General features: G+C 38.1%; 1 protein-coding gene across 1 annotated transcript; it reads right to left on the bottom strand.

Moving 5' to 3' along the window:
* Positions 1 to 126,991: 126,991 nt before the first annotated feature.
* FAM135B (family with sequence similarity 135 member B) lies at positions 126,992 to 268,572 on the bottom strand (the record flags this gene model as incomplete). The annotated part of the gene is made up of 19 exons (XM_080339210.1): positions 126,992 to 127,197; positions 128,512 to 128,625; positions 131,170 to 131,280; positions 132,067 to 132,218; positions 132,517 to 132,614; positions 135,215 to 135,306; positions 136,551 to 136,717; positions 138,810 to 140,871; positions 141,929 to 142,083; positions 146,940 to 147,013; positions 149,722 to 149,877; positions 153,426 to 153,475; positions 157,480 to 157,633; positions 182,516 to 182,642; positions 195,512 to 195,685; positions 197,573 to 197,643; positions 204,877 to 205,016; positions 240,226 to 240,305; positions 268,496 to 268,572. 19 exons carry the CDS (start codon positions 268,570 to 268,572, stop codon positions 126,992 to 126,994), a joined length of 4,260 nt encoding a protein of 1,419 aa, XP_080195336.1.
* Positions 268,573 to 288,358: the final 19,786 nt, after the last annotated feature.

Raw genomic sequence — 288,358 nt, 5'->3', positions numbered from 1 at the left:
TCATTATTTGTCTCTGGAAGCCAAAAGTAATTCTAAGTAAGTTAAAAGCAGCACAAAGATGGCAAAATGCAATTTAGGTTAAAGTGATGTCGGAAAGAGAAGAATGAGTTATGTGCATTCCTACATTTCATACCAGGCTTATAGTCAATAAATCAACATATGGATTTAATTGCTGTGACAAATGAATATAGTAAGGGGAGTCAAATTCTTCTGGGTAATGCGGTCATGCAGTAAAACCTTGGTCGGCAGAAATATGTAGGTCAGTCATTATGGACCAGTGAGCAGGGGGAGTCCCTGATGTGAAAGCATAGATGGGAATCTCACAGTGTAATCTCTGCCTAATAAAATACAGCTTGAAAGTGTGTCTGGCTTCAACATCCTTCTTAATAACCTTTAGCAGAAGAGGAAGGTATTAAATAAAGTGGCAATTAACAAGACTGACAGAGCAAGAGAGTGGGATTTATTGCTGTATTTTTCATTTTGCTTGATTATTTGGTTGGTTTTTAGCTGTAAATCTGCTTCTATTTTTAAAGCCAGCTTCAAAAAGGAAAGCATTAAGCAACTGAGAATTTAAAGTTGGAGGAAAGGCGATAAGAGCTTGATAAAACTAGTATCCCAAATAAAGGAGGTAGGATGCAGTTGCAGTTTGCATCCCCTACCACCTCTGCCATAGTCTGTCAGGTGTGGAGATGAGCACTCAAAGGGAGTAAGTGATAAGACAAAGAAGATCTGGAGGATGCAGAAGTATTGAGAGATGGTACCCACTCCTATGCAGATGTCTTTGCAGAGCTGAAATCCCTCTTCTACTGCTGAAGCCAGCTAAGCACATTAAAACTGATAAACTTTGTAAATAACTACAGGAATATCAGTTATAACAATTTGATAGGAATGTCACTGCCTCTAGGAGATCTTGGACTTCTTTTCTCTGTTTTTATCACAGCTGTAGGCATGGCACCACCAAAACAAAAAACAAACAAAAAAAAACAACCAACCAAAAAAACAACAACAAAAAAAGCACATCATAAACTTGTGCAAAACGTGTTTAAATAACACAAATGACAAGAAAGATTACTTGGCATCTTCCTAGCTACATTGACAGGAGTTTCTACTGGTCACATACTGCGATCACATCACATTTCGCCCAAAAAACCCAATATTTTTAATAGGAAATTCTATAAGTTCAAACATCAATTGGCAGTCATTGCTGGTTGAAATTAAGGCATCTTGCTTTAAAATTCTGTAATATCTTTTCTCTGAAACTATACTCTACAAAGCATGGATGATCATTAGAGCGGATAGGATTACAGAACAGCAGTGTAGTCAGGTCCATTCTCTGCATGTTGATCTATAGATGCCTCTGTGAGTAATTTAATGAATCCTTTATTAGTCTTCAGGGATCAGAATACTGAGCGAACATATTCGGCTTCATGAAACATATCTAGGTCAAATTCAACTCTTCAAACAAATTATTAATTTTATGGACTTGCTTATGGTGTTATCTGTGTTGTGCTGTGTTTTTTGTTGTTGTTGTTTTTATTTTTTCTTTAACCTTGTGACTTACATACTTAGCCACAAAGTGCTTTTTTTCCCCTACCTTCCCACTTCTTCTCTCCTCCAATAGGATGCTTTCAGTTACATGGTAAACCTATACAGCAAAACCAAACAGATAGTAATTTCATACTCTTATTTCAAATTCTCTTTCATTCAGGGATCCTGCTGTCAATAATTTGGCAGTTGTTATTTATGGAAGAGATTATAGAGATAAAATTACTAAAAACCTCAGAGGGGGCTTATGCTAATTGTAAATTACAAAACAAAAAAGATGCTCCTCTAAAATGTAAGAGGTGCAGTCTTAAGTATATATTAAAGCCACAGAAAAAGGGCAATGCTTATCTTCATGGAGGCACCTAAATTACTTACAGTGGCAAAGTCTGAGCTTTCTATTATAGATGCATGTAGCTTATATCTGAGCTGGGTTTCTTTTGTCTTAAATACTAGGGAGTGTATCCAAGCAGTGCATGTGATGTGCTGCTAGCAGGAGGATATCCTCTTGCCACTTAAATGATCTCAACCATGTTTTATGACTATGTAATCATAGATGACAGTAGAAGACAGGCTACTCACTTATGGATTTAGGGCAGTCTCCAAAAAGAGGGAAAATAATCTCTGTATTAAAGGCATCTTTCTTTACCAAATAGACCCAGCTGGTAGGCTGCTGTTATTTACTACCTTCCAGCAGTGATTCATTGCCAGAATCAGTCTCCTTTATTTAATTATTTATGTTACAAAACTTAGTTCTAATGATTCATTCAGTCCTTATGAGGTTTACATTTAGGTCTGTAATACGGGAACACACTGTAGGAAGGGAACACAAGAAGAGACAAAAATAAACCTGAGCCTGGAACACAAGAGGCAGATAAGTATTCTATCTCATTTTTTTTCAGATACAGACCCATCATCTTTTGCAAATGAGAACACTAATCAGTATTCTTAAGTCTGAATTGAATCTCCAAGCTACATTAGGTAAAATATCATTTGTATTCTGAAGATGTTCGAAGTCAGGTTGAAAGTGGTGCTGGGAAATCTTATTTGAGACAAGTTTATTAAAATAAAATCTGCTCTGAATATATATTCTCTAGAGGACATAAATTATGTTGTATTGTCTGGTTAAATCATTTGTTCTCCTTTCTTTGTAACATATCCTCCTCGGGGCTAACATCTACATCTTTTGCTCATCTGGAAAGACCCAGGTCGTTACCGAACACAACCATGTTGTGGGAAACAATGCATGGTGTAGTAACTTGACTAGTCTGCAACAACACAGAATCAGAGTTAATATTGTAATGCTGCATTTTGATTTCATGTTCAAGGTGAAAAAGAAGCTCCTTTTACAATGCTGTTTTCACAAAAACAAGGCACATGCCCAAAGTTACTGAGTGACCTTGAAAGAACATTGAGATTAAGCTTTTCTTTTTCCATCCATGTAAATCGGAGCTTACTTAGAGGAAAACAGAACATAATTAGACCCATTTTTCAATGTAGTATCATAGAGAGGCACATATATAATAATCAGTGTTAGCATGAACAAATCACAGATATATCTGTGTCTACATTTTCTGAACAGGTCGCTGGGGTTTGGTTTGGTTTTGTTTGTTTGTTTTTCTCAACAGTGGCTCCTGATCATCTCACAGTCCTTGGTGTGTTTACCCTGATAACTTAATCAAGAATCACTATTAGCTTGTTTTTACCGACAGAGTTCTGAGAAACAGAATTGATTTAGGTGACAACTAAGCAGCTACTGCTGTTTTCAGGTGGAAACAGGGCTTAACTCCAAGATCTTTCAGCAATGTAGTGGAGCTCTCTGTATAATTTTACACAGCTATACGTCCCTCAGCCAGCCCTATCCCCTTCATCCTTCCTCTCTAATTTCTATTCTGATTGCCTCCAGTCCACAAAATATTTAATTGTTTCATGCAAAGCAGATCTTCTGTAGTAGCAAGGATGGAGGGAGCCTTACACAGAATATCCTAGCTTGGTGAATAGAGAATCCATACAAGAGGTATGCTTTCAAATCAACTCAGGAAAAGAAAGAGGGAAAGAAAGAAAGAAAGAAAGAAGGAAAGAAGGGAAGAAGGACAATGAACTCTGGTAAACATTAAAGTAGTAAAAATTATGAGGGACTATCTTGTATTTCCTTACATACAGGAGATAGAGAACCTAAACCAGCAGATGCTTCCCATGATGCCTGACTATGGGCCTTGTTGATAAGTTGATTGGCATGATATTTAGGTCCTCAAAATGCTCAGACCCTGCATGTCTCTCTAATATTACAGGACTGTGGGCAATTCTGAGCATTCCTGATAGTGATATATTTTTAGGCTCTATTGGAGAAATCTGAAATGCCAGAAGACTTATAGAAATAATTAAGGGTCTTTGAGAATCTAAAGGCTGGATTTACAAGCATCCAGATGAATTTAAAAGCCTAAACTGATATTTTAAAAATCAAATCTTAGTTACCTTTGAGGAACAGGATATTAGATAATAAAGGAAAATTTTCCTAAGCTCTAGCCCAGTCTCCTAACCAGGAAAATTAGCATATGCTAGCTGAGAAGTTCATCAAGCATAATTAGCTGTTCAATTAGCTACTGTCTCTTTTTTCTTCCTGTTTACTAGATTACGTAGGGTTCGATTTACAAAGGTGACACATTGTTATTGTGTGGGCTACATTATTTGCAAGTTATTTCAGGTGTTAGTAGAAACACAGATGGGGAAAATCACCTGTGTCTGAAATGAATACCAGTGGTCTTTATTATGCTTACAGGGATGCTGAGTTCCTATTAAATCTATGATAGAAGTCTTCCTACCACATAAATTGCAGCAAGTTCCCTTTTTCTGTTCCCCAGTTTGGACTTTTTCACAAATTATTCTTTATCCGCATGGTCCCCTGGGAAACCTGTGCACAGATGTACAACACTAAAAACCAAAACCAAACACACATACACAAAAACAAACAAACAAAAAACCACAAACAACAAGAAATAAACACAACAACAACAAAAAACCCTTTGTCTTTAACATACACACACACATGCACAGACATACATTTATTCACCTAATGGATGAGTGCTCTCTACTTCATCCTATTGGTACAGGCATTAAGTGTTCAATGCTGGAGGAGGAGTGGAAATATACTGTTGACACTAATTCCTGCAGGTGTGGAAACCAAGGTAGCTATAGATTTCCATTGAATTTGATACTTAATGGGATGGTATTTTTTCAATAATTCCTTTAAACTTGTCACAGAAATTTGGGAAAATAGTCCATATATTGTATTTCATGTCATAAATACAGTAATTTATGGTGCATTGCTGTCTTGCTATCTAGAGTATAATACTAAATTCAGGACCAGCACTATTTTTGTCAGTTTGGAAGTCTAATCAGTGGTAACATATCTTGAAGATCCTTTTCCCTTCTTCTTCCACTTCCCAAAATGACTACTATTTCCATTAAAGGAGAAAAAGGGCAAAATAGTAAGTCAGACCATGAAAAGAGAAAGATAAAGATGGATTTCCATCCTCCTTATTAACTCAATATTTGTAAGCATCTCATCAGAGGCACTCTACTCAATCTGGGAATTCAAGACTGGCATAGCTCACTTAATGAAAGATAAACAAGAATAATGATATTCTGTGAGTAGCTCAACAGGATCTGTCACCCAGCCTGACTGCCTCGCCTCTTCCCTAAAAGAAAAAGACTCTTCATGAATTACATAAAAAGAAACTGTACAATAATGCATCAATTTTTGATATTTTCATTTTAACTAACAAGCTTATTGTCTATGTAGGAAATAATTTCTGCATGAAATAGCTTTTGGGGGTGAGGGTGGTTGTTTTTTTGTGTTCTTTTGTTGTTGTTTTTATTTTTTTTCATTTTAAAAATGGAGATAAGGGAGGAAATTCTTCTCCTGACTATTAAATAATGAAAGTAGGCCAAGTCTCTGCTTGGATCCCAAGTTTCTCAAAATAATTCATCATTTTCTTTTCCTTCTTCCCTTAGCCTAGTTTCTGATTTTTGAACTTTTTTTTTTTTTTTTTTTTTTTTTCCCCTTAAGAAAGTGAAATAAAAATCAAGCTTCTAAATAGCTCTTGGGATTCCTGTGAATACCACATCAGGGTCTCCCAGTTTGTTGCTCAGTGGTAACAAAAGGATCACAGAATATCAGTGTTCTCATGTTCAGATAAACAGTTGTAGGCCTTTTATAACAAAGGGAGAGATTTAGTCTTATACTTGAGCAAGAGTAATAAAATATTCTTTTTCATTGCAGGCTGTAATTTAACTAGATTTTTCCCAAATGTTATAAAAAGTCAACGGTGATATATTTACGGTCATTCTGCAAAGATTCAGGTGACTGAACAAAGGCCAAACAAGTGAGAATATGACTTTCCATTGTTGCTGACAATTTGCCTTTATTAAGGAACAAGGGTGGAATTCATCTTATCCAGCTTTAGAGATCTTCGGTGTAGATGCCTCCAGCTGTGCTACTCACGGTAGGTTTCTTTGTAGTCATCTGAGAGAACAGGCACGAATGAATAACTGTAATTCCCATGACCTACTTTAGAAGTCTAAATTCAGACTCTACAGGAATTTATAACTCTTCATAGACTAGAAAGAGGGCCCAGAGTGAATTTATTCAGATGAACTACACTGCAGATGACATGAGGAAGTGATATAGTACAACATAAAAACAGGTATTGTGAGATGTAATGTGGTACCATTTGTAAGGTCTACTCAGGAAATCAATTTCTACTAAACTTACTGAGAGTTTGGTCCAAAGGAAAGTTGTCAAATCAGGATAGGAGAAAGATATTGTTACAGGAAACTAAAAGGAAGAGTTTAAAAAAACCCACGTAAAACATTTAAAATCATAATGCTAAGAATCTCTTCACAATGAAATAGTCAAATGTTAAGTGAATTTCAGCTAATGTATCCTTTAATTTCCTAGTCTTGAGTAACCTCTGCATAGGAAAAAAAAAAAATCCATAAATTCAAAGTTAATCTCTTCAAATTTAAAATATTTTCTTTCTGCTTTCAGTAAGGCCCCATGCAAACAAATCAGTTTTCAAATATTTGCATAGGAAATTAAAAATACTAATTTTAATGCTTCTGATGGTGTGTTTGGGGTACAGTGACAATACTGAGAGTCACCTTTGAACAATCAGCTGAGATTAGTGTCTGAAGACTTGTACCAGATTCACTTATTGTGAGTTCAGTATCACTAACTTCAATAAGGTACAGGGCTCTTCCATGAATACTGTTATCTGCAAGGTTTAGGCCAAAATCATAGAATCATAGAATAGTTTGGGTTGGAAGGCACCTTCATATGTCACCCAGTCCAAGCCACCTGCAATGAGCAGGGACATCTTCAACTATATCAGGTTGCTCAGAGCTAATGAAAACTGGGTTAAAAGTTATAGTGTGCTTCTATAGTGTGGGTGGTCATGCATTGTTCCTTTTCCTTATTACTAATGTTGAATAAAATCCTATCCTGGCTCAAACCCACAAGCTTCCCCTTCCAAATGGTGACCCTGTCTGAGCACTGAGTAGTGGTGCTCAGGGACTCCAAATCCTCACTCTTTGACACCTCTTTGGTTTCAAAGCACCATATTGCACTTACTGACAACACTTACTGGCGTTGCTCTGTTCAAATCTCAGTTGTCTCTGCTGACCCTCAGACAAATGTGGAGGAAAGTACTAATTTCAGCCAACCTCACTATGACTCTGCTGTAAAATGCCACAAAACAGTTCTTATTTAAAAAATGGGGTCAAAGTCTGATCTCCTGATGGAATAGCGCTCTCTTTTCATGTAAGGGTGTTTTGAACTTATCCAGTTTATTGCATGGAGCCAGACATTTAGAGTTTAATAGAGCTAATGCTATGAAAACTGTGGGGTTTCTAACTGTATGGCTGCAAGAAAGGAATTGAAACCTGAAAATCCAGCTTTTAGTAGCTATCTGTGAAGGGCACAGTCTTGTCTCAGAGTTAAATTAATAAGTTATATTGTCCACCTAATTAATAATGATCTGTATTGTTTTCCATTTTCATTATTTACCAATGCACTGCATGGATCTTTGATGCCACAAACAAATGGATTATGGAATATAAATGGTATTCAGATTCTGTTTGTGTCTAAAAGTATATAATTATGGCTTCTGAAACTGTCACTGATCCATAACACCATGTTTATGTTATTGTCAGAATGAAATTACAAATTATACTAATGTTTGATCAAGCTTCGAAATGAGTAAGGCAATTATTCTGAGAGCTGCTGGAATAGGGGGATAGGGAAGGACTTGGTCTTGCCATGTGGTCATTAATGAGTGAGACCTGATTAGAGAGATTGACAAAGCTTTAATGGATATCAGTTTAACTTTCCCACCACAGCCTGAAAGTAGGAGAGTATCCACAGTTTGCTAGAGTCACTTTTCACAGATCTCCTATATGTCGCCACTTTCAAGAACAGCAGTAATGACCTGACAAGCAGGAGATGACGAATGGCTGTTTAACAATATGCATTGTTCTAGCAGCTGATCTCCATCTCTCAAGGGACAAAATATGTCTTTTGCTGTCCCCATGAGTTCATAGCACTACGTAACAGATTACTTGTTCTGTGTCAAAGTCAATCCTATCTTGACTCTTGGTACAAAACAGGAAACAAGCTGCATGCTCTGAGTGATTTTCATGTCTGTGTCAAAGTATAAGATAGAAGGAAGAGAATAATTATAGATCTAAGTTCTATCCTTTCAGATGTATTTGGGAAAGAGTAGTTTGAAAACCTCACTCTAGCAGCTCTATCTTGACGTAAGCCCACCGGAGAAAGCTGAGCTGGAGCTGTGACAGCCTGTAAGCATACAGGAAACCAGCTCCTGTCTAAAATATGCAGACCAACATAGAGCCTACAGAAATGAGGCGAAAAATCTCACAGAAACCCTTGCACTCAGATTTATATCTCCTGCCTTTTTTTGTGTGTGTTTTTTTGTGGGTTTTTTTTGGTTTTTTTTTTTGTTTGTTTTTTTTGTAGCAATGTCTCTGATGAAGTTTGATGTTTTTTACTTCAGTATCAGGGATAATCTGGGTACAAGAACCACCCAATCTCATCTAATAAGAGGTTTTATGAAACTAGAAGAAAAATAGCTTTTGTTTCTATCTAAAGTGAAGGAAAGAGTCAAGTTACTTTTCCCAAATCTCTGAAACAAATCTATTCTATTTTCTTACTAGATGACTGTATTCACAAAACAATAGCCCTTCACTTTGTAATTCCGAGCAGTAACCAGTGCATTATTATAGCTGAAAAAAAAAAAAAAAAAGTACCAAACAGCTGTAACTATTTTAAAGAATAAAATCTCCAAGGAGTGTTATTATACAAGCAAATTTGATATAGACATACAAGCTAGCACAAACTCTCTCCTAGCATAAATCATCCTAGTGTCATTATGAATCTGGAGCAGGTTTTAGATCCACAGAGGATCCGACCTCTTGCTCTTGCAGCGGACACAGCTAGGAAAACCAGTTACAGTAATTGCATCCTCAACCATGCATGTGTTAGGCTAAAGCACGTTTCCTTGATCAGCTCGTGGGAGCTAAGACACACAGTTCATATAAAGGTGGAAACAGCATAACTTATATATCCTGTGAAGGAGCTGCCAAGGTCACTGAACCAGTGCTTTTTGTGTCATTACAGAAAATGAAATTTTGTGGGAGAGACAAATTTCCACTAGGAAGGAGACAGACAGAGCGAGTGTTTTGCAAATGACTCTGGGAAAAAGCAGTGCAGAAATATTGTTCCCATTATGAGTACTAGCACATGAGATAATTGTGTTTGAGGTTGGTAATTACCATATTTGCATGTTTAGGTTGTGTCTGTTCCTTCCATGTTATTAAGTGACTGCAGCATTATTTCATCAGAATGGCACGCTGTCATCACAGGGCCTGAAATATCTTCTGAGTACAAAAGCCTACAGCTGTAAAAACAAAACAAAACCAAAAAACAAACAACAACAAAAAACCACCCACCACCACCATACATTGTATAGAACCTCATTTTTATTTTTCATCAAACTTACAAAAAGCAAATTCATTCCAGGAAAAGAGCAGCAAAACTAATGGAGCTAAGGCAGGGGGAGGTGACTTCGGAAGTTTAGAGCTCTGTAATTTATAGTACCTGTGCTAAGCGGCTCTGCCAATACTCCCACACACAGTGAAATACAGGATTCATAATTATTGTATTTTGTTCTGTGCACTTACAGACCTTTAGTCTGAGTAGTGCAAAATGCTTTATGGACATTATTAATCAAACTTTAAAAGCCACAGTCAGGGCACTTAATTCACTGCTACTTATGCCAGGTTTCAATTTATTTGTAAACCTCATAAAAGTCTTCAAAAAGTAGATAGCTCTGTACAAACCTGAAGATATACCCTGATCATTTGCTTAAGCCATTTATAAGTTTCCTACTGAGACATTTCTGAAAGTTTCTGGGCAATTAACATCAAATATATAAAAATATATCCTCCCTGAAGAGAGATCTAAGAAGAAATAAAGCAAACAACTGAAGACTAATGGAAAAAAATGCTACAAATGGGACAAACCTTTCACAGAGAAACTGCCTATCTCTCTCTTCTCATCTTTTATAACACCTTCAATCCATTTAGCAATGGAGAGTCATTGCCAAATCTGAGTAATTAAATACTGAATATAATGAAAATTACCACTGGAAAAAAAAAAAAAAACCAACAAACCCACTATTTGGAACCAGATTTTCAAAACTGGCCTTCAGTTCTTGGGTACTATCTTTCGTTAAAAATAAATAAAATAAGCAGAATTATGTGTTTACAGTTAGACATGAATACCCAAATGAGAAATATATTGTCAAAATCAGATCTGATCATTTTCTGGGGTCCTGACATTTTCAGTCTTTCTCTCCAATCAATTCAATTACTGAATATTGCAATGAAGAAAATGACCAGCTGGTTGACTTAGAAAAATTATTTGGTCTCAGATGTTTTTCCTTCCTTTTCAACTGCATTTATAGAAGTCTAAAACTGATTACTTAATGCAAAGGTAATGAAAACTATAAACCATTTTGGGAAATCAGAATTATTCTGTTTGTCTTGGGAGCAGTGATACATTCAAATGATTATTTCACTGAAAGTCAAGCTCCTATGCATATCTGCTAAGAGTCTTTGACAAAATCACCTTGTATTTTTTTTTTCTTTTCATTGAGAAATGATAAGTGAAACACATGGTGGAAAATGAAGAAGACCATTATTAAAGTAGAAGACAAGATAAAGAAATGGAGAGCTGAAAATGAAAGCTAAAGAAAGACCCAGTGGAACAATAAAGATTAAAGTTCAGGTTAGAAGGATAAAAATAGTCCAAAGTGACTAGAAAGTGGCCATTACACTTTATCCTTGTTATAGCCTAATCAGTTGTTGATTTCATATTCGCTATTAGATATAGAAATAGCTAGTGGGAAAACTAAAACCAGAAGATGCTTCTGGAGGCAGATCACTTCTCATATGTAATTTTGTAGTGTTAGATGATGTGCTTTAAATAGACGGAAAACCACTATAAGAGAGTATATTTAACAATAGAGTGGAAAGAGGCAGTTATTGGTTCATTGATGTTCTTTTTTGACTGTCACACAGAACTTAAGAGTCTGTGAAGACCACCTGATTTACCTATTTTTTTCTAAAGCTTTTAAATATACCTTGGAGCTTCGTCTGCTTCATCTATGGGCCTGCAGAGGCCTTTATCATACATTCCAGGCTATTCTAGCAGAGATCTAGTCACTGCATTTCAGGTGAACTGAAAACTAATCTACTCTGAAGGCATATTTTGTCTACAGATCTTAAACATTTTATCTCATTTGAAGGTAGCTCACTTTGCTACATACAATAAAAAATCTACAGCAAAATAATGGTATTATCAGCAGTTATCACTGGTATCACAACTGTTCCTCTTTGTTTGAGCAAATTTATGATTTTTTTTTTTTTTGAGTTGTTCATTTTTACAAGTTTGCCTGTCTTATCCTCCAATCAGCTCAGTTATTGAATTGTATGACTGCAACCTAAACACAGCAATTGAGTACTTAGGGTTCCTTAAAAACTCTTTTCCAAGCTGAACTCTCTAAGTCATGAGAGTTCCTGTTTGATATTGCTTATGTCATCTCTCATGAAATACCTGTCTATAAGGCTCTGAATGTCAGTGACTGCTGTATGAGGAGCCATGCTTGCATGAGAAGAATGTTAACTTCAGAAGATCAAATAACAATAACAGGCGTTTAGAACAGCTCTTAGAAAGATAAATTTGAGGTTACTCTTCAGTCCAATATTCAAGCCTAGAATGTTATAGTGGAGTCCTCTGGTGTAAAAATCAAGAGAATGTGATGGGTCCTAGGACTTTCCAGGGCCTATCTGCCTTCCTGAAACACATTTGTCATTATATGTTTTTCAGTCCACTAACAGCCGTGTTACTTCTTCCTTAAAGTTCTGTTCATAATCCCGATTTGCAGGACCAAGAGGAAAGGCTGAAGCTTTCAATATAGTGGAAGATGTGAGAATACAACTTTTAACTATGGATTCAAAAGAGAAGGTAACCTATTTCGTCTTAATATTGCTCAGCGATCGAGAAGGAGAGGAACCCCTCCCTGGCTGTTAGGTTTAGTATGTCACCTATCATCCCTAAGAGGTTTTGTCTGACAGTCTGCTTTTGCCTCCAGGTAGCCAGATTTTCACCTCAGCAGCTGTTCCTCATCCATTGACTTCTGCCCGGTAGGCACAATGGCATCCATCACAAGACACAAAGGCAGTTCAAGGCAGATGTTTACAAGACCCGTGATTCTGAGTGTCAGTAGCAGCCTAGTGACAGTGATTCCTAATGCATCTTACAACCTCCCTGAGAGATTGTCTGTTCTCCTTAAAGTAGCAGAGAGTCATTTGTGAGACCCTACATTTAGGCATAAAAGGACATAGCAACAGTCACCTTCATGACTTCTTGGGATCCATGGGCCAGGAAAACTATTGTTGTTTGAATTCACGTCTCTGTTCTCCCTATATTTTGGAGGTGTGACAGAAATACCTTGGCCTGACAGACTTAGGATATAACTGGCCCAACAAAGAGTGTATGTAGAAACGATTGTAATTTATTCACAGTTCTGATCAGGTCATCCAGTAGTTTTAATCTCCACACCATGTTTATCTTGTCTTTCAATTGTTAATGAATCTGAACTGTTTGCCAAAGGCATTTCTTTATAGCTAATGCTGCATTTTTCAGACTATTTTTTTGTTTGTTTAATTTTCCATGGCTCTGACAAAATAGTCTACTGAATAGTTTCAGTAAAAAACATTCCCTTGAGAATCATCCTGGTGATCTTCTCTGCTGGGAAGTCAGTAAGCTGTTTGTCTCTGAAGGAGACATGAAGAGTTCAGTCAGTGATGGGTCATTTTTTCTTTGCTGCTTTATGCCTTCTGTGAGATAAAGAAATAGGACTTGTGCACATTGCTCCTTACATCATGTTTGACCTGCAAGTTTTTGTGAGAGGAAAGACTTCTATGCAGTGAAGGCTTCTACAGATTTGCTAAACATGGCCCCTATATTCTTGTAGTGAAGATAGTGTGACATCTCCTCATTAAGTGATTCTTTAGAACATTTCCAAATTGTTAGCACTGATCTATCTAATTGCATTGACAAGGAAAAATGCATTTATATTTAATCACTCAGGACTCACGTTGGGTCGGGAATTTTTGAACAAATGCATATCTAATTTATTTTAACACTTACTGACTTTTGAACTTTTTGATTTTCAAAAATGAATTCAGTAAACTTATCTCTTATTAAAGGAATAGAAAGCACGATATGCTTATTTCTTGAAAAGACTTAATCAAACAAATGTTTTCTGAAATTCCTGACACTTCCTTAATCTTTAATTAGACACTTGTTATTTCAAATACGTAAGGTAACTTTGGTAAAACCTGTGACGGCTTTCCAGAAATTGCAGAGACTTATGTGTTTCATTCTTGTCTTCAGTATTTGCCTGGATCAGTAACCTTCCAGCACTTTAATTGTATTCTCCAGGCTCTGTTGGTGCAACTTATAAATATTTAAGAATATGGTAACATACTGTAACTAATCTGTAGCAGTACAAGTCAAGACTTCCATTAACTTTTCCTAGCCTGGTAAATTTTCTTATTTTCAAATTTCTGTTGAAATAGAACATGAGAGTATGAAAGGGGTTATTCAAGGCCACCTTCAGTGGAAGACAACAAGATTTTTCATAATCACTGATTATACTAGATTATACTAGAAGACTTATTTTGGTGCCAAATCTGACACTCTTTCCTGAATCCTGCCTTCTAGGACACCCCGAGTGTGAATATGATGAACAAGCAGGTCTGAAGCAGCCAAAATCATTGACTACTTTTGAAAATTCTTGCCAGGGTCTTCCTGAGGGGTCAGGATGTAGTTCACACTCCATTGATGTAGAGCACAATCATGAAGCACAAACCTCCTATTAGAGGATGTACACATGGAAACTCCAGATACCAGGTCACCAGACAAACTGTGGAATACCCTGCTGCTCACGCGTGCTCAGTATCAACTAGCAAGACCACATTAAAACTGTGGGCATCTGTGTCTCATTGAATTCACACAGGCATCCCTCTATGTGCTTTCTCATTTTATTATCATTTTGTGCTACCTAATTAACATGTCAGCTCATCTTTTACCTATGCCTTAAGAATCTTGCTTTTACTCCTTTATTTTAACCTGTTTTCCTTTTTGTAGTACATTTTTCATAATTTATCATTCATTTACATTTCAATTAAGAATGCTGGCTGTTTGTGAACACTACCCTGTTGGGAAGTATGAAATAAATTATTGAAGTTAGTATAAGCTGAACTTCCCATTACCACTTCATTTACCTTAATGGCAATAAAAATACTGTCGCCCCCAATACAGTTCATGTTTGTAATAAGAATTCCCTCAGGAGCCAATCTCATGTGAATTATATATTTGCATATGGTATAGGTTGTTTTAGGTGATTATAGGCTGAGCTATAAAGTACTATTCTTTAAGGATGACAGCTATACAGAAAGCTACCTTTCCAGAGTCAAAACATGACACTACTTGATTCAAATAGCTGGTATCTCTAATTAGAGTCCCCATAAGTATTGTTTTTTTTTTCTTTTCCCAGGAATAAATGAGAAAAAAAAAATCTCTCAGAAATAAATTCTTTCTGAATAAAAGAATCCTTTTTTTGGGGTAACCCAAAACTTGTTTTTATTTATTTATTTATTTTTAAAATTTCTGTAGCTTCCTGTTTTGACCTGAAAGGTTTCAAAACTTTCAAGAGTTATATGTTAAGAGAGTGGAGAGGCACTGGAACAGGCTGCCCAGGGAAGCTGTGGGTGCCCCATCCCTGGAAGTGTTCAAGGCCAAATTGGATGAGTGTCTGAACAACCTGGTCTAGTGGAAGGCATCCCTGCCCATGTCAGAGGTCAGAACAAGGTGATCTTTAACGTCCCTTCCAACCCAAACCATTCTTTGAGTCTATGACTCTATAGTTCAATATTTTTTGTTTTTAGTTTAAATGGGCACAATCCAGCTAATGCCACTACTCTTGAATCAGTGTTTAATCATTAAGATTTCAATAAGGAGGCTACCAGCCATCTCCCTTTGTTTGTATTTTCAGTCTGACAATACTCAGGCACTAGGAAATAGATGCAATAGAGCTAGGTAGTAAGAAACAGTCCCAAAGTTTTTTTACAATATCAACAGGTAAGATGATAAAAACAATAATATGGGAGGGAGGGAAAAGTGACATGCATGGTGGCTTGTTCACTAGACATACAAATTTATCAGGATAATCTGATTACTAAACTACCCACCTTTCCTTGATTTGAGTTTCAAGAAAAGGTATGCAGTTACCTAGAACCCTAGAACATGCAATGTCTGTTTCAAGAAACTCAAAGAACAGGATGTGTAAAATCATTCAAAATAAATAGGTACAAAACTGAGCAAACTGTATCCTGGGGAACAGGTTTTGCTTATTCGCTGCTCAGATATCAGGAAAGGAGTGGTCTGAATTTCTTAATGCCTGCCAGGAATCCATCTGCATGGCTGCATCTATACTTTGAAACAGAATAAGACCAGGCATCCAGTTTTCATGAACTAAGCGTTGATGCTATGTAAAAGCTGGCCCTGGGTTACCTATCATTTCCATGAAGCATCTTTTGGCCTTGAGACATTCTTATTGCTATTTGTGTATGTGCCTTCCCTCCCAACCCCAGATGAAATTGTGTTGACCAGCACACTGGTGATTTTATAACAAAAAGCTAAAATTGCACACTGCAGGATACCATGTTACTACATAATAAACTGAGGCTGAAAGCCTGCTGAGCTAATTTGGAGGGCTACACAGAATGAAAGGAGATTAACATGGAGATTAATGGATTAACATATTACCTGTGAGAGTGCTTGGTGACTTAGGCCACAACCAACCTTTGGAACACACTGGTAATAGCCACTTAAGGAGATCATGGTTGAGATATTGAGCTTAATCCTTGGCTTAGTGTTATGTGACATGCTGGATCTACTATGTGCAAAGACACTGAAGAAGGACAGCAAACACTCCAACAGGGTATGGAAATGGCAACACAGTGCCTTTGCTTTTTCTTGCCCAAGAAGACTTTTCATAGTAAAATGGCTCTTGCATCGTTCAACTGTGACTGTGTTGAGTTTCAGTTTGTTTTGTGGCATTGATTCAGGCAAGAAACTTCCATCCAACACAACAATGGAACCCAGTCCTTAAACAGTTTGCTGTTTTTTAAAGTTGCTTCAGCCACTCACCAACCACATATAACACATTGGATCACATTCCCACTTTCTTTGTTTTGTTCTTTCATTGTTCCTGTTTCCCCAGTTTCATCTCAGAAATTTAAGCTTCAGTGTTAGGATGTTGTTTTTCTAAATCGAAGCTGAGATAGAAGTATATATATATAAAATGAGTGGCATAAATAAGCTAAAAAAAGGCAGAAAATATTCACTGTCATAATGAAAAAAATAAGGGCCATTGAGGGAATTCATTAGACAACAGGATTAAAACAGAGAAGATGATATTTCACATAGAATATAATTACATTGCGCAGCTCAGTGCTGCAAAATGTTACTAAGGCAAGACATAGAAACAAGTTATAAAAGAATTAACAAAACCATGGAGGACAGTCTACTTGCAGCGTTTAGAAAAGATTAGCTAGATGTAACCATCTTCTCAGGGGTAACTGATCTGGTTATGACTCAGAGGGTGTATTGAGGATCGCATTACATTTGCTCTGTCTTTGGTTCCATAAGCATTCATGAGCAATCAGTTGATGACAGGAGGATGGATGTCCAAGACTTTTGTTCTAACCAGTCATGTTAAGCGAAAAACTGTTGTGGTAAGAAACTTCCCAATAAACTTCATCTGCACAATTTCACATCTGTTTACTTTGCCTTTAATTAAGATTTCTTCCTCTTCAGATTTTATGATAGTCTATTTCTTTCGCACAGGATTTATTTTGACCTAGGAAAGGATGTGTCTCCCTTTGTCTGGATGACTAGAGAGGAAAGTAATGTGGAAGACATCTCTAGATATTTTCTCCCATGTATTTGCTTTGTGTGGCCAGGTTTTTGTAGTGGGAGGGACTACAGTGGCGGCTTCTGTGACAAGCTTCCCCTATGTCTAACAGAGACAATGCCACTGGATCCAAGATGGACCCAAGGCTGAGCCCATCAGCAGTGCTGATAGTGCTTGTGTGATAAAATATTTAAGAAGTTGTAAAAACTAATGCATAACAACAGCTGAAAGAGAGGAGTGAGAAAATGTGAGAAACAGCTATGCAGACAACAAGGCCAGTGAAGAAGGAGGGCAGGAGGTACTCCAAGAGACAAAGCAGAGATTCTCCTGCAGCTCATGGTACAGCCCATGGAGAGGCCATCTGTCCCCCTGCAGCCCATGGAGGTCCACAGTAGAGCAGATATCCACTTGCAGCATGTGGGGAATCTCATGTCAGAGTAGGTGGATGCACCCAAAGGAGGCTGTGAACATATGGAGATCACATGCTGGAGAAGGCTCCTGGCAGGACATGTGACACCATGGAGAGAGGAGCCCATGCTGGAGCAGGGCCTTGACAGGATTTATGACCCCATGAGGGACTCACACTGGAGCCATCTGTTCCTAAAGGACTAACCCTTGTGGAAGGGACTCACACTGGAGCAGTTTGTGAAGAACTGTAGCGTGTGGGAAGGACTCATGTTACAGAAGTGCATGGAAACTGTCTCACATGACAGGGACCACATGGTAGAGCAGAGGGAGAGTGTGAGGGGTCTTCCCCATGAAGAGGAAGAAGTAGCAGAGATAACATGTGATAAACTGACCACAGTCCCCATTCCCTGTCCCCCTGCAATGCTTTGGGGGGATGAGGTAGAGAATCTGGGAGCAAATATAAGCCTGGGAAGAAGGGAGGGGTGCAGGCAAGGTGTTTTTAAAGTTTGGTTTTATTTCTCATTATCTTCCTCTAATTAATTGATAATAGATTGAACTATTTTCCCCATTTTGAGTCTGTTTTGCCTATAACAGTAATTGTTGAGTGATCTCCTTGTCTTGACCTACATGCCTTTTATTATATTTCCTCTTCCCTGTCCAGTTTAGGATGGGGAATGATTGAGTGGTTTTGGTAGGCACCTGACATCCCACCTGGATCAACCCACCGTATCTGCTTAGGAATTAAAATTATTTTATAAATAACTCAGTACTTATGGGGCAGGTACCTGCTCTGCATCATCCAAGTCTATCATATAGAGTCAGAACAGTTCTAGGTTTACTTCAGGGTGAAAACTTTACAGTTAGAATTTGGTCATTTACTGTAATATGGATCTCCCTGTGTAAGATGGATCTCCATGGAAAGTAATTTCACTTCCTAGCATCACAAGTTTGTAAGTGAGAGGAGAAATCCAAACCTTCTTTGTAAGGAAAAAAAAAAAAGAAATTACAAACTAGGGCCCTCAAGTCTGTACAAAGTACAGGAAGCCAAACATTCATGATCTAGCAGAGCTGACAACCTAGGTGTCTAGTCAACCTGATCTCCCTTTTTCAAATTAAAGATGTGACAGTATAGTCAATGGCAATTTCTCCTTCATTCAAATGCTTTCAACTCAAGCCAGTTTTGTACTGCAAGTTTTTCTTAACGGTTGCAAATGTCATCCCATACAATGACCCTTCCTGATTCTTCACAGTCAGAGCCAGGTGAAAGGAGAAAACCACTTATTGTTCAGTTTCTTACTGCTTCTGAAACAGATCATGGCATTTCAGTGCCAAGAGCTTTCTGGAACTGGGAGTTTGCTTCTACTTTTCTGAGTCTTCCTTCCACAATACACGTGAGCAATCTCCATTGAAGCTGGAACCAGCACACCAGTCAAAACAATTCAGTGATTAATTTTAAACAAAAAGCTTGTTTACATGAATAATCATTACTCAATATGCCTAAATATGAAAAGACTGCTCACAATAGCCACCTATTGTTAGGAGTCAATGCATTATGCATTGTCTGAATTAAATCAGAATCTATATTGCAGTGGATTAATCTAGCTGGTATCTTGTGGAATTTTTTTCCTTCATTTTTTTTGCAACCCATCTGCCAACTACAATAGGTTGTAATTTTGTTGAGCTTTTTATGCTGAAAAGTTATTAATGCCAGATGTTCATATCTTGGAGTACCCAAAGCACAAAACATTCCATAATGAAAACCAAAATGTTAACAATTACATGTCCAAACTTTGTGGATTAAAGATCCTATTAAAATTCTGGGATATGTCCTATGTTTAATGCATTACCTCTTTTTTTTTTCATCAAGGGAAGCCTAAGGCAGTCTAGGTTTTGTTTAGCTCAAGGGAGAAAGGAAATGTATTCACATGTCTACCATTGTTCTTTCACTGTGTTTTGTCAAAAATATCATTAATATAATAGAGTTATTGGGAGGACAATGAAAATGCACAGGTCAGGGCTTTTTACCTGGGATTCTGGTGATAAGCACTGCTGTGTAGGACCTATACTAAATGAATTTTCAGCTGAGGTAAACTCTGCATTCCAATGAACAAATAACCCATTGAGGGAAAAATAGAAATGATAATAAAAATAATAAAATTCTCGGTTCTTAAAAACAGAGACAGCTTTATCAGGGAGGAAGACAGGCGAATGACTGGATCTTCAGCTGCTATAAATTAGTGCAGCTGCATTATTAATTCTGGAGAGATCTCTCTTTTCATAGCTTATCTCTCTCTACTAGTTCTGTTGAAAACCATTGTTCAGTTTCTGTGGCCTGGCTTTTGGGGGAGTACAGCCTGGTTTGTTCACTTGCAGTGAACTGCTCCTATCCACACTATTTAAGATGCTGTAGATATTCCCAAAGAATTTCTGAGGCCGTGAAGAGGCAGAGTAGTAATCACTTGGGCAGGCCAGAAATGCCCTGCAATTTGCGACTTATGCCAATAAGCCGTTTTTCTTTTTTTGTGTGTGCGTGTGGTCCCTCTTCTACATTAGATAAGCCTCTGCATTACCGCTTTCCATCTTGAACTACTTTCAATGTCCAGCTCTGCTCTACAAGTCAAGAAGTGAGAAAACAGAACAAAAAGTAGTAGAGATTTGAGGGAGTCAAGAGAAAGGGCTATGTTTGTTTTTCTTACTTGGTGCCTTGCAGGGTTCCAAGGCAGAGCGGCAGAGCATCCAGCCAATTTTCCTAGCAGGGGTGTTTCAAACATACCAGTTTTCATGTTATTTTCCAAACATGTGCTGGTAAGTAATTCATTTTTATTTTGTATAAACAAGAAATGGCTCAGTTAAATGCTATGAAGTCTGGACTACACTGCTGAGATAGACACTATTATTTTGGCTTGCTAAGAGTGAAATGAAATCAGGAGGGAAAATAGTTTTAACTTCTGCACTTTAAAGAAGTCAAATCTGCCAGATCAGTTTGTATAAAGCACACAAACTTTTTTCGATGATTAAAAGATTCTGTCTTTTATATCTTGCAAGCACATGTACACAGAAGCTCCCTGGAAGCTGAATACTCTGCTGAATGCAAAAGGTTACTTTCAGTTCTTAATTTAATCAATTTAGTTTCATATGGTAATATTGTTATTTTAAAAAGCAAACTCCCTGACATAGCACAAGAACAAATTTTCTGGCACTGTTGTGTCTTCCAATTCATACACTGTTAACTTTTCTTTTGTGGATATCTGTTGGATAATCTCTTCTCATCCAGTGCACAGATCTCCCATTAACATCAGTGAAATTTTTCCACTTGGAACAAGTGCAGAATTAGCGATACCTGCACTTCAATAGCTTCCCTTCACTTTGAACAAACCTTGTAAAGGTCAGATATTTATCTGAAGCTTATCTGACTCAGCCAAGCCTCTGGAGGTTACTAAATATCATAAACTGAACTTTCTTTAAAAACTGATGGAACTTCTTAATCTGAACCTGACCAGAAATACCACACATAAAGGTGTTCCAGTAGGATTTTTTTCTCTAGGTTCAAAAACACATTATAATGAAGCAGCCAGTTATTTCATACCCACAGAAAATCCTTTATGAAATTTGTTTTTAAGTATGGGTAAGGAAATTGGAGGAGTGAAGAGAGATATGATTTATTTTTTTTTTTTTTTTTTTTCTACATGAACTAAGTTAGTTTTCCTTATACTGGGTCTGAACAGAAATATTTAATAAGACGAAACAGTTTTTCTTACTGTAATATCAGTTAGGTCTCTGTCTTTCTAATTCATATATGTTCTCTTCCTTAAATAATGTATTAATCTTCTTTACTCCCTACTTCCTAACATCTATGCATGTGTAGCTGTACACGCGTACACACATATATATTTACACTACACACACATATATATATACATATATATTTACACATATATAGGTATACTCATTGTTCTGGATACAACATTTTTTCCAGCATAAGATATATTGGCAGCAGTTTACTATGTCTTCTAAACTGGCAGGCAGGCTGTGGGGAAATGATATTTGCCTCAAGCATGATTATTTCTCATCGTTCACAATTCTCTTTCCCAATGAAATAGAATCCTTTCTTCTCCAACTAGTGAAAAAGAACGAAGATTAAGATTTATTATTTCTTCTCCAACAAGTGAAAAATAATAAAATAAAGATTGAAATGATGCAACTAGCAAAATCAAATAAACAGGTGTGGTAATTCAGTGTGTACTTGCAGAGATGCTTTTCCAAGATAGAAGGGAAAAAGAAATCAGGAAAATCCATTCTCTAGATTTCTTTTTCACCTGCAATTCTATCAAACTGCAGTATTCTCTGTGTCTATTCTATTATCTGTCTCACTGTAAACACACCTACTTAGGCATATCTTCCATCTCTTATTCTTTTCTTCCAATTAATTCATCAGTCTTGTACTATGCAATGCAGAGTACTATGCAATGCAGAAGCCTAATCAGGTTCCTATCAGTAGACATTGTAATTGGTTTTAAAGGGTCCAGCATTTCTAATGTTAAGACTATTCGTTACTTTCCAGGCCAAGATCCTTACCCTACATGGCTGTGTCAAATGTATATTTACTATGCAGGACTGGCAATTTAGGATTAGTTAAATATGTTTTGCTTCAGTTAAGTATCTTTATATTGAACAGTCTCTGCTTCTTAGCACAATTAGCATTGTAGAAGACATGTAATGGTATTCATGATGCACTCAGTACATGAGTGAGGCGGGCACTCTAAACTGAATTAGACCTTGTATTAGACCAAAGTATATTTAGTTGACTAAACTCAAACATAAAAAGGCAATGTCAAACAGGTGGATGTTAGGCCAGGTGATCCAGAAGGAATATAGAGAGACTATCCAAATCTCTCTGTGAATGTAAGAAAAAAATACATCTTTATTCTAAGAGGTTTCCCAGGGAGGCTGTGGAGTGCAACCTTAGAGATACTAAAATCCAACTGGACATGAACCTGAGCAACCTGCTTTATCCAACCCTGCTTTGAGTTGGGGATTGGACAAACAATCCACACAGGTGCTTGCTCAACTTTGTGATTTTGTATCATTAACAAAACAAATATCTGGGTTCAGACATTTGGAAGGACTGAAAAAGATATTGAGTGCCTGAAAATCTGGCCTTTTTCTCCAACTAGGTAATGTAATAAAAAGCTATTATTTGTCCAGAGATTCAACTCAGAGCTGAATAATTTGACTTCAACAGGTCTCTCACTTATTACTGGTGGTCATGGGTATTCTTATTCAGAGTCATACAGTGAAAGCACCAGTCTCTAGCAGCTTTCTTTGAGCATGCCACCAAAAAGGCAGAATAGGAGCTACTTGAGTGTGATGGGGAGGATTGTCTCCAGCATTTCCTTCCTTAGCATAGCTAGAATTGAAGTAGAGAGCATGATTTAGTCCCTGCAGTATACAAAGGACATCGATAAGCTATTAAAAAACTCAGTGAAGCACAACTGAAATGATAAAGGGATTACAGAAGATCATGTGTGAAGAGCTATAATGGAGTCTGAAAACGAAGAGTTTTAAGGAGAGAGGGAAAAAAAGGAGAGAGCACTTTGTGGTCTCTGCAGCAATGCATAATAAATGGAAAACGTGTGTACAATGATATCACATCATAAGCATTTTTCATTCTCTCTGCACTAGATGCCAGGCAGTGAAGAATCTGGCTTGTGTTAATTGTTTGTACCCTGGTGGGAAAGTAGTTTAGAATTTAATTGTGACTTAAGCAATGAGGTTCTCTAGAAATTATTCCAAAAATCTGGGACAGTTAATAGAGACAAAGTTTGTTTTCTGTAGAATGTCTGAGTCACCCTATGGAACTCAATAGTAGGGATGTAATCCTCTATCACATTCCAGATGATTGTTTCAAGGAAAACAATGAACTATTGAAACTTTCAAATTTTCCCTTAACTTCTATATAATATTCCTTTAAACAAATTGTATAAAGCATGAATCAGGAAGGCAGAATGATTTAAAGATATTTTTAAAGTTATTAATATACTTCATCTAACATTTTCTAAAGCTGGAATGTAGACAAGACAGTGTTGTTCTGAAAAAAAAAAAAGTAAATTGGTTAAATTGAAGTTTATAATTATCTTAGTAAAATTATTTTAACCTAGATAATTTTTTTAATTTATTTTCTTAAATTAGGAAAAAAAAAAACAAAATACAAAGCAAACCTGAAGGACTGCAAGTTTTATTTTTGCTCTTCCATTTTTTATTTCCAGTGCTTCTGGAATTTGATTTTTACTTTTCTGTTTAGGATTTTTTTGTTTGTTTTGAGTTTTCTTAACATAATATCAAGCTCTGAGTTTTCTTTTTCTTCTGTAGTCCTAATCCTATAATTACTTTCAGAATATTATTTTAGTTTAGTTTTGTTTTGTTTGTTTGTTTGTTTGTTTTTTTAATTAATTCTTTCTACTGTTTGTTTGTAAATTGGCTAGCCACAAGAATTATAACAAGTCCAAGCATAAGAGCAGCATGTGGATGTGATTGTTTAGCATAAATATTCACCTGAAATGGTCTTCTACTTAGGAAAAACTGGATTCTGCCCTGCTATGAGGAAAGATTTTTAGAGATGAGATTTCAGTCTTCCATGCTTCAGATTTGTTGTTCAGAACGGCACCCACAGATTGTCTGTTTGAATGAGGGACAAGGCATTATCCTACAATAAACAATACCAATAAATTAATTGTTAGCATGTTCCTGGCCCAGGATCATTCGTATATATTTCATCCAAAACATTATGAGATATTTCCAGGCATTGGGACAGGGATTGTTCACAAAAGCAGTCTGTAAGGCAAGAGATACTACCATATGGATGCAACCAAGCTGTAGTGATTACTTATGGTATCAGATAACAGGACCTGGAAATTACATTTTTTTCCCCCTTTTATATTTAATTTTCCTTTTTTTTTTTTTTTTTTTTTTAAATCTAACCTGATTGTAAAGATGCTTGTTGGTATGACAAAGCTAGCAACACTAAGAATAAAACAGGTGGTTGCCCAGAGGTCTATCTACAGGCCTACTCTTCCTACAAGCATAGAATCTGTGTGTTTGAAGGGAAAAGGCAGCACCTCAGGTCAAAGGAAGGAATGAAACAACTGAACTAGATCATCTTTTCTACACTGTTTTCTCCTTCTTGACTGCCAGGAATGCTGTTTCTTGTGTTTCCTAACTTGCTGGCAAAGCTCTAAGGCAAAATCTGGAGACCTCCTGTGCACAGAGGGTGAGTTTGCATCTTTGACTAAAGGCCAAATACAGTACATGGGTCCCAGCCTGGAACCTTATATAAAGGACACCAGAGGGGAAAGGGTCCCAGAGAGGTCTAGTTCAGGTTATCACACTGCTAGGGGTTGTCCCATAGTCCTCACTCACACTGCATGGCAGAAACACTGGGCAAATTTCCCTCTTCCATGCTACTGAGCCAAGCCTATATCTACAGCATAGAAGAGCATCCTATGGAGTGATGTTTCCAAGCAATGGCAAAATTAGACCATCCTTTGAGAAGGCTGCAAGGATTTGGAAAGAAGAATAAAGAAAGTACAATTCAGTTATCTTCATAGTTCCCAGATTCCTCTCAATTCCTGATTTCCAGAAAAAGGATGTGCATCTCAGTTGGTTACAAATTGAGACTTGCTGCATAAACTGATGGAAAGCCTAGGGTTAACTCCAACTTCAGGAGCAACTGTATTAAACCTCTTCCATGTTGTGCCAAAATACACTCCTTCATATTAATTAGTGTTGCACATGTAGAAACAGATGCCTCCTCTCTGTGTCTTTCTTATGATAGGCAGGATGACTAGCTATTGAATTATACTAAAAACATACAACAACAACTGGGATCGTCTCTAGTGAATATGTTTCTGTTCTTTCTCATACACTGAGATGTTTTTGCAGTGAATGTCTGACTTCCAGGATACTTAATTCCATAAAAATGAATGATAACAATTCCCTGCCTGGTTATATTTTATTTCTGAACAATTTAAATTCTTAGACAAATTGCATTACAATGTCATTGTAGATGGCTTTCAGAGTACAAAGTTTTCACTCTTGTTCTTGATCTCACACATTTCGCTCTCCATGAGATATGTCCTGTTGGGCAGAGGTTTGCAGCTATACAGTGAGATGTATATCCTAATTTAATTTACTGTACTGGATACCTCAGAGCCATGGCTGTAGTAAAATAAACAACATCAATTAAATTATTTCCTCTTATGTCACACTGTAAACTTCATAAACATGTAAATTCAAAAATCTCCATAAACACTTTAGTATTATGAATCACCGCAGGGTATCACAGCTGGTTACCTGCAGAAATTGTGTCTGGAACCTAGTTCATCATTTACAGGCAGGCAGCAGATGTTAAAGGGAAAGTGTTTCATATAATCATCCTAAACACAAAATAAAGCAAGAGAAGCAGCAAGATGCATGGGCAACACTAGATTTTATTTGCATCTGTTTGACACAATCATAGGTATCTGAATTTTGTTAGTAAATATATACACATGGCTGAGAGACACCATCCAGAAATGCCTTTGTTCAAGAGCAGCATTGCTCTTAGGTTGGGTTCTGACTGTGGCACAGAGATGCGACTTTCACATATGCCACAATATTTGAAAAACACCCTTGCCTAGGGCTAGCACCGAGCTAAATTAATATCCAATGGTCATGATGATCATATGTGTTTGTTTTTATTTGGGATTGTCACAGGAGCCTATGACACCTAGGTGTCTAAATCCCACTGTGAAGCAAGTGAATTTTCCAGGTTCTCAGGCTTTATTTAGCATCCAGCTCCTAGGCTTAAAAGAACTCCCATGTAAGATGATTTGTAGTGTTATTTGACAAACGTCTGAATCTTTGACCCAGCAATGGTGAGACTTGTGCCCTGCTCTGATGGATTGCAGTACAGCTATTTTCCCCCTCCCAAACCAGGTTGGAGTATTTTATGTAACAGTCCTGTTACTCTGGGCTCAGTCTGTGGAAGTTGTGACCCGTCAAACAGTACCATACATGCAATTTATATTTGCTCAGAAGGAGATGGTGGAAGGGCATTTTTTAACTGTGTGGCTCAACTGCAGTGCTCCCTGTATAAGAAAATCCCCAGAAACTGCCTAAAGTCCCACATGGGTGGCAGCAGAAAGGTACCACTGGCTTTAGTGGGACAAGAGAATTAATTCTCTTGTGTTGGGACCTGCTTCTATTTGCTATTTCCATCTCTATTTTCCATTCTCCTACAATTTACTGTTAGGCAAAAAAATTAATTTCTTAGTGAGATACTTTTTAATGACTGAAGTGATAGTTTTTCTTCAGAAAAATAAAAATCCCGAAAAATGAAACTATTGGTAAATATGCTTCATGAAACACTTGTAAAAACATTTATTAAATAATTGTAAATTTGATGTACTAGTATTTTATTCTGTGGATTATTTTTATTGCACAGTGCTTTGGCATTCTTTGATAGGCATCCAGAAAAATAAAAATGTTGAATAAAATGAAAATATAATTATCCAGTCATTTAAAAGCGATATTTTAGGAAAAGACCATATCTAGTTGGTCTAAGTGGATACCAACAGCAACAAGTGACTCAGAAATGTGAAATCTTCATGCAACTGCTCTGTAGCAGTAAAAACGTCAGACAGAACAATTGCATTTGAATCTGACCTACTTTTTATCACTATCAGCCAGAGGGGAATAAAAGAAAAAAAAAAAAAAATAGGTCAAGTATTTATGACTTAAAACAATAAGCTATGCATGTTGGGGCGGGGGGGGAATGGGATATCTACTCATTCAATAATAAAAGTTCTGTATATATTCTTCACTAAAAAAACCCATTATATCTTATCATAAATAAACCATGCTTAGAGACTCTGATGGATAGCAGGGCATTTATTGATTCTAATGTTCACTGATTTTGGCTGATGAAGTCCCAGGTCAAATGTTTACAGAGTGAAATTTTCCACCTACCAGCGAATAGTTTACCTTGGCATTTGTCCAGTGTGCTGGCAGTGACATTTTCCTCCACTCTGTTCATGTGTTAAGGCTTTCCCACAAGAGAGATGGTTCTCGCTTGTTGACTCCCATAACTAGGAAATTTGCAATTCCAAGATGAGATGACAGCAGCAGCACCATGTAAACAATGTTAAGGGTTGCAGCTTCAGCTCTAGCACAATGGAAAGTCTCAGTTAAGGACCACAGTGTGTGATGCTCAAATGAGTCTTTGGAGATTAATTCACAGAACCAGAGGTTGATTGCTAACTCTTCTGTAGGTAGGGAAGGCTGAAAAAAGACAAATAATTTAAGAAAAAAAAAAAAAAAAAAAAAAAGTATTGCACAACTTTTGTATATTTTCTACCACTTCTTTTATTAAATATAAGTTTCATGAACTGGGACCTGTTCTTCCATCCCAAGGAAAAAGCATGATCATTCATCCTCCTTATGACCTCCTATGTTCTCAAGAAGCAATGCAAACACTTAAACCTTTTTATGTAAATGAATTGAGAGAGCTTTCTCCCAGGGAGTAAAATACCTGCAAGGCACCTGAAACCATGGGCCACAGGATTTGGCCCCAGAAAGGCGGGGAACGCAGAGCTACCTCTGGTTTTTATTCTAAGTCTGATCTTCTGTTTACAATGTTCTATTCTTCTTCTTCACCCTTCATTCTCTTCTTCTTCCACAAAAATTTCCTTTTTCTTGGTGACATTTTTTCTGGATGTCCATTAGATTTAGCAGCCTACTCTACTTAGCCACAGAGCTCCCTCACACATGGCTATCTTACACATGGAGCTGGTACCTTTACAAAATATTCAGCTTTTCATTAGATTTCCCTCTTTTTTCCTGAATATTTTCTTGCCCTCTGTTCTGTAGAAAGATCACCTTTCTGTTGAAATTTTATCTCTAAAATTTTATTCTTTTCCTCTTCATTACCCTGCTGGCTTCCTGCACTGTCTGGTGCAGTCCACTCAGTGGCAAAGCACCAAGCCTGTTCTCGTTATAACTGCCTTTGCCATCTGGTCTGTTCACTGTGCATCATCTTTCCTTTCTGGCCACAGGTATTGGACAGCAGAATGATCCTAGCCTAAAAACAAAACTCCCAAAAATTTGTTTTGTGAATGGCTAGCCAACTCCAGTGTAAGAACTGAGATATGAGTTCTGTATAATTGAGTTTAAAAATAGAACCTCTTGCGGTAAAAACAACAACAAAAAAACGTAAACCAAACAAACCAACAAAAGCCACAAACAAGCAAACAAAAACAAGCAAACAAACAAAACACCAAAAACCAGTTTTTTAATATAAATTTGTATATTTGGGTGTACAATAAATACATTTATATCTCATTTATTCACATATATATATATGTACAAAGAATATGCATGTGTATGTGTGTTTGTGTCTGTGCACTTGTGTTTTGTTTGTAGTAAGGCCTTATAATGCTGGTGATTCTTGATATACATAGAACACAAAAATATTTAAAATAGCAGTATACATTTAAAAGACTTTAAAACAGTAAAACCTGAGGTAACAACAGATTTTCTATTACTTGCATATTAATGATGGAAAGGCATGTGACATTGATTCTACTATAGTCTTCAGACGGTAGCAATTCTGGTTTTTAATACTACTAGTTTTCTGAAATGATTCTTCAAGAAGGTATGAGTAAGCCAAGGCCTGAACAAGCAATTGTTCATGAGTCATTAGGGAACGGTACAAACCACAATCAGTTTGTATCACTTTCAGAATAGCTTCCTCTTCTATTATTACTTTTCAATGGGAAGAGGTTGTGTTTGAGATCTTGATCGTGCTCACAGGTGGTGCCCTCTCTCTAAACTTGTTGCATTGTAAATGGTACTTGGAAAAGCAGCAGCAGCAGCATATTACAAATTCATTCCTAAATTCCTGAGCCACTACTTATATTAATAATTAATGGTAATTACATAATTTTATATATACTACAGATGTATGTGTGTATATAGTTACACATACATGTGTATGTATTTGTATCTGTATCTATATTTAGAATGATAGGTAAATATACAAAAGTGTCCTGAAGTCAGTAACCATCTGAGTGAAAATTTGAAATCCACCCCAGTTACCACAAAAAAGTTGTACAGTACATACAGCAAGTCATTTCTATCCTAAAGTATCTGTCTATGATGAGTTATTTGTCTATGCAAGGTAAAGGAAAACCATGCTTCTGTAGAAATAATAAATTATTTGCTTGGATTACCACTGGTTGCCCCGTTTCATGAGACTGAGATACGATGCCTTTGTCAACCATCAAAGACTTGGACCTTAAATACTGAAGAGTTTTATAAAGGATAGGCAAGTCAGTCAGGATTTCTTTTTTGCCACATTCACAGCCTATGTTTTCCTGACCTTCCCATCCCTGGTTACCTCTGCTGTTGGTCGAGTGAGTAACAATGCTGGGAGCTGAAGTGCCTGGACAGAAATGCAGCTTAGTCCAAAACAAGAATTTCTGTGTGGCTGGTTGAATTGAGATCCTGCTGTGTCAGTTGGCTAGATTCATACAAACTGTAATGGTATCTTAGATGCTGACTGCAATTTTTAACATCTATATACTCTGAAATTAAGGTTCGTTCCCTATGGAACTCATTTTGACTTCCAGTGTAAACCAAGGAGTGCTACTTGTTTTCAAACACTTATCTATGAAGTTTTTTAATTATTATTTATATAAACATCATTTTAATCCCAAGAAATTGCAGAGAACAAACAGTTCCTATTTTCTCTAGTATAATTTTATTATAGAAAGTCAGTGACAGATAACCACCTTTCACATTTGCAAAGTGCTTTGAATATGGAAGCAGCATGACAAGTGCTACCCATCATTATTAAAAACCGTATAGTAATTAAAAGAAGAATTATAGCATTACCCACAAGGTGAAAGTGCTAAATAAATATTTATTTTACACAGTGCAAGTAATCTCACAGAAGCAAAAATATTTAGCATAATTACATGGACCCAATCAACATCAAAATGAATGAAATGCTCCTTCTGCCTTCGTGTCTGGGCTTCTTAAAAGCCTTTTTCACTCTGCCATAACCTTTCATTTATTGACTCTATATTCTTTTTGTGGAGGGTGGCTGGGATCCTAAACACACAGAATTCAGGAGTCTGAGTCACCCTCAAGGGAAACGTTGCTTCACAATACAAGCACATAAATGATGCTGCTGAGTGACTTCATCTTGCAAAGATGCTGGTTTAACATATATCTTCTACTTCAGACTGCTTATAAACAGGGAAACAGAAGCAACTTCCCTGATCCCCATCCCTAAACAAGTTCATTTTGCTAGATTAATTTTTTCTATGCTTAATTTGCTTAACCTGCTCTAAAGAAAAAGAGATATGTCTCCTTTATTTGATATGGTAAAGACACATAAAATCTCTTTTGTAAACCCACATCTACCTTTTGCCAGTAGCTAGTCAGTTGACTTGAAGTGCTTTCCTCCTGTCATGGTAAAGCTGTTACCTATATATCCAAAAAGGCAAGATCTGAGGGCTGAAAAGGAAGGCACACAGCATATCCTGAACTTACATATCGTATCAATCCTGAACTTACAGCATGTTAGTTAGGCTGTTCAGCTAAGAGGGAAAAGAACTATGTGTTATTTAATTAGATAGTAAGTGGATAAATAGTACAGAAGTAAGCTGAGGAATGGCAACCACATTTCCAGCAGATTCCGAAGTATGTCAAACCTAGATGTGATTTCTCACAGGTAGAAAAAGCTCACATCAAGGACAGATGTCTTTGGAATTTATCCTGTTGGTGAACTGTTTATTCTTTGGGCTGGTATGAATTAAAAAACAGGAGGCTTAACTCTTCCCTCTGAGTGGGGAACATGAACACTTACACCCTCATTATGAATTCCTTGGTACCTCAATCTCACACTTCGCATCACTGCGTACCACAATGACTAGGTCCCTTTGGTGAAGACTTGTCATCAATCCTCTTCAGTTTCCTGATTGTCTTTGGCAGATAAACAATTGTGTGCCTAAATTGTTCTGTGAATCTCTGTCCTTGTTGTATCTTCTTATAGTGAGAAACTAACATGGATTTTCAGATTTTGTAAATTAATATCATATCTTGATGAACTAGACTAATTTTCCCTATTTTAGAAATCTAACTCAAGAGCTAGAGGTTAGTTAGAATTAAGCAAATCAGTTATATCGGTTTGTCACAAAACCATGGAGACATACATTAATACTTAGGTTGGTTGACAACTAGTCATCATTAGTTCAAATGAGAAATATACTAATTTAAAAAAAAAAACTAAAAAACAAATCTCATTTGAATGGACAAGTTTTTCGCTGCCAGGAAAGTTTTCCCTCCTTAGTTCTACTATTAGGGAAGAGTCTCAACTACTAGTCCTTTTTTTTTCTCTAAGACAAGTTATATTCTAACTGTTAGTATTTTATCTTACATTCACATAATCTGTTATTTTAATTGTGCAGCATCCCCCGAGTCCCACCAAGGGCAGGCACTTTATCAATAAAATGGTAATTATAGAAACTTAATGAGGCCAGACAGGAAACACAAAGAATCCTGATCTACTTGTCAGAAAAGCACAGATAATTTAGTGCAGCTCAGTCCATTTTTGGACAGCAATCTGATAACCCCACATTCCATAAATCACCCCATGGCAGCTCAGAGACTTTATTCCTAAATGTTAATATCTTGACTTCAAATTCAGAGTTGTCGTCTGCAGGGTGAAAGAGATTTCTGTCACTCCTCACATCATCCCCCTTCCCTTCCCTTCCCTTCCCTTCCCTTCCCTTCCCTTCCCTTCCCTTCCCTTCCCTTCCCTTCCCTTCCCTTCCCTTCCCTTCCCTTCCCTTCCCTTCCCTTCCCTTCCCTTCCCTTCCCTTCCCTTCCCTTCCCTTCCCTTCCCTTCCCTCAAAAGAAACAACCTAAGTTTTTGCCACTAGAGCATTCCCACTTCTATCTGAATCCTGCCAGATTTAGGGACACTTTTAATTTGAAACACAAAGCCACGGTGATAAAAGTACATGCTTCCATCTCTGTATAGTCCACTGAGTGAACAATCTGAGCTCTTAAGTGTGTGTCATCTATTACCCTCACTGCCACATTGCATGACAGTAATGCATAAAAATCTCAATTATACAAAGTATACTATGAGTAGGGACTCTCCTCTGGGTCCAGAGAAGAGATCTGTGAGAAGCTGAGGTACTTCACAGCTCACACTAATACTGCAATCTCTGAATCTGAGTATGATTCTCACAAAGCACATAGGTAAAGCATTGAGGGCAGCAGACATTGCATTGCTCTGTGTCCACCTTAATTTCCTACCTAACTGCCAGAGCAATGCCAAAGCACTGGAGCATTATTAGCAAGCTGAGATTCAGAATTTGGCCCATTTTCTCAGACACATCACTTGCCCAGCCAGATGTGGCTTCTTTTTATGGCATACTCTCCATAGCAATGACACAGGTCTGATCCCTCTCACTGGTACAAAGGACAATGCTTGGAGGTTCACCTTATAGGGGTTTTCTTGCACATACAGGCTCCCTTCACCTCACTACATGGTAACACAGAAACCTCAAGCTCTTTGTTGCACAATATATGATGTCTCAAGAGTGAAAGCAAGCATTAGAAAGGAGCAGGTCTGACAAAGGGCTTCAGAGCACAAGAAGGAACACGAAGGGCACTGCAGAAACCCCTGTGATGAAGGACTCTGTCAAAACCACCGTAAAGTTATCAGCTTCAACAGCCTTTCACCACAGGGAGGCAACTTGTGAGAAGAGTGCACAAAATGTTCTGTTCTCTTGCTTCTCTGCCCTTCCTAGGTATCACACCACCGTTATTAAAGGGAGAGAGAAAAAAACAATTGAACCAGCCTTAATATATTTTTTCAGACACCTCTTAATGGAATCTTCAGCAATTACATTTTACTGAAAGCAATAGATAAGCTGACACAGTTTCCAATATGCCCCTTCATTTTCTTTTTCCCCTATGCTGGCAAGTTTTGACAAGTCACAGCTGTTGGTTGAGGACACTGAAAAGGGAGAAGGAGATAATATGCAAATTTACACAGCAGTATTGAACAGAGAAACGAAGCACATTTCATTTACATTTTAAAACAAAGTACATTTTTAGGAGCCAGTTACATTCATGTAGGTTTGTTTGTTTACTTGCTATGATCTTGAGCTTTCCTATTACAGGGTATTTTGTGGTTACTGTTTGGTATTTTCATTTCATGTCTCTCAAGGTATAAAACAATTAAATCTTGACTTGATCTTTCTCCCTAAACACAAACTATATCTTAGCATGTAAAGCTTTCCTTTTGAAAATTTACAATTATAATTGTGAGCTCACTGCAGACCTCCAGGGAAGGATTTATACTGAATATGAAATAGCTGTGATTTTTTTTTTTTTTTTTTTTTTCTAAATAGTTTGACTATTGAAGTACATTTCTGAAATAACTTGGACTTAAAAAGACATAGTTCCACCAGATCTGGTATCCCTAGGCCAGAAGAACTGCCGAAAAAATCAGTATTATTTTTCCCAATACAATTTTAACATTTTTACTTCATAAATTAGGAAAACATTTTAAATACCCCGGCTCCCGCTTAAAGGGAGTCAAGAAGGTCACTGCCCTGTTTACACCTTCATTACGTAATTGCATTGATCTCTCTAGAATAAGCTAGCAAAGAAATCAGTTAACATCTCTGATTCCAGCTCTGAGAACTAACTCATCACTGACTTAACTTTACAAATATCCATAAAAATTACTGACTTGAAAACACTGTTGAAATCATCATTCATTCTCGCTAGTTTCTTCAGGACACTCATGTGGAAATACGAATAGTGATAGACAGTGAGAAATGTTTTCCTAAAACACAAGATCTGTGCCAAATTTAATTGAAAGTATATCACTTATTCTGAAGTTGACTTGGATAATATTTGAAACAGATACTTTTATCTTCATCATGGTTACAGCAGATATCTGTTGTTTGTCTATCTGCAATTTTTTTGAAGTGTTATAAATTAAAGTCACTTGATTATTACATAATGATTTAACAGCTTTTAAAGTGCCTAACTATTTTAAATAAATAGACAGACAATTTGCAATAGTGGCACATAAGTTCAAAGCCATTCAAACTTGCACTACTGAGTGGTCTCGGTCACCTGCTGACATTTCTCAATGAAAAAATTTTTATACTGTGGTATAGGCAAGCACAGAAAGACACAGACCACATTTTGCATCTGTCACATTCTGGATATTTTATTTTATTTTAATCTCATTCATGCTTTGTTTCAAAACAAACAAGTATAAGTTTTGAAAAACAGATAATGCAACCAATGTTTTCAAGAGTGATAGTACTAAAGAAAAAGGAAAAATAAAAAAAAAAAAAAAAGAAGAAGAAAAAGATGGAAAAAAAGAAGAAAAATAAGAAAAGTATTTGAGTCAGAGAGCTGAGAACTCCAACGTCCATTTAACTTTGGAAACAATAGCTATTTCTTAATAAGAAGTGGTATAATATCTGTGAGAAATTGATTTCTAACTTAAATGACGAAAGACTGAGGTTATAAAGCAAAAATACATCTTTTCCTACCTAGTTCTATATTTATATATATATATATATAAAAATATATAGTTTATATTTCTACCCTTTCAGTACAGGTTAGTTTGTCTCTAAAGTGAGTATAACTTATCTGAACTTCTTTTCTTTTACTTATGTAAGTTTACATATCTTTTTTACTTAATATTTTATTTATTTGTTTTTCAAAGTAAACCCTTCTTTTTCTGATAACCTTACCATTTAATAGACTTTTCCTTCATCGGAAATAAGATTTTTTATAGTACAATCAAGCTGTAATAGAATGCGAGGAACTGGATACTAATTAGGAGAAATACTTTTCCTTAGAGGGAAGTAAAAATCCTTTTTTCGTTATATAGGATTAAAATTGGAGCATGTTTCTCAAGAGACAACAACCAAGGTCCTTCCCATCCTTAATATACACAAAAATATTATTGCTGCAAATTACCACATTGTCTTCACATATGTCCTTTACATCACCTCTCAGGTGATGAGGTAAAGGAAAAAGGTGATGAGGTAAAGGTAGGTAAAGTAGGTAAAGATGAGTAGCGTGTTCTCAGCCAGAGTACAAAATTATTTGAAAAATACTTTTCTAAAACTCTTCTGATATTTCAAAAAAATATTTTGTGAAGAGGTGTTTCAAAAACGTAACAAATAACCAATCCCTTCCAACAAACAAACAAAACCCCCAAATAAGCAAACTAAAATGGGATTGAGAGATCCATGTTCAAATTTGCTTAGTTCTGAAAGACTTTGAACCCACATTAAACAATGTCCCAGAGTGTGCTTATGAGGTATTCTCAGTATCTCCTTCTGACTTTATTCCATATTCAACTCTATTAAATATTCACTAGATAAAGTACTGCAACACAAATATGCCCTTTGGGTGTACTGTTGGCCAGGATACAAAGTCAGTCCTTCTATTACTGTCTTTCTGCCCGTCTATCTCATATTTGGATAAGCACACTATCCACCAGGCATAAATGAAGATATTTTGGCATTTGTATTATTATGGCAATTGTCTACTTCAGGAATGTCAATATCCTTTGGAAATTTGTAATTGAATTTTTTTCAACACCTCCAAAAATATCGTATTTTCTGTTTATCCAGAATTATTCAATGAGTTTAAACTGAATTTGGGAATCTGTTACATGACATAGTACTATGTACTAAATTAACCTAACCATTAATTTTTCCCTTTACTGTTTTTGCTTCTGTGCATATGAATTAGGTATTAGTGGGTTTGGTTATATATTAAAAATAATAATAAAAAAAATAATAATTAAAAAAAAGTTAGAAATTGAACTGAATGGCTCTAAATGCCAAAAAAAAAGGAAAAAAAAAAATGAAGTGGCTTACAGGCAAACTGGTCAACAGAAAAAAAAAAAAAAAGTAATAACATCCCAAAAGGAGATTAAGTTTTTATAGACCAAATCCTTAGATAAATAAATTTCCTCCATCCATCACACACAACAACTAAATTCAGCTCATTTTTAGGACACTACTTATTGTCAACTTGTGGCAAAATAAATGTCATTCAGTAAACAAGAAATAGCTTAGTGAATGATAATATATATTAATCTGGAAGCATAGGATCTTATTTGTCTATTTTTAAAACAAATTGACAATATGATTTGATCTTTGACATATGACCATGGATAGTAGATGAGAAATTCCAATTTTTGCAGTTGATAACTCTAAGTGAAAAAAATACAGCATTAAAATGATTTAATCAGAGTCAACGATATATTTTGAAACATCTGAAACATTCCTCATTTGTCTGTAACTCATTTGCTGTGTTCCCCTCTGTCAGGTTCTCTCAATGGACTTCAGTCTCCCCTCCTTCTGCATCAATTTCTGACCATGATGACCGTGAAACCATGATGGAACATGTGCTCTGCTTGGGAACTCCAACCAGAGACTTGTAACCATTACATCTGTCAAGTATAATACTTGGCAAACATTAACTGTACAGTATAGGCTGAATAGCAGCAAATTTAACCTTTCAGTTATATATACATCTTTTAAAAAGAGGAAAATCTACAGAAAGTAGATTCTACCTGAAAACATTTTACCAGATTTGTTTTGGTTGAAAGTCAGACACAGTGTAAGAGATTGCCTTCTCTGATAAAAGAAGATGCTGGGACACATCCTCATTAGTGCAAAGCTAGCACAGCACCACACAGGGCATGTCCTGAGTCAGGTGGTTAATTAACTTGACGAAACAATCTCAACCAACTTTGTAACAATATCCCAACCAACTTTCACGATACAGCTCTCCTGTGCTGCTCTGGAATAAGAGGATTCAGGAGTAGAGGGGATGAAGTTGGTCCTGGAAATGGGGGAAAGGGCAAAAATGTGTTGCTTTAATGTTTGTTTCTCACTACCTAAACCGGCACTGAATTATAGAACTTTCCCCAAGTTCTGCCTGTGATAGTAACTGGTAAGTGATCTCACTGTCTTTATCTCAACCCATGAACTTTTCCATCTCTTCACTTCAGGAGGGGGAGTGAGAGAGCAGCTGGGTGGCTGATTGGCCCTTAGCCAAGGTTAACCCACCATAGCTCTTCTTTATCATCTCTTTTCTTAACACTGCTCCATCTGTATATCTAATCTAACCGCTGATGTCAGTAACTATTCAGGCATCGCACTGTATGTCAAACCAGGTACAAAAGTTTTCTTGCTCCCATGTAGCTGAAAACAAAAACTCGAATAAAATTTTCTGCCCTCTGCAAACAGACTTTTTATCTGCTGAAGTGCTACAGTAGTGGGTACCTAAAAGCAGTAAGTTTATTGTTTCATACTATAAAGCCATTTGGACCTAGTGCTGACAGATATTTTGGAAACCAACAATTTAATTAATTTCTAACCTGTGGATGTCATTGCTGTGGTACACGAAGGTTCTGATGAAATTTGGATGTCTTTTAAAAGCCTAGATGCCTCTTGCATTTTGAATGGCTCACTCAGTACTTCAGAGAACTGCAGTATCATACACATGAGAAGTTGGATCTGTATTTTTCAGTTGCAGGACGAATCAGATTGTCCACAACCCAGAAGTTATTTTCATTATCTGTCTCCTGTTGGCATATGTACTTTCCCACATATTTCTCCCTAGGTTCAGGATCCTGCCTTTGTTGAATTTTATTAGGTTCCTCTCTGCCCAGCTCTCCAGCCTATCCAGGTCTTGCTGAATAGCAGCACAGCTTTCTGGTTTATCAGCCACTCCTCCCAGTTTTGTATCATCGGCAAACTTGCTGAGTGTAAACCCTGTCCCTTCGTCCAGGTCACTGATGAAGAAATTAAAGACTGGATCGAATACTGACCCCTGGCATACACCACTAGCTACAAGTCTCCAAATAGACTCTATGCCACTGATCATAGCCCTCTGGGCTCTGCCATCCAGCCAGTTTTCTCTTCATCTCTCTGTCCACTCATCTTACCCACAGTTCCTGAGCTTAGCTATGAGGATGTTGTGGGACACAGTGTCAAAAACATCTCTGAAGTCAAGTTTCCAGTTTGCTGGAAACAATCTCAAGCAAGTGTATATGTAAGAGCTTAAGGTATCCACACAGCAGACAAGTTATAGGTGATTCGCAACTAAGAGGAAAACAATCCATCTGTTAAGTTACGTGTTTGCTGAAGCTACATCCTTCACAAGACTCACTCTAGAAGGAAAGATAGATTGGATTAACTCCCAAAGTCTTGACTTCTTGGACTGGTTTAGTGATTCCCTGGCTGCTCCTGAGTTATGGACAAGGCATGGTGGGGCAGATAATAGTTTACTTAGTGAAGCACAATGCAGTATGAGACCTGTGAAGGTCAGCATAGGTCTATGAAAGGTCCTCTGATGTTTGTTGCTAGGAAAATACAGTTCTAGTCCCCTAAAACCTTCTATACACTGGTTGTAGGACTGCACTCAAGGTCAGACAAATTGACTACATTTTTCACTCTCAGAAGTCTACTCATGTATAACCCTATAGCCTTGGAACAGGTATATTCAGGCTAAGAAAAGTGGCTAGCAGTAGCTACTGCTTTAGGATATAGAGTAATAGAGTGCTTTGGGTTAGAAGAGACCTTAAAACATCACCTAGTCCAACCACCCTGCAATAAGCAGGGCCATCTTCAACCAGATCAGGTTGATCAGAGCCCTGTCCAATGTGACCTTGAATGTTTCCAGGGATGGGGCATCCACCACCTCTCTGGGCAACCTGTGTCAGTGTCTCACCACAATCATACAAAAAAAAATTCTTTCCTTTATTTAGCCTAAATCTAACCACTTTTAGTTTAAAACTATTACTGCTTGTTCTATCGCAACAGGCCCTGCTAAAATGTTTGTCCCACTTCTCTTACAGACCCCTTTAAAGTACAGAAAGGCTGCAATAAGGTCTCCCCAGAGCCCTCTCTTCTCCAGGCTGAAACCCAACTCTCTGAGCCTGTCCTCATAGTAGAGGTGCTCCACCCCTCTGACCATTTTGTGGCCTCCTCTGAACTCTCTCTAATGTGTCTTTCCTGTACTGAGGGCTCCAGAACTGGACTAAGGACTCCAGGTGGGGTCTCACCAGAGCAGAGTAAAGGGGCAGAATCACCTCCCTTGACTTGCTGGCCATACCTCTTTTGAATCAGCCCAGGATAAGATTCGTGTTCTGGGCTATCCAGAGAGTTTGGACAGGCTTCCAAAGGCATAAAACAGATGCACAGTGCTGAGTCTTCAGAGACCTTCATGCTACTTGAGAGACCAGTTAGCTCAATTAATAGCTAAGCATGCATTTTTGAGTACCTTATTCCTGTGAATATGAAACCATGTATTAACCTTTATATTATATCTACATAATAGACACATGATTGCTTTCATTTTTACCACTGCTAGTGAAGTCACAACAGTACCACCTACTGCACAGAATTTGAGATTGGACTCTTAAGTCTCCAGTGAAAACCACTATGTAAGAGGTTATTTGCTAAAGGCATTCCAGTTGGCTCAAACATATTTCTGATACACCTAGAAGTGCTTCCCCTAGACCTTTGAAACACAGATTTATATAAGGTTGAATTTAAAGGTTTATTCTACCTTAAGTGGAGAGTTTTGATTTGTTGTTTTTTGTTTGTGTTTTTGTTTTGTTTTGTTTTTATCCAAGCATTTTATTATTCTTGTCCTGTTTTCCTGAAAATGTAGTTTATGATGTAAATTTGCCATCTCTCTGCTTGTCAGTTCTATTTGTCCTGATAACTTTTGTATTCACTAACTACTTTCAAGAACATTGAAGAGATTAATTTAAACCATAACAATAGTAAGATATATATATATTTATGTATATTTTTAATGGGTGGCTTACTAAGGTAGAAATCCTATTGTGGACCCTACTGAGAAAACTGGGAAGACAATTCAACCCTTATTCATTATTTTATTTTGTCCAAGAGTTGAGAGAGTTGCCAGCTAGTCACGTGTAACCACTAAATATATGAACAACTCTCAATTGCTTACAGTCCTGTTACAGTTAGACAGCTGGCAGATAAAAAAAAAAAACCCAAACCAAAACAAAACAAACCATATACAAAGGATGTGGAAGGAATTGACAAACATTCTCCAGACATCAAATCTTTGACTTTTCAGCAAGCAATTTCCAGAAACCAGTTGTGATAATTAATTCGTGACACAGTTGAGGTATTCAATTTCATTTCATATGTGATTTTAGCAGAAATATTTCAGTCCTTAATAGTCTGGACTAGCTTTGAACTTGCATAAAATAGATCCACAAAGGCCCACCATTCATTTAAATTCCCATGAACTGTTGTTCTAAAATTTATCAAAATTATGTGGAAGCATGTAGAAAACCAAACAACGAAGCAAGCATCAAAAAGTCTCATGAGTCTGGAGAATGTTAAATAACTGCCCTTACACTTTTTTCATGGTTTTATTAGGATTTACATGAGCTGTGGATTTAATCAGCAGACAGCATCAATGGGTCATTATCACAGATTCTGTCTTAAAAGTGAGTTTGCTTGCAATCCCACATATAATGAGACAATACAACCAGAAGTCTTCTGAATCTTTCATGTGTTATCATTAAACTGATGTCACATCAAATTTAGTTCCACACATCTGTGGAGTAACTGTATCTGTAACGTTTTATGAAGAACAGACTCCATTAAAACAAGACATGCAGCCTGATGCCAGGTTGCCAACTGATCTTGCATCTGTTTCCTAGGAAATGAAAGTGCAGGAGGAAAAAGTCATGTCTTAGGCAGTGCTTTTTATTATTCCCCAGCTTTTCAAAAGCTCTGTTGCTTGAGCCATCATTAGATCTCGCAGACAAGCTCTGGAGTAAAGCAACTTTGCCTTCCTACGTGATATATTTTTTTTCATTTCATTTCATCACAAACACATCTGTGTACCAAGGAAAGCTCATCAGAGGGACATAAGACTTTATTCCCTTCTTATTTTCTTCAGTTAAGGGATATTTGTTTGTTTGTTTGTTTTTGTTTAAATAAGCAGTAGCGCTAAACATCATCTTTATTCCACAGCCAAGATCGGAGTCCTGTTGTAGTAGCCTAGCCCTCTGCCTTGTGCAAGCTAATAAAACAACAAATGAGAAAGAATAGTCTTTGTCCCAAAACACTTGTATAAATTTGACAAGACTGAAAATAAACATCAGGAAAAATAAATCCCCCATCTCTCTCTCAGTTAATGCTGGTGGAAGTTCTTCACTTTTTTTGTCTAAAGTTGTATTCAGAGGAGATGCTTTATGCATTCAATTACAGGTTACATACATATAATAAAGACATTTTCATTACTGCAAATCATCTACATGTACTTGCAACATCAACTTAGCATATTGTGGCAAAGTAACTGCTGTTTTCTACTCTCTACTATTATCTCTTCAATGAAATAAGTGCTCACTTGACTTTGACAAAGTTCAAAGGACCATTTTTTACACAAGAAGCCTTTGTTAGAGTAAGGAGTGACAAGAAGCAAAGACCTTATACAGATATTACTAACTATCATTACGTTTTTAAGCATAGTCTAGGATTAGCTCATTGTTGTTTATTTGTTGCTGTGGGGTTGTTTGTTTGTTTTGGTTTTTTTGTGATTTTTTTTTTCTTTTGTTTGTTTGCTTGTGGTTTTATTTTGGTTGGTTGGTTGTTTTTTTCTGTTGGTCAATAGTTAAGAACTTCTAAGGACTTTGCTTAAATGGTGTTTTACTGTGTCTGTAGTTACTTGCCAATCCATGGAGCAACAAGGGAATATTAGCAAGATTAAAATGTTGCCCAAAAATATGTGGAGGAAATGGCAACATTTCAAAACAGCTATTGTAATTGAAAATAAGAGTACTGGAAACAGCATAGTTTAAGGCTAATTATTGGAATTGTATAGTTTGTTTGTGTATTTGTTTTTCAGTCAGACTGAGGCACTGCTAACCCTGCCAGGAGAGAAAGTTGTTTTCCAACCAAGACTCAGAAAAGAAAGTGATTGACTTCAATGGTTTATCTAAAAGTGCCTTAGAGCTTAAAAATTAAGTTCAAATTATAATTTTGATATGTAAACTGTTCTGACGCACATACATACGGGAATCCACAGCCACCATACTAGTACAAGGAAGAAAAATGCCACCACAACAGTGGCAGGAGGGATCCAGGTTCCTTTTACTAGTTCTTTTTTTTTTTTATTTGTGAGTTTCAAATTTAAATGTGTATTCTCTTCTTTGTATTTTTCTTCTGCTGTTTCTCATGTAGTATCTTGAAAGAGATTGGAAATTTCTTAATTAATGAAAGATCTCGGTAGAGATATTATCATATGATCACATTCTGCCTGATATTAAGGCAAACCAGAACAGAATAATCTGTTCTCAGCATTTTGTTCACTATCGTTCAGAACCTGTTGAGAAGTGTAGGAACCTCCTGTGAGTTACCGAGAAAGACTCCCCATGACTTTGAATCTGGGAGCCAGTACCCTCTGCCTCCCACAGTCCTCCAGAGACACAGTTTGCTCTGGGGAAGTTATAAATGCATTAGCAGCACTGCTTTCCTTTTAGGCAGAATGCCTTTAAAGCAGAATTGTCATTAACATGAAATTGCTTTGGCCAGCACTTAAGCTCAATAGGGCAATATTTAAAACATTAACTACAGACTTCCAGTTGAGCTCTTCAACTCTTCTGTCACATTACACAATACAACTGCTTTATGCTGACTATCTGCCCTTTCTTCCTCTTTCTTTGGCTTATCTCAATAAGGCCTGTCTCAGAGTCACTGAAAGGAAGAAAGCTGAATGTATCTGACAGCTATTTCTATCAGATAAACTAAAGTTCAAATGAGTGGAACTCTTTTGCCTTTCAAAGGCCTTCTGTCCCCTGACATTTTCTCATGCAATATAGCCCTTTCTGAAAACGGAGGATTGCTGTCACTTTCTTTGTGCAGTGATGTGGGACTGATCCACCTTTGATTTGCCAACTTTGCTGAAGGAGAAACATTTCTGCTGTGGGCAAGGGGACTGTGGCGTCATTCAAAGGAAAGTATCGTGTTATTGACTTACTTTATAGCCACATATCAAAATAAGTTTTAAGGTTATTTAGAGATATCACCCTCCAGTCTTTTCCTGGCCAGGTTGTTCTTTGTTCTTACAGTATCAAATAAATCACCACGCAGAAGGTTTTCTATTTGACAGAATTCACCTCCATGATCTTTCAGATTAAGGTGAGTATATTGATTAGAGCTAGTTTTTGATACAAATTACCCTTCAACAAAAACATTTTCTAAGCTATTCAGCCAACAAGAAAGCACACAAAACAAAGTAATGTGATATTTTCATCTATAATTGGCCTGGCTGTTGCAGGCAGGAATGTCTTTGAATGGACCTCCAGGAGGTCCATGATGTCTGACCCGGAGATGCATCCTGGATATGTTCAATCCTCTCCCTTTCCCTGGAGATGAGTTTTTCTGTGCACATTTAAATGACGGGCAGGATCTTTTAGCCCTAGCTTCAATATTTCTGTTGTTTAAAAAGAGATGGCCAGGAGCCTCCTGCTGTTAAACTCCATTAAAACAGAGCTCTGTCCCATTAAAGATTAATTGTACTTTGAGTCTGATGCAATCCCAAGAACAAAAGTTATAGTTTTGTTAAATGACTCTGGCTAATAAAATTAATAGTTATAAACTTTATTAAAGTGATTATGAACTATTAAAGTCACATTAACATTTTAATGTGCCAGGGGTTGACACTGTAACGTCTGATAGATTAAGCTGAAGCCTCATTCACTGCTATTTATGCCTCATCAATAGATTTTTACAAAACAATTTCTATCTGCTCTGTAATTAGTGAACTCTATGATGGAGGCATTATCAATATTGCCAATAGGCAAGACTATACTCTTGTTTTACCATATTTTCTACCTTTCCCAAAAGATCCCGTTTTCCTTTTGTCTTCTGATTTGTAGCTCAAGATCTGGGGTATTAGTTTGGGGTCTGATGAAGGTTACTCAGTAAGCTGACTTACTGGGTAAAGAGGCAAGACCAGTTGTGCTCTGGGTATCCAGCCCCCAGCCAAGGGGAAATGGTTTATGAGCTTCTACGCCACTTAGACATGCTCAAGTCTATGGGTCTAGATGGGATCCACACAAGGGTACTGAGGGATCTAGCAAAAGTGCTCACCAAGCCACTTTCAGTCCTTTATCAGCAGTCCTGGCTGCTTCCTTTCCAGTTGAAGGGAAGTTGGCAAATGTGACAGCCATCTACAAGAAGGGCTGGAAGAAGGATCAGGGGAAATACAGCCCTGTCGGTCCAACCTCGGTGGTGGGGAAGGTTATGGGGCAGATCATCTTCCATGCCATCGTGTGGTACATACAGAATAACCAGATGATCAGATCCAGTCAGCATCAATTTGTGAAAGGCAAGTCCTGCTTGACTAACCTGGCAAATCAAAGGTGGATCAGTCCAGTATTATTCAATATATTCATTAACGACTTAGACGAGGGAATAGAGTGTACTATCAGCAAGTTTGCTGATGACACTAAGATGGGAGGAGTGGCTGACACGCCAGAAAGCTGTGCTGCCATCCAGCGAGACCTAGACAGGCTGGAGAGTTGGGCGGGGAATAACCTAATGAAATTTAACAAGGAAAAGTGTAGAGTCCTGCATCTGGGCAGGAACAACCCCAGGTTCCAGTATCGGTTGGGAAATTACATATTAGAGAGCAGTGTAGGGGAAAGGGACCTGGGGATCCTGGTGGACAACAGGATGACCATGAGCCAGCACTGTGCCCTTGTGGCCAGGAAGGCCAATGGCATCCTGGGGTGTATTAGAAGGGGGGTGGTTAGTAGATCGAGAGAGGTCCTCCTTCCCCTCTACTCTGCCCTGGTGAGACTCCATCTAGAATATTGTGTCCAGTTCTGGGCCCCTCAGTTCAAGAAGGACAGAGAACTGCTGGAGAGGGTCCAGCGTAGGGCAACCAAGATGATTAAGGGAGTGGAGCACCTCCCTTATGAGGAAAGGCTGAGGGAGCTGGGTCTCTTTAGTTTGGAGGAGACTGAGGGGTGACCTTATTAATGTTTATAAATATATAAAGGGTGAGTGCCATGAGGATGGAGCCAGGCTCTTCTCGTTGGCAAACAATGATAGGACAAGGGGCAATGGGATCAAGCTGGAACACAAGAGGTTCCACTTAAATTTGAGAAAAAACTTCTTCTCAGTAAGGGTGACAGAGCACTGGAACAGGCTGCCCAGGGGGGTTGTGAAGTCTCCTTCTCTGGAGACATTCAAGACCCACCTGGACATGTTCCTGTGCAATCTCACCTAGGCGTTCCTGCTCCAGCAGGGGGATTGGACTAGATGATCTTTTGAGGTCCCTTCCAATCCCAAACATACTGTGATACTGTGATACTGTGATCTCCTACTATGACAAGGTAACTTGCTTAGTGGATGAGGGAAAGAGTGTGGATGTTTTTTACTTAGACTTTAGTAAAGCCTTTGACACTGTTTCCCACAGAATTCTGGAGAAACTGGCAGCTCATGGCTTGGATCAGTGTACACTTTGCTGGGTAAAGGACTGACTGGATGTCTGGACCCAGACAGTTGTGGTGAATGGAGTTAAATCCAGTTGGTGGCCGGTCACAAGTGGTGTTCCCCAGGAATCAGTATTGGGGCCATTTCTGTTTAATCTGGATGAGAGGATCATGTGCACCCTTCAGTAGGTTTGCAGACAACACCAAGCTGGGTGCATGTGTTGATCTGTTCAAGTGTAGGAAGGCCATACAGAGGGATGTGGACTGGCTGGATCATTGGGTTGAGGCCAATTGTATGACGTCCAAGTGCCAGGTCCTGCAGTTGGGTCACAACAATCCCAGGCAATGCTACAGGCTCAGGGAAGAGTGCCTTGAAAGCTGCCTGGCAGAAAAGGATCTGGGGGTGTTGGTTGAGACCCAACGAATATGAACCAACAGTGTGCCCAGGTGGCCAAAAAGGCCAAGTAAGAACTATACTATGAGAACTATATTATATAAATCGAGGATGAAAAATAATTTATAGTGAGTTATTTTTAAACTTAGGTAAAATAAGATGGCTAAAACCAAAACCTCTGATTTATCATCCCCATCAGATTTAGCCACAACATCTGAAGAGATCACCTTCCAAGGTGTCTGCCAAGTCGTTCTGACCATGCTTGCCACCACAGAACTATAAATGTGTAGAGAGCAGGTGTAGGGATTAAAATTTGCAAACTGGGGAAAAGCAGAAATGTTCTGACTTTTCTTTGCATTATTTTTTGATGGAAAGAACAACCACAAATGCAAGAGATTTCATATTATTTCCTTTCATTTAATTCTTCTTCATTTTCCTCTTCTTCAATTATTCCTCTTCTTCTTAAAGGAAATCACAGATCCCATTAAAAAACAGATTTAGATACATAGAAAGCTGCAGAATGCTCATTCTGGCAAATTGCACCATTTCTCTGCTGTTCAGCTATGTTAGCTGCTGCTAGATTTCATTGTCCTCCGTCAAATCCTGCTATAGAATTACAGAAGTATGTTAAATATATTGAAAGAAACAAGTTGCATTTCAATTTTTGCATAGCTTCTTTTATTGATCTTTCTTGGTTTTAATATGACAGGATCAGAAATCAAGTCTTTTCTAATTCAACTGAATGGGTTCTGAATTGCCAGGCAATCAGATAAGGAGTTTATAGGGAAAAAGACCAATTCTACTTCAGCATATATATTGGAATCAGGAAGCCAGTTACAAAGCTGTTAGCCTGGTTCAGGATGCCCAGTAGGATCTTATTCTGAGTAATGAATTCAAATACATTTAGAAAAAAAAGGAGAGGAAAAAAAAAAGCCAGAAGTGCTAATATATGTAACAAGGTTATTAAAAATCAGAGGAATAACTATTTTAAAATAACGAATGAAAGAAATCTATAGTAATATCAATTTGAGATAAAAATATTTTTGTATAAAATGTTTTTCAATTAAAAAAATCATAATTTATTAGGTTCTTTCTTTTTTATATTTTAAATGGGACATTAGATATCCCATAATCTATTTTCTTCTTTTTTGTTTTTTTCCTAGTACCCAAAACAAACAAATGACCGAAATAAACAAACAAACCAAACAAAAAAAAAATCCACAAAAATATTTATGTAACTTGAAAACCAAAGCCAAACCAAATCAAACAAACAAAAGATAAAAGCTCTGAAACACCCAGACCATGAACATGCTTATATCTTTACCTGTACCTGTAATTCTAACCTTTCTACAATACCTACGCAGTTTTAATTCCCATCACATTTTCTCCCACAGCTATGACTTTAGGTTATGCGTTAAAGATGCTCTGAATAATCTCATATTCTGCAGGAGGAAAGAGAAGCCTTGCAACGCACCCTTCTGGGTGGAAGCCTTGTGCCATTGCATTGACTAGAAGATCTGAGGGATGCAGGTGTCAATTATTGCACCTGAGGGTTTCCATTGTACTCCATCTCAGTCACCTGTTTCAGCATAAGACCATTATGGTGCCCACTGCTTTTGTAAACCACTCATAGACAGATTCAATAGGCCAATAAATATATCACATCCTTTTGCACAGGAACTTTTCCCATGACAAGGAGGAACCATGTTCTCATAAAGTGACGGAATAAAGGAAGAAAAGCAGATATTTACTACTGAGAGAAATAGAAAATTCTAAACAGAAAACTCAAAAAACCCACTCTTTTTACTTAACATAACTTGAATTTTAGTATTAAGTATGTGGTAAGCAGAAATAGCAGATGAGTATGCTGTAAACGGGTCAACTACTTCATCAACTTAGGCAACAGCAGCTTTTAATGCAAAATATGAGTGTAAATCCTGGGTTTGGATTTCAGCCTTTCTTAAGTGTGCAGGCCTTTTAAAATCTATTTTATATTGAATATAATGTAGTTTGCTTCTCTTGTCATTCAGACTTCAGTAGAAGGATTTGTTCCAATCTACATTTCTTATAAAAATTATAGTCATTACTCATTATCAATGGAAAATGAATTAATAAGGCTCATGTCCTCTTAAATAACCTTATTTATCCCTTTATCAGTTGTTATAGATTGGCATAGAGAATTTTTACATCTTAAGTGCTTAGATGCAGTTCAATAAAACCCCATTTGTTATCCTGAGACTTTTAAAAAATAGTCTTAATTGTTTTCTTCCTTGTTTCAGTGCCTCTTCAGCATTCTGTAGGTCTGAGGTAGGCACTGTTGTTTTCTTCTTTTTTTTTGGTTTTTTTTTTGAATTCATACATCTCCCCTTTTCCAAAATTTATTTCTGTTATCTGCCTTCAAAGCATACCTTTGACTGGTTCAGAGACAAATCCCTGATGGGGAAAAAGTTGCAGGATGTACATGGCCATTCTGAGCAGACTGGACTGTCACTGGACATAGAATGAGAGAGCAAGGAGATCAAGAGAAGAAGCAGCAGATGCTTAGTAGAGATGTGCTGAAATTAGTCTGGGAAAAGGCACTCTAATGCAATGGCATGGGTTTTCTTGATAACACATTAGAGTGTTGTTACACTCATCTTTCTCTCGTTAGTTCATTCTCTGTGGGTTGACACAACGTAAGACCTCATGAGTTAAACAGGTTAAAGCAGTGGCGGAGTCCTGCCATGTACAGTTATTTTCCTCTGCACAGAGCAATTAGAAAACACTAATGAGCATCCCATGAGGGTCCCCTAAAGAGCTTCACTGCTGAGTGTTGTATGAGCAGCAGCAAAGAACAGTGGGAAATAATGTTTGGAATTGTTTATGAACTTGATCATGACTTGCTGTCAGTTTAACCTATAACTGCACTGCAGTAAGCGCTGCCAGCTTCTTATTTCCCTGAAGAAGCAAGACCCAGCATAAATCTGGATAAAAAAGAAAGCTTGAACAAACTATTAAGCACTTCATCCTACTCGTAGTAGTAACAACAAAGCAAAGGGAATTGCAATCAGGGATTTAGACTGTAATCTATTCAATTTTGTATACATTAGTAAAATTAAGTCTGACATCCAAGCCTTGTAAGCTGAGAGGTATGAAAAACTAAAGTTGATGGACAGTTGGTTGAGGATAGTGCAGCATGGGACTAGTGGGCAATGGAAGAAAAGGAACAATGGAGGTTAATTACACTGTCTGACTTTAGACTTCCAGTTTGAGTCTTAAGTAAAGAACCTCTCAGGGGTGATTCAGAGCTTACTCTTCTGCACTGGCTGTATTAAAAGCCTGGCATCCAAACTTAGATACAAAAACTATCTGCATAAATTAAGAATACCCACTTCCCTCATGCTATTCTGTCTCCATGATTAGAATAACTAGCAATTGAAATAACCATAAAGCTTATTCTTCTATCGTATATATGTCTAAGGTGCAATTACACCTTTTTTTTTTTTTTTTTTTTTCAAATAAGGGTCTCTATGACTAAAAGATATTTGCATATCTGCAAAGCAGATTTCTTTGGGGTACTATATATGCACAGGTTAAAAATATGCTTTGCATCTCTATGTATTTATGTTGAACAGCACTCTCTCACCAAAAAACACTAAAGCATTATTAGCATGGAGATAATGTGTATTGCAACATAAGAGAAATTTTACTCACCTGTCATATTTTAAAACACTAACATTACTTTGGTCAAAGAATATATGAAATGATAAGCAATAGCTTGTGACTGTGATTTGTGCCATGAAAAATATCTACAAAATCTAACAAATTCTTCCTAAGCACCTAGGAAATAAAGAGAAACAACTAGTTGAGATTTGTCATGAAGAAAACACATAAAACTAACTTTTTTGTTTTTTTTTTTTTTTCTTCTGTAAAATGGTTCATAGACTGAGCAGAAACTGGAAATGACATATTTTGTCTTTGGTAAAACTTCTGAAACAGGTTTAGAGGTTTTTTCCCTAAATAAGCTGGAGGAATCTGGAGTAGATGAAACTAACACAGAGTAGGTGCAAAGACAATTAGAAAGTTGTAATCAGGGATTATTTATCAGTGGTTCATAGTCAAAACAGAGGCAACTGCTGTGCAGGATCCAATGGATATCTGGCTTCATTTTGGAGCTATTCAATACTTTTGTTAATGACCCAGATGACAGAATGGAAATTGCACTTATTAAATCTGCAGGTGACAACAAGCTTCAAGAAGCACAAGAACAAGACTTGAATTCAAAACTATGCTGAGACACAAGAGATATGGTTTGAAAAAATATTATGGAATTCATTAGGGACTCATGCAAAATATAACACTTCACAAGCATAATCAGCTGTAAAAATTCAGAATGGAGACCAGCCGTTATAGAGAAAAGTATTTAGAAGTTATAGCGGGTCACAAGTGAACACTGTCATCCTCCTCCTACCCCCTCCCTTCATATAAAAACCAGTAGCATAACCTTCAAAACCATATGTTATTATCCTTCCAATTTATTAAGCACTGAGGAGGCCTGTTCTAGAACAAGACATCCAAGAGTGCTATGGACAAAAGCCAGAGGACGGGTATGAGAGTGATTGCATATCTGAAATGCATGTTATTTTAGGAATGTCTTTAAAAAATGAAACCATTCAGCCAAAGAGTAAAAGGCTGGAAGCATTGATGGTAATAACCTTAAAGCAGGTAATGTGCTGCTCACAACAGGAAAGAAATATCCATGGAAGACAAGGTAAGAAAAACCACCCTAAATTCTACAAAAACTGCAGTTAGATTTCAGGACAAAACTTCTAGAAGCAGTAGCATGGGTTTCATAGAGTCATAAAAATATTTGTTTGTAAGGATCTCTGCAGCTGGTTTAGTCTAACCTCCTGCTCAGTCATGGACTGTTGGCCATCATTAACTTTCCAGTAAGAAGTGTGGAATCTTCGTAACATAAGGACCTTTAGAGGAGAAAGAATCCACAAATATATACTTAACCAAGGAACAGATATTTCAGTATTTCAGTTAGCTAAAACTGTGTAATAAACTGGAAGATTAGCAGGGAAACACATGAGATCAGCAGGTAATTCTGGATAGAATTCATACTCTAATGAACTCTCTTATGAAAGGGGACATTTGAATGGTTAATCATTCATGAGAAGGTTAGGGGCCTCCATGGGCATGAGGTCCATGAAAAACACTTTTGATGAACTATACACACTGAGGTAAAAATGAGTAAACAAAGGCCACAGGTAAAACTGGAGTGAAAAAAAAAAAAATAATTTCATAGAGATAAGACTTTTAACATAAAGAGATATTTAGATGTAAAATTAGTAGCAAGTTCCATGAGTGGAGGTGATGGATATACCCTACTTCCCCCAAAATTTAGCTGGAAGTGTTACCTGTACTTCCTGAACCAGAATAGTTGAGATTGGAAGACGCTGCTGGAAATTATATCATCCAAACCCTTGCTTAAAGTATCAGCTGGAAGCGGATGCTCAGGGCCACTTCCCATCAAGTTTTGAGCACTCCAAGGGCAGAGACTCCATTAGCTCTCCAGGTAACCTTTGCTAATGTCTGACCATCCTCACAGAAATCTGTATGCTCCCTTTGGATCTCAGTCCAGCTCTCTGATGCACCAGTACAGTTACTCCAGTAGATACTGGGGACTGTGACCCATTGTACACCATCATTGCTGACTGCATAGGAGGAGCACAGCAGACTTTCTGTTCCTTTTCTGTGCCTTCTTCTGCATGAGAGAGTTGTACTCTAAAGCCATCAGCTACACAGGCCTCTTCCTAGCACTTGTTGAAAAGGTGTTTGACACACCTAACCAAGCTGTGGGAAAAATGTTCAAAACACCCTCAGATCAGGAGCAGTTGACAGAGATCATTAGAAGTCACTAGAAATCTGGGTCTCCTGTAGCTACCCTTTCCCAGGCTCAGCTGGCACCCTGGACTTCAAAGAGCCCCCAGGAGTCCTCTGACAACTTCTGTTCTCTGGAGATTTCAAAGCACAAAAAATGCTGTGTAAACAGTTGTGTCTGCCAGCTGCCCCTATTAGCTGCCTGGAAATTGAAATGTTAAATCACAGAATCACAGAATGTTAGGGATTGGAAGGGACCTTGAAAGCTCATCCAGTCCAATCCCCCTGTTGGAGCAGGAACACCTAGATGAGGTTACACAGGAAGACGTTCAGGCAGGTCTTGAATGCCTCCAGAGCAGAAGACTCCACAACCTCCCTGGGCAGCCTGTTCTGTAGAGCGAGATAAGGACCAAGCAAAACAAGTCGATTCAATGTGAATCACGCTAAGCCATTTATTACAGAAACAAGTCTCCTTATATACGTAACTATATTCTAATCACGCGTCCACGCTCCAAGCATGGATTCGTTAAATGAATATCGTGGGCTATCCGTGCGCTGGAGTCTCACTGATGATACGTCCGATGATTCATGCCACGCCAGGACCCCGGTGATTGAGGAACGCCCCTCTTTCTCATAGCAGACTCTGTTCTCGAAGTGGCCTTGAGATACCTTTGAGCCTGACTAATTCAGCAACAGGTCTTAATCTATCAAAACCCATCCACACTGTTCCAGTGTTATTTCACAGCAAATGTCAATGTGAAGAACTTATTTTTAAAGGACCTTCTTTAGGATTTAAAAGACCTTCTTAAGGATTTAAAAGTAACATTTAACATACAGTTTTTCATTTTGTAGGTGCCGCTGTTATTCATTTGGAAGTAATGTTATAATGTTTTAATGTATTTAGCAGTCTGCTTAGTGCTTGGTCACTCTCAGGTGTTCGGTAAGATCAGCAGTACCTTTGTGGTTTGAGTAAAAAGTCCAGAACCAGCTCCACTGGAAAACATAAAAAGAATTGTGTGAGCAGAAGTCCTTTTGACAACTACCAGAATCTATTGCTACAAACTATTATGTTAGATTCTATTCCTGTTAAATCATCTGTGTACATGGCCATTGTCGGCTCAGCATATCATTTCTATGAAAAGTGATCACACTTAAATAAGTGAATATTCAAGGGTTTATCCTGCAACAGTTTTCACATGCAATAGTATTGTTGGAGGAGTAAATTAGGTCTTCAGGGGGTCCTAATCACTAGGCTATAGATTTATGCTCCCACTTTTGCTCTGTTGGATTTCATGAATCTCAAATTGTTTTGCTATCTAGTAGATTACTTTCCTCAGGAGGGAGTAAAGAATGACAAATATGCACAAACTCCCTCATTCTCCACTTCGTTCTTCATCTAGATAGTTAAAGTAGCTTACTTAGGAAATTAGAGTAGGACTGAATCTCTACAGGTAGAGGTGGATATCGACCTGCACTCTTGTACCTCATGGGACAGGCATTACAGAATAAAAGTTCAAGGCAGAGAGAATAAACCAGTGATGTACCCAACTTTTGTCTTGTGTGAGGCTTTCTGTTAGAATCTTTCACAGACCACACTCCTTCAGGAAGGATCCTGATGAAGCAGATCAAGCTGGCTATCCAATATGCCAGCCCTACTAGAACAGAAATATTCTGTGGTGTTGAAGAGAAACTTAAAACAGATAGAGAAGATTTGGGTAAATGAGTAAATAACAACACTCCTGCGGCAGTTAGATGCCTCCAGATCTTGAGGTAAAGTTCAGTTGTACATTGTGTGAAAAATCAGTGCCTCTTGTTTGCTTTGAATTTGAGAATTTTTGCTTTTTGTAATTTGTAGATTTTGTGCTGAGAAGAGAGGATAACCATTCCCTTTTCACCTTCCGCAGACCACCTAAGACTTTGCAGACCTATGATACTCCCACAGTAACCATCTGCCTGTAACCAAAGCCAGACACAACTTTGTGTGTAAGCACTGCAGGTTTTAGACACAGACACCCGGATTCATTTGACTGAAATTTTGGTACCTGACAAGACTAAATTAGTGCTAATAACTACAGTACACTTCCTCTGTAGTCAATTAAGTAAACAAGACTTTACAGAAGTCAGCTTAGATCTCCTGTGGTCTGAATGCCATTCTGAGATGTCACCATCCTTCTTCCTATGATGAAAGGATGAATATTGGACAGAGAAGCAGAGAAATTTGGCCTTGTGTGTCCTGGATGTATGTGGTGTGCTCTAGCATTCAGCACCTATCATACTGTCAATCACATAGTATTCAAAAGCTCCAGAAGATTTAAAGATTGTTAAAGCATTGGTTTTTTGGTTTTTGGTTTTTTTTTTTTCCTTCAGTGCTTAGAATGATTCTTTATAAACTCAAACAGATATGATGCTCTGATTAATTTGAAGAGCCAACTAAATTGTCCACTAATCAAACCCAATACCCTGCTACTTTTGTGTATATATTTCAACTTTATTCAAAAGAAAGCAAACCATTTCTACTGATTTTGTCTGCTCTTCATGTATAGAAACTTTAACTTCTTTTTAGGTCACAACTCATAATGTGGTTTTATTAACCTGTCCTCCAATTAACAAAAATCATTCTAATAAGTAATTCTTATTTTCTTAGTACAGTGGATGATTTTATACTTATTAGCACTTGTGAAAAAGGAAAAAAAACAACAAACAAACAACCCCCAAATATTTTTAACTGATAAGAATGCGCATTGCTATCAATTAAGAACAATAATTGCAATCATTGCTATTTCTCTAGAAGCCAGGACAAATCCTTCAGTAAAACAAGATACCAGAGCACTGCCCAGGAAGTCCAGAAAATCCAAACTAACCCTATCCTGCCAGCAGAAAAACTGTCTTTTGTTACATTCTTCATAATTCTCATACACCCTGGGGACTGTAAGCCAAACAAAAAGTCCTAAGTTATATGTGATAGTACAGGGGACTCTGGCTAAACAAATAACGCTTTAACTTTGAATGCTGTCATGATAAACAGGTGACCTTGCTAATTTAGGGCCCAAACTCACAAGTCTTCATCATACAAGGCTTCCTTACGAGATGTTAGTTCTACTCCGTCCACATCTTCTAACAAGTACATCAGCCTGGACTTTCTGATAATTATTGAGAGAAGAAAAGCAGATACTTTCTGTAAAATGCAATCCTTCTTTGGAGGATCAGAGAAAAACATGCAAGTAAGGCTATGCATTGCTTCTAGGAATTTACCTTCATGCAAATCAAATATAAGAAAAAAAATAGCATCACAGACTGAACATCGGTAATTTGCACAGGTAGCACTACTGAAATCTAAGTTAAAATTTTCACAACACTAGTGATTATGCTATATTACCATTGTGACAACACAGACATTGAAATAGCTTTCACAAACTAAAATCACTCTGCTCATATTTTGTCAGTTATGTCACTACATTTTTTGTTTTTGTGGATAAAAAAAACCTGTGGAAATAAAGTTTTCCAATTTTCTTATATGTATGAATTTGATTGAAGGATCTTGATGTTAAATTAGCATTAAAAACAAGCTCTTCAAGAAGAGAGGATTTTCCTGTGCAGATGCAGTGGTTACAGTACTGGGAATGTGGCTGGTAATTTGGAACCTGAACCACTAATGAAGCATGTAAAGTAAAAGATAAATGCCAACCCATTCCTTCACGATTTGCCAGCTGAACTGTTCTTTGAACACATGCTCATCAATTTCCACATAATGTGAATTCACTGTCCACTCTAATGCTGAATTCTCACACATTTAGGAGCAAATATTTTTAAAAGGATTTGAAGTAGAAGATGCAATTTGTCAGACAATACAGATAACATGGTGCAATTGATTCCTGCAGGAGCTGTAAGTCTACAGCTGAAACTGAAGTCTAGACAACAGCTACATCACTGGCATTTTAGAAGTATTGTATTACAGCCTCAGCTGGCATAAAATGGTATGTGCAGTGGAGCTAGAGTGATTTACACCTGCAGAAAATCTGGCTAGCTTTAAAGATTTGTTTATGAAGGTAAAAAAAAAAAAAAGAAAAAAAGAAAAAAAAAGTAAAAAATAAAGATGACTTTTCCATCTTTGTTGGGTTTTTTGTTTTTTTTTTTTTTTTAATGATCTGTCAAAAGCCAAGGAAGAAAAGCAAGAGCAAACTGCTGTGACCAAAACAGAACCTGAGACTGCAGACAATTGTTAGAAAGCAGCATAAGCAAATTAAAATGGAAAGCAAATGCCATAGACTACTACTGTGCTGCATTCTTTGGAGAATCAACTTGCGATAGATTAGCGCAAATGCGCCTTGATCCATCATCATGTTCTCCAGTTCAGCAAGCGCAAACTGATACTTTGGAATGGAGGTAGCGCACAGTAAGTGCTGCAATTTGTGACTGTGTGACAGCAAATGAAACTCGGCAAGTGGGCCAAGCTATCTGAAGCAAAACAATAATAGCTTGGTGAGCATATTAGGCAACCCCAGAGGAGAAGAAATGAAAGATTCCAGGCAATAAGGAGAATGTATGTATTTTAGATGTTAGGCAAACCTATTCTCAAGGCATTACAAGCGATGAGAACATCTGAAAAGTGCATCTGGGTTGAACAGAAACTTATTCACCCCTGGTAAACACATTTCCCAATAATACCTTAGTGAGAAGAAGAGAAAATTAAAAAAAAAAAAAAAGAAAAGAAAAAAAAATATAAAAAAGGAATATGACCCTGGCTAGTAGATTCTTTTCAGATGACATCTGGCTAGAAGTAAATTGTATTATGAGACCTTTGTCTAGTTTTTTTATGATTTATGGGTTCATTTTCATCAGATCTAGGATGTGGTGTTTATTGGGTGCTACGCACTCTGAGAATTTATGTTGCATAGTTAAACATCATGTCTGTATATCTTTTCTCAGTAATCTCTGATAATACCCGAATGGGCTTTTTATTTTAAACATCTGGACAGCCGTATGGTTCATGAGAATTAAGGTGCTAAGTGAAGAAAACAGCACAACCATAAAACCTTTCGAATAAACAAAGCTTTCTTTGGAACATTAACTTCTTTACAGAGAAATCTTCTCTGTTCCTAAAAATGCACTTAGTACTTTATGTCTTAATCTCAAGGTAACACTTTTCTCTTACAAATAATCTCAAGGCATTTAATGGTGCCATTACTGTAGACAACTATGAGATATTTGCATAAAAGGCACATCACCAAAAGAAATATATATATTTTTTTTCCTAGCTTTTGTCTTTGTTTCATACTAAAAGCAGGAAAGGGTGTTCTCTACTATTCAGTAATAACACTGTCAGCATTGTCATAAAAATGGCTAGAGCTGTAATTTAGGGAAATTTGTCTGCATACTAATAATTGAGTTTCTATTTGTTGACATTGAAATCCAAAAGATAGGGAGACATAATGCAATTTTTTCAGTTCTTTGTTAGAGTCTGTTTTTGTATGTGTGCGTGTCTATGTTAGTGCATGTCTGCATGTGTATAGCTCAAAATCGCATGTAAAACTATTCTCCCATGTGTGAATAATTAAGAAAAAGGCTGAGAATCACTACTCAAAAGTCATATAAAAATAATCGGATATTACTTTCCTTACAAAGCATTTTAAAGAATTGCCAGTATATTTCTATTTTATATATTTTAAAATATTATATATATATGCATATATATATACACACATATGAGACAATTTCTTTTGGTAATATAAGAAAACAAAATATGTAGAACTGGATATTCTGGTATCCTTCCATTTTTTTTCCAATGAATTTTTCTTCATGAATGATTCTATTTCTATTACAAATTATATTTGATCTTACTGAAGAATTAATTCCAGTCTTAACTGAGACTTGAGTGTCACAAACTGTATTCCTGTATTGACTTATTCTTGTGCATTTAAATCTATTAAATGCAGTGGAACAGGACAAATAAGCAAATCTTGTTGGGATAACCATGACTTTCATGACTAGATCCCAGGTGGAAAGAATTAGCTAGGTCATTCTTGTCTGATATTGCACCACCTCTTATGAGAGGACTTTCTCTGTACTTCTTCAGAGACAATTAGAAAACTCTTGTGCACATATAGAGATTTTTTCCTGATTATTCATGCTTTGCATTCTTAGTACTGAGTGTCTGGTTATACAGGTGTACCTATGGTGAAAGATGCATAAGAGATTTATGCAAAAGTCAGTGTTCAGAGTTCTCCAGCTCACGTGCACTTTGAAGATCTTCTTAAAGCAGGTTCTCTAGTTTTTGTTTGAATTTTATTTTGGTTTTAGGAAGAATGACTTTGGAAATTTTAAGGCATCAATCCACTGGATGGTCTTGGCAAGACTGAGCTAGTGTGATTCTAAAAAGCAGACATTTTCACAGAATTTGATCAATACTGAGGCATAGCTTAGAAATAGAAGAAACCGTACAGTGGGAAATCCTAGTTTCCCTGAATACCATTGAACTTGTCTGCATTTATGGGAGTTGCTGCATAGTACTGATACCTTTAGAGTGATCTCATACTGCTAATTATCATTACTTTTGTCAACAGGCCAGGGTCAGTCCAGTGAAGGGCCACCAAGGTGATCAGGGACGCACAGCACACAGGATATAAAGACAAGTTCAAGGAAATGGCTTTATTCAGCCTAGAGAATAAAAGGGTAAAGGTGGCTGCAAGGGCTCTCATCATTATATAAAAATAAGGTTTTAAAGAAGATTGATCCAATCCCTACTGTGAGGTACTAGAAAGGATTATAGGCAGGGGTCACAAACTTCAAGAAAATAAATTCTGATTGGAAATGAGGAAAACATTCGCCCCTAGGAAAACGATGAAGTATGGAAAACTATTGCCCTGAGAGGCTGTGGTATCTTCATATCTGGAGATTTTTGAAAACAAACTAGACAAGACTGGCTGCAACTTGTCTTAACTTTGGAATTAGCCTTGCTTTAATGAAGGAGTTGGGCTAGACACCTCCAGAAGTTCCTTCCAATCTACCTTTTTGTCTTTTTTTTCTTGACTGAAGATCATCAGTGCAGAGCCTAGTCACTCCAGGCTCCTTGAACAGTCAAGGGAAAGAATGCCCTTCTGAATGAATCAGTCCTTCACTGCTTACAGAAGGATCCAAGGTCAGGTCATCTTCTAACTCAGGTTCTGTTATTGGACATTCAAAGCTTTGTCGAAACAAGATGTCTGTTTGCTGGTCTGGACAAATAATTGTTATAAGTCTTGAAGGGAAACATGGGTAAAGTCTGAATACTAGTTGAGGATAGCATGTTTTGCCACCCTGCTCATCTTCTGTGCAGCTCTTTTGCTTTGTTTCCCAGCTACTAATTGGAGAGGCAAAGGTGTGACTAGGTGGAGAAGAAGAAAACAAAGCAGCTAGACACACAGTGCCAGCAATGCACTGTACTGACGTGCCATCTGTGACCCAATTTAAGCCCTGCTGGTAATGAAGTAAATACAAAATAGCATTAGCAAGCAGCCCAAACCCAGTCCTTAAGGCAAAGGCTCTTTTTTATTTTTAATCTAGCTCACACGTCATGTTTACTTCTACAAATGCAAGAAGAGTATTTGTCCAGAGATAAAAAAAGGTTCTAATGCGTAGGAATTGACAGACAATAAGTTTCTTTGTGTTTGAAGTTCTGAGACTGCCTCATTCCAAGTATTTATTAATGAAAAGAGAAGGAAAATTAACTGTCTGGCTTACTGATCTTTATATAGATAATACACATTTTTATGAGAAAGAAGGAGAGAGAAGCTCTTCACATTTTAATTTTACTCAGCTTCTTAGAGAAATCTAAATCTCCACTCTGAAGACAGTTCATCCTTTTGTGTAAAGCTGGTGCTGAAAACCTCCTTCTAGGTTGTAAGGGCTAAGTGGTGCCAAGGAAGGCAAGAGACTACATGTCTATGTACACATTTCCAGGTCTGACCTTTAAATCCTCAGTACAGCCTTTTGTGTTTTCCCCAAGGAAATTGTTAAGGCCATAACAAGCAAAAGAAATCTGAATGCATTTTCTTGTATTTTCTGCTACACATTAAAGGTTTGTGCTGCCATGTGTACGTGCTCGTAATAAATGGGATGTCTGAGCACAGTGCCTCTTTCACTTCAAATAGAGCTGCAATAAACTAAATTGATTGACTTTGCTGAAGTTCACCTCAGCAGCTGATCCACAGCCTGAGTTGGAGTATAGGGCAAAGGACTGGGTTTCTTGTCTGGAAATCTAAGTGGAAAATGACGGAACGTGTACAGTATGAACGGCAAAAGTCCTTACAATACCAGATTAATGATGTCATATAGGTGTAGATGCACTCCAAAGAGCTTTGAAGGCTAAAGACATGTAATAACTGAGAAAGAGGCAGTCACTGGAGGGGTGCATCATTGTTAGACCTGTTCAAAGCAAGGGGGGACTGATTTTTAGCAGCTGAACCCCTCAGCCAAGCTGGGGGTACTTGGAGGGAAAACAGGTTCCCGAAAGGACCAAAGGCAGCCCAGGTAGAGGACGAGGAAGAAACTGGGATTGTTTCTGTGACTTCTAGTACAAATGAGACACCTCTTTTAACACAGAACTGCTGCTAACTACCTGTTGCCTGCAAAGATTGTCAGACTATTTCAGAGGGAAAGACTAGGAAAACATGGTCCCAAACACCTAGCTTTTGCACCCAGAAAACAGGCACATGCTGTTAATTAGGATGACTAGCATTGGCCTCGTCAGAATTTCTCTTCTTTGATTTTCTTCTAATTTCTGTTGCAAACTAAAAATGTAAACAAAATCTGGAGCAAGACTGGAAATCTCTTTATTTTTTGAGGGAGTTTATTTTGTTTAGTTTTGGGGGTTGTTGTTGTTTTATTTTGATTTGCTTTGTTTTTCTCCTGAGGTGGTATTTTGATAAGGGTTCAGTGTGAAAGTTGTAATGTTTGTTGAAGTCTAGCACAGAACTGCCTCTATAAATCAAAGCAGTGTCTTCCATGGCACAAATCTAACATGACAGGAAGGATACACCCTTTCCCTTTTGGGGCTTGGATTTTATTTATAATAGCATGGTAACAGCAGTGTTATACCAAGAACCTCTGATCTCAGAAACGTGTTCTTGAGTAAGAATTGGAAAAGAGAAATCAGTACAAGGTTATCTCTGCTCCACCTTAAGTCTCTTCACAGCAAATGAGGCAGCTACAAACTTACTGTCATTTTTATAAAAGAGGAAAGGAGAAGGAGAATTATCCCTCTGTTTTCCTCTTCTACAGCTCTGGTAACCTAATAAATTAGCTGCTTCTTATTTTGAATGACTCCAGTTCTCATTGTTGTTTATACTTGGTATGTTGATAGCTTCAGGGAGTATTTCAGTAATTAGACAGGCATGTTGTAGCTTTTCACTTTCTTGTTCAGCTGGGTCTCTTGGGTCACATACACTCTGGAGATTCCTGTCAATGCCTGAATATTTTCTGACTGCTTTTTAATGTTTTTAGAACAACACTGTTTTTTAATAAGAAACATTATGAAATCAGTAACATTACTGTATATGTAGTCACCATTCACATGCAAAGCAGACACTCCATCTAATAGCAAGAGGAAATGGCATATGCAGATAAGGTGTGTGAGGAGGGAAGGAGTTTATCAGACTTCAAGTCTTCCTTGGTCTGTGAAGTTAATTTTCACAGAATCACAGAACCACAGAATTGCTATGGTTGGAAAGAACATTTGTAGATCACCTGGTCCAACACTCATGCTCAAGCGGGACCACCTGAAGCCAGATGCCGAGAACTGTTTCTGAAAGCCTTTTGAATGTTTACAGAGAAGATTCCACAGCCTCTCTGAGCAACCTGTGCCACTGCTCAAGCACCCTTACAGTAAAAAATAGTGTTTTCTAATGTTCAGAGGGATACTCCCTTGTTTCGGTTTGTGTCCATTGCCTCTGGTCTTGTCATTTGGTATCACTGAAAATATGCTGGCTCCATTCTCTATGCACCTTCCCTTCAGCTATTTATGCACATTTACAAGATCCCACCCTGAGCCTTCTCTTCTCCAGGCTGCATGACCTCAGCTCTTTCAGTCTTTCCTCATATGTCAGGTACTTCAGTCCCTGAATCATTGCTTGATGGTCCTTCTCTGGACTGTCTCCACTTTGTTCATACCTTTCCTGCATCAAGGAGCTCAGAACTGGACAGAGTACACATCACCAGTGCTGAAAAAAATGCGAAGGATCATCTCCCTTGACCTGCTCGATACAGTCCTACTAGTGCAGCCGTGGATACCATTAACTTTCTTTGCAACAAAGGCACATTGCTGACTTACGTTCAACAAGGTGTTCACCACAGCCCCCATGTCCTTCTCTGCCTTGCTGCTTTCCAGCTGGGTGGACCCCAGCATATAATGGTGCAGGGAGCTGCTCTTCGCAGGTGCAGGAATTTGCACTTCTTGTTGAACTGTATAAGGTTCCTGTCTTACCATTTCCTGAGCTTGTTGAGATTCCTCTAGATGGCAGCATGATCTCCTGGCATATCAGACACTCTTCCTAGTTTGATGCCATCTGCAGACTTGCTGAGAGTACACTCTACCCCATCATCCATGCCATTAATGAAGATGTACTCTAACACAGTTTTACCAGCTGGTCAAAAGATATTATCATCCTGTTGTATTCGGTGTTGTTGTGGCTTCACCTTGAATATTGTGTGCAGTTCTGGGGTCCACAATTTAAGAAGGATGTGAATGTCCTTGAATGCATCCAGAGGAGGGCAACAAAACTTGTGAGAAGACTGGAAAGTATATCCATGAGGAACAGCTAAGGGTTTTGAGCTTGGAGTAAAACAGATTAAGGGGCAACCTCATTGCTCTATACAGCTTCCCCAAAATTGTAAACGGAGGTGCTGATCTCTTCTCCCTGGTATCTAGTGGCAAGATGTACGGGCTTAAAAATGTTATCTACAAGTATTCTCACCTGAATGTGTTTGTTTGGTTTTATTATTATTATTACTATTACTACTATTACTATTACTATTACTATTACTATTACTATTACTATTACTATTACTATTACTATTATTATTATTAAATATACTATGTTGAGACCTAGGTGTGACAAGCTTAAAGTTTAAAATATTTTGTCTGTTCATATAACTGATCGTCTCTCCCATTCCAAGATGCTGTATAAAGTGAGTTTGGCCCTTCATACAAGGGATACAAAATGAAAAAAACCCCTATTTTTCCAGGCTATTTTGAAGTACTTTGTAGGAAATACTTTGCAGAGAGCTGCCCTGGTGTCCTTGTCCCATAGTTCCTTCTCCAGCTCCTATGCTGTTGCTGGCTGTTGTCTGTCACTCTCCATCCCAGAGGTGGCTGCATTAGATGGATGAATGAGATGATTCCTTCACAGGCAGAGTTGACAATTGCCACAGGAATCCTTGAAAGAAAAATTGCTGCATATGGTGATGATATATTCATTTGGGATATTTACAGAAAAAATAAAATCATCGCTATTTTCAGGGAACATTTTCTTTCAGCTCTCTCACATGACACTAAACATCACGCTTTGTCTGTCCTGCTGCAATAGAGTGTGTGACATTGCTAATACAAAGTGACTGGGCTAAAGCAAACCAATGGGATGCAGCCAGTACGGTTGTGTTGATGGCTCCAAAGTTGCTCCTGGGATTGTCAAGCAGTTAAGCTGCAAATGGGCTATTTGCCATGCTGTGCTCCTTGACATATAATGTTCTTTGCATTGCTAGACAAAGAAGGCAGGCAGGGGTAACACTATTCATCTTTTTACTGAGATTTCTTTCCTGCACAAAAGCATATAATTTAGGTCCTGTTTTTGTTTTGGTTCAAATTATTTTCCAAATAACACCATGACTCAGGAAACACAATAAATGGTAGGAATAATGTACAATTCGAGAATGCTGTGCATGAGAACACGTTATTTTGCATCCACCACATTAGCTCCACACTAGTCTTTGTTTTCCACCACATCATTCATGGTACAAGTTAATTACATACTTTCAATATGCTGCTTTCTTTCTTACTACAGAAGATAATACAATTCTGAACTCATTTAAGTAAAGTCAGTGTTTTTCTCTCTATTATGCATTGTGCCAAACAGTAAATAATTGTAATTAATAAAAAGCAAAACAGAGTTCGGCAAAGTCACTTATTGTTTTTATTAATAAAGAAAATCGAGATTCTATTCAGCACAATGCAGGATGTTCCTTTGCTGTTGCTGAAATACCATATTGTTCATAGCCAATCACTTCTTGAGACAGGCAGGCAGTAACAATGAAGACCTTAATTTGCTTTCCTCAGTGTACCCCAGAATTAGATTTTCTATGGCAGGTAAACTGCAAACACATTAGTCTGATTAATGAAATTGTCGCAGTCTTCAGTAGTCTTCAGGGCTTCCCCCTTTTACCATGGTACTTACTCAAACATTTCTCCATCAGTTCCAGGCTCCCCATAACAGCATATATCTTAGCACCTGGACTGAGGTTTTGCTGCCTTCTGGAACACACTATTGCCAATGGGATTGTTAACATTCTAACGAACATAACAACCGTGAAATTTCTGTATTTCATTTCTCCTACACTGAAGACTGGCTTGGTCAACAATGTATGCTTTCTCTTGGTGACTGTACCATCAAGGAGGATGGGCTTATTTTATTTGCCCTTGTAAAGAAGGTTGTGGGCAGTAGCCTAGGTACCTGAAGAAGGTGGTGACCACCAAGGGCCACCTCAGTTAGAAAAGAGAGCAGGATGCAACTCCAGAATCTCATCAGCAACTCAATGCTCCTAAGGTTTATTACCTGAGAGGAGCCAAGGGGAAGGGAAGATAGTGAGAGTGAACTGTGAGTGAAGAAACTCATCATACAAACATGCTAGAGAAAACCAGAGATTATTCTCCCCAGGTTGCTATATAGTTATCCCTCCATTAGATGTACATATTCTAGACCTGTGGAGCATGGTTGTAATTAAGTTCTTCACCACAAATGCCAAACAATGCATTTAACTAACTTGTAGCTATACAGAGTTATTCCAGCTTATGTGAAATACAGATGTCACTATGGTTCACACTTTGCTGGTAAGTAACATCTTCCTTCTCCAGTGGAACTTTCTTTCCTGCATTTAATGTTCAGAGAGGCTCAGATACATGTTCTGCTACAGTTCACAATAGGTGGCTGATCCCAGATGCCTTATCTTTAATGTGCAGGTGTCTGCCACTTGTATTAAGGAATCAACTAACAGATAACGGCAATATCTCAAGCTCTACAGATGAACAGGTCTGTTGGGACAGAGAAAGATGCATCTGTCCATTGAGTTATAACTCTATCTAATGTAAAGTTATAAGTGCTTTGAGTATAAATTAAAACTATTATTGTCATTAACAGATCGTACAATAATTCTACAATTAGGAAAAAGGTGAAATATTTGGTAATAATGTGTCTCAGTGTCGACATCTCCCAACACTATGCTGGTAGCAATTAATTACTTAGTCATTAGTGCTAATGTACTATATTTTGTGTTTTGTTTATAAATAACTTTTTCATGGTCTAGGAGAGTAATTGTTTCATCATTCATTTTCAGTCACAAAAGGCAAAGGTAGCTTTTATACAAACAAATTGAGTTCAGTCTGCTAGCATTTAAATGGTCAAATTAGGCTTTAAAATTAGAAACATTTAGATGAATGACCAGGAATTTTCTCTTTGACTACTGTTAATTCTTTTTTTCTTTAGTCTGACTTCCACTAAGGAAATTAAACAGGTTAATGAGTGGCTGGAAACTGTGTTTTGATTCTTAATGGAAGTTCTGGTTTTGGGGAAAAAAAAAAAAAAAAAAAAGCCCAACACTAAATATATAAAAGTCTGCAAAATCCATAAATTTTACACACTCAGAGATTTCTGTTACTCATTAGATAAAAAGGACTCCTATGTAAGGCTAATTAGAAAAAGTAAGTATTTTATGTACATGTTCAGTGTACTATTAATTATCAAATCAACACCTCACTGTGACCTCAGACCACTAGACTTACACCTATATGTATGTTATTATTGTACAGGAAATACTGACCAAGTTCATTGGGTTGGGAAGCCCAAGGAAAAAGTATAGATTCACTGATGGTCAGGATTCATTCGTTGCTTCAATATGTTTGAGGGCTTTTTAGAGGGATAAGAAACATTGATTTTTTAATGGATTTCTGTCCTTTTCTTTTAGTTCTGTAACCTTTGTATTGAGCAAAAAAAAAGACCAAACACCTCCAGCAGTGAGAGACAATGTCACACCTAACAGAAGGTTTAAAACTAAGAGATGTTGTATTACGCAGTGATATGCATCATTTCAGATGCAAGTACATCTTGAATTAGGTGTTAGCATTGATTTAGGTAGTTTAAATTTGGATTATATAAATACAAATTATATAAATTATGTAAATGAATTGCAAGATATGAACTGAGGCTGAGTTGGTAGTAGTACTGGAAATCCATAAGAAGATTGGTGCTGGCCATTTCAGAGAAGAGACAAGAACCAGAAATGAATTGTGGACTGGAAATAGGGAGAAAATAATTGTCCTGAACTACCTTCTAACCAAATCTCAGTGAAAATGCTGAGAAAAATTGCAGATACATAACTTATTTTGCATGGATTAATTTAGTCCTCGTGCTACCTAGAGTACAGTTTATCTACTTTGAGTTTGTCTTAAGAACTTACCTCAAACTTTTTGATCCTCTACAAAAAATGCAGAGTACCCTCTTGGAAAGAAAAGAGCAGTTCAGGAAATCCTAAATATAGAGACTTAAGACACCATCTTTAGATCTGATTGATTTGAACACCACCTGTTTTCTGAGAAACCATACCAGAAATATTTTTTTTGCCCTAAGAAATAAGGTCAGAAGAGTTGCAGTACTAGCACTACTATTCTTAATAAGGAGTAGTAGTTAACACCTTTCAGTTGAGAGAAAATTTAAAACAATAAAGCTCAAGTGTTGGCATTCCAATTTGACATCTTGATAACAAAGAAAGGCTTCTCCTCTTTACTTAAAACATACTGGATCCCTGTTCTATAGATGGTCTTTGTTTTAATTTACAAATAGTTGTTTATTGCTCATGTTATGCTGAAGTGGAAAAATGTTGTGCTTGAAGAAAAAGTCTCTTAAGAAAGCAGTTCAAAGAGCCACCGTGGTTTCAATGAGGTCTGAAAGAATTAATACCTGTGGAAAGAACTACAGCTTGTGCTTTTCTCTAGTTTCTCTTTCTGCCACCTCATGCCATTTACATGACAGAGGTGAACTGCCTTAGTATAGCACTAGCTTGATTTCCCCACAAAGACACACAGAACTATACCCAATTTGGCATTCAGCACTTCATGCATTCATATTTGTATTATTGTAATTCAATTCTTTCTTTTTTTTTCTGTCTTTCCTTTTATGAACAGAGTAGACTTATCCGTGATTGCAGTGGTAACAATTTCATACTGGTTTTCAATTTGCAATTGAAAAAAACGCTACAGAAAATGGATATGGAGTTGTCTGAAGAAGCATTAATACCTGCTGAATAATTTCCCTAAGTAGAACATTGACTTTTGCATCACAGGTGCCAGACAAACAAGAACAAAAATATTAATGTTTATATTTCAGTAAACAAGGAGGAGTGAAGTGTGCAGAATTGAAAAGAAACTTAAAAAGAAAATGTGCCTGCAAACTCACACTGCAGAAGTCTTGTCCATATCTTGATTTGTTTGACTTTATATCCATGGTATATTGGACAAGAGCTCACTAAGTTCAAGACCAGAAGGAACCTCTTTTCTATAGACAAGCAATTTCACCCTCCAACCCATTTGTAGTCCAATACTAATTGCTTAGGAAGAACCCAGAACACAACAGAACCTCTAGCCACATAGATGAGGTTCTTAGGGTTGTGGTTTAGTGACAATGTTAGGTTAAAACTTTGACTCAATGATCTTGGGGATCTCTTCCAACAAAAATGATTCTATGATGCTATGACATTGGTTTCAAGTACTTAATTTGTTCTCAAATGAATTGGTAGAGTCAATAGTAGACATAGCATATTTTATGTAAAAAAAAAGAAATTGCCTGGTAGGAGGGCAGAATGCCACTTGGGTCTCTGTTCTGCCTGCTGCAGAAACTTCCAGAAGGAGGAAGAGTGTTTTCCTTGGAGCAGCTGGAGAAGACCTGAGCAGAGAAGGAATGAAAGAGACCTTGGAGAAGTCTGCAACATTAATGCAGGAGAGGAATAGACCATACTAAGAAAAGATCCCTCAGCAAAGTGGGGGGTCTCCTCTGCAAAGGAGGAAGAATCCCTTGTGAGCAGTGTTGAATTTGTACATCGCTGAAGACTCCTGGTTGGAAAGAATGAAGAAAGAAATACTCAGTGGGTACTCTTGATAAAGGAAGATAATGCTAATACTCTTTTATTTAGTGTCAAGATGAAGTATTGCCTTGTTCTAAGGGTATTTATGCATGCTTATACAAACTTAGGGAATACCTGTTCTATCTTGTTTTAGGAGGGAGGAAGCAGTGCTAACTCAAGCTTCTGACAGAAGAGGAGGATGAAATAATAACACTACCTTCAGGACTGCAGTCTGATTCTCATTCTGACCAACCTAGCACACAGACATAAAAGTCACCTCCTCACTGTGCATCCAAGAGCCTTATTAGTCTCCTTCCCCTGCAGTGCCGTACTGGGAGCTCAATACACACTGTGCATTGCTGCTGCCTCTACTCCTTTGCAGACGCACTGCTCTTCCATTTTTTAAGAACCGCACACATTTTTTATTCCTCAACGCATACTTGTCAGTTTGGTGTATTAAAATACATTTTGTTTGAACAAATCCCACTTGCCAGGCAGTCAAGCGCTTCATAAATGCCTCAACTTCATTCTTGTTAACATGATGTCAATCTTCATAGCATTGACAGGATTATTAGCAGGATTTGTATTCTAAGCCACTAACAGAAATGTTCACAAACCTTTCCGGTGTAGACTTCTGTACTGCAGCAACCTAAATTTGTCTGAATCTCCAACTGAATTCCATCTCAGTTATCTATAAGTTTCATCTTCATGGGTTTACTCTCCAAGAAGCATTAGAAAGAAGCTGGTTTTGCATGGCAAGCATCTTCCTCTTCCGTAGGACTGAGCATGCTGCTCTAGATCTGCCTATACATGATCAGTTATAATGGAAATCATATTATCCAGAATTGTTTCTTTCTCCTACAGTATTAACTACAAGAGAGTCCTTGTGGCAAAGGCAGACTTGCATCTGGGCTACAAGAGACAATGTGCTCTGAAAACATTAAAAAGCTAAAGGTTGATCTGAACTAAGTATAGAGAGGTGAGGTTTTATTAATAGATAAACTTCTTATTTCTCCCTGTTTCCCAAGAGTTCACTCACCTAGAGGATGCAGAATAAAATAATTTGTTGAAAAGTAATTGGGACATTGTAAACCAGATAATGTCGAAACAAATTTGCAAGATGAGGACTGACTGTTTGGGTGGTATGTACACTGAAAAAGGCCTGTGGATCCTACTGGACATCAGGATCAGCCAGCAGGCACTCTGGCAACGATAAAGAGTAGCAGCTTACCGGTGTATCAACAGGAGTATTGCCAGGAGATCAATGGAAGCAATTATTCCCCTTTATTTGGTGCTTATTAGATTCTATTTGGAATACTGTATCCAGCTTTAGGCACCAGCACAAGAAAGAAACTGGTACAGGTTCAGAGAAGGTCATTGAGATGGTCAGGAGATGGAGCACTATGAGGAGGGTCTGACGGAGCTAGGTTTGTTGAGCTTGAAAAAGACGAGGATTCATGGTAAACCACCAGCAGCCCATATCCATAGATATATAGACATGTTTAATATAGGTAGAAAAAGGAGAGACACCTTTACAGCCCAGTTATCTACATTTGGTAAAATTGCTTAACCTTGTGAACCCATTAGAGTTAAAACTTGACATACAGTAGAACACTGGTTGCATTAATAAAACCCACTTCTGTTACATACCTAATTTAATTCTTGGAATACATCTATGAGGCAAGGTTGGATTGGGGGAAAATGTGACCTGAGAGGGGCCTTAAGGATACGATTCTCCCTTTACTTGAGGTCTTTGGCAGTGGTGTCAGAGATATGTGAATTTCAACTGAAAATGTTTAGAAGTCTGATCAAGAGAAAGAAATCTGGGTTTAGGTTACTGCTTTCAGCTGTCTACAGAGGAACCGGATATCTAACAGGCATTTAAGATACACCTTTGCCTAAATAGGAGTATGTAACACCACGCAGGAATCTCAGCTGTCTTCCTGTTGCTATTTCAGAAGGGAACAGCTCTCCTTTAGGTCTTATGTCATATCTGTAGTTCCATGCAAATGCTCAGGACACCTGACAAAATCTCAAATTACCATTTGACAACACTCAACTGAATTTTATAGTTTTGTTGTTGTTGATGTTGTTGTTGTTGTTTATTCCCTACAGAAATGGAGCTTTGAGTCTTGATTCAGTTTCCCAAGTGTAGGTGTTAGCACCATTTCAGGTACCCCCAAGATGCCATTCCAGAAGGTTCCATGTTTCCTATCAGTTTCTTTGTCATATTTTCAGGACACTGATGATCTTCTGAAATAGCAACAGGGGGACAGCCTGTTTACTTCTCAGGTGGCACCTCAAGTGGCAGGGAGACCCTACCTGTAGGTAGCTCTATATTTGCCTTTGGTAGCACTGTACAAATCTGATCTCAGACACATCATCTGAAAGTGTAGCAGAATTACAGCAGGGATGACACAAAAGGGATTTATATGTCAAATTGGTATATACACAATGATAGGTGGTTTCTGATGATATGCTAAGAAAATTTGGCTGTAGGGGAAAAACAGAAATGTTTTAGAGAAATTTCACCTGTTTTAGCTGATTAATGTCTTTCTGCACTATGAATTACATAGATTGCCATCCTTACTGTGCACAGCAGAACAGTATTCCAGTTTCAGTCAACAGATCCCCCAAAGACTTCCCTATTTAAGTGGAAAGTCTCTCTATTGTCAGGCTTGTGTTTGAGTTTTTTGTGTGAGTTGAAGTACTACTTACATTTGCAGTGAAGTTGTATCTTATCACCTCATATATTTTTCTGAGGAGCACTGGGAATAAGACTAGGAAAGTCTGTCCCTAAGAAAGATTAGGCTCTTCTAACACCTTATACAAAAATCTGCTAAGATTTCATACTGTGATTCTGTCTCAGTGTATTTTTCTTTGTATGAAAGAATATGAGGAGAGTGTAGGACTCACTCTCCAATGTCATCTGCACATTCACTAGTGGAAGAAATACGTCCCATTTCAAGCTATGTAATAACCTGTTTCCTAGTTGAATCTAAATAAAATGGAAGAATGGTTGAAATGTGTTTCATAGAGCATACCAACTACTAGCAACTTCCCACTCAAAGTCAAAGACTTAGGACTAGTCCAAGTCCAACTTTTCCTCAGGAAAGACAGAGAGACAAGAACCACAACATTCCAGAAACATGGATTTCTTTAACAGAGAAAATAACAACACAGAAAGAGCTCTCACTTATAGAAATACTCAACATAGGTAAAGAAGTAGGTGGAGTCGAGAAGCAGAGTCTACTAAAAATGTGTAGCAGGATATGAGAAATGATTCAGAGGTGGAGTCAGGGAGTGCTGTAGTACAATAATCTGTTTTGAGGTTTGTGGGGTTTTTGTTGTTCGTTTGTGGGTTTTTTGTGTGTGTATGTTGTTGTTGTTGTTGTTGTTTGTTTATTTGTTTTTTAACACCATTTAGAACACATGTAATTGTGCAAATAATAACTTTGCAGTTTAATATTCCATACTGTGGCTCAGCCAGGCCTATGACTCAAGCACCATGGAAATTCGATTCAAGCCATTCTCCTGAGGGACTAGAAATCTACATCAAACTGAACCTGCTAAAATTAATATGAGATTGCTTGCATATTTATTTCCTTTAATCTATGTATCTCTCAGCATTTCAAATCACTTACTGACTTGCTTTTCTTCCTCCTTTTTTCCCCAGAAACTCTGTTCACGAGTTTGAGTACACAAATATTCTCTTGTTGTTCCGAACACATCCCTCCACTTGTTAATAGATTCAAATGCTTATGCTCCTCATGGCTTTTGTTCTTGATTCAGTCACAGAAATCCATGTATAGCAAGGATTGTGTGCAACTGTTTGCCAGCCAGATAAATTGACACAACATAATTTTGTGCTTTTGACATCTTCTGATTTAATAATCATGGGGACACCATGGCTTTATAAACAAGTATTCGAAGGACTCAAAGTCTATTTCACTATTGACTTTCCTGTTTTCCTCTCTGCTTCCCACACACACACACTTTTTTGTTTTGTTTTTTTGATAGACATATTTGTGGACTTCAGAAGAACCTAATGCTGTAGCAATCATATCACTTTCAATTTGCACAGAGTACTTCTACTATAAGTCTGGGTAATGTTTCTTCTTTACACCATGACTGAAATGTGCTAGAAGCTTTACAAGCAAATAAACAAAATCTAGCCTTGGCTGTTAAGCTGGAATCAGTCCCATACATACTCACTCTATCTGAGCACATAATATTAGGCCATAATTGCACTGTCTTGTTCACAGAATCACAGAATCACAGTTGGTAGGGTCCAGGTGACTGCAGACAGAATCCTGGTTTGGTTTCTGTAGACTGTGATGGTGTGTAACTAAGAGTAGAATCCTGTTCTTGGGCCTAAGTGTTTAGAAATATGCCAAGCTCTTGGCTTTTTCAGTAATTCCTATGAATTTCTTTATCTTGAGAGAAAATACAGTTTACAAATTGATTTTGCTGCGTCTGCCTGGCAAACATTTTATATGTAAGAAAAATAGTCTAAATGCTACCTGACAATGAAAAGAGAAGTTACAAACCTGTATTTGGAAGTAGCAAAGTGCTCCCTAAAAGTAACCCCTTTGCACCTATGGTTTGGGTGAAAGAGGGCCCTGTACAAAACTGTCTTCACATTGTGACTCTACTAAGGAAAACAATAGGCTGCATATGGGACTGTAGGAACATCAGCATTGCCCGGTCTTTATGACCACAACTGTGTTCCTCTGTGGTGATCAAAGGGCTATCAAAGGACTGGCTCATGTCCTTTGTCTTCCTCCTTTTCACCATGTCCCTCACACCTCATAAATAATATATCCCATACATGTGATTCTGTGAGATTCTCAATATATGATCAGATTGCAGCATATAGGAGGTCTGAATTTAACAGTACAAAGATCTACTGATTTCTTGAGTGGGATAACCTTGTATTATGCTGATAAACCATCATTGAACTCAAGAGGATGCAGATTTGAGCAAAAACTCTGAAGACATGCAACACTTCCATGGTTAAACTTATAACTTGTAGAAATTCACTTCAATGCCATGTTATTTCTGGGAATGTTGGCAAGAGATATGATTAAAAAAAAAAAAAAAAAAAAACAAGAAGCAATATGTGCTGACTTTTCTTGAGTTTTCCATTGTATTTTTTAGGTTTGTCCAAAGTTGAAATGAGAACAAAATAATGTTTCCTAACATTACATAACATAAAAACCTAAAAGGTTTTTCTTGGAGGAGTCTAGCTGCTGATCCATCTGTAACTGTAACCACATCCTCAAATGGCAAGCACAAGAGGTGGCAATTTGCTTTCTCAGCTTCCTTTCATGCAATTTTTCAACACCAATAGGGGAGTAAATATTGCCTGTTAGTGTATAGTGTATCAGTCTCTCCATCTCCACTCAAGCACAATCAGAATAAATTATTACTGATGCAGTATGGCAACAGAACTGTGCTGTGCCTCACACCAAGTAATTGTTTAAATATCTCCAAACAGTAAGAACTCTCTCCAGAAAGCATCAGCAAATTGTAGTCTCACTGTGAAAACTGAGCACACAATTTTCTGTCATTTTATCAGCTTGTCAGTCTCAACAATAAATGAACATTGGCACCAAGTTGTCCCCAGTCCTTTAGGATCATATTCTGTCTCTAGATGTTTCAGCTCTCCATTCCTCCTCACTAAGAGTTACATGCCTGAATACTACAGAAATCACAGTGGCTAATAGTAAGGCATCTGTTATTCATGCCTAAAGAGTGAAAATGAAGGCAGAGCTTTGAGGGTACTATACCTCTGCTCATTTGGAAGAGATGTATGGTGATTATTAGTCTGAAGTCACAAAGGTGATGTCATTCATTTGTGTGAAGTGGTTGCCTAACTTTTCAAGGAAATATAGGATTTCAAAGAAATGCAGAAATACAAGTTCCATCTGTTGTAGATTAAATCAATGCCTTAGAAATGCTGAGGATTAGACTCGTCTAATTGATTGAAAGAGTTGGACACCTCCAGTGTGTGACTCAAAGTATCGAATTTACAAAAAAAAACCAACACATACAGATCTAGAGCTTTTGAGGCTCAGACAACTTTAAGGCTAAGACAACTTTGTCAAGTCACTGAAAGTAAGCACAGTGAATATAGCGAACTTCATCTTCGTCAGAGGTACAAAACTTCCTTATATCAGCCAAGTAATCACAGAAAATTACTCTTGTAAATAAGGATTTACCAGATCTCTTCCAAAGCCTGGATATCCACCTATTCTGATCATAGTCATCCAACAATTTTTCACATGACTGATAATATATCAGCACAATTCCAAAAGCTGGACTTCCTTGAAAATCTAGTAAGCACCCAAAGGATACCTCAGTCAAGTAAAGAATTAAAATGCACATTTAATGTTAGTAAGATGCTGTCACAGGAAAAGGAACTGTACAGCCTCCAGCTAAAATGTTTTAACTGGTGAGTCCATCTTAGAGTTCAGCAGGTCTCTAGGTTCAACTAGTAATTGGCTCTAGATTGAAACCTGTATCAGTTTATTCCACTGAAATACCATTTGGGCTTGGATCGATGTGTGGGCTCATGTAAATGACTTTCTACACAGCAGCACAGGGGCAATGAAGAGTGCTCTAACCACTGGTTTGGTTCCTTCAGGAAGACACATTTGCCATTTGGGAAAGAAGGGAAATATAAAGTGTTTATAGGATCAAAATCAGTCTATGAACAGGATTTAAACTTTAAAAATTCAGCTCTGTCTTCATGAAGTGGGAGAAAAGCACCTAAAGATCAGAGTTGTACACCCAGGCTGAGAGTGCCCATGCCATGATTCAAAAGAGTTGTGGGAATTATATTGGGAATCAGTTGTTCCCACTGGGAATGGGAGAAGGTACAAACATAAGGTGGAAGCTCTCCAGTCATTGAGTTGCAACTGATTGATCTTCCCAGGGAGTGCACAAAACATGGGACACAGCACTGTCCTGGCTCCTCGCTATGCGTAAAATGCCACCACACAGTAACAAAACCTTGAGCTTAACGCTGCTCGTTTGCTTTGTACAACTTCATACCATTAGTTTATTTTCCTGTATTCCTCTCAAGTATCTATAGTGGTTCATTAATGTCTATACTTCAACAATAGCCATAAATAACTAAATTTGTAAAACAACGAAGAATTTATGGAGTGAATTTAGTTCCTGTGAATTATTCATATATACTATTAAAGAAGAAAAGGAGCTAGTTGGTTTTTAGTTATCATATTAAGGAAAACAACAACTGTTTAACTTTAAATGTGCAGTTTACTGAACTAGTGTTCAGTCTGCCTGTTATCAATATGCCATTAAAAATGGTCATGATATTTGAAAGCTTTACCAACAGATAAATTTAGATTACTTACTGTAATTGAAGAAATGTGAGAATTACTGAGATGGCCACACATTTTGTGTATCTATTTTTGCATGGCATATACGCATCTGCCCACATGAAATAAACTTTGAATGAGAAGCCATACCACTTACTCCAAACCTGCATTTTCATCACCAGAATAAGGAACACTGAGGCATCCTGTTTTTTGCTGATTGTAAGCAGTACAGATAATGGTTACTTGCTTTGTCTTTAGAGAGTGTACAGTTTTTAATTTATCCTGGAGCAGTGTCGTGTATCTATTAAACATAGAGCATACATGTTTATTCTACGGAAAATGAAAAATGAATGATGGGATTGTTATGGGTGTTTTTACTGTATTTGCCATATCTACAAAATAAACATGAAAGAAAGGAAGTGTAGTGATGACACAGCTACTTGTACTGCAAAATTAGCTCTTTTGCTCCCAGTGAATAGCCTCTTTAGAGGAGAAGTTTACTTCAATCTTCTCATCTTCCTGAAACGAATCTGTAGTAGGGGTTTTCTCATATGTTTTCTTGTGTATATGGTTATGTGCCTGTGAGTATGTGTGTTTATGTGTGAAGATTCCCTAGGCAGGGCCAGATTTGACTACCAGAATGACTGTCACTAACAGCAATTAGGAAAGAAGTTGCAAACTTGTCTAGTCCCATTTCTGAGGCTGCAATGACTAGTCTCCATGGGATCAGAATGGGAATACTGATATTTCCATCCTGGCCATTGCAGACCTTCTCAGGATATCAAAACATAACATTTAAACCAACCTCATGGTTCTGAGGATGCTGTTGTATCAAGGTGTCCCTAAAGAGGGTCCATTACTGCAGCAGCTGCTGAAGAAAGAGATTTTACATAATGGATGTAGATTGAGTTAAATTTAAGCATTCTCTAAGGATTTATCGAGAGCAGCTTGATTGAAACTGCATGGCGGGAGAATTATGCATAAGTGCTTAAATTCTGACTCTCAACAGGAGGACCACAAAGTAGATGTGGCATTAAGAAAGATTTCACTTACATGTGCTAAATGAGCATGAAGGTAGTGAAAATTTCCCCAGTTTTCTTGAACATTTCATTTCAAATCTATGTGTGGTTTAAACAGAGGTTTTTAGGTGTGCTATCAAAGCACCCAGGCTCATACAGCCTCAATGTGAAGGATATGTGTGGTTTCAGTCTCAGCAACAACATTAGACATGGTTGAAGGCATCTAAATTGTCTGAAGAGTTAGAGGATTCATATATGACCATAGTCCTACAGATCATATAGACAGCTGGGTATAAAATACAAACTTTTCTGAATAGAAAGAAAAGGTTTGGTCAGAGTTCATACCTCCTTGGTCACCAGAGAATACGAATGAAGTGTGTAGGAGAAGCCATACTTCAGATTATGTTGTAAGAAGCAGCATTACTTTTGCATGAGCAAGGCTGCTGAGTGAAAAGGCTGAAGAAAAAGAAAACACAGAAGAAAAATGGGAAGAATGTGACCTCTCCTATAGTTTACCTCATAAATATTTACAAAAAATACTAGAAAATAGTTTTTAAAGCTCTGTGAGAGGTCTAGAAAGGTCAAAAAGTAATATTACCCCAGGAATAGCACTGACAAGTGTTTGCTTAGATTGGGAAATGCTGCCAGGGCTCAGTCATTTGAGTAGCCCATACACCTGGTCTGATCTTCAGAGCTTTTTTCCCTCCTCAATAGCACAGAAGTATCTCCTGCTTTTCACTCTCTCACCAGATTTGAGAAGTCCCTTCTCTGGAGATAAGCTGGCTCATTTTCAGGTATCTTCACCTCACTTTGTTCTGCAGATCAAGAGCAGAATTTCCTGGTCTGAAGTCACGCAAATTACTTTCCTACAAGTTTCACAAAAAGTGCAATCTGAGAAGGCAGCTCAAATGTTCATAACTTTGTTTCTATAAGCTTCCATGTGCTAATTTCTGTAATCAAACATCACAGCCAGCATTTCATCATCAAACTCTACATGAAGAGACTGAGATACACGAGAGGAAACTCTATAAATTGTTGATCGTCTGAGACACACAAGTATGTAGAAACCAGGCTTCCTTAACTCTGCAGCTCACAAACTACCGAAGTTCAGTTTGCTTGAGTTTTGCTTGTTTATTTGTTTAAAGAATCAATAATAGAGCATGATGGTTCTTTGTTTTGCTCCTCTTGCCTTATTTTTTTTCCTGGTGAATGTGGTTTAAAGAAAAAAAAAAAGAAAGAAAAAGGAAAGAACAAAAGAAGTTAAAAAACATAAAGGAAAGGAATTTCTCCTCTCTTACAAGAAAAACCGAGAACTGATGGCCATTTATTTCTGATCATTTTGTTGTTTGTTGTTAAATACAGTGGTTTTTAAAGTAGCTGTCATGAAGCCCACTCTGTCTCCATGCAGCTGCCAAAAATATTCCTGCTCTAGCTGTTTTGGCGTATCTTGGATATTTGCTCTAGCTCACCAGTTTTACTTCATGGAGCAATGCATTGGCAATATTCTGTAAAAAAAAAAAAAACAAAAAACATAAAAAAAAAAAAAAACTGAGGAAAAAAAGGGGCATTTAATACTGGATTTTTGTTGTTTATTTGTTTGGGAGGTTTTTCAGGGACAGAGCAGGGAATTACTCATTTCTACCTGAGCATACTCTCTGTAATGACTGTCCTTTTCATATAAGGCAGCCACACATAGGGGCAAGTGATAGAAAGTGCAGAATTAATCCAACTGGAGTCCAGCCAAGAGCCAGCTGTATAGAAGGTTCTGTACCTGGGAAATGCCAGATGTCTATAAATTCAGGAGTGCAGAAATTACCATCGAAATTACGTGTTTGTCCAGCTAAACAGCTCAGGGACAGAAGTGACAATTGCAGGGGGTTATTAGATGCGTGGAGTGGTCCCAGCTCCAGCTAAGGGAACCCAACGCATCTATGCAAATGGGCTCTGTACAGACTGGTCCTTTTGTTCCTGGTTCCAAAAGACTTGCACACAGCCCAAAACTGTTGCAACTTAGCGCTCTCCTTTTTTTTGACCCACTTCTTTCTGAAAAACTCAGCAGGTGCGATGGAGAGGGAAGCTGAAACTAATAGCACCATCTACTGGATATATGATATTATTGCTTAATAGAGCTGATTTTGAGCATAAATTAATAGAGAAAACAAACAAGAGCAACAGATCCTCAAGAGTATAGGATGTTCAAAGTCTCCTTCCTATAGGCTGTATTTTTTTTTTTTTCAAGGGAATCTGAAATACAAAAGGAAACTGATTTATCTCTACTGTTTCTCAGAGTAAACTGGACTGCTCAGCATTGCTACATTTTGGACAATTATTCTTGTTGCGGCTAGTGACGCAGATCAAAATTACTTTTGAAAATAGAGAACGAACAGCTGGGTAGGGTTTGTTCAAAGCTTTGCTCTCAAATCTAGCTTTCTTCAAAAATGAAGTAAACATACAAACTAAAACCAAGCAAAACCAATCAGAAGTGGTCTCTATTCTATGGTCTTGATGTAATTCAAATTGAAATATGAGGAAGCTGAGAAAAAAAATAAAAGCTATTTAAAACAAAAGAAACAAGCAAAAGAACCTCTTGAAAGCATTGCACTCCATACTCCTCTTACCTGGGTTTGCAAAATCAGCTTGGGAGGCCTCTTGAAGGGGAAGCACAGGCCTCTGTTTTCAAGAGAGGCTTTTAGTCTGCATTTTTAGTCTTAGATCATACATGTCTCCTAGCTGGAAGAATATGAGTAGGCATAAATTGAAGCAGTGGAGAAGGAGTGTTGATAGTTTTTAAATACTCATTACCAGTGAGTTGACTATCAAAAACACACATATGTGAATCTCCTTACAAAGGGCTTTTCATATGTTAGAATATTTTTCTCAGTTAAGATTCATACAAGTAAAAGTTGTTGCTCCACTAAGTGTTTGGTTGGTATGTTTTTGTTTTGTTCTGTTTTTCAGTGGTCTATTTGTGTGGTAAAAGCCTGTCATTATCAAAATAAGTCACTGAGCATTTTATTTCCTCTGGTACCATATGAGACACAGACCTAGAAATGCAGACTGACATTTACTAACTCAAATTATTTCACTGAGAGGCATGAGTCTTTCCATCACACCCACCAAACTCACTGTGCCAGCAATTTGCTACAATTGCATCCCTACCACAATGAGATGAAACCCAATTTATTCTTTGAGTTATTTCTAAATGTTAACCATATTATGATACTTGACATACAGTAGTGTAGTTGCAGAAAACAGCAAAAAAAATGTAGTGTGCATAACATGAAATTGCACATTTCAAATTAAACTCACATCTGCTTTTGGCTAGAGGCAAAACATCAGAGCAGAAAAATGGGTTTTGAGGAAGCTATGATGCTCCACTGGCAGACAAGAGCTGCCTCTTGAGGAGATAAGGCATCTTCTGACCCTGTAGAAAAGCACCACTTTTCTGACAAAATGAATGAGGATGCAGATCAGTTTGTTCTTGTTCAGGCTTCTGGAAAAATGTATTTTATACTGGCTCATTTAGTTCTTCTTACCTCTAAAATGAAAAAAAAAATCAATTGATAAGTCCTTCAATTAGTTCCAAAACATCTCTCACCTTGGCTTCATTTAGAAGGGTTTCTACAAGAACACTCAACCCTCTCTTGTTTCCTCACCAAACAGCTTATGATTTAAAGAACAATCTGTTCACCTTCCTCTTTCTTAATTCAAAACCAGATCTCAATTACAACAAAATGTATTGTAATTTACAGAGGCTACACTTTGCCATTGCACACCTGCTTGGGGGATGCAGCCCTCCACAGAAGGGATGGTTGTAAGGTTATAAACTGATTCTCTTCAGGACTATCTGATGATCCTTCTGAAGAGTCTCCCACCTGCACAGGGCCAGATCCTGGGGCATGTATGAAGGACACTGGACATCAACTGTAGGACTCTTGAAAGGGGACACAGGGGGCTCAGTCGATCATATCTTAAGACACCACTGACTTCCAAACTGAGAGCAGGGTGGAGTACCAAGTGCCACAAAGGAGCTGGTCCTTCATGTAATATCATGCTTGGTTTTCCTGCTTTGTTTTTGTTTTGCTGTTTCCATGGAAGTTACTGTCATTTGCTGTAATCAATTTAACTTTCATCTTTCCTGGATTTCAGAGCATGAAATTATACTAACCCCCCTTGGAGAAGGTGATGTGATTTTCACTCTACAGCCCTCAGTCTTTCTCCCAGATTCAGCTTCCTTCACAGGTGAAATTGATACTGAAGTGAGATTTTAGTGATTTAAATAGTATCAAATGGGTTTTACTAGAGAAGAAAAAATCACAAGTACCAATTTACCCTCTACATGAACAAATCCACTTCATGTAAACAATAGCTTATTTCAGGAATTTATGTAAACTGATGCCTGGTTAAAAGAATTTCCCAAGTGGCTACAGTGAATGTAGCTCCTTCCGTTAGCACTTCTGGTGTGTTGGAAGAGCTTTTTGTAACGTGAAAGGAACACGTATTTTGTCTGATCCCCTCTTCTCCATTCATACCTGCATGGCATCTTGCCCTGACATAGCTAACAAGTGTTAAAAAGAATTCATCTTTTTGAATATTAGCTGGAGTAGGTGTCTATAGCAGAATCTGTCACTGCACACAAGCATAAAGATTTCCTCAATAAATATCAAAAACTCAGTGACAAAATAAAATCAAGCTTCTACTTAGTAAAAGCTTTAAAAATCCTTTGGGGAAATGTTCTCATTCACGAAGATCTAAGCAAAGAGTTTCCCATCCTGGGAGGATTATAAAGGCAACATAAGGGAGTAGTATAGGTTACTGACACGTATGCTGGTTTCTGCCTCCTAAAGAATGACCCTGCCACTCTCCCAGTCCTCCTGCCATTCCTGTTGATTTTGTATTTATCAAGGGACTATGAAACCAACAGGGAATTATTTGGCCAGAATTATAAAGCCAGACTGACATTTCAGATCATAGAATCATAGAATCATAGAATGACCTGAGATGGAAGGGACCCATGAGGATCATCAAGTCCAACTCCTGTCCATGCATATGACAACCCCACAGTTCACACCATGTGTCTGAGGATGTTGCCCAGTCTCTTCTTGAACATTGTGAGGCTTGGGGCCGTGACACCTCCCTGGGGAACCTGTTCCAGTGTCCAGCACCCTCTGGGTGAACAACCTTTTCCTAATGTCCAACCTAAACCTTCCCTGGCACATCTCCCTGCCATTTGCTCAGGTTCCAAAGAGAAGAGATCGGCACCTTCCCCTCCTCCTCCCCTTGCAAGGAAGCTGAAGCCGCCATGAGGTCTCTCTCAGTTCTCCAAGCTGAACAAACATAGTGACTTTAGCTGCTCCTTATGTGGTGATGGTGGTGGTGTTCTTGATTCCACTTAAAATTATTTCTATTAATTTGGAAAGATGACACAACTCTAGTGGCCAAAACCTGTGTTCCTGGAAAGCCCAAATAACATGCTGAGCATAGAGTTCATCAAGAAACTGTTTAATAGGAACATTATTGTGTTGTAAAAAGTGTGTAAGTTATATCCTTTACTCCTGGATTTTGAGAGGGAGAAATTGGTCTCTGAAATAGATCTGTAGTTATGGTGGACAAGTCCTAACATTCAGCTATAGCTGATTGTCCCTTGTGACCTTGAAATCTCATTGAAACCCTGAACATTAGACATGAAAACATCTCTGTTACATCTCTACCCCTGTCTGTGTCTGCCAGCAGCACAGCCCTTGCCTGAGGCCAGAAATGAAAAACAAGAACAGAGGGATTCTCCTTAGGCTTCTTCCCTTTCGCAGCTCCAGCATCAATTCTTATCCAGACATGATCCTGGAAGAAGGAAATGGGGAGAATGATAAGGAGGAGGACAGAGCCAAGCCAGGGTCTTTTATCTGTCTCCAAAAATCTCTCAGCAATGCTTGGTAAGAAGAGTAAGCAACTTAACTGGGGCTCCAAGGATTCAAGCCTAATCTGAAAATCCTCTGTGAACATTACAGTTAGAGCAATGCACCACTGAGCACCTCAAGTTCCTTTTGGTGCTTACATGATGCTGTAAGTCAGGTTCTTTGTTAATGCCTTTGCCTTAATTAATCTATCAAACATGCTGGATTTCAAGCTACCTGCTAGCCATGTGAATGTCTTCTGTGCCTCTGACGTGGACACCATCCTTTAAAAAGGTTCCTTTAACAGAACTGTTCTCCAGTTTTTAACCCAATACCCATTGAATTGATTACTTACTTGATCTATTCCTCTTCTGACCTTTGACATCTCTTTGTCTTTCATGGTGCTATTCGTATTGCTTATTTGAATGTGTAATTTGAATGCATTGCTCGAAGGGTTGCTGGCATCTTCCATTAATGATCCTGCCACACTCTTTCTTATTAAATCTGCCACCGCTTTCATTCTGCTGTTTTCAGATGTTCATTTTCTTTCACCTTTGTCCAAGTATAAGATTCCCTCTAATATGGAGCTAGCCCACAGGACACACATCATTGTCTGTCAGTCCTGATCTAGATGGTGGCTTGGAGATGCCTCCAAATCAAGAATAACCTGTACGTATTCACTGGTGTGCTGCAGCTCCACACTCAAATTCCTGCACGTTGTATTCATTATTCTGGTGGTTAGATGAAAAATAATCACAGTATAATCTGAGAGCCATCACAGGATATCTGAGTCACAGCTACACTGTTTTGTTGCTTTCTCTTCTTGTCTTAAGCCAATCAATACAGTGTTCATAAACCCAGAAGGAGCTCACTGTTTTTGCCAGTATGCATCAAAGTCAAAGCATGTAGAAACTTTCTCCCTTTTTCCAGCATCATAATAAAAAGCTGAAGCAAGAGATCAGAAAAGAGGAGTTAAGAATCAAGTTGGACAGAGTTTACAAATATATTAGAGAAGTGGGGACAGCTTAATATATTTTGAAATTTCAGGTGGGAAAATCTGGGATGCATCAGTTGCCCAATAGACCAAGTACTGCAAGTAGGATTTTGGATTGGTCTCAGTGGATCGGTGGAATTCAGGACAAGCCTGGCAAGTACAGAGATGGAATAGTGCTCCTTTCCTAGATGAATCACAGCAATCCAGGATTGAGGTCATTGACAACACAATCTGGAACATTACTGATTGGTGAATAAAACAAGTACATCTGTTCCCTACAATAATAATCCCCTAATCTTGCATTATATATTTTATGATTAAAAAAGTATGAGCAGTCACTTAATTTAGAAATAGAAATAAATCTCTTCAGTCATTTCTTTTCTTAAATATCTCTCAGCCAACCAAACAAAACCCATGTGATACAGTTTAAATCATTTACATGCAAAGGTTTTTTTCAAGGTAATTCTGGATATTGTCTATTCTGAAGGTAAAACCTACACTTTGTAATGTGGCTTCATTTCACCTTCCTTCTTATCCTCTCTCCACCACCCTATGGAAGCAGGCTGTGCTTTGTCTTGTTCGAAGAGCCACTGGAACGGGAGCACAATGCTGAGCCTCTTTTCCTGTTAATCAGTAATATAATGAGATAATATGAAAACATGACTAAAGGCAGGTTAGCTTGGCTTTGGGTCTTCTCTACTTCATGCAGATCAAGGTTTAACTAGGAACTTTCTAAAACCTGGTCTGAAGTTTGGTCAGTATCATTGTTCCTTTTGAGGAAATGCAGGAGTGATGGTGTCTTGTGGTGGTAGCGTTTTACGTGTCTATATGACTTGAACATCACATGTCAGTACTTTGTACTGGCAAACTAACCTAGCAAACAGCCATAACAACCCCGGAAGACTTGACATCATCCCTGTAGTATGACTGCTCCAGAGAAACATTAGCTACAAGATGTCCACCCAAAGTAGAAGTCCAAGCCTCAGTTCAAGACTGATTCCATCTCAACTGCTTTTTGCCTGCCCCTGCTTTGTCACACTTATCCCAGAACTGCCACCATCTTGGCTGAGATGAGCATCCCTGAGCTGTTCCCAGCTCTGAAACTTGGATTAGGAAACTAGATATCCATGGCCAGACTCCTTTACAAGGAATTTCCAGTTATTTTTAGGTCAAAGATACCTTATATACACAAAGAATGGCTTCCATGCATGCTCTCGTCAGTACTTCCTATTATCTCAGTTCTTACCTCACTATAGAGCAATTTTAGTCCTCTGATGCCTAGTTCATGCATTCCCCTACTTGGCAAGAAACATAAAAGTTAAACACTTACATGACTCAGTGAACCTCACTCCTAGAACATTAAGTTTTGTGACTCTGAAAAGGTGGCTCTGATACCTTCTTTTAACATAAAAACCAGAGCACATTAAACTCCTACCTATCGGTCCAGCAGATTTTAGTGTTGTGGTTGAAAATAAAATCTTTGCTACTAGCTTAAGCATGGTGAGAAACCTCCATTGTTATTGCACTGTATCCTCTGGACACACTTGCACTAGGGCTATTCCCTTCTCTTTTCCATAGTGTCTATGCCAGCCCCATCACCACAGCATCTGGATGCCTTCCAGTAGAATATTAACAGCTGTCACATGGCTGCTTTCTATCTTGTTCTTGTGCCTGAGGAAAACCAGGTTGTCGCCCTTGCACAAGTACCACATCTGTCTTAAATCACCATTTCCCAGAAACAAGATCACTACTTTTGTATTTAAATTAGCATAGAGAAAATTATTCTCTACTAATTAAATCAATCTTTCTTTCTTCCTCTCTCTTCTTCCCTTCTTCTTTCCTTCCCTCCCTCCCATTAGTCCCTCTGTCTTAGACATACATCTATGAACTGCTTTGTATCTTTTAACTGCAAAACCTGTCGGACTGGTTTCTATAGAAAAAAAATAATAATAAAAAATAAAAACAACCACCTAGTTATTGTATGTTTAGTGATATCTGTGGCACACACAAATGTAAACAGAGAGATGCCTAAAGAGTTCTGCTAAAAGATGCTGCAGGGCTGGGATGGGAACAGGGACATGCAACTACTTTTTTTCCTCTTTTTTTTCTTCCCCCCGCCCTGGAAAAGTCTTTCTGTGATGATTATGAGAAAATAAACTGGTCCATTCACAGATGTAGCTGCTTTATTAAATCAATCTTCAATCAACCACAAGACTCAAATGTAATTCATTCTTATAAGATGGAACTGACTGTTCAAGAAAACGTTCAGAGCTGACAACCCATCCAAGGCAGTAGTACATTCCACTTTTTTTCCTGAAAGTCACCACCCATGGCCTGACACAATTTGAAGAAAAACATATCCAAAAGCCATCTGAATCTTGAAAGCAGGCATGGTGGTTCCAATGAGGGTGATGGCTTTTCAGGAAGGAAGGTAAAAAAGACTGATTTGTCCTGCAATGTGAGCACCAGCTGAACAATCCTGAAGCAATAATTGACACTAGTTGTGTGGAAGGGAAGAACAGGATTTGTTCCCTGTCTCCCCTCTCCTGGCAGGTGTCACAGCAGCACAAAAGTGTCAGAAGACATTATCTGCAGCAACAGCAGAAAAACAAGTGGGGAAAATTTGGCAAGGAATTATAAATGAGAGGATAACAGATTTTTTTGTTGTTTTCACCACAGCTTTGTGTATGTGTCTGTGTGTATGTATGATGGACAGAGAGAAAATGAAAAAAAAAAATACACTTTCTTCTGTTTAAAGATTTTCCTAAACATCTCTTGAAAACCCACTCCTTTCCACATCTGCTATCTTGTAAGAAAAATGTTTTCCCCTTTCAGTGAGGTCTAAGAATTAGTGCTTACCAATGCAGCACTCATCATCAATCATGCATTGTCCATTCTTTATTGAGCTAGTACCTTTACCACACCAGTATTTTCACATTTTATTAAACCCTCTTGATTTTTTATTATTAATTCCCTCGCACACTTCCTCACAGTTTGCTCTGGTTGTGATCTGCAGCATTAAACAGAAATAGCACAAAACCTCCAGCACATCAGAAGCAAAGAGCTTTCTTTCAGTTAAATAAATAAATAAATAAATAAATAAAACAAAAACAAACAACAAAACAAACACAACAGCAAATAAAGCCCTTCATATAGTACCTTTTATATTCCCCCTATAAGAAATTCACTGTCACACAGTGTTCTCCACTCAGACATTATTATAGTTTGAATAGAGGAAGACCAAGTGTTCACCACTATCCTGTCTTTAATCTTCTAAAATTAAGTCTTAATCATCAGACAACAGTTTCCTGAAGGGAAGGGAGGGAGGGAATAGAGGAGGACAGGAGCAACTCAGTTGTTCCATCGAAACTCTTTCATTTTGTATTAAAATCTTTGCATAGCAATTCAATTTCTATTTCGTCTTTCACAAGGTGAGTCTTAATCACATTGCAAAGGTCTTTCTCTCCATGAGAAGGTATAGCAGGACTCTGGCATTACTGGTATCCTCTATCTGCTAGACATAGAAAGGGAGGCAACCGATCCTTCCTTGAAGTTTGTTAGAGGGTTTTGCACAATGAATTGCCAAAAATAAGTGAATGCTTTGAAATGCATTTTCATCTGCCTTCCCAGCACATGAGTTCAGTACTCTCTGTTCAGGATAATGTCTTTTGTGGGTCCAATTTTTATGTTCCTACCTCTTCATCTTCATTGTGCAGGGAGTCCAAGCATCTCATTCAGGGTCATGAATTAATATAAGAGCTGGGGAACCTGAAACTCTTCTGTACCCAATATTCATGGAGGTATGATTTCACCTTTGCTCTGCCCTCATCAGGAACATACACCAATTTAATAATCTCTAATACTTCAGAGGGTAACAGAAGTATTTAGAGCAGTAAAATATATTAACTCATCTGTAATTTCTGACAGAATTTTACTGGTTTGTGGCAGCGACAGCAAAAGAGAAAACATGTCTGATGCTGGTGTCTGTCTAGAAGAGGACAGTGAGTATTGAACTCAACTCAAAGCTTCCCAGAAATATGGTTCAAACTTATATTACCGACACCACCATTATAAAGAGGTACCAGCATTCAGCCTGGCTTTTCTGGGCTCCCATGGGAAAGTGTTGCTTTCTACTACTGACTTTTTATGTACTTGGTCATCTTGGCCCTACACTCCTTGGTGATGAGAAACTGTCACCCCAGGGGCTAGGAAAGGACTCTCACTTCTGCTTCATTGCTAAACTGACCCCAGCACTAGTACAACACTACAGAGTAGGCATGGGAAGACTGAATGTGCAGACAGATTTGGCTTAAAAAAGGCAGAGGGAGAGTACAGTCAACCGGAAGGAGAGCAGCAGCACACATAATTACATGAACAAGTTGATGCATCCCCTTGCTTTTTGACCCAAACTGGCGAGGATCCTGGAACAACCAGCACATAATTTCCCCCACTAACCAGCCATAACAGGCAGATAATATCAACTCACTAAAGACAGGAAACTGCTGCTTCTTTCAGATCATAATTTAATTAACTGTGATTTTCCTAACAAGCACTTTTTTTGTTTTTTTTCTTTTTCATTACTATAAAAGGACCCAGGGCTGATCCCACAGGCTTACAGGCCTTAAGGACAAAAAACAATTTAATGAGACAGCTTATGTTGTGTTTATCCTCCTGCCGCAAGCTTGTGACCACAAGCTGAGAATGGAGCCAGCCCACCTAGAATTCAAGACGCAACTCAGACCTTTTCTATGAGCAGTGTCCAAATCAGAGCCACATTAGCCTGGGGCTTTTTTCTGTTGTGATTTTAAAAGTCCTGGACCATTTTCAGATGTCTAACTGTTTAAGAACCTGGCAAAATTTAAAATGTATATTAGTTTGCCAATGGCCTCCACTCTGCCCCCTCTTTTTTCTCCCCAGAGAGACTCTGCTATTTCTTTCTGTGTCTGAGACTTGGAGGGAGGCTCTTGGGAAGGCGTGCCGTGATTTTAAGTTAATAGTGCCATCTAGTGATGCAAAAGACATTTGCTCCTCCGAGTCACCAGGCAGAGCTGCAGTGCCCTAGAGTCCTGTATAATATTTAATAATGTCTCTGTGAGCATCAGGGTGACCTGTACCAGAGGCAGGCGGAGACCTCACACACTCCTGACAGCTGCCCTGGAACAGGAACAAAGGTGAGACAGTACCCAGAGCCTGGGAAAAAAGGAAACCCACTGAGATCTGTATGTGAGATTATAGGATGCTTTACTTAGCACCTGAAGCAGTGGTAGAAAGTAATGAATCTGGACCTGCAATGCCCTTGAATATTCCTGGTACGTATATACACTTATGTTCTACACATATATACCTATATTTTATATACATGGATATTTGTGAATATATGCATCTACATCTCCTCGGCAGCATACATAAATATCTGTTAAACACTCAAAATGTAGTGGTTGGATTCCCAGAGGCTGTATGTTATTAATTCATTTCCAAATAGCAGAAAAAGGCACACACACAGAGTAACCCATCCCCAGTGTCAGCCATATACATATGCGTGATCACTTGAAGTATTTCACTATGGTAACATAATCAACTCCATGTAAAATCTCAGGGACTCTTTAATACACTCCAGAATTTGAATTTTCAAGAGTAAGTACAATGAAAGTTTACTCTCACTCCCATTGTGAAGCTTTTTTTCTCTATACTCTTTCCATGTTCTGTTCAGAGTTTGCCTTCATGCCTGTCCCTTAAGATAATAACTACCTGAGGGCTTCTTTTTAAGCCCAGAGCATGCAATGACAACACTTTCTGTGATTTATTTTAATGAGAAGGTAAAGCACTGTTATGAAGCCAGACTCCAAGTAAATCATTCATTCCAGCTGCTGAAGGAGTATGCTGGATGACATATTTCTGTGCATTCATATAGCTGAGGGAGTGGAATGGAGTACAAAGGTGTTCTCATTTTCCTGAATAAAAGGAAAAGTGAGTCTTGAAAGAGGGTCTGTGGGGATTTTTACCAGTATCCTTGTGTCAAAGGTCTGAAAGGAAACCTGGCCACTCTTTGCTTGGCTTGTTTTTATTCTGTACCCTATGTTTTCAGTTTCCCCTAAAGAATTCCAACACCTGGGGCAAAACAAATCTGCCTCTTTTTCTTCCCCTGCTCAAAATTTCTCTCTAATTACGGGTGGGGTTGATTTGTTTTGTCTTCTCTCTCTCTGACACTTCAGAGTTTACCCAGGGGTGTAGGGTGGGATGTGCTGATGACAAGACCAATATGGAAATTTCTCCAGAATCTGAATGGCATTTTTTTTCAACACACACTCATGGTTGAAATTATTTACATGCTGCAAGCAGGAGGGAATTTATGGGACAGAGCTCTGCAGACCTGCAAAGTATAGTCTGGTTCTAGAATAATTTTTTCCTAAATCATTGCTGGCTTTTGGAGGTGAGTATATTGACAAAGCTCAACATCTCTTGCATTTTTTTTTTCCCTTTGACATGTCATATTTGGAGATTTTGGTCTTTCACTATAAAATTTAGTTTCACGTAGGCAGTTTGAAAGTATTTTATGCCCCAGGGTTTAAAGTATATGTTCTGTGGACTAAACATTATTTGTATTTTTTTCCTGTGAGTTTGACGACTGGGTTTTATGACCCTAAAAGTTGCATTGTACTCCTAATATCATTTTTGTTTCCTATTTTTTTATTATTTTTTTTTTTTTACAGCATCTAGCTTGAAATCAAGTTGAAAATATAGGATACTATCAAAGAAAGCCTAGAGATATATATCCAGGGACTTGCTTTCTGTCTCTACCTTCACCGTTTGTTGCCCAAGACTGCAGAGAAAGTAAATGCACTCCCGGAAGACTCTGAAAGGCCTGTCTGAGAAACAGCACATGGGTACAGTGAGGAGCTGCAGGGTCTAACTCTTCTTTACATGATTAAAGCGGAGAAATTATGTATATATATATATATATGACACACAAAGGCTAACCCCAGTCCTGCAGCCTCTAAAGATCCCATAGAAGAACCTTCATGCACCCCAATGTGTATAATGGCTATGTGTATCTACAAAAAAACCCTCTCATTTATCCTGATCAGTAAGTTGGTTGGATGCAAAGATCAGTTTGAAAGCTCTGATGTTTTTCTTCAGAAGTGGGAGAGAATTTCTCACCATTCTGAGTGTCATTTGCCTGAGGGTAAAATATGTCACAGTACCAATTAGAGCTAATTATGAAATGAGTGACCTGCCATGACAAGGAGATGTCAGGCAGGATTTAGTTTGCCTTTGCAGAACAGAGAAGGTAGAACTCACACTGGTGTTCAGGTATCTGGGATTTGGATAACTCTTTTTTCTACAACCTTTGGATATAGGTTGCCTGATATTGTCTTTACAGGGTGTTTACTTGAGCCAGGTGAAAATCGGTGTGGGATCTTGGAGAGGGTCCTATCTGCATGAAGTGTATTGCTTTGTGTTGTGGCCAAGGCCATGCAGCAACACACCGATTGCCTTTTCTTTCCCTTCACAATATGGGTCAGCATTGTTTCTGTCCCTGATAAATACACACATGAAGATAAATGTCTGGCTATATTTCATGCATATTTTTACAGCTGATTTTCTATCTCAAGTCTAAACTGAAAACCAGACCCTGCCCCCCACCCAACACAACCTCCATTCCCATATTCTCATCTATTTTGTCAAGATCAGTGGCAAATCCATTATGTGAGGATTTGAGGGGGCAGGTTATCTACCTTATGAGGTCTGAAGACTTGGGGTTATCTAGGGTTTTTAGATGGGATGTCACCTTCTGTTTTCTCTTCAGAAAGAACAGCAGACTAATAGGTTGGTAGGCGAATGCCTGTAAGTATGTCAGCTCTATGACTATGACACATATTGTTTTTATCCCTGAATGTAACATTTGTGTTCAGTAACTGTTTTCCCTGCCCTTCTTAAAGTACTTGTGTCAGGTTTAAAAGAGGAATGTGCTTTCATGGAACTGAGGGAGATAACACTTGTGTTTAGAGCAGCAAGTGTGAAACATGTCTACAGAGACTAAGTCACTTCTTTAGAATATAGATCAGTTGTTTCCTCTATGCCTGCGCTTTGGCTTGTTGATTTCTGTATTAAACAAAAGATACATACCCTTGTATGGACAACAATCCCCCATAGGTTCTGAGTGAGGTATGGATTGAAACTGTGCAGTCAGAGCAAGCTGGTAGAGCAGCAGTTTGAAAGCCAAGACTCAAACCCAGACATTATAGACATGAGGAGGAGATTTTTTACAATGAGGGTGGTAAAACACTAGCCCATATTGCCCAGAGAGGTGGTAGATGCCACATCCCTGGAGACATTCAAGGCCAGGCTAGAGAGGGCTCTGAGCAACCTGAACTGGCTGGAGATGTCCCTGCTCATTGCAGGTCACTTCCAACTCGAACTATTCTATGATTCTGTGATTCCCACTCCTATTTTAGCCTGGGCTTTGCCACCACTGCTCTGCACCCTGCAGGTCTCTCTGAGTGTAAGGTAGGCACTGCAGTATCACAGGTTACCTCATTCTCTTCTGGGAGAGTCACATGCATTGACACACCTGGGCAAAAACTTTCTCATCCTCACAGTTGAGTAGTGGCCATTATAGCTTGCAAGCCTTGTTATCACGCCCTGATGAGAAAGGAAAATGCCTTTTTCACAGAAGGTCTGTTAGGTTCAGAGGGGTGACATTTTACTTACTGTCTCCACCAGCATGACTTAAAGAGTTAGATATCCATCTAGGATAGTATTTTAAAAAGGTGATTCACCTGACCTGTGTTCAATAACAGTCTTAGGATGAGATGATTCACCCACTGGAGGATCATCTCTCTGTCTCTCACAGATTGCTGAGGAATTGTAGACACCTAGTAAGTATCTGCTGAATGAACATGAATGTCTGCTGTGCTGTTATCTCCATATGATCAAGTCACACTGTGCTCCCTGTGTGGTCGAAAGAGTCAATAGGGTTTAGGGACCTCCTAAACTTCGATGACTGTATTAAATTATCTTTGTTAACTATAATAACAACACAGATTTCTCATGCAGATGGAGACACCTCCACTGTGAACACAGAGCATTGGATGAGATGAACCCTGCACTAGTTTATACTAAACCCCACTTCTTTAAATGTGTAACGTTAGGTGAGAAGAATCCCAGTCTTCATGGTCTTCCAGCTAGCATATGTAACAGCCCAAATATTTAAAACAGAAAGCTCTGGGCAGGATAGTTCACATTTCTACATTTCTTCTAGTCCATACAGATGCTTCATATGCTTTAGAGGCAGAGTGAGGTATATATAACGTATGTACAAAGATGTCAGAGCGCTGTGACATACATTTCTGACATACATTTTCCCATTTATTTCAGTGGGAGCACAAATTAAGGAAAAAAAAAAAAAAAAAAAGAAACCATAAATAAGTAAAAACCTGAGTAAGCACAGGATCTGTTTCTATGACTGGAACAATAATGGTCCTTTCAATAATGCAGTATCTTTCTATCATCAAATCCATTTTTTGAAAAGAATCCTTATTTGGAGCCATTTCAGATGAGTGTTGCTAGCCTGATTAGCAATGAGTTTGTCACATTCCCAGCTTTTTCACAGGAGAATATATTCTAAAATGTTGCTGCCTTTGTTTGAGCTCATTAAGATTTTGCTACAGTTACAAAATTTATACTTTTGTTTATTCTTTGGACGAAAAATAGAGATCTACTTGAAATAATATCTGACACATTCAGACTGCATAAATAAGTTCTTTTATGTATTCACACTATCAATGCCTTGTGTCATTTGTTCTACTCCTACCTACATTTACAGGAAAAACCTTCTTCCCAGAACTAACAAACACTATGAATATTACAATTTGTTTATAGTTTGATAGCTCATGAAAGAGAGCATTTACTAGCATAACTTTTGGTTTTCATAAGACTCTTATCCTCATTTTCAGCTATGACGCCAGACTGAATTGAAGTTCTCCCTAGTTCAAACTGTTTCCCAGCAGCTTGGAAGCAGTTATATACAATAGAAAACAGCAGCATGAACTTATATGGATCAAGAATGCAGCAAAAGACTTTAGTCTTCAGTCTCAGTGCTTGTTTACCCTGTTACAGGTTGGTGATTATTTTAGACAAAAATATCAATGTAAACCCAAATCAGATGTCTGTGTTTGTTATTTTCCTATCGTTATATTTTTTCCAATCATTCCTTCAATAACAATGTGGTGTGTACAGTACAGTGTATACACATACATGTAGTTACAGTGGCATCATATAATTAAAACCTACCCATCTCTCCTAGAATGTTGTGCTGGAGTGGTAAAGGACATTCTTTATTCCCTGAGTCCCAAGGTAGGACAAAATGAAAGATAGAGAGGAAGAGGAGGAAAATGTGAGAAAAAGAAATCATCAAGAACAAATAATCTCCCTAAAGAAAGCTGTTAATACCGGGAAATTGAAACCAAAGTGCATGTAAAAGAAGAAAAAAAAAAAATCACAAATATGGTGTCCTGCCTGTATTAAGTACCAGGCAGAATTTGTTTTCCATTTATTTGAGTGGAATTAGCATTTCCAAGCATAGTCTGCTATCACTGAAATCACCAAGAAATTTGATAGCAAATAGGAATATAATTAAACAAGATAAAATGTTAGGTGAGAAGAATCCCAGTCTTCAAGGTCATTCAGCAAGCATATATAAAAGCCCAAATATTTGAAACATCATGGGTTAACTAGGATCATATTAGAAGGCTCTACAATGATGGATTTACAAGCTCCATTTAGAAGGAAGAGGTAGTAAGATGACCATGATGGACAGCTAAAACAGACACAGTAAAGGCAGAGACCTGCATCTACAAAAAGGTGTGAACAGTACTGAGATGATGGTGATACCATTCAACACATCCCTTGCTGAGCTAAAACTCTTCAGGTGGACTGGTAGCTTTTCAGAGTTAGCAAACCAATGAAAGAGCAGGGAGGAATTATAATTATTTAGCCAAGTGTGAAAAAGAGAGAGAGAGTAATGAATACATACATTTTAAGAAGAAAGGAATTCCAGAGAGTATTTTTATTTAAAACTAAGGAAAGAGAATATTGTGAACAAAGAAAAGGACACCATTAATGCAATTACAGATTTAGATTCATGTTGTAGACAGAATTGGGCCAGTTGTTACCAGAAGACCCAGCTTTCATTATAACTCATTTAGAAAGGAAAATCAAGCTGCTGAAAACTCAGCAAACTAGTGGAATTAGGATGCAATGAAAAATCAGAAAGTGATGACAAGCAAAGACCCAGACAAGCTTCATGTCTCTCTTCTTTCTTTCTAGATGCAGATCTCCAAGAAGACTCTGATTACTACCCATGTTGTGGTATTTTACCCTTAGGTAAAAACATGCATTGCCATTGGAAGAGAGGAGAGAGGAGAGGAGAGGAGAGGAGAGGAGAAGAGAGGAGAGGAGAGGAGAGGAGAGGGGAGAGGAGAGGAGAGGAGAGGAGAGGAGAGGAGAGGAGAGGAGAGGAGAGGAGAGGAGAGGAGAGGAGAGGAGAGGAGAGGAGAGGAGAGGAGAGGAGAGGAGAGGAGAGGAGAGGAGAGGAGAGGAGAGGAGAGGAGAGGAGAGGAGAGGAGAGGAGAGGAGAGATATTCTCTGTCAGTCCAAAGGAAAATAACTGATGATATCCATTATAAGCAAATATTTTATCAGCCTATTTCGCCAGACTCACATAAGCTTACACTCAAATGCTCCTCTTAATGAAAAAGCAAATAATCATGGTTTTGAAGTTGAGATCACTGATTCAGTGGGAACTGAATAAAACTGTTCATGTGTTACTTAGTGTATGGAATAACAGGTCCCTACTACTGTTTTTTGGTCTGTGATTGATATGGATAAATAAGAAGGACAGCAAATGAGTCATGGAAAGGAGAGGTTGACCAGATACTTTAGGGAAAAACTTGTTGATTTTTGCTTTTATTTGCCTAAAACTTTATTTTTAATATTTTGCATTATCCACATGTTTACTACTATTTCATGCTATCACGCTGCAATCACATCGAATAAGAATTTCCCTGTATATAATTATAACTCTTTTGACAGGTGTTACTGACAGTAAAGACAATAAAAATCAGTATTTCAGGTTGGACAATTTATTTTTAAAATTAATAAGTCGAGAGGTCAGGCCATTATACAGCCAGATTCCCTTTACTGTCCCATGGAAACTGAAATTTCACTTATTTGATAGTGTTTGAGAGTCTTTCCTCCTTTGAAGTCAATCAAAGCCTTTGAAATTATGAAAAATAATGATTTTTTTCTCTTTATTTTCTTTTCTTTGTTTGTTTGTTTGTTTGTTTGTTTTTGTTTAGTTGTTTTTTGTTTTTTGGGTTTTTTTTAAATAGAGAAAAACAGGCAAGAGAAATGTGGAACTAATGTAGATGGATTTAGGGATGATTTCAGGCATGGACACCTCTGTTCTGCATTATTCAAAAGTCTTGACTTCCATGAGCAGAAAGCAGGCAGAACTCTCGATGACATGAATTATTTGTAGGGCATTATGGGACACTATTTGTGATACAATCATCAGAAATTGTTACAATTTAACATATTTCAATCATCTGTGCTCAACTGAGCATGATAATTATTTCTCTTTTCACAGGTAAATGCTAATTTAGATGGATAAATTACTTTTCTTAAATAATCCAGACTGTACATTTTCAGAAAGCAACCAAAGTCTTTGCTGACTTTTAGCCTTTTGTGTGCTGTGAGATCCTGTTTTGGTAGAGAGCAAATTGCTGTCATCTGAAAAATAATTGAAAATGTTCCAGAAAAAGAGAAAAAACCCCAAATATGTGGGAGCTTGGCTGTCTGTGGCTATAGCCATGGCCCCTTCTAAAAATGATCAAAGACTCCATGCAACACAAAAGGTTTCAGCAGTAAGTAGACCACTTTTCTCTTAAGCTCTTCCTTTTTTGCATGTGTTTTGTGCTCCATATTGCTCACATGAGTGTGTATGTCTATGTGCACGTGAGTGTGTGATTTACACCTGTAAGAGTGATTTGGCTAAATTTGGGCTCTAACAATAGATTGCAGAGAGGTGGTAGCACTTCCACTTATATCTCCTCAAAGCCCTTCAAGAGAGTTTATTTTTCCTTCATTCCTTTGCACAGTGCATAACCTAATGCCAGCAGTATTGGCATCTTAAGGTACTGGTATGGTCTAAATCCTAAACACTAAATACCTGAGAAAATCACAGCTTAATTTACCTGAAGCAACATGAGAAAGAACTACAGCTTTTTGATCCATATTCACTAGACATATTGACCCTTGTGTAAGAGATGTGGAATGGCTCACATTTATCTATGGAGCCCTTAGACTTTTTTTGTGCAAATGACGTTATTAAATAAATTTCTGTTGCTATGGAAACACAATACCTAGCACATGAATTCTGTTGGCAAGGGAAAAAACCAAACTAAAACAAAACAACAAAAAATCCACATGCATTCCTTTGAAGTTTCTCACGTTGACCATTCCCTTAGGGAAGATCTGCTGTAGCAACATCACTCATTTATTTACGTCATTGAAATACCTACAGGAGTCCCAGGACTGAAGACCCTTCACCTGAGTCCATCTTCTCTCTCCACAACTGATTATCCTTCCTGTTGGTTCTGGGAACTGGATCTTCTTGCTAGACTTTTAGGACATGAAAGTCATTGACTACTACAGTCACTCTACCCTAAGGCATGTTTCTTTTTATAAACTTAACAAGTCCACCACAATGTTTCTTTCCAAATAAAAATGGAGACAGAGACTTCCAAATGATTTATTTTCTCACAATTATCAGTCAAAGTGTGGATGGAGTGAAAACATGGAAGAACTTTATGGTTGGACTCTATGATCCTGAGTGTTTCCTCTAACCAAAATGATTTTATAATTCTAATTTGCGAGTGTCACCACTTCAGTATCATATCCACATCTCAGAACATGCTCGTCTTTTGTTTCAGTAAGAAAAATATTACCATATATCCAGTCATACACACAGTACATGAAATATGTGTTATGAGAGAGTGCTTATCAAATCTGAACAGAAACTGATGTAAAGTTCTGGAGAAACAGCAACTGACTTATTGTGGTATAGCACAGGCAGAACAATGTAAGCCTGGAATTCAGAAAGCTGCTGATGCATTAATGTAGAAGCAATGGTAATAAAAGGACTGTGCTGAAGTCTTCAAAACAATAGTGTTTTACCTTAATACTTACATTTAGATGTTAGTAAAGGATTAGAAAGTGAACTGTTTCATTCTTCATTATGACAACTGCATGCATTTGTACTTGTGTTTTATCAGTTGAGAGCAGACATTGAAATAACTTGTTTAAGAAGCTGCAGCACGCCAGTGGCATAGTCAGGAGTGCAATTTGGTAACAATTTTATGCTATGGGAGACCCCAGCCTGGGCTTGCAGCTCTGTAGAAACCTTAAGATGCACTTCCTTCAAAGAGTTTGCACTGATATTGTTATCTGACTAAAGCAAATTAAACATAAGGACCTGGCAAGGATCAAAAGAACAGTGACAGTTGAAAGAACACTAGTAACTTAATCAGTGAAAATCAGAGCATTGAACCAGCTGCTCCTCAGACCATCAAAGGACAAACACCAGAACATTGTCCTGGTGTGGACCCTACCATAAGGAGCCAGCTAAAGATGGTCCCTCCCTGGAAAGTCATGCACACTAAAGAAGTTATTGACTAAAGGGTTTAACACCTTGGGGAAATGCTGATTTATCTGAGGTTTCTTGATAAAAGTGTTGAAAACCTGTTATTTCCAAAATTTCAAACTGTCTTCGTCAAATGGTACCAAGTGACTGTAATGACATGACGTTTAATGTATGACGAACTTATTCTCCACAGCAGTCAGTCAATACTGAATATTTTCTATATATGGTTTGTGGATCACTCAGATATGAAACCTTCCCCCCACCTTCCCTATTTGCAGGTCTTAAGATTACCCATGACAGATTTTGGAAATGGCTGATGATTCTGAGTTTGCCAGTTTTCTGAAGAGCCTGCCTTACCTCAGCAGACCCTCTTTAGCCTAGCAAACTGAGCACCTATGTTTCAAACACTGAGTTAACCTCCTCTTAGTAAAATCTTCTATTTTAAAGTTTTGCCTACAGAGTCACAAATGTACCCATACAAAACTCAAGAAGAGACTAAGTTCATTTTTTATCAGCTGGGTCTTCTGAATCCCAGTGCTGTAGTGACCACACCTATTTTGGATAGATATTGACTACAAAATAGGTATAGCGAGCAAAAGAATCTTACTTTAAACTGCAATGGACATTTAGTGTCTTCATGGTCCTCAGTAGCTTCACTTCACTCATAGGGGATTGCCTGAGCTGCAATGATGAAAATCTATTTTCACCTCTGTTCTGGAGGCAGATGTTGATGGACTAAGCCTGAATTTGCATAGATGGTTTAGGGGAAAACCTAGGTTCCTGACTCTTGTTCCTGTTTTATGGTGCATGGTTTTATGGTGCACGGCACACATGCACTCTCAAAAACAGAAGCAAAAATATTTGTCTTCTTCATAACGTGGAAAATATTATTTCAAAAATAAGATTTTTAAATGTTAGACTCAGGTTTGCTTCTTCAAACAGTTCCTCAACAGTTTATTCTTAAGCAGTTAATTTCAGATTCTGAGAAGTAGCACAGTATCATAATCACTATTTAAGTGATGTGTTAATCCTTCTGTTTGTCTGAGTAACAGTAAGAGGAATGTCAATTAAACAGCAGTTTTACTGTGATAATATTTAAAAACCTTGTAAAAGCAAAAAAGCCTTTTGCATTTCACAGCACTGACACCTACCTGAAAATATAATATTGTATATTTTATTGAAATATTTAGTGAAAATATATTTTTCTCCAGTGTATAGTTCTCAGACAAATTGCAGGGTTTTTTATGTCCTTTGGAAAAAAGATGCCAGGACTAGTTGAATAGACCAGGGACTAAGTCACAGACTTAAAACAATCTGTTTGTCCAATGTGTGGTTCTATTTTTCCTGTATAAGAAAAAATTTATTGACTTTTTCTGCATACTTTTCACATATAAAATGGAGAAGACTTTAACCTGATGATGTAATCTAATTACAGAAAAGATAATTTGTTGGACAGGAGGCTGAGGAGCTGCCCAGCAGGAAGAAATCTGGGGATTTTGGTTGTTGACAAGTTGCATATGAGTCAACAATGTGTCCTCGCAGCCAAGAGAGCCAACCGTGTCCTGGGGTGCATCAAGCACAACATTGCCAGTCAGTCAAGAGAGGTGATTGTCCCACTCTACTCTGCACCAGTGTGGTCTCACCTGGAGTATGGTGTGCAGTTTTGGGCACCTGAATACAAGAAGGACATCAAACTATTAGAAGATGTTCAGAAGAAGGTGACCAAGATGGTAAAATTCCTTGAGGGTAAGACTTAGGAAGAGTGGCTGAAGTCATTCGTTTGTCCAGCTTGGACAAGTAATGGCTGAGAGGTCAACTCATCACAGTCTACAACTTCCTCAAGCTGGGCAGTGGAGATGGAGGTACTCATCTTCTCTCTCTGGTGACTATTGTTAGGACCCCAGGAACTGGAATGAAGCTGCATCAGGGGAAGCTCAAATTGGGAATTATTAAAAGATTCTCCACCAAGAGGGTAGTCAGACACCAGAACAGGTTCCCCAGTGAAGTGGTCATGGCACCAAGCCCATCAGAGTTCAAGGAGCATCTGGACAATGCTCTTAATCATGTAATTTAGTCTTAGGTAGTCCTGCAAGAAGCAGGGAGTTACACTTGATGATCCTTATGGGTCCCTTCCCACTTAAGATATCTGTGATTCTATGTTTTTCCTGTAGGCAGCAGCTGGAGCTTTTGCCTAAAGTTAGGTTTTTCTCAAAAATTAACACATTCCAGTCATAAAAGATTTCTACTTCTATATTTATTACAACTATACAGTTGCAGTGATATTTCATAATAATCATTCTACATTTCTTTGTTTTCTCATCAGTGGAGTGCTACTCTGTCACCTGGGTTTCCATTCAAACCATCCTGAAACAGACACTAAAATTTGGTCTCTTCTGTTTTACCAAAGAAGTTTGAAGAAGACTTTGTTTGTCCCAGCAGAACATGGGATGAGGAAAGACAGGATTAATGATAAAATAATGGAATATGTTGTTGGCTCTGAATTAATGTGGAGACTGTTTCTGATTATGAGACCAATATTACCTGGAACAACTTCTAAGTTGTTATGAGGAGGCAGAACATCTACCAAGTAAGAACTCTGTCCTCTGTTGTTGGCACTCTCTATTGTGTGTCCTGATTAAGTTGGAAAGGTATAATGTGAGGATTTGTGTAGGAAAAAGGCAGTCATAGTGAGAAAATAATGACACTAACAGTTCAACATAAACACTAGTACAGCCTCTGAACTAAATGGTCTTGGTGCATGGGGATATTTCTGCAGTTAAGTCTTGTCTCCTCTTTTAGATGAAGATGGTGACCAACAACACACTTTGAACACAGGACACACAGGAGCGAAAGTGAAGAAAAGGAAGTGAAAGAAGGTAGCTCCTACTTTTCTTTGAATAAATGCGTCTGAATAGGATTGCTCTGACCTGCCTTTGAAGGTCCAGTTTGAGTTTCCTTAATTAATTTAATCTACTATTGTTATTTAATTCTGTCCTTCTCCTTCACCCATCAAGATCTCTCTTGACAGATCTTTGCCTGAAGGTAAGAATTAAGGACAGAGAGAGTTTCCTGGGCTGCATAAAAAGGAGCAAGTCCAGTGGGTCAAGGGAGGTGATTCTACTCCTCTGCTCTGCTCTCATGAGACACCACCTGAAATACTGTGTCCAGATCAAGAGTCCACTGCACAAAAAAGGCATGAACCTGTTAGAATAGGTCCAGATGAAGCCACAAAAGAGGAATAGAACACCTCTCCTATGAGGAAAGGCTGAGAGAGTTGGGTTTTTTTCAGCCTGTAAAAGAGAAGGCTCCAGGGAGGCCTTGCTGCAGCCTTTCAGTACTTAAAGGGGGCTTATAAGAAAGACAGAGAGAGACTTTTTTACCAGGGTGTATAATGGCAGGACAAGGTGAAATGGTTTTAAATTGAAAGAGGGTAGATTTAGATTGGGCATAAGGAAGACATTTATTGCAATGAGAATTGTGAGACATTGGAACAGATTGGCCAGAGAAATTGTGGATGCTCCATCATTGGAAGTGTACATGGTCAGGTTGGATGGAGCAACCTGAACTAGAGAAAATGCTCCTGCCTAGTTCAAGGGAGTTGGACTAGATGATCTTTGAAGGTCTCTTCAAACCCAAACCATTCTATGATTCTATGATTCTATGAAATCTGATTATCTGATTTCCAGAGCTTCTTCCTTTAAAACTTTCTCTAGCAAGTTTCTCTCTGCAATAATGACTCATTTATTTTAGTTAGTGGGAATTCTGTAGCCCACCACAACAAACAAACAGATAAGCAAAAACAAACAACAACTTGGTCAACACCTTTCTTGCAACTTTTTATTTTTTAACAAATTTCCCCTGGTCCCTCAGGAGGCACAACATCCACAGCACCAGCCTACCTAATGTATTGACACATTTCATTTCTTCATTTCTTTATAAAAAAGGCAGTTTATCAGCAAAATGAGTCTCCAATAGAAGCGCCCTCTTCCCCAAACCCCTCTCTTTTGTGCTGTGTTCATTTAGTACTATTCTCTTTCAGAAGGAAGAAATTACCTCCTAGTAGTCTTTTGTATTGCTTTCTTTTGTTTTGTCTTTTTTTTCATTGGGCTAGACCTTGAAATACACTGGCATGATGCCTATAAGATCTTCTGTGTGCTCAGCAGCCATGCAGAGAATAAGTAGATGGGCATTTTTAGTAGGATGAGACATATGTAATTAAGACTACACTATTCATAGTTGACAGGATGAGAACAGCAGATTTTTATTTTTTTTTTTTTCTGAAAGAAATGTTCATGCAACAGAAGGTAAAAAATGAACCTGTTGAATGGAATTTCAGGATGTCTTGGTAAAAATTGACAAACTCCTGTTCTTTCCTCATATTTCTCCTTCCTTTTCTATCCTTCACTCCCTGAATTACACAACAAATAAACAGCAACAATACCAATAACAAAATAAAAAGGCAGCCCTCCACAAAGATTATCCAAACTTCTCCCACACACCACTGCCTACTCCTCCCCTCCTCTCTCTCCAATAAACAATGTCGATCTCTTTATATAAGCAAAGCCTTGTATGTCAAGAAATAGCCTGGCTTCTAAAAATCAGCTGAGCTACTTACAGCAAAGTGGATTTGAGTTTATCACTAAATCATAAAAAAGCAGGATTAAGGATTGTTTTCTTTTCAATTTCTCAGGCTTGTGCTTCAAAGCATGTAGAAGCCTACCATAAACCATGGCTTCAGCCCCAAGAGCTAATCCCTTTCCTTCGTGCAGTGGTAGGGGATTGTTTTGCTCTACTCTGAGATACTGCCCTGTATTTACCCATCTCTACCAGTGTCACTAAACAAGTTTTCTTCCTCCTCTCATCCCTCACCGAGTTGATAGGAATCTCGTTCTCTGCTTGCTTCATTAGGTTGCAGATAGCCCCAGGTGGGGTGGTTTCTTTCAGGGGAAAAAAAATAAAAAGAGTAAGGAAGGACACTGTAATCCTACAGTTCTGTTCCTGAGCAGGGGTTTGAGGGATGTAGGGCCAAACAGGGGAAGAGCAGCCATTAGGGCCACTCAGAGCATGTAGACATCAAAGTCTCCCAAGGCACTCAGGATCTCTCCAAGCCAAAGCATGCTGTCAGCTCTGTTGGCTTCATGTATTATGCAGACTGTGGAGACTGCTCTTTGATGGGGGAAACTGAGAAGAAAAAGCACAGGAAACGGCCCAAGAGGATTGCTTTGCAAGTGAATAGCTGCCTGCTTTTCTACAGTTACCTTTGCTTTCAAGGCTCTCCCTTTTGTTTTACCATGTTTCAAAGGATGGAGAAGAGCAGCTTTCTGTTTGATTCCCAGATAACACCTCCTGAAAAAAAAATAAATATATATATATAAATAAATAAAGACAAGAAATAAGCAGGAGGCTGAGGGCTTGAGAGGGTTTGAGTTAGTTCTTTGTTTCTAGTAGTGTCTTTGTTTTAACAACATGTGAAAACAGGCACAAAAGAGAGCAGAGAGGAAGCAAAGCAAGGTTTCCTGAAAGAATCATTGTGTAATTATTTGCTGTTGCCCTACTTCGTTGACTTGCCTGGGCAGACAGTGGAGCCCCACCTGCAGAGGGAACAAGTTTCTTGTGAAGGATGAATCCCTCTCTGTCATCCTGACATTTCAGCTCTACATTTTCTTTAGTGTTATTATTGCAAAGAGAGAACTTCACCTCCAAAGTAAGATTCCTGTCTTTTGCATAACTGTGGTCTGATAAAGACTGCTGAAGTTGGGTCCATTTAGGAGCCACCTCCACGAAGGTGGATCCATTTAGGGCAGGTTAATTTCTGCTTGCCCAAAATTCTTGGCAATCCTAAATAGTTATAGCAGGTAATCAGGCCACCGGTGGGCAAATATACATCATCTTGTTGTGTCATTTGACTGCTCTACTTAGGCAGTGACATCACTTTGCTATATTACATTGTTGATTTGTTAGAACTGTGTCTGGCACAGTTTTAGTCAGGACCAACTAGCACTCTCCATAAAATTCTCAGGCTATTAACCAGTCAATAAGGACCACAGACCATTTCCAAGAAGCATATCTGATGCAGCCATCCTGTTTTGGAAGGCAAGAGAGTTTAATAGTGGAGATATTGACTACTCCATTCCAGTAGTATCAGTGCCAGAGGTAAGTCCAGGTACATTTAATTTAGTGACGTTCATGTAGCCTTCACTTATTTCTGCTAAACAATCATTGGCTACTAATATGAAATAATCCAAGAATAGGGATGAGAACTGAATGCTTCCACCCCAGGTGATTATCCTCAGTATGAGTTTGTGCTCCTTCATGACTGCTTTCATCCTGAAGCCATACACTTTGCATTCCCACGTGTGCAGTAGTCCAGATTCCTCCTCAAGAAGGATGGTAACATCTCTACTCAGGCTCTGCCCAGACCTGGGGACAGCGTTGGGATTCTATCTTGGTATATAGGAGATCTCCAGTGAAAGAGGGCCTAGGACTCAGGTCTTGCCTCTGAGCTCTCCCTTCTGAATATTTTTGTACCGGGTCTGATTGGGATGGAGTTTACTTTTTTCATAGTAATTTGTATTGTGTTGTGTTTTACATTTGTGACCAAAACAATGCCTACAACACACTTATGTTTCATCTATTGCTGAACAGTGTTTGCACGTTATCAAGGTCTTTGTTTCTTCCCTTGCTCTCACAGTGAATACACCAAGGGTGCATGAAAGGTTGGGAAGAACACAACCAGGCAGATGACCCAAACTAAGCAAAGCAATATTTCATGTCAAATAACATAGTAAAAAGGGAGGTTCAGGCTGGTCAGCCATCTCTTGCTTAGGAACCAGTTGAACATCAGTCTGTCATGGCAGATGGTTAGTGATTGCCTTTGCATTGCTTGTTTCCTTCTTTCTCTTCCTCTTCTCTTTTCTCTTCTCTTCTCTTCTCTTCTCTTCTCTTCTCTTCTCTTCTCTTCTCTTCTATTCTCTTCTTCTCTTCTCTTCTCTTTTCTCTCCTCTCCTCTCCTCTCCTCTCCTCTCCTCTCCTCTCCTCTCCTCTCTTCCCTGCCCTATCAACTTATAACCTACCTTTCATGGATTTTTAGAAAATTCACCTTAATCAGATGTTCAGCTATTATGACTATTAAAATGAGTAGAATAAATACTACCCAACTCACATGGAAAACACTTATTACAACAAATATTATATGCCAACCTACCACAACAGTAATATTTAAGTTTACAGCAAAAACAAACAAACAAACAAAAGACAAAACAAACCAAACAAAACCCACAAATGAACAAAGAAAACAAAACACAAAAAATCTCAGTAACGTTATTTCTAAAGCACATCTACAGGAAAAAAACCACGATGTGCGCTCCCCACTTATTTATATTTTTTAAAGGACTTGGCAACTCCTTTGCTTGTGAGAATAGTCCCACAGCAGATGTCTAATGGCACTTACCAAGGTCCTGGAGACCAAGTTGATAATAACTAAAAAGTGCAATTACAATAATTTTCTCAGAGTGCCACTGGGTAAAATCCTCCCCATTACTGTGCACAGGCTTTTAAGCAATTTTCAATCTGTGCCTCATTACACAGCTAGCAACATGTTCTTTCTCACCCCCAGACATTTGGAAGGATAAGCAGGAGTGGAAGGGCTTTTACCTCAGCACTATTTTCAGGGTTATTTTCCCATTTTGTTGTGCTGACGAGGCTTTTCTCTCAACGACTACAGATTGCAGCCTGTTTTGGACCCAGTGAAGTGAAATCAAACTCAAGAAGGCAATTCAATTGTGTGTCCAGCACGTGAAATCTGACAGTTTTCTCCTGTGTAGATTGTTTTATTTCTGAAAGTTTCCAGTTGCCTTTTGGTCACACTTTGAAATAACTGCAGGGACTCAGGGCAGAACCACCAGTTTTTCTTTGTAACTTTGCTAAGTTGCAATATTTAACACAAGGTGGTCCAAGGGTGGATGGAATAATGATTTCAGCAGCAGGTGAAATTCTACTGTTGGTAGAATATTCACTGTAGAGTCTCAAGATTTCATTCTGGGCATAATATTTGTCAATGAGTCCATAACTCAGCTCTTTGAGACTGATTTTAATGGTGTTGCATGCCTGACTGGCCAGTAAACTACATATCCTCATTGATGATTAATTCAAAAGGAGTTAGACTTTCATATCATGGGATAGAGATTGAAAATTCAGGGTATCCACATTAAGTGACAGGTCAATAAACACGGTACCGTCCAGGCATCTACATGTTTTGAGTAACTTTCTTCTTTGTATACTGTACTGCACTAGTATGGGTTGAAATGACTGTAAATAGAAGTTTTTCTTAGTGGCAAAGGATTAGAAATATTTCAAGTCAACATCTCACATTAACATATTTTCTGCCCTGATATAAGGTGTTCTGAAAGACAGTAACAGAAATGAGAAATATGAGAAATGGACCACTGGGTGAATAAGGAATTGCCCGGATGGTCTCAATCAAAGATTTGTGGTCAATGGTTTGTGTCCAAGTGGAGACCAGTGATGAATGCGTGCCGCAGGTCAGTATTGGGACCAGTGCCGTTTAACATCTTTGTCAGCAGCATGGACAGGGAGATCGATGCACCCTCAGCAAGTTTCCTGACAACACCAAACTGTGTGGTGAGGTTGACAAGCTGGAGGGAAGCGATGTCATCCAGAAGGACCCTGACGGCCTTGAGATGTAGACCCATGCAAACCTCATGAAGTTCAAGAAAGCAAAGTGCAAGGTTCTGCACATGGCTTGGGGCAATCAAAGGACTGAGAGCAGCCCTGAGGAGAAGGACTTGGAGGTCTTGGTTTATTAGAAGCTTAACATGATCCAGCAATGTGCACTTGCTGCCCAGAAGGCCAACCACACCCTGGGTTGCATGAGAAGAAGTGTGACCAGCTGATTGAGAGAAGTGAATCTCCCCCACTACTGCAGTCTTGTGAGAACCCACCTGGAGTACTGCATCCAGATCGGGAGTTCCCAACATACGAGGGATATGGACCTGTTGGAGTGAATCCAGAGGAAGGCTACAAAGATGATCAGAGGGCTGATTGTTTGTTTGTTTTGTTTTGTTTTGTTTTGTTTTGTTTTCAACTAAAGCCGAGCTCGCTTGGACTTGAATATCTCCTCTGTTGTCATATTAGCCTATATATTCCTCCATCTCCTTATTTCAATTAATCATTTTTCAACACTGACTGAACAGAAGTGACCAGTGCTATACATTCTGTTTCAGATGAGATTTCACTGGTATCTATTAAGACAGATAAGATCTAACACCTTTTCTCTAACTTTTAAATTAAATGTTGTGTTATTTTGTCTGGGGGTTTTGTTGAATTCCATTGAATTTGATGTCAGAATTGCAAGCTCCTCTATCTTCATTCTCAATCCTTCAAATATTGTACACTAATCAAATGCAACATGTGGTTCTGTTGCTATTCAGAGTTACTTCTTTGCCTCCAGACTCACTTGTGTCCTGTGAAGACATGCACTGAGGACGTACAGCATAATATTCAGTGAGCAGCTCACCTTTGCTCCTCTGGAGCATGTGAGGAAATGTCACAGGGGAGAAGCGTCAGGTGCTGCCCACTCACTGCCTTTCTGTCCCCACAAGAAAAGGAGAACATAAGGCTGCTATAAAATCTGTTCTTCCTTCAGCCTGAATATTTGAAAGAGAATATTTTCTATATCCATCTTCCTGGACTTTTTTATATGGTAACCTCCATAGAGTAGAAGCTATCTTCCTTGGTTATTCAGTTATCACCTTTTATCTGCTCACGTTTCCTTCATTTCTTCCTCACCCTCCCTTCCTTTCTTCCTCACTCTTCCTTCCTTCCTCCCTTCCTTCCTTCCTTCCTTCCTTCCTTCCTTCCTTCCTTCCTTCCTTCCTTCCTTCCCTTTCTGATCCCTTTTTCTCTGCCAGAATCATCGTAATAATTCTTTTAAATGTGTACAAACCATGAAGTTTTGCTCAACTGCCTGTAATACATGAATATAGCAGGTGGGTTGGACTAGATGGTCTCCAGAGGTCCCTTCCAACCCCAACTGTTCTGTGACTCTGTGACTCTGTGTAATCCTCACAACGAGAGGAGTTGCAGAATCAGGCAGGTGTTTGGGGTCTTGTTGGCTTCCCAGTCACATATTATGTGTCCTCAGACACTGACTGACTTATGAACTTCCCATTTTATTAAAAGGTAAGTCTGCGTGAAGCCTGACAGCATGAGGACCAGGGCCAGCTGGGACTGTTGAACTGACTAAATGTTGTAATTATTACATGGCCACTGTAACAGCAGAGAAAGGATAAAATAACTCTGATTCCCAGCCAGAGGAACAGGTGCAGACCAGGTAGAGTCATATCCTGCTCTACTGCAGCAAGCATGCTATATAATTTAGATCTAGCACTGAACAACTTACAGTCTTCCCCCAAATAACGTTTCATTTGAGAGGAGTCCCAGTTAGCTCTATCAGAAAGCATAGTCATTGCTAAGCGTAAAAAAGCCTCAGAGGAGAAAAGATAATGCAGACAATTTGCTATTCGTCACACCACAGTATTGTTGAAAGTAATGGCCAGGAAAGCTGAACTAACTGCCCATTACGGAAACTCTATGGTGCCCATGCTACACATTTATCAGGAGTCTTCTGCCTCTGAGAGCTTTAACAGACCAAGGCACTTTGTCAAAAGCCATCAGAGTTTGACAGCAACCAAATAACAAAGCAAGAGTGGCTTTTGTCACTTAGCTCTAGTTTGACTCCAGGACAAAACCTTCTCAACCTGGTGGGAAGGGACAGCAGGTCAGGATAAGAAACATAAATCCATGGCTGACAGTACTTACCTGCCTGTCATGATAGCAGGAGACGTGAGATGAGGTTCTGGGTTCCATCAGCATTTCCAACAAAAAGCAAACATTTTTCTTCAACAACACAGCTACTGCAGGGAAGAGAGTGGGTACCATGAAGTGACAGGTACCTTGGGGACCAGTTTTCTCCTATTTGCAGTTGGTGAAGTTGTTTATAATCCCACAAAGTGCATGTGACACACTGATCAGTGTGAGGACATTATCCAGTTCTGCCACTGGTGAAGATGGAGTAGATGAACAAGATCTTTGGTTAATTTTGTAATTTTTCTTAACTACAGAGTGAGAACCAGACACCTGTGAGCCCAGACCGAATGTAGCAATACAAGACATCAGTCTGAGAGAAATCTTGGAGCTTGTCTTTTGCCTGTACCTTTTACATCTTTTGTCTTTCCTCATAATATGTATTGTTTTTACTTTGTAGCATCAAAAGACTTTAATCCCTACAACATATATAGTGTAAGTTAAGGTTAGTTTAGTGTTCTGGTGAACGCAATGACAACTCAGTTATTAATTCTAACTCCTCTCAGATTAAAAAAAAAATATTGCCCAGTTAATAGTAAAACAGGGTAGATGTGTTTTTAAATTTTGAGGGGAAAAATGAGAGAAAGAGTAGAGATCACTGTTCACTTCATCACTTAAGAACCCCAGGAACTACTCAGCAAATTTACATATCCTAATGTTAGTCACTGTCCTGGTTTTGGCTGGGATAAATTTTTGTCCTAATAGTTGGTATAGTGCTGTGTTTTGGATTTAGGATGAGAATAATGTTGATTACACACTGACAATTAGATTGTTGCTAAGCATTTTTTACACCAAATCAGGGACTTTTCAGCTTCTCATACTGCCCTGCCAACGAGGAGGCTGATGGTGCGCAAGAAGCTGGGAGGGAACACAACTGGGACAGTTGACCCAGGCTGGCCTAACGTATATTCTGTACCACATGATATCCTGCTGAATGTAAATCCAGGTGGAAATCTAGCTGGAGGGCTGCTGCCCAGGAACTGCTTTGGAATCATTATTATTATTATTATTGTTATTGTTATTATTAGTATTATTACTATCTTCCTTCCTTTTCTGTTCTATTGAACTGTCTGTATCTCAGCCCATGAATTTTACTTTTTATTTTTTTTTTTTTTTTTCTTTTCAGTTGTCTCCCCCATCCCACAGCAAATGACTGTGAAATGTTTAGCTGCCTGCTGGGTTAAACCACAACAAAAGCAATACATAATAATTATAAACTTAAGTTTATACTAATGCTAAATTACTCTGCTACTGAAAAGAAAATTAGCAGACTAACATATATAATAAAGACCAAGGTTGCACTTCATTTTTTTTTTTTTGTTTGTTTTGTTTTGATTTTTTTGTTTTGTTTTTTATGATGGCATCTCCTGTTTACAGAAGGAGTGAAAACTTAATACCTCTGTGAATTCTATCCCCCATCAAATTTAGATGAAATTGGACTCCAGCTGAAATGCTTAGCAGGACTGTTTGAGCCTCATTTCCTCAAGAAAATAGTCTACAAAATAGCTGAGGGAATATTGAAACACTTTTACCCTGAGAGAGCAAGTGGAGCATTGATACTTCTTCACCACCACGTTACTCCTTTAGAACTGATTGCAAGTCTCTCTTATGTACATTGGCAATCAGACAATATGTTTCATTGATTCCACTTTCCTATTTTGTCTTATTCAAAGGAAGGCCAATATGTGCACTGATTGGGGAACCGTCAAAGAATTTATATTAAAAGCCTTTAATCTACAAAACATACAAGCACTCTTGTCTAATAGGAATATTGCTTCAAAATTGCCTCAGTGAAGATCAATCAGATGGTTAAAACATTGTGGCTGATATGAGTGTTTCTCAGAGTCTCTCAATTGTTTTCTTTGTTTCTACATTTTCTTTTTGCACTTCAACTTAACAATGTTTTTATTTCCTCTAGAAGGGGGAGCACTGCAGAGATATCTGAAATAGTTTTGATTAATGTGTCTGAACCTTTAAAACATCTGACAGAGTCATGAATATTCCTTATTAATTTCACTTAGTCCATGTATTTCATTCTATGTTAAGACTGTACATGGTCTGGCCTTTGATATCTTATTTCAGACATTTGCCATTTGAATTAGAAAGGGAGGATGGTGCACCTGGCCTGTGAGGACATTACACTTGGTCAGACCTACAAGAATGTCCCATCAAATTAAAGTTCAGAGAAGCAGAATTTCCTCAGGGCAGATCTAAAGTCATACCACAAAATCTTCTAAGAGCCAAGGACCACGACGCAGGCATTGTACTCCTGGGATCTGCTTCTTCCAATAAGCCTGTGGTAGTGGATGGGAATAAAACTGATAAACCTCTTGATAGTAAAAAATGCTCTAAGCAACATACTCAATTCTCCCCTGGAGACTCACATTTAATGAGCAATTTGCCCTGCTATGGGATGTGCACTGGACAGGAGGCATTCAACACAGGCTGCTGGTGAGTACAGTCCTAAAGAGGGAGAGAGTTAGAGGTATGTTTTGGTGTTTGGGTCTGAATAATGGGACTTCCGTTACATGGCAGAAACTTCCTTTCAAGACAAACTGAAGGGCATTGCAGTATGTCTCAAAGGAAAGTAGAAAAATGGTGTGCCTGGCAGTATTTTTCACACTTTGAACTTCCATTTTTCTTATATTTGTTTAGGAAAATAAGACCATATGAAAGACTTTCATAGAGTTGCTGTGGCATCCACTATTTTAGGTTGATTAAAAGCAAGATCAGCTAGAAGGAGTTCTTTCACTTGTCCCTCATAGAAGTAACTGCACTCTGTTAGATCCCAGGGTAATGCAGAAAGTAGTGTCTGTGCCCTGAATCATCCCTCCTTCCCTCCTTCTTGAGTAAGAGGGAATAAAGAAGGAAGAACCATGATGTAGTGTGATTCTGTCATTTGCTGAAGTAGCCAGAAGGGTTGAAGTACTTCCACTTTAGCTCTGACACATTGTCATCTTGGACTTCATTTCCAGAGCAGAGCTGTTTACTGTGACACTTATACCTGACCTCAGCTAAGGAAATCAGGCAAATGGACTTGTTACATCTCAAGCAGAAGAGTCAGTAATAGCAAGGCTTTTCCAGAATGCTTCAAGAGAACTCTAGCTTAGAAGGACATCAGTGTTTCTAACAGCTATTATCATCCATTTTAAGAAGAGAAAGAGACTTGTAATTAGCTACTGGCATACCCTTAGAGAACATTTCAGTTAGTGGCTGATGGCAGCAGAGGAGCAGTGAAAAACTTGGCCCAGTTACTGCATCAGTTCTTCCAGAATGAACCACACTGGAAGATTTTGAAATTAATTTCATGAAAAAAAAATCACCAAAACCACCACTAATATTAATCTAAAATAGAAACTTGTTGCTTAGCTATAACAACTCCAACAGCTGCCTGCCTACTAAGGAGGTTTAAGAGGATTTCAGTATTTAACTATGATTTTGCTTTTCATTGTCATTTGTGTTTATACCATCAAAAATATGACAAGAGAGAAAACATGAATTTATATAACATAAACAACAGAGTTGTTCTAATGCAGTGCTAATCTTTCTCTGTGTATAAATTACCTTGTAGAAAAGGAAGTGTAGAACAGCAGAAAACTAAGAAGATTTAAAGAACGTATATAGCATATTCTTTCAGCTGAGTTTGACATGTTACAAGCAGAATGGATTATGATTTTCAATACAAGATCTCCAACATCATTCCTTAAAAAGGTTAAGGGTGTTCAGCCCCGAATGAGAAATCCAGGAATGGAGTAGCAGATCTGCTCCATTTCCAGTTCAGTATTTGAATGTTCTCCAGTGGAAAAATACATCCACGATTTCGTATAGACTTCACATCAGACAAGTATTTCCTTCTGCTGGAGGACATGTCTATATCAAAGGTTAACTGGCTATTTGAATGAAAGCCTGTAACAAGCACAAAAGTGGTACTTGACTAATGCCTCATGGCAATTCTTGTGTGAAGAGCCTGATCCATTGGAATCTTCTTGTTAAATTCCAGCAGGCTCTGTGCCCTCATGCTTTTTGATAGTTTAATAGCCCAATCTGAGCTCACAGTTTTGTCAACAAGAAGGAGCTATTGCTGAACATCCTGTAAAAGAAAACAGTGGACAGCTTCTAAGAAAGTGATGAGGCAAAACACAAAGCAAACCTATGGGCACTAAGCCATGTACCGTGTCTGAATCTCCAACTTATGTCATCTACAGATGGAAGAATGAAGACACAGTGATACATACACCCTCTGGATACAGGATGGTAGTCTGAACAAGAGACGTGATTTACCAGAGGCAAAACTACACATCAAAATCACAGAATCACAGAAGAACAGACAGCTTTGCCTTTATGACTATCCTATTGTGCGCGTAGTTCTGTGCTTGGGCATGGTGTTCTGCCTACCTGGGGTTGCTTCTAACATCATATCCTTGGCTTGCTACAGTCCTGCTGGGATGCACCATGACAGTCAAGGAAATGCACAATTGTATTTGTATGACCCAATAGTGACATCGTGTGGCTGCCCGACAAGGGGAGGAGACGTCTTCCTCACACTTCTCTTGTGACTATCCACTGACCATAGGACTAACAATCCCTGTGATTTTTAAAAACACCTGTTAGTGATTTGCATCTTGAGAAGCCAACATAAACATAGCAAAATCTGAGTCTTCTTTCCTGTTTTCCTTCTGAAAATTTCCAGCAGCAAGGGCCATTCTTTGTGTTATGTACAAAATGATTGTGCGTTTTATTCGAGGCTGGTAATGACACCCCAAAAATCTGCCTGTGTAGTCAGTGGCATTTCAGCTATGGAGGAAATTACATGGTCATGTAGGTGCTACGTTGAATTTAAAACCAAGACATTGCTTGTCAATGACATTCACAAGGAGACAAGGCAGGACACCAGTTTCACAGTCACAGCTCCATGGAGCACAAATACTCCTGGGAAAATTCATATCTAACCCAGACTGAACCAGACATGGAGAGTCTCCACTTGCTATTACCGGTGATTTAAAATAGCTTTCATTTTGACTAGCTGTGTCTCCCTGCCATGTAGAGATTGCTTTTATGATTTATCAAAGCTTCTTAAGGATGTTCTTTCTGAGCTGCCTGCTGCTTCTTTACAGTTAGCACAGTAGTGTGCAGCACTAGAGAGATATTGCTGTATATGTTCCACATTAAAGATCAGACAGGGTAATCCATAAATAACTCTGCAGTTAAAAAGCTTGTGGCAGCTATGGATTATACAAGCAGGCAAGATCCATGCCTGTGGCAAGAGGCTCTACAATTTAAAGTGAGACAATTCTATGATTTTGATGTCCAAGTCCACCAAAATAATGTAAAATTTGGTAGAGAAATCACAGTATGTGTCTAACAAATTGATGGAGCATATCGGTGTTTCTTGAGCTAATCTATCTGTACCTCACAGTGCAAGGCAGACTTCCCATATACTGATGCAGTAACACCATCACTCTCTGCAGTCCCTGCAACGAGCACTGCTTTAAAAACCCACTTCATGCTGCTTATGTGATGAACCTATTCTATATATAGGAGCAAAAATTACTATTAATGCTTCATAAATGGCTGAGTTTAAACATAAAATGCAACAGACATGCATGAGAGGGAGAAAAGTCAAGCAATTATAAAAAATGGCATTTCCAATTTAGGTGTTGATTCTTATTTGCAATTTCATGGCTCAAAGAAGAAAAGTACAGCCCAAGTTTCATTTGTCTCTCCAAATGTGTGCAATTTTGTATAAATATGAAGCTAAGGATTGCCTATTTGGACAAAGGCATACAGAGTGTTAACTCTAAGTATACTAGATGCTAATTGTTATCTCTGTAGGCATGAGAGAGAGACTATACGTCTCACTCCTCTGACTCAAGCTAGAGTGGAAACTTCTTTGGGGCATGATAATGAAAACCTGATCAGGCCAGTGTGAGCTCTCAGGAATCCTTCGAGCTGAAGAATAGGTTGCTAATACCACCTCTGTGTACGTATCAGTGTCTGATCAATGACATCTGGAAGGATGGAATGCAGAAAGCCAACAATCTAATTCTTTTCTAGAGTAATTAGGTCTCACTTCCAGCACAGTAATGAACTCAAGTCCAGCAGACAAGTTTTGGCTTATTTGTTTGCTAATTACAGTCTTAACTGTGTCAATAGGTATTTGGGTCTGCACTAATTCAGCCTCTTTAGCTTTAAATTTGCCTCCTGACTTTTACAGTCAATAGTCCATCATGCACTGTCTTCAGTAATGGGCAGGGAAGAAGGTTGTGTTTGTGTTGGGGGCATAGACTAGAAGAGAGAAATTGAGATATAACAACGATGGGAAAGGACACAGATTGCAGCTAGAGGTATAATTTATGTGTGGGAGAACTGGATCAAAGCCCAGCCATACGCACAAGCAGAACGCACCGTGCTTCCAGCTGTTTCAGAGGCTTTAGACCGTACTCACTTTGGGTTATAGAGTAACATTTTACTAGACTATCTACTTGTTTTTAGCGCTCCAACCATAAAGAAAAAAAAAAATGAAACCAAACACTGACTGGCCCTAGTCTTGAAAAGAAAAGCTCATGTGACCTGCTCTCTGCTTCACGTTGCCCATGCCCACCATGAAGTTGTTTGTGATTCACCCTATGTCTGAAGGCCATACATACCCCTTGCTGTTACACTCCCCTAAGAAGGTATCCCAAGGGTCAAACAGAGCTTTCGTCCCCTTACAGGCATCTGACTCTTGTCTTATAGAAAATCTAGACCTGTCTCTCAAAGTATTGCTCTCATCTTACTTTGTTGGTCTAGGAAACACTTGTACCTCTGAAATGTACACTGAAATCTAAACAGTGTCTGGACTGTACCATAGATCTTTTTGGAAAATAACTGCTTCATCTTGGACACTCGTGAAAACAGTTTGTGGTGCTTTTTCACTAGGAGTCCCTGGCACAATACTAGAATCTGATGAGGTTACACTTTGCCATATGGTACCACAATTTGACTCACAAGAATAATTTATTTTCAGTATTTTTTTTAAAGAATGGACTGAAAATACTGATTTGGATTAGACATCCTAAAACTGGCATTGGTTTGGCCATCCAGCATAGTTATGCCAATGAGCCTCTCGTGACATTGACCAGAATATCTGCTTATCTGCTTCTCCTGATTGCTTTGAGGTACATTCTGCCAAATCCCAGATAATATGCCAACTCCTGTAACACTGTGAGGATGGACAAATGACTTGTTAGGATTAAGGTGAGGCCAATTAATTTTCTGCCTTTGAGAGGGAAATGTAATTATAATCAGAAATAAAAGGGAAATGCATTTAACCAATGCACTAATTATCCCTTCCCTGATGCTGGTGCCTTTGCCATTTGATATGACTGAGAAGTGAGCCAGAAAAAAATCTGTCTATACAGAAACAGACACAACAATACAACCCTTTGTTGAGCACTAATCAGTTTGCAACATGAAGGCAGCAATCCCCTAAATTTTGCACTCTGTCTCTGCTTCTGTCCAGGCTTCCACCAGCTTCTGCATCAGTTTTTGCTATATTTTGGACTCTGTGAAAGACACCTTTCAACACCTATTTTTTCCACAAGAACTGCCTGAAATAACATAAAGATACACTAGTTAGGGCCAGGAAATTTCTTCGGGGACTGCAGTCTGCTTTGCTTCACTTCCTTTCCATTTCCCAACATAGATATCCAATGATGGACCCTGTCATACCACACTATACCAGTGATGGCATTAGCAGTCTGTAAATATCTCTGGGGTAAAATTAAACAAATAGAGAGGGATATATCCTTGCTCGTAGGTAAGTATAAAGAGATGTTTGTGTTGCTGATGTACAGCTGTGACTAATTTTAAGTACAGTTGTATTGTTATGGAAATTTGTGGGGTAAGTCCAGAACTTATGGCTATAGGCCATGTCCATTTGACTGGGCAAAAAGAAGAAATGTCCTTTCCTTGTTCTGTTAACCGGTATAGCCATTGCCACACCAGCATGAAGAAAGAGTAAACCCCCTCAGCCCCACCCCACACATATCTATAAGCTCCTGAGGACAGTGTGCAGCTGGGTGTAAGGCAGTTCACATTCTGAATAAAAGAGACCAAAGGAATTAAAGTCTGCTTATGAACTGCATTCCTGAAATGAGTTCTTAAACATAGAAAGACCTAGAAAAAAATGTGTTCAAACATTCACTAATTTGCTACCTTCAAAGTTTTGCTGCTTCAAGGTTTCATACATTTAAGTGATTAACAAGAGCTTCCTGTTAAAGGGCTTTTAGGCCATGATTAGTATGTTTAATAATCACTGATTTAGTAAGTCAGAGCTGTTTTGCATTCTTCAGACAGGACAGTCTGAATCACCCACAGTCCTTCATATAGCTCATCTATTCTATTGTTTCATTCTTGAGCATATTATGTTCTACTTGTCTTTATCGCTGTCATCATGTTTGCCCCTTGCTACATAGACAAAAGGAGTTGAGGAACTTCCTGTCCAAGTATCAAGAATCACACAAGGTACAGACAAAAGGAAGCAAAGTTTTTATTGACATTTCTTTACACATAACACAAGCTACACAAAATGCCACGATAAAGCATATGTAGAAAAATAGTAGAATCATATTGGCACTGATGACTATTCATTATTATTATTATTATTATCATCATCATCTTATTATACAGGTTTCATCATAACCATAATAAATAAGCATTAAAATTTCACAGTGGCATTATAAGCTTTACATTCATGATCTTGTTTATACAAGGGACCATGTCACAATTCTTCAGGTTTTTTTATGGTCATGATTCGAAGTAGTGGATTTAAAAATTAAAAGCCCTTTCCCTTAACTTATAAGGAACAGTCCACATTTATCCATTGACTTGATCCCTTGGAGAGGTCTGTGTTTGTCTAAAAAGACACTACTTTTAAAACACGGTTCACCAACTGGAAAATTGGCCTGAAAAAGAACTCAGGACATTTGCAATCTTCTCATGATCTGACTGTGAGATGCCGTGAATGCTACTGGCTGCCATTCAGCAATATCCTTAGACTGTATAAACTGCTTTATCAGGTTAATCCACTTGGGAATGTGGACCATTATATCAAGAGTGCATTTGAGCAGCATTTCTCGGGATCAGACCTTTAGTTAAGACCATTTGAATGCTGCTGAATCAGAACCTATATTTCAAGAAAACTGAGTAGCATCTCTGTTTTCCCTAAAATATCATGGAATTGACTCAACTTCATTTGTTTCCACTTTGTGAGATCAGTTTTGGTTTTTCGATGTTCCACTTAAATCTTGATAGACGTAGTTAAAAAAAATTGAAGTGTATGGCAGTTGACAAATGTTCGTTAGGGAAAAGGAACTAATCAGAGAGAAGCAGACGGACCATGTGTTGTAAATCTTGCCGTCTTTAAAATAAATAAATAAATAGTACAGATTTTTCAAGCTCACAGCCTCTAATTATTGCCTCTTCTGTCTGATTTGAAATATAATTCGAGAGAAACTTTACAGCTTCAGTCAAATGCAATGATGTTTCATTTAAAAGTACAGCCTCTAGTGTCACAGGACAGAATCAGTTATACTTGTATTCAAACCACAGAAATGGTTATAATTAAAAATGCCATAGACTACTCATCTGCAAAGTTCAGCCTCAGTATTAAGTTACTGTCTCTAAATCCAAATTTGCACAAGGTTGTACTTACTGTCACATGCACCAGTTATATCATGCATATTGATTGCCCTGCACAATCAGCCTTAAAGGAAATACTTGAAGAATAATATATCTCTGATGCATCACTTTGCAGCCTTTGTGCACAAACATGGGCATATTTACCAAGGCTAGTATTTTGCATCCGTTACACATCGGTACAAAAGGTTGGTAAGTCTGGGGGACAGCCTCTTGATTTTTTATAATTTTTTATGAAAAATAGAATTGAACGGTTTGAAGTTGAAATTAATAATTTGAAATTCAGCCCAATAGTACTTTTCAGATGTTTGTTTATTTCTTTAAAAAAATCTTTTAGCTTTGTCCTTTTTAACCAATAACTGTAAAAGGATGCTTAAAGAAAACTACTTGCAGAGATAACTAATTACAGGAAATAGTAAGTTTTAATTCTGAGGGGTATTTCCTTATCGTTATAGCTCTTTGAAACATAGGATAAGGATCTTCTCAGAACTATGCTCCTGTCTACTGAATTCTATTCCACGTATCAGTCGAGGAATGGTGAAGTTCCAATTATAGGTCTTACCATGGAACTGAGAATTATTCTGGCAGTGTAAGGTGTTCCATTTGAATAGATACTATACAATGGAGAAGTTACTGTTGATGACATTGTTAACTTTAAAAAGATGGAGACTGATTTTGAGGGTTACAATTTTAATACACTTTAAAGAAAGTTTCATCAAGGTTTCCAAGACTCTCAAACCAAGATAATGGTTCCAGCTTCAAAACCAGAGTAATTATTCTTGTACATTGCATACAGAGAAAGATATGCCATCAATGAAGACCTAGCTCCAAGATTTGCTTGGTTTGGAATATATAGACCAGAATTTTCTAACTTTAAGTGCCTGAGTGTGAATTTGCAATGCGGAACAAAGTGGTAAGAGAGAGGACAGGATTCATCTGTTTCCTTGATTTGCCTAAATTAGACACTCATTACCATAATCTCCCTCTAAACAAGAAAGAAGGACCCCAGCAGGTAAGTCTTCCCCATTAAGGCTTTTACTGTTCATTGAAGGTAATTCTGTATGAAGAGAAAGCTTTATTTCCTGACATCTGAGAGTCTCAGGTGTTGTAGCTAATTGTCTAACCATAAGCAGAAAGATGGAGATTGAAGATCAGATTATTTTTTTTTAAGGTATTGGGTAAATATTAGGGAATTTATGAAGATGACTGAGGGCTTAGTTTAAGACTGTGGTTAAAAAACCCCTTCAGTAATGTAGGGATTCATTGCTCAACCCCAAGAAATCCACCAGTGGGTTAAACTGTTCAGCATTTAAGAAAACTTAATATTAGAAAAAAATTCAAGTAACAAAACACAAACATAAATTTCAATTTATATCTGAAATTTTTGTTTTGGAATACACTGATCTGTGTTTTGATTTTGACCTGATACTTCTCCTAAACATACAATAATATGCTGCAATTATTTATTTTAGTGAAGTGGATAGGGTTTGGGAAAATATTCTTTTTGCTTTCTCTGTCATTACTGACACATTGGTGGGGATATATTTCTGTCACATCATAGAAAGAGAAGGAATTATCCTGCATCTTTGCCTTCTCCAACCTGTAGTCTACTAGAACTATATCTGGCTTCTTGCTCAGGTGGAGAACCTAAGAGGCATGGGACAAAATATGAGTGTTTCTTCTTTCTTGGTAAAATACATAGAGTGGAAAATAAACCTAGAAAACACTACAGTGGAGTTTTGGTGTTTCGTTTGTTTTCCAGACATGCAGTCACAAAGAAGTACCGTGGCTTGTCTAGACTGAGCTCCCTCATACTTCATAAGATTAGATGGCAGAAGAAAGAAAAAGCCTATTTCCCAAACTGGGTGCATAGTCAGATATATGCAAGACTAAAATTAACAAGAAGAGTAGCCAGGCTGATAAATTATTGGTCTATCAACTTAAAAATGAATGTTTGGTTGAAGAGGATGGATGTAAAGGAAAATTAAAAATGGTGACAAGCTTCCTATCTCAGGAGATAGGGCAGCTCTGTTTGACGTGTTGCATTGACCATGGAAACCATGGAGGTGATAGATAACACACATCAAATTCAAGACTGCTTAGATAAGATTAGTTGATTAATGGTGTGCCAAAGGGTTGACAAATCACTGTACAAAACAATCTCTCTCCTCTGATGACGTGGATGAAGCCAGCAAAGTGCTCTTTCACCAGTGTTCTGGAGGATAACCAAAATATACTCCCCCCAAAATTAACAGAAACCTATTGGGCTGAACAGTCACCACCAGTCTTGAAGTATGGTATGGCATACGTACACTGTGGATGGGAATATACATTTATCACGTATGGGACCATAACATACATTACCTAAAGGAAAAGACATTTTCTACATGCATATGCATGTAGAGTACACCACACATACAGTATATATGTCATATATTAGCTACATTTTGCTTTTTCATTTTTACTGAGAGTGATAAAACACCCCAAATCAGAGCAGTTCCCACAGTCCCTTCTTTAACCTTCCCCATGCATGCAGCTGATGTATATAGGGTTTCAGAAATGCCTGGACTTCTTTCTACATTTGGGAAGCATGCAGGTGGTACTATCCTTATAAAAACAGCAAAGAGTAAGTGAACATTTCTCCAGGATTAGGACAGACATATTTCTACTAGCACTTATGCTTTCAGGAAGGAAGGAAAAATTTCTTAATTCAGCTACTAGCAACAACCATGAAAATTGAAATATTGGGGGCTTTCAGCACCAGAAGGTGTTGCATTAATTAGCGTAACACCATTTATGGGAGGTAAAGAATAAGTAAGGCCATCATGGTACTCAAACCACCCACTCTAAAATAAAATAAAAGGAGTGTTTTGAGACTGGACTTTTATGTGGAAGAGTTTTTTTCTTTTTTGTTCCTTTGGATAAGGTCTTTGTGTTTGTAGCTGATAGCTTTCAAAGACTGAAAGGCATGCTGGATTGCTATAAATTTAGTCCTCTTCACTGTGTCACAATCTCAAATGTTCAGAGGCAGAAGCTTCTCGAAGATGTGCAGCTCCATTCATACAGCCAATGTACTTCTGGCATATATATGTATGTGTGCAAATCGGTTTCAGACAGATGTGGTTAGTTTGCTACACAGATAATAGGATCTTGCAGCACTTCGAGTGAAAGTGGAGAGCTGAATTTTCGAAAGCAGAGAAATCAAGTTTCAAGGTTGTAATAGAAGCTAATTTAGTCTGACCTTTTGCATAAGAAGAGTTTATACATATTTATTCTTTTTGCTTTTATCCTATGCAGGGAAGATCTGACTCATCTGCATTTCAATCAATGTAGACACTGATTAAACTGTTTTCATAAGCCTTTCTATTCAGTGCATGGATTTGTCTTAGGGAAGTGCATATGTATCATATAAGTCTTCCTAAAACAGAGAAGAAATGGCAGCAGTAACTCTTTCAAACCAGAGACTGTCAGGAAGCAGCATGTCATGGACCTGATGATCACAAGGTAAGTGATCACCCCTGTCTGCCATGCAAGGGTGGAGCAGACTCACATTAGGCTTTCTCACTATCTGTGCCTAAAGCTTACCAATGACTAAGGTCACCTCAAATAAGATGTGCAAAAACAGGAGGGAAACAATTAGCATGGCAGTGTGAATGCCAAGGGTGTGATGGACGGCCAGATGTATCGTGCAGAAAAAGGTCCATAAATGATAGTGATATGCCACGGTCAGAGGGATGGAAAACCTCTCCTGTGAGGACAGGCTGAGAGAGTTAGCATTGTTCAGCCTGGGTAAGAGAAGGGTCTGGGGAGACCATATTGCGGACTTCCAGTACTTAAAAAGAGCCCATAAGAAAGATGAGGACAGAATTTGTTGTGATGGGGCAAGGGGAAATAGTTTTAAACTAGATTCAGGCTAGACATGAGGAAGAATTTTTTGCAATGAAGGTCATAAAACACTGGGCCAGGTTGCCTAGAGAGGGTAGATGCCACATACCTGGAGACATCCCAAGCCAGGCTGGACAGGGCTCTGAGCAACATGATCTGGGCAAAGTTGTCCCTGCTCATGGCGGGGGTGGGACTAGATCATCTTTGAAGGTGTCTTCCAACCCAAACTGTTCTATGAGCCCATGATTCTAAGATCTTCCTCAAGGAATAAAAACATGTATAATAACAAGTAACAGAAAGAAATTGTAGTTTGGGAAGTTCAAATTAGATTTTTTAATTTAATTTAATTTTATTTTTTTGCTTCAGTTGGAAAGGTAATCCAGAGTATATGTAGTACATCCATGACCAGGAGTTTTCAAGACTTGGCAAGACAAAGACATGGCTAACCTTACCATGATGATCATCATATCCTGCTTTGAACAGGATTTAGACTGGGAGACTTTCAGCTGTTCCTTATGAAGTAAAATATTCACCCTCTGAGATAAGTTTGGATAGGTGGATAACAGAAGCCTGTGCAGTTTGAAAGGAAATCCTTGTCATAATACCACTACAGTACTTAAATGTATTTGTGTGTGTGTGTGTGTGTGTGTGTGTGAAAGGATAATACATTAATAGTCTAAAGGTAGAGACAGAAACAAAGATGCTAACAGTGCAGAAATTTTGCTGTTTTTTGCTATTTGTTATGAGGGGAATTCCTAAGCTATAGAGGATATTCTGAGAACCTTAAAATGAATGCTCAGCTAGACTGTTACCGTCAATATTACCCACAATATTACAACGTTCTGCCAGCATAAGCAAGAAAAATTCTGTGTTTCATCATTTTACAGGAATGACACCCCTCAGATTTTTCTGAGGGTCCATAGAAGCTCTCTGTGATACCCCTCAAGGAGCAAATTATATGAACCTAATCCAACTCCATGTACAATCCAGCTCCAATCGTGAAATCAGACTCTGAGCCATGGAAGAATATTGTACATATAAGAACACAGAAACCTTTAGGTATGTTTATCAGTCAGTCAGAGCACTGGTGGCAGTAGAGAATGTGAACTTGAATATACTGAAATGCCCACCAATTTCTGCAGGAGTACAAAAGAGACCTTTTCACATTTCCTTTCCCTCACAATCACGCAAACAGAAGGCTGGGAATGCTGCCTGATGTACAAGGAAAGGTAAGAAATCAACAAACCCAATGTAAGAACATCTACATTGGTATGTCGTCAGGCTTGGTACACTCAGGATTGAAAAAGCTGGTGTGTGAAACCTTGAAAAAAACACAGACTGTACACATACAGACATACACATGTATTAGGCATGTATATAAGTGTAAACTAACTTCTCTCTTAATGTTTTTCAAAACGTTCTGTTGGCAGATTCCTGAACATTTTCTAGAAGAGAAGCAGACCCTCATAGAGCACAATGAAGCTTGCTGATGGTTGTAGATTGCTGTACTTTCTTGTTTGTCACATATTTCTTGGAAGTCCATGTCTGTGGCTCAAAACCACTGCACTGTATAACAGCTTCACCTGCATGTCCCATTATATTTAAAATTCTGTAAACAGTTTACCAAGGAAGAAGTAAGCTGTGATATGTAAATATAGCTGCCACTAAAATGCTGAGGCCAAAAAGTGATAACGTCTTCCCAAGCAAGAAGTGGGAACCAGAAGTTCTTGATTCCTGACAGAATTCATTTGTTAACTGGGTAAATCCAGATTTTAGCTTTAAACTGTCAATTTATAAAAGGTGGGGGGAGGTAAAATAGTATCTATCTAGTTAATTCAAGTACTTGAGGTAATACTTATTATTTAAGAAGCTTGTCAATATTGAAACACATCATGCAACTGTTTCTATAGCATTTCTGCCCCTTTGCGGGGCAGAATACACTTTCCTGTTTTCAGGCGATTTTAATGCCACCCCTTTGTAAGTTTCTTCTTTCTCCTTTCTATTTTAAAAACACACCTACATTAGCAAACCATCCTTGTTCTTTAGCAGCCTTTACCAGTTTGCTCACCCCTCTTTTGTTGAACTAATTCTGTGTAAGTTTTCCTCTTTTGAAAAATCTAGTTTGACTTTTTGCATGTACAAATATTTCTCTGTGATTGTGGGGTGGTTTTTTTGGTTTTGTTTTTGTTTTTGTTGTTGTTTATTTGTTTGTTTTTCCTTTTTTAACTCTCTTATTTCAGAAATTTCTACTATCTTCATCTTAAGTTACTGGTGAGAGTCTTGACAGCTGAAATCACCTTTGTCATTTTTTTTTTATACTATTTGTCACAAGATACAGAAGGCTGGTCACTTATGGTTTTTTAAATAAGTTACATTTGCATTAAAATTGCCTTCCTTTCGAAGAAAAACAGTTGTGAAGAATTATTCAGTTTCTCTTTTTTGAAAAAAAATACTGTGACACTAAAATTTATCAAAATGTTATGAAAATGTATAGAAAGCTATTGAAATTGATCACTTTAAATCTGATAACTTTTTTGATAAAAATTTAAATGAAAAAAAAAAACCACGAACCACCACCTAAAGAAGTGAAAAATGCATTCTTTCCCAAAGAGTTAAAAACAATTTGGATATCCTTGTATGAATAAGGTTTGAATGTTTCAATCAGCTGTCTTCATATAATAATTAGGTCTGTATGTGGCACTTCAAATGGACACTAGCAAAGCATTAATAAAGCATTGCAGAGGAACCTAAGACATCTTTATATTTTTTAAGCTTTCAAAAATCTTTACCATTCTATGTCTCCAGTCTTTGTTTGTTTGTTTGTTTATGGGTGTGTTTTGTTTTTGTTTTTTAGGGCTAGATTTTGAATTTCTTATCAGAACAATAAATTAAAAAAAAAAAAAAAAGTTTTGGATACATGTACTTAGATACAAATGTAAAAGCAAAAATTGTACCTGTAAGGTTATAGCAGGTACAATAATGATCCTCTATAAATGTAAAAAGAAGAAAAGTTAATAGATGCCACTGTTATTTTACAAGTAATCCAATAGACTCCTCCTGGTTTGGCAGCTTCTAAATTGAACAAAATTCTTCCCAACATAAAGGTTTTATTTGTTGTTTTCTTTTTTTTTTGTGTGTGTGTGAGTGTGTGTGTGTTTTTTTAAGACAAATATCAATATTTCTTTATTCTATGTTAAATATTTCACTCCTTTCTATTATCTGAACATATGTATGTTACAAATTATTACCAGTTATGGAACCATCCTAATATTTTCTCTCCACAAATGGAAAAATTGAAACTTTCATAAAAGTTTTTCAAACTTCTCAGTTCATCCCAAAGGAAGTTTTAACCTGAGTTCATATATGCTTGTTTCCTCTTGCTTTAACTACCCCAAAAGTGCTTAAAATGTATAACTTTGTTAATATGCAAATAAGCATTAAATCAAGGACAACCAGGTTCCTGGGTTAATATTCAAGAGAAACTGGAGTCACATTGGTCCAATCACATTTAGAGAATTAGCCTTCTTATTCTGATTCTGTACTTCAGAAGTGGCTCATGTCTTTATATGGACAAAGAACAGAGAAATTGAAGAGGAATATTTATTTCTTCCAAAAGCACCAATATTTGGAAGCTTGAATGCCTTAAAGCCATAGCACTTTATTCTCTGAAACAGAAATGCAGAGTTTGAAAGTCCCACCTGATCTCATTTCTAACACAGCATTCTTCTCTCTGAGGGATCCTTCTCCACTCGATGAAAAGGTTTGCCTCCGTTACCCTGTACTTCAGGCACTATTTGAAGTAGTTGAGTCCTGCCACGAGGAAAAACTTCTCCAGGAAAAGTTCAGAGTCCAGCACGGCAATGTGGGCAGCCCGGCCTATCAATGTGTTCGCCGTGTTTGGCAGAGCGTGGAACACGTTGTGTCTGATCAAAGTGCAGTCCTTTGCCTCAATCAAAGGCTGGAGCAGGTTGTTAATCATTTCTGCATAAACAGGACCTGCAAAAGAGTTTAGAGATCAAACCTACATGCCAAAGCTGCCAGATCCCCTCTTTCCTTCCTGTATTGTTTATTTATAGTCACAATGAGAAGGAAAATGGAAGCAAGGCCAAAATTGCAAGAGATAGCAGTCCATTTCAAAAAGTTGCAAAGTGCTGGGATGCTGTGAACCTAGCTGAAGCATTGGCCATCTTAAGAGGTCTGCTGAAGCTACTAGCATGAAGAGTGGGATACTCCTCAGCATTTAGTCTAATTTCCCGTGTGGCAGAAGGAATTGCTTTTGTTTCTTCAGGGGAAGAGGGCTGAACTCACACTCCCTGTGAATTCAAATGCAAAAAGGGTCTGGCAAGACATAGAGGTCCATTCAGGTTTCTCTGGGGAATCTAATGCAGGAAGGACATTATGCAGATGGTTGAGGAGTTTATAGGGCAAAAACAATAGCTCAGGAATCTTATGCTCAGAAATTATCTACACTGAATGTAGATCCAGCTCCTGCTAGGTCAAGCATCTCCCTGAGAAACATTCACCAGAAGGGAGAGTCAGAAAATTACCTTTAAATTCATATCCGAGGTAGGACAGAAAGAGCTGTAATTTAGGTGAGATGTGTAAAAATCAACTAAGTTGATAATTGGGCCTGGGTGTCTCTCTCTATTTCCAAATATTACCTCAATTTATAGGTAATCACATATGTGAAATGCGTATGAAACTACACCGAACATTATTTCTGGAAACGGTATCAAACAGAAGCCATTAAACATTTTATAAAGGAGGGAGACTGCTAATAACAAAGGCAATACTTGGGACAATACACAGCCTAATGTCACAGGAGGGCTAGGCTTCTGACAGCACGTATCTTGATGTGCTCTACAGATTTCATTACAAACCAATATTAATTTAGGTCTGTTCCTTAAAGTACGTGGCAATCATCCAAACACTATTAAAAACAAATGGAAAACCCTCTGACTTTGGATGTGCTGAGAGAGATTTCATTACGTGAAACAAAGGTGAGCCAATACTAGTTAATCAGTAAACTACAGAAAATTAGAATTAGAGGGAAGGGGAAGAAATGGAAGAAACCTTTGATTACGACCTGATTTAAATTTGTTTTCTTAAGGCAAAGAGCTTCTTAAATTTATTTTTTTTTTTAATTGATTTCAGTAATTTCCTGTGGGAAGAGAACATTTTCTTCCTTATCAAATAAACACTTGAGTTTTCATCATTCTGATGAAGAACCCTTCTAATGCAATGTCCTCAGTTACATAAAAACACAATTCCTCAAAAGCTTTGTAAATATAGAAAGGATCTCAAACATACCTGTGTGTCTGTCCTTAAGGGCATTTTTGCACATTTCTATTCTTGCTGAATGAAAAGGTACGTATCTGTCTTGGGGTGAGGCCACTAACACAACGTTTTTAAAGTACTGAAGACCTGTGGCAAATGCATTAAATACATTTATCACAATGATGCACAGCAATGAAAATACATACAATGTCAGCATGACTACTCCATGTTCAAATGCATTTGAAAATCTACAGTTCAAAACAGATAATAATTAAAATGTGCAACACAAGCTTAGAAAGAGTCTTAATAACTTAAACCCATTTCTCCTGCTTCTGCAAACTTTGTTACTTATCAACATTCAAACAGGTTAATTGCAGTCTGGAAAAACAAAACAAAACAAAATAAAATAAACAAACAAAACAAAACAAACAAAACAAACAAAACAAACAAACAAAAACCACAAAACCCTGTCTCTGTCAATAAGAAGAGTGTTTCATCAAAACCCTAATCTTGCAAATATTTATGCCCCAAGACACAGTATGCTATCTCTCATTTTTGTATCAGGACCTACCTGCTTCTTCAGATTTCTCACCTAAACATAGACAATGTCTTAACTTTAAATTTCTGCTTTCTCCTTTTGCAGAGACAACACCTTCATTTATAGCCTGTGAGATCTTCAGCCTATCAAGTTAACAAACTATGAACTACTTTGACTTACAGCACATGCTTGGGAATTCTTTGCTTCAGAAGATACAATGTGACTTTCATGTGTAGACCCAATTTTATTTGAACATGATAGTAATAAAGCAGGTATCAAATGTACTGCACAGAAATCAGAGCCAAGGAGTTGAAGGGAATATCCAAATAGAGAAATTCAGATAAAGGCAAGATACAATAACTTCACATCATTGACTATGTCATGTGAGATTGAGTGCACCCTCTGCATGTTTGCTGACAACAGCAAACTGTGGTGAGATCGACAGCCTGGAAGCATGTGATGCCATCCAGATGAACCTTGACAGCCTTGAGAGGTGGTCCTACGCAAACCTCGCAAAGTTCAACAAGGACAAGTGCAAGGTCCTGCACGTGGCTTGGGGTAAGCCCAAGTACAAATGCAGGCTGGGTGGAGAATGAATTGAGAGGAGCACTGAGGAGGGGGACTTGGGCATGTTGGTTCATGAGAAGCTCAATATGACCCAGCAATGTGCGCTTGCTGCCTAGAAAGCCAACCATACCCTGGTCTGCATCAAAGAAGCGTGACCCGCAGGTAGAGGGAGGTGATTCTCCCCTTCTACTCCACTCTCATGAGACCCCACCTGGAGTACTGCATTCAGCTCTGGGACCTCCAAGATAAGAAGGACATGGACCTGTTGAAACAAGTTCAGAGGTGGGCCATAAAGATTGTCAGAGGGCCTAGGGCACTCTCCTATGAAGACAGGCTGAAAGAGTTGGAGTTGTTCAATTTGAAGAAAAGAAGGCTCCAGGGAGACCTTATTACGGCCTTTCAGTACTTAAAAGCAGCCTACAAGAAAGCTGGAGAGGGACTTTTTACAAGTGCAGGTAGTAAAAGGACAAGGGGTAATGGCTTTAAACTGAAAGAGTGTAGATTTAGATTAGATATAAGGAAAAAATTATTCACCATGAAGGTGGTGAGGCACTGGAACAGGCTGCCCAGAGAAGCTGTGGATGCCCCTTCCCTTGAAGTGTTCAAGGCCAGGCTGATGGGGCTTTGAGCGACATGGTCTAGTGGAAGGTGTCCTTGCCCACAGTAGGGGGATTTGAATTATTAACAAATCATCTTTATGGTCCCTTCCAACGCAAACTATGCTATGATTCCATAATTCTATGATTCTTTATAGTGTGTTCACAAAACTATGAAACAGCTGTATGTCTGTCAGACTAAGAATTAAGAAGTTATATTTGTCTTAACGTAGTCTTTGTTTCCTATTAACAGTGTACCAAAGTATGAGAAACAAATTAAATGTCAAGTAGTGACCTTGTTACTACATACTTAACATCAATTTGCTCACACACTATATGAAAAATAACTCTTAAAAGAAAACATTTGCTTCAATGGAAGGACTATATTTGCTTTATTTTCTCAAAAAAAGCCTGATTTATTTCATTTATTCATGACAGACTAGGGAAGGGGTAAAAAGATCTCAACTTAGACTTCGTTTTTCCAATATGAGGCCATACATCTTTCTCTGTAGTACAAAGGTGTCACAATAAACATGAATAAAATTTGCTCTTCATTTCAGAGTTGTATTTCTTTGAGGCAAGAGGTGTTAAACTTAAAAAAAAAACAAAAAAAACAAAAAAAAACCAACAAACCAGTAAAAAAGGAAAAATATTTTTCATATAGTAGCATAAATTAAGCAGTGATAACCTGTCAAGAATGATATTTCTTGCTTGCAGAATATAAACTTAGGTGTATGTTTACTATAGCATGGAGGCCTTATTTGATGCTAACAGTTTGGCAAGTATATTCACTGATAACTGGCAAAGAAAAAAATGCAAAGATAAAATAGATATTAGATTTTAGACAGAGCAGCCTTTCTTGAAAGCAAGAGTGTTTAAAGATCATGAGCAAAATGTATATTTCCTTTACTCCCTGGAGGACATGGCAATCCAGCACAATCCTTTGGAATAGCCCTTGAGATTTAAACAGCCACATCAAGCCTTACTCACCCGTTTTTTGGCTGAGCTGATAGAGGAAACATTTGCGGAGATCTGCATTGTCCCTGAAGGTCAGTTGTAAAAGTGATCCTGACTTTTTCAACTTCTGCATGAGCCATAAACCTGGAATGAAAATCAGTACATATTTTTATCCTGTATGCTAATGATCAGCCAAGGGGATTAAAGACATTTGCCTAGTGGATAGCGCTGTAACTCAATATAAGTTTTTTGTTTCCTCTTATGTTGCTATCAACAGGAAGACCAGTCTAAGAGTCTCACTGGATAAAGGTAATGGTTTTAAACTAAAAGAGGGTAGATTTAGACTAGATAGAAGGAAAACAAAATTTCACTATAGGGGTGATGAAACACTGGAAGAGGTGGGTTGCCCAGAGAAGTGGTAGGTACCCCAGACCTGGAAACATTCAAGGTCAGGCTGGATGAGGCTCTGAGCAACCTGATCTGGACTCATTGGGGTTGGACTAGATGAGCTCTGAAGGTCCCTTCCAACCTAAATTATTCTGTGATTCTATGATTATCCATGTCATGGTAGCATAAACATTCAGGAAGGCTTAACTGTGGGACATTCCATACCCATAGCACTGTGTCTTCTTCAGCCTTGGAGATGCCTCTCTTTATAGGCAGCATACAGAGGAGTATAAGAATACAGTGGAACCACACTTCTGAACATCTTTGAGTGTTCCAGGGAGCACTGAGCTGGACTTTGTAGCAGATATTGAAAACCCCTCTCATTGCATTTTTTTCTGTGTGGGTTTGAAGTCCTCAGTAAATATTTTCCACAACCTCAATGTACAAATCATGTTATTACAACTTATTGTACCTCCTTGTGTTGCTTTATCATGCACTCTGCTATGGACTGCATCCAGTCATAGCTTTCCCATCAACTCTTACCTGTACTAACCAAAGTACTGTTGTTGTAAAGTGTTCCCAGGTGAGGCCCAGAGAGGGACAGGAAGGTGTGCAACTTGTTGAGGTAATAGCGAAACCTGGGGCGAGTCAGTACGGATCGAATGATGACATTACCAAGGGAATGCCCAATAAAACTGTTGGGAGAAAAAGAATTACATTAACACAAAAATCATTTGTATTTTATTTAAATTAAACAGAAGGGTGGAATAAATTGCTCTTGAGGGGACTCTATCAGGGATTTCAGTAACATCCTTTAGCTACCATTTCAAATTTTTTCATCCTGATAGGCACTCTTCTATCTATAACAATGTAAAAATTCTTCTCACTGATTCAATGGCTTTTGACACAAGGCGCTTTTGGAAAAATTAATTTCACTGAATGTTGCTCATGTAACTCAAACTGTTATAGACTATTAATTATCAGAACACTTACCTTATTCGGGATATGGAGAGATTGTACAACTGGATATGCTGAATAATTTCATCCAATAGTCGGTCAGTCATTGTATCAAAATCAGCAAAAGTGTCAGTCTGGTGAAATATGGAATGAGCTGGTGAATTAATATATACTGCACTTATTTAAGACTGATGTTATATTCAAAGTAAAATGCAAGCAGAAACATAATAACTAGCGCAAATTTTCTTTTTACATGCTCAAAGCGGGAGGATGTTGTGGTTTTTTTCTCGGTCTCCAGGTCCTCTAAAAGTTTAATTTCTTCCTTGAAAACAGAGTCATGAAGTTTCTCTTTCAGTTTCTTAACAAATAGCTGCCAACTAATATTGTAAACTTACTCAAGACAAGTATTTTCTTTCTCAAATAACATCAACAGTAACAACAATACCATGGTTCAGTGTGGATCACATAGCTCTCATTAAAGCCTATGTGGAAATTCACTGTCTTCAGTGAGCTTGTAGGCAAAGTAAGGCAAAATTTTCTGTTGAAGAGTCTCTTTGACTCTATATTGTGACCTTTGGCTTCCAGAAGACAACCTGAGAATTCAAATTAGCACTAAACTAACCGTACACTTTGTAGGGCATGTAAACAGGGCCCTCTAGAAGGCAACTCCTATTTTAAGGGTATTAAATTACCTCCTGTGGTAGCTTCTCTTCCTCTACCAACTGTGTCTCTAACTTTGACATGTCATGATAGGATAAAGTCAGACCTACAATTTATTAATAGTAGGATTAAACATATGAGGCTGAGTGATTCCAGAATCATAAGTATGATCTTAAAGCAGCCTGACTTGACACTGCTGAGAACTTCAGTGCTCAGCCGCTCTAGATTCCATACTCTGTACATGGAAGAAAAGCTTTTAGAATTTAGGATTTGACAGATTACTTTGATAAAATAGTTTACAACATTATACACTGATACGTGGGTTATGCTGATGCTAAGGATGTAATCACAAAATTATTTGCCCACCTTAATGAAATGCTCTGTGTTTGTTATTCAACAGTTCTCAGTAAGAGAATGAGAGCTAGAGCAAGACAAACAATTTGTTGCTTGCAACAGTACTGCCAGTTGGGATACAATAAAATGAATAATACATTGTCCAGTCTATCCAGGCAATACAAAAGGACTCTAAATCAAATTTGTAACTAATGAGATGCCACAAAAACAATAATCAAATGTTGGAACAGCTATTCAGAAAAAAACATATTAGTAATTAATGCTTTTGTGACACAACTCATCTTGCTAATTGCAGCTCTTGCAAAAGAAAACATGATCATATTCACTTTGCAATACGGACTTAAAATAAATGTTCTCATAAACTACAAACAGCCCACTAACCTTCTGCCTGTTTGTTTTGTCTGCATTGATAATTAATGATTTCCTCCAAGGCTCATTATCCCAAATCTTTCAGGTTGTTTAAAAGAGGAAAAATATCAGCCTGACCATTAATCATACATAAAACACATCAAGTGTCATATTTCACCTGGTTATATCTCCATCCTTCAGTATTATCTCAGCCTGACTGAGCTTGTCAAATGCATAGCAAATTAATGCCTTAAAAAAAAATGATTTGTATTTTTCTCTATAGGGAAAACTTTAGCTAAATGACTGACTTCTTGGGTCATTTTCAGTGTGTTTCTCAGATCAGGGAAAAAAGGGTGACAGAATGCTTTATGGTATCCAAATAGCCATTAAACCACATGGATTCTATTTTCAGTGCCATGGGAAGTTCCTCATCTTCCCAGAATATAAGATCACTGAAGTTTCCGTTATGGGCTTTGGATAATGTTAAATAGAGATATTACAAGATGTTTCATTCTCTGAAAACATGATAAGAAGCTTTAATGCAAGTCTGAAATGGTCTCCTCATTATTTTCATATCGCTTACGTTCACTGTGCAGATCAGCTGCTGACAGAGATGTGTGCTGGAAGGTGGCAAGTTCACAGACTGACACCAACTGCCACTTCAAAATATAAAAGTTGTTGAACAAAGAAGGTTGGAAAGTTTTGACTCAAGTTTATTAGATGCTCATGAATCAGAATAATGTTTCTGACTTGGCACCAGTAATCCTTAACTTGTGCATAAAGTTAGGCCTCCATGTCATAAATGTGGGTTCATTGCGGAGCAAAGCACAGAATTCATTTCTATTTCTCAGCCTAGCCTAGCAATGATTTTTTTCTGGCAGACATTTCTTTATCATTCCAGGAAATAAATCTTGCAAACATTGCAACAGGAGAAACAATGCCTGATGCGGCAAAAGAAGCTGACAACACCTGCTGGATATTCTATATCCTCTGGAGAATTTAACACCACAAAACTTGCTGCTTTGTGGTGGTGCTGTGCTGCCTGGAATACAACAGGCAGAGGCACCAGGCTGCTAAGTTTGCCAGCTGACAGGATAAATAAATTTTCTTCTTCTAAGGTCTAGTCATATAAGTGCTAATGTAATTGCCTTTGACTTCTTATGCTACAAGTATTTTCTGGTGGGTTTGAACACCCTATCAAATCAGACAGGGACAGGACCAGGCCTTGGCACCAAATACTGCATTAAATTCCTTGAATTTCCCGCTGCTTTTGGTTCATTCTGCTTGCGAAAGTGCTTTGCTGAAGGCCATGTTTCACCAATGTCAACAGCTTGTAGCAGATCGAAACAGAGAGAAATTAGGTCTGTCTTACCTGATTTCTTTCAGACATTAGGAAGTCCAGTTTTCCACCAGGGAGTCCCAGTTCTATAAAAGTCTTTACCAGCCGCAGATCTGCACTGTTACCTAGAAATTAATGGTACTTTACAAGATGTAATTCTACAGAAAAAAAAAAACCAAAACCCTAATATAGAGCAAATTCAATACATCCGTCTTCCTATAAACCTTGAGGTCAGGGAGCTCTTGCTGAGTGCTGCTAAGACAGCTCACCACACCAAAGCATCATACACTGAGACAGTGGAAAACCAAGAATACCCCACAGTCTGCAGAAGGTGGGGCTGGACCTCACCTCCTGCTGCTGGGGACTGCAGGAGTGGTGGGCAAGAAAGGGCAAAGACCAGGGCCAGAATAACTCTGCCACTATTTGCTGAACAGCAGAGCTAAGCCAAAAAGCTGAGGTTGGTCCTTCCACCTTCACAGCTCCTGAGGATCCCAGGGGACACTGCAGCCCCGCCAGGGACTTTGGCATGTGTCCGGAGGGATAGGGCTGCACCTTCAGATGTAAAGTAGCTTTTCTTTGTATATTCATAATTAGAGATGCTGCTGAAATTATGCTCCTATTATATTGAGACGTTTCCCCTTCCGTACTAGGAAATTCCAAAGTCTTCTGAAATGATTTGCTGGAAAAGGAGGTACCTCCACTTCATGAAAAGGACATTACTTGCCAGATTGAACGGGAAACTGTCCTTGCTCAAGCCAGCATTTGTTTTCCACCTTTCTGAGAATGTCTGAGATTTCAGAGTCTCCACCCCTCCTTCTCTGTAGTTTCAAGGTTAATGTCTACACATACCCATTCATACTAATAATTTGTCAAAAGAAGTTTCAAGTTTACATATCTGTTTCCTGCTTAGAAAACATGTGTGTAAAAATTCCTGGCCATGCTTTCTCTGCAAGGAATAAAGATTTTTATTTTCTCATTTTCTAAATCTGGCCACTATCCACCCTATAACAGTGCTGGGGGCGGGTTAAATAATGTTTTCATCATGGTGACATACTGCAAAACAACAAGCATGTGTGGAAAGATAAGGAGAATTACTGTAACACATTCCTCTGTACACAGACGGACATGTACTTCAGTGTAGAATTCTGTTTGAAAAACAAAAATATTAGGCACCCATTTCTTAGAGCATATATTTAATATTCTCCTAGATTCTTTATTGTAATAGACTGAATAGCATAATAAGGATTAAATACTTAGCTAAGATAAATACTTTCCTTAGATTCTCCATTCTTTCATACTCGCTGAACAACTGCCTTTCTTTTAGATTACACCAAAATGACCTGCAAACAGCAATTTCTTCTGGCCTTACCATCCAATCCATGGACACAGACAACCAGGTGAATTCCATCTTCCAAATTTTCTTCCTCTTCCTCTGGTGGAAAATATGGGATATCAGAAGCTAGTACAGATAAGTCACTGTACAGAAATCCTTCAATCTTCATTTCTTTTTTAAATTTTTCTTTGGCCTGATAAAAACTGGAGAATATATTAATTAATCACAATAGAACTGGGTGTTCAACAGCAAACCTTCAAACTAGAAATGAAGAGGCTGGTATTTGCAAGAAGTTATGTTATCAGCTTTCAAGTAGAGAACTTGATACTATTTCTGACATATTCTGATTGAGACAAATCAGGATGCAGGGAAGAAAATCTGCTTCTGAGTCATTTGTCCACATAGAGGTAATAGCTAAAGCCCATTAGCACCTCAAACCCATCAGAGGAATGAAGAATTTACAAAAAATAATTTTCTGGTGGCAAATAACAATAAGAGTAAGATACAGAATTAGCAATTTTGCATTTTAACAATTTCATCATCCTTATTGATACTGAAATGCAAATTGTAGCATTTTGCTAGCGTTGGATGCATTTATAGGCAGGTAGGTCGGGTTGTCCACATTCCTCAGACTGTATCTACCTCAGGTGGTAGATATTTTTGTTTTGTTTTGGTTTTGGGTTCTTCTGAAAATACCCTCCTTCCCCAAAAATAAGACGTACCCTGAAAATAAGCCCTAGTATGATATTTCAGTATTTGTGAGGATGCTCGAAATACAAGCCTTACCCCAAAAATAAACCCTAGTTAAAGTTCATAAAAGAAGTAAATTTAAATAGTGTCCAGGCAGCTATAAATGTAAAAAAGTAGTAAGTTTTGTAGCAAAAAATAGTACGAGACCCTGTCTTATTTTTGGGGAAACAGGGTATTTTGTAGCTAAGAGGAAAAGCAACTCAGTGCTGAAAGAATTAAGGTAAGACCTTTCCTAGTCAAGGCCTAAAATTTGACACGCAAATTCACTCTGAAGCATTGTGCTGGCTAAAGGCACCAAACTCTTAAGTTGCTTTTTGACTTAGCAAATCTTAGCTTTTAGGAATTAGTTATGACAACATAAGTGTAGAATTACATAGAAAAGTGTAATGAACCAGGTTAGGAGATATAAACCTTTAAAGCTCCAGTATAGCTTAAGGACACTTGATACAATAGTGAACAATTACATCAGCTCTACTGACTTTAAAGGGACACAAACCCGAAAAATTTAGCATTCAGGCCATGGATCTGGAGGCCCTACATTCAAATGCATGACTACATGCTTAGATATTTTGATTCACAAAGAAGAAACAGATTTTGTGGTTAGATTATGCAGGACTTTCAGCAGGGTCTATAAAATGAACCCCAAGAGAGTGGGGAAAAAAACAAAAAAAAACAAAAAAAAAACAACTTAGGTTGCAAATAAATGTAAATACAGAGACAACGTTGTGGGCAGCTGAATGGGTTGAGAAATTCCCATGCCACTGTTTTCATTCAACACAGCAGAGACACAAAAATATGACAGAAGTATCTATGTAATAGTGTGTCAATCTGTGAAATGGGCCACTGTGACATCAGTCATGATGTGGCACCTTTGCCATGGGAAATGAAGCAAGAAAACAAAATAATAATGCTTCTTCTCCATCTACCCAGGATTCAAATTCTCTCATTTTTCTAGTTTGAGAAGCTGAAGCTGAGACCCTACCAGCCAATCCCTGCTCCTGTTTCATAGTTTAGCTAGAGAGTGCAATTATTTAAGCAGAAGAAAAAAACAAGTTACGGCACTGATGTACTGAATTGAGTATCTGGAATCAATGATCAAGTCTGGGTAACCTTGACTTCATGAAGGAGGGCCAAATCTTAAAGATTATTTAGACACCTACTAATAAATCTCACTGTTTTTCATGAGAATTAAGGACCTAATGTCTTTTACAATCTCAGTCTCACAGTGTTTTCATAATTTATTTATTTTATATAAACCATTTGCCTAATTGGCTTATTTACACTGTAATTCTTCAGGCAGCAGATGTCTCTAAAGGCAAGCTTACAGTATGCCGGGGATGTCAAACTCATTTTCACTACTCCTACTCTTCTACAGTTCTAAAATTACATTCTGCCTCTTGAAGGCAACCATGAGGCTGATGTGGCCCCTGGTGAAAATGAGTTTGACACTCCTGCAGTGTGTTTGCTGTGTTAGGGCCCTGAATTTTGCCAGGGTCTCTTGACATTACAGTAGCACTAATGAAGAAAGTAATTAGACATTCTTACTTCAGCATCCTCTCATTGGTGTCTTCATCCATCTCATTTGAATTAGGAGAGACAACTCCGAAAGAGCCGAGAGGCTGGCGTGTGATGGGGAATGCAGCCTGCTTTGCAGAGAAGCCGACCATAGCAGGGGTTTCTTTAAGCACAGAAGAAAAGGGAAGACACGTGGCTGTGCAAGAGACGGACAGGTTAACCACATCAACAGCCTTTCTGCTTTCCAGGGCTACTCCCTCCGTTGTTGCCAAATGAAACCCGGTGCCATTAGCTACGAGTTTATGCTCTTGACTATTGGGTTCCTGAGGATATTCAGCCTTGTAGGATCCAGCAGCAGAGTCTGCTGAGGCAGGTGAGTCATTGAGCTCAATTTCTTGTAACCCCTGCATTTCTGCATATGCTGCTGAGCTGTCATCAGCAAGAGAGCTACCACACTGTCCTTGCATTGAGACAAAGTGATTTGAAGTCTCTGAAGGAGCTGGAACAGGATAACAAGAATCTGTTACCAGCTTCATGCTTTGTGAGAAACTCTCCTCTCCTGAAGTTCTGCTATTGGAGTAAAAACCTTGTTGTATATTTAAACTATCCAGCTTAATTTTGTCTTTTGGATCCTCAGTGCATGTATCAAACTTATCTACATTTTTGTCCAAGTAATTGCAAGGCTTTGGTGTTTTTAAGTGGCATTCACCATTGATGTCCAGTGACTGGCACTCAGAGCCATTGTCTCGGAGATGCTTTGGACAGATGGGTGGTTTTGCATTTTCCAAACTATGGTAAGTCTCTGGTAAACCTTCCTTCTCCTCCTCCTCTTGTAACTCAGTGTTACTGCTACTGTGTTTGATGGAGGGTTTGGCATATCCTCTTGATTCTAGTTGTCCATTTTCAGCAGTGATTTGACACTCAGAAAAGTCTACGTTTAACTTTACACCTCTATCCTCTGTATCTGTGAGACTTTTTAAGTTTCCTTCTGAATCTTCAATGTGTTTGGATATATCCACCTCCTCTGCAGGCTCTTCTGGGCTGCTGATCTGAGGAGCCGAGACAGATTTTGTCAGTTTGTTAAGCTCCACTTCCTTCTCCTCTTCCTCAAAGGGCAAAGAGCTGATGGATGTGAGCGATGCTTGGATCCCACTGGGCAAGCTGGTATTGCTTTCTGTGTGACCACCCTCCAGGGAATTTCGGTGGATGGCGTGCCTTCGTACCAAGTGGTGCAGGATCTCCCGATCGCTGGGCAGCTCTAGTGCCCGGCTACGAGCATCAGACCATGCCACTGAACTTGGTTCACTTTCTATGCCTGAATCAGATATTATAGAGGAGGATCTTTTTATAACCCCTGACATCACGGTAAATTCTTCACACTCCTCACCTCGTTGGTCCTTTGCAGACAATTTTGCTTCAAAGCTGTGTGTGGGCAAACCTTTCAAAACAGGGAGCAGAGCCTTGGTGTCTGGATCTCCTGTTTTTTCAAGATTGGTTAATTCATTCAGTGCAAGCTCAGATGAAGTGAAATTATTCTCCGGATGACTAGATTCCTCTATTTTATGTAATTCAGTCCTGTCTTTCAAGTAATCAGTTCCACATGCTCCACACTCATACTGAGCATTAACAATTAATGTGGACTCACTTTTGTGGGAATCCTTATTGCTAGGTTTCATATCATGATAGGTAACATCTAGGGCAAGTCTCTTGTTTTTTAATAAAACTTCCTCAGGTGTTTTAAAGTCTTCTGATGTGCATTCTACATTGCCTGGCTCTGAATCAGAAGTAGTTTCCTTACCTGAAGCAAAAATATGTTCATGTTTCCTTTGGCCTTCTTCGTTCACTGTACGTACCTGAGATGTGGAGCGCCGGTTTAAACCCTTAGCTGTATAAGCAGCACCTTCAGTACTGCTGTATATGCAGGAAGGATTCCCATTTATCCTGTCTGTGTGTATTAACAGAGTACCTTTCCCAAAGTTTCCTTTCATTAATGCAGTAGCATCACTTGATGCAAAGTCTTTGTTGTCATCTCTTACATCTGTTTGAATATTTACAGGAACCTCAAAATCTGGGAAAACTTCCAAATTCTGATCTGCAAGAAAGGAAGAAAAAAGGATGTGGTACCTGCAAGAACACAAGAAATTGCTGCACGGTGGTGTGGGACTTTGCTAAGCGATTGTAAGGTCTAAAAAGCTATGTATATTTATATTATATAAATTATACATAGATTAGAGGCACATTACAAATGCGAGTGTGAATTTCACTAGAATTACTAGAATTACTCACTAAACAGTTGTAGTGAAACCATAGAAGACAATATAAATAAAATATAATTTCTTCAGTATAATTATATCTAAACTGCTAGTTCTTACAGCATAGGTAAGAGAAACAAAGATGACACTTCTTTGTATTCCTGCTGTCATAAAACATTGTTCAACTCTTGTTTGTGAGTCAGTTTAATACTCACTGAAATAGTTTAAATATCTGTAATGAGCATTGTCAACATTTAGGCAATTTGATAACTCTGGACGAGTAAAAATTTTGGACCACAAGGCATAAACACTAGACTGTGGTCACCTATAATATTAATACATATTGCTTCCTTGCTAATTGTAGTAGTTGAATAAAAAGTAAAGGGAACAAACGTCTATGAGTTTTTGCTACAAATCTGCAGAACTAATAATTCTTAATTAAAAATTCGATTTGAGTACTCAAGGGGAGAATATTTTTTTGGAAAGCAACGCTGCCTTTCAGGGACAGTGTTCGGCTTTATGCTGAAATAATGTTTTTTGTTCTGAGTTTTCTTACCACTAGATGTCACACTAGGTATGAAAATCATAGTGCTGTTTTTCTTTTTAAATTGGTACCACAAAAAAAATTCCAAAAGATCTTGTTTTCTTTCTATATTTCTCCTCCATCTCTTGTAACTAAATGGCTTACTTTGAAGTTGAGAAATATGAAGCTACAGGAAACACTCTAGTTTGCTAGTAGGGAAAACAGGAGAATTTACCTATATTACACAGTAGATCACACTGATTCAAGCCAGAGCTGGTCCAAGGGATGTGAGATTTCTTACCTTGGGCTGGGGAAGTGAACCTCTCTCAGCTCAAGCTGGCTCATGAAGCTGTACCTTGTGGGGTTCCACTCACCTTTGCAAGGCATGTCCATGTACCTATCTTCAAAGATTACTGGGAGAGTGTTCCAGTCCCCATCTATGTCAAGGCATTCTGCCGGAAGTGGGGGCATGCTGGTGAAGTACTCCGAATTACGAATTTCTGTAGAAATCTGTCCATGACTTTGGATCCTGGCAGCAAAGTACAAAATAATTTGAGTGTTTGAGTAGTTACCATGCTGTTTCTCCATTACTCCTGCAAGTCTGGCAGCCGAGCTGGATATGTAGGCAGAGGACAGCACAATGTGCTTGAAAGGAGAGAAGTCAATATTGTCTACCTGGGGGGTACTCAGCTCTCCTAGGAGGTTTCTTGTGAGTTGATTTCTGTCTCTCAGTTAGAAATAAATTGAACTTGCATAAACCTTAATGGCAAAAACTGTATTTTTGAAATTATTCCAGCTGTCACTGCTACTTGTAGAACTCATTGCTGTTCTCCCAGGAGTCACTGCAGCTGGCTGAGACTGGATCCCTCAGTCAGGAAAAGAGGTCTGCTACTCTGTCTGTGGCAAGGCTTTCAAAACCCAAATGCAGGAAGTAATAATCAAAAATTCAATTGAGCAATACATCCTAGAAGGATGTATGGCAGGCCCTCTATATCACTTATACCATGCCTCAGAGCACTGCGATATACATACCTAATGCATCTGGAAAATCTTGGACACATCAGTTCAGCTTCCGCCTGTTGGCAGAACTAGAATGACCATTTCCATCTTTTGGATTATGTAAAACACTACCTGGCTTTCATCACCGACATTAAATTAGCACATGAATGTGGGTTCAGCTATAATAAATACAATAATTTTTAGTTCTGATGAGCTTCCTATCTAAACATCTTCCCCAAAAGGTGGGGAAAACGTCAAATACAAAGTTTGTTAATTTGTGTTGACTCTTTGATCAATTAGTCTGTTTATCCTAAAGAATAAATAGGAGGACAAAAAAGCTTTTCATGGATGGCCAGCTGGAAGGAATTCTGCAAAGATCCAAAAGACAGCAAAATGGAAATCTTTCTGATTAGCATTGACAAAAAGTATATAATCATCATATGGCAATTGATTGGACACACTTTACACATTATGAAGCAAAACTCAAACAGCAGGTTTGTAATTCATGCCAGCATCGAATATTTCTATGTCCAGACACAAATAACTTGTTCAGCTTCAAATTCAGAACATAACTGTTGCTGTCTGTCATTTACTCTTACCTGTAGGCCAGTTATTTTTTCATCAAAGAGAAACAAGTCCTGGTTTGCTAAAACATGACTCAGACAGGAGTCACAAATAGCTAACTGCTCATTCTGGCCTGCAGCAACACCTGGGTATTTGGAGTTAACTCTTAGCATCATAATTCAGTTATCACTGACACACTAATTAATAGTAGCAGCACTTTACTAAAGACCACATGTAAAAATAATAAAGTAAGACTGCTTCGAGACCAAACTCTGGCACAAAAGATGAATCATTGATATTGAAAGGTGTGAGAAAAAAATATTTTCTCTGTAAAATATTGGAAGGATATGTCACCTGCCAGAGGCTCTCTGTGCAATGCCCAGCCTAATGAAAATGGTGTGTCCTCTCCTGTCCTAGCAGTCAAAGGCTGCCAGGCATGTAGGCACCACACAGAACTTATAACAACACTGCAGGAAGCATCAAAAAAAACCCCTCTTGTCTGGTAAGAAGCAACTGAGGGAAAAAAAACCCTGTTACTCTTTGAGGCGATTTTACAGCACCTGGGACATTGTGAGCTCATCTCACCTGGAGCCTCTGTGAACCCAGTTAATACTCACTACTGCCACCCCTAACATTAATAATACTTCGGCAGCCAAGACACTGCTTTTCTAAATGCACAACCAAAAAGAAAAGATAACTCTGCCATGAAGCCCACAAAGACCTAATTTACTATAGGCCAAACGTCAAAGTTTGTTAACTATTTCACCTTTTTTTCTTTTACTCAGTCTCCTTGATAATTAACGAGGAAAAAATTGTTTTTGTGTAAGAAACAGGCTAGTTCTGTGGCTGCTGGAAGAAATAAAAGCATTTCATGCAATTAGGCTTCCCCCTGTGCAGGGTTAGGTTTGCTTGAATAAGGCCATGAGTGTCTGTGCCCTCACATGATGATCTTGATGTGTGGTTTTTCTTTTACATAGCTCACTTAAAACCTGACATGAGAGGACAAAGTGAGCACAGCTGGTGCTGCTCTAATTTGGAAGAAAAAGGTAGCCTTGTAGAACCTATCTGCTAATGAAGTCATGGCCCTTTTTGCTAACACTGAATCAGCCCTAATGTCCCTAGTGACAGGTCTGAGAAAGTAATTTTCTTCTTTTCACAAGGTCAGAAGCACATGTCTCACTTAAGCCTCATCATCCTCACAGGACTTGATGTCGTGACCTTTAAGCTCCCTCTGAAAGATGGATTTCCACACTGCTAGTGCTGTGGTCCCCCCCATGGATGGGCTGTTTCTGTGCACATATAGTCCAGACATCTCTCATTGCTCAGAAATTCAAATCTGAGCATCTTTCTTTGAACTCTGCCTTCAAGGGTCAGGTCCTGAGTATTACTGTACAATCATATAATCATAGAATGGTTTGGGTTGGAAGGGACTTTCAAAGGTCATCTAATCCAACCCCTTGCAATGAGCAGGGACCTCTTCAACCAGATCAGGTTGTTCAGAACCCTTTCCAGCCTGGCCTGGGATGCCTTCATGGATGGGGCAACTACCACCTCTCTGGGCAAATCCTGGCTCCATATTCCTAAAGCTGGATTGTTAATACACACCTCCTCATCCAATAATCTTATATATCCAAATCTGGGCAAGGCAAAGTATCTGGGTTCTCTGAAGCATTATGCAGCCAGTGGACCTTTCTGGAGTGAGACATGGCTTTTAGAAGCTTAGGACTTTTGGAAAATGGTTGGTTTAGTAAACTAGCATCCAAATAAAACAATTAGGCTCTATTTTTATTTGAAAAATAAATACGTTCTTTCTCTGTTTTTTTCGTAGTTGCAGCTGAAGTTCTGAGAGGATCGAGGCAAGAAGGTTCTTGGCAGGATTGAATCCTGCAAAATATGTGTATAAATCAGCCAGAATAAAGGACAGACAGCTGACTAAATCCTAATCTCCAGGCAACTTGTTGCAGTGTTTCGCCACCTTCATAATAAAAAAATTCTTCCTTATATCCATGTACTCTAGTCTCAATCATTGGCTAAAACTGGAGGCAGGATTTGCCCTGGTGTAGCTGTAAAACTGTCTCTTCATACTCTCCAGCTTGGCTCCAAGTAAAAAGTGTCAAGCAGAAGGAAATGCTTACCTTGCTAATGTTTTATAACATATTTTTATGAATTCAGACGAATGCAACATTTGTTTTCCCAGACTGTTTTGCACTGTTGATTCTTGGTCAATAGACTATCAGATTTGAGCTTATCTCACACCCATGGTTTCTCCGGATAACGTGGTGTTATACTCCATTCCTGTCTTCCATTGCTACATCAAGTAAACATTCACAGCTTTGTACTGGCTGCTTAATGCTCCAGTCTACATTTAAAGATACTTCCTGCTATAGAAAGTAAGGCTGAACTAAACACAAAAAGAAATCCATGACTGCCTATCCCCAAAAGAATATATTAAGGATGGCAAAAAGCAAATGTTTAAATCATAGGATCAGAGGATCATAGAATCATTCTAGTTGGAAGACATCCTCAAGATCATCGACTCCAGCTGCTCCAGGCACTAAACCATGTCCCTAAGAACCTCATTTTTAAACATCTCCAGGGCTGGTGACTCCACCACTGCCCTGGGCAGCCTGTTCCAATGCCTGACAACCCTTTCCATGAAGAAGTTTTTTTTTTCTAATATCCAATCTAAACCTCCCCTGGTGCAACTTAAAGTCATTTCTTCTCATCCTATCACTTGCTACTTGGGTGAAGAGACCAACACCCTTCATCATACAAACTCTTTTCAGTTAATTGTAGAGAATGAGAAGGTCTCTCCTCAGCCTTTTTTTCTCCAGGCTAAACAGTCCCGGTTTCCTCAGGTGCTCCTCATCAGGCTTGTGCTCCAGCCCCTCCTCCAGCTCCATTCACTTCTCTGAACTCGCTCCAGCACCTCAAGGCCTTCCTTGTAGTGAGGGGCCCAAAACTGAACACAGGATTCGAGGTGTGGCCTCACCAGATGATCACTGCCCTGGACCTGTTGGCCACAGTATTCTTGATACAAGCCAGGATGCTGTTGGCCTTTCACTTGTTGTTGCTCACCTGGAAACACACTGGCTCATGTTCAGCCGGCTGTCATTCAACACCCCCAGGTCTTTTCCCCCAGGCACTTTCCAGCCACTCTTCTCCCAGCTTGTAGCCCTGCCTGGGGTTGTTGTGACCCAAGTGCAGGACCTGGCACTTGGCCTTGTTGAACCTTATATAATTGGACTTAGCCCGTTGATCCTTCTGGTCCAGATCCCCCTGTAGATCCTTCCTACCCTCCAGCAGATCAATATTCCTGCCTAACTTGGAGTAATTTGCAAACTTACTAAAGGTGCACTCAAACCCCTCATCCAGATCATTGATAAAGAGATAAAATAGAACTTTTAAGCTTTTCTTGATTGTCAGCAGTCATTTCCCATTAAAAGTGCCACTGGATCTTATTTCGTGGGTTTAGGAAGTTAATTAAAGGCATCAAAAATATTTCCACCTGTCCTGAAGGTGATGGTGCTGGTGAAAATGTGGTCTGAAAAGAAATGAACACAATTGCAACCGAGAAGATGTGTGGGGGAGAGAATCTCATGCACCATATCCCTAGAATATAGAAATCTTGAAATTAACAATCTCTGGAGCCTGACTGGAGTCACTTTTGACACTGATTTTGATGATTTTACAATACAGAGGTAGGACAGATCCAGTGGCTTCTCTAAAACCTAACTGCTCCATGCCCAGTAGAAAAATGTTTTAAACTACATTTTCATTCATTCCCATGACAGAGGAGCATTAACGGTTTATTTTACTTACAGGCCTTCCTGAAACGTGAGCACAGTGGGTTTCTGGTGCTCGGTACAGAAGAAGGCTTCTGAGAATCTCCTTACCTGAGGGAGAAACACACAAGTTAAACCTAAGATCTGATGAAAGGTGCCAAGTACAATCAAGCTAATGACAAACCAGTGACTGTCAGAACCAGATTCCTCAGTATGTTCCATCTGCTTTGCACTACTCTGTTGACAGAAAGAAAAAAAGAACTCAGTTCTACTTTACTTTCCCAGTCCAGCACAATGCAGTTGGTGGTGTTGTATATTTTGTTGGGAGATAAGAAATGTCCCTTGACAATAAGTCAAGATTTTCTTACGTGCATCTCCTGTCTACTTTTCTAAAAGCCATCAAATTTAACATTTTCCCCTGTAATCTTAAAATGGGGAAGACTTGTTCCTTTCTCATCATGAAAATCATGTGGCAGCAGTGGAATGGGTTACTGAATCAGGACAATTCATAATTGATCATTTCTTCTATGGGAACATCCACATTGACTCCCAAGAGAGTAAAGTAACTCTTCAATATCAGCCCAAAGGAGAATAAGCCCTTTCATGGTAGAAACATATCTGCCTATGTCATCATCCTTACAAATGAGAGCTCTTCAATTCTCTTCATGGACATTACATCTGTTCAGTGTTGCATAATCAATTACAAAAGAGTCACAAATCTGAAGTAGCTGGCAGAGCACAGAGTGTGAAATAAGCTATAAAAAATTCAGTGCTGCTATCTTCCCTGGAATAAGCTTTGAGTTTCAATGAATCAAGCATAATATGTAATCAAGTGTACTAAGCTGTTAAACTGCAGCCCATACATTACTAATAATATTTGTAAAAGTGACCTCTGTTACAGTGTTAGAATATGACAGCAAAATGTATATGTCATAACATCTCTGCATCTCCCTAAACCCCAGCTGTGCCTCAACAAACAGCCTTTCTGAAAAAAACTACTAGCATCCCTTCAAAAAGATTCTGCCTTAATAGTATGACTTTTCATCTGGAGCTCTCAAACTGTTTTCCAGAGCTGGAAAATTTTCATTACACAGAGCTTACATGAGGAACTGAAGCACACAAAGTTGTATAATTTGTCAAAGACCAAGCAGGCAGTCAGCATCAATTGAAGTTGGAACCACAGGCTGTGATTCACCTTGCTGGGCCTGGGATCATACAGAATTGGTTCCTTTGGCTGAAAGCCACAGTTCCTCTTAGAGTCAAGGGACACCCAGTCTCAGCATCAGCCACTTAGTGACTTCTTCCTGAATTTTATGCCCCCTTTTTTGAAAGCTCACACCATTCTCTTGGGGACACCAACCAGAGTTTCTCTTATTACTCCAGAGAATAACCAGGCCTCCAATAACTTTAACAGGAACCAGAACATAAGCTGGAAGGTCAATACTACACTGTAGATGCCTAAAGCTAAGCAAGGTAAATCTTAGCCTTTCCTCTAATGATTAGTTCAGACTATGAGTTCAGCTCAGGTGATGTGCTGACTTGATGTCTGGTCAATAACCAAAACCATCCTAATAGAAGACCCAGCATGCATTGAACTAATCAGATAAGCAGATCTGATAGTTAGCTCAAAAGACAAATGCTTTTCTGCCTTCTTTATTATCAAGTACAAGAAGCAATTTCCACATGTGAATAGTATTAGTATTATGTTGCGTGCACCTCACTAGGGGGACGGCAAGAACTATGTATGTATATATGCATACACATGTGACATAGTAAAAAGAACAGTGTTGGTTTTTGCTGGGGTAGAGTTAATATTCTTCATAGTAGCCAATATGGGGCTAGGCTTTGGATTTGTGCTGAAAACAGTGGGGATAACACAGGGATGCTTTAGTTACTGCTGAGCAGTGCTTACACAGAGTCAAGGTCATTTCTGCTCCTCACATTGTCCTGACAGCGAGTTGCCTAGGAGTGTACAAGGAGATGGGAGAGGACACAGCTGGAACATCTTACCCCAAGTGACCAAAGGGATATTCCATATCATACAACATCATGCTCAGCTTATAAAGCTGAGAGAAGAAGAAGGAACAGGAGGGTGTTCAGAGTGATGATGTTTCTCTTCCCAAGTCACCATCACATGTGATGGAACCTGGCTTTCCTGGGGGTGGCTGAACACCTGCCTGCCCATGCAAAGCAGTGAATGAATTGCTTGTTTTACTTTGCTTGTGTGTGTGGTGTGTGGCTTTTGCTTTACTTGTTAAACTGTCTTTATCTCAATCCACAAGTTTTCTCACTTTTACTCTTCTGATTCTCTCTCCCACTCCAGTGTAGGGGAATGAGCGAGTGGCTGTGTGGTGCTTAATTGCCATGTGGGGTTAAACCACAAGAAGAATAAATCAGTATTCCACATGTTAGTTTTGTGAAAGAAGTTTAGATAAAATAATCTTTTTTTATTATTTTTCATTGCAATGCTTGTGTTTTTTTAAAACAAATGTTTATGATTTATGGATATCTAGTAAGTACAGGTGATATCTACCTCTTCCCATGCACCTCCTGTTCCACATCAGATTCTGGTGTTCAAAGTGCTCTCATTTTGCACAGGATCCTGGGTCCCATAAAAGCAACAGCCTTCATTCCAGAAACTGAAATCTGTAATTTTTAATCTTGTGCTTCACCTCTTCTTCACCTCTTTTCCTACTTACCCCAACTCCAGTAAAAACTCATATGGGCAGAACAGTATTGGAAATATATATCCAGATAAATTATTAATGTCTATCCAGAGGTTACCATTACTGAACTCGCTTTTGACTTCTTAACATTACCCTTAGCATGTGATGTTCCTGAGTCAGATAAGCTGTGACTTCTGGATGGAGAGTTGCTACTTCCAGGAACTGGGTCCACAGGGTGAGGAGGTGGGAGCAAAGCCAGGCAAGGTCCTTGCTTATCTGTTCTGCTATCTTCTCCGGATTGCTCAACAGCTGGAGGAGAGAAAGGACATTTTGAGATCAAGACAGTGAAAATAAGGAAAATCAGTTAATAGGTTAGATTAACTCCTTTTAGGAAGAACAGCAACAACAACAACAAAAAAATCCTCTTATTTTAAAATTATTATAAAAGCTAGAATTTTTAGTTATTTTACCCCAAATAAAGCTGGTGAGACTTTTGCTTTTGCTCTTCAAAATCCTCACATTTCAGCTCAATGCGTCTCAGTTACGCAATTGATGAGCAAGAAGTGGGAACAGCCTCAATTTTTGTAAACGTTTTACTGCAGATGTAGTTATTGAGGGAAAAAAAAAACACAAAGTCGCTTTCAAATTATCCACCAGATGGTGCTGGATGCTCTGAAATCATAGACCACAGCCAGTCATCCCCTTCCTGATAGTAAAAGAAGCCTTCTCAGCCATGTCACACTAAGATCCCAGATGGGTGATTTGCTGGGGGGGGAACAATCAACAAACGCAAAACACTGTGTTCTCAATACATCCTGGAGTTTGCTGTTGCTTCTCTCCCACACTACAACACACTGGGGCCCTCTGTGCCCTCCAACTCTAGATTGCAACTCAGTGCTAAAGCTATGCAGCCCATGAAGTATATGTCATAACTGAGCCTTCATCTATTCCTAGGGCCCCTATCTGTTTCCATGAAACCAGTAATACTACCAAAAACACTCCAGAAATAATATCAGAGGAATTGCTTATCTGTTCTTGGCCCAGGTCTTTTATTCCCTAGGACTGCAATCTAGCTGAAAACCTGCTTGTTTTTCACATTTTATTATGCAGGTAGTTTCCAGATTGGTGATGCTGCAAACTAAGCCATGATTAAAAGCAAATTATCTGTGTGAGAGAAACAGAGAAAATGCTTGTGTGGATAACACAGAAATTGTCACTGAGATTACATTGTTTGGGTGCCATTCCTTTGTAATGATTTGTCCAAAATGGTACAAGCTCCAGTACCGATTCTAGTACTGGAAAAATCAGAGAGACGCTGGTAGACAAAAGATTCTCCCAAAAATTTCTCTTTATAGAGTCATGGCACTATCTTACTTACTACACTCAATTTTATGTGCTGTATGTTTTGGTTTTGGGTTGGTTTGTTTGTTTGTATGTTTGTTTGTTTTTTTCTTAGTAAGCTGCCTCTTACATCATAAACTGAAAACATAGTTTTCAAAGAAGATGCATTATTAATATAAGCCGTACTAGGAATAGGTGTATGATGACTATTTTTCTATTTTATATTATGGAGAGAAAGGAAGGAATTGCTCTCCAATAGTGTAGTTGACACTCATTGAGCTAAAATATGAGGGGTTTAAAGAATAAAAGCCAAAGTCTCACCAGCTTTATTTGGGGTAAAATAACTGGTAACAGAGGAAGGAGGGAAGGGAGGGAGAAAGGGAGGAAGGGAGGGAGGGAGGAAAGAAGGGAAGAAGGGAGGGAGAAAGGAAGAAAGGGAAGGAGAAAGGGAGGGTGGAAGGAAGGAAGGAAGGAAGGAAGGAAGGAAGGAAGGAAGGAAGGGAGGAAGGGAGGGAGGGAGGGAGGAGGGAAGGGAAAATGCCTACTTATAACTGCTACACACAGGACAAGAGCTGAGCAACACTAGTGGTGCAGGTCAAATCCCAAGGACTCAGCTCCTCAGACCAAAACCCAGCAATTAAAATTATCACCAAATGTGATTCTTACTGTTCCATTCACATACCCACTGCTGGGCTGTTCCCTGGGACTGCACCTTTCAAGCCCCACTCAAGGTACTCTGGCTTTAACAATACCATCACACAAAACAAATCAACAGTGTGGTTTGTTTGTTGTTTGTTTTTTTTTTTTTAATTATTTTGAAGGAGTTATTTTTGCTTGTTTGTTAACAAATCAATCACACAATTAAAAAAAAAAAAAAAATTCCTTCCATTTTCTCCTGCATTGAGTATCTGCTGTGTTCTTGCATAGAATACAAAGCTATGGCAGGTTAAACTAAGTTTTTTCTCTTTCATTTGTATTTAATTTTAAAAATGGACATGGCTCTGGTAACACAATGGCAATGGGAGACTAACCCTACAAGCTTCTCTCTGTATGTTTTTTAGTAGAGTTTTCTTCCCTTATAAATGGCTGGTTTTTTTATGTTCTGCTGAAAATAAATTATTCCAGTTCACATACTCCCAGAGACAAAATACTGGCAGAGCATTGCCAATACTAATCTGTGCACCATACACAGGTACATACAACTTCAGCACTTAAGCTGCAGTGATGGTCAATGCTGTGTCTATGTCCCTCCAATATTGTACAAGATCTCAAAGTTTATGTTTTCAGAGTCTTTGCAATTTCGCTGTCTTTATAATCAAATTATATATAGATGGAGAGAAAGTTATCAACCCAGGATGCCAAGAAAAAATGTTTTCACAACATTGAGGAAAACCGAAGTTTTTACAACACGCCAGAGAACCAGCTGCTCTAGATTTTGTGTTCACCTACTTGTTGCTACACTGTTCCCAGCAGCTTTCAAACAACAGTCAATACAGTCTGGTTTTAGTAATATTTCCATATAAAACAAGTCAATAAGCTTTTTGGGAGAACATGAACTGGGCAGGAATTAGAAAATACAGATAAATTAATGCTGGCATTTTCTAATGTATGCCAAGCCAATTTGGACTTTCCAAGGCTCATAGAAAATAAGTCCAAATGAGTCTCTGGATTGTGTAGTCTGACCTCCTATACCCTTACAGCTGGTAGACCTGAGTCCAATAACTTATGTTTCTCTAAATTAAATTCATAAGAAATCAGATTTCTTGCAAATTATTCAAATCATAACTTAAAATTAAGAAATTTGCCATTTCAAACATTTTTCACCCATGGCTGACAAACATTAGCCCACCATTCGTAACTGTAATGTGAATGTACTTCGAGTGTTATTTGGTTTTAGTTTCCCTCCATTGTTATTTAATCATTATGCCCTATGCTGTCCCTCTTGCTAATAAACTAAGTAAATCAAATTTATTAAAGCTCTGATTATAAATCATTTTCCTCAGTGATCAGCTGATGCTTGTATTTCTTCCTTGCACCCTCGGCAATCTGTCTGTGTCTTGCTTGAAATAAACGTGGTAGAAGCATGTTCAAGAGAGTAATTCAGTCACTTCTGTGCCAAAATTACTTTTTTACTCTCATGAGCTTCCCTAGACATTTAGGCATTTTTATTTGAGAAGATATGATTGTACAACCTGTCAAAGTATCTTTTCTCCTGTCATCGTAAAAGCTGAACCTATCTACGAATCATTTTTTCTCTGCACATTCTGATACTGAGGGCTAGGCTCACTGAAGGATGTTAAATCAATCCAGCTGGTGACTTGTTAAAAGTGACAGAAACATTTTTTAAGTGACTAATCAAAATTATATTAAATAGTTAGTGGAAGAGAAACGTTCAACAAACTTTCTGGTGACACCAAATTCTCCTTCTCCCCACTCTGATATGTGACTGGGTTGTCTCAGTGCACTTGAAAAACGGACTTGAAAAAACAGTGGGCAAATGCTGTTGAAGAAAATACCTGTAGCTCCATACAAATCTGAGATAACGTCTCTTCCACAGGTAGCTCCTCTAGGAAATAAAGAAAAAAAAAAAAAAAAAAAAAAGACATGCAGGTATGAGAACAGTAGATGTGAAATGTTAATGCTCTGCTTTTTATTCAAGTGAGAAATAGGTCATTTGATATTCTTCCCCAACAGAGACAAGTTTCAGTTTAGATGTGGGCACTCCACATCCCACCTTGTACTTGTGCAGGTGGAGGTACAACTTCTGCTTATGTAACCTGGACAACTAAACATATAGAAGTACTGAAATGTTGTTTTCAGGACAAATAAAACATAATTTGGCTTTTCATTGTCTAACCTCTGTTTTACTAGAAGTTTGCTTATTAGCCTTTGGTATTTGTGGCCAACTCCAGAGCTGAAGGCAAAGTCTCACCATTGCGAAGTCTGAGCAAATGATGTGCAAGAAATGGCTCTCCCTGTTGTGCAACATAGGACTGTGTAAGTGGTACCAGATGTCTCACAAGTAAAAGATTGGGCACATCTGTATTGCCTTGTGGAGTGTGAAGTACCTCTCCACTCCTCCAGCAAACAGCAGCATTTTGAGGTAGTCCTGAGAAAACCCAGCACAGAGACTCCACTTTAAATGCACCACAGACTATAAGGCAAAGGAGAACATAAATCAACTCTCCAACTTGGGCAACCTGATTTTGAAATGTGGAATTTTCTAATAGTATCTATAAAGAAACAAAGCAGAACAACCAACAGGCCAATTCCCGTCCCTAGTCCCCAAATGACTCTTTTTAAATAGTACTCAAGAATGGAAAAGGACAGAGTGAGATGGGTAACATATTGAAAAGACCATCCTTAGATGGTAAAATTTTGGACACAATCATCCCCACTTTCAATGTTTAAACTATTTTTTTTTATATATATACCACTCAGGAAACTAGAAAAACAAATTAAGAAAGTCTGCAGAGATTTATAGTCTTGTGTCACGGAGTCACCCCGAGGTTAGTTTAAGGAACAACAGAGTCCAAAACAACTTTTATTAAACCAGTGAGAAACACGGATTTAGCACTCCAAAAATTACTTAAATACAGGTTCGCATATCAGTTGAGGAAAATTATTAAAGGGCAGCAACTAATACAACAGGCAGTCCACAGAGTGCATGCACATGGCTTCACCAAAACAATGCTGGAGCCGGCCATGAGTCCTGGAGAAGTATACACTTGCCTAAACTCGGTGTGGGATTATTTTTAAAGAGATACACGTACTCGTAGTGAGTACGGGAAGTGTACACTCGTGATTCTGCGAGGGTAAATTTATAATACACTCGCGATTGTGCGAGGAAATAATTTATACACGTGCTCGTATTGAGCACGGAAAGTTACAAGTGCAAATGTGCACGGAAAGTACACGTGCTTGTATTAAGCACGGAAAGTATGCGTGCAAATGTGCACGGAAATTTACACATGCAAATGTGCACGGAAGGAAAATACACCCTCAATTCTGTGAGGATTAATTTTACACGTGCTCATATTGAGCACAGAAAGTTACATGTGCATATGTGCATGGAAAGTATAAATATACTCGCAATCCTGCGAGAGGTTTTACTCACACCCGTGGCGGCACGGCAAGCGGAGTCTCCATCCTGCGGGGGGCTCTCGGCGGCAGCATCTTGTTCGTGCTCCGAAAGACCCGCGACAATGGGCGGAGTCTTGACGAGAGTCCCGTTTTTATATTCGCTAATCAGATCTGACTGTAGGCATTCTAGAAACTTCTCTGCACCCCCACACTGGCCGTGGGTGCCCCTGAAGCCTCCAAACATCCCCCACATTGGCCGCAGGCGCCCAGCGGCTCAGTGGCGCCTCGGCACTCCCTTCTCCTAATGGCCCTGGCCAGGGTGCTCTGGGGCCAAACAAAAGAAGCTGTTAGCCTCAAGTAGCAGAGAGAGAGGGAGATGTGCCTACTCCTTCCATACTGAAGGAGGGAGGGGGAGAGAGGGGGGTTTGCATTCTGCCACATCTTGGATTTGTCTTAACTATCTTTAGAATATATGACGAGATTAATCTGACCAATACAGATGTTTACAAATGAATGAGACATTTGTATTCTACTCCTGGTCAGTGGAGAAAAATGAGTAAGCACAAGGTGCCATCCATGCCATCGCAATCAGAAAGCACTACTTGTCAGATAACATATTTTATTGTCCTAAATGCGCCTGTTTCTCCCCAATGACTGTAAGAAGATTATAGATATAAATGTTTGCTTCATATTCATCATACTGGGTGAATTTTAGCCCCCATAATTTTGCACAGGTTTGCAACAGGCACCAGAAGACTAGCCTTAAAAACAAAACTTCAGTAGATTTTCAGACTATGAATAAAATAATGCAAATTGCACTCTGCTCAAGAGGCTAAAAAGGGCATTTACATTTAGCCAATTTGCATGCGTTACAACAAGTACATTTGCAAATTAAGTGGCTGCTTCAGTAACAGTAGTAATTTGAAAACCAAGCTAATTGTATTTAGAAAGCCAATATGTGTTCTGATGTTGCTCTGGAGTTGTGGTCAACCAATCGCACGTAACTCTGCCATTGCCCAACCTATAACCCTGTCCAGGTGAGACACAAATCATCTGTTATATATGCCTGTTAACCAGGATGCCTGAAGCATGTGTTCTGTTGCATATTGGATTCTGAGAACTCATAAGTGGCAAATAAATGCTGTATTTTTTTTTTCCCCCATTGCTGGATTGAATAACATAATATATGCTTGTCTCACCCTATAAGTTTTGGGTTATCTTGAAGTGAAATATATATTGAGGACAAAGGCATGAAGTGGAAAATAGGAGCTATGAAGGTCGTAAGACTGTAAAGCATAATGTAATATATTTGATAGTTCTTGGATGCAAACACTGTACAGTGAAACTGGAAAATGTTTTTATTTTTTCTCTTTTCAAATCTACTGGCCAATGCAACTGACTGTCCTAATACGATTATCTTTGAAATATAATGAACTGATAACTTCAAAACCTGTACACTGAATGACAAAGACACGAAAACACAGATGTGAAATCATGAGCCACATTTCTTGAATTCAAAGAAGCAGGTGGGAGAGCAGAAATTAGTTGGAGATGCGCCTCGTTTTCACAGGTCATGCTGTCATTACATACAGAATCACAGAATCAACTGGGTTGGAAAAAACCTCAGAGATCACCAAGTCCAACCCTTGGTCCAACTCCAGTCCATTGACTAGATCATGGCACTAAGTGCCATGTCCAATCTCAGTTTAAAAACCTCCAGGGCCAGTGAGTCCAGCACCTCCCTGAGCAGCCATTCTAATGCCTGACCACTCTCTCTGGAAAGAATTGCTTTCTAATAGCCAGCCTAAATTTCCCCTGGCAGAGTTGAAGCTCATGGCCACTTGTCCTGTTGCTGACTGCCTGGGAGAAGAGACCAGTCCCCACACGAGTAAACACAAATTACAGAGCTACATCCCACAAATCAAGCCAGCCAGCACTTGCACATTGGACCTATGAGGCCTGATCAGACAAAAAAAGCTTCTGTCAAAATCAGAAAATCTATTAAACAATTGAATTAGGAAGAAAAGCAGCATCATTTTAAATAGCAAGTTGTAATTATGTAACTGTCAGGGCAGAAATAAAATGCAAATGGTAAATGCGGGAGTATGTTTCAAAAACACTCATATCACCTGTCAGATTTTTCTTTTCAGTTTTAAAAATACATTTAATCAAGAGTAAAAAATATGTTAGAGTCTTCCCCAGACTTCATGGCATTTCAGAACTGGAAATCTAGTTCTTCAAAAAGTAAGGCTGAAATAATCACTGAAAGGTAATATTTTGAGAAATTTATCAAAACATTTTACTCCTCTACATAAGGCCACATATAAGGCAATAATCTTTAACCGTGCGCCAAAATAAACACTAATCAGAAAACAAGGACAAAAATCCTCTAAAATCTCTGAATAGCCCAAGAATTTGGTACTAAAATGTTTATTGAAAATGCAGCAGTGTAAAATATTCAGTGATTTTAAATGTCTGCTGACTTACCCAACTTCAGCTGTGGTAAATCAGGAATCTCCTTCATTATGAGGGTGTAGTACATATGAAGTCCTCTTTGGGCATTCAAGAGCAGAAGACAGAGGTCCTTATGCCATTTGTATGCGTGCTGCATGCAGTTTTCAGACGGGACATAAAAATTCCCCTGTGCAACAAAAGTATCAAGAAAACAAAACACAGAGATTAAAATTAATGGTTTGCATTTGTACCAGAGGTTTCTACAAAAATCCAGCTGTGGGAAGCCTTTCACTTATAATCAAGCAACTCAAGAGAGGTTTTAACCATTCCTACCTTCTAGCCACCTAACTGATCAGGTGCATAACCATAATAGTATCTCATTCTACATGTACACTTTGCCCATTAGGTCCCAGCAATGTCATCAAATGTACGAAGACCCTCAGTCCAAACAGTCCAACAGAGAAGTCCATCTCTGTCCTTCACACATATCCCACTGCAGAGCCAACATCTCCCCATAACGTAGACAGTGCTGTGCAAAATATACCCTCTACACAATAGGAGGAGTGGAAAGGACTAAAAAGATGGATACACTCACTTTCCTTTTTCCTCATGGTCTCTTATCCCTCTCTGCAAATCTTGTAGCTTGATAGTATCACAGTATGCTTTGGTATGCATACTAGTGAAAAAAATGTAGATGGCATTCCTATCCTATCAACAAATATGACTCACTCTGTACTCCAGGATCAATGTCTAGATTAGTATATTTCTTGTGGGAGGAGATGTAATTGGACAGATCACAGCATGTTTCACACAAAAATCTCCCAGACAACATATTTACACTTAGAACATAAGCTGAGTTTGCATTAGGGTGCCATAAATCAAAACTTTTCGCTTCTGTCAAAAAACACCACTTGTATAAATTAGTCATATTTGAAATTTGCACTGCTCAGACTTAAAATAGAACTATTAAACTGTGGTTTTGTGCCCAGGATTTCATGGAGAATTGCAAGGAGTAGTATGACAACTATCAGTAACAGTTAGTGTTTCTGTGGTCTGTCTATACATTTTACAGTTTTTATCCAATGATGCAATAAAATGGTATTTGGGCACTTGCAATCAATGATTATGTCTGGTGGTTGTTCCCCCAAACAGGACTAAGTTCTCTGTATTGCAGAAGAAGAAAGGGTTGTGAAAAAAGAGAAGTGAGAAAGCCATCTAGGTGCTCTGTCCTTGAAAGATCATGTAAATGGAGAATACATCTGGATCTGCTTTTTACAGCACATGGGCTGCACAAAGGCACCAGGATAAAGCTCTCACTGCTGCATGACTATGGAGAAACATGAACAGTTTGTAACTTAGTCTACTGCTTATCACTGATGGGGTAAGAATACAATTCCTAAATACCCACTAGGTACTAGTTGCCTTTTCAGATTCTGGTTTTGCATCTCCTGGAGCAACAGCGAATACTCACCAACCACACACCAGTGCATCTCCTGTGGTTTTCTCCCTTTGACTTCCCTAAAGCCTGTGTTTCATGACTTAGCTTAAGCTGGGGTGTTTCTCTCAGCTTTCTCATGCAAATCTTTAATATATTAACTAGCATTCTGCGGTAGACACAAAGGGCAATGCTCATCCTGACTCACAAAGAAATGGTTGATGATGAAAATTGATGGAGTTGGTTCCTCTTGGAAGGCTTCAAAACCTCCACCCTCAGCATGAATGTATTTTACTGTCACCATGGAATACAGAAATACTGCTGGAAACAACAGAAAATTGGAAGGCAATTGATATATATAATGCAATGAAAAAATGTCTTATAATCCATTGCTGATTTTTTTAGGCAAAAATTACTCTGGTGTTTAAATGTTAAACTGACAAACAGAAGGAAAAATGTGAGATAATTTCATAGTTCACATCAATACTATAACATGGTATTGTTGTGCACGACTGCATTTTAATACAGCTATTTGCAGGCTTTCTTGGCATTGATTACCATTTAAAACTAAAAATAAAATCTGGGATTGAGCTTAAAAAAATGTGTGAATTGAAGTTGTTGAAAATCTTTGTAAATTAGCTCTATTTATTTTTTTTTTTAGTGTTTGTCCAAATCTGTTCTTTCTAATTTGTCAAGATACAGATGATATAAATGTGTGCCTAGAGAGCTGAAAAGATTGGTCCCAGATCTCCTTTCTCTTCCTGTCCCAGCTCTCTGGAAGAAATATCTGTGCCAAAGAAGGTACTGTGCCTTGAGAATACCATTGCACGGGAGGAACAGGAATGCACAGTCACAACCCAAGGCAATGCCAAACAGGCACAATCCAGGCTGTGCCACGCATGACTAAGGGGCCATATCATTCAGTTGAACCTTTTTGATGAAACTCTATAAAATAGCAGCTGACTTTGAAAACCAGTTGTTTAATGGGAACATCCAAGCTCATCTGAAAAATCATCTTGTCAAGGTGGAAAGAGTGTGATAGAAAAAGGACAACAAGATCCAAATCTCTGGTCCTTCAGTGCCGTACAGACATCACTGCTCTCACAGGACTGTTTCTTCTGAAAGTTGTCACACGTTAACAGGATGGAGAGCAGGACATAACAGTGATTGTTAAACCCACCACAAGGACAATATAAGCTAATGCAAACTAAGATCTGTGCATCCTCGTCTGCAGGGAACCCATCAGGGCAGGCAGCTGTCAGATGGTGTCATTATAAACAGTTTATCCATCACTCTTCACTAAGCTGGGAAATGTTAAGAAATGTCTTCTTTTGAGATGGCTTGAAGATTGCAAACCTTCCACATTTGCTATTTTCATTTCATCTTCTGCACATTTATTTAGGTGGTCCCCTGTTTCCTAGGCTATAGCCTGAAACATAGATTCAGAACACAATACTAGCAAATCAAGTTCAGTAACAAACATGGTACATGTTATTCTAAGGAAAAACACTGCTGTAAGACTAGCAGCTGGGAAAAAACAGTGGCTGTGACCCATTAAACAGCTACAAAACACTCAGCTCTCTGGGTTTCTTAAATCAGGAGGACAGATATCAGTTTAATTCTGGTTAAGACAAAACTCCTATTAAAACAAAAGTTTATACAGAAGCTGAAAATCCCAGCTTGCAAAAAGCATGATGGGTGTAATATCCATTGCCAAAGTATGTTAGGTTCCTTTGTAATGATTCTCATGACCTTTTGAGTTAATTCTTTTGGTCTACTGTTTTCTTAATCTCATTAGTTTCCAGGTAGACAGATTTTTCTAGGCTACTTGGAAAATGAATCTGCACTGATTTCCTTTTCCAAGACCCTTTTCTATCTGTAAGAGTAGACTCTATGTCTGGCTTTTGCCCCTTTCTGTTGAAAATTTTGGGAGCATGTGAATGCCTGCCACATCTTCACTTCAAGGCTTACTCCCTAAAGGTACTCTGATACTGAGGATGGATGACAACATAGAAGCTAATAATACTGACACCAGAGAAAAGTATGACTTCCATTATGCCAACATCAACAGAGGCAAAATAGATCAAGAAAGCCAAGACAGAATCACAGAATCAACTACGTTGGAAAAGACCTCAGAGATCACCAAGTCCAACCCTTGGTCCAACTCCAGTCCATTGACTAGATCATGGCACTAAGTGCCATGTCCAATCTCAGTTTAAAAACCTCCAGGGCCAGTGAGTCCAGCACCTCCCTGGGCAGCCATTCCAATGCCTGACCACTCTTTCTGTAAAGAATTTCTTTCTAATATCCAGCCTAAAATTCCCCTGGCAGAGTTGAAGCCCATGGTCCCTTGTCCTATTGCTGACTGCCTGGGAGAAGAGCCCAATCCCCACCTGGCTAGAACTTCCCTTCAGGTAGTTCTAGAGAGTGAGGAGCTCACCTCTAAGCCTCCTCTTCTCCAGACTAAACAAGCCCAGCTCCCTCAGCCTCTCCCCATAGGGCTTGTGTTCAAGTCCCTTCACCGGTCTTGTTGCTCTTTTCTGGACCCGTTCCAGCACTTCAATATCTTTCCTGACATGATGGAAAAAGAGGCAATCAGGAAGATAATACAAAAAGCTGCAAATAATGGTGATGATTGCAGAATCTGCAATGATTTGGTTTAAGATTTTTTTTTTCTTTTTTTTTTTTTTTTTCCTGTGATATTTGTAACTCTGTAGCTCTACCTGCTTGATCCCCTGAGGTTCCCCCAGTTTGGGAAACTCCCCTGTGCACTGTGGTAGAGAACTCTGATGCCAGTGTCACCAGCAGCTGAACTGCTTACCTCAGCAGCTAGATAAATGTAAAATAGTTTGTAGCTCCTTGCTTCTCAGTGATGAAATAGAGCAACTAATTTTCCTGTGTCAGGTGAGCACTTTGCACACATTATATCAAAAGGGATCGATCACTTAAGGTATGTCTGCAGGATATCATGAAGAATTATGTACATATAGCCTTAATTTATCCATTTCTCAGTTTACTGAGGAGTGATGACATAGTGAAAAACCTTGCAAAATGCCAGCTGAAAACAACTGCCTGTTTCAGAAATGTGTTCAGTTCAAGTTGATCTTGTTCAGCAAACCTATCGCCCAACAATGGACTGTCACTGCCCGTTATCCATCTGTCCTCTAAGGTGTTCTTCTAGATTTACCCAGCCAAGTAAAATAGCCTACACAATCAACAACCCCAAACAAACTAAACATTCTTGACAATATCCTTGCTGAATACATTTAAATAAATCAGCCTTTTAAATGAATACATTTCCTGTGTAATGCTCTTTTCAGTCAACAGATTTGTCCTATAATCAGAGTATATTGCTTTATAAATGTACTTTTCCTTTATAAAAAGAGAAAGGAAAATTACTTGAGAAAAGGAAACAGTGTAATTAAATAAGGTTCATGCCAATTCATTATTCAAATGCAGAGAGCAATTTCTGAGTATCCACTTCCAGTGTACTAAATGTATCTAATATCAAAGGCACCAACTGGATTTCACAGTTTGTAATATGCAGTAAGTTGCTTGTATTTTTTTCGTATTAAAGTAATTTCACAAGCTATGTTAACTATGTACAATGTTCAACAATAGCACTAACAGTTGGTAAATTAGATGCTTTATGTTTAATGTAATTCAAACAGTGTTTCGCAATTCCAATTAAAATTCAAATTGCTTGTCAAGAATTTTAAGATACTAAAAATCCATTCCAGACTAAATAGACAAGCTTTGCAGTCTCCAACAGTCTTTCATTAGCAGACAGAACTAGCCACCTTGCCTATTTCTGGCAAAGATCTGGAGAACTACTTGAAACAGAGGAATAAATCTCAGCATTCCAAGATGAATATAGTTTCTGAGGTCACAGTGTCTGCCCATTCATCTTCATGCCCATATTGGTCGCCTAATATGTAAATTTTATTCAAGTTCCAAACTCTACTTCAGAGACTGTTTCCTAGGATGGATTTCCGGTTATTTGGTGTTCGGAAATCAAATTATAATTATGGCTTGGGCTAATACATTATTGTTTACACCTCATTATATATATATATATTTTTTTTTTTTAAAGTAAGGTTATTAAAAGATAAGGAATTTTGGTAATTAGGGATATGACTGAAGCATGCAAGCAGAGGAATATTCTTTCACATGTGTAGGAACACTAATGACAGTTATTTCTATTTTACACATATATTACATATATTTGTGTTTTTGTGGACATAAAAGATAAGATCTCTAAAATATAATATATATTATATTATCTTGTACATATCTGTATGTACCCACATAAAAATATGTATATGCATATGTACGTTTCCATTCAGCCAGGGGAAAAAAAAATGAAACCAAAACAACTCTCCCTCAATCCACTGATCAGTAGAAAATAACTAGATCCCTGTGCCAGACAGTGAAAAATTATCGGCAAATATGAAACCATACTGAAGACATTGAAATCCACAGTAGCCAACTTGTGAATGCCATTCTGTAGTGACATACCGTTTCCTCAGCAAACACTGAATGTTCAATCACACTATTTGTGTATGTGTCACCTGCCAGTGCTACCAAAAGTTTTTTCTAAATGCTGTCTGAATTTAGCATTCTTTGAGACATAGGAAAAGGTCCTCAAGACATTAAATGTCTAAAAGTGTGGTGAAAATGGGCAGCCAATAAAGAAAAGGGACTTTAAATATTTCTTTAACAGAAAGACTGTAGACTACATAGAACAGACATGGTACACAAATCTTGATCTTATCTGGCAGAAAAATAATACATTTCTGTGTTCTCCATCTGTCAGCAGCAGACCTGTGAACACAGAACTTTCTTGAGCGATGGGTGACAACCACATAAGTCAGCTCCTATAAGCATCGTTCTTCTAATATCTACTAACAGGAAGACAACATGCTTATGGGAGAACGAGTTATGGAAAATTGGGAAAATTAAGTACCTTCCATCAAACAAAGTGAAACCTAGAACCAAACATGTAAGATAAGCAGATATATTGGACTGGGATGCACTTGAATGTGCATATTCTATCAACTTAATAAATTGCCTTGATGGTATTGATTTACTAGTCTGCTATATAATATGATGGTTCATTACTCAAAGCTCTAAAATAAAAATAATATCATTATGTTATATTTATATGACACTAGTAACACTAATCAAAAGTGTCAATAAAAGACAATAGTTAGGAAGACATTGACTATATATGTAACTATTCTTTGCCTCTCACTAAATCTGTCATGTAAGAAAACATAGGCTAGTATTTCATAAATGCAAGATGCAATTTGACATTTACATTAACTTTTAGAATCACTTTGTTAAAACCATTGGGATGATAATGTAGTGAAAATAAATAATATTTGAGATTGGAGTCAGATTTAGTGCTGATTTACACTTTGTACAAAATTAGCAGGAAGAAAGTATTGGACTTGAGACCATTGATAAACAGGAACCTTAAGGCTTGATAAAGAGCCATCCTCTGAACAGGGAGAAGACAATTATCCTCGTCAGGTCTAATGGTTGGGTCTCAGTGTTTCAATACTATAAGTTACTGTTCAAAACATAAGTTGTAGATTTCTAATTACCAGTGGCTTGGGAAAAAGTGCCCAAGAAAGTAGTTGATTAATGTAAAAATATAATTCTAGTTAAAAAAAAAGTTCCACAAGTCACATTAATTTCCCTTAAAGATCTTCTAGGAGAAAATTCTGGTAGAACACTAACAAAGTTCTAGATGTCTTATACTGACAGTCTTAGAACCAAACGTTTTGATTTTGGATTTCAAACAAAACTTCCGTTGTTTGTTTGTTTGTTTTTTTTCCATTTTTTTTTCCTTCAATATCATGTTGAGGTAAAAAAAAATGTATCATACAGCTTAAAGGTCCAAAACAAAACAAAAAGCTTTTATCCATGACCAAGTGTTGGTTTACTGTGTTTTTTTTTTTTTTTCCAGATTTTTCCTTTAGGGAACATTTCACATAATTTTTTTAAGTTTCTATTCGATAGAAATGAAACCAAATTCTGAAATCTTCTCAGTTTGTCTGAATTCTATGTCCCACATCACTGTGAAAACTGAACTTGGTGTCTTGAGGTCAAGTTATACCCTCTATATCATCACAAGTGTCTAAAATCATGATGACTCCATGTAAAAACATACATAGCATATTCTATAGAAGTTTTTAAACAGTTGAGGTGATGATGAATAAGAAGAGAAAAAATGCAATTTCCTCCACCTGATCTATGGGGTTATATATCACCACAGAGAAAATTAAAGCCATAAAAACATTTCTTTAGCAGTAAATTAAGCACTGGAGAAGATGTCTCATGAAAGTTAGAGCAGGTGCCTGACAGGAGGCATACTTCTTCCAAGATGAGCACTGAATCATCTGGCACAAGAAAAGTCATATGGTTTCCTTTCCCTCTGTTGGATATATGTATGAAAATAACACATATTAGTCCACATTTTCATCTTGTTATTATTAAGAGTCCATGTAACATTCACAAGACACACTGAAGTATCCTTTGGCTAAGAGATAATACAGCAATAGTGGATAATGATTTCAAGGGCAAAAAACAGTGGTGGATTTTCAAACCATTTGGAAATAATTGTTTATGCAAAAAAAGGGTTCAGTTTAGATACGTAGATAACGAGATAGACACACACACACATATATATAAAGCTGGTCTTTATATGTAATCTTAAATTTAATATTTATAAATACACATACGGTGTAAATTCCATCCTTGTAAACAAATGCAGTGCTGACATCAAAAAGGACTTTAGTACGTTGTCCTTTCTGATTAAATAGAGTCCATCCTACTCACTCACAGATAAGGAGAGCAAATCCACTTCTGTTGCTGTGATCAAACAAGGACCCCTGAGCTGAAGCAGTGTCTTGTTATTACACATCGCTGCAGGCAACAGGCATAAAACCAGTCAAGTTCTAAAAGGACGCTTGCTTACATTTTTTTGTCTCTCCCACCTGTATGTACACAATCACACATGTAGAAGCAGATCTTGTTCAGTGGCGTAATGCAACAGTGCCATTAAAATTAGCATTTGGAACAACAGAAAATACCAAAAATATTTTAATTCAATTTTCATACATAGCAACAGGGAAGGATACATTCAGCTGCTACTCTGGATGGGGTGTAGATGGCTTTATGCTATGTAATCATGCAGCTTAGCAGCTGGCAGAGGAATTTAGCTCTTTGCATCAGTCCTGTGTATTATCTGATACTCAATAAATGAATAAATAAATAAATTAATGTTCCTAAACCCAGTACTAAAACTTTTAAAAGTTTGCAATTAATTACGTAGGTGGCAATGATCGAAGCTTTAACACATCCTAGTTTGCTCAAAGGAATGGTGAGACTGGTGTCTAGCAAAGCATTTATATTTATCTATGAACATGTCCAGCTCAGCTTATCACCATGGACTCCCTTCATAGCACACAGAAAGAAACAGCCATTTCTGGAACACACTTCATCCTCTTTACTTCAAATGTTGCTGTTATAATGTGTTATTCACCAGAAACGCTCCTTGCTTTGCACAGACTGTATATGAAGGAAAATTAAACTAGAAGCTCGGATGCAGACAATTCAGATATGGGCAGAGAAGTTCTACCCCAGTGCTTACTAAAAGGTAATTAATATATTTTTGAACTATACTCTTCTCATAAACTGTGATATTTCAGGGCTTAGAGGTAACAGAGCTTCTATTTTAATTTACTTTTTTAATTCTGAACCTTTTGGAGCAAGAATCAGGTTTTAAATGGGGGGCTGTATTTATGCCAGCATGGAAACACTGAAACATCAATGGTAATAAAACAACATAGAAAGATCAACAGGCTCTGTTTTTATACAGTGGTTGTTATTTAAAAAATCTGAAGTGCATCATAAATAAATCGGTACCATTTTCTGGGTTTTACATTGGAGAAAACTAATTCTCAGAAAGATCACCTGAACAACTATTTCAGAGGAAGAAAACTGTAGGGCATCCTGGATTTGGATAGATATTTTCTTCCCTCAAACAGTGTGAATGTTTCAGACATAATGATTTGGGTTCTTCACCCTATGGTAACTGCTGGCTCCAGGGAGGTGACAACCAGTCCCAGAGCATGTATTTATCTGGATCTATTGTGATCTTGGAAAGCTCTAACTGAGAGAAAAAGCAGGAACTGGATGGACTAGAGAAGTGATTGTGCCACTGTACTCAGCACTAGTGAAGCCCCTCCTTGAATACTGTGTTCAGTTTTGGGCCCCTCATCATAAGAAAGACATTGAGGGACATGGTTTAGTGCTAGAGTTAGGTTATGGTTGGACTCAATGATTCCAAGGGTCTCTTCTGACCAAAATGATTCTATGATTCTATGTCATGAGATGGAAGTGAAGAGTCATGTAGGGAAGTGAAGGTCCCATCTTGTGTTGCCCTCACAGTGTTCCCTGCAGGAAGATATGGCCATGCCTGGTAAAAGAGTCAACCAAAGTTACTTTGCCAGAGTGTGTGGAATAGTTTGGACCTGACAACCAGATTAGCTAAAACCAGTTCTCTTGCAGATGCCATTTGTCTCATAGTGTTTGTCACAATACGCTATTAAACATAGTGAACTTCTATCATACTTGCATGCACCAAACTACTTGGCTCAGTATTGCTTTCTGATGCACAGATCCAGAGCAAATGGTCACTCCAAAATGCTCTTTATTTAATAAAAGCAACAACGAGGACCATAGTTTCCTATTTAGAAACGCCAGGCTCTATTAAATACTGTCAGTCACCACTACAGAGAAAGTGACTTCAGGCTTGGATGTCTGTTCACGTATGAGTAGAGCTACAGGAATAATTGATTTTACAGTTTGATGCCCAAACAGGGGAAAAAAGAACATGTTAGGTCAACTTAGAACGAAATTATTTTCTTGTTCAGAGTGAAATGAAACAGGCTTCTTTTTTTTTTTTTTTCTTTTTTTTCTTTTTTTTACTTTTTTCTTTTTTTTTCTTTTTTCTTTCTTTTCTTTTCTTTTTTTTTTAAAAAACCCCTTTTTTAATTTTCTTTTTTTTTAAAAAAAGACATTTTTAATAGTCATTGTAAGATATCTAAATATTATGTCTTCACATTTCAAAACTTGTCATTAAGCACCATAACAGACCTTGTATACCCTCTTAATGCACTACAGATACAAATTAAAACATACCTTGTCCTCATCTGTACATTATGAAGTTAGATAAATTGCCATGAGTTGAATCATAATCAAACACAGGATGTCATAACAATTTTTTAAGCTGGGGAACAGTAAACAGTAGGACGCAGACAGGATGTTTTTATAGAAAATTTATTCCAACCTACTATAATATATGCCTGTTTCACAGTTTTCCACAAAGGTGGTGAACTGATCCTAACACCCCTTCCTATCTCTCAGCACAGTATTTGGGATCTCTCACTTGTTAGGAAAATGGCATACCATTGGGCTACAACATATAAGATGAGAACTAGGCTGACACTGTAACCTCTGCACACCATTCAGTTTTGAGAAATAACCCAAGTTGCACTGCACTTGTCCCGCTACTGCTCCATCTGGGCTTTCTGAAATTTGACTCCTTTTGTCCTTCCAAAACAGTCACCAAAATTGCTTTAAAACTTCATATCACAGTGATCAAACATTTGATGAGTCCTGTTATTAATTTGGAGTATTATCACTGGAATCAGTGGAACAGGGTCCTGACTGATATGCTGCCACCAAACACAGGATTAACTCAGCAGTCTCATTGAAGAAATCTACCTATAACAACCAAGCTTGCTTTCTTTATGCAGCAGATCATGACAATGAAAACTTAGCTTGGGCCTAGAGAAATTTGCCAAGAAACTGTGCTTGAGTTGTGTGCAGACCTTGAGACAGCAACACACAAAGCTGCTTGCTGTTTTAATCGTAAAAATCTCGATCACTCATCATCTTGCTACTCTCTTAAAATAAAATTATACTCAGCTATAAATATGTCCATATACAGAGGAAGAGTTAATTACTCCAAGCACTAGAGCACCAACTTGTCCTAAGATGAAAGATGGATTTTTGGTGTTGCCACAGCCTGAAAAAGTTGCTCATTTTGAAGATTATGCTCCAAATTTGGAGGTTGAGTAAAAGATACCAGCCAAGAAGATCTGGCACTTCTGGTACACAAATCAAGCCCAAGTGATACACAACAGAAGCCTGAGTTACAGAAACATATTTGAAGTGAAAGGTGTGCTCATTGGTGCAAACTATTGACTTTTTATCAGCATTACCTATAAGATGAGCAGAGTTAAAAAGAGTCCACAGATAGAAAGTGGGGAATTTGGTGACAAAGTGAACCTGGATCCTGATCTATGGGGAAAGAGAAATCAGATGGAGATGTGAGACTGGAACCTCACTTTGGAAGATGTGCAATAAGAAATGAGAGAGGATGGATTGCTGGTGACTCCAATAAGTAGTATTCTGTTTCTGGAATTTGCTTCTCAGATACCATTGAGATTAATGCTTTTGGCATTTGTACAGAAGGAAAGATTCAAAGGCAAAGACAGGGATCCTCCTGTCCAAAGAAAGGAACATATAAAGAACCAGACAGGTAAAAAGTGCGGAAAGAATACTAAGAAGATTAGCAAAAACCAAGTCCCACTTGAATGACGTAATCAATTTCCTCATTTCCAGTTCACATTTTGAGGAAAGAAAACCTTTATGAGTTTGATGTTGCCACAAGCAAAATCTGAAGATGATTATTCAAGTATCATGCAAAATAAAATAAGAGATATTTGGTTTTCTTAGGAAACCTAGAATTCAAAGATGTCAGACCAAAATGCCGCATTTCTCTATATTCCCTGTCAGTCCAATGGCCTGAGCTTTTGCTCACTGGAAACAGCTGTGGGGAACACATATCTATTGTCTTGCAACAGCTCATGGTGACATAAAGAAACTAAGAAGGCTTGTGAATTATTTTAATATGAAGGGTATAGGGACATAAGCCTCTTGGGATTTGTGATACATTTTCATTCCTGCCTATGAACAACATGTTTATGACTTGCATTGTTTGCTTTTCAGACTACTTCTGCAGGTGGCCACAATCACTTTGGATTCCGTCATTCTACCCCCACTGATTTGGCTTCTGAAGTGACTTCTACAGTAGGTATTACCTGAAAATAGCATCCCAGTGGATTATTTTGTTTCTGATCACATAGAGTCTTGTGGAGAGAAGGGATATGGCACAAACCATAACCACCAACCATCTATGTGAGAGCTTTGCCAAGTTTTCAGTGTAGAGATCTCTATAATCAGAGCAGTTTCTGCATGCTAGTCAATTAGCTTTGTCTTCACAAATGGAGATAAAAGTTAAAACCATCATAATATTATTTCTAAACTCCTCCTTAGCTTGGTAAATTTAAACACTACTAACACTGTCAAACAGTGGCTAAAGAGGAAATATTTAGTTGTCTTTTGGCAGTGACAAATTACTTCAACCTTTATGGGTTCATTTTTTAAAGCAGTTTGACATTTTGTTACTAAGGCAGATTTTTTATTTTATTGTTTCTTTCAGTCTGTTACACAACCACGGTATTACCAAGTAGGTTCCTATGAGTCATATGCAGGTGGGAAGAGAAAATGTCTCTATTGATTGTACCATTTTTTTTTATTATTATTTGCAAATGTTCTTGCATGTTCCCCTTTTTCTACTTGGTTCATGATTGACTTCTCATTTTTTCCCCAAAGATGTGAGCAAAATATGATTTGTATTCATAGAATCACAGGATCATTTTGATTGGAAGAGACTCTGAGGATCATCGAGTCAAACCATAATCTAACTCTAGCACTAGATCATGTCCCTAAGAACCTCATCTACAAGCCTTTAAACACCTCCAGGGATGGTGACTCCACCACTGCCCTGGGCAGCCTGTTTCAATGCCTGATAGCCCTTTCCATGAAGAATTTCTTCCTAACATCCAGTCTAAACCTCCTCTGGTGCAACGTGAGGCCATTTCCTGTTGTGCTATCACTTGCTGCTTGGGAGAAGAGACCAAGCCCATCCATGCTCCAACCTCCTTTCAGGTAGTTGTAGAAAACTATAAGGTCTCCCCTCAGCCTCCTTTTCTCCAGGCTAAACAGCCTCAGTCCCCTCAACTGCTTCTCATAAGACTTGTGCTCCAGGTGCCTCACAAGCTTCATTGCCCTCCTCTGCAGTCTCTCTGGTACCTCAATGTACTTTTTATGATGAGGGGCCCAAAACTGAACACAGGATTCAAGGTGGGATCTCACCAGCACCGAGTACAGTGGAATGATCACTTCTCTAGTCCTTCTAGCCACACTATTTCTGATACAAGCTAGGATGCTGGTGGCCTTTTTGGCCACCTGGGCATACTGCAAGTTCGTATTCAGCCGCTGTAAATCAACACTTCCAGATCCCTTTCCACCAGGCATCTTTCGGGACACTCTTCCCTGAGCCTGTAGTGCTCCCTGGAGTTGTTGTGACCCAAGTGCAGGACCTGGCACTTGGCCTCATTACACTTCATACAGTTGGCCTCAGCCTATTGATCCAGCGTGTCCAGATTCCTCTGTATGGCTTTCCTACCCTCCAGCAGATCAACACTGTCACCCAACTTTTGTGTCATCTGCAAACTTACTGGAGATGCTCTCAATCCCTTCACCTAGATCATTGATAAAGAGATTAAACAGAACTGACCCCAATACTGAGCCCTAGGGACACCAATCTTGACTGGCTGCCAACTAGATTTGCCTCCGTTCACCAAAGCTCTTTGGGCCCGGCCCTCCAGCCAGTTCTTTATCCATCACAGAGAACAACCATCCAGGCCATGAGCTGCAGCTTCTCCAGGAGAATGCTGTGGGAAATGGTGTCAAAGGCCTTACTGAAGTCAAAGTACACAACATCCACAGCCTTTCCCTCATCTACTAGGTGGGTCACCTTGTTTTAGAAGGAGATCGGGTTGGTCAAACAGGACCTGCCTATTATAAACCCATGTTGACTGTGACCGATCACTTGCTTTTCTTGTATGTGTCATGTGACGTCACTCAGGATGACCTGCTCCATTACCTTTCCTGGCATCAAGGTCAGACTGACAGGACTGTAGTTCCCTGGATCCTCCTTACAGCCCTTCTTGGCTCTGAAGATTTGTGTAGGCTCTGACAAACTGGATCAAAACAGAAGTCCAACAAGTCTTGTGTTTTGCAACTGACCACAGTAAGTATCAGATACTCACTGAGGAGACAGAGGTAAACATAAAAAAGAAAATCCAAACTGAAGCCCTGACAACTTCAGAAATTCCTCAAATTGCCCAAATGTTGGCATGAGCCACAGTCCTCACTGTACCCATCCTTTGTGAAAAAGGACTGTAGGAACTGTCAGTGCTGTCATTTTGCACAATCGTAGCAAATCCTACAAAGTTCAGACAAGCACCTTCCAGCAGTGTGTTGTACCAACTATCTTACCATTTATAAAAATGGAAAAAAATAAAATAAAAAAAAAAATCTTTTTATTGATTCAACATGTGATTTTTTTTTTTTTTCAGGTTACCTGGATTTTGTCCATTATTCTATTGTGAAAAATAATCAATAGAAGATCTCTTGCAGTAACCTACTCCAAGGTTTATTGTAAAAACCAAGTAAGACAAATCAATTTCCATTCCTTTCCCAGTTATATTTCTGAAGACAGTTCTGCAGCTCAGAGAGTTCTATGACTCAAATAATTCAAGTTTTCAAAGTGACCAAATGATATCCATTGGATTTTTTTCTTAACGATGTTCCAATACCTGGTTTTTTGTTTGGTTGGTTTTTTGTTTTGTTTTGTTTGTGTTTGTTTTTGTTTTTGTTTTTTCTGGTGTATTACTTTAATTCAACCAATCACACCCAAAAATAATCAATTTACAGCCCTGGTTACAGACACCTTCCTTCTTGCAAACAGTCCACACAAGAAATGCTCTTCTTTGGCCTAGGTGCTATAATGCTGGCCTGTTTTCTTTGATGTGGGAGATGTGTTCTCTATGTTTTTTGCTGCCAGGAAACAGCTCAATATCTAATACCGTCATTATGCTGCATTCCTAAAGTCTTCACTTATGGCACTGTCAGGCAATGAATCATTTATAGCTCTTTGACATGCATGCAAATATACATCAAATTGCAAAACCAATTATGAAACAATATGCAGTCTTTTTTATCACTTCAGAAATCCAGAATTTCTATTTTAATAACAAAACAGAAGTAATGACTAATCAGAAACTTTGCTGGGTATGTTACTTTAAGGTAATTATATTAATTTGGTATAATTTACTGCAATGAAATGGGGAACTTTTGAATATCTGGAGCTGTATAAATTTGCATAAGTATTACATTTTCACAGGTTCATTTTCCTAACCTTGTAGATACCTCCTGTATTATGCATGGTACATATACCAGCCCTCAAGTAATTTCAACTTAAAGACAATCAAATTTCATGAGTCATGAGTAGCTTACCATTTATCCTGCAGACCATCATTTTATGGTTTTAAATAAAATACTTCTAATGAGCAGAGCAGAAAGATCATTTGACTGACAGCTCTGGAGGGTCAAACTGCATTTGTTTACACAATAAACAAAATATGTAGAGCAGAAACAGTGCTTTGCCTCCCTCAAGAACATGACTTATCAGTGCTTTGGAGGCACCCCTCTGTCCTATTCCAGCTTTCACCCTTGCTTCTCATCAGTCAACTCTGATTACCACCACCAAGTAGATCTAATTCCAACAGAGACGTTGAAGGTTGTCTCAAGACATGACAAAAACCTGTGAGATGACAATGACTTTTGGCTCACGTTATCAAAAAGCAGATACATAGTGCCTTCAACTAACTTTGTGTCTTTCTCTTGCATAGCGAAAGAGTTTGGGAACAGCTTTGAAGTCCTTATTGTAGCCTTTCAATACCTAAAGGGAGCTTATTAAAAAGACGGGGACAGACTTTTTAATAGGGCCTATTGCAATAGGAAGAAGGGTAATGGTTTAAACTGAATTAGGTTAGATTCAGGCGAGACATAAGGAAAAATTGTTTTACACTGAGGATGGTGAAACCACTGGCCCAGGTTGCCCAGAGAGGTGGTGGATGAACCATCCCTGGAGACATTCCAGACCAGGCTGGACGGGGCTCTGAGCAACCTGAGCTGGGTGAAGATGTCCCTGCTCATTGCAGGGGCTTGGACTAGATGTCCTTTTAAGGACATTTTCTGACTCAAACCGTTCTATGATTCTATGAACATGACCAGGAAGGTAAAGTGCTGGGAATAGGCTGTTGGCCTTATCTGACTTGCTAGAAACCAGAGGCCACAGATGAATAATACTGTAGCTCCTTCACACTTCACGACACACCCAGTGATCCTGGGATAACAAAGTGACTGAGTGCACAGACATCATCAATGCACCAGACCCTATTAAAAGACTGTACTATGAAGCTGCGAACAGCAGAAGTAAATGTTATTGTAAACCCAGACTGACTGGAAGCTCGATTTCACAAGGTTTATGCAAATCGAGGGAGTAGCGTAAGCTCATATGCATCTGACTGTGTCTAGCTTATCCTAAATAAATCCTTAGACACAGATTCTCATCCCAACACTCACATCTAACTGCCTGAATACTCACACACTTTTCTTGGCTATGCAGAGAACTTCCCTGAAGCATTACCCATTCTACACTCCAGTAGAAACTCTGAACACGTGATTAATTCAAATCAACATCAGGAAGAGTTATTCCTGTACTGAAGAGCATCTAATGCTCTTACCTTGCTATGAAACTTCAAAAAATGCTTTATCTATACTGGATAAACTTTCGTCTAATGTTTTTCACCCCTGTCTGGTTATACTTTTGAGAATCATAACACACTAGCCATTTCTATTCTCTTAGTGCATTTTTTCTCTTTGTCAGACTGCTGAAACTTGTCTGATCCTCAGAGAACTCATGAGATCATTGAAGCCAGGGCTTTGTGCACACGCTAATCATGTGGAGACTGCACTTCTAAATGTTCCTCCCAACCACTACACCAAAACTTACAATTCATATTAGCTGTGAAACTGATTCTTGAGTTGTCATGACTGGCATGATGGCTTTGAACAGAGGTACTTGCTCTGGCTGTTACTTGAAGATTTGTTTCTACAAAACAAGACAAAGTGGTTGGAAAACAAGGACTTTTTTTTTATTATTATTATTTTTTTTCTCATTCCCCAGTCCCTGAGCTGCTGTCTGGGACACTTGCCAATAGCGAAGGGTTGGCTTCCAAATGATGGATCTTGACTGTGCTGTTGTTGGCATCTGTACTTCTTTTGGAAATGCTGTCAGCTCAAAATCTATGAGAGGCCTCCTATCAAGAAGTCTTTCATCATCAGTCAGTGGGAATTATTGTAGTGTTCTTGAGGGCATATGAAAATAATTTTTCAACAAAGCACCACTGGGAAAAAATACTGAGAGAAAAGAAAAACAGAATCCTAGAGCACTCTATCAAAAGGCAGAGAGCAGCCAAGCCTGCTTCCTAAAGCGAAGAGTAGAAAGGCTGCTCCTGCTGTTTGTGCACTCCATTTCAGGGAAGAAAGAAGGAAAACATCTGTCCCAAGCCCCCTCCTATAAACCTGCTAAAATTGAAGGGAAAATGATAACTCAAAGAATGTCAATCAAGTGAATGCCTGTACAAACCACATCAGTGGCTTTCAGCTTCAAAGTGAGAAATCACGGTGATGGAAGCCAAATAAGTTCTTCAGCATATAAGTGTAATAGTAGCTGTGAAAGAGAAATGAATTCTCCTTGCTCAGTCTGCCTTTTACCTCTCTAGTCACAAATACTCTAAATTGGTGATAAAAACCTTCTGTTCAGTTATACAAGTCCAGGTGTGATTGACTTTTTCGCAGAGATATGCAGCAAAACAAGGAGATTTGTAAAGAAAATGTAGCAGTCTGATTTTTTCCAATACATAAACATTGCAGAAAAATAGGAGAAAAAACAAAACAAAACAAAACAAAACTGGAACTTCCTATTCAAATTCTATTAATTTTTCAAAAGGAATCAATTATCAGCTCAATATGAGCAATTCGTGAGGATTTTCTCTAGGAGACTCCATCAACCTCCTGTCTCAAGTCTCATAAGAATCTCCAGATGATTTCATGACATTTTCATTAAACACCCACTGTGAAAAGATTGCAAAGATTTTTCAGCATCACATTTTAGGCCTAATCCCAAATTAAACTCAGTTTTGAACTCTATATTATGCTGATCATCGTCTTGCTGTACCCTACATATGCCTGATCAAAAAGTAAGAGCCAAAAAAAAGGAATATGTCAATGATTAAAGAAATCAGTTATTGTCACGTTATTGGCTACCAGGGGTTTTTTTTTGCTACAGCTAGGAAATCATTTAGTTCTTTCTAAAGATCAGCCATCTATCTTCAGGCAATGGAAGATTAAAGACTTCATCAGTCATTATCACAAATGGTGCTCTGAACACACTGATTGAAGATACTTGTCATTATATCTCATAAAGAACAGTATATCAGCTCTCTTACTATTTCAGAATTATTATGCATTGGACATCTACTGGAGACCAAATCACAACTAGTCACCATTTGCATAAGTAAGGCATTGAATGTATCCTGTGCTTTTAAAACCACTCAATACGAACACATGCTAACACATGAAAGATATGCTTTTCATACCACACTCACACCAAAGCAGAGAAGTCTGAGACCAAAAACTAAAGCCATTTCCAAATAAAATTGGCAATTCCAGATGAAATTCTGATGTAAACTACATTTCTGGAGTCTGGATTTTTTTATATGGAATAATTATAAGTAAAAGCTATTTTAAATACTGTTTGTGATTTTTAAATTAATTTATTTGGGGTTTTTTTAGATATTGAACAACATATACAAGTTAACTTACATAATGAAGTTCTAAATCAGTAAAATCAGAATCTTAACTATGCCTTAATTTTGCAAATAATCAGCTATTTTTTAAAAAGCATCTCTCTTGGTACACAGTTAAGAAAAACAAAAACAAAATTAAAAAAAGCTTGGCAATTTCATAGCCTTGTAGACACAACAGGTCTAGGAAGAGATAGAGAAGCTTTGCTAATTTCAAAAGGAAAAAAGAGAAAAATACAAATTGCCCTTCCTTGAAAATACAATATCAGAGTTTCAGTCTTTTACAAAGTTTTAGTTCTTTTGCAAAGCTAACACCTTGTTTTTCCTCTTTTCCTCGCCTTGCCTTGTTTCACCTTCCCTCACCCCTTCTCTGTTCCCTCTTCCTCTGCCTCCCATCTTTTTTTCATATGATTTTATTTTGAGATCAGGACATAGCGCATGCCCTGGAACATACAGAAATAAATAAATAAACAAAAACAGGAAAAATGGAATTTAGTTAGAAAGAAGGCTGCTATGCCAATAAATATGAAAAAGGATAACAGGAATCTCTACATTAACATTCCTATGTCTGAAGAGGAATTAAATTTGCAGCTATGAATTCCTCTTCTCCCAGCTAACCAGGGATTTCTGGGCATACTCCAATTCCCACAATTAATCCTACATGGGCTATTCTCTGATGCACTGTCTTCCTTTTTCAAGAAGTGGAAAAGTGAAATATTGTGGCCAAAAAGCCATTAACTATACAGAAGAAAAGAAGAATAAAACACAGATGACTCCTATGTGACATAAAAAGGTGGGTTTGAATAATGCTTTTGTGTTAGGCTGAAACAGCCTAGGTTTTTCATATGTTGCTGAAAAGATGAAAATATTAGCAAACTGTCTGTGGAAAAGAACTCTTATCATCAATGCAATTTTATTTGAATGACACTCCTAGTTCTTGTATTATGCCAGGCATGAACTTTATGTCTTTTGGAGTAGCTGCATCAGTGCTAGACAGAAAAAGAACACTTCTTATCGAACACCAGTGCTTTATTAATGAGAAGTTGTATGATTAATCAATTTGATTACTTAGAAGTCAATTTATCTCCAGTGCAACTGCTACCCAAGTGAAAATAAGATTACTGTGAGTACAGTTTATTAATAACCCCCAGTATGCCATTGACTCAACTTGATTATAACACAACGGGCATGTTATGCACAATATTACAAAGACACTAAAACAGTCTGACGACTCTGGATATGGAAGAGGTGTATGGTACACAATAAGGCATAAAAGTCCTGAACTGCAAGTGACCATTCAATTTTCGGTTCTGCAAGGAACATTTTGTTTTATCGTAGATGTAGAGTTTGCAGGTATCTTTCAGCATCCAGCTCTGATGGCTGCTGAGATCACCTGAAAGCGTGAGTCAGTGTGACGTTCACATACAGACTTCGTAACATCCACCATGACCTCCTGAGCTTCCTCACAGCCAAAAGCAATTTAGCAGACCCAGAGGCAAATTCAGATGCCCCTGAGGGAAGCAAGTCACACACAGCCCATGAGTCTGATTCACCACACTAGATCTCCCAAGCCTGCAATAGATACAGTCCTATTTTGAGCCTATTGTTAATCTATTGTGATATATATTCCCCATGAGCATAGGTTATAGGCTGAAGAGAGATCGAGAAAGTACTAACACTTTTTCTTATTCTGGAGATTGCTCTCTACTTGTTTTTTAGAACACAAAAGCATTTTCCTTTTTATTTATCTGACAAAAAAAATGTCATATTTCAATAAGAAATATCTTTGTTGTCTTAATTTTGCTTGGAAGAAAAAGTGTAGTATAGATAGAAATAAAACATTGAAGAGGGAGGGAAGGAGGAAAGGAGAAATAGAAGATCCTGTTTTCTGGATAGATGAAAATAGGATTAGTTACTACAACTACTTTGCTAATCCAGGAGATGACAAAATTGTCAGTGTTTTTCAGAAGTCACTTGGGGAGAGCTAGGGAAAATGCACATGTACAATCCAAAGCTGCTGGCATTTAATTAGTCTCCACACTGAGAAGTCAGAAGTGCAGAACAAGAACCCTTCAGGATCTATTATTAAGCAGTAGCACCTCAACATCCCAAACACAGAAGATTAACTCAGGAAGTGGCAAAAGGAGTTGATGATTGACGTGGACTTTCTTTAGACATGAAGTCGATCACTTGCTTTTTCAATAAGGAAAAAGTAACTCAACTATGTTATCTAGATTAGAACTTCCACAGTCAATCTATGAGCCTAAAACAAAACTTAGGTTTCTGAGGCACCTATGTTTTAACAGGAATAAAAAGGTAAAATGGGGTGTATGAACTAGAGATGACATGTCAAGACAAGAGTCCTCTACTTTGTATTCAAGGGATATCTGGAAAATATGACTTAGTAGTATTAACATCAGATTTTAGCACAATTCTGGCTTTCCTGAGGGCTTAGTACTACTGTGAATCCAGCCACTACTCTACTGAAGTGATGTGTTCAAATATTTTCTGAACCGTGTGTCATGGGTTGACCTTAGCCAGCCTGCAGGTGCCTACCAAGCTGCTCTGTCACTGCCCTTCCTCAAGACAACAGAGGGGGAAAAATATAACAAAAAGCTGATGGTTCAAGGCAAGGACAGAGCAGCCAAAACAGACCCTGCCTGGGGAAATTGATTTAATTTATTACCATTTAAACAGAGTAGGAAAAGAAAGAAGAACAAATCTAAAAGCACCTTCCTTCAGGGCACAACCACCTGCTCCAGCATGATGTCCTCCATGGGCTGCAGTGGGACAACCTGTATCAGCATGGTCTTCACCAAAGGGGGGTCTCTGCTCTGGCACCTGTAATACCTCATCTCTTCCTACTTCATTGCCCTTGATGCCTACATAGTTGTTTCCCTCACATTTTCTCACTCTTCTCTGTCAAAGCTGCTATACAGAGTTTTTTTCCCCTTTCTTAAATATGTTATTGCAGAGGTGCCACCAACATTGCTGATAGGTAAGCCCATTTTGGACAGCAGTGGGTCTACCTTGGAGGTAGCTGGAACTGACTTGAATGTTGGGATAGCTTCTGATATCTTCTCACAGAAGCCACCCCTGCCCCTATCTCTTTCAGCTTCCAAAACCTTGCCACATAAACTGAATATACCACACCATTAGTCCATCTACTGAGTATGATGGCTCTAGAAAGGGCAAAGTTTACTTCTGTCAGCAAGTTTGCTTCCTGATTTGGTTAAATTTCTATCAAACCTATGAAAATGAATAAACTGTGGACATAGCAAATGTCTCAAGACACAGTGAACCACTGATTTTCCAGGGGTTTTAAGCCACACATCTCCTAGACCTGAGAAAGAGGATGCAATAGGAATGATTTGGAGTTCCTATCTATTACAGGCTTCTGCTCAAATTGAAATATTCTGGAAAAATAATGTGGCTGCAACCTGGGGTGGGAAAAATCATTTTTTTATTTACTAACAATAGGTAAGCCGCAAATAATGAAAGTCTAAACTGTTTGTAGTCTTACAGAGAACTGAATAATCAGATTCAGTTCCCTAGAAAATACGTCAGATGGAAGACACTTGCCCAAGAGATGCATCTTAAGAGCTTAAGCCCGGAGACTTGTGAGATCAAGGAAAACACAGAAGTGTACATAAAAAGTAGAAGGATCCAAACTCATCTTTGCAGACATGAAACAAAACAAAATAAAAACCCAGACAGACCAACATTAACTGTTTCACTGCATTTTATGATGCAAAAAGGAACTAAACAAAGTCTATTTAAACCTCACTTTCCCATGTCTTACTTCCCAGTGAAGCTTTGTTTGCCATGGAAGACAAAATATGTTAATTGTTCTAGCCAGATTTAGTCAGTTCCGTCAAATCAGAGTAGCTTGCAAATGAAAAAATGTGGTATATATTGACTTAAGGTAATCAACAGTTACTAATTTGCACATGAAGTTCAACCAAATACATATATAAAGTGAGTAGAGAGGTCTGCAGGGTAGGATCCATTCTTATGCGCAGTGATAGTGACTGCAAAATTCTCCATATCTGGACATGTCTATAATCCAGTTGAGGCTACATTTAACATGCAAATTAAAAACAAACAAACAAACAAATCTGGAATAGAATCTACAAATTTGTAAAGGAAAGTAAACTTGACCCACTGCAAAGCATTGCAGCCTTGTAAGAAATAATATTACTCCTCTTCCTTCCATTCCTTATAACTGGATATAAACACATACATAAACCAGCAGTCACAAGCCTCTCACTTGGACTTAGGTTTACCCCAACAACAGTTTCTTTTCTAGCACTGAATTTTTATATTTTTATGTTACACCAAGAGAAATAGTCTTTACTGATTATCATACATCATGGATAGCGTGTGCAAAAAGGCCATCACAGTCTATTAAATTAAAATGCTCAGATCAAGAACAGGTGTCAAAACTTACATAGGTTTCTAAAGCAAAGCAAATGCATATCTGACAGCGTAAACTTCTGGAGGAAGACTGTGCAGCATTATATTTATGATTATTTGGTGTATGATGTTCAGATGACCTAAAGTGTAGCAGAGTGCTAAAGCCAGTTCATGATGGAGTGCTTTCATTTTGGTATTTAATAGGTCACCTGCTAGGATAATAATTATGCTCTCACTAAAAAGAGAGGGGAGAATTAGCCTTTCCATTTATCTTCTTACAACATAATTTTGTCCAGGTGATATGAAAAGTAGGAAAGACTCCCCAAAGAAACCTCTCTCTTGTGTGACGTACAGAGACAAAAAGATGAATCTACAGAGACAAACACTTGAATTGGTTATTTTAATTTATATGATGTGAGTATCTACCAGAGAGGCAGAGGTTGAGGTCAATTTGTTTGCCAAAAGCATACAATTACCCAATGGTTCAGACAGAAGCCACAGGACAAACATTCTCTCAGTCTGAGTTAATTCCCTGTTAGTTCTGCACCAGCCGCTCAAGGCTAGCATATTTTTAACATTTATACAGAACAGCTCTGACAGGAAAGGTTGAGGGAAGCTGAGGGCAGCATGTTAATCAGAACCCTTTAAACAGGGTTTCCTAACAAGTTAATTTCTGGGTTGAGTTTCTAGAACTGAGGAAAAATTTCTGATGGAAAACACTTCAAAGCTAGCAGTTAAAAAAATAATTATTGTTTTCTAAACAAACAACTTTGTACTAGAAATTACACAACAAGCTCTCCACTTCACCTGTGGTAAGTAAAAAGGTCACTAACTGCCCCTGTCACTAACTGTGACACCTGCTTTGAGTAAGGCACCCTGTCACCACCACACACAACATTGGATACTCCAGACACAAACCCTAGCTTCTCAACATCGTTACTAATGACTCAAGTCCTCTGGCTGACGAACGTAAGACCTGAAAACAAATATGTTTTACTGAATAATTAATTTTACCTTACAGCACACACCTGGTCAGATGAATCCTGCCTTAGAACTGTCAGTCAATCAGAGGTATATACGTATATCTTTAACATTTCTGAAATTATTCATATAGGTGGGGGTCAAACCCAGGAACTGTGTATCCAAGTGCCAGCTGGTTCATGTAGAAATGCTTGAAGGGATCTTTCCTAACAAAATCCCCCTACTAGAGATATAAGACAGGGCATTTTCTTCACAGATAATGTGAACACTCTGTGTGACCAAATGGAAGTAAGACATCATTGTTCATCCTCCTTACCTCTGAAGAAGTAGGCTTGCAGTAGCCAGCTCCAAACACTAGATTTTCTAAGGACATACTGGACTGGTCTGGTCCTGCCTCCAGGTTTCCTTTACCAAGCCATGAACCTTTACCTGGGCGAGCAAAACTAAAAGAAGAAAAAATTGAGAAGAAAAATAATCAGAACCACGTTGTTAGGGAGGAGTCATCATTGTGCCACTGTTATTTTGTTCCTTGGAATATGTTTGCCGTTTTGGTTTTGTTCTTGTTCTTGTTGGTTTTTGCTTTTATTTATTTCACGCTGACACTGTAATTCCAGTATTCACTAGCTCAAATGATGTGAATGGAGCTCTCTTTCTTGGCATTCACTCTCTCCTTTTTCTGCTCTCTTACAGATCTTTTTTTTTCCAGCATAACATCTCAAGAATGCAACCTGTCTGTCTATCCACATAGATAATATTCATCCAGCTTCTCATCAGCTTTTATCTCTGTTCATTCAACATTTTTCTCTCTGGCTTTAACCATATCAGACTTTCCTCTTTAAACTGTGCATGAAATCTCTTTGCTATCAATATCTTTTATTGCTCATTCAAATATTTTAATACAGATTGTAAGTTTAGTTCCCACTTCTCACTTTCTCACAACATAAGCTTCCAGCATCAAGTTGACAAGATTTCAGCCCAAAACGTGTATTTCCTTTTGCTGGGTGTAGTCCATTCACTGGGGATATGTTCTCCTACACCTATGTGCAACATGAATTTGCCGTCATCCAAATCTTTCCTCAAAAGTCTGATATAATTGAAGTTGTTTTAGTGCTGAGGTCATTACCTCTCAGTGATGACTATTATGGTCACAGTGTTCCCTTCTAAGTGTATCTTTATGTCTCCTATCTTATAGCGTGAACCCATTAAGAGTGGAACACCTTGTTTGGCGTTTACTCAGAACTGAGACCACCAGAGTTCCGATGCTTAGCTGGGGTTCTTATTCTGGATTAAATCTGAGCAAATGTCTACATCCCAGTTAATGATGTAGGCTGCCTTAGCGTGGCTGGAGAGGAATCAGCATTTTCAGGATATGAGTCATCCCCTTCTGAAGCAGTGATTTCAAATAGGTTAAACGAATTTCACTCTCAAAATGCTTATTTCTTATTATGTACTACAGAGAGAGGTTAGGATGGTGTCTCATAAACAACTGAAGTTAGGTGGGATAAACCTCACTGTTAGTCCTTGGGTTAGCGTGTTTTATATATCAACTGCATCAAGATCTCAAGAGAAAGATCAGGCTACTTGTTGCAAGTACAATAAGCCAAATTACTGAATCTAAATTGTGATGCAAGCAACCAAAATTGTTCTTAAAAAGCATGTAGGCAAAGGTGGCATTGAAATGATGAACTGCAGAGAAAAAAGAAAAACACATTTGCTGTTTGTAAAGCCACTGATTTTGTGCCACAGCTTTCAGATTAGTATCACCATCCACAAGCACATGATGCCCATCCAAGCATCCCAAATTACACCACACCCAGGAGACCTGGTCTCCTTGGAAGAACAAAAGCTTCCAAGGAGGGAGCACAAAAACCATTTTACAACCATAATGCACCAGAACTAAAAGCCACAGGGCAGGGATGTTCATTCTGCCAAAACTTTCCAATCTGAGGTTATTCCTCTGCCTAGATGTGTATCATTTGGTCATGTCAACTCAGATCAGCCAGAATTCATGGATATCTATACCTGATTCAGTTTTTAAGGACTGACAAGAGTTCTGACTGCTGTACAGAAATACACACACACAAAAAAAGAGGATGCTTATGTTAAGGATACAAGACAAAAGAGAGAAGCAACAATACTTACTATCACCCAAATATTAAGATTCAAATGTCCAGGGAAACAGTGATGTGTGCAACATCAGAAAAAAAATCTCAAGCAAAATTAGGAATTGGAGCAGTTTCAGAAGATTAATCTGAAATCCCTGCCTCACCTCAAACTGCTGTTTGTTATATATCCCCTAGCATTCATACACTGACAAAAACGACATCCTGTGAGTGGGAGGATGGCGTAGAAGACTTTAACATATATCTGGATTTGCTTATGTATATATTAATATATGTGATACAAGAAATTTCCAGGTGACTGCTTCTAAGCAGCATGAAGTCTTTCTGTGTATTTCCTACATGCAACATTTAAGATAAAAATAAACTAAAGCAATTGCAAACAGACAAGAGATAAACACTATGCTGAATAATTTCAGCTGTTATAGGATGATGTTTTTGCCCTGGTCTGCTGCAAAGGCTCAAGAAGCAGAAATAAAAAATTATTGTTGTGGTATCAGAGAAAGAAGCTTAAACAAATGTTGCCTGCACACAAAATACTCCTCATTTGAATATTAGCAAAGCTTTCAAAGGTTTTAAGGGAGAGGAAAGCACTTTTTAATGCCTTATTTATTTATTTATCTTTTGCTTTTACAGCAAAAGAGGGATTTTAATCTCTTGGTTTTATGGAAATTGATTTCACATACTGCTGTAAAACAAAAATCCTTTTTGGGAAACCTGCCAAAATCTGTTAAGGGAAACTTTAACTGGAGGCTGAAAAACTGTTGAGGTTCCCTGAATTCTTTCTGAAGTACATAATATTTGAAGACAATTTTTAATAGCAATAATAGGTTAATTTACTGCATCAAATTTTGTTTTCTGCATTTAGCTTTTCCAATGTTTTCTGCAACCAGGCACATATGTATGAATCTCTCACCTTGGTAATTTACATGGCCATTTGAACCTTTTCTTAGCATTGATTTAATATCAATATTTAGATCCTCATCCTGTATGTTAACCGTAGCTTATATTTGTAGTCAGGATAAAAAAGTTCAAAAGAGGTAATGTGAGCATGTCAGGGATAATGAACACATGTGCAGAATTATTAATATTTTCAATGAAATAAACAATTTATATTTGATTTTTTAACTGTTCTTCTGATGACCTTATCCATGACATGTGTCTGTCTTTCAAAGGACTCTCATAGTTCTTATAGCAGTCATCTGTGGACACATGCTATGGAAAGCTTCCTTGAAAAGTGCATTTTTTTCCTATAATATAGCCTGGAAGATACCAGCAATAAAAATTTAAGAACTTTCTGACTCAAAGGTTATATTCAGGCAATTATTTCCAGCAGTCATGGCTATCTTCTATGAATTTGTGTCCATGCCTTTTTAATTTATACTCTTGGCCCCTAAAACATCTTTTGGAATGACTGGCATTTTAATGTGCACATATAAATGTGCTTCAATTTCTGTTTTGAACCTGCTTTTGGAGAATTTAACACAGCACCTCTTAATTCTTCTATGTTGTAAAATATTAAGTAATCATACACTTTTTTTAATCTTCTGTGGACTATTCTCTAACATATAAATAAGATGACAGTTCCTCAGCATAATAAATGCATTTGCCTTCATAAATGTTAATTTGCATGTTCTATTGAAGTAATTCAGAATAAATGCTTTAGGCCAGTTTAATAAAATATAATATTGCCTCTGAGATTAAACTGTCCCAAAATGCAATAACCTTTTTAAAATTTTCATTGGCTTTTTTTTTTAAAAAGAAGGGGTTATTTTTGTTATTGTTGTTTATTTAGTTTTGGTTTTTTTGTAAGCAAAACTTAATTTCTTCCTGTATGGTAGTTTTCAGCAGAATAGTGCAAAAAAAACCCTAATGGGTACAGATCTTCTGACTCTTGCATGGAAAAAAAAATAAACGTACATTGCATTATATAAAATGGTCAAACTGGAAAAAAAACAAACAACAAAAACCAAAACAAAACAAAAATAATAACAATAACAATAATGATAACAAAACCAATAACAATAATAACAAACCACAACAAAACAAACAAACAAACAAACAAACAAAAACCACACCAAAAAAAACCCACAAAACCAACACAATATAATCTTTACATTTCTAGTTACAAGAAATGGAAATAAACAGGAAATAAACTTGCAGCCCACTTAGACCAGATCTTATGGAGAAATCACTTATTTTTCCTCCAAATATTACTGATTTTAAAGATGAAAATTATAATTAAGTCCCATAGAAATAAATCACTTCAGAATTAAATTCTCATGTCTTCCACTGACAGCACTGTTTGGATTTCACCAGGACCTTCCTTCTAACTCCCACAGATCAGGAGAGATACAATGTACAACACTGATTTCCCTCAGCATTTTGATTGAAATCTTTAAGAAAACTTATGGCAAATTACTTCTGCTTGTGGTCATAGGGTACCTGGATGATCTGTTATTTGGTTTTCATAGAATCATCAAATGGTTTTGATTGGAAATAACCTTAAAGGTCATCTAGTTCCAACCCCCCTGCCATGGGCAGGGACACATTCCACTAGGTGACACTGTGCAAATCCCCATCCAACCTGGTTGTGAACACTTCCAGAGAAGAGGCATCCACAGCTTCACTGGACAACCATTTTTAGTGCCTCATCACCTTCATGGTGAAGTATTTCTTCTTTATATCTAATCTAAATGCATCTTCTTTCAGTTTAAAGCCCTTTTCTACCTGCCTTCATAAAAAGTCCCTCTCTTGCTCCTTGTAGGTTTCCCTTAGGTCCTGAAAGGATGCTATAAGGTCTCCCCAGAGCCTTCTCTTTTCCAGGCTGAACAAACCCAGCTTTCTCAGTCTGTCTTCACAAGAGAGGTGTTCCAGCCCTCTGATCATCTTTGTGGCCGTCTGGATTTGTTCCAACACACCCATATCCTTCTTTTGTTGGGACCCCAGGGATGAATGCAGGACTCCTGGTGGGATCTCACCAGAACAGAGCAGAGGGTCAGAATTACCTCCCTTGATCTGCTGGTCACATTTCTTTTGAAGCAGCAGGATAGGGTTGCCTTTATGGCCTTTAAGTGCAAATTACTGGGTCATGTTGTGTTTCTCATCAACCGACACTCTCAAGTCCTTCTTCTCAGTACTCAGAGAACTCTTCAGTTCTCAGTCCATTCTCCACCCAGCCGGTATTTGTTCTTGGGATGGTCCTGAACTACTTGCAGGACCTTGCAGTTGGCCTTGTTGAACTTCATAAGGTTTGCATATGCCCACCTCTTGAGCCTGTCAAGGTGCAACTGGATGTGGTATCCCTTCACTCCAGTGTGTCAACCACACCACACAGTGTGGTGGCATCAGCAAACTTGCTGAGGATGCGCTCAATCCCATTATCCATGTTGCTGATAAAGATGTTAAAGAGAATCGGACCCAATACCAAACCCTGAAGAATGCCACACGTCACTGGTCTCCACTTGGACATGGAGCCATTGAGCACAACTTTTGGAGTGTCACCATCCAGTCAATTCCTTATCCATTGAGTGGTCCATCTACCAAATCCATGTATCTCCAATTTAGAGACCAAGATGTCGTGCATAACAGAGTCAAATGCTTTGCATAAGTCCAGGTAGATAACGTTAGTTGCTCTTCCCTTATCCATCAACACTATAACCACAATGTAGAAGGTCACTGAATTTGTCTGACATAATTCACCCTTAGTGAGTCTATGTTGGCTGTCACCAATCACCTCCTTATTTTCCATATACATTAGCACAGTTTCCAGGAGAATCTGGTCTGTAGTTCCCCAGGTCTTTCTTTTTCCTTTTTTTTTTTTTTTTTTTAGTCTTTTCCGGTCAGTGGGATCTTCACCAGACTGCCATGACTTCTTAAATATAATGGAGATTAACAACTTTATCAGTGAGTTCCCACAGGATTTGCAGATGCACCTCATTAGATCCCATGAACTTGTGCATCTTCAGGTTCCTTAGATGGTCTTGAACCTGATCTTCTCCTACAGTGAGTGGTTCTTCATTCTCCCAGTCATGCCTGTGTTGCCTTCTGTAACTTGGGCAGTTTGACTAGAGCAATTTCTCATGAAGACTGAGGCAAAAAAGCCAAAACATTGAGTACGTCAGCATTCTCCATATCCCAGGTAATAAGGTCTCCCATTTCATTCCAAAGAGGGCCCATATTTTGCCTCTGTAGACTTCCTTTTTGTGTTTGAATTTGTCCAGGAGCTCCTTGTTCATCCATGCAGGCCTCCTGGCATTTTTACCTGAGTTTTGCTTTGTTGGAATACATTTCTCCTGAGCTGGGAGGAGGTGATCCTTGAATAGAATATAGCTTTCTTGGTTGTCTCTCCTCTCCAAGCTTTTAACCCATGGTACTTTAGCAAGCAGATCCTGGAAGACATGAAAGTCTGCTTTTCTGAAGCCCAGGTTAGTGAACTTGCTGTATGCCCTGCTTGCTGCCCTAAAAATTTTGAACTGCACCATCTCATGGTCACTGCAGCCAAGCCTGCCCTTGAGCTTCACATTCCCCACCAGCCCCTCCTTGTTGGTGAGAACAAGGTCCAGCACAACACCTCTCCTTATTGCCTCCTCTATCACTTGGCAAAAGAAATTATCATCAATGCATTCCAAGAACCTTCTGGATTGCTTGTGATCTTCTGTGTTGTCCCTCCAAAAGATATCAGGATAAAGATCCCTCATGAGGAGCGAGGCTTGTGAACATGAGGCTGCTCCTATCTGTCTAAAGAGGGCCTTGTCTGTTCATTCTTCCTGGTCAGGTAGCCTGTAGCAGACCTCCACTATATTGTCACCTGGCCCTGTCCTTCCTCTAATCCTGACTCATCAGCTCTTGGCTGGCTCCTCATTCACTCCCAGGCAGAGTTCCATGTACTCCAGCTGGTCACTGACATAGAGGACAACACCCCATCCTCATCTCCCCTGCCTGTCCTTCCTGAAGAGCCTGCATCCTTCCATTCTAACACTCAAGTCATAGAAACCATCCCACTACACCTCTGTGATGCCATATTATTTGAGAATAATATGTGGATATTTACAGGTTGCATTCCCCTAGACATATTTCTCTCTTATGCAAGGAGTTTCACTGAGGTTGTAATCAGTGACTGTAAAATGGTCTGACCTTCTTCTGTAAATCTGATAAGATTTATTAATTTTTTTCCTAGATCTCAAACAGAGTCAGCAAGAGAATATGGCTTAAAATCTGATTATTTTGATGGCTAGAAATTACTGGTTTATTTGTCCTGAGCAATCTCAGTTGCTATAAAACTTCAAAGCAGGTAAAATAATGGGGTGAAATATATTTAGTTTTGGGTGGTTCTTTTTTTTTTTTTTTGAAAGTTTGACTCCAAAATAAACAGGTTTTTCTTAAGTGACTTCTTGGCTGGTAGCTGAGGAGAATGGCTTGTCAAAGTAGAGGTTTGTCTTTGTAGATACGTAACAAATAGTAACAAATACAAGAAAATTAAGAGGAGAAATCATCCAGTTATTATGCAAGAGTTCTTAGAGAAAAAAAATAAAATGGTATTCTTTAAATAAACATATTATGGAAGGAATAGCTTTTTACTCCATAAATATTCAGTTTTCTTTCTACAGGTAAATTTATTTGCAAATGAGATAGAACTGGAAAAATAAACATGAACTTTGCTACTCAGGATTACATCTGTGGCAGTTTCAGACACAAGCTACCCTTAAGTAGGTTTCAACTACACATGAAATTGTAAAAAAATTGCCCTGCATAGTCCACACCCAGATTAAAGGTGTACAGGGCACAGCAGTGTGTGTATATATAGTTGTATTAGTCATGCTTTTGAGGAACAGTGGGATGCCTGGGAATAACAAGATTTAGGTGAGATGAAATTGCTCAAGGATGGCCAGAGTTGGCCTGGTTCCTCAGTGCAGTGGAGCAGAGCAGATCTAGGTCAGGACTGAAACCTTTAAAAACCCTGTGTCCCTTTAATTCTGTTCTCTCTTCCCAAAGTAGAACAAGCTCAAAGCACTGAGAAGTTCAGTATCTGTGTCTTGGTTTCCCCACTTGCAAAATGTGTATTGTGTTATTTCCCCATCTCACACGCCACCAAGAAGATTTCTTGTTTCTTCTACAGTGATTTGGATGTGGATAATGAAGAATTCAATATTAACAAGTAAAAACCTGAATGTCTACTTTGGTCTTCACAGACATGTGTATGAAAGTGAGGAAGAGACTAGAAATTTGAGGAGAATCCAGAAAGCTGAAGAAATTAACCCCCTTTCTTGTACAAATAAGAGAAAACAGGTTTGCCAGTTGCCTGTGATGAAGAATCTTATTTGCAGCAATTTCTGTTGTTACTTTGTTTGTTTGTTTTTCAGATTGAAAATATTTTCAGCAGAAACCCAAAACCCAGGACTGCAGGACTGCAGGACTGCAGTAGGACTGCAGATACTGCGACCATCAAGTGATGTGGATTCCGCACAGCCCTTAGACAATGTGTTGTTTTGGGGACACCAGTCTGGACAGATAGTAGCAGTCTGGTACAGAACACTGTTCTTACACTTCCAGAAAGCTTTCAGGGGAAGAAATTGGACTGGACAACTTTTCAGAAGAAGAGATGTTAACCAGATCCTACTGTCCATGCTGGTTAATAGGAAATGCAGCATATTGTTTTATTGTTTTCAGTGTGAAAAATTATCTGTGTGGGGGAAACTTTGCATTTGCGTACTTGTTTCAGAAATTATTTATGAGCTGTATTTTTAACTTATCAACAGCAACATATGCCAGCTCCTCTCAGGAAGAAGTAGTACAGAGGTCTATGGAGTTAATGAAGGGAGTAACTATGTTTCTTGCTGTTTACTTCCTAAAGGAGTCCAACATAAGAAAGGCACTGAGCTTGCAGCATGCCTGAGACTAAGTAGATCTGTACATCATAGATATGTATGCATCCCTTCGGGAAATCTTTCTTGAAGTCTGAACTATACTGAAACAAAATGCCTTTTCTAATAGCCGATGCTGGACAAATAACTGCTGGTTTCACTTATAGACTGGACAAGTTGTGAAGCCAATTACAGGGGGTTAGGAGAAAAGCCAGCGCCTCAGTCCAGAAAGCAGACTAATCCATGCAAAACAGAAAAATAGAGTGCAAAAACCCTGACTCCTCCTCATTTTCTCCTGCAACAGTCTGCTCACATTTAGCCTCTGGAGCTTAGATAAGAGAATAAAAAATATATTTAGCCAGTTTGTGGGGCCAGTGTATTCAGCAGGGTAGTACTCTCAAGTCGGAACATCATTCACTTTTTCTGTTTATCTTTTGGCAGACTTGCTGAGGCCCCTCTATTCTGCTATGGTGTGATGCCCCTGCAGTCCTGCATCCAGCTCTGGTGCCCTCAGCTCAGGAGAAACATGGACCAGAGGAGCCACAGAAATGATCACAGGGATGGAACAGCTCTGCTATGAGGACAAGCTGAGAGACTTAGGTTGTTTAGCCTGGAGAAGAGAAGGATCTGGGGAGACCTTATTGTGGCCTTTCAGTACTTAAAAGGGGCCTATAAGAAAGTTGGGGACACACTTTTTAGCACGGCCTATTGTGATAGGACAAGGAGTAATGGCTTTAAACTAAAGGATGGGAGATTCAGGCTGTACATGAGGAAGAAAGTTTATACATCAAGGGTGGTAAAATACTAGAACAGGTTGTGCAGACAGGTGGTGGATGCCACATTCCTGGAGACACTCTAGGCCAAGCTGGACATGGCTCTGAGCAGCCTGAGCTGGGTGAAGATGTTCCTACTCATTGCCGGGGGTTGGACTAGGCAATTTTGAAGGTCCCTTCCAACCCAAATTATTCTATGATTCTATGACCTCTGTCATCCTGGGTAAAATGAGCTTGTCAGCGGCAAGCCTTTTACTTTCCAAAGAGAATTGTCATTTCTGTGATGTTAGGAAAGATGTGCCAGTCAATTCCTGCTCTAGACTCTCCTCTTCTTTTCCCAGATCCCAGAAATAGGAAAATACTTCTCCATGACCTGCAGCTGCCAAAAAGCATTCAGTGCAAACAGCACTGCTCTGCGCATCAGCAGTCACTCCAAGAGGACATGACAATGTCATGCTGTGCCTGGCAAAAGGGTTTGGCTGTAGGGGAAGGCGCAGTTGAGAAGAGCAGTGTTTCAGGTCAGTACATTAACCATCATAACCACTGCACCCCACATCCCTGTTCTCCTCTGTTATTGCACTCCTGCCTGGAAATCCAAAGTTTTGGACTTGGCCCAGAGCAGTCCAGCTTCCCCAGACACTTCTGGGGTGTAAGAGAAGATAAAGAATTCAAACTAGAGAAGTTGAAGCATCCAAAGTAAAGAAGTAGAGAAGTCGAAGAACTCTAAAAGTAGAAGTGAGAATATTTAACCAAGCTTTGCCACAGTGCTCAGCCACGATAAATCAAAGCACCCAGCCCCTTCACTGCTGCTCAGAATCCTTTCTGCAGCAGCATTTCAGAGGAATGCAGCTGTCCAAGGAGCCAAGAGAGGAGGTGATCCAAGCCTCAAAGCATCCCAACATGCTCCTGGTAATCTCACACCTGGACCAAATAAGGGTGATGTAAAGGTAGCAGAGCTGGAGGTAAGTCAACTGCCTCATCACCTTCCTTCTCAGCCTCTCACCTCCTAAGAAAATGCATAAAGCCATTAGCAACTGCCATGAATTGGGACCCCATGAATAAGCTGAGGGTTATACTCTTTAGAAGAGATGAGTTGCAAAATTCCCATCCAGAATGCTGCAAAGGATTGCAGAAATATGAATTTTACTCATTCTGAGTTTGGTGAGAGGTGAGCGCTTCAAAGTATCAAACCCAATGTAATATTTATTACATAAGAATTATTAACTAGGACAAACATCAATATCAAAATGTTCACTTGTCAAAAGACAGGAGGTAATGGAGGCACCCTGGCAAGCTTTGCCCAACAGGAGCTATTTGTGGGTGTAATTTACCCTGCAGGGAAAGGCCTGAATCAGTCTTGCTACTTTCCCTGCTGTTTTCACTGCTTAAATATAGGCAACAGCGAAGGTCTTTGGGGAAGAGTATATAATTTTCCAACAGAGAGAACAAAATATGAAAAGCTCAGTCCACAGGGCATATGCTGTGCTTCAGGCAAGGTTTATTTCCGGGACAACTTTAGGACAGCAATGAATATCAATTTTGCAGAATGTGTAATCTTTATTTACAGGGCAGATCTAGAACTGTTTTTCTTTTACATTTATGTATATACATATTTGCAGAAATAATATGTATATACATGTAAAGTACATACCATGATGGGACAATTCAAGGAAGAAAAGGAAAACGCAGTGAAATACTGTACAGACTTTTTTCTTCCCCAAACAGTGAAACTATTTGGTGTTTATTTTTTCGATAAAGTGACAAAAAAAAAGAAAAAAAAAAAGAAAAAAAAAAAAAAAAAAGAATTTCCAGTCATTTGATTTCCAGTCATTTGGGTTCTATTTTGTTACAAAAGTGAATTCCTGAATTTATAATTATTTTTTTTTCAATGTTCCTAATAAACTCTAATCCTAAGAGATAAACAGGAATGCTCCGAGATGTGAGAAAAGCAAATAAGATTTAGTTGGCTAGTTTTGTTGCAGAATGCTTGAAACTGATATTTCTTCTATACTTGTGTCTTCACCCTGATTTATATTTAGAGAAAGTATGTCATACAAGTTCTTTGGCTTTTGAATATTTATCAACAAGAGGATAAATCCTCAGTATGACACTTTAAAATTACTGGGTTAAGCAAATGAGACTCTGTACTGTGTTGTCAAAAAACTTCTTTCCACTGCATTAAGTAAAAGTATCGTAAACTTCATAAATGTGGACAAAATAATATTTTAAAAGCTATAATAATCCTACTTCAAAACAGTTGTTCATCGTGTGATTTATGCCTAATAACACTAACAAGTCTCTGCAGCTCCATTCATTAGAGGGTAACGAAGCACTGAAAATAGTCATTAAGTCTGATAACTATTGTTCTTTCGTCCTTTTATGCAGTAGAACAATGGGTAAATTACCTGAGGAAAACTATCTGGTTAAAAGTAGTCTGTTACAATCTAATTCACCATTTAAAAAGTCAACACAGTAGAAGAGAGATACAGCAGTTACCTGTATCTCAGGAGCAGAAGACAGATGTGTCAGCCTGATGTACCAATATGACTCTCATCGCTGTCACAACTCAGCCTCTTACAGTCTTAATTCATTTTATGGCATCGTGTACAAGCAATGCCTTTGTACAATTGGAGAACTGAATCAGAGTTTCAGAGAAAAAATAGTCTACACGTTCATGTTTTCTTTCTGACACAGTGGTTTTTGCATATTTGTCAAACTTAAGAGTCTCCCGATCACTTGGTAAACAGGAAGGCCTTGTTGGAGTGAGGGAAGCTGAACAACACTGAAAACTGCGTTTTGCTTCACGACCCAAGGAGCTCCCTCCCTCTCAGAACTCCTTATCTCAGGCAATGACAAGATTTGACACAAAGTAAATTGCCAGAAAGACCTTTGCTTCCCCTTGCCTGTTCTAAATATTAGCGGATATTGACCTCCAGCCCTGTTTTATTTGAAGGAGCCCTGAATTATTTTCTTGTCATTATGAATCAGATAACATAAATCACACCTAGACCCCATGGAAGCTAGTATTACACTCCTGCATGGTAAAATCAGATGATGCTGTAAAGGAGAAATTCAACAGAGCCTTATCCAGTATTGACTTGTTCATACCTCCTTCTAGCCATGTTATGAATTATGCTAATACACAGAGGCCACAGATGAGATTAGCATCCAGCTGTCCTGAATACTTCACAAAATAATAAGGTGGGGAAAAAAATGTAAATGCTCTCAGTTGCTTTTAGATTAAAGAAGAAAAACAGCCAACAGGAGAAATTTTACCTTCCACTCGTTACACATGGGGAATAGAGAGATTAAGTCTAATCAAAACTTCTGAAGCTCTACCCACAAATTGCACTAGTTTTTGATCAGTCCTCTGGTGTCTTATCAAGGGCAGGAACCTGTGTCAGAGGTTGACTCCAAACCCCCATCTCCAGAATCCTAACCCTGGACCAAAAATCTTGAAATTAAATTATCCTCTCTGCTTCTCTGGTACCATAAGCAAATGCACTCAGAAGAGGAATTTCCTTTGCCTTTCAACAGACATTTCTGTGTCCTTTACCTGATCAGAGGCTGGTGTAATGCCACCAGTGATGCGTGCACCGTGACAGATATCACTGACAGGTGGAAATAGTCAAACATGACAGGAACATGGTGATGCAGACCTCTCCGGGGGTGGAAGTGAAGACACAGTGTACGGCTGCTGATCAGAGGGATCGCTGGAACATCTCTCAGCCTGGAAGAGAAAGAGGTTTACAAGGGTTGGCAAAAGCTTGTGTTGTCAAAGCCTATAACATGCTACAGGCAGCAGACTGGGAGATGGCTTGAGGTGAATTCATATCACTCGCCAGATTCAAGAGGGTTTACACAACTAACAAGTATCTTGTGTTGCATTTGTGCCTAGCATAACTATAAAAATAAATACAAAGTAAATACTACAACAAAAAAGAATACAAAATAACAAATAATAAATATCAAATGTGTGTGTATATATATATATAAATAAACTGTATAAAAGACAAACACATGTGATGCAACTCCAGTTTCACCTGGTCTTTGATGTCCACCTATGTGTTAGTTCTGGGGACATCAAGAAGTAGCAGAATTACATGCATCTAGCAAACTGCTCAGCTTACAAGTGTTCATAGCCTGAACAGCTCACTACTTGTGATTTCAGTGTAAGAACAAAAATCTCAGGCAATTTGTGAGAGGTAGAAACAGTCTTGTGCCAGAGAACTGAAAATATTCAAAGTACCTTTCCAGATAGCTGATCTTCTAGAAAAAAAATGCAATAGGTCAAAAATAAAAAGAGTAGGTGAAGTGACTGCAGAGAAACAATAGGAGTTGGACTGGCTTCTCATTTTTTTCAGTAAATAGAAACAAAGACTTCAATTTAAAGTTTGGTCACAACTATTCCAGTATAACTTTCCTAGTGTGCAGCCAACCACATGACATCTAATTCACTTGTAGGGCAGGAGGCTGAGATGTAAACCTGAAGCGTCCTTAGCTATATCCTCTCAATGTAAGTGAAACTCACTTCTGAAAAACAATTGGTTTACAGCATTAAAGAACTTGCTCATAGAAGCCAATTATTTTCCAGAGCTAAGAAAACCTATGATGAGATAGTTGAGTATGATGCATGGTTAGTTCCAAGAAATGTTTGAATGAGATTTGTAGAATATCCTTTTATAAAAAAACACCAATTATGTTGATAGTAAATAGGATTATTCATTCAGATGATAACAGAAAATAAATGTTTGTGTTAGAGCACGATTTCATAACTTGAAAGTTTCAGTTATTTTCATTTTTAGCTACCACTTAATGTTTGTTTTTGCCCTTTTCCACACCCATCAGCATCGCAGCTGTTGGTTCAGTCCCACCTGCCTGAGAGAACAAGTTTTCACTTTTTTTATCTTCAAGATAAAGGAAACGTTCTTGAAATTTGTTTAGGTACCCTGTGGATATGAATAAAATCACATGGGGACAGTCTTGGCATGAAACACAGCTCAGATGACTTCTCTGCATCCCTGCCCACACACCCATAAGTTCTGCTGAAGTAATCGGAAGCCTTTTCTGTGATTCAGAGAGGCCTGAATAACGTTCGGGATCACACTTAGCGCTATGTCTCAGGAAGGGACGCTACTCCCACTTCACCTAAGTTTAGGGAACCAAATGCAGTGAGAAGAGACCGAAGTCAATGGGAAGACTTTCCTCCTAAAATATAGAGACAGCTTTGGTTCTTATACAAGTTCTTTGTATGTTCATACACCCATCTTCAGCAAGAAAATACTTCGTTGTCTCCTGTGATAAATGCATTTCTGAATCACAGCCCCTGCTCACATGGAGGTCAGTCATAATATTCCCTTTACCAGAAGCAGAGATAGAGCAACACTTAACACCTTTGAAAAAATATCATGCTTAAAGGAAAAAAAAACTCCTTTAAGGAGAAGTATGAGATACACTCTTCAAATATAGAGAGCAGAAATAGAAAGACTTCAATATTGAGACAAAGAAAATACTTATCAAAGCTATCCCTTTTTCCAAAGTACTTCCACTTCATCAAAGTAACTTCCCAACTGAACAAACTCCTACATTACCAACTGAGCTTTTAAACTACACTTACTGTTGTTCACTGTCAGTAAAGTGCAGGTCCAACTTGAGCTGAAAATCTGCCTCACTCAATGCATCTTCTACCTACAAAAGGAGAAACACCAGGTTATATTTATAATTTGGCATCTACAACATTGAAGGTAAAGGTGGTTGGTTTTGTCTGATAGGAGCAAAGGCAAAAATATGTGGCAACAGCATCATCTCACCACAGTGGCAGAAAGGAATAAATGAAGCAGTAGGTCAAGGTAATTGCTGAAGGAGTCAAAGGGAACCAGAGCAGTCAGAGGTGTTAACTGCTCCCAGGTGTCCTGTCATGTAAAATAATAATAATAATAACAACAACAACAACAAATCCAAACAAGAGTAACCAGAGTGCACAGAGAAGTGCATTTGTTGGGTCAGCAGAGTATTTCTGAAGCTGAGCTCCCTCACTGAGTTTGTGTTCAGTTGGGTTATCTTGTGAGCTGAATGAGAACAAGGATCAGGTTTTCTTGGTTGAGAAATAATCATGAATCCTTCTGGTTACCTGCCTGTAACTAATGTGAGATTCAAAATCTACAGCTTAAACCAATTAGAAATGGCTGAAATAATTCTGACAATTTCTGATCCTTATAATTAGAATTCTGGTTTGTTTCTTAGCAAACTGAGGCTTTCCTGCCTCCCTGTGACTTTTTGTGTTCCTGGATAGATTCCTGGAGGAAATTTGTCATTGATTCTCACATAGACCATTTTCTTTGCAAAATTCAAAGGTTTTCGTTCTTTTTAAAGCTTAAATTAATAGAAGTGTATCTGTTCACTCTGTTGCAGGGTGCTGAGCAGATTTATATGTAGTACAATTCAGCTTGCCAAATACACTGAAGATACCGTGTGGAATCATAAACTGAGTCATTAGTACCTTCATCTAATAGGTCCCACCAGCAAGATTATCCTTCTTTTATTGTCAATAAAATATTTTCATTGGGTTTTCTGAAACAGAACATGAAGGGAGCTGTCAGTCTGTTATCTTCATCTGGAAAGGATTACATTGGATAACAGTCCCAGCTTGACACATTTAATGTAACTATAATAAATTGAAATAAATAAGTTAGAATGGAAGACGGATTAATCTGCCCAGCAGTTTTTCCTCCATTCCTTTTAAATGTCTTCTTCCTCAGCAATGCAAAATAAAAAACCAAAAAGATTTTATTTCTATAAATATGAACAGAATATAACTCTTTTTATTAACCAAATATGTGGGGTTTGTTTTTTGTTGTTGTTTGTTTGTTTGTTTGTTTGTATTGTTTTTCTGTGAGTGTAAATGTCCTTTATTGAATACCACAGTACAACAGGAGATGCACATGAATGCATTTGGAAATGTAGAGTTGTTCACTGGGGATAAGGTATTATAAATACAATTTCCTTTTACCCATTTTTTACCAAAGAAAGTGAGGTGGGACAACTAGGTTCTGCTTTTTATCAGTGGAAATCAAACAGCAGGTGCATACAGTGAGATGGCCCATCCTGAGATACATATCTGAAAAGTACAATTGATTTCTGTTTGTGCTTGTCTCTTTCCATTTATATTAGTTAAAGCCTACAGAAACATATTCATCTAGATACACTTGAATTTTAGATGGCTTAATTTGGGCAGGATTAATTCTACTTTTTCCTGCTGATTAGCATCTTCTTAACAACAGACCATACAAAAAATGCACTGAAGGCAAAGTCAGAGGCATCTATCCTGCTCTGAGAGGTAGGTTTTATAAGATTTATAATACAAAGAATGTTCAGCTAGGTTTTGCAAAGGTGGAACTCCATCTATAGTGTGGGGTTTTTTGTTGAAGCAAGAAAATTGACAGTCAGTGATTGATTGCACTTTGAGAAAATTATCAAAGATGTAAAATTTGAACCTTTGTGAAGTAATATGCTCTTTCTTTCTAGAAGCACCACAGGCATAAGATGTGATGAGAAAATTTCACCTTCTGTTTACTGAAAATGTGCATTCTCTTTTGTGTTTGTCTCAGAACACCTGCAAGTATGTCTTTCAGGATTATATATTTTTTTTTTTTTTTAAAAAAAGAAAAAAAATTTAAAAAGACAGACTTTTTTTCTTTTTTAATGAGTTGTTGTCACTTAAAATCACATTTTCTGAAACCTGCAAAGGAAACAATCATTATTGAAGCTACAGTCTGAATTTAAACTAGGAATTCAACTCAAGTATAGTGCTCCAGACCAAGCAAATATCATCCTCCAACAGAGGGGGTGAAATTTTGGGTCTGTGCCTAATACTGCTGAGCATCTGCAACTGTCACTGAAATCTGAGTCTGTGCTTAAAACAAGCTAAACAGCCAGTGGCACCTTGCTCAAAACACCTTGAGGGAATGGGCAGATGTCTGAGAGACTTGGAGGTATTCATCACTGCATGGGGTAATGCATTAAGGTGAAAATATAGGATATTTTTAATCCCAAAGATATGTTGAAATCAGACGACTCAGATTAGTGCAAAATTCCACATAAAATCAAATCACAGTTCTCACTATAGAGATTACATAGTTCCCTTTGTGTATTGGAGGTGTAAATATTAAGACAAGTGAAAATTGCACAGTTGTTCAGAAATTGCTGGACTCTGCATGAGAAAATATCATTAAAAGGTTTATACATAGGATGAGACACAACAGAATTACTTACATGATACAAGTTACTGTACAGCTTTGATACCTGCTGGACTTACGGCCTGCCCAGGGAGGTGGTGGCCTCACCGTCCCTGGAGGTTTTTAAACTGAGATTGGCCATGGTACTTAGTGCCGTGATCTAGTCAATGGACTGGAGTTGGGCCAAGGGTTGGACTGGATGATCTCTGAGGTCTTTTCCAACCCAGTCGATTTTTGTGATTCTGTGACTCTCCTGTCTTTTACTTTTTTTTTTTTTTTTTTCCCCCACTTATTAATAGAACAACAGGTGCATAAGATCCTTTACATGGGAAAATTAAATCACCTTTCCAGAGCTCATACAGAAGAGTCGCTGAAATTTCTACCATTTCTCAGTCTCCTGTTTGAAATAACATTGTCTTTAAATGAAATACTGACTGCTTCTTTTAGCTCTGCTGAGACTATAATGCTATTTTCCACAGTTGTAATTTACAGACTAAAATTTTCCAGAAGTCTCATAGACTACCAGATTTTTTTTTTTTTTTTTGGAAGAAGAAACCTTTAAATTTTCACACTAACATACTTAAGAAACTGGCCTGAAAAATTTCTCTAGAATATAATTAGTGTATGACAAGCTAAACCAAGCAACATCCTGCCAGATAATTTGTGAAAGGTCTTTGAGTGTTTTCTTATAATGTTCTTTGACCTCTCCGCTGTGTTAATGATTAAAATCACAACTCATGAAAGATAAAATAAATGTCTGTGTTTGTGGGAATATATTAATACTAAACAAATAATTTTGTTCTGTTTTGTAATATTTCATATACCCAAATAAAAGAGACATTCAGAACATCTGACATCTGGGCATTTCACATGCTGATCTTGTCTCCAGTCGAAAACCAAATCAATAAAGCCAGTTAGATATTTTGGAAGCTTTATTTGAAATAGTACATGCATTTCATTTTTTTTCTGCCTAAAATCAAACAAGGGCATAATTATTCTTGTTATTTCTGATTTGATTAATTCTTCACTGTTTATATCAACCTAATATTATTCTGCTTTCTTGTGGAAAGTGAAGTCTGCATATTCAGGATTCAGTTCTCCATTGCTGGGGTATGCTTACATTACCCTTTGTGCTCCCACCTTGGACCTTAAAGTTTGTGCAAAAAAGACCCCATATTCATCCATGAGCACACACAGTTTTCCAGAAGTGCTGTCCAGTGTTCAAGCTGTTTTCTAACCTCTGCCTCTCTTGCGAAAGGACTACACTGATAAGGAAATGCATTTAATTAAACACTGTTTGGAAGCTGTGCAATAGAAAATATTTTTATCATAAAAATAAGTATATTTATACAATAAAAAAAGTATATACAAAGCAAAGTACTCAATTTTTTCTTTAACTGTTCAGGAATAAAGTGCATTATTTCAGTTTTGAATGCTAATTTTTCAAGTTTATGTTTACATCTTTGGTTTAGCTTTTAAGAGTTGTTGTAGCAGTTATAACTGAAGCTTCCAGCATTCTTGTGATGTACTTCCATAATATTTAACTGTTTATCCAGAATGTCAGATTGAATGATCTGAAGGCCCCATCTCACTTAAATTTTATCTGAAAAGCACAAAATCTAATATACTGTTATATCTCTGCTTTGTCCTCTTCCTGCTACTAAATTGTCCCTGAATGGAGCCAGCAAGCAAGGAGAAAGACAAGTTACCTGTTTTATCGTTTGATGAAAGAGGCAGAGCTCCTTCTTTAATAAGAATGAAAGTTAAAGTTTATGAAAATAAATTAGACTTCTTTGTAACACTAAAGGCTGCCTCAGCCCTGCAATATTGTTTCCTATGAATTCGAGGAATGCTGCATTCTGGGATAATAGAGAAAAAAGCATCTAATAAAGCAGAGAGTTTTAAAGCACCATTTATATGGTGAAAGGTATGCTTAGTGCCACTTCTAGGCAGATAATTGAGCCTTCCTCCATTTGATGCCAGACAAAACGATGCATTTCCATATTTAAATTTATGTTGGGTTATGCAAGTGGAGGTGAAAAAAAGTAAAAAAAAAAAAAAAATAAAAAAAAATAAAAAAAATAGCAGCAAACAAAACACAGTAGCACATAATCTAATCTGGAGATGCACATTGGGTTTTTTTGTTTGCGATTTTTTTTTGTACTGAACCTATCTCAGCAACCTATCTCATCGACAAAACTACCCTAGCATTATGAAAAGAAAGCATACTGCTCCTTTGTTATAATATTTGATAATTCCAGCTCTGACTGTAGAAACTACGTGGAGCATACTAATTCAATACTTCCATTACCCAGTCTAACTTTCTTGTCTATCTATCATGTCTTCCATTTAGGAAAAAGCCGTGAACAGATTCTTCACCCTCAACCAAAAAACCTCACCATATCATACATTTATACAAAAAGGACTTGCTTCTGTTGTGTGTTAAATAAGATAAGAAGTTAGAAATGGAAATAGTTTTTAAAACCCTCACAAATCTCAAGGTATTTTACACATGTCACATTGCAAGGACCTCATCCAACATATGAGATTACGGGACAGAGATGCAAAGCCATCATTAAGCAATAACAGTGAATATGGCAGGTTTCTTCTGAGTATGGTGCCCTGTGAAGTGGCACATTTTGCTCTCTCCCATAGTTATATCAAATTTGTAAAGTTGTGCAGCACAAGACACCAAAGCAGAAAAAGGAGGCTTGGGAGCATTGAGCAGAAGTGAATTGTGCTAATCTGTTCAACATGCAAAAAGGTTTACACAGCTTTATTTTTGCATTTGATTCCTTAGAGTTTCTTCAATAATTAATCTGAGACAAACTCAGGAAGGGTGACAGAACACTGGAACAGGCTGCCCAGGGAGGTTGTGGAGTCTCCTTCTCTGCAGACATTCAAACCTGCCTGGACACCTTCCTGTGTAACCTCATCTGGGTGTTCCTGCTCCATGGGAGGATTGCACTGGATGAGCTTTCGAGGTTCCTTCCAATCCCTGACATTCTGTGATTCTGTGAAACAAACCTGTTTGTCCTCTTTTTTACACCCCTGAAAACCCTAAAGAAGCTTCATCACACAGAGATAATGGAGCTTTCTCTGTGCAAAACCATTCTGCAAGTACAGAATTGGGCAGCTGTCCTTTTCCCAGGAAACCTCCTGTGGAAAGACAAACGTGATGCACACAGCAGATCAAGAACTGCTATAATTTGAGGGGAGGGACTTTTAATCAGAGATGTTCTTCCAAGGAAGGATAAAATTAATATTCAGTTAAGCATGTTGGTATGTGCTTCTCATGAATATTTATAAACTTGCATTTAGTTATTTTTCATATAAGCACAAAACAACAATTCTAGAGAAGAATAAATTGATGACACCATGTTAAAAAAAAAAAAAAAAAAAGGCACCAAGAAAAAAGTGGGAGGGAAGGAGAAGCATGTTAAATGAGCTTAAAGTAGGTTCTCCAGCTTAAAGTAGGTTTTAATTTTGGTCTATATATAACCCACATAAACATGGGTTGAAATCAGACAAAACAGAAATGTTAAATCTCTTCATGCTGAAATACAAAATTATACAAGGCAGGACAGGTAAGAAACTCTGGCCTCAAATTCAGTACACAGCATTCGATTCATGCTGGATGCATAACTAATTTTGATGGTATGCTGATTTTTCAAATACAGCCAATACCATGTCTCTCATTATCAATGAGAGCAAGTACCAAATGCCATATATTCTGTACCAGTCTTTGTTGTGGCAAAGCATTTTCTCCCCTTTCTGTGTAGGAGCCCAGTAAAACAATACTTGCCATACCCTAAGATCGCTTATCTCTTGTAGCTCCTGGGAACATCATTGTGAGATATTAATTTCATATCAGTAAGAGAAAGCCAAAGGTGCCCTACAAGATGGGTGGTTCAGATCACATACTTCCCTTGTGTGGGTGCTCCTGTTGGCTAAAGGAGTGGATGCTGAATGGGGAGAAGGATCTTGTATGAACCCATTCTAGTTGAGAGACAACAGAAAGTAAAGGGGTCATATGTGGACTATAGAGAGGGTAAACTCCAGCAACTCTACCATGCACTCCTGCAATCAGGAGACCCCTGTGTGGTGGTAAGGGACTGTAGCAAAAACTAGTCACAAAGACAGGTGAGAAGGAGGATACAGTAATGGATAGTAGGAGTAGAAGCTGGTCCTAGCAAGATGCAGAGCATTCCTGGTTTTCTCAGGTGAGGCTAATGCACATCTGTATGTAGAATGACTGACCTAGTGCACAAATGACAAATTCTGGTTGATACACTTGATGTACTGATTTATCAGAATATGTCAACATCATATTCCACTGGAAAGCCAAGGTGTAGACTACTTGTCGTATAACGTACTGTTTATAGAGTCTATCTGACCTAATGTCGATGTTTATAGTGTTGGCACTTACAAACAAATCACCGCAGGCACTCTTGTCAGCATAAGTAATGATGGGTGCAGGAGGGTCAATCTCCTTCTAATGCAAATGGTGGCATTTGGTCAGATAAATCATGGCTTTGCCTCCACCAGCTACATTGACAAGACCTGTGACAGCACAGGGACCTCATGACCACTTCACAAATGGAGTTATCTATGCAATGGACACATAAATTTAGGTAAGAGGAACCCTAGCCCTCCCGTGTTTGACATGTATCCCAAGACAACTCACCCTTTCACCATCCAGAAGCAGGTGCACTCTGAAGGTCATTGCTTCATTAAGAATGATCTCTTCGTTTCTGTACAAAATCTGAAATATTCTGCTGTAAACGTTGTTTTCATGAACGCAGGCTGAACAAAGGCTGGAGTCACCTGCACAAAACACAGAAAGACTTATGGTGTGATGCTTGCATGGAAATTATTTTTACTCCTGTATTCCCAATTCAGGATTATCTAGGCCAGTTGTATTGGTACCTGAAATTAAACACTTGCAGTCTAAATAATTAATGGAATGGAGCAGATTGTTATCATAGGTTTCAGGATCACAAACATGGCATTTAAAGAACATAAATGTTAAACTGTAGGCAGGCCAGATTTCAAAATGAGAATAGCTGACCCTGTGGCAGCACTTACCCTATTAACTTTACTTGTAATAAAATCTAAAGCATCAAATTTCTTTCAGGGAGGTTTGCTACCCAGCCGCCACAATGACTGTGGGTGTTCACCTGTGAAACTTCACCTTTTGTCTACAATGGGCATCTTTCAGAACAGCAAGTTTTTTTGTCATCTCTGGTGCTCCCAGTAGTTACAGCCTGGGAGGGGGTACAATAGTCAATAGCAGATACTGAATGTAGAGAGTGGAAATGCAGAGATATCTTAACTTAAAAAACAAAATAATAAAAATGTAGCTTTTTTTTTCAAGTTGCCAAAAGTCCTGTCTAACTCTTCAGGCCCTTGACCTGTGTCAGAGATTCCAATTTGGGTCATACAATTGGGATTAATGTGAGGAACTCAAGAACCAAAACCCAAAGCATCTCCACACTGAATTCAGACAGCCAATAGCTTCATCTGTGTGCTGATGTATCACATCAGCACAAATGAACTTCACAAATACTCAGGTGGGGTTTGTCCTTCTTATCTTTTATGTGCCTCTGGTGTATGCATTTTATTCTGGTTATAATGAAGCCTATGGAATTTAAGACATAATTTATGTGACAAAAAACTCAAAAAGTTCATGCTTTAGATTGAGGTAAATTTTTGCTTGAAGTTCACTGTTAATTGAGTAATTCTTTTTTCACTAAGAGGAAAGCCATGTAACTTACTTAGCTGTACAAACCCACACTGGAGGCAGCAACATTTACTACAGTGAATCCCTTCTAGAGGAGCCTTCAAAGACTGTGTGTCTGTTTAATGAACAACTGGGCACTAGAGTTAGGTACTTTCAAGTTGTGTCTTGACTGTTAACAAGAATCCCCTGCTAATTCTGCTTCCATAGGCCCTGAGCAACAAGGTCTTGAAAAATTTACTTGGAGACAATTTTGTCCCTTTCCAGCATTCAACACTGTATGAATCTGAGCTTTTGAAATACAGTCCTTTAACAAATGGTATTTTGGAACTCTCCTAGTATGGTGTGCTTATAAAAAGTTGTACTAGTGTCAGTCCTTCAAAGAGAGAGAGATCTGTCATCATCAGGAAGCCAACAGTCACATGGTTTTTACACAGAATAATAGTTTTTCGAAAAGTACTTCTGGGAATTTGGGCCATTGCAGAATTGGTTTGAGTCCAAGAGCTGTTTTAAGATATAAGACCAGGTCAGAAAGTCACAGGGACTGCTGGTTTTTCAAGAGTTTCAAATCAGGACAGTTCTATTCTGCTGTGCTAAAGCTACTGCTTTGCTCTTCAGTGCAAGTGTTACATATAATTTACAATCAGAAGTCAGTGAGCTAAGGCTGATAGAGGACTAAAGAGTTCCTGAGGTGAACTTTGGTTAGTAGGAAAATGGGAGGAAAGATGTGCCAGGGGAACTTTAGGTTGAACATTAGGAAAAGATTCTTCACCCAAAGGGTGCTGGACACTGGGAGATGTCACGGCCCCAAGCCTGACACTGTTGAAGAAGAGACTGGACAACGTCCTCAGACACATGGTGTGAACTGTGGGGTTGTCTTGTGTGAGGACAGGAGTTGGACTCGGTGATCCTTATGGGTCCCTTCCAACCCAGGGCATTTTGTTATTATAATAATTAGGTTTTTTTGGCTCCAACCTGCTGCAACCAGAATCATGCAGACAAAGAAACACCTTCTAAAAGAAAAAAAAAAAACAAAAACAAAAACAAAAAAAAAAAACCCACAACAAAAACAAAAACAAAAACAACCAACCAACCAACCAACCAAACAACAGACAGGGGAAAGACTTGAGCTAATTAATTAGCTGGGCTATAGGGCTGTCATTCAGAACACATTCAAATCATTTCCCTATTACTCACTTTTACCAAGCACAGCCAGTAAGACCCTAAGTGTTTCACCCTGCTATTGTCTTCCCATCACACATCATGCACAATAGTTATGGATAAGTCCAGGCAGCATGGATAAATACACGTTTATTTCATTGTGCTACATCAGTTAAGCTAGTATGTTTCAGTCTGATTAGCTCTTCAAAAGTGTGCAGTCATATTTATTTTAATTTAAACGTCATCATATTAGAGACACTGCAAAAATCACATTAGAGGTATAATTCATTCTTATTCCTATCTGACAGACAAAGGAAGCTTTATGTTATTTGATTTGGATATTGATATACTGCTACTCTTCTAGGACGGGAAGTTTAATGTCATTTTCTTTTCAAACACATTTCCTATACAGATCCCTCCTAGCGTGTAATTGCTTTAGGAGCTAGATTGCAAGGTGTCATAAAGAGTCATTTCTCTAATTGGAAAGGTGAAAGTCAAAGACATGCTACAATGGTTAAGGTTCTCTCAAATCAGTGTGACTGGACATGATACCAGGGGAAATTGAGGCTGGCTATTAGAAAGCAATTCTTTCCAGAGAGGGTGGTCAGGCATTGGAATGTCTGCCCAGGGAGGTGGTGGACTCACCATCCCTGAAGGTTTTTAAATGGAGATTGGACATGGCACTTAGTGCCATGATCTAGTCAATGGACTGGAGTTGGACCAAGGGTTGGACTTGATGATCTCTGAGGTCTTTTCCAATCCAGTTGATTCTGTGATTCTGTGATACTATAGACCCAAATATTGGTCAGTCTTTAGCAGAGAGATCTACCTTTGCAGAGATCTGGCAGAGAACTACATATGAATGCCTGATAATCCCATAAACATGACCCATCCCTGCCTATTTTAATTGCCACAGCCTGCTTCTTTTTCTCTTAAAGTATGACATAAGGCTGTGACAGGAGTCTTCTCAGAGGAGCACTTGGCAGCATGAACATATCTTAGTAAATCTTTCAGTAATGCAGGCATCCTACTTCTCAAAACAAAGGGGAATGAACATCTCCATAGATGCCTCCCTTAGGGCGGTAGTATTCACTGATGTATTCTGCACTTCAAGGTACAGACAGGGACCAGGCTGTATGACTGTGTTCGAGCTTCTTTCACTAATAAATATACCCTTCTTGAGTCTACTCCAAACATACTCTTCTTTAGTCTACTCCATGAAAACGTCATAATCCCAGTAACTTTTACCGACTTGCCTTTGTTCTTGTGATACCTTCTGACATTCATGTCTCTTTAAACCTACAGACTTGTCTGCTAACAGATAGTGGCAATAAGGTTCAGAGTGTGTCTGTCAGATGTAGCAGATGTACCCCTGTGTTCACACAAGCACCTTTCTCCTTTGACACAAAACACAGGATGGTGTGAGAGAGAAGCTTGAAACTTTCAGTTTCCAAATTCTCTTTCCAGCACAGCCTCGGTTATGCAAACAGCTCCGAGCTCTGCCTGTGCTGCTCAGCAGTCATGTGTGGTTCAAGGAAGACAGATGTAGTATGTGGAAACTGCTGAGAGCTCTTACTCCCTGGTGAGAGCTGGAGCTAAGGCTATATTGACCTGCATTTAGCTTTTTATTCCACAGTTTCAAAGGCTTGGGCTCCAGTGAACTCAACAAGGAAAGTCTAATTTTCTGATAATGAGCTTTTGCTCAGTAAATTTCCCTGTTGTGAGATTTATTTGTGACATTGTAATGCCCCTTCAGTTAGAAGGAATCCTTTTTTCCTGTCTCCTTTTCCAAAGTGGCCATTCCATCTACTACTTATCTTCTCTACCTTGAATAGGTCTTCAAATTATTTGGAAAGTTAAAGACCTCTCAGGTCTGTAAGAACAATTGCAAGCAGGAAAAGAATGGTTGTGCTGCACAACCATTCATTTAAGAGAATGAGAAAAGCCTATTGATGCATCTCTCTCTTTCTATTGTTTCATTAGGAAATATACTGCAATCCCACCACTACCTCTAGCAATCCCTTTAGAGACTACTGAGTAATGACATTTTTAAAAAAGAAAATGAAAAAAAAAAGTCTCTTTGCAGTTATGCATGCCTTCATACACGTAGCATAGGCTACTGGTACAAGCCCAGTCAGTATATCATGTCCTGCTTTCCTACTGTCTCCATATCCAGTTTACCAGGCTCCTCCAGATACACTCTAACCTGCCTAATTTTCCTATCTGGAAGTTTCTATAGAGGGAGGTTTCTAGGTGTTATTGCTGTACATCATACAAAAACTATTAATCCCTTTAAAGAATCAGAGAGAGGCTTTGCTATTTAGAACGTGAAGGTACCTGAAAACACCTGTCCAGATAATCTTAAAATGAAGAAACTGATGGGTAGATGATCTGTAAACAAATCTGTTACTTAAATTTTCAGCCTAATTTAGTGAGAACAGAAACTGTATTGTTCTGATGACCACTGCCAGGAGGAAGGCACTGGAAGGATGATGGTGGGTGTTTGTAGCAGATGTGTGAAAGCCCCTGAAGAAGAAGAATGGAATGGAATGGAATGGAATGGAATGGAATGGAATAATAATGCCTCAGAGAATATAATGAGAGTCAGGATAGGAAAGTAAAAAGAAGTAAGCGACATATAAGAAAATGTGTTTTGACATCCTCAAGAAAAAGCACTAGAACCTGAAAGACACCACCAGACACCATAGTCCCCTACTGAGACGTGCGACATACAGTCAAACTCACTTAACCATAGCTTTGCTATTCAAAGTAGATATAAGTTGATAAAGTTGATAACAAAATCAGCTTTAGTTGACTAACGTGCTACTCTGTGTTTTGGCGACGTGTGATATATCAGAATAGCTTGCACTTCTACTTGAAGGACCCACTGGTACATCAACTGAAAGTATTGCCTGGCCAGACTGGCAGCATCACTCAGCTTGTGCAAAGCTGTGACAGGACCTGAATTTCTGTGATTTTTCAAATATTCTCATTTATGTTATTTCCCCACCACCTCTGTTCATGCAAGGAGAGGACGCCATATCTAGGAAAAAGTAATCAATGATGCTGATAATATTCTGCAGATCAGAACTGTTCCCTTGACTTTTCTAAGATTTAATAAACACACCATATAGATTAGCACTCCTTCTCCCAAACTCCACTGGCCAATTATTCCAATTTACATCTCTAGATATCCTACTTTCTTCATTTTTCAACTCTGAGCTTTTATAACATCCTTCCTCTGCTTTCACCATACCTAAATTATCTCCATTCTTCCTTTTAAATCTCTTTTATTTGAACCATCCTTTCATCAGTGTTTTTTTAACCTCTATAAAAATAGTTCGAGGAGTCTCATAGTCCTTCTATGTCAATGACATTTCCAAGGAGTAAACAACGAACTCAGTTTTGCAGAATCAGCTGACAATGACATGCGCATACCTCAACCTCTGATTCTTGTAAAGGAGACACTTTGAACAGGCAAAGTCTTGGTGTGCCTGGGACATGATGATGAACGATTTCTCCAGAGCCACATAAGTAGTATAAATCTTCGCTGATTGCAAAGCAATAGGATTGGCTGGTTTTTATGCCCTCTACAATCTGCAAGTGATTAGCATACTCTAAGCTCAACCTCTAGATTCTTTCCAATAACTACATTTTCAATTGTGATTCTTCCTGATGTCTATAACAGCCAAAGAAAATTGGAATAAATGTTAACAAAAAGCCTTTTCAAGTAGGCTTTCCCACCTGAAACCCAGATTTGCCCAAGAATATTGATATAATCTGACCTGTTGGAGTTTTATTTGTATTTGTATATTTGTTTGTATTTATTTTTTCAGGGCTTTAAAACATTTAAATGCACATCCCCTAACTCAGAACTTGCTTGAGGTAATGTTCCTATGATAGGAGGATATCTTCAAAGCCATGAGTAAAAGGCAGCATGTTTTAGAGCGTTTCTGAAGAAAAAATCAACACTTAGAAAGGAAGTTGTAGTACTACACAGACTATGCATAGTGAGTGTGATTATCATTACATCACTTTGCATGACTTTTTAATTCTGCTTCTAACAGCTACAGGAAGCATGAAGAAAGCTTTGGAAATCCATTCTTGGTTTGTTTTGAAATCTACTACTTTGCTAAGAATAACTTTATGTATTGTTGTATTTCTCTACGCAACAAGGAGCATGAGATCTAAATGAAATGTGAAATCACTGTTCCCTAGAGGAAACACATTAAAACCTTCTTCAAATCAAATTTTCTCCTATACAACTTTTCTGTTAAACTTGTAGGACATGACTACAGCTTTGCTGAGAATTACAAGGGAAAACATATCTATACCCCTCTGTTACCTCTGCTCTTAGTACGCTTCAGCTTCTGTGTTTGACAAAGAGTAGAGATAGGATTTACTCTGATTCTGTCCTCTATTCAGTAGTGCAGAGAAGTAAGAGTAATTACTACTTTTTCAAAATAAGGAAGGAGGAAATGTGATGATTCAGTCCTGACACTCTGCTGCTGGAGGGATTACATCGCTTCCTTTCCCCCGTGCTAGGCAGAGAACAAAGTTGTATTTTTTAATTCCAAATATAAAATTACAGCTCCAGGGAATATGGCTTTTTATAAAGATGACTTCAGGTTTACATCCTGCTTTCTTCAGAATTATCTCTCTGTGGTATATTGAGCATTGCGTGAGAGGTCTAAAATGAACAGGCAGTGATTATGCCATCAGGAAAAAATCCATATGGAAAACAGATCTAACTTCAGATCTACCCTCTTTAATGCCTTTATGATTATAGCACTGGAAACAAGATAATTACTCAATTGCTGACAGCTTCTTGAATCTCTTGCTGTCTGAGAAAAGCAGTGTTATTATGTTGCTATTCAGGTAAATGGAAAAGAATAGTTCTGCTAAGCTTTGCTTTATGAAGAAGATGCTCTTCAATAACGTGGCAAAATCAAGGTGCTGTAGTTGTTAACAGAGCTTTACTGCAAATATTTCTTTACAAATAACAGTGCACACTTAAACATTTGTATTTCAGATTGATGTAGAGCCACAAGGAATACATCATAGTCTCTATACTTGAATTGCCACCAAGAAAATCTCAGAGACATACAATACCTTTGAACGCAGATGGGTTCATTTTCCCAGGTCACTCGTGCACATATGAAGGGCATTGCAACACACTCACTTGAAAAAGAACTGTGAGCATTTTGAAACCTCCCTACCCACAATCCTTATGTTACTACCCACGCAGACATGTGTCAGCAGTTCATGTGATCTTTCCTAATCTGCTTTAGTGTAAAGTCAACTCCTGCTAAATCACAGCAGAAGGCAGTTTAAACTGATAGATGCCCTTGCCCTGAAGTGAATCGGAAGCAATCAAAAAGTCTGTTAACATGGGTGAACAGGGAGCACGATAATAAAAAGGTCTAGATAGTATTGACTTTAAAACCTCAGTCTGGACTAGCTGTAGCACCACCTATTAATAATCGGAGTGATCTCGACAGCACACATGACCCTGGTTTATAGCTATAAACATAACCCAAATCTACCTAGTGGATGGCTACCTCCCTCGCCATACAGACACACACTTTGGGCTGTCCTGCCTCTTGGTTTTCAGCATCTGAAATTCCCACTAGTCTTGCAAGGAGAGCTAGTTCGTGTTTAGAGTCCCTACAAAATAGCTATGGATTTTCTAATTTCTAAATTTCCTTGTCACCTAATTTATTCTACTATTGCCAAAATTCTTAAACACTAATGTTTCTGTTTATTAGAGAAAATGAAGACATGAGGGCACTCCTTGAATGAACAGTATGCCCTCTTTCTAGAACCTCTGCACCCTACTGCAAAATATAACCAAGAATACCAGAAAATCTTGTGCAAATAGCCCTGTTTATCTAATTTGGTTTTTTGTTTTTTGTTTTTTGTTTTTTTTTCCTTTACCATCTGTTGGAACCATATGCCTTCTTAAATAAGAGCTAATTATAGGTCATAACCACAACTAATCAAATAGTGGTAACTGTTGCAAACTTCAGCTGGAAATTTCATTTCTTCCTTATAAAAGATTGTCCCAGACCAGACACTGAGATGGTTGTTTTCTCTGGTTTTCTGGACTTGGGTACTCAGCAGTTACAGTTGATGCACACATATCTGTGTTAACATATGGGAGAAATTCATAACAAGCTGGAGAAATAAGAGCCAATGTACAGTTCCTGCCAAGTACATCAGGAGGGGGGACTTTGGAACAGAAAGTGACTCTATCTAATAAATATCCACTGACACGTACTGTAGCAGAGCTCTTAGTGTTTTGAGTTTTCCTTCTCTGTCCCTATACTGTTGTACTGAGTGAAAGAGAGAAAAGAAACAGCACTGTCAGAAAATTATCTGGCTTTTAGCATTGAAGAACTGCAGCAAAGAAAGATCCAATACTAAAATTAAATTTCAGGAGAGAGATTTCTGCTCATTTAGAGAAAAATAAATCTCCTAATGAGCTCAAAAATGAGAAGATTTCACTTTCATGTCTAATGTCCATTTGTATAAATGTCAATTTACACCATTTAGGCAAATGTTTTATAACTGCCTCCAGTGTCAATGTCACTCTGCATTTCTGTGTAATGTGAAAGGACTGATGGATAAAAATTAATCCAGTCCTAAATATGGCAAATGAAGAGTTGAAGTGCCTTTTAAAAACCCCAAACACTAAATAGCTCTTTCAGCATCACAAGACAATTTCAGGCTGTCATGCTGACCTTCCAGGAAGCTTAGAACTATTCTGGTAGAAATAAGGATTATTATTAATAATAATAATAATAATGATAATTTAAAAAGAAAATGTTTTAAGTTAATTCATTCCAGCCATCATGTGGGTAGTTGCTCCTCATTATAACCACCACAACCCCACAACCTCTTTGTGCAAATGCGTGGTGCACACAGAAGAAAGAGAACGCTTCCAGAATTTCATTTCAGCTGCTCTTTTCCTCTGGCTGCTAATGGGAAGATTTCTTTCCACTTTTCTCACCTCTGCTCACGTGATGTTTTGACAGCTGGAACACCCCAAATGTTTAAATATTCAGATATGTAAGAGTTGAAATACATATAAAAATGTGAATATATGTACTTCACAGACACAAAAACAACTGAATCAGAAAAGTCCGGAGGTAAAATCACAGTCTTTATGTCAAACTGGAAATTAAAGATTTTGCAGATGGGGCTGTAACACTTTCAAGTCCTCTGATCAATGGTATGGATTGGGAACTAAATGCTCTCCTAATGTACTAATGCAATGACTGCTGCATTCAAGGATGTGATGGATGGAGGTAGTACATTTATGAAACTGTTATATTCAGCATTATAGCAAGCTGCACTTTCCTCAGACAGTAAATTTCTGTGAATTAAATATGTAAAACACTTTGTGACAGTCTAATAAAAAAATTTGACGATAAATCTAATTTGTCAGATTTAAGAGGCAGTCCCTAAGATTCAACTGTAAAATAAAAAGCCTGAAGATTTGGAGTGAAGGATCTCAGTCTCCCACTGGAAGAAGCCACCACTGCTGGTTAGTGTGTCTGAAAACTCAGGCAAGTTACCTAAATATTTAAATAGAGGTTTCTGAATTCCAATCTGGATCACAAAAGTGAACACACAAAAAAGGCTACAAAGTCCTGCAGTATTTTTCCTCTTTGTGTACAATACCAGTCAGAAGGTCTTTCATATAATTTCTATGATCAGTCTTCAGAGTTGTTAGATACAAGGGACCCGATTCCTCAGCTGCAGCTGCCACAGCTGAGGATCTTTCATTCTACAGGCTGCAGGTTCTGTTTCTAGTGTGATGTTCAAGGTGGGTTTGTCACATTCACATTCGCAAGGTATTCTTCCTCCACATTCTAGTGGACCTGATCAGATCACTTGCTCATTCAGGAGGGATCTGATCCCAGTGCCCAGAAGATCTGCTAGATTTGCTATTTGTATACAGTGGGATAAAGTGCAAAAACACATATAAATCCTTACCTACCCATAAAAGGGATAGAAGAACTTGCTGAGTTTCCAGGGCAAGATAATGAGCTATAAATCAGATTATCCTCTTCTGACTCCAATTCTTTCCACAAATTATTATACGATCTTTGTTCTGGAGGCATTTCACACATACAACACTGGTTTCTCAAGGCAAAGAAATATAAACCGGCCTCCAGAAAGGCAGTCAGTGTGATGGAAATTGGCAGAATCAGGCCACAGGTAAGTTATGTCAACGTGTCATATTTTCAACATAGGTGTCATCACAACCCTTGAAACAGACAGGTGGCACTCGGATACTCAAACAAAACTGCACAAAGATTTGTCTGCTTATTAAATAGGCTAAAGTAATAAAAATTTCACCTAAATACTAACATACATGTGCACCAAAATAAACTGCAGTTCCGTTTGGTGAAAAACACTTTCTGTTAAAAATAAAAATAAAAATATCATTATGCAGTAGCTTTCAAATAATCAAACTACATTGCTAATCTATAATAAGAACTCTTTCCATAGAACACATAAGGTTAATTGAAATCCAGAATGCTCTGCTTTATGTTTTGTATAATTTAAGGATTCCTTTGAGCAGATATTTTAAAACTTCCCATCCAGCTGAGACACAAGATTGCTCCTTTCCTAGGTCAGCCAGCTCTTGTCTGACTAGTGATTTAATTGGTGAACTGTCTATAAAGCTCAACACCAAAATGCAATAGAATTATTCTTTCTTATTTATTTCTTTCTCAAATTAGATTACATCAACTTCTGCCATTGAATCAATAAGGTGGGTTTTTTTATTATTTTTAATTAAGCACATTATCTCCTGTAGCTTCATCTGGATCACACATGCGCATAAATCAACAAGAGACTGATCATACTTTGTCAGTGCATGTCAGGCACAAGCCACTTGGCTTTCTGTCTGGGCTTTCATTAAACTGTATTAATGTTCTCTCTTTCTGTGATGTGCCAAGAGTATCATTAGCTATTCTCTTTCTTCAGGCTGTTTTCTGGTAAGGCTATCCATCGCCTTTAGTCTAAGTTGAGGGTCATTCAAAAAATGAATTTGTTATCACTTTCTGAATAGTCTGTCTTTGTATTTGGCATAAACTTTGCCTACATATCATGGTCCTGCAGTAAGCTCTTAAATGGACTAAGCAATATAAGACAAAGGGTCCTGAATCTAATCCTACCTACCTTGCTTGACAAAACCTGTCTAAGAATTTGAAACTGAAATGGGCCAAATCCCATCTATCCAAAAAATCTCATATAAACTCCTCTATACACAAAAATTTAAATGCCTTTACCTCTCCAAGACAAATAAGCATGCCAAAGATGTCTTATTACCACTACTATATAGTGATTAAACTTGGACAAAGATATGGTTGGACAAAGTTATAGTAGATTGCTCAAGATAATCCTGAAAATCAATTGAGAATGAACTCACATCTAGTGTAAAGAAAATCCTGTGTTTACTACCAAACAAACATGTGCACTATCATTGTATTGGACACCACATTGTAGGGATATGTGGCTACATTAGCACTATTTAGACAGCACTGGAGAGATCTGAATTTCCATGCTATCACTGTCTTCTTGAGAGACAATAGGCAAATCATGAAGCATCTTTGTGTATCAGTTTCCCACATATTAAGTTCTCCTTATCTTTGTCTCTCATTTAACCAGCCTGCAGCTGCCATGTTGAACTCTGAGTTTTATTACAATACTCACCACACTGCTTTCAACTGTTATATCTAACTCAGCTGGAAAATACTGCTGAACCTGGGATATAAGTCTTTAACGGCTTCCACAATAGATAAACGATGCAGATATTTCCCTAGATATCTTTTGTCTAGTGATAATCATGCACATCATTTTTTTCTAAATATTTAATAAAATATTGGCTCTTTTTCTTCTACCTCTAAACTTATCTATTAATATTCCTGATAATTTTGGAAGCAGTGATCCCAAGTTCAGTCCACGAGACAAATACACCTTTCCGATGTAAGTTGACAGTATTCAGGACACGTGATTTGCAAGATTTTACTTGAAGTCCATGGGGTAGTTTCCTGGAGGTATTATAACTTCTTACAGAGTTCACAGAGATGATAGATAAGGCCTGTGTTGCAGCTGCTTACAGCTCCCTTCCTAGTTTTCAAACAGTTTCTTACAGAATAATAAAATGGATAGTATATATTCAAGTGACATAACTTTGGAAACAACCCATCATTTCAGTTGCCGCATTGTAATTAAGAGATGGAACACTTAAGTGTATTGTTCCTCTGGATTTTGGTGGTAAGAAAGTCAGAGAGAAGTACAGACTGAAGATTTCAACTAGTAAATATTGCAGCAGAGTAACAAAAAAAAAAAAAAAACAAAACCCCTGTAAAGTACTGTCATGGCTTATCGTCAGCCAGCAGCTAAGCACCACAGAATCACAGAATGTCAGAGATTGGAAGGGACCTCAAAAGCTCATCCAGTCCAATATCCCTAATGGAGCAGGAACACCTGGATGAGGTTACACAGGAAGGTGTCCAGGTGGGTTTGAATGTCTGCAGAGGAGGAGACTCCACAACCCCCCTGGGCAGCCTGGGCCAGGCTCCGTTACCCTTACTGAGAAGTTTCTTCTCAAATTTGAGTGGAACCTCTTGTGCTCCAGTGTGAATCCATAAACCTTTGTCTTATCATTGGTTATCACCGAGAAGAGCCTGGCTCCATCCTCCTGACACTCACCCTTTATATATTTATAAGCATTAATGAGATCACCCCTCAGTTTCCTCTTCTCCAAACTAAAGAGCCCCAGCTACCTCAGCCTTTCCTCATACAGGAGATGCTCCACTCCCATCATCTTTGTTGCCCTGTGCTGGACTCTCTCCACACATCCACTTGCTCATCTCCTACCCAGTGGAATGAGTGAGACAACCAGAAAAGTAAAATGAGAAAAATAGTGGGTTGAGAAAAAGTAAAGCAAAAACCACACACACAACTGCCTTCCCTTTTCAACACTTTCACAAATGTTGGAAACCAAGGAAATGTTGTTTTCCATTACCCTAGGAATAGTGATTTAGGTTAAGATTGTTCTACAAATATTAAGAAGGAGAAAAAAATTACAGTGCATTTTGCATAAGGCTTTTCCACATGCCCATGTCCTTGTAAGGGTGGCTGTCCTTGAATATGAGAGCTGTGGGAAATCGTATACGAGCCTGTGGGTATGAATCATGGGGAAAAGGCTAAGAGTTAGCTTGTTCTTATTTAAAATTAATAGAAGAAATTTAAAGACTTGATTGGAACTTTTCACACAGGCAAATACAATGAAAAACAGAGGAAACTAGAAAGCATCCAAAACAGGCTTGGCAAGAACCTTTAGCAGAAATGGTAAAAAAACTTCATAAATTATAAGGAGAATAAAAAGCAAAACAAAATAAAATTTAAAAAAAAAGGAAAAAAAAGGAAAAAAAAAAAGGAAAAAAAAAGAAAAAAAATGAAAGGAAAGGAAAAAAAAAGGAAAGGAAAAGAAAGGAAAAAAAAAGGAAAGGAAAGGAAAGGAAAGGAAAGGAAAGGAAAGGAAAGGAAAGGAAAGGAAAGGAAAGGAAAGGAAAGGAAAGGAAAGGAAAGGAAAGGAAAGGAAAGGAAAGGAAAGGAAAGGAAAGGAAAGGAAAGGAAAGGAAAGGAAAGGAAAGGAAAGGAAAGGAAAGGAAAGGAAGATTATAGGTTTTCTCAGGGCTAAATCATCACTATTGTATAACAAATACCATGTGAGCTGTTCAAACTTCCCTGGTTTCTGGGAAAAGATGTGGAATACTGCACTGGACATCTAGTTGCTTCCTTAGTGTTCCACATGCAGATTAATTTCTTGAGGTATCCATCAACATCCTATCAGTTCACTTTACTTTTTACATCTCTATTGATATCATAGAATCATAGAATCATTTCAATTGGAAGAGACCATCAAAATCATAGAGTCTAACTACAACCTAAACTAAACCTAGCACTAAACCGTGTCCCTAAGAACCTCATCTATGATCCTTTTAAACACCTCCAGCCATGGTGACTCAACCACTTCCCTGAGCACCCTGTTTCACTGCTTCACAAAAGTTTCCAATATCTATATACTCATGCATCTTTGTCCACTGTTACCAAATTCAACAATATTTGGTGTCAGCAAGTTTCAGAGACTCATTGTCTTAAAAAAATTAATATTTTTATGATGCTCAAGTTTGTGGTATTTCAGCATCTTGGATACTTTTTTGCTCTCTTCCAGTCTAAAAGTTTGAATTCAGAGGTTAGACCTAGAATTTGTGTTGTTTATAGGAGAGATGCAGACAAATCATGAGTTGAAGGAGTTTAGCAGCTAGAGACCTTCAGAACTACAGAGTTTATGCATACAACATGACAACCATTCCAATACCATAGTTAATATTTAGCTCTTATAGACTTTCTGGACAGACATTTTAGAAAGCACAACTGATATTCAATAATTTCTATCACATTGGTCTTCCTGTATTACTACTCATTTTCTTCTGCGCACTGAAGACAGGTGCTTTCCCCTTGCACTGCCTACCACATCTCTATATTTTAAATCACACTCCTACCCAGACAGATACTCTTGAGCAAGTAAACAGCAGCAGAGGCTTAATATGTCAAACAAAAATGGTAGATGCACCTTTCTGCAGAGAGCTCTTCAAGGGTTTCCGTCACATTGACTCTAACAATTTGTGAGCCAACCTTGTAACAATAGTCATAACTGGAATAATCTTATATTTGGAAGGCAACAGTGTTGTTATTGTGAAACAATTTAACAAAACAAGCTTGAAATTGAAGACATGCACAGTCAGGGGATTAACTAGTTTTATGAAGGTGTTTTATGAAGGTGATTAACCAGTTTTATGAAGAGTTTGTGCTCCTCCTTTATTTATTACAAAAAAAATATAGACTTGAGAAGGACAAAATAAAACTATGGCACAAATGTTAATCCTGTTCTAATTACTTCAGCACCAAATTTGAAACTAGAAACTCTGGTTCCAGTTCTATCAGACACTTCGTCTGTGGTACTATGGAAATTACATGTGACTGGATTAAAATCATAGAATCAGAGAAAAGTTTGGGTTGGAAGGGACATTCAAAGCTCATCCAGTCCAACCCTCTGCAACAAGCAGGGACATCTTCACCCAGATCAGGTTGCTCAGAGTCCTGTCCAGTCTGGCCTGGGATGTCTCCAGGGATGGAGCATCTACCACCTCTCTGGGCAAATGCTGCCTCCATATTACTAAAGCTGGGTGGTTAATACACACCTCTTCATCCAATAATATTCTATATCTAAATCTGGGCAAAGGCAAAGTATCCTGGTTCTCTGAAGCATTATGCAGCCAGCAGATCTTTCTGGAGCAAAAGGTGGTTGTTAGAAGCTCAGAACTTTTGGAAAATGGTCAGTTCAGTAAACTAGAACCAAAACAAAACAATTAGGCTCCATTTTTCTTTGAAAAAGAGAAACATTCTTTCTCTGTTTTGTTTTGGGTTTTTTTGTTGTTGTTGTTGTTGTTGTTTTGTTGGTTGGTTGTGGAGGTTTGGTTGGTTGGTTGGTTTTGTTTGGTTTTTTTTGTTTGGGTTTTTTTTTTTGTCTTTTGTTTTGTTTTGTTTTTTTGTTTTTTTTTTTTTATTTTTTGTGGTGGTGGTTTTTTTATTATTCTGAGAGCATCAAGGCAAAAAGTTTCTTGGCAGGACTGAATACTGCAGAAAATGTGTCTAAATCAGCCAGAACTAAGGCCAAGCAGCTGACTGAATCTTAATTTCTGCAACTAAATGAACAATTTGAAGTACACTAACATCAACACCTGGTAAATGTTTCTTTTATATCTTGTTGCCATTTCCTTAATTTTTACATTTGTCTGGCTGAAATTACTCAAATTCAACTATTTTTTCCTTCGCACTTTTATTGTGGACTTGTATGTCTTTTTGAGAAAATACTCTGTCAGGAAAAGAAATATAAGTGCATCGGTTTCAAGAAAAAAATCATCTAAAGCTGGGTCAGCATCTCTGAAGAGAGCTTATGTTGGAATAGCAGCTCTTTCTTCAGTACAGCTGTGCTTTCCTCCTTGAGAATGTTGTTAAATCATTTAGTTTGGGTCATTTCTGGGAACTCTCTCAAAATATATGAAAAAGGGATGGTTTTCAACTCAAGCCTGCAGGCTTTAAATAGTAAGCTCTAGTGGAGCGATTTTGCTTGTTTTCTGCTGCAATCTATTAGGATGCTTTGTAAGTCTGAACTCCTCCAAGCTGGGAATGGCTTTTCCCTTCGTGCTGTTTCTTTTCAGCAGTGGTTGAAAACTAAGTCTAGCTTGTACTCAGATTGTCACAAAACTTGCAGCAACAAGCAGTCCAAGATCACAGAATCACAGAATGTTAGGGATTGGAAGGGACCTGAAAAGATCATCTAGTCCAATTCCCAGAGCAGGAACATCCAGATGAGGTTACACAGGAAGGTGTCCAGGTAGGTCTTGAATGGGTCCAGAGTAGGAGACTCCACAACCTCCTTGGGCAGCCTGTTCTAGTGTTTTGTCACTCTTACTGAGAAGAAAAAGAGGAGACACTGCTCAACTCATCCTGTTGCATCTGTTACCCAACCTTTAGCTTTCCACTTGTTTAACTCCACTTTCTGATCTTTCAAATCAAGGATACTGCTGAGGTCCCCTTGGCCTGTGCTTAACTATATTTACAGAGATAGGAGTGACATAGAAGTCAGGTGCCTTCAATATGAGCTTTGGGTCAGAGAAGAATAAATTTTTAAGTGGACTATAAAATATGGGAGCCCTGTGATTAATCCCCATGGAGGCATTGCCCACCCTTGAATTCTTTTAGGAAAATAGGGTAGAATCTGATAATTACTTGTTTGTACAAAAGCTCCACCAACATACTGTTCCTTGTGATGGATCAGCCACTTGAATGAAGAAGTAAAAGCAAATGCAATCAAACTTCTATGCAGGAATAGGATGGCTTCTTCACAGATCTGCTTTCCCCCTTTTCTCCAGGCTGCTGATAGACCCAAATGCTTAAGGAAAAGAGGATTTTTTTTGTCTTTTTTATCCACTATAGTGATCATACTATATGGAATAGAAGTATTACACTTCTTATTATACTTCTCCAAGTTTGTATTCACTGTTTTGGTTTTCTATATGAGTGGCCATTAGGCTTTTTTTGTGCAGTCACCAGATAAGCAAACTCACAGACACAGGCAAGCACTAAATTCAGTTCAGTTCACTTATTTTTTTCATTAAGTGGCTGGCTAACATGAAATATGTTCCCTGATACCACCCGTATCCTGCAACTGCACACTATGTCAAGGAGCACCCTCTCTTCTGAAGATGCTCATCACTAACGAGCCTCATATTCCTTCTCTGCATAAGCAAATTTCCCATTCTACACAGAAATTATGTAAATGAAGGTGAAGTGTCTGATAACTTCCCTTGCTTTGTCTTGGCTCATGATTAAAAAGATTAAAAACATTAAATAACTTCCTTTTCAGTCTGGGGAAAGAGGTGGCTATCCAAATTAAAAAAAAAAAAATGGAATACTTTTAATCAAAAAGACATTTTTAAATGGGTTTTCCTCTTTGTCTCAACAGCCCAAAAGTAAATGGATGAAAAGCCACCTCCAGAAGACATTGTTCAAAGAGTTTATTTCATTGTGTAGTGACTCAATTTCCTGTTGCAGCTAAGTGCTGCCAAAACCAGGAACTGTGCAATGTAAACAGTGAGCAATATTCTAGATTAAATCTATTTGATATTACATGAAAGCCTTCAACATTCTTTGAATGACTTGGAGACAATCCATTATGTGAATATTTTATAATCTTCAGAGTGTGAGTTCCTCACCTTCTTCTTTATCCTTCACAATGTTGATTGCACATACTGTTCATGCCCCTTTTACAGGTGGAAACCAGAGGCAAAGTCTGATTTGGGCCTGTCTCCTCAGGAGTATTCAATATAAGTCAGTGTAAATTAGGCCTTTGAGGGACTTTGAAGATCTGAACCTAAGTGTCTTGCCCAACATTGGAAAGAAAGCCTGTTATAGAGTAGGAAACTGAAGTCAGATCTTTCAGTTCAGTGGCAGTCTAGATTCCTTATTCTCTTCCTCTCTTCCCCTCTTCCCGATATGGTAGAAACTTCTATTACTGGAAATCAAAAGATGCAACAATTTGTGGTTTAATTTAGTTTCATTAAAACCTAAAACCCAATTAAATAGAAACAGAAAACAAACTAACAAACAAAACCAGCCAGTTTTCTTATTATAATCCACGAACAAGAAAAAATCATTCTAGAAGTCTGAAACTCTGCTTTTGCTTGCTGTGTGCACTATTATTCCTTGGATCCTGTCAGAGGTCCTTTGTAGTCTCTTCTGATCTAATTCTTGAGACGCTGAGGTTTGGTGAGTGTATTTTCAATCAAATATTCTTACGTCTGGTAACACAGAGATCCTTATTGTGTCTTTTGTACAAGAGATTTTTGATCTCCCACAAATATAATTCCAACTTTATTACTGGTCTAATGGAGATATTACACTACTTCCCACAACTTATTATAAAAGGGAGGGAATCAAACCCTTCTAATTCTGAGTAGGCCACATGGTGAAAACTCAAATCTTAACTTCCACATACTTCCTAGAGTAGATCCTATTGTTGAGTCTCCCCAGATGAACATCATACTCAGTTGCATCAACTAGCCTTGCATAAATTTTTTAGCATAGAATCTATCATGTCTCATTTTAGTCACAGATTTTTGATTTGTTTTTGTTGGGTTTTTTTTGTTTGTTTGTTTTTTGTTTTTTGTCATCAGTGGAGAAAAATCAAGACCTGATAGGAGAAAATCATTGCAACCTAAAATTCAACCTTCAGATATGGAGAATGAAGTCCTTACAGTGTTACTCATGAAGGAAACTTGCACTATAGTCTTAGGCTACTTAATCTGATGCTAAGACTACTCAAATCTGTAACTATTGCTAAAATCATGTGAGAAACCCCCTTTCTTCCTCCTGAGACTGTGAGAAACTCCCTTTTTTCCTCCTGAGATTGTGAGTTGGAGCTCAACACCAAGACCAACAGACATAGATGCAGAAGATGATTCAACCTTATCAGGGTTATGGTAGAGTTCCTTTCATATGCGCAAAACTCAAATCCAAAGCAAAGTGATTGTCACTTTTGTAAATAATTTCTAGGTGAACTGTATGATGGGAAATAATGCATGGATAGACATAAACAGAGAAATCCAGAAAATTATATTTGTCAGCATGACTGGAAGTACTTTCAGCACAGCAGTAGGCTGGTCTTGCATCAGTCTTTCACCTTCATCAAAGCACTATTGCTGTTGGAAAACCTTATACTATTCAGTGGAAAGAGAGGAGGTTCAGGGAGAGTTGCATTAAAAAATCTCACTCAGTAATTTCAGTCATTTCCACAGATAAAACATGACCTCCATTTAAAATGGTTTCCAGCTCCTGGGACAGCTTGCAGACAAAACTCAAAATTTTTAACCTACATCTCTACAGGGCTTTCGGTGTTTTGGTTTTTTTTTTTTGTGAAAAATATGAGGGGAGAACAAAACAAACAACCACAAACTTGTAATGAAACCAACAACTACACAACAAAGCATGGTGCAAATACAGGTAACAGCCAGGAAACTTTGATCAGAGCAAGAAGGAGGTTGTGCAATGTGCTGATGAAGATGCTTTCAGCACAAGTACACTGCTCACAGGAGGTCAGTTGGTTTAGAGAAGGGGCTGTGTTAAGTTGCGGAATATATCGGGTCAAAGATATTCTAAAGATCTTCAATATGTTTTTGTGCTTTGCAGTACAGACATAAGCTTTTGTTTAACTCACAAGAACTTGGCCTTAAAGCAGACTTATGGTAAAAAGGCATGCTGTGGTGTGCAGGTGGAAAGTGTTACACAGAAGTGTTAAGACCTAGTAACTGTTAACAAGGAAACACCAAAAATCATTAATCCATGTATTTGAGCTTTTTAAAATTAAATATTTCTCTTTCCCCGTGTTTTTAATTGGTTTGCTCTGTTGCTTCTGAAGGCATAAATATGCATCTTCCTCTATACACATGACAAACATTAAACTTAAGTCGAAAGAGAAAGAACACTGCCTAGCAAACAGGAAGATGTCACCTATCTAAGAGCAGCCCTAAGGTGAAGAAGGTGTTAAAGAGGAAATTTCCATTGATGTAGTATCTGGCTGCATATATTGTGCTACCCTAGCACTGTGTGCAAGGGATGTAGCTAAGTTTGGGGGGGAAGTGATTTTTTGCTACTTTGAGGCTTGAATCTCCTTCCCTCTGGATGGCCTTTAACTGCACACTCAGCTGATCTTCGTTTCATGTTTACAACAAACTGTGCATCCACAGTGTCCCTTCACCTCCAAGCTTTGATGGGCACAGCGGGTCAGAGAGCAAACGAAGCAGTGCAGTCACTTGCGATAGGGTGGCAGCCCAAGCTCCAAGGAAGCTCTGCATTCAGCTCTGTGCTCAGCATGTGATTCACCTCCTGGACCTGGATCGAGAGGTGTCCATTACACACAACAAAGCACCAGACACTCTGAAAAGAGCCTCTCATATTGAAGTTCAGGTGAATTGACAGTCAGTTTGATAAGCATATAAAAGAAGTAGTTTTATATTTTCCTTTGCACAAGAACAAGTCCTTGACATCCCTCCACTCCCTTATGATGACACAAACACTGGAGTGCTCAGGGCCAACATTTTCCATCAAACTAACCCTTGTTTCTCACCATAAAGAGCTATGGAACTGGTGACACTCCAGAGGTGCTGGCTATATTCAGATAGCAAAAAGCAGAAGCTGGGCCACTGCTGCAGATTTTCCAGGTTAATGTGCAGAGGTGGAGAAGAAACATTTTAAGGAGCAGAATTATTCTCCTAATTTGGGATGTGATACAGCAGCTATGATGATGTCGCAGCACGCTTCCATTTAGGACATAAGCTGTATTCAAAAACCTCTCACCTAGAAGCAAAGTCAGTAGTTTTAATTACATTAGCAGACTCCCAGATTACTGTTATTATTGCAACTCATTACACAATGTGTGGTAGAAAGAGTAGGTCAACAGTAGCTCTTTGGATCCACTGTATTACTCTCTAAGATGTGACTCAACCATAAAAAGTTTCAAGACCATAAAAAATTCTCTGCTCTCCTACACTGTCACATATCCAAGAACATCAAAGCTCTTTATATTAAGTAATTAAGTTTCACAATAACCTTATGATACAGGTACAATTAAGCCCATTACACACATGGGAAAACCAAAATGCAGGCTGATTGATCAAGATCAGAGCTGGGAATAAAAGCTCAGCAACCATAGGAATTAAGGACTAGTAAATCTTCCGGGGTCATCGAATCATCCAGCTATCATGCCACACTGTGCTACATATATTCAGATTTTTTGTTTCTATTAAGCTCTGTCCTTAGGTTTTGCTTCTTGTATTCACCGGCTTGAGTATATAGGAGATGGGATATTGGACATATACATTGGTTACTACCCATGTGTGTCATAGTTCAATTTTTTTTGTTCATTTGTTTAACCAGGTGGAATGTCAGTAACACAAGGATCTTCTACACACTATACCTTCAATTGAGCTTCTTTTGTGAAAGCAAGAAATGCTGACATGTTTCTCTGAACTAAATGTGAGTAACAATTTCATTATTGCATCTTCTAACATAAAGAGAAAGTTTTGTTCTTACTCTTAAGGGACACTGTGTTTATTTCTTTTTTTTTTTTTAATTTACTTTTGTGGGGTTTTGTTTTTGTTTTTGTTTTTCCCTTGTTTAGATATCATATTTTCGTGCTAACAGCTGATGCCTATTAGGTGACATGCAATATCATTTCTTAAAGAAGAAAAACCAGAAGGTAGAGTACCATTTCTCAGTCGTATGCTTTTTATGCATAATACATTTTATTTTGCTCTTCAAATTTCATTCAAAGCATATATAAAACACTTTCGTGAAACAGATCTCTCAATACTACAGTCTGTAATATTAGAGTAAAAAAATATGGCCCATAGTGGCTGGAGATTGACTATATCACTTTCAGCTCTGACACAGAAAGATGTAGTGAGTCAGCTACTCTACTGATTTACCCACTTTACATGCCATCCTCGGAGGCACATTCAGATGGACACAGTGCCATTTAAGGGAGTTTATGGTACTACCAGTGTAGGGTGTTGTGGTAACAGGTTTTTAATATGCATTACCACTTCCCCCACACATATATAAGGGGAAGACTATGTTACCTGGTATATGCCGTAGAGGATAAGCTTTTGCCACCTGTCTGTAAAAATCAAGTCTGTCATTTTGAGCTTTCTTAGTTTCTATAGAACGTATGCTATTGCACCATATATTTTTATACCACCAGCTATATAATTTAAAATCAAGGTTAAAACAGCAGTTTTTCTAACATTCACCTCCAATCTATCAAACCTTTAAGCAAGTGCTTATCTAATAAATGAGCTTATCCAATAAAGTGTGCTTATCTAGTAAAGCTAGCAGGATTGTTTCTAGGATTCAAGTCACCAACCAGCATTTTACTACGCAGAATTTTACAGCAGCCAGCAGAGAAAGTGTCTGCTTCTGATAGATCAGGCCATGTTCAGAGGCTCCATGTAGTGTGGAAGAAGTGATTTGTTCATGGAACATGAAAGAGGACCCAAATTTACATGACTCTAGATACAGAAAAGAAGAAAACACAAAACAAAGTGGTATTTAATTTGTTTGTTTTGTTGTTGTTTTTCCCACATAGCTTGCACCTGTTTGAGCCATTTGGTTTGTTGTCCTGTTTCAAGTGCTTCCTAATCATTAATGTAGACAATGTAAATCATTCCTTTCTCAGGATACACATTGTTTTTAATCTTTGGCAAAGGTGTGAAAGTTTTGCATGAAATCCAAGACAAAATGTTTGTTTAACTTAATTAATAAATATACAAGCAACATTATTCCTGCATGTAGAAGTCTGTAGGAAAGGGAGTGTTAAGTTCCAGCAGTTGTGGTGTCCCATCAACAGGGAACACAAGTCTAAAGAAGGAAGAAGGAGGTTTTGATCATTGTAATGTTCTTCAGTATGTTACACAAACCTGACATCTCAGTCTCCTCAGACCTCTACCTTCTTCTCCAGTTTACTGTTTTATTCCCTTGATTTCCTAATGACTCCCTTTCTATATTTTCTGTCAGATGTCAAGATCAGGCCTTATAGGCAGTTAATTGTTCAAGGCTGCCGTTCAAATCAGATTCACTCTCCATGCGAACAGATGCTGGCAAACGAAGTCTAAAGTAAAACTGGAGATTTCACACTGGGACATATGGTCCGATACCAGGGCTGATCATCATCACCATTATTGTAGCAGGTTGCAAGGCCCTGCTGGACGAGCTATCGACAGCATGTCTCAAAGTTCCTGCTACAGATGAGAGATTGAAAGAGAGGAGAGCACCTACGCAAGGAGGCCTTTCTTTAAGGGCAGTACAAATATCATCAGTGACAAAGAGATTTCAGTCTAGGTATAGTTTTACACCATCACACATATCCCTTCAGTGCAACTTAAACATCAAAATGAAATGTAAAAACTTAAAGGGAAATCTCAATGGCAAAAATGTTTATACCTAAATGGACCAATTTATTAACTCATTTTTTCTCACACTTTATAAATATGTAAGGTAACTGCAAAAAAAAAAAAATGAAATGGCTGCATTAAAACCCATACTCTTTATTCATACTATTCATGACAATTCACACTTAAAATCATAGAATCATAGGATAGTTTGAGTTGGAAAGGCACTTTGAAGTTCACCTAGTTCCAACCCTGCTGACATGGGCAAGGATATGACCATCTTTCATTAGATTATGTTGCTCAAAAACCTGTCCAACAGATTGTATCTGGGTTTTTTTAGCTTCCTTCAGCAATAAGGAGAACACAAAGAAGATGAAGACTAACTAAAACTACAAGAGGAGGAGATATCAAATCTCTCTCATTACAGCTGCTAGAAAGGCAATCGGTGTTCCACTTGTTTACTATAGTTATTCATAAAAAGCATGCCCATCCTTTCTCTCAATTGGAAATGGAAAAACAAAATAAAACAAAACAACCACCACCAACAAAAAAACCACACTAAACCACTAAACCCAAAAATAATTCCCCCAAAACCATCCATCTCTCTTAAAAATTAATATTGAACATCTTTCTACAAAGCTATGCCACAGTTCAAACACCAGAGCTGTACTTTGTGAACAAAACACTAGCTAAAGCTCTATGGCTGAAGTTGAGAGGGTATCAGACTGGCTATAAAAACGGTCCTTTCTGAGTATAAAATAATCTATGAACAAATTCCTCAGAACTTTTCCCTCTCATTGTGATATCTTTATCCTACCTGGGTCATAGCTTTACTGCTGATGGAAAATTTTGAGTCACTTACTGCTATCCAGATTCCTGTTGTTTATCTTCCACATTTGAAAATTTATTAAGTAATGTGTATATTTGCAACTTTGAAGCAGTTCTATGATTTTACAGATAAGAAAGACACAAGGACATGCAGTTTGCCCTGCTGACTATGTTCCCTGTTTTAATCTGTAGGCCACAAGTTTTTTAATAGTAGTCCCTGTCAGTGTTATCGATGGGAAATTAAACCAACCAGCATTCCTTGACTGGAATAGTAAATTAAGCAAATACTTCTGAAAGTCCCACATGTACACTTGAATACACAGAAAATTATCTCATTTTTCTAATTTACGATCACATCTAATACATAATGTTGAGCTTCAGAGCTACTGACCACAGAGTAATGTCCCAGAGAACTGTTAATAGCACAGAATGCTTTGCTGAGTCTCAAATTCAGTTCCTGCTTCATATAAATTCAAGTCTGCCTTCCATTTCCCAGTATATTCCTTGTAAATCTGTGAAATTTATGGTGAAAATATAGTTTTAGTCTTACAGAATATAAATAAACAAACTACACCACTTCCAAAATTTTATTTTCAATTAATAAATCACTGAACCATTCTGTAAAGCAAATGTGATTGATTGATTGATTGATTGACTGATTGATTAATTCATTTATTTTCTTTGCAGTTAGTGGCAGAATGAAGTCCAAAGAAAAGTATAAGAAGATTTTTCTTACACTGGAGTATTCTTGATCTTATTTTTTACCCTGAGAAAACATTTGGAAGCATTATGCAAAATCCTGAATCAAGTTATCATGTTTGATTATTTGCTGGGAAAGACACGGGTACTGTTTGCTCTCTCTGTTGACTATGTCACCTTTCCTACTTTTCACTTTTACTTTCCTAATTTGCATGCAGACGTGAAGGCACAAACTGCAATCACAGCTTTATTGTGCCAGGTCTTTTACAAACACAATGTAAATGTCTCTCTCTACAGAAGTTCCTGCAACTTCTTCTATAATAAATGGACAGAAACAGTGTGATTCAACTCAGAACAGATATGCTAAATTACTCTCTCAAATTACCTGTTTCTCTCCTCTGGCTATAATGGGAGGTGGTTCATTAGCTTAGGTGGAGACAATCACAGCACAGATACCAGCAGTGAGATAAGATGATTTTTACCTTCAGCCACAGGTTCCCAGGACTTCTTCTGTCTCACAGTCATAATTCAGGTTACAGATGATTTATTGCCTGCCCTTAGAATACAGCCTAACATATCATTAAAATAGAACTATTTCCTGCTAGTGCAGAAAACTTGGCAAAATAAGGTTTGTTAGAAAGCTTATACATAAATCATGTAAGATACACTCCCCAGGGAAGAAACACTACTACCTACAACTGCTAAGAGTATATACATATGTTTTAACTAATTAGTTGCTACTTCTTACATAGCAACTGTCATCTATAGATCTCAGGGTATTTAAATCCTAAGTTTGTATTATCTTCTATACCCCATAGTCTCTACGACATCCTGAAGACCTACACTCTCAAGAAGCCATCACTCTCTGTAGCATGTCAGTAATGATTTGCCAATCAGAACATGGGAACATAATCCACCATCCATAATTATTTTTAAAGAAAGGCTTAGAAATACTTGTGGTCCCCATAGTAAAATACAGTTGTACCTTCCTGAAACCATAATCATTTAACTCCTGCTAATGTAGACACTAAAGACTTTCAGCTAAGAAGACGGGTGATGCTTCATTTTTATCACCTTTGTTTGTGTCCTGGTTTCATCTGGGATACAGTTAATTTTCTTCCTAGTAGCTGGCATAGTGCTGTGTTTTAGATTTAGTATGAAAATGTTGTTGAAAGCACAGGGATGTTTTAGTTGTTGCTAAGCAGTCAAGGACCTTTCAGCTTCTCACGCCACCCCACCAGCAAGTAGGCTGGGGGTGCACAAAAGAGTTGTTATCAGAAACATCTGAGACAGCTGATGTCAACTGACCAAAGGGATATTCCATAACATAGACATCATGCTCAGCATATGAAGCTGGAAGAAGAAGGAGAAAGGGGGGAACATTTAGAGTGATTGACTTTTGTCTTGCCAAGTAAATGTTACATGTGGGGCAGCACTTTTTTTCCTGGAGACGGCTGAACATTTGCCTGACAATGGGAAGTAGTGAATGAATTCCTTGTTTTGCTTTACTTGTATATGTGGCTTTTGCTTTACTTGTTATGTTGTCTTTATCTCAACCCGTGAGTTTTCTTTCTTTTATACTTCTGATTCTCTCCCCTTTCCCACAGGTGGGGAGTGAGTGAGTGGCTGTGTGGATCTTAGTTACTGACTGGGGTTAAACCACAACAGTTGAGTAGCAAAATCTTGAACCCAGAATTACCTGCTGAATCTGAAGGTAAAATTTATGAAGAGACTGAGGTGACTGAGAAAGTAACAATGTAAAACAAGCTTCTTACTGGGGATACAGACATGCAGCCATGCTGCATGCTCTTACATTTAATCCATCACTCTCTTCTGCCTTTTGGATGCATAGAAAATCCTCACTTAACTGGTGATCTGTAGCCTTTGACAAAGGTGCTATGCCCTTTCTTTTAGAAGTTGAACTATCTAAAAACTCAAGGAAACAGTTTTTAGACAAATGGAAAGATGAAAGCAGAAAACAGCAGATGAAATAAAGTTGGGAGGACTGCTGATCTTCTGGAAGATAGGAAGAATCTACAGAGGGGTCTGGACCAGCTGGATCAATGGGCTGAGGCTAATTGTCTGAGGTTCAAATGCTGGGTCCTGCACTTAGGTCACAACAACCCCAGACAGCGCTACAGGCTTGGGGAAGAGTGGCTGGAAAGTGCCTGAAGGAAAAGGACCTGGGGGTGTTGATTGACACCAGTTGAATGTGAGCCAGAAGTGTGCCCAGGTGCCTAAATAGACCAAAAATATCCTGGCTTGTATCAGCAATAGTGTGACCAGCAGGACCAGGGCAGTGATTGTCCCCTGTACTGGGCATTGGTGAGGTTGCACCTCAAATACTGCGTTCAGTTTTGAGCCGCTCACTACAGGAAAGACCTTGAGGTGTTGGAGCGAGTTCAGAGAAGGGCAACAGAGCTGGTGAAGGTTCTGGATCACAAGTCTTAGCAAGAGCAGCTGAGGGACCTGGGGTTGTTTAGTCTGGAGAAAAGGAGGCTGAGGGGAGACTTTCTCAGTCTCTGCAACTACCTGAAATAAGGTTGTAGTGAGATTGGTGTCAATGTCTATTTCCAAGTTGCTACTTGGATGAGAGGATGAGAGGAAATGGCCTCAGGTTGCACCAGAGGAGGTTTAGATTTGATATTAGGAAAAAAATTCTTCATGGAAAGGGTTGTCAGGCATTGGAACAGGCTGCCCAGGGCAGTGGTGGAATCACCATCCCTGGATATATTTTTATATGATGTGTATATATGGTGTTTAGGGACATGGTTTAGGGATGGACTTAGCAGTGTTAGGTTTACAGCTTGACTCGATGATCTCAAAGGTCTTTTCCAACCAAAAAAATTCTATGATTCTATGAAAACACTCAGTTGCATTGCCTGCTTATTTCTTAGCTGACATAAATCCAGCACAGTAGCGTTTTCCAAAGAATTTTCTAGTATTTTTATATACATCTATTCAGTGTGTTGTATTCCCTCTGATACATAGTATCTTAGTTAGAGGGAATATGAAGTTATAATAGCTATTGGTCACATGTTACTGCCCCAAGTTCACACTGAATTCAAGACATGCAAGTCAATCTTTCATTTTTATTTGTGATATCTGTAGAAAGAAAAATATACCTGTTATTCAATTTTAGCACTAACTCTGCTGTACCATCCTTTCAGGTACTTGGAGCTCAGAGGAGCTCCCATGAACTGCTAAATCAAACTCATTCTGGTTTTGGCTCTGATGATAGCCTTGAAGGAGTTTTGCTGATAATACAGGGTTGTTTCCTTAGTAGAATTCTGGGTACATTTTATGTGTTTTTCTCCTGTGATCTATATAAAATTGTTATACACTAGTTTGTAACAGTAGATTGTCAAGTTTTTCAAAATATATTGCAAACTATCAATTTTTTGATGCAACTTTGCCTTTTTGGCACTCAGTGAACAGATTATATTAGACCTTATTCCAGATTTTAAGCTATGATAGTTTATTTAGTTAGCTCAGTTTGACATCCCAGTTTCAGAAGTACCTTTCTACTGAAACTCTAAGACTGAAGCAATAAAAATAGCCAGTGGTTTTTTTGTTTTTTTTTTTTAAATTTAGGCTCTAAAGGCAACGAAGCAGGGTTGAACCTGTCATATTTATCTGCATGTACTTAGTTGCATATATGCTTTTTAGAAGGCTTGAAAGCACAGTTGCTGAAGCTTGAAAATACACATTATTTAGTAGAGAAATACTCATTCAAACCCTCCATATTTACAATTGAGCTAAAATAAGACTACTTTGAAAGTGCAGAGGCAGCATTTTTCAGACACAAACTCTTTCAATGCATCATCGTTTTCCTATTTAAATACTTGAAGGGACTAGTTTTAGTTTCTGAAATATTATGTTTAGCATATTTATATTTGGAATAAATGCAGATGTTCCATTTTGGATAAGTAATTTCTGAAGTAGACACCATTATTTTTAAATTGCTTGATGAAAATGTTCAGAATGTTTTCTTCCTTAGCATGACTTTTGAGTAAATTTGCACATTTCTGACATGAAACCTTTATCTTAACCTTGTCTTTTAACATTTTGAATTAGCCTTATGGAAAGAATCACATAAAACTACCTCTCTACCTATACATAGATTCAGTGCTGATAAAAAGCAAGATTTCCTATTAATTTCCTTGTATGAAAGATCTTAACATAAATGCAGTGTCTTATCACTGTATTGTTCCATAAACCAACGTTCATTTCCCAGACATGCTGAAATGTGAGATGATAGAATAGCTGACCTGCTTGGGATTAGCAGAAAGTTTTGACTTTGCTTTCTTAAACATTTAATGTTTTGTTAAAACAAACAGTCTATGCTTTTTTTAATCTTTATTTCTGTTTCAAAATTCATGGCCAGTTCCTGAAAAGCCTTGTTCATTTAGAGAATTCACGTCTGAAAACAATTCCATGCTTCAGAAACTTGGGTGAGCAAATATTTGTTTATTGTGTCACCTGTGTAGCTGTCAGTCCGTATATTTATTTCATATATTAATTCAGATGAGCAAATTCCCTGAGTAAAATACAGGACATCACAATAGGACACCACATAGTTTTTCATCAGTGCACGGCAGAAGGAAACAGTTGTCTGGATGAAATTTATCAGCTGAATAGTTCATGTAAATGAGTATCCTATGTCTAAAGGCAGCAAATCTCCCAGCCAAAAATACAGCTTTTCAGCTTCCATCCTTTGAGCCACTTATCAAGGGCCTTGACTGAAAGAGGACTGAGACAGGCAGAGATATCCTTTTAATTTTCTTTTTTTTCTCTGTTTATTTTTTCTTAATTTCTCTTGGCATATCATGGAATTAGTTCTGTTTAAGTTGTGGATTAACAACTCTTAAAATGTTGGACCATCCTTTACGATCTTACAGCTAATGAGGTTTTCTAAGACAACTCATCCCCAAAATAACTTCTCTCACAATAAGGTCCCCTTTAGATATAATTTGTATCTGTTGGGTATGCTTTGTTGTATACATAAAATACTTTTTGTTTTAAATTTATTTATTTTCAAATTACTTTAATAATCTTTGAAAACAAAACCATGTGTTTGATAAAGTATGAATCTCTCCCCCCTTTTCTCATGCTTCAAAAGCAGTAAGCTTATCTTCACTTAATGGAGGCAGAAATTACCTTTCAAAAAGTTATTGAAACTAATGACTGCAATTTCATACTGTTCCACAAGTCATGGTGCTGTTTCTTCTTGCTCTAATGAGCAGCTAACTGAAAATACTTGTTTTGATTGCGTTAAGAAGCCATTTACAAGAAAAAGCTTTTCTTAATAATCAAAGCAGAATTCCTTCACCAGGAACTTCTTTGAGATATCCAAACACTAATAAAAATATGAGGATCACTACTTGTTTATTAAAAACAAACACAAACAGTTATTTAAGGAACATATCAGAAACATAAATAACCCTTCAAATTAGGTCTTAGGTGCAAGATTGTCAGAGATCAACATTGAATTTACATGAAAAGGCATTCAGTGTAGGTGATCACGAACCACAATTTAAAGTTTTTCTTCTCATCTACTGACAGATATTCCATTTTATTAGACAGCATCAAAATATGTGTACATGAAACCTCTCTATATCACTAATCAAAAAAAGTTAATGTGAAATGGCAGTCACAACTACTTTTTCTTGACCTGTCTATAACAAATGTTGCATCTTACCTCTCTTGCCTTGTATGAGATAGATGAAGAACCACATTCCTTGACTGTCTTTCGTTCTCTGTGCTCTTAGACAATAACCCTATCTAACTGACTTAAATTAGGTGGAACACTGCTACAATCTAATAAATATTAGCCTGGCAGGTAATATTTTTCTTAAATACTTTATATTACTTACAATTAGATTTTCAGGCAAATTTTTCAAAAATATTTTTCTATTTGAAAAGTTTTGAAAAGTGGTAATGTAATACTTCTGGATGGTAGAAACAAAAGAAATCTGGACACAAAACAAAGTCTTAAGTAATTTCTTTAATTATATGCCATGTATAATAATTTTTTTTTCTTAATGTTCACCTGCCAAAAAAATTTCCTTGTCTTACAAGTTAAACAGCTAGACAAGCTCATAGGCAAGCAGCTATTTATGGTTTCATTACATGAAATGAGTCTTAGTGGGTCTAAAAATACAACTTATGAACAAAAAATGACCTCAACTTTCACTAATAAAGAATAATATTCTCTCAAAACAGTATTACATCCAGGTGGTGTGTAGACTACTGCAAAACACTGCAGAGGAAATGAAAATTGCTGCTTTTCCTGATATTTGTCTTAGTTGACATCTTCAACAATGTAATTCACCTTCATATTCTTTGTAAACAATAATGTTAAGATTTACTCCATGCATATCATCTTCTTTAAGTAATCCTCATTTATATTGTTCTCCTGGCCTCCACCGTTCTCTACTCTTTAGGGTGGTACAGAGAATCAAGATAAACTAATCCTAAATGTTTCTGACCAGTGTTATTTCTCCCGCTGTTCTGAACAACGATCTTGTGTGCTCATGGGTAAACTTTAAAATAAAAATGATTTTAAATTATGTTTTTAAGATAGGATCCTGCAGTCTTTCATCTTGTATGTATAGCCTGGAAATCACTGAATGACTGTATATACATAACTTCTGTGAATCCTTGTCCCAAAATTTATGTGGCAGACTAAAAATTTATGGAAGCGGATAGTTTATGGAAGGGTATTTCTAGAGTTTAAGATATGTCTGCATTAGTTTAGCCCTACAGAACTGATGCTGAGGCCGATGAAGTACATGCTGTTATGAGCTGCAGAAGAAGTAGAAAGCATAATTTGTTCTTTATAAGTTAAGAACAGGGTGCATCAGTCATGATAAAAATGAAGACAGGAAGATAAATTTCATGGGAGTTGAAAACCTGTATGAGAACAACAAAAGACTGTGCACAGCCAGCCTTGCTCTCTCTCTCTCCTTTTCACTGCTTAAAAAGTCATCAGCCAACAGTCTTACCTGTCTTTAAGGAAATTCACCTTGCTAAAAATGCTTAGGAGAATGAATGAAATGTGTATTTTTATGAATACATATGTGCATATGTATGTATGCTACGTTATATTTATGTTCATACAGCCTGACACAAGACAAGCTAACGTATAGCCAAAGTGACCAAACCACGGGGGCTACTGGGCTCCAGTACAGCTCCCCATTGCTTCCACTGGAGCACAGAGTCCTTCCTCTTCCCACAATGTAGACAGGATATGACCAACATATGGACCATCAAGGCTTCCTGTACAACCAGCTGGTCCTGCACCATAGATGGAGTCCTTGCTGTTCAGATTTAGCTGCAACCACCAAGGGAATGCCCAATACAGGCTTCAGCTTCCCTTCTGATGAATTCTTGAAAATCACAATTTGTTTGGCCTCTATTGCATAAAACATCTAGTGGGAAGTAAACATTGCTAATGGTGTCAGTTCCTATGTTTTTTTGTAAAGCCTGCAAGATTTAATAAAAATAAAAGGCCATATGCACTGGAAGATAAATACAACCTCTTATTTATTTAATATATTTACATATTTTATGTATTTTATTACTGCAGATATTCACAGATTTTACTTCATAAATTTATGTATTGTTTTCAAACCTTACTCTCAATTCTAATAGATCTTATGAATCTGATAAGGAAAATATTTTTAAAATTTATTTTAAACCCACTCATGAATCCCCCTATTTTGTATTTGTTCTTGTTGGTGAGGTAGGAGTTTATTCACTACTTTATAACACCCTAGTTTTGTTGTAACACTTCTGTAATAGGGGTTACTTATTGAAAAATGTGGAGTAATTTAATTCTTCCTATTCCAGCTTTCCCATACTCAGAGAGATCAGTGGCACAAAAACAAAAAGAACATTATGGCCTGTTTGCCTTTAAGTTCAGTTCCATTAAATGATGCTCTCTTTTAGGCCTGTGAAATCAATTAGGAAGTACTTGTGAAAATAGACAACGAAAAACTGTTTAAAGCCTTAACAGCTTAAATACCCCCCTGTCTTGGCTTTGGCCCTATAAAGCTATTAGACTCCAGTCTGGATTGCATTAACGCTATGAAAGTCAGCTACTAATCCTATAACCACAACGTCTGCCTTGTCTTTCATCTTCCCATGCTTCTGCATGAGTTCTTTCTAGCAGAAGCAAAAGAAGATGGGACGTTGAAGAAGTATCAGGCAGAAGAAAATACTAACCTGAATAAAAAGTAAATTTAGAAAACTATTGAGTTTCCTCCTTAAAAAAAATATATATAGCCATTCCTGGTTCAATGCAGACTAGGAGAAGTTTGGGGGATGGGGTTTGTTGTTTGTTCTTGAGGTGGTTTTGTCCCTAGAAAGTAAAATTCTACCTATCTTCTCACTGAGAGTATTTCATTAGTTCAAGACTACTTATGTCAGATACTGCTGTAGTTTGAGGACATTTCCAGAGAGGAAAGGAAGTTCAAGGAATTCTGTATATGCCAAGGGTGAATTACACTGGAATGTGATGAAATGCAATTTTATTTCTTTCTTAGGGATTTTTCACACTAAAGGGTTTTCTAAACTTTGACAAAATTTATTTATTTATTTATTTCACAGAGAGATTTCTTTATTCAGATTTTGAATTCGGGATTTTCTTTTTTCCAGGGTGATTTCTTTGTATTATTTTTTAACTCTCTGCATTTTATAAAAAATAATCTAATAATTTTGTATTATCTGTATCCTATTTAATTTAAGCAGACTTATGAATGGAAATATATAGTTTTGTTTGAAGAAAAAATAACCTTTAATCCAGAAAATAATTTTAAACTGGAAAATTTTCAAATATAATAAGTAAAAAAATCAAAATGTGATATCCAAGCTCAAGAACTCATTCGTTCTGCTTTCACGTTTATTTCTTCCTCTATGGATGATATTGAGCCAAAAGGACTCTGTAAGTTATTCTCTAAAAGCTATTGTTAGCACTCTGTATCGGGTTTATGTGACAAGGTTTTGGTAGTGGTTGGCATTACAGGGGTGACTTTTCTGAGAAGCTGCTAGAAGCTTCTCCTATGTCTAATAGAGCCAAGGCCAGTGGGCTCCAAGATGAACCCACCAATGGTCAAGTCCATCAGTGATGTTGGTAGTACCTCTGTGATAAGATATTTACGAAAAGTGAAAAAATAATGCTGCAAAAAGTAGCCGCAAAAAAAAGTGAGAATATGTGAAAGAAATAGCTCTGTAGGCACCAAGGTCAGTGAAGAAGGATGGGAGGATGTGCTCCAGGTGCCAGAGCAGAGATTCTCTCCAGCCCACGTTGCAGACCATGGTGAGACCAGCTGCCTCCTGCACCCATAGAGGACCCCATGTTGAAGCAACCTGTTCTTGAATGACCATACCTCGTGGAAAGGACTCACACTGGAGCAGTGAAGAAGGAAGGGGTGATGGTAAGATGTTTAAAGTTTTGAGTTTATTTCTCATTACCCTACTCTGATTTGATTGGTGACAAATTAAATTAATTTCCCCAAGTCATCTGTTTTGCCCATGATGGTAATTGCTGAGTGATCTCTCCCTGTCTTTATCTTGACTCACCAGCCTTTCATTATATTTTCTCTCCCCTGTCCACCTGAGGAGAGGGAATGATAAAGAAGCTTTGGTGGGTACCTGGCATCCAGCCAGGGTCAACCCACTACACACTGCAGCACTTTTCATCCAGAAATCACTTAGAATAATAAACTAACTCTTTCTATTATCAGCAAGGAGAGCCACATATAAGAGAGACAGCTTGCAGATGAGATAGTGAGAATTTTCTCTGCTGTTCTGACAGACGCATGCATCAAAACTCAAGCCCAACTCAGCTCAAACCCATTCCAGAACAGAGAGCTGAACAGACACTGATCATTGCAGAAATCCAGGATTGGATCCAAATCCAGGCTCACCCATTCCCCACATACTGTCTCCTTCTCCATGCTGCTCCACCTCCAGTCATGTCACATCCCTCTGGGTGGGACCTGCTTACCTGTCTGTTCTGAAATTGTAGCAAACAGCCTGTGGGGAATCCTGGATGGTATCTTCAGTCCAGCCCTTATCTGGTAATACCTGGGGAGAAAGAATTAAAAATAACATGCTGTTAGATAGGTGAGCACTCAGTCCAACCAAAAATTTTGTGAGAACACAACCTGGGGATCTGCATTCAAACAGAAGTGCTCAAGAGAAAAAACATGCTCAGAAATACTATTTTTTTCTGCTTTTTAGTTATAGCTAAAGTGGATTTACACTGATTTTAATTAGGCCCAGGTGATGAAGCTGGTGAGGACCCAGGAGCACAAGTCTTAGGAGGAGCAACTGGGGGAGCTGGGGCTCTTTAGCCTGGAGAAGAGGAGGCTAAGGGGAGACCTTATCGCTGTCTACAACTACCTGAAAGGAGGTTGTAGCATGGAGAGTGTTGATCTCTTCTCCCAAGTAGCAAGTGATAAGATAAGAGGAAATGGCTTCAAGTTGTGCCAGGGGAGGTTTAGATTTCATATTAGGAAAAAATTCTTAACGGAAAGGGTTGTTAGGCATTGAAACAGGCTGCCCAGGGAAGTGGTGGAGTCACCATCCCTGGCAGTGTTTAAAAGGCATTTAGACAAGGTTCTTGGAGACATGGTTTAGTGCTAGAGTCAGGTTAGGTTGTGGTTGGACTCAATGATCTTGAGGGTTTCTTCCAACTGAGATGATTCTATGATTCTTTTCTAAATAAGGATTCGATTTGACTAGCAGACATACCATGGAATCTCTATTTTACAGCAGGCAGAGTGCACAACTGCCTGATATGTGACTAGCGAGGAAAGACTGTGAAAAAAACTCTTGGATTCTTTTAAGGAAAAGAGACATAGAATAATACCTACAGTAAAAAGCAGTGAGATGAGACAGGGAGTGAAAAATTTTAATACAAAACAAAAAAAGAGGAAACTTCTGTGGAAATACAACAAATATGCTAATCCCACATGAAAGAAAATTCAGTTTAAACCTAGTTATTTTCATTCTGCCATTGCATATTGAGGCCACCATATCATCAAAGTGATAGCATTAAACATATCTAAAACAGCTGTTATTTGTTATCCCATAGGTGATCACAATGTTAGAGGAAAGAAGACAGAAAAAAAAATAACAGCAATTTCATGGACTTAACATACACATGGTGCAGGTTACTTTAGACAGTTTCCAAATATTAGCTCAGTCTAAACAGAGAAAAAAACTCATCCCAGTCTTTGATTATCGCCACTTTCATGAATTAGGAACAAGAGCCAGTGTACAGCACAGTACCTAACCCACCACGATGTACCTCAGGATACCTCCACCTGTTTTCAGATCTCCCACTGATCTGCTGTAACATTGTGATGGTGTCAATCCCCCTGTCTCTGCATTTTCTCTCCTGCCCTTTGTTTGGTCTATATTTTTATAAATTCCTCATATCTCACAAATGCTTGCAGATGTGTCTAAGCCTCTAAATACAATAATAAAGGTTAAATTTTAACTGTAAAGGCCTACCCAGCAACTAAAGATGTTGTGACACTTAGTAGAATTATTTCCTTGGAAAGTATAACTGTATGTGGAAAGGAACAATTAAAACACCTAGTTTCCAGTGAACTGCTGCATAAAAACATCTCACACAGGCTACACTTATCAATAAAATATTTGTTAAGAGTGTAACAGTGGATAAACCAACTGTGTCTCTGCTAGGTTAAAAGCTGAAGAAAGTAGTTTGATGGGAATAAAACAAAACAAAACAAGACCCACCACTTCAGAGGCAATTGCGATTGTGTCAAGCTCCTTCACAGCTGAAAGCTCACGTTACCTTACCTACTCTAACTGGCAGACCCTTGCCAACTTGGATAGAATTCCAGCACAACCTTTGACATTTTTAGATATCTGTTTTAGGCGATAACTTGGGCATGAAAACTCTCCATTTACTTTTAAGTTTTCAGAAAAGAAAACAAAAGAAGCTTAGGTTATCAATATGCACAATATATAGTTAAAAATAACAGTAAGCAAGTCTATACTGCCTGACCTTTCTCTCCCTTATGCTGTCCTTGTACTAAGGTAGAAGTTTTTAATTAATGCTATTGCTCCCGATTTCTTCCAGAGCAAGTTTAAGAATTATGCCTTAAGACTCTTTATCTTACAATACAATATCTGAACTGACAAAAATACCCTATTTGGACTAGCCATACACTGTAATTACTTCCAAATAATGGCAATATGGTATTAAAGGACCGCTGCCACAGTAGTGTCTTGGGAGACTCCTCAGTGGGTAGATATTAATGTTTTACTATATGCTCATCCCATTAGACTTATTCCTAAGAATAACATCCTCTAACTGTCTGGCCACCTCTTTTAGACTTTTGCTGCTTGATATTCTGGTGGATTATCCTTGGCCAAATCCCCACCTAGATGCTCTCTCACTCTTCCCTATCAACAGGACATCAGGAGAAAATAGGATGAAAAATAAGACAAAATAAAGAGAGAGAGATCACTAACCAGTTACAGTCACAGGCAAAATTGACTCAGCTTGAGGAAAATTAATGTTTTCAATGTTTTCAAAATGTTTCAAACAAAAAAATTAAACCAACACCTTCCTCCCACCCCATCCTCTTCTTCCCAAGCTCAGCTTCATTCTTTCTAAGAAATTCAGGGAGATGTGGATGTGAGTTACGGCCGTAACAGCCCCTCTTTGCCAATCCATCCTCGTCATTCATTCCTTGCTCCATTGTGGGGCCTTCCACAGGCTGCAGTTCCACCAGGAAATTTCCAGCTATCAGTTTACTGCCACACTATGATAATGTCTGCCTTCCCTCATTGTGAGTCTTGTGTTCAAAAGCACCTCAAGTAGCCCTAAATACTTTAATTAGGAAACTTATTTTCCAGTGGCTTGGCTGATGCTCCAGATTCAGTTATCTAAAGCTGGGGAGACACAGGTGTCTAAAGGTGCCAGTTTCACTGACCATGTAGTCAAAACTCTCAGTAGACTTAGAGACATTTGAATCCTAAGAGAGGATGCTGGACAGACTTTGGCTTTACTTATTGTCCAGACTAGAGCTGTTGACTGCAATACAGCTTTGGATATCAAAAACACATGAAGACACCTCAATACCAGTAACTTCATAACAAGGTTACTTCCACCCTTTATTATTACCTTTGCAAAATGGAGTAGGTGCAATGACATAACAGAGTTAGGTTTTAATCTTATTTTAACATTTCCCTGTTCATCCACTTAATTTTGGCAAATTAACTTGAATATCGATGTATTCTAGAATTCACAAATAGGCGTCATCCTGTGTACCCACAAAGTTTAACTGCTCAGAATAAACATTGCATAGAAAAGTCATAGAAACCTAAAGAACTCTCAGATTAAGTTTAAACTCTAATGTTTAGGGTCCAGATGTAAAGAGAACCGGAAGACTCCTAAGGTCTGCAGTCCTAAGCAGTACAGACAAAAATGTGTCTCATATTTTATAGGTGACCAAACATTTTCATTCTTAATAAAGACAATAAACAGTTACTAATGAATGATTCATTGCAGATTGCTAGCACCTGATGCCAAAAGGTCTGGTCTTGATAACACTATGGCATAAAGAAATTCCAGTATAAACTATCATGGAATTAGACACATTTCTCCTGATGAACTATTTTAGAGAATGGTCCTATACTCAGAAGACACAAGAAGCTTCTGAATATCCTGTTTTTTCAATATCTATGTAATTGTGCACATGTGTGCATTGCAATGCTTTGCTCCTTAAGGTAGTGACACTGTTGATCAATTAGATTAATTGCAGAGCAGGACAGTAATGTAGAGGATCTCAGATCAAAATCTCCAAACATCTCAGTGACATCCCTGGAAATTAACACTCAGGGCAGTGGAAGTGTCAAAGGTTCAAACCCGAAAAATAAATCAAAAGACAAATAGAAATGCTCACAATTTCTCAATTTATTCCTTTTAAATTTGAATATTTCCCTGAAAATCTTTGAGAACAAGTCATTTCCCAATGAAAGTTTCAGGCAAAATATTAACAACAACTCCAAAGGAGATTAAAAATATTACAAGCAGAATGTGAGCAAAGAACAGGTTCACCTTGGGTGAACAGAAAAAGCTAAAGACATTCTCATTTGAGTTTCACCAGATCTCTTGTTGTCCAGTTAAAATAAACAACCTTCATACAGGAAACTGAATAAAACCCATTACTTGTTTTGTTTTGTTTTTCTAAGTTACATATCAATATTTAAACCATAAGACAGGAAAACATTATCCATTCCTCCTCAGAGCTTCCTCTAAAACTTTGCATGCAGGGAGGAATTGTGAAACAATGACTTTATGCCTAAATATAAACATAAAAATAAAGGTTCCTGCTTCCACACTGTGACATTTGATATTTTTTCAAAATAGCTTGTGCATTGTGAGGAGTGTTTTGCTGATCAAAATACAGGCTACTTCAAGACACAGAGTCCCATACATTTTCTTCATACATTTTCTTCAGCAGCAAGCACGGATAAATTTCTGTTTCTTCACCCCACTGACCTACACACCTCTTGGTTGTACCAGTACAAGTAATAGTGAGACTAAATGTAAAGCAGAAGCATGTTAATGCGAGCACAAATAACAAATAAAACCCTCTTTTTTTGTTAGTTCCTCTACAAAAACCCACACTGTGGAACGACTGATTACCGTGCTCAGTCCCTGCTAACAGAAGGGTAAATGGAAAATGCTTTTGTCACACTAAGAACACTTATTCTGTTACAACGAGGTACTGTCTGAACTATATTTGGTATAAATCATGCAAAGAAGCAATGGTTTCGGCTGACCATACAGTGTTTCTTGCTTTGCTCAAAATGAAATGAAACATCTCCAGATGGCTCATCAGGAAGCGACCTCATAGGCTAGTCACCCTTACCAGCCTCCTCCAATCCACCCAAGAAAAAGAGGGAGCAGTTTAGTGGCCTGAGCTCTCCCAGAGTCTATATGACCTGTTCTCACCTGAGTGGAACATTTGTGGTCTGGACACTGCGACAGCAGAGCCTTGAGGATGTGCTGTTATCTGGGTGGAGGCAATTGCATAGATGTGGCATCTCCTTCTTTGTCTAAGTAGCCACTCTCAGCATTTCAAGCTTGGGAGGAAATCCTGCAGACAAGTGTTTTGTCTCTGGCCATCTGAGTGAACCTTTCCAAAATGATATGAGGTATGAACAGAAAAACTACAAAGAATAGCAACAGGACCTGCAGATCAAAATCTACAGCTAAACCTGAAAAATCACTCTGATGTAAACATTGCAAAACAACACAAAAATCATTAGGGCAGGTCCTCCACCACATATGTGCCGGAAAAGACAACTTTATAGTGGTATTGGGCTGATAGTAATGATAAATGAGAAATTGCCTCCAAAAATAACAAGCTATTTTGGCCACATGCTTAACTTCTTTATGAAGAGGCTAAAGGAAAGGAATACAAAACTTCAAAACAAGACACAGCCAAGATGCCAAAATTAAGAGGTCAGCATGGTTAGTGAAGATAAAGCTGGAGAACCTTGGCAGAAGTGGCACGTGAACTGGGCACTCAGTAAAACAGGTTTACAACTAATCCAAGAAATTGATAAAGGTACAGAAGGGCTGGTGATGAGCAGAATCTAAACAGTTATTTTACAAAGCATCTGAAATGGACAGCATTATGGGTCCTGAGTGTGGCCCCAGAAGTACATAGAACTTCACAGTAGATTTTGAATGAAATAATAATTATGAAATAAATGAGAAATTGCAATACAGTTCCTGTTTTATAACAATTAGGCTAGGTCTGGCTTATTAGAATTAGGCTAGGTAGTTCCTCTGTTTGGGTAAACAGCTGGTTTGTGCAGGTTTGGAGTCTTTTTTTGTGCATGTTTTTGTGGTTTGGTTTTGTTGTTGTTGTTTCATTTTTTTTTTAAGAAAAAAGTTGGTGCAGAAAAGCTTATTTGGACTTCAGTAAAGTAGGGAGACCATGGAAAATTGCCAGTTAATGTGGAACAGGTGCTGTGAAGGGAATATCAGGAAACAGCAAGCTGAACTAAAGGAGCTTGGCACACTTAACTCAGCAAAACACAGAGCAATCAAATCCCCTCTCAAGCTATAAATACACTGGGAAGAAAAACATCAGGAAGGAAGAAGAAGAGTGGGGTACAAGAAAGTACAATATTGGCACACGAAAAAACACATATAAACTGTTCATGAATAAATGCAATTTGGAAATAGAAAGTTGTAGTTGGCAAAGGAGCAAGACAGTGAAACAACCTCCTAACAGAAGCAGAAATAAAAAAGACAACTTACTTTCAGGGGAAGTTTGGTAAATTTCCCAAAGATTTATAGGACATGGACCCTTCTGGATATGGATCCTTCCTATTTTCAAGACCAATGTTATTTATGCAGGCAGTCCAAGTCCATTCTGTCCTGCAAGACAGCCTCTGTGGGTCACCCTAGTTGGAACAAATTTGCCATAACCACCTTCTCTGCTCATTTGTGAATTATTAATATTTAAAATTAAATAGATAATTTGAATATTAGCTTTGTTTTCCTGTACCTGGGCACACATTAATCCCTAATGACTTTTACTGACTCACCTAGGGTCCTGACATGAAAAGCCTCCTCCGGTGCCTGACTCCACTAGAAGATGTGTTGGATGATACTATGTCCCCTTGCCTACCATTGTCACGTTTCAGTCTCTTGGCACTGTGGTGGTCAGATCTCCTCTCAGGAGCACCAAGATCACTCTCAGATGTTAAGTGCCCACTTAATGACCAAGCAGGTTACAGAGGGTTGGGTTTTTTAATGGTTTGTTTTTGTTTTAAACATTATTATATTACACTTAAATACACAGTTACTTTTAGGAGAATAAATAATTTCTCCTTCAGATAACTAACTCATTGTGCCATCTCTAGTGATCTAGCCACACCACAGGGCAGTGCCTAACCCCAAAGCATTTACAGTAAAAACAGCAGAGAGACACATCAAGGGAGCAGGCTAGTACCAGTCGTGTTACCGACAGTTTAGACTCCAACTCCCCCATTGCATCCTCCTCTCAGATCAATGACAGAACATCTCAGCTCTCATCTAGTCCTACAAGCTGCTGCCTACTTTTAATTCTCCTGCCACTGACTGGTATTGGCCTTGTAGAGCCTAGGTTAAGAACGGATGACTAGTTTGAGAAAGGCAATTTGTTGATGTGTCACACTACCAAACCAGATCAGTCCCACCAGGAGCCCTGACAGATCAGGTTGCTCCTCCCTGATCATTTCTGCAGCATGGAACTCAAAAAGACTGGCTCAATAATGCTACCATAGGAGACGGACAAGTTCAAAATCACACAGCTCGCACCTGATTTGAATTATACTTGCCCAGCTCCAGGGCCTAAAATTTCACCCCAAGTTAAACTACATTTTAATAAACAATCCTTAAGCTAACAAATACTGCAAACAAACCAGATTTATGCTTGAGCCTGATCAGTCAGCCAGGAGATTCTGCTGCTCTTCAGACCAGAGCTGGAGTTGCCCTCCAGCAGCCCATGTCAGCAAAACTTCTCTGTTGAGTTACCACTGCTGGGGAGCTGAGGCAGCACACTGTTTTTGAAGTCAACTTTTTCCTTACAGTCAAGGAAAAAGACAGATTTCTTCATGAAAACAGCATAACAAGGGACCTCAGATCTCTATGCAAGATGTGACTTCACTTGTCATAAAGAAAGTTTAAACTCAGGAGTTGCAGCTCTTTCTCTCTCTGGAAAAATTAACAGACCTTTTTTGTCCTGTGGCTGACTGAGCCTCAGAAAAGGGAGCTGATATAGGGAAAGTGTTTTAGCTTTTGTTCCTCAGCATCCCATTCTACTTTTATCAATAAATTAATTCATTCAAATCAAGTCTGTTTTGCCTGTGGTAGAAACTGGAAAGTGATCTCCCTGTCTTTACCTTGACCCAAGAGCTTTCTTGTCTTATTTTATCCCCCTATCCTGTTCAGAAGGAGTGAGAGAGCAGCTAGGTGGGATCTGGCAGCTAGCCCAGGTCAACCCACAACACAGAGATCTACCTTCAGGTACACACTCACTGAAGCTGAGTGATGCTGGAAGTCCTATGGTTTTCTTGCATCTCTAACTGGAAGTTTACCTGTGATATCTCTTAATTTTTACTGATCAAATTATCTTCACAGTCTGCTAGTTAGTCTAATAAGGCTGTAATCTCTCTCTCTTCTTTTACAAGTGCTTCCTGTTCTGCCTTTAATTGTTCCTTCAGCACTTGATCAAAACTGCCTTCTGTAACTATGCCATGCCTTATATCATCTGATTTAAACTGTAGAGCAGACATCTGAATCAGGTTATCGTACTATCATAATTCTTCTTCATTTTGTTTTAATTCTATTTCAACTTTATTCATTTTTTGTAGTTGTTGTTCCAACCAGTTTCCAATCTTTAAGACTTCAGTACCTCTGTTCTTGAATCTGTGCCACCAGTTTCTCTATTTCTCTGTCACAAGCTGTAAATTCTTGATGATTTTGCTCCTTTTCTAATAAAAACATATCTTAATCATCCATCTTCTATGTTATTTCTGCTTGTAAAAATTATACCTCACGTTCTTTGGACATTCCAGAAGTCTTTGATTTTTCTCTGTTTTAACTGTTCTTCCAGTTCTTCGATTTATTTTATCCCATTAATTTTTCCTTTCTATAGCTTACTTATCCATCAACTGCCACTGGTTTTCAATCTGTTTATCAAGAACTGGAATTTACTTGTTTAGATTTACAGTCTATAGTAATTACTTATCTAAGTTCTGATTAGTATGAAGTTGTTATTCATGTTCTACATCTTCTTTTTTTCATTTGAAAAGGAAAGCTCAAATGGTTCTTTCCCACCTGACACTAAAGCTCTAATTTCTCCATTGCTAAAAATTCCACTTCCAGTCCTAATAAGTATTCATAACAGGATCCAAGGGATTGCATTATTTCTTTTACAGTTTTGTGGTTTATCACTTTATTTTTATTGTCTTTCAGCACTCTACAGGATATGTGAAGCTTGTCAAACTAATGTTCTGTTTGTACAAAACCTGTACAGTTTTTTCTACACATTTGACTCATGAAACACTGAAAAGTGTTCACATTTTCTAGCTGTTGTTTGAGTGTTTTTTTCTGATTTTGTACAGAGATCTTTACTGTTTTAGAATACGGAATGCTTCCTTTTGTGTGTTTTATTTCTCTATTTGTACCATGTATGTCACAGTCATGTCTTAATCTCTGTTTACATCTCATAGGAGTTACTCTCATAAATAAGGCTGTTCCTCTGAATTACGAACTTAATTTTGAGAAGAGCTGAACCATTGCAACCCTATTCTCTTTAACAAGAGAAAATCAAGTTGTAATGAGTTTTGGGAACCAGGCTCCAAAAGAGAACACGATGAAATTCTTCTCTCAGATCCACCTGAGACATCTTAGGGAATGGCTCAAAGTTTTCCCACTGTTTCTTCTCAAGGAAAATGTAGCTCCTAAAAAGTGTGGGGGCGGGGGTTGTTTGTTTGGTTAGTGTTTTGTTTTTTTTTTTTCTGTTTTGTTTTATTGTTGCTTTGTTGTTGTTGTAATTCTTTGTTGTGTGTGTGTTTTGTTTTTTTTTTTTTTTAATGAAAACCTTTATGTTCCTGCTTCCATTCCCTTAGTGACTGTCTTCAAAGAAACTAGAAACTTTAAATTTATTTTGAATAAATTACAAAAATAATAATTTTCTTATTATAGTAGAGACACATTTGAATCAAAGGTTTTCTAAATCAAATGGTATATAGGGGTTCTGTTAGTTTAGATTTTTTTTCAGAAGAACAACTTGTCCAGGTAGTCAAGGACACAAAGTGTGATGCATTTATAACCTGCAACTTCCAAGATAATGCATGAGACTTATGCAGCCTATGTTAAGCTAGTGTAAAATAAAATATTTCAGATAAATTAAACATCTGAATGCAAAGAATATGCTCTCTGCCCATAAAATATGCAACAAGAAGAAATAAAACTTAATTTCAGCAGAAACCACTGAAACAGTGTCTTTGCACTTCTGAGATAAATTGTCATTTTATGATAAGTACCTGCTGGACCCAGGCAGAAATGATGAGTTCTAGGGATTTATGATGGGTGCCTGTTTCAAAGTTCTCTTTGCTCTAGTACTGGTCTGCCATCACTGGGCTCAGTTTTATGCCGTTCTGCATTGCTCTTGGGAAGTGTTCTGTGTGCTATTGACAGACGCTTCAGCCTTCTTGAACCTTGATTCTTGAGGATCCACCTGCTGGTACACCTATTAATTTTATACCTGCCTTCATCAAAAGTTAGAGAGCCTGAGGATAAATCTGTGATGAGAACTGTAGAAACTGATGATACATGACTGTGGAGTCTGCTGGGTTAAACATACCCATTTTGCTCCCAATCAGTTTGTATCTCTCTTTCATGGCCACTTCGGCTTTCAATCTTCTGAGAAGTTCTGAAAATCAGAATATGAAAGTATTTTACACATTTTAAAGCAGCAGCCTCTGAATAGCCCTTTCATGGCTATTATCTTCTGTTGTCTCCTATTTCCAGGAGTGGGATCCAAAACTTAATAAAATTTAGTGTAAATAGCCACTTCTCCCAACCTGTTTATCAGTCTCAGTCTATAAACATTACAGAAACACTTTAGAACTCTCATGAGATGCCCTATTTGTCTTTTTCTAGTAAAAAAGAGGTAATATAAAAGTTGGAATTAAGAAAGAAAAAGAATGTTCAGCTCCTTTTCTATCTATTGTATGATTTCTGTGGAGTGCCTCTTATTTGCACCTGGAATAGTTAAGGGTTACTTAACTCTCTGAGATTATCACACTGTAGGATTTTTCAGGTGCTTCAGTTAGAAAAGCAAAAAATCTCAATTTCTGGCTCTTCTTATAATTTAAGAGCAGATCGAAAAAGGTTAGTACTTGACCATGATACCATAGTAAGCCATGTTTTGAAGGTTTCTCATTGCCTTTCAGACAAGGATATAAGTACTTATATCCTCATTAGGGTCCTAATTTTTCTGCCCTTTCCTTTCCTTGTCTCTGTCTTCCAACAATAAAGTATGCTTCTTTCATTTTACTCTGCTGTTCACTATTCTACTGCCTACTGCTCTTCACCCTTACTTTACTATGCTGTCTGAAAGGGATGTAAAGGGCAAATTGCTTTAATAGTATGGACATGGGACCAAATAAAAGGCAGCACTGCTACCTTGGTAAGCATAAAAGGGCAAGAGCCCCTGAGGTGAGCATAAAAGGAGATGTAGAGGCTGCTCATTGGTGAAATTGTCAGACAGCTGCAGGGATCCAAGGGCTGGAGTTTTTATGGCCTGCAGAGCTGCCAACTTCTGCAGAGAAGTGGTGGTCTAATGAAAAGTTACACAAAGCTAGAAGTATAAAAGTGATCAAGACTGTGGCTTACCTGGATCCAAATGAAAACCTTGCCTCACATGCACCAAGTGGCAAGTGTAGGCTCTGATTCAGGAATGCGATGAAATATGGGAGCTCTCCCATTAAGAACACTGTTCATTTGCCAAAAGTTGTTTATATCTTCTACACATTGCCCCCAGAGCACTCAGCTGTTGAGAGCTTCCAGCTCTAAATCTTGGATTCAAAAAATATCTACCTATGCTTGATCCTGGGACATGGTGGGCACCTCCATAAGATGCTGAGAAACCTTGCATACTGTTTGCTAGGGTGAGAATGAATCACACCAGGTACCTCTCAGGTCTGTGGAACTAGACAGCATTTGTTATCAAAACAGGATTTTTCTGTCAGAATGAAAAACCAAAAAAGGGGGCAGCCCTACCTTTAGAATTGAACGATTTCCTCTAATTGAATGCATAACTCCCTTTGTCATGCTTCCTTGTGTCTGCAAGCAACAAGTTCCTTATAGGTGAGAAGTTTACTTTCAGTAGATTCACCACACCTTCTAGCTAGAAAAAGGGCTACACTACTTACTGTACAGCAAGAAGGACATGGATTATCCTCCTCTTTCCCTATTAGTTTTAGAACTGCCTTCATCAAAAGTTAGAGAGCCTAAGGATAAATCTGTAGTGAGAACTTTAGAAGCTCATGATGCATGACTGTGGAGTCTGGATTGCAGTGACGCAGTTCTGTTTGACTAACCTGCTGTTGTGCCTTGACACAGAAGACATGGGCATCGTAGAGGAAGCTGCGAGACAGACCTGTCACCTTGTTCAATGTTTGTGTATGACTGATGAAAGCCTTCCTCTTGCCACCTCCAACAGATTCCAAAGTGAGGGGAAGGTTCCTTGGGATGCCCAAGATGTTCCTCTTACTGCCAAAAATGTGGGAAGGAAATGCTGATAGTGGGAATGGTAACAGATGCTGTGAACAACCACATTGTGCCTACTGGTAGCTCTTGTGCCACAGACTCTTACCTTTTTTTTCTGGGGCACTTCAACACCCTATCAGGAGCCTGTGGTAGACCTAGGTCAGAAAGGCTCTTGAAATAGCAATTGACTGAGAAAGTGTCTGAGTTTGTGTTTGTGGATGTGTGTAGGTTCTCAGGAAACATTACAAAAATGAAATGTTCTGAAATAGGCTTGCAGTTTAGTTTCAAAGTTTACACTTGAGATTTATGTTTGTTTGTTTGTTTGTTTGTTTTTGTAATTTCAGAATGCAACAGAAGAGTAATTATTTTCCATTCTTTAAGAGTACATTTCAAATAATTAAGAAGAGCTTTATGCTAATCCACCTTGTATTCTTCTCTGAGTCAGTTTACTTCCAGCTTCTGTAACAATGGAGTTCAAGATCAAAATGTTCCTGTTCATATCTGATTCTTTGTGGCATAGTAGGAAACTTTTTGGTTTCAAAATGAAATATTTTTCACTTGTATATAAATAAAAATATTTTTTGTAATTGGAAAAGTTGTGTGGCTTAACCACAGCCATGACTAAGGACCAAACTCTAACCCAGCTGCTTACTCACTCTTCCTCATCAACAGGACAGGGGAAGAAAATAGGATGAAAAACCTCATGGGTTGAGATTAAGACATGTTGATCACTTACCAATTATCATCACAGGCAAAACACTCAAGTTCAGGAAAATTAATTTATTTTTTTGCCAATTAAACCAGATTTGAGTAGTAAGAAATAAAGACAAACATTAAAATGACACCTACTCCTCAGCCTTTTCCTAGACCCTTGGCTTAGCCTGAGTGAAAGGAGGAGCAAGAAAGAAGAACAGTGTGTATCTTTCCCCCAACTTTGCCCCAGTCCAACCTTCACCCCTTCCCTCCTGACTCCTCTCCTGAGGGGTGCAGAGGTGTGACCGGGGTTGTGGTCAGTCCATCCCAGCCCCTCTCGACTGCTCCTCTCTCCTCACACATCTCCCTGCTCCAGCGGGGACCTTCCCTGGGCTGCAGTCCTTCAGGGACAACCTGCTCCTGCCTGGGCTCTCCACGGCTGCAGCTCCGGCAGGAAAGTTTCCCCCAAACGCTGATTCAAGAGATAAATTGAGAAACTGGCCATTTCAATGAGTAGAAGAAGAAACTCCAGACTTTTAGACACAGATGTATTCATATTTTTCCCACACCAGGACTAGGGATGACCAAATCATTGCATCCCAAGAAAATCCTCCTCCTCCTTTTGGCCTTATTTTCCTCATTTTAACTTTCCATATCAGATTTTCTTTCCTACTTTTTCTCAGGAAATGAGCCATCTCTGTTTCCACCCACTCACTCCACACAAATAAAACTAATTGTTAAATGTGGAGTCTTACCCAAATTTACCTATTTTTCCCATTGAAATGTTGTCAGCACTGAAAGGATGTAGAAGGAAGAATAGTCTCTTCTAAAAGTACACTCAGTGCTGGCACAACCCTGACAGCTCCAGAGATGGAAATCCCATTTTCTGTGGAATGGATTCAGTACTAACAACTGCATTACAATCTCTCTTCAGAATGTTTTTGTCAATATGAGTCCTCTCTTCCTGATTGAAAATCTGTACAGAGTGGTGAAAAGTCTTTTCAATCCCAACTGTTTCATGAGTCTGTATCCTCGGCTAAAGCTATGACCTCATTTTTGTGTTAATCCTAAAATTAATCATCTAAGAATATACAAAAACCTCACGTTTTGGAATTTTTCTGCCAGGACAAATTTTTCACAGAAGACAGAACCAGGGCAGCACTGAACAACACAGCCATAGAGACAAATGATGTGCCCACCTGGGCTGCTACTAAATCCCGGAAAACACAAGAGTTGGTAGCCACTTAGCTTTACAGTATTTCTGAAACAGCTGGAAGTGAAACTCTCTTTTATCTTCCTTCAGGATCCACAAATCAGATATCTGATCAAATCAGATATTCTGCAGAGTCATAGAATCATAGAATAGTCCAGGGACATGAAAAGGTCATCTTGTTCAGCCTTTCATGGGAAAGGGAGCCTAGATTAAATTATCTAGGAGCTTTTCGAATCTCATCTTGAAAACCTTTAACGACGGGGTTTCTACCATTTTCTTGCAGAGGTTGTTCCAGTGAATGGTTGTTCTCACTGTAAAACTTAATTCTTATACAAGGATGAAAACTCTTCAGGTGTAAATTGTACCCATTATCTCTTGCCTCTTCCATGTGGCTCCTCTGTCCTCTTTATAGCAACCCTTTAAGTACTAGAATACTATGATGAAGTTTTCCCTTAGCCTACTGTTCCCCAGGGAGAAAAATCCTAACTCCTTCAGTCATTCCTCATAGGTCAGGTTCTCTAGACCTGCTTTGATCAAGTTCATGGCCCTCATTTGTACCTTCTCTATTCTGTCCATGACTCTCTTTAATTGTGGGAACCAGAACTGGGCACTATACTGCAAATGTGGCCTAACAGGAGCTGAGTAGAGTGTGTCAATCTCATCTCTGTCCCTGCTAGCCACGCCCCAGCAAATGCAGCCCAAGATCCAATTTGCCTTCGTTGTTGCAGAGATACACTGCTGACTTGTGCTCATCTAGTTGTCTACCAGATCACTTTCAGCAAGGCTGCTCCCCAGCCACACAGGTCCCAGCCAATACTGGGATCTTTGGTTAGTTCATCCCAGGTGCAGGACTTTGTTCTTGTCTTCATTAAACTTCATATAATTGTTACTTCCCCACTGTTCCAGCCTATCCAGATCTTTCTGTTGGATGCATCTCCCTTCTGACATACGCATCTCACCATCCAAATTGGTGTCATTTGCAAACTTGGTGAGGATGCTGTCAATCTGATCATCCAGGTCATTTATGGAGACATTGAACAGTGTGGGGCCCAATATGAATCCCTGGGGCATCCCACTTGTCAAAGACTGCCAGCCTGAGCAAAAAACACTGATCACCACCCTTTGAGTGTGATCTATGAGCCCATTTTGCAGATCACCCATCCAGCCTATAGCTTGCCAGTTTATCTAGGTGGAGGCTGTGGGAAACAGCATTGAACACTTTGCGAAGCTCAGTATCCCATCTGCTCAGTCAAGGTCTGTGCACACTCTTTCAGAAGAAAAAGTGTTGCTATGCTTTTCTGCATTTTTTTTTTGTAACCTAAGTCAAATGATAACTAGGTCCAGTTCCCTCCCATGTCTGAGATCATCTGCATCTTCATCTTTTCTGTGCTTAACCATATGGTATTGTTTTCTTTCCTGCTGAGGCTGTTCCTGTTTTTATCGAATAAAAATATTAATTGGATTTCAAATCAGCATTGTATATTAGATATTAGCAGAAGCGAGAATGAAAACTGAAGACTCCACTGACACAAGTGAATTCACTGTGATGGAGTTACACATTCCTATTTCTCTAGCCCTTCATCCTATGTCAGAATGCAATGATTCTCCTGACTTGTTCTGTCCATTCACTGTATATAAGATATATGTGTCTAAACTGAATTTATGAATCCTAGTCTGGAAAGTAAAGCACCTAAACATTTGTTCTGATAACATCAAACACCATCAGACTCAAACCTCTCTGTGAATCTGGATCTTCATGTCGGCATTTAAGATACTAATGGCAGATATGTAAATTCTTTAGTCAAACATATGAGATACTCTGAAGTGAGACAGACTCCTCAAACCTTCTATCAGAGGCAAGTCTAAAAACAATCTCGGATGATACCTCAATCTGTAAACCTGGTCCTTCATTACAATGGAATAAATGTTAATTTAATTTAGACAATGATTCTGGCAACAGCATAATCTTAATAATATTCTCATCACATCAGGAGCACCACAAGAGTACGAATAGACATTAATGAACTTGTTTATCCTTCCTCTCTCCAACCAACAAATAGGCCACCTACCTTAGAGATTAAAAACCTCACTGGCTCCCTTTAACCATTTCCCTACTCTTATTAGTCTTTTCTAGTGCCTGAATTAATCTATCAGTACATGAATTCAGTGTATTCAGTACCTTGCTGGTTTGGCTAGCAGAGAACCCTTTGTAATATAGGACATCACCTGACGCTTGGTTGATCTTTGCATTGGACCATCCTAAAAACACAGTGTTTTTTGCAGGTAACAAATAGCATTGACCAACTAACTTCCGGAGACCAAGAAGCACTGCAACAGGTCAAGAATAACCCAGCATTGCTTTCAAGGAGGGAAGCATTGGGAGCTGATAACAGGGGCAAGTTTTCAGTGCTCAGAGAACTTATTTCCACTTTATTCTCTGAAATCTATCCTACTGTTTTATTCTCTAAAAGCCGCTGATGTATTTAGCCTTTTAATAACTCCACAGGGTAGGGGAGCACAGATATCCATCCCAAACTGGTAACTTGGCCTACTGACTGAAATTAAATTATTTCCTAAAATCTGAATGCTTAAGTATTGTGCTCTTTGCCAAAAGTAAGAACCTGAGTCCAGTATGTTTTCTGTTAAGGAATTTAGCCTTCTTTCTTTACTCGGTGGTTGAACAAGCCAGGGTTTATCTGGGAATTATAGAATCATTTAAGTTGGAAGAGAACCTGAAGATCATCAAGTTCAGTCATTAACCTAACACTGTCACAAAACCATGTCCAAAAGAACCTCACCTGTGCATCTTTTAAATAGCTCTAGGGATGGTGATTCAGTCACGTCCCTGGGCAAAACTTCACATCCAGTCACTTTCCTTAAGCTCTAGTATGTCTATTACATCAATTTAGTTCCCTCCCAGTGCTAGAGAAATTTTATCTTGTGAGGAGGATGTGTGAGTCCTGACAATATCTAATCCAAAGAAAAAACACTAAATTGGTCATTAAAAAATCACAAAATATATTACAAATCGGCAGCTTCCTCAGCATTTTAGATGTTGGCTGGTTACAGACATAACTCCAAAGAGCTGCATTATAAACCGACTTTTCATTTGTTGCAGGACATCATTAAGACTTATCATGTGTGGCCAAATGGGAAAAGAGATTACTAAAAACCAGTTCATTTTTCAGCTGCATTTTATTTGTAATACCTTTTCTTGGCAGATGTTATCCCCATAAATGAATGAATGTTCTGAAGTAATGAAGTGGGCATGAATTGATGCGAGAAATTGATCTGCATTTGTTAATGTGCTATTGCTGCAGCAAGCACATTAAGTAATTAAAGTGATAAAAAAATCTTCCCATCCAGACACACAATATACTGAACTCCATTAATGCAAGGACAAAGGCCAACTACTTTTTCCATTGCATCTCAAGTGCACCTTGTCTGCAGTATAAACACCATATAGTTTGATTGCATCCATAGAATTAAACTACCTAGTTACACAAACAGTTATTATCTCAAGGCAACTCTAAAGGATGAAGTGTCAAAAAGAGTAATGATTTTGAGTTCCCCACATAAGCTATGTTAAAAGGATCTATCCAGAGAGAGGGTACAGTTTTCCATTCTGAAAATTAGACTTTGGGATGTTTCAAGCTGAATACAAAAGTATCTGCAAAACAAAAGTCAGAGCCACACTGGAACAAACTTTTCCCATGCACAGTGATGTTTTCTGCTATCACATCATCTGAGCAACTGTGATTGTACCCTTTTAAGAACAATCTTCTGAGATATTATTACTACTCCCATATTTGTAGGTAATAGCCGATAGACCAAAAGGCCTTTTAAGTCCACCTCAAGTCTTTTCCCAAACTCATTACGCACTCCAACAAATAATAACTATTATACTATTTGAGTTTGGAACAATTACATTAAAATGCACTTTACAAAACTGTGCAGAAGAGTGTGAACAGTATTGCCAAGAGAGGATTTCTTCAAATATAAGTCAGGAAAATAAAGCTAAACCATATGTCCTAGCCACTAGGCAGTATTTCATCTCTGAAAATGATGGACATGGAGCACTACATTAGGGACATAACAGTGAGAGAAATTACTGGTCTGGTTTTTTTCTTCCTTTTTACACAAACTTCCCAGCAATCATTAATGCAGAGTTGAAACCAGGAATGTATAATATCTGAACGAAAATTCTGGACAACATGGTTATTTAAAACAAACATATGGTGGAAAGCCCAGAAATGTTACATTAATTTGCGAGCTTATGAGAACTCCAAATGTCGTCTTATCACTTCTCAACCCATATGGGCCAGATTCACCACTTGTTCTGCTCCCATTTGGTGCCCATGTAGCACAACAAGAACTGTCTGAGTCATACGTCGAGAAAGAGTGTGCTCACTTTATTTCAGCTACCTTTCACATATGGGATGGCAGCTGATTTGTTTTGGTCATGAGCACTAGAATGATAACTACTTATTAAGAAAAAAAAGATATTTAAAAGTACACATTGCACAACCTTCAGCAAATTGGCTTCTGTTTAGTCAGGGGAAAACAAAATGTTTAAGTATAATCTAGTGAATCAATAGCTTCACTTTCCAGCTTTCTTTCTCATCTAGGCTCATTATAGTTGTCTCAGCTTTTTCTCATCTGTAGAATATAAACAACTAGGATGTAAAAAAGACACTTTGAAGGACAAGTGAAGGTTGTAAGGTGATTTCTGATCCAAAGGTAAAAGGTGGTGGTACTTATTCAGCTCACAGTTTGGTATAGATACTCTGGCTACCCAGGTGGAAAGCTTTGTACACACAAGGAATATTCAGAAGTCAAGAGACAAAGATACAGACAGAGAAGGCATTCTACTTGCTCTTGGAAGACAAACATTAAAATATATCTTATGGACGACACTAGCCAAGAGGGATGTCATGCAAACAGATGGGATCCACTTTCTTAGGAAAAAAAATGCAAGGTGTTAAGTTGGATTTAAATCTCCAGTAAAAAAAAAATATAGTTTAAAAGAGTAGAAGAAACTAAAATGAAACTTTTGGGATTTAGCCAACTCTTAATGCTCATCAGTCATTAACTTGGAAGACAGCTCATTCTGTCATCTATAACATTAAAAATTGACCATCATACAGTTTTCTTCAAAGCTCTTGGTGTATAATTGGGCAGTGCTTTGCCCATTTTTTATTAATCCAATTCATAAAATAGAAATATTTCTACAAGCAGAGATCTTAAATTTAAAGTATTATCCTCTGGAGTATCACAGAGTGGCTTTGATCACCCTTAAGAAAGTTAATTAAGTTTTAAGTTCAGCAAAGCAAAACTTTTCATTTAATGGGCTAAAACCATGTCTTTGATTTGAATTTCTACTTGAATCAATAGAGTTTATACAATAAGTGGTTGATTTTCATTCATGGGTCTTCTTGAGAAAGCTGTGATCATTGATGCACTTGAGTCTTAACTTTTTTAGTCTGAATAATTGTACTTAATGATATAATGGATAATGGATGACACAAGCACCATAAATTCTTAGAATCAGGTGACATTAAGTGCAGCATTGAAAACTAGGGTCCTGCAGGATGTGATTCATTTGTTGAGGAACCGGATACAATAATATAAAGACTTAAGGTGTGGAGCATTGCATATGAATGAGAAACAGAACTTAATTTTATTTGTAAACTTCATTTCTCAGCTAAGAATCACTTTTTAATGTTAATCAAATAAACCTATTTTGTGCTGTAAGCTAAACAGCCAGATGAATTACTGGAGACCATGGTGCTTATGATAAATCACTAAAACATAGTGTCTGCTTCACGGGCTGAACCTAAATGATGCAGAAGGGAGCTGCACAGGATTGTTTCAATGCTGAGGAAGGCTATGGTCCCCTCATCCCAGAGTCAGGGGATCATTCATGCTGGAAGGGAGCTTGGGAAGTCTCCACCCCCATGACTGCTCAAAACAGGACCAATTATTGAATTTGGACCAAATTCTAGTCAGGTCTTGAAAATTTCCAAGGATGGAGATTCCCCAGCTTCTCCGGACAACAACTTCCAGAGTTTGACTATCCTCATAAGATTTTGGGTTTTTTCCCTTGCATCCAGGAACTGTAGGAAGAGACCAAGCCTAGCTGTTCTCCCAACAGCTTGTCCTATATTTAAAGACAAGATTTGCTGATGATGATTATGTCGTGCTTCCTCTAGGGATATGAACAATGTGTAACAATGTGATAACACATTCTGAACACAGATAACTTCATCTGTCTCAATTAGTTGCTGCTTGCAAAGTGCTTTAGAGTGGAAAAGTGCCAAAAGAGCTGCAAAGCACCACAATCACCCTCGCATAAAAACTTAGAGAATAATTTCCCATTCCCTAAAAATTGCACACAGGGAACACAATTGTTTTTTTCAAAAATTCTCATAGTTATTTTATTACCAGAGCTGCTCATTCAGTAACTTCTGGCACTCTCTCTTCTTTAGAATAATTGCATTGACACAGTCTGTGCTGGTGTCATGTTTCTGGCTTGTTCTAGTGAAGTTGTGTGCTTTAAAAATGTGTCACTTCACTTGTTCTTAAGTAATAAAATATGGCAACACATACATATACATCCTTTCACACTTGTGACAGCTTAGACTCCCATCCCCTATACACACACACACACATATACACAGAGCAATGAGTGATTCCCAGCTGTAGACATTCATCCATCGGCAAATCTATGAATTAGGAACTGTGGTCAACATTTAAATGTAGCTCTGTATAAATGTAAATCACATTAACTGAAATTGAAGCTGCTTTCTGACATAATTCACTTCGAAAGTCATCAAAGCAGCAATGTAAATGTCTGATTACCAACAAGAATTAATTTAACAAGTGAATGGAACCTTGAGTTAATATATTTAAAAACAAAACAAAACAAAAAACTAATAAATCTGAAGTTGGTTTTGAATCTTTGGGATACAGCCTTCCATGGGTTTCATAGCAATTATGAACATTAAAATGTTAATTTTAAATAACAGAAGAGTTTCTTGTCTAATTGCCTGACTGCAGGAAAGGAGTAAGACCTGCATTGAAAGCACAGACATAGCCAAAGGCTCAGCTACAAATGCTGGCAGAGAAATTTTACTAGAAATATCCTTGCTTAATATTACGTACCACAAAGACACTTCCTTGGAGACATGAGTTACAGACATGTATTGCTTGTCAGTCTCTAAATCAGAGAAGACACAGTCCAACAGGCTGATGGAGCAACTCCCATTAACATCAGTGGTTTTAAAGAAGACTATAGAAGTCTGATTAACATAAAATACTGCGATGTTTTAACTGATTTCCTGAGTGTTTATCAGTCTTGAAAACTGAGGCTGGATGAACCGTGAAATCTCTGTAGTTTCTGAGATGTAGATACTTATTTTTTCAGCCATCAAAACCCATCACTGACAAGATCACTACGAAGTGTCCACTGTGCTATGGTACTGGCTTTGTCTAAATATCCAAAATTTTATAGCTTTCTTTAGTAACAGGCATGTCTATAAACACATGGGAAAGCTTTTTCTTTTCTTTTTTTTTTTTTCCTAATCCCATTTAGTATGAGATTCTTATATGATACTCATCACTAATACCTGAGCAATTGTCAGTAATGCTTCCATGAAGACCAATGTCCATCAAATAATTTTGCATTTATTCTCTCACCTTGGGTAGAAATTTGAGCAGTAGAGCGTTTCCTTTTTTAACTCTATACTTTTTGCACACAGACACGCAATTTTGCACAGTTATCAGAAATGTCAAATAACTTCTAAGATGCCCAGGCCTTGGAGATGATCCCCTGTCCTGTAAAGGTTTGCTGCACTGTCCCCGTGAGGTGCCAGAGAAGGCATGATCCTTCATGCATGTGCATTTTCCATTTCCAAAAAATAGTTCTACTTTGCTAAAAAAAAAAAAATAAATAAACAAACCCCAAACAAACAAACAAACAATTAAAAAAAAAACCAACACCAAACCACAAAACAAAACAAAAAAAACCCCAAAATCACACACAAAAACAAAACCCAAAAACTAATCACCATGTTCAACCCTGAGATTGGATTGAATCCTTGCTTGGATTCTCATCACAGGCTGCAAAGCACTCTGAAAGCAAAAGGTAGTTATTCTTTGCTTTCTACACCAGTTTCCCATAAGATGTGGTGTCATGGAATCATAGAATAGTTTGTGTTGGAAGGGATCTTTAAAGATCATCTAGTTCAACCCCCACTTCAATAGTCAGGGACATCTTCAACCAGATCAGGTTCCTCAGAGCCCCATCCAGTGTGTCCTTGAACAACTCCAGGGACGGGGCATCTACCACCTCTCTGGGCAACCTGTGCCAGTATTTTACCACTCTCAATGTAAAAGTTTTCTTCATCATATCTAGTCTGAAATGTGTCCAAGATGTTCACAGCAGCCTGTGGAGCTGAGAAGATAATGTGCAGTGTTATGTATTAATTCCCTTATGATGACATTACTGAAGCTCAGAACAATTGGCGTTAAGACTTCAGAGCAAGAGCATATCTCCTGTGCAAACAGAGATAGTAAGAATATCAGTCATTTCTGTTATGGTTATTATCAGCAAGCAGCTTAGGGACCAGTTATGGAGATAAATATATATATGTACCCTTCATCAAATAGTGAGCCATATCCTACAGGAAGCTGTCATCTAACTACTAATTTGTGTCTTACTGAAGTTCACCTCTCCTTTCTCTGCTACTCACTGGACCATTGTAGTGTAGCACACTTGTGTGTGCAACAGATGGATATGCATATTCTCTGCATAATGTTGTCACTTGATTTTACACCATCTGGTTAATTATACAATCAAGAATTATTACACAAAAGTGGCAGAAAGACATTAAGGGAAGTGACCACAGTAGGTCACACAAAAAGGAGCTCTGATAGGCAAGGCACAGTTTTCATCACCGCACAGTGGCTGCCTTTCAGAAAGGACTCACTAAGGTTGTCTGCCACATATATAGCATGTGAATCATTATCTCAGGTTCCTGAGATCCAGGTCCCTTATTTCTGAATCAAGATCATACTAATTCCGTACTATTGCCCTGGTTAGCCAACCTACTAGATGTGTTGGAGCTGTCCTTTAGCTTGGTTCTCTGTAAAAGAAGTGACACAGAACAACTAGTTAATGTGTGTAGGGCAAGTCAAGTCAGTATTACTTATTTGACAGAAGAAGATAATTTCCAGATACAGGGGTATCTTTCCACTGACTATTTTTATCATTGGTTGAAGGACTTTGTTGAGATGCTGCTCTTAGCTTGTAGATCAGTCTCATATCATAGGCTTCTCTCTATCTAATTTCAGTCTTTTCCCCCTCCCACTGATGCTGGAGATCCCACCGCTCTTCAGTAGCCACAGAGTGTCTGAAAGTTAAAGATGGCTACACTAACTAACTGCATCGACTTCACCAACTGTCATGAAAACAACTCATCATACATAATTCTACTGAAGTTTTATATTTGCTACACTTTGGGACATAGATATTTGGCTTACTGAACACCAGCTTCTCAGCTACTTCCATCAGTACAGGTTTGTGCTACACTGGTTTAAATCCTGTCAGTTCAGTGCAGCACACTCTCGACTGTCACTGCATGTAGACAGTTATTGCCTTATTACTCCTGAGCATATTTTTCTTTCTTTTTCAGAGTATATCTGATGCTGCCTTAAAATGGATGTCTGTTCGAGACTAACATTAAAAATAAAAATAATACAAAGAAAAAGGTCAGTTCTCTTAATACATCTGTTCTGAGGTACAGTACTTATTATTTCAGAAATGCATCATGTTGACATGCCTGTTAGCCCTCTTCTTTTTCTTTTTTCTTTTTTTTTTTTTTACTTCATCTCCGTTAAAGAGAATCCATGTACCATAAATGAATTACATAAGTATTTTCAAATCACACAGATTTACAGTCCAAAATTGGTTTGTATTTCACTACAGGTGGGAAATTTGGATAAATTCATATTGTTATGAACAAAGTAATAAGATTTGACTCTGTCCTGGACTATTTTTTTTTTTCTTATCTTGACACTGTACCTCAAAGACTCTGGGAAATAAGGTCTGAAGCTCTGAATATGGTATGTATTTTCGAGGTGTCCATCCTGACAAGAAAGGCAATGGTTGATTGCCAAAACCCAGTTTGCTGAGGAAAGGAGCTGCTGCATTTTGTCTCTGAAGGGGATGATTTTATGATTAAGTACACTGAAATAGTGTTTTCCATCTGGTATACAATGGGGATGTTTTACCACATAAAGGCTTTGTCTGTTAAGTCAGAATATGTTTTCAGCAGCTCTGAATGCTATTGATACTTGGTCTGATACTGGTAGGGTTTTGGAAACTCTGACACCACTGTACTTTTCCCCAGGGCAATGTTGCATTAATTTTAGGAGAATGTGGACTTCATTTTGTAGGGTTTTAAAACACCACCACCCCTTGCACATATAAACCACCAGTGTAAATTTTAGACACTTACAAATTGCAGGCTGGAGTTTGAGGAGTGAAAAGACTGTTAAGTAGTTGATTCAGTTCTGTGATTGGTAACTAACGACTTACCTTGATCCTCATTTTATAACATATAATTGCCAGAATCTCAGCATTATCAAGTCACTGTTTCACCTTCCTTGTGCCCTCTGTTCCTTCACAGACTCCAAAAGTAAGTTACTGTGCAAACGCAATAGTTGTGGGGTTGTTGTTTTTTTGTTTTTTTTTTTCTCCATCAAATAGCTTTTGAAAAGCTTTAACAAAAAAGGTGCAGGATAGCTTCTGACAGAACTAGACAAATCAATTAATTGATCTCTGGCAGTCAAGGATAATTTTATTTCCTACTCTATTAAGGAAAATCAGAATCAGTTAACTAATTTCGCTAGAGAAAATATCTGTCACCAGTTATTAAGTAGCACATGACAGAGAGAATTAAGGATGGAAAACTTAAAAATGTGTTTTTTGTTTTTTGTTTTTTGTTTTTTTTTCTTCCAGAAATTGCATTACTTATTGCTCAACCTTTAGAACTCTAGCATCAAACAACATTGCAAATCCTTTGGTTTGACCAAATAAAAGGTTCTTTCTTCCCATATAGAAACACCTACAGCATTTAAACTTTGATGTCTATAAATACTGACACTGTTATGCTTGTGCTTCAGAAGATATAAATTCATTAACTGACCGAAGTAAACTTCCTGCAACACATAATTTACTAATGACTGTTCCTATTACGTATGCCACAAACATATAACCATAACAAGTATTTACCAAAAAAACCCTGATTGATATTGTAGTCTTTTTTCAATATCAAGCATTCATACAAGTTAAGTAACATGATTGAAACATCACAGGGTGTAATTCAGATAGAACAAAGAGTTTCCATTTCTTGTGGGGAGGGAGAGGTGGCAACTGTCTGTGTGCAGACAGAATTCAAAATAGGTTCCAGTGCAATCAAAAATAGAACAGGACCATTATTGAAGGTCTAACACTTAAAAGCACTTTGTCTCTGTGGCTTATGGCCAGTAGATCATGTCCTTAATCAATTTTGACTATTAACTATTGCCTGACAGCTCCAGAAGGGTAGATTCTCTTGCTAAAACTTGTTGATTTATTCATTCCTGTATTTGCACGGAATGCTCTTCCCCAAAGGGCTCACTGTTGACCCAGCCATGCTCTCCCTAAAAGTAATGGCTGTAGAATGACTGTTTCCCAAGACTAAGTATTTTGGAAAATACTGTCCTTATTTCTGCACAGTTACATAGTTCCAACCCAGGAATTGCAACCTTATGCCAATTAGGCATACAGTAGCAGGACTGCTATGTATCTGTGGAGATGATTAGGTTTTTGATTGTGGTTTTTTTAATTATTATTTTGATTTTGTACCAAAGTGTTAAGAGGAAAAGTAGGCAACAGAAATTAATATTAATACTCTTCATTGTTATTCTTGCTTTTCTTCTTAAAAACACACAGCATGTTGAGTTCCCAAAGAAATTAAGATTCATTTCAACTCTGCTGTTTATCCTGATAGACAGCCTTTCATAAATCACCTTTCTGTCCTTTTGCAGGACAGAATGATATTGGCTCAATTGAAAAGGCACTCAAAGTAGACAAACACTTGTTAAATAGAAAATTCCCATCATCATTACTTCTACCACCCTCTCATTTGGGGAAACTATATTTCAAGCCAAAATATCTCAGATCAGTGAATATTAACAATGGCAATAAGGGAAAAAAAGAAAAAGCATGCCCAAGTTAAAATGAAATTGTGTGAGTTCATACTTTGCTTTTTTTCACACTTTCGTGCTGCAGTGATAGGGGCTGCTGACTGGATGAAGCCAGCCAGATGATACTGATCAGCAAATATGAGATACAATAAATGGTTTTCTTGAAATTGCAAAGGTTAAAACTATAGAAGAAAAGCAAATGTAATACTATGCAGGATACAGAGAAAGAAAAAAATACTGTAAACAAATTAATGCAGTATAACCTATAGTACCATGTGTTTGGAATATTAATCAGTAAAGCAAGGTAAGCACCTGTGGGGAAAATGCAAGGGTAATTAGGAACTCATTAGTTTGACAGCAGAATATATTATCTCTGTTAGTCTAGGTTTGCCTACACACCAGAGATTTGATCTGACCATCAAAGCCAAAGAAACCATTTTAGAGAAATTATCGAATGCAAAATCTGGCCAATACAACAAAAAAAAGGCAGCTTGTCACACAGTAACATGAGAAGTGGGATGATTACTGGCCCTCTAAGTCCAAAAAAATCAGTGAATGCACAGATGGCTGTGAATTTTCAGATGTGGGGAAGATCAAAGACATTACATTGATCATCACAAGCCAAGAAAAAAAAAATCTATAGCTAGAACTGTCTTCTAAGGTTGTAAGGACCAGAATACACAAGAGACTTCTATAACTCAAATAAATCAAACACCTCAAGAACAGAGGATTTTTTTCCTATTTAACACAAGTATTGGTATGGTCAGAATGTTTTCTGACATAAATTTAGTGGATATTCGCTTGGACATATTAACAGAATGATAGATGTTAGCTGTTAAAGTAAAACAGATACATGTTTCCTTCAAGTTCACAGCATCTTTTTCACTTAGTTCATCACAGTGAAAACAACCAAGCGCCTGCATACAGATGGAAGCAGCTCTACCTAATCCATCCCAATATCTGAAACAAATCCATGGGTTTTGTACTTGAAATGGTGCTCAAGATGGACCACCTCAGCTCAACTGTGAACCACCCCTGTGTCAAGGTAAGGCTTGAAAGAGAATAGCTAGTGTGGTGTACACATCCATCCTCATAGGTGAAGGAAAATAATATTCCACTACACCCACAATTGTACATGAAGTACATTCATTTGACCCATCTTGGTCTTCTGGTCTCCTCAAAAAGTGTTTCAGCATCTTATCTTTTCCACACTGAAAAACAATAGTGGGGTCCAGTGTGCAAAGAGAGTAAGAACTCACACTTGGTTAGAATTCTCCATAGCCACTGGGCTGTTATAAAAGCTGTTGGGAAGAGAGGTGCAAAAGAATGGGGGCAAAATTTTTGATAAACCAGAAGTTGCACATGTTCTTCTAACTTACAGGGACATGAAAAAAAACAATGTGGCCACCAGAACTAGAGCTTTAGGTGAACATGAGTATTCATGTTCCCTTCTGAAATGGTGGAATTCAGCTAAACTTCATTAAATGAATATAGTCATTAGATTTATTACTCTGCAGCTATTGTTCTTATAACTGAACATATGCTTAAAATAATTTGCAGCATTACAACATCATATTACAAAAACCTGCCAGTCACTCTGACTTTATAGTGAAAGTAATGTACATTGATCTTCCTTGACAGCAATGAAAACCCAATGACACCCTTCCCTGCCCCGGAGATTGCATGAAATATAACTGCATTTGGCAGAAAATAACTTGTTTTGAAGGTTAACTCTTTTCTGTAATCTACTTCTCTGTAAGCAGCTGCAAATTAATGGAAACATCAACTCACCCTCTCTGGAAGAGGTCCACATTATGGAATTTGTGTAGCTCCACAGAAAACTCGACCGTTCCCTGGACCTCAGACATGATTTTTTCAGGTCATCACCTAAACAACACATATATATAGGCATTATAAACACTTGAAGTATCTTGCTTTAAAAATCCATGAATGGATTACTACATTTTATTCAGCATCTAGAGGTTCCTGCAAAGCTTGAAATTGACTGAGATCAACTGGAATCTTTCCAATAACATTGTTGAGCTCTATCTTCAGGAAGTCTTGCTAAAAACCAGATCAAAGCAGTAATTAAAAGAGGTAAAAAGTCTAATTAAGCCTGAAGACAGAATGATAATATTATGGAAAGCATAAGAAACAAAAAGTAAATAACATATTATGTGTAAGAATCTCAAAGCAAATTTTAATTAACCTTCTTGCTACTCTTTTACGGGAAATTGATTTTTTTCTTCCCATTTTACCAAATGGCAGATATCCAGGGTCAGCACAGCTCATTTCGGTAAAAGCACAGGCTAAGAAGACAAAAACCCCAGACAGATGAGAGCAGAATTCAAAATTATCTTGCTTTTGACTCCTCCTATGACTTAACTAAAGTCCTGGAAGGGAAGCTTCTGAGGGAATATGAATAATTTAAAGATTAATGAATAGAAGAGATTCTTCTAAGGAAAATGCTGACAATCAGAACACCTAATAGGCCAAAATAGTCAAATCAAGATTTTGAAGTATTACAGCCATTTGTGGATATCTCCTATGTTCATTAAGTGATAGAATAATTTAGGTTGGAAGGGATCTCAGGAGGTCATACTTTACTCAAGGAAGCTTTGGGAAAGTAAGTTTAATACAACAGTGTAAACCCTTAACATTTTCCTAATAGCAGCACAGCCAATCCAAAGGCTTTTACAGATTTTGGATGGATTTTGAATTTTCTATTTACCCTTTCCTCCTTTTCTCCCTGCAAGTCTACTTCTGGCGATCTGCAAGCTGTCTAGAAATTGTCTATAGAATTGAGAAGACAGAGATCAGATTTGTTCATTTAACACATTCATAAGCATCATTTTGGTAGCTGTTTGACAGCAGTCAAGTACAATCTAATCTCTGAGGAAGACTCATGTCAGGGCTATTAATAATTCCCTTGTCTGAGGCATAAGTGGCTTTAAGGGGACATCCAATTCAGACTACAAAGTGGAGAATTTCTCCATATGTACTAACAAGTAGTTTCCACGTCACTCAGAGATTTGACCATTGCCTACAATTAAGTGAGAATGAAGAGGAGTTTGATACATTAAGTCCTCAGAGAAGTAGAAGGTTGTAGTTTTCTGATAAGTCTCAATGTTTACTATTTATTAATAATTTTCCAACTGACCGGCTTATTATATTGGTTAATTTAAACTATGCTTTATTTCTGGTTATGCTCTCAAGCACTACCATTTCTCAAAAAGAGCTCCTTCCAAAGTTAAGAGGTTATTGGGTTTTCATTCACTCTCCTCAAAAACAAACATTGCAGATATTGAGTCTGGAATGAAAAGAATGGAACATAAAATGTATGCAATATATGTAACAGATGTCAGTAACTGAGAAGAACAATTGCTAAACTACTCATCTGATATATCTCTAAGGTAAGGACCTCTACATTAACTGGTCTCAGGACATAATTTAGGAGCAGTGAAGGTAAACTCAAACATTATCACTTGACAAAGTACTGGTTTTTATTTTTAATGTTTTTTTTTTTTTCCTTCAATTTGAACAGGAATCAGACTAATGTTTTCTTATTTTGCCTTTTCACACAAAGGATTTGTATACTGTTTATGAGGCATGTATATCACATATCCACCTGGTTATGTGTGTGGTAGTCTTGTCTGAGCACACAGCATCAAAACAAAGCAGTCGATGTGTGGGAAGCCAAGAGAAAACCACACAATATAACAAAGTGATACTTTAACAAGGTATGTAGCCTTGAGGGGAGTGCTAATTGGAGGAATTGCCTCTGGATAAACCTGCATGTTGTGCTGATTCATATTTCCCTAGACCGAAAGCTCAGGATCAAAGGAAACTCCATGCTTTTGAAGACACCAGTTTAAAGAGGAGAGTTGTGAATGGATGGCCATCCAGTTCAGACCAGTACCAATATTGTCCAAGATACAAAGAATGACATGAAGCTAAGGTAAGCTAGAGTGAATGAAAAAATAAATACATGGAAATACAAACACACATCTTCATTCTATTTACATTTCATTTTGCATGCTTTGTACCTCTTCAACACAAATGCAGAAGAATCATCCTAAAAAAACAATCAACCAACCAAAACCAACAAAACACCTGATAAGTTTTGAAAGTGACCTCTGGCACACCTTAGCACCATGGCACTTAGCGAGTTCAAAGCAGAGTTGCTCAGAAACAGAAGCATCATGCTTCAATGAAAGAAGCTATGAAATTCAACAAAACAGATGCAAGAACCCCTAGATCAAGAAAATATAAGTGCTTAAAATGATGCACTAAATATTTGATGCTGTACCAGCTTCCTCCTTAAAGGAATCTGATCACAATCCTTCAAAATCAAGGGCTGGTGAATGACTTCTGGCTACCCCTTACTCACTACTAATGACTGTGGAGGACAACCTTAGGCTATAAATAGAGGAATAGTCAGTAAAAATAACAATGAAGTGAAAGATGCCATTACATCAGCATTGTAAACACAACAGGGAATGTTGCCAGTACTAAAGTATCATCAATTTCTCTAATAAGCAGTTTAAAGAAAAATGTAGAAATGTTTTTTGAGAAGGCTTTAGTACATGTTGTTTTTCTAAGATATCTGGTTTTAAGTCAAAGCCCTTGTATTTTCCAGAAGAGGACTGAAGATAACACTAGTAAATATCCATGGCAAGCTACTAAAGCAACGTGGGAAGTGTTGTGGTGAAATACTTTTGTAAAAGCAGTGTCCATGCTCATTTTCATCACTTCCAAAGCACTGGATTGCTTCATAAGGTGCTGCCACTCTCCCTGTTCGTGCTGTGTTGTCCTGCACTCACTGATGTTATGAGTCATATCACCATTTTGACAGTTTGTCCTTCCAGCTAGACTTGGTGTCCTAGGAAGAGACAGCCCATTTCCATTGTCACTTTATTTTTAGCAAGGAGACACTAACTGAAAATCACAATATTTTATACAAAGAAAGCCCCATAAAAATCTGTATGTTTAAAGACTGGAGACTGTCTGGCTTGTATTTTTAAAGGAAGGCTTGTTTTTACTCCCCACATCTCCATTGTTGTCAGTGGAGATACTTTCTTCGCTGGAGATTGTTCAACATATGATACTGGCCAAACTTCTGTAGCTTTGCTCGTCTTTACCTCCATTTGTCTCTTCAGTCTCTTTGACTCACAGTATTTGTGCTGATGACATTTTAGAGATACAGTCAACTGACCAAGCCCTCTGACAGCAAGTGATTAGTTGGTTATGTACCATACACACACCTTTAGGCTAAAAACCAAGTCTGACTAATACCTGCTCAGAAAGCATCAGCATCAGCCCAAGCTAAGGGAGTAGAGGAAGGTGAGATGGGGACAGAGCAGGGTGGCTATTCAGTGCTTTCACCATTCTTGTCCACCTCTACCACAGAAGCCAGAGGAAAAACAAACAAACAAGGACAAAAGAACAAAACACTGTGTGATAAAGGGCAATGATTCATAAACCTAGAAACATTCATTTAGGAGAATAAAGGTGCCTCTTGGGAAATACAGCACATACTATCTCTACAATAGCACCACTGTCCTTACTGCTTTTAAAGCAGTTTTTATTTTATTTTATTGTGAATTTCTTCAGAAGCTGGTGTTTGTTGCTACCTGGGCATTTAAATCTCTTTATTTATTTGTTAATAATTCCTTGCTTAGGCTGGTTAAGCGTGTAGAATAAAGTTACAGTGGGAGAACCTTATTATCCTCTTCACAAATGCCTTCACCTACTGTAAAATTCTAACGAACAGAGGAACAAAGTAGAAGAAGGAGTATAAACATACACAAATATGCTCTGAGATTAAAGCATTAAGAGAAGAAGCACACTATTACAGCAAGTCTCTTTTATGTTGTTGTTTTTGTTTGTTTTTCTTTATCAATTAAATTGTTCCAGTGTTCACTTCCATGTGTCTGAATTAGATCCCAGTTCTTATGGCAGTGATTGCATTTCAATATCTTATTCTGAGCACACATTATTTGCTTGAGTCAAAGCAGTCACAAATGTCAGTAAATCCTTTCACTGCAACATTGTCATTAACCATTCTCCAGCTTACAGAATCTCTCATTTTTTTTCTGCCAGCACATCAGAAAAAAAGGAGAGATGAGGTCTTGAACAAAACAATGATTTCAAAACTTAACAACTCATTTTGTTAAAATAAATCAAGCCACTAATTCTCTTCTAAGATTTTGGGTGATAACAAGATATCTACTTTACACTTTCAAAAGGAGACAATCTAAATGCAATAAAGGGCTTGTTTAGAAAAATAAATAAATAAAGAAATAGTTACAATATTTTATATTTTACTCTTTCTCATTATAAATTACAAATATAACAGGGCCTAAATCTCTTATGAGTAATAAATTTTTAGATTATTCTAGGGTAGAATTTTATTCAGAATACCTCTTATTTTCCTAAGACGGTTTTGTTTGTTTCCCCAACACTGCTGAGGCTAAAGAATTACCGGAATATATTTTTATTCCTTGAATTCTTATAAAACTTTCTTTTTCCTGAGATGTGTGTCAACCCTGGGGAAAAAACAAACCCAAAAATCATGGGTTTAGTTCAGTGAAGTGATTCAATCATGGGTTTATGTCTCTTTGACTTGTTGAATTAGACCTTTCATCTTATTATAGCACAGTCAACAAGCTAGAGCATTTATCCTGAATCATGGAAAGCCACTGAAGTATGTAATCCCTCAAGACTTGTCTTTTGTCACAGCTTTAACAGTAACAAAAAAAGCACTGCCTAGTATTTGGTTTCTCACTTTCAAGTTACAAAAACTTCAACAGATTGATAAATCAAAATATCTACACCCAGTGGAAAACAGGTATCATCTAACTCAAGTGTTTGAGCTCACACAACAGTATGTAAAGAAGTTGAAAGCAAGGAATACATGCAATTAAATTTGCAAAGGTGGTGCACATACACAGTTTGGATCAGAAGGCTTGTTAGTTTGTGTCCTAAATGCACTTACAAACTCTACACCTTTTGGATCTATGTTTGTTTGTGATTTTTTTTCTGTTTATTTTAATATGTATTACCATTTAAGACTTAAGTCTCAAATCTTCTTTAGAAATCATGTCATTCTTAGACATGAGAAATCTTCTAACACTCTGTTTAGTCATGGAAGTATCAGGGATTACTTTGTAAAATCTCAGTGTTTACAATTACCTAATGTTACCTAGTATAGTTTACAGAATGTGATGGTATCACAGTATAAGATAACAATAATCACTTGCAGTTATTTTGGTGAGGTTTTTTAGGTTTCCACTCTGTTGTAATCCCTTGAATTTTTTTGTTGAATATGTAAGCCAAAATAAGGACTTGTGATACAGGTAAAAACAAATGCAAGGAACATAGTTTTATTTAATCACATGTATTGAACATGTTGGGTTTGGGGTTCTTGTCTGGTTGGTTTTGTTTTTCATTGTGTAAGCATTTGCTCATGTTCAAAACGTTAAAACTAATTTGGGGCTGTTTTGTACTCTGAAGAGCTAACTCAATTTGGATGGATGCCCTGAAAATAATCTTCTAATATTAAGAGAAAAAAATTCTGTTTAATATTCTTGGTAAAAAGGATGACCACAATTTTGTTGGACGCATTAGGCATATGTTCATAGAGAGTGCAGCACCATGAATCACTTTTCTCAAGGTTTGCTGTTTGCTGCTGCCAAAATGTTATGAGTTAGAGACACAGAAGACAAATAATAAATGATTCTTAAAAAAATTACTCACAACTGAAAGAATATTCAGAGTGGAGCAAATAAGAAAGGAGATGGTTTATTTTATGTTCATTTTTTTGTACTTTCAAACTCCACTGTGATTTGTCTTCTGCCAACACAATTGGAATTCACAAAGTGCTAGTGGTACCTAGTTCTCTAGGGGTAGATACCCATTCAGCCTTCAACAAAATTAGTGTTGTGAGTAAAGACACTTACATATCACAGTTGAGAACCTTAAGTCTAGATCAATAGCTTCAAATATATGGTCCAAATAGTCATGAGTGGAAACAGTGTACCTAAAGTATCCGAAGAAAGTCACTTAGGAAAACAAGTCAACTTCAGTTCCTCTTGCGTTCTGTTTGTGGGACCAAACTATACTGGTGAATTTCTACAGGTCACCCAGTCCAAGAAGGCTGAAAACAAGCAGTCTAGATTATATCCTTCATAGACTGATAATTTCAAGGGTATTTAAATGGAGGAATAAATCTACTAGGGAAAAAAACCAAAAATACTAGGTTGTGCCAAAGGATTTGTAGGGCAGAACTGACTGAGGGCCAGAATAAATGTCAGGTGCCAGTAGGCTGCTCTTATGAGATATAAAGCTTTTGAGCTATTAGGCAGGATTAAATGTGAACACAGCTGTGCAAATTTAGGTCAGATCACTTGAAAAAAAAAAAAAAAAAAGAGTGCAGAGCAACCTCGATTTGTCCTCTGTTAGCACATGCCTACCAGGAAACTGGTTCTGAGTTTAGCTCAGCGCAAATCATTGTCTGCTTACACCAGTTAATAATAACCTGCTGATGGTATTGTGCATGAAATGAAACATCAGGGAAAATTCAAACAGGAGGGAGAGCAAAACAGAAGGAAAAAGGAGATAACTTCCACCTGGACTAGCTTCCCACTGCTACCTAATCCTCTCTTCTTCACAACTTCCCTACCTCTTATTTCCCCAACTTGTATTTCTTCTTTATAACCTTCAAAAGAAAAAGAGGTTTTAAAGTTTAATGGACAACTGAGAGCTAAAACTCCAGACTCCCAAGAACATAATCATCGCCAATGTTCAGCAGTTTTTGTGTCTTATCCCCACTGTTCAACTGAATCTTTTTTTCTGATATTCCCATTGTCAGTTGTGGAAACACAAAATGCACCAAAAAACAGCAACTTATTTGAAGTTTATTTAGGACAGTCAAATAGAATTATGCATCATTCTTACATTTGACTGTGCTCACCTCACCAATAAAAGGAGCTATATATTTTCCCAGTCTGAACTTTCTTGTTGTTGGTAGTTTTACACAGAAAATTAGAGCTCTTTAGAGCATGGACTATATATTATTTTCCTGTACTTATAAAAAATCCCCACCGTATACATACATATTTATTTTGAGTTCTACTCATGTTCATACATGACTGATCTCCAAACTGCATGGACGTAGGTCCATACTAAGTCCTTGGGAGTATATTAGGATGTTCGACCTCATTCAAATCTTTAGCAACACCTAAAGGTCAATTCTGTCTGTTTTCTGCATGGGCCATATACGGACATGACAGCAAGTTGACTGAGGTCCTTCTTGGAAAGACATCAGCATCAGACTCTATAGGGCTGGAAAGGCGATGTAAGAAGATGGATGAGATGCATCCTCTTGTAGGAGCCATGTGTAAGAGCCATGAGTAAAGGAGCTATCTGCTTTACAGCACAAACTGTCATGTCAATAGAGACATCACTAAAGAATCCAAGTAGATAACAGAGGGACTTCAACATTACCATGATGCTACTAACCAGTGACAGCTAATGAAGCGGTGACAGCTAAAACAGTGAGAAGATGAGAGATGATTATATATTTTTTTTGGCACCGTTCTGACTGCATTTCCATTTCTGTTCATGAAAAGCTTCATTGTATTTTCTAAATGCACTGTAAACTCAGATGTCCTTGTCAGATTTAAAGTGCTTATATTGCATTTTGCCTGATCAAATTCACTACAGTTTCACTTGAACAAGTTATAGTCTCCTTCAGATGTTCTGAGGACATTCTAAGTAGGCACATTCTTTATATTAATCTCACTGATTATCCTTGCTTGTGAAAAATATAAAGCACAGCACTTGCTCATGAGATTCATCTCACTAACTAGAAATGCCTTCATATGTATGAGGTGTTTAGTTACACTATAGTCAACAGAGATCTAGCATATACACTCAACAAGATTCATATGGCCATTGATCCAAACTTCTGTGCTGACCACCAAGGAAGCTGAATGTGACTTGCTTGGGTATAGACATATGAGCCAAGTCCACATCTAGTTAGATGACTGCCATTCACAGCAAAATTGCACATATAAACAGGAATTTTAATGTTTCTGCAGAATCACATATGAAAAGAGCGAGAGAGGGAGAATATGTGTGTCTGTATAGACACCATTGCCTTATATGTATTTAAAACAAAGGAGGGGAAAAAAAAAGGAAAACAAACAAACAAAAACAACAAACCAACCAACCAAAAAACAACCACCAACAAGCAAATCCTCAAAACTTAATGATACAAGAGTTTGCCTTTTTTTTTTTTTTTTTTTCCTGAAACATGTTGCTTTTTATGATACAGATGTAGATGTCTAGCTGTAACAGAGTATCAATTGACTGAAAAGTGTTCAGCACCTAGAAGATGGAAAATGCCAAAGGTAAGTTTTGAGTCTTCGTTCTCTCCTTAATATGCACACATCTTGTTATGATCAGAGACCAATCCACAAAACCTTTTCTGCTTCTTGCAGTGCTCAGAACAGATAAGTTCCTGGAACTGGAATCTGGACTTCTTAGAAGAGTCTCTTCCATTTCTCAGATTTCAGAAGATGTGTTACAAGGGAGATAAGAGATCCCAGGAAAAAAAAAGAGATAACTCTGCTAGTTCAAGAAAACATGCATATATTTAGCAAGTCAGGTTTTCTGATGTCTTGATTGCTTGATCCAAGTTTTGAGCAAGTTAAAGGCTCTTAACATACCCCTTTTTATTTAATAAGATTCTCTGAAATTGCTAACAAAGTAAATGTTTTCAGCATCTGCCTTAAGGTTTCATGTGGCATCAGTGAAGCTACTGATGCTTGTAAGGAGCTGATGAATTGTGTGTTTCTAGTGTCAAACCAAAAGAGAACAGCGCAGCAAGCAGTGTCATACTCATACACTGAGCAAGACAAGAGCTCAGAGCACTGAAAGCCTGACAAGCAGTTGTGAGTTCGATTATTATCACCAAAATACTCACAGTCTGGGACAGTATGGGAAGAAGATAACAATGTTGGCAAGAGAACTTGACGGAGAGAGATGGTCAGAGCAGCATCAGCGGAGCTAGGGTCTGGGTACTACTGGAAGAGGGAATATTTGCAATACTGAAATCAATACAGCTTGATGTTTTACTTTCAGGTTCACAATTTTTTTATTTTATTTTATTTTTTTAATAGCCATCCTCAGCTGTAAAATATTTAACAAATTGCAAACAAACTTTGAAACAAATGTTTATTCCAAGGGACATTGAAAGTAAACAGTCTGTGGACAATTTTCTATCATGATAGCTCTTTGGACAGGCAGGAACTGTTAAACTTGAATGCAGCAGCAGAGGAACAGGTGCCAGTTTAGAGCAGCAAGATTTAAATATAGTCAATAAAATATGCAGAGCCATAATCAGAATGTTGACTTGTTTTCAGTGCTTGGGCCCATGTTGATATAAATAACTGCACCAGGTTTTGCTGTAGAGCAAGATCTAAATTAAGTGGTTTACAAACAGAGGAAAAGGCTGACTTATTTGTCATGGCATTGCTTGATCTGTGACAAAATAAAATAGGGCCAAGTGAGCCACTGCTAGACATGGAACTAACACAACAGGGCCTGAGGTACAGCTTCTGAATAAAACAAGGCTAGTAGAGTCTATCAAAACAACAGGGTAAACATTTCCTTCTCAAATTCAGGCCAGCATCCTTCACCAGAAGGATGGCTTTGCACGGCTAGAAAGTTTGACTCACAGAAGGGCTGTAATTTTTCCTGAAGGCCTTGGCACTTATTCCAGCCTCAGAACAGATATCCTTCAAGCTCTGCTTGAAAACCTGTCATCATCCCACAAGCATGCTGCTCAGTTATCTCATGGAGCTAATGACCCTTCTCAAACCAGCAAAGACTTGCAGGATGCATGTTGAGCTCTTGAGGTTCAGCTGGACAGGGAACTGGAGTTTCCTTTGGAGAGCTTGGGGCACTGGCAACCAATCACATGACACAAATTACTGATTCTCCAAAGCATCTAAGTGTTGGCTTTGGTGTTGTCCTTAACACTCTTAGTTGAGGTGCAAAGCAAACACTTCCTGAAGAGGAAGGAGATTTGCTAACAAGATAAAGATAGCCGCCTGGAAGCTATTTCCTTTAAATCCTCTTTGCTTGTACCCAAACACTCCCAGCCAAGCAAACTTGGGCAATACAACCAGAGAGCTTTCAAGAAAGGCAGTTTCTGAGGCACTAATACCACCATCCTTGATGCCACCTCTATGTCCCTTGAAGTTCTGCTTTCCTAGCACTGATTAAATGTGAGCAGACTTGATGTCCGTGGCATGCTGCAGATGTATGTAAACCAGCAATAAACTGCACATTTCTGATGCAGATAATGGTCTAGTGGTAGCAGCACGGTGTGCACAGCAGGAAAACTCACTCTTCTGCAGTCATTTTGCAGTCTGTAATGAATTACATACTGCCATAACTTAGACTGACACCAGAGTCCAAACAGGCTGGTTTAATGCAAGGAGGGTATGCATACCCTGAAATTACAGACACAACTACTTAGACACAGCCATCAGTTTGTAAGGTCTAAGAAGATGGTAGCAAGAGGTGTTTTGTGCCAAAATAAGACAGAACTGCATTGTTAACATAGGGTGTTAGCTCAAGAGTTGTAGAATAATGGCCCAGGTTGCCCAGAGAGGTGGTAGATGCTCCATCCCTGGTAACATTCAAGACCAGGCTGGACAGGGCTCTGAATGAACTGATGTAGTTGAAGATGTCCCTGCTCATGGCACGGGGGTTGGACTAGATGAGCTTTGAAAGTTCCTTCCAACCCAAACTGTTCTATGATTCTACATCCAGGAGAGATTCACCTGCTGAGATGTGGGCAGTGAATAAACTTTCCCCATTCAAAAGGGGCTTTTGAGGCCACACCACTTTCTAACAGAGTTTGGCTGCACTCACGGCTGACTCCTCATGGAGACCAGAGTTGTTATTCTGCTATTGTAAGCACAGATCATGTTTTGAAGTCTTATAAGCCCTGTCCTCCTTCATGGTTTCTAGTAGAGTTAACAAAGAAGGAATGGAAGGAATTCAATTTTGGATCCGATGGTTACTGGGGCCTTTATGGGAGCTGGTCATCTTTACAACTAATGGAAAGGACTGTTACGTACAAACTTTCTCCTTCCAATGATAACTGAGTACCTTATGAACAAAGTGTTAAAGGCTCCTTCAGTATTTCCTTGTTCTAGGTAGGTGTCTAAGCTCTCTCCTACCTCTTCTGTTTCACAGACAAGACCATGCACAGAACAATCCTGTCAGAAAATGTCAAGAGCAAAAATGGAAGCTGTAAGCAGAAGGCTTTTATACTCATGATCACCCCAAAAGCTGAGACCGAGAAGAATTACATCAAAAGCTTTATAGTCTTTCAATTATAACATCAATATAAGTGTAAATGTTTGGGGCAGCAATTCCTCTGAGTCATCAGAGAATTAAGGTAATACAGAAACATACATAGCAAAGCCATACTTGTTTGTCCTTGCTTAGTATCCTATCTCTAGCAATTCACAAAAGAAAGGGAAAGAACATAGTCGGTGGAAGAAATTTCATATGGTCGTTCACATGAGAAACTCCATCAGGTACAGAAATCTGGAGGCTTTGTGAGGATGAGGCTGTAAGGAAATCACATATTCAAGACACTGCACTGAATTTCTCCCTCCACTCAGCGATCTTCCCTAATTTTATTGTCAGACAAGAGAGGTGTACATTTTATACCTCTTTTTTTGTTTATATGTTTTTTAAAAATCCTTTGTCAAAGCTCTGTCTCCACATGGACACGGTATGGCATATTGCAGGAATACTGAGAAAAAACAGGGAACATTTCATTGCTGTTCTTGATTGCTGACATATAGCAGAACCAAGTATGTTTTGGGTACAGGGTATTTTAAGATGCATCAGTGATGACTGCGTTTACAAGTTTGCCATGGTTTACAGATAGTTGCCTGAGAGGTCTATTTAATTCTTGTTGGTTTAGGTAATGCAGACACACAATATCAATTGGAAGCCAGAACCAGATTGTGAACACACTAAATACTGTAGTTTTGTGGAAATTCCAACACTTCCCATATAAATACTGATACTCAAATAACCATAACATGGGAAAAGATTCCAGGAAACCACATAGGAACTCTTTCCAATAAAAATGTTGAAAATTTGGAAATTATGGGAGAATTCTCCCAGCTACATGGCTTTCCCACTCTGAAGTCGTGCATTGTTGTTTCAGTAAGGACAGAAAGTTTACTACCACTCTTTCTCATGCCTTTAGTACCTTAGATTTGCATCCAGTGAAAATACACCTTATGAAGATACTATCTGGTAACATTGGTCCAGCTGCATATTTTCATAAATTTTCAGAATAAATAGATGAAAAGGTGTGACTGTCTCTGAAAAAAAGCATGAAAGTGAAATCATAGAATCATAAAATCATTTAGGCTGGAAAAGACCAACTGTTAACCTAACACAGACAAGTCCACAATTAAACCATGTCCCCAACAGTCATTTCTTCCCATTTTTTAAGCACCTCCACGGATGGTGACTCAACCACTGCCCTGGGCAGCCTGTTCCAAAGCATTACAACCATTTTGGTGAAGATTTTTTTCCTAATATCCAATCTAAACCTCCTCTGGCATCACTTGAGGCCATTTCCTCTCATCCTATCACTTGTTACCTGGGAAAAGAGACCAACACCCACCATACTATAATTTCCTTTCAGGAGGTTGTAGAGAACTAAAAGGTCTCCCCTCAGTCTGCTTTTCTCCAGCCTGAACAGTCCCTGTTCCCTCAGTCTATCCTCATAAGACTTGTGCAGTGTTTCCTTCTAGGCCTTTTCATATTATGTTAGATAATTTTAGCAAAATGAAGCAATGCACCCCACTCTATATACTCACTATGACCAGATTGCAGCCATAGTGTCATTTCCATTATTTTAATTCCATTTCACTTGCAGAATGCAATCTCAGGAACAAGAATATCTTGATGAAAATATATATCATCACAAATATCTTGAACAACTACTGCAATTGCACAATCTCACATCAAGTTTCTGAGCTAACAACCAAAACAAAACAACTTAATGTACTCCACTCCAGGAATTCAGCAGAAATAAAACACCTAGTAAAACCGGAGAAGTTACGAATGAGCAGAAGAAATTTAATTGCCCAAGCAGAAACTAGGACAGCATTTTGGATTAATCAGTTCTTATTATGAGTAGGAATCTTCATAAAACAAGGATGAGACACAACCTAATTTTTGAGTGTAATGCCAACCAAGAAGGAAACACTATTCTGATTTCCACTGACACAGTGGGTCACTTGCTTCTTACTAGTTTGAAATAAAGTGTCATCCCCAAAATTATTAACATTATTTCCTAAGCCTAGAGAACTAGCCTTCAAATCCTGACCCTGCAGAACTTTTGAGTTCCTTGTGTTTACATACCTCACAGGGAACATTCAAGGTCTTTCAAGAATGAAGAGTAGGCTTAGAAGAATCACTAACAGCTTCTGGAGAAACAAGTGACATGACTGTCAGGCTCAGATCAGTCATCTATATTAAAACAAGCAGAAGGTTTTTCCTCAGTCTCCAAACAAGAAAGTGAGGTGTGCATGAAACTGAAGTCAAGAGAAGGTGATTAACCATAAAGTTACAAGCAAAAATAGGTACATGAATATCTAAATAAAAGTCCCCATCATGTGAACATCCCTGTTCAAAGCAGGTATATTTAGCACAAATGTTCCTGTGGGGTTTTCATAGCCTGATCCTTGGCAGCAGATGAATCATTCCTGGTGTCCTGCAATAAATGCTTGTCCCCTCTTATTTTTTAACTTTTTTGTAGAAATAAAATAATCAGGAGAAGTTACAATGCACTCAGAGCTCTATGCAGCTGAACAGCACATGAGCAAAGCGTAGCAAATTTATTAGATTTCTTATGACCTCATTTTACCTTTGTTGCATAGGATCTAGCTGATTTTAAAATTCTGTATAGCTTTTGTCAGAAGTGTAATTTTGTTCCCAGACCTTATAATAGAAGTGATGATGGACCTGCAGGGCTGAAAGTAGCTTTATGTTTTTTTCTCGCTCTGAATTTTAGACACGAGCCTTTGTGTAAGCAAATACCTGAAATTTCATCTGCAAATTAACAAGATGCAATGAACAGAAAGCCTCCAAGATCATTTTATTGCCTTCCTAGAAGCAATGGCATTTTTGCCACTTATTTTGATCCCTGCAAATATTTATATCTATGTGAGATACTTTAGGAAAAGAGTAATTTTGGACATCTTGCAGACTCAAATGTGCCATCAGAATGCCAAACAACTACTATTTTCACACATGACACTAGATACAAACATATTAAAGCTCTACGTTCAACAGCAATTAGACACCTAGGAAAAAATTCCAATGCCTAAACATAGAAATCTAGTGCCATTTTATACCCCCTAAGGTACAAAATAAGACTTCTGTTCACAAATAGCAGTTTACGCACGACATAGGGGAATCCTGTTTCCTTTGAAACAGCAGCTGAATACCAGATGAGACATCCTAAAGCATCTCAAATGGCATCACACACTTATGGTAAGGCAACTGAATATTGCCTCTAAAGTCTACAAACAAATCAAGCCTAGAAAGTGATTTAACTTAGTCTGAAACAATCACCCAGCTAAAATAATTCAGCCTCTGGTGGTTGCATCTCTGTTGTCTGTAATAGAAGCTTAAACACTTGGGCTTTTACACAAAGTGTGCACTAACAACTAAATGTATGTGCCTCGATGCGGGAATGCATCCCATTCTAAAACTGAAATTCATCTCACTTCTTTTAGGTATATATATTGTCTGTCTCCACATATGGGCTGCTTGTCTAGCAAAGAGAAAAAAAGAAAATAGACACCTTTAGAAAAATATTCCTCTGACCCATTTTTCTACATCTATTTTACACTGAAATGAGTCACACCCTTTCTCATCACAGATTAGCAGGGAAACCTTGGTGCTTAACTCTGGCATACTCTTCTTACAGAGAGATTAAAAATCGCACTTCTGAAAAAGTGGGTATTGATCAAGAACTAGATGCCTGCCTCTCAGAAATATTACTAGACATCCACACGTATCTTTGGACATCTAAGGTGCATTTGAAACTCTAAATTTTAAATTTCTAGATTTCACTGCTCTCCAAAATACAACTCAAAAGAAATCCTTTAAAGGAAGCAGATTTTTCAATTATATACATGTCTGACAAAAAACTATTACTAGGGATCTAAATGAAACTTTAACTAACAGAATGCATACCTCAGAAAGAAAAATAAATCACAAGATTTAAAAATTCATCTAAAAGTTTGATATATAGACCTTGTATATGAACATCAGAATAATCACTCTCAGTAATTTTAAATAGAATTTTGTCTAACTCGCCATATAGGCTATTACATTTTCTGGCTAATAAATTTTCCGCTAGCATATTCTCTATATCACACTTGTTTCCAGTTTTAATGCTATAAGAGAACTGCTTTCTTCAGCTCATGGAAAAAAAATAAATATATGTGTGCTGGGGAGCACTTTGGTGCTCCTCTGTGTTGAAGAAATGTGAATTATTGTTAGAATAAAGTAACAAAGCAGCAAGCCACTTCTTCCCCAGGAGTGATAGCCTGTCATTTTGGGCAAGAAAATATAAAGGCTTATTTTCTCCAACTCATCATCATCATTTTTTAATGCCTCAGAAGGTCCCTCCATAAAAATAAAAAAAAATAAATAAAAATAAAAAAATAAAATAAAATAAAATAAAATAAAGCTTAAAATCTGAAAAACGTGTGATATCAAGGGGCAAAGTCTTGCAGTTTTAATCATAATCTTGAACTTGCTGTATTGAATAAACATTCACTGTGGATTTCTGATTTCATCCTCCTATTAGCAGCCAGACACCCATGAAATGTAATTCTCACGCAGTGCTGAAAATCAGGAAAAAAATACAGAACACACAACTATGGCAGGCACATGATTTCATCAGGCCATAAATAGCAAGTTGTGAAATGTTCTGTTCTTCTGAATTTGAATAAATGTCACTATGAAGCAGATGAAGACAGGCGACCCAAGCTATTTACAACTTCTGTCATAAGGAAAAAAAGTAGTTGTGTTTCCTTTATATCCTGATAGGAGAGACTTCAGATGGAAAAGCATTTCCCTGGTGTGTATTTCGTGCTTTATGGCAGCTAAGCAACATATGGGCTTCCAGGTAATAAAATAAGTTCTGGTCCAGGTTATACATTTCACCTGGTTTAGAATCTCACTTTGATCCTGCAAAAGAGAGTCAGTGTTGGCTGACTCACTGAGTCCTGTTTGCAGGACCCAACTCTTGCAGGTTGAGCACATTTTAGGCTGCTCCAGCACTTTTTACTTTGTGTTTATATGCAGAAATACACCATCTGTGTGTCTTCTGAGAGAAAATCTTGGCAGCAAAGACAACATCATACACTGAGTAATAGCCCAGTGATTCCTGGAATATACTGATTGCAATAAGAGTAGTGATGTTGGGTGCAACCCTGGTCACACTAGTGTCAACAGAATAGCTCTGCACTCTGTCTGTAAGTGTTAAATACCTTTTTGGGGTTATCACAAAAATAAGAAAATAGGAACCACTATATCCATCTTCTTACTCCAAAGTTGCATCTGAGGTCACTATTAAGACTTCATCAATGGCAACACTGTTTACATTAGAAAGTGCAAAAGTCTATTATTTTAGTGATGCTAATTCTCACACAAACATGATGTTGAGCATCTGAAACTACAAGTCAACTTTGATACTATGTTAAATTCAAAAATAACTTCAGTATTGTAGAAGCAAAATCTTTGCAGGCTAAACAACACATTTAACACTGTGCAACCTTCTGGCACAGTGTAGATTTTGGTATTTGCCCCTATTTCCAGATGTCTCTCCTTTAGATAGAACAACTTAAAATAACTTGTTTGGCAATTGGTTTTTTGTTTGTTTGTTTTTTTAGGACAGTGAAAGAACCTTATTTCTGCTTGCATGGTCAAAGGATACACTAAGCCATAAGATGTAATTCTACAGAGATCCACTCATTACACATAATCTTATCTCATGCACATGTTAAGCCAGAAAAAAAAGAAGTCTGTGTCTGTAGAAGTAAAAAATAACTTAAACTCTGCAGCTCATTTATGAAACATTCAAAATGTGGTCATCAAGAAAACTTTCTCCAGAAAAGGTCCTGCTCCCATCCAAAGCAGTAAAATGGCTATTTTCAAATTTTTTTTCCGTATGACTAAATGCCACTTTTAAGATCAGGAGACACAGACGATTCTGAAAATTACAAAAAAGCATTCTCACGAATCTGTCAAGATGAATGGGATTGTGGGTTGATAATGTACAAAGAACATTAAATATCAAACAGCATGGAATCTGAACAACACGATATCTGGACTATTTCTCATCATAGTCAGGTGCTTAGCCAGTGAATATCAGTATAGTTTGACTGAGTTCAAGAGGGTTTTTTGGTCTACTTATATTGTGGGAGGATATATCCCACTATATGTTTAAAATATCTTGCCCTCTTCTGTTCTTGTATAATAAGCCATTATTTCTGCAGCCGAGGCTTCTGAAAAAGATGATTTCTGTGTCAGAGGGATAAAAATATCGCTGACATAATGTTGCATTTCATTTAGAAAAGCATCATAAGATTCACAGTTTGAGCTGGAATTTATTATTGAACCTTTCAGCTCCAGGAAAATTTGGAATTGTGCTCTGAAACAGAGCATACACTCTCCTTAGTCAAATCTTTAGAGCAGCATTAAGAAGAAAAAAGATCAAAACTGTTATAAAATTAGCCACTAGATTTTAAACTATTTTATGGATTCATTATTAGACATATAAATGAAGAAGAGGGCAGAAATCACTTTTGGATAATAATTTTTAAACTTCCATTTTCTTCTTTTTGTTTTGTATTTCTGTGATAAGATTGTAATTTGCATTCCAAGAGCACCAGGCTGAGATGAGACACTCATTGTAATAAGCCCCACAGACAGAGTAACAATATGTAAATAACTCTTGGAACTTAGTAAAACATTGATTTAAATTTGAAACAACCCCTTTTGAAGAAAAATCAACCTCATTCAACTTCTTTTCCATTCAGATTGCTGCACCCATAGAATCTTCTGCATAAAAACTTAACTCCAATTTGATTTTTATGTTTGGTTTGTTTTTTTTAGGCATAACAAAATGCTTGAATTTTTCAAATATTTAAAATCCACAAGTGCAAAAGGGCTTGGGTACTTATAGTCCTACTACACCGAAATTGAGGTCAGGAACCCGTCTTCTAGCTGTTCTTCTTCCACCCTATCCAGAGCTTTATCTGAGTTTTTGCCAGCAACTGGTACATGCAATTCTGTATAAGGCCCAACTGACATAATTTTGGCTGGGTTGAGCAGCTTCATTCTCATTTCCCAACTGAACAGGACAGGGTAGCTTCATGTACATTTTTTTGATGAGGTCCCTTGAGCAGCTCAGTAGAGAAGGCATCTTCAGGATATGCTTAAAGCATATGGTAAAGAGTAAACTGCACCCCAAATGCAGTGTCTAGGAGTGTGTTGACCTCAAACTCAAAATGCTGGTTTCAAAGGCTGTGAAAGGAGAAGTTTTGGGGACTGAAGGAAGCACTCTAAGGATCAGAAGGAAGATTAACATAGACTTAAACACAGTCAACACTCATTTACTATTCTATGTCCCCATCTTATGCCTTCCCTGGGAACTCCTACGTTTAAATCCCTAGCTTTGGTTTGGCAATTTTAGTCTTGATGCTCAAATCACTCCTTATCTGTCACTCCCAGCCTTCCACCAGAAGTTTGTCTGCTGTAGCACAAGCTGCAGAAAGTATGTGTGCTGTGAGTTTCCAGCACACTTATTTAGCAAGAGATCACTTTCATCAATATTTCATCAATAAACTGAACTCTGAAGTGAACCTCAGCTACCTCCAACCTTTACTCTCCTTGGCTGGTGGGGCAAAAAATTCCCAGGGAGGGACAGAGGAAACAGGATTTTGACCATCCCTAACCTTCAGCGATCTAACTACAGTCATTCATCCGTCAGGGACCTCATCATCTAAAACTCCATCACTTTAGAAGCTAAGGAAATCCTAGCTGGTGCCCTTTATTTTCAAGCTTTCTAAAATTTGAGTATTTTAAAAGAAAAACCATAAATGTAGAGAGAGTAGGACTTTCGTGGGGAGTATCATTTTTAGCAGCGGGTACAGCTAGCAAGCTGCAGCTGGAACTTTCAATCTTTGAACAACTCATTTACGACACGGTCTTTCTCTGCAATAAGCTTTTAGTGATGTTACAGCTGTTAAGGTTGTAATTCTACAGAACCAACACATCAAAGACTCCCTCTGAAATCACCAGCTATTTCAGAGGTATAAAAGAACACATTGGATTTCAGTGGGAATTCAGTACACTGAAAAGTTTGTGAGGAAGCCTGCTTTTTAACAAGCAGGATTTCAAAGAGTCTGTTTTTACAAGGCTAGCTTGTGAACTGCTGGCTAAGCAGGCAGGTGGTGGAGCTGATTCCAGATATAGCAGGTCTTCAAAATTACAACAGTGCTGTATAAAAATAAGATA

Source organism: Nesoenas mayeri (genome assembly GCF_963082525.1).
Source record: "Nesoenas mayeri genome assembly, chromosome: 2".
NCBI lineage: Eukaryota > Metazoa > Chordata > Aves > Columbiformes > Columbidae > Nesoenas > Nesoenas mayeri.
This window is presented reverse-complemented; position numbering and strand designations above follow the sequence as displayed.